Genomic DNA, 275,264 nt, shown 5'->3' on the forward strand with positions numbered 1-275,264 from the left:
ACATTGTAAGTATCTGCTGCATGAAGGATGAACCTATTCTCTGAGAAAAATCTCTGGGACTAGCCAACTCTGCACGCATCACCCAGCAGCATCCAGAGAAGCCTGCTGGACCACCCACCCGGAAAATCTCCAGTTTGAGAGTTGACCAGCGGGCGGAGGCTCCGCAGGTAATTTTGTGATGGCCGACCCGCAGTGCGCCTGCGCTAGCTAGGGCCGGGAAGGGCGAGTGGGCGGGGTAGCGTACGCCTGCGCGGTGATGGGGAGTGGGCGGGATCAGTACGGCGCCTGCGCAAGCCGCAGTGGTGGCCCTGAGAGGCGAGGAAGGGGCGGACCGAGGGCGGGGGCCTCTAGAGAGGCCGGGCGGGCGGGGCGAGCGGCGCCGCGGGGTTGGCTGTTGCCCTGAGGCCGGACTCAACGGATCGGGGCCGCGCCACCGGGTGAGCTCGCCGCCCGACCCCAGCCCGGAGCTAGTGAGCGAGCGAGGCGGTGCCGCGCGGTAAGAGCCAGGGCCGGTCCCCTCACTGCGTGCGCCCGCGGCGCCGTCCATCCGCTCAAAGCCGCCCGCGCGGCCTGGCCCAGGCGGCCCCGCAGACCCCGGCGGGCCCCGCGCCTGCGCCATCCCCCTGGTGGGCCCCCCCAGCCCGTCGCGCGTCTGCCCCGTCCCTTTCCCCTGCTGCTGGGCTGACCCGAGTCCGGTGCCGTGGACCTTCGGGTTCCTAGGGCGCCCTGGCTGTTGTGAGGTCTCAGCTGGTTCTGGGTCCCGGGAGCGCGTCGTCTCTGACACGAGAGGATGGGTGCTATTCTTGCTCTTTGCTTTCTTCATGCTCCGGGATAGACTGAAGTCACTGCCCGGTCGTCCTAGTACCTTGTCCTGGGCTGGGACAGCATTGTCCCAGAGTCCTGAAGATCCGGCGCGGGTAGCAAGGTCTGGGAGCCTCGAACCCCAGGCCTGCTGCGGGCGCTGGTTCTGTTGGGGCGGTGCCCCTCGGTTGGGAGATCAGCTCTAAACTGGCGGAATATGTTTTATTCTCGAGACTTGATTAATTGCGTCCGATCGGACGTAAATAACCCAGTGTATTGCTGAGGAAATTTTGCATTTCTAGCAAGATGACTAAATGTCTAAGTTAAGTGGTTAAGTTAGACACATCATAATTCATTCTTGGGCAGCTGCCCTGGAGATGACTAGAAAATCAGTCAGTTTCCAGGTAGATTTAGTCTGTTTATAGATAAAACTAGAATTCCTGTGATCATTCAAATACAGAAAACCTTGATTTGTTTATGCCCTTGATAATTTGTCCTAACGTATAAGAGGAGTGAGGTAAAATTGCCCTCAACTCACTGCCTAGTTCGATTACAGGGAAAAATGATTTTGGTAGAAAGAGTGTCTCAAGCATTGACAATATTTCTTGTTTACAACAGATATAAGAACCTTTAAATATTGCAGAACTCAGCAACGTTTGCTGTCACTAAGGAGGATGAATCGAGATGAAATTAGAATTGTGAACTTCACAGACTAGCAGTCATTTCTGAAGGGTTGGGATGGGACTAATTGTGCCAGTGTAGGCGACAAAGGGACTATATAGTTCAGTCACCTCTCCTTCAACAAATCAGGAATGGAAAATTTTTGAAAAGAATATTGCATCTCTACTGAACATGTAAAATTTTTTTCTTGTCATTATTGCCTAAACTATATACTGTAATACCTATTTACATAGCATTTTCATTGTATTAAGTAGTATAAGTAATCTGAAGATGATGTAAAGTATACTGGAGGATGTGTGTAGGTTGTATGCAAATACTTGGCTATTTTATGTAAGTGTGTTGTGCATCCACAGATTTTGGTTTTTACAATCCCCTGTGGATACTAAGCAATGATTGTCATTTTTTAAAAAAAATTAAAAACAACATACGAAAGTCATACTTGTATGTTATAAAATAGCCAAATCAATACAGAACAGGATATAATGAAAGAAGAAGTAGAGTATTGATCAGGATAAATATTTTTTTCTACAAAGAAATAGCTGAAAGGGCTGGGGATATAGCTCAGTTGGTAGAGTGCTTGCCTCGCAAGCACAAGGCCCTGGGTTCAATCCCCAGCACCGCAAAAAAAAAAAAAAAAAAGAAATAGCTGAACCAATAATTATTTCTATGGAAATGTCTCCTTTCTCCCTTTGATTTAGGGTGCTTAAGACTCAGCAGCTTAAGATAACTGGAGAATGCTTGCATAATGCTTGCCTAGGTATGGAGGGAATTCCTTGACATTCATTTTCAGTGAAAAAATGATATTGTGCCATAGAAAAGCTTTATCGTTGTATGCCTTAGTAACAGTCTGGATAATTTGAGTGTCAAGTTAACAGTATCATAGTGAGTGGCAAGTAATTGTAGTACTTATGAGGAAGATGAAGTTTGTATCAGAATTTCCAATTCAAATTTGAACTTTAAGAATGTGTATCTTCAGTGTTTTGTCTTGACACATGATTTGTTTGGAGCAAAGGTTCTCTTTATAACTGACACAGTGCATTTGATCAGATAATTCAGTTGATAGCATTGCGTAGGTTCAAAATTACTATCAGTGTTGGCTTTTCTTAATGCATAAGATTTGCCATGTAACCATCTACATATTTAAATCTTATGGCTAACTTGCACAAGGTGTTAGTTATGCATACTGCTCAGTTCAGTAGAGATACAGTGACAGTGTCAGGAGACTGGAGAGAACCTCTTCTTGGTTTTATGACTTCGGGCAGGTAAGCTTTCCTTTCTGAACCTTCATCTCCCCATATGTAGATAGAAAAGAAAGGAGCCTGAAGCACCAATTTTAACATTACCTGGTCCTTGTCTACAGAGTCATCTTCAGCCAGGGATAGAACTGGGTCTGTTCACCAGTTCCATGGTACTGTGGTTCCTCCACAAAGATGGGAGGGGATGAGCTGGTTACAGGTTATATAAAGTAGTTGAAATGAATCTAAGAGACTCTGGAGTCAGACTCCTCCTGTGGAACATTGAGAGACCTTTAGTGTATGTAGGAAAAGAAGAACAATATTAGGAATTTTTCATAAAGCTAATTTATTCAGAAGATTCATTTAAAAAAAGAAAAGAAAAGCTACTCTGGAGGCTGAGGTGGGAAAATTGCTTCCACCCAAGAGTTTGAGGCCAATCTGAGCAATGAGCGAGACTCCATTCCAAAAAAATAAATAAATAAAATTAAGCAATTAAGCATATTTTGTGGAAAGATACTGTACTAAATGGTGGCGTGTGATAAGTATAAAGGACAAATACAGGATGCATTATTGTGATTTTTTAGAAATTAAGAGAACCTAAAACAAACAGAAACTCCAAAGGGGATAAAGAGAGCTTAGAATCTGTTGTTTTATTACTTTTGGACTGTTTAGGGAAAAAAACCTTGGGGTTATTACTGTTAAGATTCAAATATAGATTTTTTTAATTAAAATCTTTTATTTTTACAAACTGCATTTTGATTCATTGTACACAAATGTACAACTTTTCATTTCTATGGTTGTACACAATATAGATTCACACTATTCATGTAATCATATATATACATAGGATGATACTGTTTGTTTCATTCTTCTACCTTTCTGTCGCCCACTCCCTCCCACCCCATTTTCCTCTACATCATCCAAAGTTCCTTCCTTCTACTCTCCCCCCAGCACCCCTTCTCATTATATATCGTCATGCACTTATCAGAGAAAACATTCAGCCTTTGGTTTTTTGGGTTTGGCCTGTTTCACTTAGCATGATATTTTTCAACTTCATCTATTTACCGACCAATGCCATAATTTTATTCTTTATGACTGAGTAATATTCCATTGTGTTTATATACCACAGTTTCTTTATCCATTTGTCAGTTGAAGGGCATCTAGGTTGGTTCCACAATCTAGCTATTGTGAATTGAGCTGTTACGAACATTGATCATCACTGCTGCATCACTACAGTATGCTAATTTTAAGTCCTTTGGGTATAAACCCAGGAGTGGGATAGCTGGGTCAAATGGTGGGTCCATTCCAAGTTTTCTGAGGAATTTCCATACTGTTTTCCAGAGTGGCTGTACCAATTTGCAACTCCACCAGCAATGTATGAGTGTGCCTTTTTCCCCACATCCACGCCAACACTTACTATTGCTTGTGTTCTTGATAATAGTCATTCTAATTGGAGTTAGATGAAATCTTAGGGTGGTTTTAATTTGCATTTCTCTAATTACTAGGGATGATGAACACTTTTTCATGTATTTGTTGATCACCTGTATGTCTTCTGTGAAGTGTCTGCCCAGTTCCTTGGCCCATTTATTGATTGGGTTCTTTGTATTTTGGTGTAAAGTTTTTTAAGTTCTTTATAAATTTTGGAGATCAATGCTCTGTCTGAAGTGTGTGTGGAAAAGATTTTCTCCCACTCTGTAGGCTCTCTTTTCACATTATTGATTGTTTCCTGTGCTGAGAAAAAGCTTTTTAGTTTGAATCTGTCCCATTTATTGATTCTTGCTTTTATTTCTTGCACTCTGGGGGTCTTGTTAAGAAAGTCTGGCAAATACAGATTTTTTTTTTCTTTTTAAAATGTATGTATGAGGTCTGGTGCAGTGGCACATGCCTATAATCCCAGTGATTTAGGAAGCTGAGGTGAGAAGCTGAGGCAGTTGGGTTGCAAGTTTGAGTCCTGTCTGGGCAATTTAGCAAAGACCCTTAGCAACTTAGTGAGACTCTGACTCAATGAAAAGGATGAAGGACTGGGGATACAAACTCAGTGGTGGAGTGCCCTGTGGTAAAACTCCCCTGAGTTCAATCCCCATTACGGAAAAAAAAAAAAAAAAAAAAAATGAGTTTCCTTTGTGATCATTTGTCATAATCCACAGACAATGTTAAATTTGCCCAGCATTAAAGTTGATCCTGTTCTGATCATTCTAGTCCTGTCTTACTGGATAAATATCACATCCTCCCTGCCCACCTTCCAAGTGTGTCAATAAAAAAGCCTAGGTAGGGGGGCTGGGGAGATAGCTCAGACGGTAGAGTGCTTGCCTTGTAAGCACAAGGCCCTGGGTTCGATCCCCAGCACCCAAAAAAAAAAAAAAAAAAAAGGCTAGGTAGGGAAATTCCTGGTGGTTGGAATTATTAGTAGTGAATATGCTAGCTGCATGGTAATGTAGTCCCATAGGGTTTCAACATCTGTTCGGAAATCTTTTTGTTTGTTTTTGTTTTGGTATCAGGGATTCAACCCAGGGGAGCTTAACTACTGAACCACATCCCCAATCCCTTTTCATTTTTTTATTTTGAGACAGGGTCTCTAAATTGTGAGGGCCTCACTAAATTGTTGAGACTGACTTTAAAACTGGATCTTTCTGCCTCAGCTTTCTGAGTCGCTAGAATTACAGGTAGGTGCCAACACACCAGGCACCATTCAGAAATCAGTCTTTTCCTCTAAAACATTATGAACATCAAGAAATTAAGTTTGGGCCAGGTGCAGTGTTTCATGCTTGTAATCTCAGCGATTTAGAAGACTGAGACAGGAGGAAGAAATAAGGAAAAAAGAAATTAGGGAGCTGGGGTTGTGACTCAATGGTAGAGCATTTGCCTAACGTGTATGAGGCACTGGATTTGATTTGCAGCACCACATGAGACTAAATAAACAAAATAAAGGTATCGTGTCCATCTGCAACTAAAAAATTAAAAAAAAAAAGAAAGAAATTAGGTTTGGGCTGTGGTGTCACTCTGGTAGAACGCTAGTCTAGTATGCATAAGGCTCAGGGTTTTATCTTAAGCACTGCCAATAAAAATTAAAAAAAATACTTAAAGTATTTTGGGAGGGTTGTCTCTCCCTCTGGAGATAACCCACATTCTCCCTTGAATATGTGTTCCTTGCTTTACCCCCAAAGGCCTCTCTATTGCCCCAATTCTCCATATCTCCTTTCCTAAATTAACCGTTGACCATGCCTTTGGATGGGGGGGGGGATTTTTTGGTTGTGGGGAATGTTGAAGGGGAGAGATCTGTTCCAAAGTGAATGTAATCTGTGCCTTGTGAAATCTTTAAAATTCATGGTGGTCTGCTCTTGATCCCAGATAAGATTTAGAGTTATAGAGATGTATTCTTAAAAAACAAACAAAAGCCTACAGTGGAACAGAATGTATTCAAAAGGTACATTAAATATGTCTTGAGGGCTGGGGTTGTGACTCAGTGGTAGAGCGCTTGCCTAGCATGTGTGAAGCACTGGGTTTGATTCTAAGCACCACATATAAATAATGAATAAAATAAAGGTCCATCTACAACTAAAAACATACTTAAAAAATATGTCTTGAATTAAAATTAATAATATCTCAAATTCTTCATTATACTGATTTTTACATTCTGAGAACTCGCTGCTTTTAACCATCTCCAAATTATCTATTTTCAAAGGATAATTTTGTGACCTTATAAAGAAAACTAAACCATGAGAGAAGAGAATGAAGACCTTTTAACATTGTTTTCCCTGACCTCTTCCCATGTCTTCCTTATAGTTCTATATTTTTTGGTTAAAACCAGAATTTTGCTGATACCTTTCTTTCCAGACTATTGATTTATTCACAGTTATTCTTCCATTTAAAAACCTTCAACTGGACTGGACTCGGTGGTGCACACCTGTAATCCCAGGAGGCTGAGTCAGGAGGATCATGAGTTCAAAGCCAGCCTCAGCAATTTAGCAAGGCACTTAGCAACTCAGCAAGACCCTGTCTCTAAATAAAATACAAGAAAAGAACTGGGAATGTGGCCCAGTGGTTAAGCACCCATGGGTTCAATCCCTAGTACCAAAACAAACAATAAAACACCTTCAGTTGCTCCTAAGAAGGCCCCAGCTTGGTATCCAGAACACTTCATCACTGGACTCTGCCCTGAGCTGTCTTTCTTCCTCTTACCTCTGTTTAGGTGCTTCATTCAGATGTGAACACTTCTTGGTCTGTCAGTCTCTTTACCTCCCTCTGCTGGAATGTTTTTTCACTAATTGGATCATCTCTTTCAAAACCCAGTTCAGATATGACCTTATCTGGTCTTCTGGGCTCCTGAAGACTCACCAAGCACCCTGCATATCTAGGATTTGGCACACTGTGTCTTGTCTACTACCTCCAGTGGATAGTGACACCACTGTACATAGCAGAATGAGTGACTTGATGTAAAGTTGTGAATCTGCTGGGTGCTAATACAGTGTTTATAAAGGAAGTGGATGAACACTTAGTCCCTGCCCTTAATGAAATTTTCACTCCAGTTATAATTGCCCACTTGCCTACCTTGAGAAACCTTCTAGTTGTGCACACCAACCTTCAAAATTCATTTAACTGTGCTTTAGTGACAGATTCAAATCTTGTTTTCTGAAGGAGGGAACTTTGTCTTTATTGTCTATTTTATCATCCAAAAACCAAGTGGGCATCATCTTTGCTTCCAGCTCTGCAAGGAATGTGCATGTGGTACAGATTGCTTCCTCTTGTATACCTACTCTTTTTTTTTTTTTTTTTGCAGTGCTGGGGTTTGAACCCAGGGCCAATTTGAAGTTTTCCTATTGTGCATGTGACCTAGGGAAGATAGGATAAAGAGGAAAAATACTTTGCTTCAAAAAAAAAAAAAAGACCATTGTTATTCTTTTTTCTGAAGTTTATAAGAAAAAAAAAAAAAAAGAGACTCTGGTCAGGCTTAGGAAAGAGACACACAAACTGATAGCAGTGGTGAGAGTTGTCAAGGAATACCTGTTAAAAATGTAAGCTATCCCATTCTTCCTCTCATAGTGTGTGTCTGTGTCTCTTTTGTTTGTGTACTGGGACTGAACCCTGGGACACACTACCACTGAGCTACATCCCTAGCCCTTTTAATTTTTTGAGTTAGGGTCTTGCTAAGTTGCCCACGCTGGCCTGGGCAATGTAATCTTCCTGCTTTAGCTTCCTGACTAACTGGAATTATAGGCTTGTGCTGCCATGCCTAGCTTCTTTTTTGTGTTGTTGGGGAAAATCCCACTTCATCAATACATGGGTTTTGGGAGAAATTTTAGAGTGGAATTATTGTTTTTGTTGCTGGGGATTGCCCATACTAAGCATGCTGTATGTCACTATCTGCACTCCCAGTGGCAATCATATATTTGATACTTTTTGTTTTCTTAAACTTTTTTCATGGAATAACCTGTTATTACCCTAACATGTTATATAATGGCTTTGTAGTAACATTATGTAGTATAAATATATCATTCATTCATTAAGTTTGATAGATATTTACTAAGTGTCTCTTTTGTACCATGTACTATTCTAGGCACAGAGGGCAACAGCATTAAAAAAGCAACATTACCCCCTGGCATTCTTTGGTTCATTCATTCTTTTTTTTTTTTTTTTTGGGGGGGTGCTGGGGCAAGCACTCTACCGACTGAGCTATCTCACCAGCCCCTCATCCATTCATTTTTAAGATGGAGTCTCACCATGTTACCCAAGCTGACTTTGAACTCCTGACTAGGGTCAAGAGATCCTCCTATCTCAGCCTCACCAATAGCTGGGATTAAATGCCACTATGCCTAGCTACTAGAGTTTATTTTTTTAATGGTAGGGTAGAGACAGGGATGAGAAGTCAAGAAAGTAATTAATTATATAGCATAGAGTTCTGCCAATGCAGTTTGAATCTTTGGTACCTATCTGTTTATAGTATGTATGAAGTACCAAAGATAAGATTATTCTAGATGATGTTACTTGAGCTACTGGAGTCAGTGTGATTAGTATTAATCACCTTGCAGATTAAAGTGGAAAAACTTCCATAAAATGAAAAAAAAGTCAGCTGATAAATGTGGATCTGGAATTTTATTGGGTGGGGGGTAAACTGATGAACCTGAAAGATAAATGTGTAATTCCTTGGTAAGAAAGTTTGAACATCTATGAATTGTGCCTACATCCTCCTACTTGAGTGATAATAGATAACCTTCAGAATTGGATGAGTGAAGTAAGTATGTTGAAAGTTTCTCACAAATGGTGCAGAGTACTTGTGGGAACATGGCCAGACTTCCCCTTTTTCCTGAACTTCTATATATTTATTACATTGCCCTATTAATTGTTATTATTATTTTGCAGTACTAGGGATCGAACCCAGGGGCCTCTGCACCTGAGCTACGTCTCTAGCCTTCCCTTCCCCCGCCTTTTAAAAAAAATTTGAGATAGGGTTTCACTAAGTTGCCTAGGCTGGCATTGAACTTGTGATCCTTATGCCTCAGCCTTCTGAGTAGCTAGGATTATAGGCATGTGCCACCATACTTGGCCATTGCAAGATGTATCCTTGCATTGAGATTGTATCCTACAGTAAAAAATATTAACTGGGTGTGGGCTCACACCTGTAATCCCAGAGGCTCAGGAGACTGAGGCAGACATGCAAGTTCAAAATCAGCCTCAGCAATTTAGTGAGGCCCTGTCTCAAAATTTAAAAAAAAAAAAAAAAAAAAAAAGGGCTGGAGGGATATGGCTCAGTGGTTAAGCACCCCTGAATTCAATCTCTGGTATCCAAACAAAAACCACCAACAACTTTATGTTAGGGAAAATAATCTGGGTCACCTGCAGTGGTTAGATATAGAGAAAAATGATGTCCTCACAGGGCAAATTTATATTGATATGCAGCCTGATTGGGCCTCTGCTAAATTCTCCCTGTTGACTCTAGAAATAATGGCAGTTAAAGTGAACTTTAAAAAAGAAAAAAAGGAAGAAAAGAATTTAGACATAAATGCACTTTTTTTTTTTGTCTTTTTGCAGTATTAGGTATTGAACTCAGAAGTGTGGTACCATTGATCTACATCCCCAGCTCTTTTAGTTTTTTATTTTGAGACAGGGTTTTGCTAAGTTTTCTAATTGGGCCTCAAACTTGTGATCATCCCTTCTCAGCCTTCTATGTAGCTAGGATTACAGATGTGTGCCACCAAGCCCAGCGGAAATGCATATTTTGGACACAATTTATTTAACCTTACTCTTGCCTGCTTAGGGCAAAGTCTTGCTCAACCAGTCCCTCCAGCTTGGGACCCACTTGGAACCAGCTTGATTGGGATGAAAAATGAATCTGGTGTTAAACATCAAAATTTCACTATAATGAATAAGATATTAATGAATAAAATATTATTTTGCAAAACAGGTTTTTTGGCATTTCACCAAGGAACACCTTTCCTTGTTTTTAAATTAAAAATCAAAGCCAAAAATGAAACTTGCAAGTATATGTTCAAATAATATTTCTGAAGGCCTAGAGTTGAATATTAATGTCAACTAAGATGCTGTCTAACCACATGAGGAATTTTACTAACTGCCTTTCTTTCTTTTGCTTCTGATGCTCCTTTTCCAACCTCAGTAATTTTCACAATAGTGCTTAGGTGGGTTGGGTTCCCAAACTTTATAAAATTAATTTCATTCGTAAGGTTTGGGAAGTTTATGTTGACCGCACTATGGGATCTAAGGAATATCTATAGCAGCATAGTGAAAAAGTGTACATTTCATTTATACTTTTCATTAAGTGTGGTCATCTTGCAACAAATCTTGAGGTGGTTAGCATAACTCTTATTTTTCTTATTCTATAAATGAGGAAGAGATTAAGAATACAGAACTAACCGGTGACCAAGCTTGGATTTGAGCCCGGGTTTCCAACTAAAAATCCTATGTTCTTTTTATTTTGATACACTGCCTTTCAAGCAGAATGTGCTTGTCCTCTGGTTGGAGGAATTACAGTGCTATTTAACCTGCGAAGCAGAAGACATAGGCTGTTTTGTGAATTGAAATATTTGAAGAGCTTTCACAGGGAAACAGGAGTGGGTTTGTCTTTGTTACTTTGGATGGTGCTGTGGTTGATGGCAGTTAAAGTTTAGCTGACATTTACTCTCAGTGTTAAAAACTGCCCAGGAATTGAAGGTTTGCCCTCCGGAGTTACTACCTAATAGCAAGAGCTATGGGTTGCCCTAAGGTGAATGGCAGATTAAACTTGATCCTACCTTGTCTTACCAGAGTCACCTCTTTTGCTCCTCTTTCTTTGCCTCCCCTCTCTATACCCTTCCTTGTCTGGCCTCTTCTCTAATTATTTTTATACCTTTTCTTCTTTAGACCATGTAGAGGTGTGTTTTTACTATGTTAAAATATCTTGCTATTGAGAAGATACTTTTTAAAAATTGGTTCATTTTTCTCACATTTGGAATATTCTATTTCTTCCATTTTGTTAAAAAAAATAAAATGACAGTAAAGCAAGCTGGTTTATTAGTCTCTCCTTGCAGTCTTGTTCTAGAATTGCACATGGTACCTCTTCAGATCCTCTGAGGAGCACAGTCTGACTGGATCCCTGTCAGACAGTGTAAGTCAAGTGATTTATTTCAGCTCAGGACTAAGTCCCTTAGAGCAGCCCTGTTTTACTGTGAGAACACAGTAGGTTTATGATTAGCCCACACTCCCTCATGGCTTCAGAGAGACAGATCTTAAATATAGTCCTTTCACACATCCAGCCTCTTCTAGGAACTCAGGGACAGCAAGATCAAATCTTGACTTTTGGGGGTATCTTCTCACTTAAAAAAATTCACTTCCTTTCTCAGTTGCCTTTTTAAAGATGAAAATACTATTGTCAAAAGCTCAGGGTTTCCTATCTATGACTTCAGTTACAGAGGTGCGTTCTAGTTTTGTACTGTTATTATTCACTTGCAAATGGCATGCAAGGATGGTGATGATTCCTGAGTTTTAGGCTTGGTAGATTGGCCATCTTGTTTTGTGTGCCAACTCTAGGAACTCTGGACACCTGGAGAGGCTTCTAGTGAAATTCTACATTGCCCCTCCTTAGTGGGCTGCTTCTGCCTTGGCCTCCCTGTGATGGGATTGCTCCCTTACTTGCTAGTGTTGCCACAGTTTTTCATGAACCACACATTGGGACAAATCTGAATTGTTGGAGTGACAGGTTTTCTTCTCGTTTCCTTCAGCTCCTCATCACTTTTTTCTTCCTCATTTCTTTTCTGAATTAATGCTGTCTTGGTATCTAGAGATGCTTCTTCTAACATTCACTCTCTTGGTAGTAAATATAACTGATGACATTGTAGGCAGGGGTGCTGACACATTACCCTGTTGGGTTACTTAAGGAATTTTCATGGTGTGCTTTCTCCTTCCCAGCTGGTAGCCTGCCAACTTTCTTTAAAATATTAGAAATGAATAGGAGGCCATCAGCCCCTTCTTTTACCTAGGCACTGGTGTCTTCAAGGCCTCAATAGACTGAGTAATAAATAGTGTTTTCTTACCTTCTTTTCACATAAGCTACTGATTATAGGTGGAGTTTGGAAAGGGGAGGAAGGTAATTAGGAGTTTTTACAAGTAGCTAGGACTTAAACAATGGTGAGGTAAAATGAGTATTCTTGAGTTGAGGTAAGGGATTAGTTGAGGGAGGAAAAGGCATATGATAGAGTAGGGATCAATCACCTTTGTCATAATGAACCAGACAATTTTGTTTTTTAGTCATTGCAGGCCTTATTGTCTCTCTTGCAGCTAATCAACTTTGTCACTGTAGCTCAGAAGTGCCCACAGACAATATGTAAATGAATGTGACTGGATTTCAACAAATTGTCTAATTTTATGTAATTTTTTCATGTTATGTAATAGTCTCTTGATTTTTTTTCCCCCAACCACTCAATAGTACAAAACAATCTTAGTTTATGGACTGTCCAAAACAAGTGTCTGTTCAAATTTGGCCTGTGGACTATGGCTTGCTGACTCCTGTCATAGATTGCAGAGGAACAGGAAACAGAGGATTTATTAGAGGGCCTGGGAACCCAGTCTCCTGGGTCACACTTAAGGAAGTGTGAAAAAGGAATCCATTTTTGTGATATAATGAAAAATTTAAGGGGAGAATATTTTATACTAATGTGTGTGCCTGATCTCATCTTAGTATTTATTAAAACAAAATTTTTTACAATGGAAAATCTCTTGCATATATAAGTAGAATAATGTGATTAAACACTAGTTGTGATGTGGTTATTACCAACTTCAGCAATGATCAGTACTAGACCTTTTGTGTTTCTCTCTTTTATTTTTCATTTATTATTTTTGTGGTGCTGGAAATTGAACCCAAGGATCATGCATGCTAAATATGCGTTCTCCCACTGGGCTTCTTCCTTAGTCCCGTTGTGAATTTTAGAATCAAAGTGTCCATGTTCTACAAAAAAGTCTACTAGAATTTTAATTGTGATTATGTTGAATATATAGATAAATTTGGGAGAATTGACCTCTTAATAATATTCAATATTTTGGCCCATGAATATAGTCTATTTTTCAATTTATTTAGTTCCTTAATTTTTCTTTGCAGTTATTTTGTAGTTTTGTGTAAAGAATTTCTTGTCAGGGGTCATACTGGGGATTGAACCCAGGGGCCTGCTACCTCATGTCTGCCTCTGAGCCACATCCCCAGTCCTTTTTTAACTTTTATTTTTGAAACAGGTTCTTTCTGAGTTACGTAGTTTGGCCTCCAAATTGTGATCCTCCTGCTTTAGCCTCTTGAGTTGATAGGATTACAAGTGTGCACTGCCATGCCCATTCACATCTTTTACTTTTTTTAGGGTCAGATTTATCCTTAGAATGTGTGTTTTGATGTTAACATGAAGAGTATTTTCAAAAATTTCAATCTCTGGGGCTGGGGCTCAGTTGGTAGAGTGCTTGCCTCGCAAACACAAGACCCTGGGTTCAAATCCCCAGCACCACCAAAAAAAAAAAAAAGAAAGAAAGAAAAATTAAATCTTTAATTTTCATTGCTAATACTTAGAAACACAGTTGATTTTTTGTACACCAATATTGTATTCTGAACCATGCTGTTCTTATTAGTTCTAGTAGCATTCCTTTTTAGATTCCATTGTACATTCTATTAGTGTTGTCTATAAGTAAAAGACAATAGTACTTCTTAATCCCTAATTTGAATGCTTTGTATTTTTTTGCACTTACCTTATTATACTGGCTAGAATCTCTAGTACATAATGAAAAGAAGTGGTAGAAATATATTTCACTGTTTATTTTCTGAGAGGAAAATATTCCATCTTTTTTTAGGGGGGGTGGGGTAGGTACCAGGGATTAAACCCAGGGGCACTTAACCACTGAGCCACATCCCCAGCCTTTTTAAAAACATTTTTATTTAGAGACAGTGTCTCACTAAGTTGCTAAGGACCTTGCTAAGTTGCTGTGACTGGCTTTGAATTTGTGATCCTCCTGTCTCAGCCTCCTTAGCCACTGGAATTACAGGCTTATGCCACTGCAGCTGACTGAAAAAAATTCCATGTTATGCCATTCAGGATGATATTAGCTATGGATGTTTCATAGATACTGTTTATCAGGTTGAGGACATTCCTTTCTACTGATTTATGTGTTTTTTAATTTTTTTTTTGTAGTTGGACTGCATGCCTTTACTTATTTATTTTTATGTGGTGCTAAGGATCGAACCCAGTGTCTCACATGTGGTAGGCAAGCACTCTGCCATAAGCTACAGTCCCAGACCCAATTTATGTTTTTGTTTTAATCAACAGTGATTGTTAAATTTTATTTAATGCTGCTTCTACTGAGATAATCATATAGCTTTTCTTTTTTAGTTTGGAATATGGCAAGTTACATTTCTTTTAATTTAAGACTTGTGGGATATACATTACTTCATCTTGATGTATTATCCTTTTTCTAAATTGTTGGAGTCAACTTGTGTTTATGTGTGCATATTGTTTGCTCACTCTATATATACATTTATTATTACTATTATTTTTATTTTTCTTTGCAACGTGAGGGATCAAACCTAGGATTTTGTACTTGCTAGGCAAGCACTCTACCTCTGATCTGCACCTTCATCCCCCAATTTGCTGTACTTTTGTTTCGAAATTTTGCATTTCTTTTTTTTTTTTTTTAATACTTTTAGTTGTAGATGGACATGGTGCTGAGAATCGAACCCAGTGCCTTATAGGTGCTAGGCAAGCACTCTATCACTGAGCCACAGCCCCAGCCCTGCATTTATTTTTCTTAAAGATACTGATTTGTAGTTTTTCTTTGTAATGTCTGTCAGATTTTGGTATCAGAGTAATGCCAACATCATAAAATAATCTCAAAAATATTCTTTTCATTTTTCTGAAACAGTGCTATATAGTTTAAATAGTTAAAAGCCTGCCTTGGAAGCTTAATCCCCAATGTAACAATGTTGGGAAGTGAGGACCTTGGGTGGTGTTTGGATTCTGAGGGCTTCAATCTCACAAATGGATTAATGCCAATTATAAAATGGCTTGAGGCTGTGAGTTAGATCTCTTGCTCTTTCCCATTCTTCTTGCCCTTCCACCTTCCACAATGGTTTGATGTAGCACAAAGGCCCTTGCCAGATGTGCCCTTTGATCTTGAACTTCCCATCCTCCACAGCCATGTGCCAAATAAATTTCTTTTGTTTATACATAATCCAGTCTAAGTTATTCTGTCATAGCAGCACAAAACAGACTTAAGATGGAAATTTGGCACCAAGAAGTAGTACTGTTGCTATTATGAATACCTGAAAATGTGGAAACAGTTTTGGAAGTGGGTAATGGGTAGAGTTTGGATGAATTTGCAGAAGCAGGATACAGAAAGCCTAGATTCTGTGAATGGAGCACTGAGGGCAGTTCTGGTAGGGACACAGAAGGTGACAAGAGCAGTAGGGAGAGTCTAAGTCTTTTTTTTTTTTTTTTTTTTTTTTTTTTTTTTTTGCAGTGCTGGGGATTGAACCCAGGGCCTTGTGCTTGTGAGGCGAGCACTCTACCAACTGAGCTCTCTCTCCAGCCTGAGAGTCTAAGTCTTATGGATTACTGAAATGGTCATGATCAGGATGTAGATATAAGTATCCATAGTAAAGGCCATTCTGATGAGGTCTTGAATGGAATAGAGGAATAAAATTTTGGAAACTGCAGTAAAGGCCACTTACAGTAAAATGAAAGGAGAAATTACTTAAAGGTGGAATTAATAATTTGAAGGAAGCAGAATGAAAAGATTTGGAAAACTACTAGCCTAGTCATGTAAAGAATAAAAATGTATCAGGGAGAGAATACTAGCTGGGCACAGTGGTGCATGCCTGTAATCCCAGCAGCTCAGGAAGCTGAGGCAGGAAGATCATGAGTTCAAAGCCAGCCTCAGCAACATAGCAAGCCCCTAAGTAACTCAGCGAGACCCTATCTCTAAATAACATATAAAAAGGGCTGGGAATGTGGCTTAGTGGTTAAGTACCCCTGTGCACAATCCCTGGTACTAAAAAAAAAAAAAGAGAGAGAGAATACTAAAGGTGTGATCAAGGGGCCTTTTGTTGGAAAAATTATTACAGATAGGAGGAAGCCCTAAAGGGATTTCAAAGACTTTGAAGCAAGTAGGTCCTTGAGAGCAAGGACCTCAGTATTTGTTGCCTTTTGCTGCCTCCTGACTCTGTTCCTCAAATTCCGGTGCAGTATCCTTTGGCCACCCCAACTATGGCTCAAGCAGGCCATGGTGCAACTCAGGCTGCCACTGTGGATAACATAAGCAGTAAGCTTTGGTGGCTGTTTGTACTGTTGGTACTGTTGACTGCAGATGATACAACCTCCCTCTACATTTAAGAATGTATTGGACAGTTTAGGGGCCCAGGTGGAAACCTGTTGCAGGGGCAGAGCCATCACAGAAAACCCCTAATAGGGCAGTATCTGGTGGAACTGTGGATCAGGACTGTCATAGAGACCCCAGCACCTTAGAGCTACCTGCGAGAGCAGCAGGCCCAGTGCAGACTCCAACCTGGGGGATCTGTGATGTGCCCTGTGCCCAGCAAAGCCTTACGGGTAGGGCTGTGTGAGGCATTGGCTACTTCTGGGAACACTTGTGTTCCTAGTAGTTGTGGCATGGAATTAAGGAAAAATATTCTGGAGCTTTATGATTTAATATTATTTTCCTTCTTGGGTTTTAGACTTTCTCAGGATCAAGTCTCCTTTTCTTACCTATTTCTTCCTTTTGGAGTGGGAATATCTATCCTATGCCTGTCCCACATTGCATTTTTTTCAGTAGCTAAATGTGTTTTGATTTCACCACATCACAGCTGAAGGGAATTTTCCTCAGGATAACTCATGCCTTGAGTCTCACTTATATCTGATTTAGATGAGACTTTGGAGTTGATGCTGTAACCTTTAAGAGTTTGAGTTGGATTCCATCTATTGGGATGGGATGAATGTATTTTGTATGTGTGGAGAACATGAATTTGGAGGGCTAGAAGCTGAATGCTATTAAGGTTTTATGTGTCCCTCCCAAAATACATGTGTTGCAAATTTAATCCCCAGCAGGAGTGTTGGGATATGGGGCTTCTGGGTGGTGTTTGGGTCATGAAGGCTCCAACCACATGAATAGATTAATGCTGATAGAAGTGTTTGATGCTGTTAGTTTAGCCTCCTGATCTCTTGAACTGCCTTGCCCTTCTACTTTGCACCTTGGGACAATGCAGCACAAAGGCCCTTCCTTGCTAGGCACACCTCTTACCTCACTCTTGGACTTCCTAGGCTCCAGAACCATGTGCCAAGTAAGCTTCTATTGTTTATAAACTTTCTAGTGTGGGGTATTCTGTCGTAGCAGCGCAAAATGGACTGAGACGAAGAGTTTGCATAGCATGTATTTCTTCTCTTTGATCAAATTCCCTAGTAAATCCATCTGGGTCTGGAGTTTCCTTTATAAGTTTTTTTCTGATCTTTTTTTTTTTTTTTTTTGGGTGCTGGGGATTGAACCCAGGGCCTTGTGCTTACAAGGCAAACACTCTACCAACTGAGCTATCTCCCCAGCCCCTTTTTCTGATCTTAATTGGCTTTATTTTTCAATCTAAAATTGGGGAAATTGTCTTTCTGTAAAACTGAAGAAGTGCTAGTGCTTCCATGTGGAGAAATATTTAACCATACATTCAGTTTTTAAAGTAAATATTGTGCTATTCAGGTTATCTATTCTTGTGTGTGTGCGCGTGTGTGCATGCATACTGGGATTGAACCCGGGGCACTTCACTACTTTACCACTGAGCCAATCTCTAGTCCTTTTTATTGTTTTAGTTTGAGACAGGTTCTTGCTGAGTTACTGAGGCTGACTTCCAACTTGTCAACCTCCTGCCTCAGCCTCCTGAGTTGCTGGGTTTACAGGTACAGGCCATTGTGCCTGGCAGGTTAGGTTACCAGTTTTTTGTTTTGCAAGGTTGTTTTGTTTTGTTTGTTTTGTTTTGTACTGGGGATTGAACCCAGGAGTGCTTTAGCACTGAGCTACATCTCCAGCCATTTTTCAAAAAATATTTTTAGTTGTAGGTGGACATAATATATTTATTTATTTTTTTATGTGGTGCTGAGAATTGAACCCGTTGCCTCACACGTGCTAGGCAAGCACTCTACCACTGAACCACAACCCTGGCCCATCTCCAGCTGTTTTTATTTTTTGTTTTGAGACTGGCCTCATTAAGTTGCTTAGGATCTTAATAATTTGTTGAGGCTGACCTTGAACTTGTGATTCTCCTGCCTCAGCCTCCCAAATCTCTGGGATTACAGGCATATGTCTCTGCCCCAGCTGGTGATCTGTTCTAGAGTAAGCTTTGGTGTAAAGCAGTGCTTCAAGGAATTTGTGTGCATCATCTTAAGTTTTTGCATTTATTGACATAAAGTTATATAGTCCCTTATTATCATCTAATAGCTGTAGAATCTGTAGTGTTATCACCCCTCTCATTCCTAATGCTGGTAAATGAATCTTCTCCTTTTCTTCTGGTGAGTGTGGGTAGAGATTTATCATTTTTATTATCTTCTCAAAGAACCCACTTGTGGTTTCATTGATCTCTACTTTTCCCTTTTCTGTCATCAGGTTTTACTCATTTGTCATTTCCTTTCTTGGGCTTGCTTTGAGTTTCATTACTTTTTCTTTTTTCTTGAAGTAGAAGCAGAGGTATTGCTTTGAGATGTTTCTTTTATAGTGTGTTAAAATTTACTCTTAACTACTGCTCTACTACTACACAAATTTTGATATGCCCTTTTTTTTCATTTTCATTCCATTCAAAATGCATTCTGTGCCCTCTGGTTTGTTTGTTTGTTTATATATTTACTTATTTTGGTTGGTTGATTGACTTGTTGGTCTTTTTGGGTACAAGGTTCTCACTGTGATACCCAGGATGGCCTCAAGTTCCTGAACTCAAGCCATCCTTCTACCTCAGCCTTCTGAGTGGCTGGGATTAGAGGCACCTGCCATCATGTCTGGCTAATTTCCTGTTTGCTTTCTTCTTTGACTTCTGGATTCCTTAGAAGCATGTAAGTTTCCAAGTATTTGAGAATTTTTCAGAGAGATCCTTCCATTATTTTCTAATTAAATTAACAAAGAATCTTTTATTAAAACACAATGACCGTACTATTATCTCATCTTAAAGCAGTAGTTCAAGAGGAACAATTTGAAATAATGCAGAAAGGATCACAAAGAGAAAACTGTCAAGGAAGTATTATCAAAGGCCAGTGGAGTGTAGTCAAGTAGGGTGGAAGGAGTGGACAAGAAGAGGAAGGGATAGATAGATGCCAGGACAGTAAAAAGAAAGACTTAAGTGTACCTTTGGAGCTCACCAGATGAAGAAGGTAAAGGATCGCAAGGGACAGTTGTGTTGCATTAGACTGCAGTAGTAAGCAAAGCCATGGTAGTGAGGGCTGGGAGAGGGTGGCACACACTGAGAATGGAGTGGTAAATACTTAGTTGCCTTGAGGAACCCCTGTAGCTTCTCTTTGTAAGTCAGGGAGTAGAAGGGAGAGGAATGTTTCTGCTAGGAGATAGAAGTAATAAGAAATAAGTTTAGGATAAAGAGAAATTTATCTTGCTGGTTATAGCAGAGAGGAAAGGAGATTAACACTTATCGGACTTAAGTGTGGGCACTGAGGTTTTCCTTGTTAGTTCACATGTATTGTTTGATATTCTTATAGCATCCTATGTAGTATTTCTTACTTTCCACTTAGGGATGAGAGTGCTGAAGTTTGGTGATGAGTAATATGTGGCCCAGAGCCACATAACTAGTCAGCAGAGTTCTAACACTTGAATGCAAATTCTCCCAGCTGTAACCGAGTTCTTTTCACTAGATATGTGAATTCATAAGTACTCACAGCCATCATTACAGGCTGCTGCTGTTGGAGGGTCTCCCTTGTGTCACACACTGTACATTGTGTGATGTGACTCAGAACAGTGCTGCCAGTTTTCTCTTGATTTGTGTCTTGAAGTCCTTTGAGTTGCTGTTTTTAAGCTAAAATAGGGAAATTACTCATTTATTCAGTAAATCAGATTGGATAAGTAACACTCCCAGGGGCATATTTATGTGTGTAGGGCTTTGGTAAATTTTTTCTTTTCTTTTGGCGGGGTGGGGGGAGTAATGTTTTCAATCTATAAAAATGTTTTTTTCCCCATTTTTTGAGACAGGCTGTCACTCTTACCCAGGCTGGTCTTGGGCTCAAGACCCCCACTCAGACTCAAGAGTGTTGAGTGCTGGGACTACAGGAGTACCCCATGATGCCTGACTAGAAAATGGCTTTGAACTTGGATACTTTGAAGACTCCCATCTGATAAATTGGGGGTGAACTGCTGTGAAATTTGTATGGTAGTCTGTTCTTAATATCTGCTGTTAGTAACATTTTACTGAAAGTCAGGTTTGCTTACATAGTGTAAATTTGTTCAGAAATACTGTTTTGGGGCTGGGCTGTAGCTCAGTGGCAGAGTACTTGCCTAACCTGTGAGGCACTGGATTCGAACATTAGCACCACATAAAAATGAAACAAAGACATGCTGTCCATCTACAACTACAAAAATAAAAAAAAAAAAATGCTACTTGTGTCAAGTTAGAATGAAACATTGGGAGGAAACATTTATTTTACATGTTCTTTTGTTTTAATACCTGATTGGTTACATTATATTGAAACTCTGACAGGTAATTAAGCTGTATTGCTTAAACTTGGAATAATATATGTTCTTGCAGTAAAGACACATAGGAAAACTTATATAGTAAAGCTAACCCTAAATTGGACAACAGGTAAATCAGTGTAATTAAGTTGTATGGTATGTTTCAGCATTTTAACAAGGAAGTACAGATCATGACACTTGGAACTCCAAAGGAAGAGATTTCCACTGGTGTTGTTTTTTCCCTCTTAATGTTTTTATCCTGCCTCTAAGAAATGAGTAGTTCTAGACTCAGTTATAGGATGTCTTGTGACAGGTGGTGAACTGTGTAGTGGGTGATTAACTGACCTGTCTCATAAGAGGATTTACTTCTGACATACATGTACCTTTCAGCAGTGATTTGGGTTCTTTACATCATAGCTTTGATTTTGTGTGTTTTTCAAGTGTCTGGTTATAGTCTCCATATATTACTGAGTGAAATCTTTAAGGCCCTTGCCCTGCTTGCCTTCTGTATAGGGCCTGTGCATTCTCAAAGAGGCCTGTGGGAAATGCCAACACACAAGTGCCACCTGAGGAGAGTCTGTTGTTAAGTGCTAGAAGAGTTAGATCCAAGTGTTGGGGTTTCATGAGAAGAGGGGACCAGATGCAGTTGAGGGTGTTGGGAGACATAGATCCTTTTAACTATACTTTGTAAGGAGTGAGTAAGGGTCACGTAGGATGAACATGATGTGGAGAAGGACGGTTTGTCCTTTGAGACTGGCTTTGAAAGGTGAAGGAGGGACATTGTGGTTAGGGGAATAATACACAAGTTGGAGGAAGCTGTGTAAGCCAGGCAAAGGGACAGGTTTAAGATAAACACACCTGCTGCTCTGAGCTTAGTGTGCTTGGAGGAGGCCCGAAGGGTGACATTGAAATTGTAGGTTAGATGGTATTGTGGAGGACTGGTTTCCAGCAGGGAGATTTGGGCTGAATATTTTTACTACTTATGGCCAAAAACTTCTCTTGTTCACTCTATGTGTTAGTCTGGCTTCTCCTCTACCAGTGCTTTTCCTTCTTCCCTATTGAGAGTCTGCCATGTGCCAGGCCTAGGGTTGCCAGATAAAACACAGATGTTCAAATGAGCTTTGAATTTTAGATAGACAGTGAAGGCTTTTTTAGGATATAGCCCTAAATTGTCGGGGTCCTCTCTGCCATGTCCCACATAGAGGAAGAAAGGGTTAATTGCCAGAGAAGGATAGTGGCGATTTTTCTATTACCCAGAAAACTTACCTGCTCAATAAATACATGAGAGCCAATACTCTTTTTATGAGCGAGGAGGTGTGATGGATCTGACCAGCTCTGGCCTCTTTTCAACATTTGACTTGGAGTAGCCCAACCCTTTTTTATTTATAGACACACAGGTAAAGGGGGCAAGGACCAGGAGGAGCTGCTTCTGTAATGGACAGGATAGGGTGGAGTTAGGGGAGCCATTCTCTTAAGGGATAATTCCAGAAGGAGATAGGGAACCACGCCCACACAGCACCACTTGCCCTCTGCGGTTCCTAGAAGCCGGGCCTCTGTGTCATGTGGCTCAACCTAGTCTAATTCTGCTAAATAAGAATGACTTCCCACATTAAATATTGCACATAGAGTACAATGAGGTGAGGGGAGTGCTGTTGCAGAAATATGCCAGAAGGGTATAAGAGAACTGTCTAGAGAGCCAGAGAAGTGTCATGAAACAGATGGCATTTGAGCTGAATCTTGATGTGAGCAGTTATTTCTCTGGTAGGAAGATGGTAAGGGATTTTCAGGAGAAGGGAACAGTGGGAATAAAAGTGAAAAATGAAAGTAGGCAGTTATGCTTTTGTGAAACAGGATTTGAGTTGGAGGAGGCAGGTGGGAGCCAGGATATGAAGAACTGTGGGTGCTCACTGAAGTGCTTGACCTTGGACAGTGAGGTGTTATCCCACAGGAGTGCAGCATGGTGGGATACGTGCTGTAGAGTGTGGAGAAATAGTTGTGCTGAAGGACTGAAGGCAGGGACAGCATCAGGAGGCTGTAGTAGTTGTACAGCTGAACCTCTTCTTTTTTTTTTTTTTTTTTTTGGTGCCGGGAATTGAACCCAGGGCCTTGTGCATTCTAGGCAAGCACTCTACCAACTGAGCCATATCCCCAAGCCCTGAACCTCTTCCGTGACACAGAAAGACTACAATAGTGTTGTAGGGATAGTGGGGACAAGGAGGAAGACTGCTGCCAGGTAAGGAACTTCTTGCAGTTACCAAGAGTTGTCTTCACAGTAACCAAATATTTCTGAAGATACAGTGTACCAAGACCTTCTAGTCTCACAGCACAGGCCACCCCTTGAGATGGAGAAAGAAAACTTGGAGTAACTGAGCTGTGGGGCATAGGTGTAGCTTTTGAATGTAGACCTGAACAAACCACTGCAGTAGCATTTGCCCGTTGTGGAAACTTCCGGTTCACCTTTTTCCAGTGTGCCTGCTGATAACGCCCACCTCCTAGGATGATGGAGGACTGGATGAAATGATGTGAAAGAAATCCCCAGGACACCATCAGCATAAAGTAGGCCCTTGGGGTTTAGTTTCTTTCCTTTTCTCTTGCCCGTGAGGTTTTAGAGGACCAGAGAACAGTGGATTTTGACTTTGGGGCTGTCAGTGTGCCAGGCCAGCTGGCAATTCCAGAAGTGGATACAGATAACCAATGTGCTCCTGTGGTTCCTTCTCAGATTTCATTCTGGAGGTCAGAGAGAGCCCTTTAACTGTCTGTGCTTTCCTAGGAAATATGGTTGGGAATCTGAGGGAGTCATGGACCCTGTGCTTAGACTTTATCTTGGCTTTCCACTCTGCAAGATGCCAGAACTGTGGCTTTTCCAACTTAATAGATTGTGCAAAAGAGACGCTTTCTGTGGTATGATATGGAAAGATGAACCTTTCTCTCCAGTTAAACCAGTCACCTTATTCCAAGTTTCTGGGCCTTGACTGGCTGGCTGGCTTGCTGACTTGCTGTCTGCATATCTGCTGTAGATTGAAACTAGGGCCTTCAGCATACTAAGCACATGCCCCTGCCACTTAGTTATGCCCCAGCCAACACTGTTATTTTAAGTCATATAATTCTTTTTCGTGAGGGACTTTATTGTAGAATGTTTAGTAACATCCCTGGCCTCTTTCACATTGTTAGTAGTCCCCACTCTCCCCAAGTATGACAACTAAAAATGTCCACTGACAGTACCAAATGTTGTCTATAATGCAAAATTACCCCTTCCCTTCTTGAGTACCACTGCTTTATACTCTAAATAGGAAAAAAGGAAAAGAACTCCAAAGCATTTTTTTTTCATTTTCTTTAGCATTTTTAAAAATTCATTTTTTTAAACCTAGTTGGTTAAAATGCTTGTTTTTTGCTAAACTGAATTTGAATTCTAATTTATTTTAACACTTTCTGGGTGTGGTAGTGCATACTTGTGATCCTAGCTGCTCAGGAGGCCAAAGCAGGAGGATTGCAAGTTCAAAGCCAGCCTCAGCAATTTAGCAAGGCCTTAAGCAACTTAGAAAATTAAAAAGGGTTGGAGATGTGGCTCAGTGCTTAAGCAAACCCTTGGGTCAATCCCTGGTACAAAAAAGAAAAGTGTGATACTAATCTATTTTAACTAGTTTAGAAAATTTTTCTTTGTGCCATTGCCAAAACAAATTCTCAAATCTAATATTTTAAGCTTTTTAAAAAGAATTTTTTATATTATATTTGAATCATTTGTAAAATGCAGAAGAAAATGTTTCATTTTTCATTTTGGATCAGAGTTTGTTATAAATGTACAACTATATTTTGATGTTTTTAATTAAAACATGGCCTGCAGTTAATTTTATGAATACAGTATCATGCAAGTTTGTAACTGCCTGCCAAAAGTGTAAGCATAATAAAGCCATGGTTTGAAGGGGTCCTTAATAAACATTTTCTTTTGTAAATATTCAGAGACCTTGGCTGAGGATGAATGACCAGAGGGAGATTCAAAATTTCTTGCATTCTGGCAGTTTGAACTTTGGAAACCAATTTGTTTTGAACTAAATCTGGAAAAATAATTTGTGTACTGCAGCCAGAAATTCTTTTAGGCTGTCCTTTTCCAGCCTTGTCACTTGTCTGGAATGTTAAGTATCGTTAGTAGTTTAACGGCCTTTTCAACAACTTGAATTAAAAAGAGATCCAAAAAAAAAAAAAAAAGAAAAAAGAAAGAAAAAGAAAAAAGAAATCTCCAGAAAGGGATCTGAGAGGTCTCAGTGTATGTTAAGTTTTTTAAAAATTTTATTCATTTATTTCATGTGGTGCTGAGAATCAAACCCAGTGCCTCACACCACTGAACCACAACCACAGCCCCAATAAGTTTTTTATTCTTTTACTCTTTGGATAGCATTAAGAAGAAGAATTATATGGTTCTGAGTTTGAAAAACCAGGGAGCTTCTAGTTGTTTCTAAGTACTTCCTTGTGTTAAATATTATAATAGAATAACAGAGATAAATCATCAATCAGTATGAGTGGGCTTTTCTGAGGCTAAAACAAGTGGAAATAGAGTTGTGTGGTGTAGTGGCTTCTTCTCCTCCCCCTCTACTCCCCTCCCCTTTCTTCTTCTCTTCCAGTATTGGGAAGTGAACCTACTGCCTTACACAGCTAGGCAAGTGCTCTACCACTGAGCTGCATTTCCCAGCCTTTTTTATTTTATTTTGAGACAGTCTCACTAAATTTCTGAGGCCAACCTCAAGTTTGAATTCCTTCTGCTTCAACCTCCAGAGTAGTTGGGATTACAGGCATGCATCACCATGCCCTTTTGAGTTGATATTTCTGATAATAACTGATTTTTTTTCTAATAGCTTATCTATTAATAGTTATGGTTTAGTGGAAAGAGCCCAGACTCAAGCAAGGTGGTTTCTTCACTCTAAACAATGGTGTCTTCCTCCTTTCCAGCTTCTAGGATGATCATGAAAGTCAAATGCCATAGCATTTGTGCATCAAGGACCTTCTTCATTGGCAGCTGGTGATCTCCAGGCAGCTTGCTTGCCCTCATTTAAACAACAGTAGCAACATCAGCAGTGTCTTGGCCTCCTCATTACTGAATGACTGCTCACTGTTCACAGAGCCCAATTTCCGAAATGTTCTTTGTCCTTCTTACCTACTCAGCTTTTCTCCCACTCTACTGCAGTCTGACTTGGATGCTGCCCCTCATTGGAGCAGCTTTGGTCCTAGTCACCATTACCTCTTTGTGACTGCTGACTAAAAGGGCCACTTTTGCATGGTGATGAGCACAGTCTTTCCCATGTGGGTTCACCTCCACACCCCCTTCACCACATGGCCAGGCAGAAAGGAAGGAGCTATGAGTGGAAGGGGAAGAAATCTGAGAGCTGTTGCGTTTTCTTTCTTCTATGGCCCTGAAGGCATTTAAAGGGGAGTGCACCCCTGGTGTAGAGAAAGGACAATGGGATGCAGTTTCTTCATTCTGTAGGCTAGAGGTAAAAGCAGAGGAGAGGTAGATGTGAAGGTCATCTTTCCTCACTAAGTCATAATATTCACTACTATATTAAATGCATTAAATGTTAATTTTATTTTTTTATTTTTATTTTTTGGTACTGGGGATTGAACCCAGGGGCGTTTCACCACCAAGCTATATCCCTAGTTCTCATTTTTTGAAACAGGATCTCACTAAGTTGCTGATATTGGCCTTGAACTTGGGATCCTCCTTCCTGAGCCTCCTGAGTCTTTGGGTTATAGAATAAAATCTGTCTTTAAAAAAAAATAATAAGAATAATAATCAGTTTTTGGGTTCCCCCCCCTCTTTTTTTTTTTTTTTTTTTTTTTTGGTACTATGAATTGAACCCAGGGGTATTTAACCACTGAGCCACATCCTCATCCCTTTTTAAAATATTTTATTAGAGACAGGGTCTTGCTGAGTTGCTGAAGACTGGCTTTGAAATCTCAATCCTCCTGCCTCAGCCTCCTGATCTGCTGGGATTACAGTTGTACGCCATTGCACCCAGCTGAAATCAGTATTTTTAAATTATGCATTTTTAGTAAACATTGAAGTTTTTTGAGCAGTACTGGACTTTTGCCTGTGGATTCAGACTAAGCAGAGAATTGAGACAGGATGTAAGTTACCCAGGCTGGCCTTGAACTTGCAGTCCTCCTGCTTTGGCTTCTCCATTAGCTGGGATTATAGGCATGGATCCCCCACCCCTCAGTGATGCCCACCACCATGCCTAGCTTGAATCTGTTCTTGATTTGATTTATAATTTTAATGTTATCACTATATTTTGATTACAGAATTTGTGAAATAAGAGAGATACATGTATTTAGATTGCTTAGGTCAAAAATTTTTGTGTATTTTTGGTGGAATATCAGTAGGCATAAAAAAGTCACAACTAATAAGCAATTTCTTCTTTAAAAAGTTTTGGTCCCTGGTTCTAAAGGTACAAAGCATGAAACAGAGTTTTTGGGATTCTGAAAGATCCTAATCTGCCAGACCCGATGGCACATGCCTGTAATCCCAGTGGCTCAGGAGGCTGAGACAGGAGGATTGCAGGTTCGAGGCCAGCCTCAATAATTTAGCATGACTTTAAGCAGCTCAGTGAGACCTGTCTCAAAATAAAAAATAAAAAGGGTTTAGGATTTAGCCTGGTGGTAAAGTGCCCTTCTGTTAAACCCCCAGTACAAAAAAAAAAAAAAGAAAGAAAGAATGAAAGGAAGATCTAATTCACCCTCCTCACTTTATAAACAAAACTCACAAAATTAGGGTGACTTGCTCAAGGTCATGTAGATGGTCCCAGGCTTGGGATCACAATCTCAGTCTCTTGATTATCATTTTTGTGGACTCCCTACCATATATTTTTGGTATTTCCTGATATGTAATTTTCAGTGGGAAAAAGCTAGAAGCTAGTGTTTGTTGACATCTGTGTGCCATGGTATGTAATTTAGTGTAAGTAGCAAGTAAGTCTTTTAGTCATTCCTTATAAAGGGTTTCTCTGACAAAGTGTCTTTTGAGTTGCTGCTTTTATTTTAATAAGGCACTAGTCATACTCAGGACATACCCTGTTTTCTATAAATTATGATAGACCACATTTATCTTTACTGTGGGCTGCCACCCCACTAAGCACTTTAGGTTCAGTATTTCATTTAATTCACTTGGCATCCTTATAAGGTATGTAGTATTACCAGCCCCCATTTTATGTATGAGGAAACTGAGATTTCAGAGAGGTTAAGTAACTTGCCCCAGGATACAGATTCGATCTTACAGGCTGGTTAGAGCAGTCTCCTGGATACTAGATTTTTTTGTTTGTTTGTTTTGTGTTTTAATCAGCAACAGAAGTTTTAAAAATATCAATTAAATTTAAATGGTTTAAAATAACAACAGCAGTTGCTATAATAGAGGGAAAAAAGATTCTAAAGAAGATGAGTGTGAGGAGTTTTTAAAAAAGTACTGGTATTAGTCAATATCCTGGTGTGACTAGGAAGGGAGGAGTTGGGGACCTGGCTGTAGTTCCTAAGAAGAGTTCCTGTCCCCCACTGCCTGGCCTGAACGTGCCTTTCAGTGAGGGAATGGCTCAGAGATCCCTTGTGTTTTCTCAGAAGTCTGTATGCTGTATTCAGTATGTATCTTCCTGGATGCAATGAAATAGTTAAGATAAATTCATAAGATCCTTTTGGCAGTATTTCTGAAACTTGATTGGTGTATAAAGACATACATGGGTGAGTGGTTGGGAAGAATGGGGTTTCTGAATCATTGAAATAAGTTGCAATTCCTGAACTTGGATGTTGCACCATTTTTCTGGCTTTTGAGCCCTAGTGAAATAACTTCTGGAACTAAGATGTAAAGGCTTTTGTTGCTGTATGTTATTTTGAACAGTAATTCTTTAAGTTAGGTTTTATCAATTCCTTTTTATAGGAGAGGAAATTTGCAAAGATAGTGATTAAGTGATTTGTCCTTGGTCACACAAGTTGTATGGCAAGAGCTTGAACCTAGGTCTTATGATTTTAAATTCAGTCTTCTACTTACTTGTTCTGAGACCTTTCTTGTGGTATATCACTTGTCCTATGTAACAGTAAGTGAACTATATTAATTTATAAGGGTTTTTTTTTTAGAGTTGGGAGATACCTTAAATTTTCCTTAGAATCCAACTTCCTTTTCTTTTAGAAGGGGAGACTGAGTGGTCAAGGGATTTAGATTGAAGTCAGCACTTGTTAGGAAGGAGGCTTATGGGTTTCAGGTAAAAGTAAGGGTATGAAAGTCCCAAAGGATGGAGCCTTAAGCTGAATCTGACCAAGTGAAAATTTTAACAGATAAAGGTGTAAATTTTTTCAGGATACAAATTGCACACCTATAAAAATAAAAGTGGAATGTTGTTTGTTGTACAGTTTTTTCCCCCAACATTTCTATGTGTTTTAAAAGTTTCATAATAAAATGTTAGGGGGAAAAAATAAAAGCTGCTTAGCAATAATTTTTCAGACAAAGATTTCAGAGTATTAGGTTACCATGAACTCAGTGTGAACCTCTGATAACTCCTTGAAAAGCAATTTGTTTTTCTTTAAAAAACTATGAGGGACTGGGGAGATAGCTCAGTTGGTAGAGTGCTTGCCTCACAAGCACAAAGCCCTGGGTTTGATCCCCAGCACCGCAAAAAAAAAAAAAAAAAAAAAAAGACTATGAGCCCCCGGTGTCTAGATTGAGGGAAGTAATAGCTAAGCTGTACTTTGAGCTTTCCAGACCAGATCTATCTAGTACCTGTGCCCAACTGCACAGTGCCTGCATGCTGTGTTGGTGGTAGACACAGACGGTACAGGAATCAGGAAGAGTGGCTAAGAAATTTGTAATACTAACCCGGGAGAAGGGCCCACTTAGGGAAGCACCTGTGGCAGCCTTCAGACACTGGGAGAATGTGAAGCAAGAATGGTACTTGTGAGTGTAGAGCTTAGTTTGAGGCAGAAAAGAGAAGTTATGGGAAAGGAGACACTTATTCCTATTTCTTTTTACCTCATCATTTCCATTCTGTGCCTCTTCAGTTTGTCTGACATAGCAGCTCCAAGTTAATTTTTAGGAACTGCAGATCTGATTGTAGAACCACCCTATCTTTAATCCCTCTGTGACTCACTGTCCTGTGTCAAATGAAGTCTAGGACCTGAATGGCCCTATAGGCCCTTGCCCATTTGTCCTTTGTTTTGATGTATCTGTAGTCTAGCCATACCCAAGTACTTAAGAGTTCTTTAGTTGAACCCATGCTTTCTCACATACCTATGATGTGTACTTACCACCCTGTTCCCCAGAGGCAGAACTGGGGACTAGATCTTTCTCTGGAAATTATACCCTCTATATATATTTACCTTGTCTTTTTTTTTTTTTTAATAGAATTATAAAGGATGGGAACCTGTTCACTATTCATTTACATGTTCCATTTTTTTTCTTCTATAACATAAATTCCTTAAAGGAGCCACCCCCTATCCCGTATCTGTGGGTTCCATAGCCTCAGATTGAAAATAATCCCCTCCTCCAAAAATTACATCTGTGCTGACCATGTATTAATTTTTTTCTTGTCATTGGTCCCTAAACAATATAGTATAATAACTACTTACATAGCATTTACACTGGATTTGGTGTTGTAAGTAATCTAGACATGGATTAAAATATAGGGGAGGATATATGTGGATTCTTTGCAAATACTACTTTTTTTTTTTTTTTTTTGTACTGGGGATTGAACCCAGAAGTGCTTTACCACTGAGCTACATTCCCAGCCCTTGCTATTTTTTTGTTTTAAGACAAGGTCTCACTAAGTTGCTTAGGACCTTGCTAACTTGCTGAGATTGGCCTTGAACTTGGATCCTCCTGCCTCAGCCTCCCAAGCAGTAGTACTACTTTATATGTAAGGGACATGAGCATCCATAGATGTTGCTTTTCAGAGTAGGTCCCTGGACTAATCCCACATGGGTATTGAGGGACAGCTCTCTTGTTCTAGTCATCTTTGTTTGCCCACATGTTTATTTTGTTTCTGACTAGTTCCCATAGAATTGGTGTTTGGGATGAGGTGTGGAGGCATATTCACTGTAATTCCAGCAGCCTGGGAGGCTGAGGCAGCAAGACCCTGTCTCAAAAAATAAAAGGACTCAGATATAGCTGTTGGTAGAGCACTCCTGAGTTCAAGCTTAGTGTTGCAAATAATTATAAATAAATAAATAATTGGGTTGAATTTGCCTTAGCACATAATAAGTGTTTGTTGAATATTAGTAATGACTTCTAATTTTTTTACTAGTCATGATCCTCTCAACAGTAGATGCTTATAACTTTTTTTTTTTTTGTTACTGACATTGCATGTGAGTATCCTGCAAGACATTTTTATTTATAAGAAGTCTGTGATTTGATTTTTAAATTGTATTTTACTACCATATGTGGAAGGTAAGAACAGGCCCTGTTTTATTTTCTTCAGTAGGTTTTAATCATAGTATCTCCTGGTAGATGGAAAGGAAACTCTGGAACTTCCTATGTGGCTTCAGATGTGTAGTTAGGGTTAGGCAGGGCTCCTGGAGTTGTAAATCCTGTCCTGAGTTGCTAGTGAGTACTAAGACATCCTGGTGAGTATTTGGCCACCCAGACTGCAGCCTTCTAAAATGCAGGGTTTATTTCTATATTGCAAGCCAGTTTGTGTCTCCACCCATGCCTAACAAACCATTATTTTAAATTAAAAAATAGCATCTATGAATCAGTATGGTTTAGCTAAGAATTTTTCTTTTATAGCTCTAACTTCATACATACTGATTTAGACCTAACAATAAATTGTTTGCTCTAAAAAAGAAAGATTTTATATTAAATAACATGGTAATATGCCAGGCACAGTGGCATATGCCTGTAATCCCAGTGGCTAGGGAGGCTCAGACAGGAAGACACAAGTTCAAGACCCTAAGCAACTTAGTGAGATCCTGTCTCAAAATAAAAAAATAAAAAAGGGATGGGGATGTGGCTCAGTGGTTGAATACTCTTGGGTTCAATCCCCCATACCCAAAAAACAAAGCAAAGCAAACAAACAAACAAATGGCAATCAGTATTTCTAATTGAAAAATTTTGGTTAAGAATACCAGTAATGAACTGGAGCTGTAAATCAGTGATAGAGTAGTGCTTAGCAGGCATGGGGCTCTGGTTTCAATCCTCTTTCCCCCCCCCCCCCCAAATGAATCCAGTACTAATCTACAGAATAAGTGGATTGATCTAGATGGGACAGATTGAGCATATAGTTTTAGTGTTTAGAGTTTGTTCATATCTTGTCTAATAGTCATTGAGATCAAAGGTTGCATATTCCTGAGGAAATTTTTGTATATGGATATACTTGAGACTCTATGAAGCAGCAGAAAGGAACTGGGGTTGAATTTAGAGTACTGTCACTTCAGAAATGACTCAGGAGAGCTTCTTCAGCTCTCGGATCCTCAATTTGTTCATCTATATATGCCCACAAGGATGGGCTCTTGTGAGGATTCAGTAACCTGTACTAGATACTGCATGGGGCATGGTACATGCTATCCTCTGCTTGGGAGAGACTCGAGAAGGGCCCCAGTGGCTTTCCCTCTAATTTTGAGAACACTGCATCTGTTTTTATGTGTTTTACTATTTTGACAATTACATGTGACATATTTGATGGATTATTAGAGAGTAAGATTATTTTTAGGACATGGAAATAGAATTCACAGTGTTTTTGTGAGGAAAACTACTTTTTCTCCCTCCCAGACTGTGACTTGGCTATTCTGGAGGTGGTTGATGGATGCTAACATGGCATCCTTCAGGAAGGTTGGGGAAGGGGAGTACTAACTTCCACCATACACTTGTTTTCAGCGTTTAGGCACTTGAAGTCATGTGAACTGTTCTGGTCCTCCTCCACTCTGAAATCTCTCACATACCCCGAGGGAAGGGTCCTGGCCATAAATTCCACTTTCTTGGTTAGAGTGGGGACCCAGGATATACTTTCGAATCTGTTTTTGTTAATCCTTGCTCTTAATAGGGGTAATTTTGGAAATTTGGGGTAACATTTTGGTTATCTTAATGGTTGATGGGTGTTGTTGGGCATTTCATAGGTAAGGAACATAGAATTCTACTTTCAATATAATGATGATTCTGCAAAAATAAACTTCCCTTATGATCTCTACAGCTTTAGAATATCTTGCTAAATAATTTATGTAGACAGAAAAAAAACCCTGCTTGTGACTAAGCCTAAACTCTAACTCCATTTTACATAAAGCATTTTTTAGAAAATACATTTTATATTAATGAAACTTTTAGGGAATGGAATTAATTACTGCAGATATTGAGGGGAAATACTTTTGTTTGTATCTTTACTAAATAAGTCAGGGTTCTCCTGAGAAAAAGAACCAATAGGAAATGAATATTATATAGAAATTTTATTACCAGGGGTGATGGCATATGCCTGTAATCCTGTAATCCCAGTGACTTGAGAGACTGAGGCAGGAAGATCGAGAGTTCAGAGCCAGCCTCAGGAACAGCGAGGTACTAAGCAACTCAGACCATGTCTCTAAATAAACTACAGATTAGGACTGGGGAGGTGGTTCAGTGGTGGAGTATCCCTTGGTTCAATTCCTGGTATTCCCAAAAAATAAATAAATAACATGAGATTAGAAAATAATTTTTTTAAAAAATGGGCTGGGGATGTAGCAGCTCAGTGGTAGAGCACTTGCCTAGCAAGTGCAAGACCCTAGGTTTAATCTCCAATTTTAAAAACAAACAAGTGTATATATAGAGAGATTTATTGTAAAGAATTGACTTATGTCATGATGGAGGCTAAAGAAAGTCTCAAGATCTACAGTTGTTAAGCTAGAGACCCAGAAAAAATGACAGTAGTGTTCTAATTTGAGTCCTAAGACCTGAAAATGAGGGGACCTAATGGTTTTATTCTGAAAGCTGACAGGACCCTATTCAGCCATTCTGTGCTATGCTGATCTTCAGTTAATTGGATCCTCCAACCCTTCATTAGGGAGGTTAATCTGTTTTACTCCCAATGAAATGTTAATTTCATCCAATGATACCTTCACAGACATACCTAGAATAGTGTTTGACCACGCTGGCCATCCTGTGGCCCAGTCTAATTGACATAACAATTATCACACTGGAGTGGGTCACCTTTTTAGGAAAGTATTGATAGCATTCATGATGAGTGTTTGGTTTCTGAGTTTCTAGTACCACATGCCCAAATCAAGATTATTTGTAGCTGTCAAATTCACAGTGATTCAATTTAGAGTTACAGATTTCTGATTATTTTATTCCTAGTGTTTATAGTCCTCCCTGAAAATCTACATATTGAAATTTATGTGGTTTGGGAGGCTGAGGCAGGAGGAGCGAAAGTTCAAAGCCAACTTCAGCAATTTATTTAGGCCCTAAGCAGCTTTGCAAGACTGTATCAAAATAAAAAGAATAAAGAGCTGTCTGGGGTTGTGGTTCAGTGGTTAAGCACCTCTGGGTTAAATTCCTGGTACCAAAAAAAAAAAAATTAATAATATTTATTTTTGTTATAAATTTTATTTTTGTTATAGTCTCCATGTTATATAGATATTTTTAGAAAATATGTATATAACAGGTTATCTCTGAATTTCAATTCAGGATAGTAAAGGTGTGTTTTATATGTTTTTTTTTTTTTTAATTGCTTGCTTGCTTGATTGATCATGGTACTAGGGAATGAACCCAGGGGCGCTACATCTCCAATCCTTTTCTTTTCAGACAGGGTCTCACTGAGTTACTGAGGTAGCCTTGAACTTGTGATCCTCTCAAGTTGCTGGGATTTGCCTGCAAATGTTATAATTTTATTATTATTTATAGCTGAGTAATATTCCATTGTGTATATATGTATATACATATCACAGTTTCTTTATCCATTCATCAGTTGAAGGACATCTAGGTTGGTTTCACAATCTGGCTATTGTGAATTGAGCAGCTATGAACATTGATGTGGCTGTATCTCTGTGGTATGCTGACTTTAAGTCCTTTGGGTATAGGTCGAGGAGTGGAATAGCTGGGTCAAATGGTGGGTCCATTCCAAGTTTTCTAAGGAATCTCCACACTGCTTCCCAGAGTGGCTGCATGTACATAAGTTTTTGAGTGGAAAAATATTTTCATTTTTTGTGATATACATCCTACAGTAGAATTGCTGAGATCATATGGTAGCTGCCATTTGAGGAAATGCCATACTGTTTTCCAAAGCTGCTATGCCATTCTGCATTCCCACCAGCAGTTTCTGAGGATTCTAGTCACTGTGTATCCTCTTCAAAATTTGTTAGTGTTTATCTTTTTTGGGGGGGTCGGGTACCAGGGATTGAACTCAGGGGCACTCAAACACTGAGCCATATGCCCAGCCCTATTTTGTCTTTTCATTTAGAGACAGGGTTTCATTGAGTTGCTTAGTGTCTCGCTTTGGCTGAGGCTGGCTTTGAACTCATGATCCTCCTGCCTCAGCCTCCTGAGCTGCTGGGATTAGTGTGGGCCTCTGTGCCTGGCTATATATCTTTTTGATTATAGCCCTTATGGTAAGTGCGAAGTAGTGGTTATTAAGTTTTAATTTTTGGGACAGTGACAGCAATAGCAGGAATGAAAATCTGTTGCATTGTCCAATGTGGTAGCCACCAGCTGCATGCAACTTTAAATTTAAATTAAGAAAAATTTAAAATTCAGTCTCTCAGTCACACTGGCCACTTTTTAGAGAACTTAGTTACCTCTCAGTGTCCACTAGTTGCTACCGTGTTAGGTTAGTACAGTTAGATACTTAAAGTAGTATCATTATTGCAGTAAGTTCTTTTAGATAGTATTGGTATTGAAAATGTCAGTTTGACAGGACTGAAAGAGTAGTCACAAAATGGTAGAGAGTCTGACAGGTATAGTAGAAAGGAGTGCAGGCATGAAATTTGGAGGAAAGAAGAAAATTTCTGAGAGCCCTTTCCAAGGCAAAAGACTTAGGAGCAGCTTAAAAGTGGGTAGTTGAAGGAAAGGTTCTTACAATTTGATTTTTCTATAGTACCTTGAGTTAGTGAGTAGATCCAGTCTATGTAATTCTTTTATTTTATAGGTGAGAAAAACATAAATTGTTGGTTGGCAGGGATCAATATAACTGCATTATACCTCTTATGGGAAACTCCTTGAATCTGTTTTATTCATTCATTTTTAGTACTGTCTGGGAACGTGTAGGAAATAGATGGTAGACTGCCCTTACTCTGGGCAGATTACTCAAATGGGAGAGAGATCAAAAGGGTTGGTTAACAGGGGATAGGTTGTGACTCAGTGGAAGAGTGCTTGCCTACCACATGTGAGGCACTGGGTTTGATCCTCAGCACCACATAAAGAAAATAATCAATAAAATAAAGGTTTTTTTTTTTTTTTTAAAGAGTGGATTAGGTAATTTGATCATTACCATGTACCACATTTTCTATCAGAAATAACCAGGCATATGGGGGAGAGCTATAGAAGAGAGAGTCTCTGGAGGTTTTGCTGTGTTTTGGTGCATTCTTTTTTGTTCCAAAGCTTTATTTATCATGTCAAGGGTGGAGCAGAGCCCCCTTGACCCTGTCTTACTGTTCTGGCCATTGTCTCAGTTGTGTTGTGTTGTGTCAAACCACGTAAACCTGGAGTGTTGGAGCACAGTATAAGTAAAACAGTAAGGCTGTTGAAGTGAGCTTTTTCTTTTCCAAAATGTTGCTCTCTTTTTGAGTGTGTGGAAATCTTCATGAAGTAGACCAGTCTCTTTTTGTGCTCAATATGGTTTCTTAGAGTCATCATGCTATATAAAATCACCTTATGTTCAAAATGGTCTTTCATTTTGTTAATTTTATTACTCTGTCCAAAATGATCCAGGGTGTCTTTCCTAATATGATGTTATTGTAGAGACTGTTCTTCTAGCTCAGTTAACAAATATGTATTTAAGGACTTACTTTTTGTGTTTTGTGTGCTCCCAGTGTTACTTCAAGTCCTTTTAGCTGTGATCAATTTTGTACCACTTACGTGGAAAAATTGTTATCATATTCCATAAAGTAAATAAAATAACCTTATTTCCTGAACCAGCTATTAAGGCTAATGTTTTGATAAAGAATTTCTCTGCTTCCTCTTAATAAAAAAGGTATGTTGGAAAATACATTTAGATTCAGAATTTTGAGATTTCTGGGATGTTCTGCTGGCTTATATGGGAATATCACAACAAATATTTGAAATTAGAACTTTGCTGGATAATTTGGAAAATATGATCACCCCCACAGAATGACTAATTCCCAAATGCCAAGATGATTATTGCTTCATTAAATACCGAAGATACCATATTGTATTTAGTCCTATTAGAGATATTGGATATTCTTCTTAATGAACTAGAATTCACAAAATAATTTAAAATTAGTAATATTCAAGCCAGACATGGAGGCATATGCCTATAATTCCAGTGGCTTGTGGGACTGAGGCAGAATGAGCATCAAGGTTGGTTCACAATCTAGCTATTGTGAATTGAGCTGCTGTAAACATTGATGTGGCTGCATCACTGTATTATGTTGATTTTTAAGTCCTTTGGGTATAAACTGGGGAGTGGGATAGCTGAGTCAAATGGCGGGTCCATTCCAAGTTCAAAAACATTATTTTAAAGAGCTGTCTTCAAGTTTTCTCAGTGTAATGCCATTATGCCATTTCTTTCTGCAGATTTGATTGTAAATGCATCACGAAGAGGCATCCCAGAATGAAGAAAGCAAGCAGGAGTGTTGGCTCAGTGCCTAAACTGTCTGGGACAAGTAAAACACAAACAGTAGAAAAAAATAAGTCTGAAAACAGCTCGTCAGCATCTACAGGAGGCAAACTTGTAAAACCTGGAACAGCAGCATCATTGTCAAAGGTATTCCTGTGGATTTTGGGAGGGATTTATTTTAATATGACCTTGGAATTATTAAATGAATGTTATTTAGAAGTTGTCCTCTCCTGGAACTCAGAATACACATCCTTTGAAGAGAGCGTATAGTGAACTGACCTTAACTGGTGTTTTGGTCAGTCTGAATGAATTAACTAAATAATAGTATGAAACAAATAATGAGTGCCTGACTTATGCATGGTGTTATGCTCATATGAGTTGGGGGTAGAGTCAGCCTTCAGGCAGCTTGTGAAGTAAAGGATGAAGGTAAGGTACAAACACAAATAACTGAAATGAGTGGGAAATGTCATATGCTCTGGGGGAGAAGTAATAGTTTCAAATAGGAAGTACTGTTTCTTGCCCAGGAAGGTTTTGTGAAGAGAGCAAAAGAACCAGATCTTAAAGGATGACCGGCTATAGTGTTCCTGTGACTGGTAGACAGGACTTCTTAGCCTTTATACACTATAAACTGTTCTTTTTCTCTGGTATTTCTATCTGATCCAGTGTTAACCCTAGTTAAAATTGGGAATTTTAATTTAGTAAGAGCATAATTAGTTTCCTTTACACTCCTTAGAGACCAGTTTAATTTTTTTTAGTATAGCATAGGAATTCATTAGACCATGGGCTTTGGGAATAGACAAACCTGGGCTCAGTACCTGCTTCGTAGGACTGTGGTCATGATTAAATGAGGGAATATATGAATGTTGATGGCCCAGGGCCTGGCACAGGGCAAATGCTTAGTAGATAACAGGTAGAGCTCCCCCTCACCCCTTATGGTGCTAGGGATTGAACCCAGGGCCTTGTGCATGAGACATGCACTCTATTACTGAGCTGCATCCCAGGCAGTAGCATTTTTGTTGGTGAGAACTAGGAACTTTTCTCTAGTCTAGGATTGAGAAGTTTTCCAATGGGGTGTTCTTGGTGTCTGTTGTTTGGGCCATCCAAGGGACAAGCTTTCTTAGTGACATTTTGTTGCTGGTCTAGTCTTTGATGTTATTGCACAGAAATCCACAGTCTTCTAACTATTTCAAAAATTCATTTGTTCTGTTCTTTTTTTTTTTTTTTTTTTTTTTTTTTTGGGTGGAAACTTTGCCTGTATGCAGAAAACCAGAAAGGGGTTAGTCTGATAGGGAAAAACCAAGGCTGACCAGATATGTGATCCATTTAAGTCTTTTGTTCAGACAGAACCTGGGTAGATTGTGGCTTAATTATTTTAAAAAGCACCTCAGAGGAATAGTTCATGAGGAACTTCCTTATATGTGTTGAAAGATCTAGCAGGAAATACTGATTTTTCTGTTCCAAGATTGTTGCACCTGAACCCAAACTAATTCCATAGGTTTAGAGAAGCCCCCAGATTTTCTCCTTGCTATAGTCCTGATGCGTTGTTAGTTGTCATCTTGTGGCCTGAAGAATGGTACCAGGAATAGACCTTTGCCCTACTTCTGTTAGCTGAATCAACACCTTGAAGTATTTCCTTGGTTGCAGTGCCACCTTTCATATAAGATAGGCGGCATTTTCTGACGTAACTGGTTACTCAGTTACGGGGACTGTCTTCAGAGTGGAGTATCTGTGTGACTGGGAGACCTGCTATTTATGTGACTGGAAGAACAGGTTGAAATGTTGGCATTGGATGTACATTGCTGCCCTTCCTTCTGTGGCCTCCTCGTCAGTGGCAGGCAGAATCTTTGAAGGTTTTCTATGGAGTGTGCACTGAGTAGGCATGGCAGCTCTTCTGAGGTGTGGATCTGTAGTTGCTGGTAGTTTGGTCTTACACAGTGAGTACATTTCCATTATAAAGCAGAATGTATACCTGCTCTTGTCAGTACATGCCAGTTGTGCATACCTTTGGCTCTGCTACTTTGGCATATTTGTGTAAGTAGGGGTGTGTGTGTGCGTGTGTGTGTGTATGTGTGTGTGTGTGTGTGTGTGTGTGTGTGCATGCATGCATGTGCGCACACGCTTGGTGTGGAGTATAGTTAATGGGAAAGGTCAGGGAAGAAGTAAAAGCTATTGGGAAATACTTAGCTTGGGATTGGAGCAATTGCTTTCATTTTAAGAGGGGTGGGCCAAAGTCTTTGATTAGTAATTGAAGTAAGAAGAGACAGAAAGAAGAAAATAGTGAAAACGAACAGAAAAATTGAAAATATTTATGGAATTTGAGAGGCTGTAGGTATAACTCAGTGCTAGAGTGCTTATTGAACATGCATGAAGTCCCAGGATTAATCACCTAGCAGGGTGCTTTGAGACTCCTCAAATTTAAGTGTTATTTTATTTTTCTGAGTTTTCTTATTTCATCTTTTCTTGGCACATGATGCCTCCCACAACATGAATTCCTGTAACTATGATGGAAGATTGATGATTAACCAGATGAATGAAGTGTTTAGCTTTTAATTATTTAGATACCTTGTGCACACACACCCATTCATGTGTGGACACTCAAATATCTGTCACTGCTCAATATGCTTCTGAACCCTTTCTTACAATAAGCATTTTTCCACTTCTTTCATTTCACATACTGTTTGAAGCTAGATCTAGTTGAGAGTTAGGAGAAAGGACAGTTTTGATCCAGAAGACCTCACTGCTGATTAGAGCTTTTGTAAGACTAAAATGAAGTACTATTGCTGTTCATGGTGAGCTTTGGGGAGGTTATTCTCACTCTTGTCAGGAGCTGTGATGTCTGGTTTCTTTGTCACAACCACTGGAGAGGATTCTTTTTCATGTTGAGATAGTCTCCAAACCTCTGCACCTTCCAGGGCCTGCATACTGGTCAGGAGTTGATTAGTGCTTGTAGAAGTAATAAACTTTTTTGTTATTCTGGAGAATCCTTTTTTCTAAAAATTGATAGATGGGAATTAATAAGCTTCAGTCAGAATCTAAATGATTGGTAACTCTCAATGATTATTTATGATCTTATTTTTTTGTTATCATAATCTTGTATTAAGTTATCAGGGTTAGAGGTGTAGCTCATCATTAACAATCTCAACAATCCATCTCTGAAACTTGAAAGGTAAAGCTTGGTGAAAACTAATGTTTAAAAATTTGAGGTAAAGATGTAGACTAGGAAACCTGTCTTGACCTTGAGAAGTATGTGTTTTTTGATTGTAGTATTTCATTATTTCTAACTGGAATATTTTTACCAAATGATTTGCATTGTGCATCTAAAAAGTAGACTAAACGTGTTCCTTCATCAATTTCATGTTTTTAGACTGTTGCTGATGGGGAGTGTTTATGTATAGGAATGCAGATGTATTTACAGAATCTTGTAGCAAAAATTAAAAGACATAGGGAAGGGCTGGGGATGTAGCTCAGTTGGTAGAGTGCTTGCCTCATAAACACAAGGCCCTGGGTTCAATCCCCAGTACCACAAGAAAAAAAAAAAAAAAAAAAAAAAAAAAAGACATAGGGAAAAATAACAGCTAGCCAACCAGTAACTTAGTGTAAAAGGCAAGCTGGAAAGTGCAGAATTGCTATTTGTTTTGTTGATTTATAGCTTACATACAAAATTTACAAAGCATAGGTATTGAACTTAATGATCATTGCAAAGTGAATATACACTGCAGCAACACTACCCATGGCAGGAAACAGCACATACCTGCCCCTCAGACACTTCCCTGGTGCCCTGGCTTAATCACTGCCTTTCCTATCCTCCCTAGAAGTACCTGTCATCCTAACATCTAGCACCAGAGATTAATTTTGCTAGTTTTTGAACTTTATGTAAATATAAACATATACTATCTTCTTTTTATATGTTTGGTTTCTTATCCATATTTTGGATATACCAGAAGTTCTTTCTTCTTTTTTGCTGATTAGTAATCCAGGGGATGAATATAGTACAATTTATTCATCTGTTCTCTTGAGGAAATTTGGATTTTTCACTCTGTGACTCTTAAGGCCAATATTGTCAAGAACATTGTAGCCAGACACTGTGGTACCCACTTGTAATCCAGCGACTCAGGAGGTTGAGGCAGGATTGCAAATTCAAGACCAGCCTGGACAACTTAGTGAGACCCTATCAGAATTTTAAAAAAGGGCTACTGATGTAGCTAAGTGATAGAGCATCTCTGGGTTCAATGCCTAGTAATTAAAAAAAAAAAAAGTTCTTATATGTCTTTTAATATATGCATGTACCCCTTCTGTTGACTCGGTAAACAGAAATGAAATTACTGAGTTCAACTCATATGTTCAGCTTTAGCAGGTAGGACCAATTCACTTCTCAAAGTGGTTATCAGTTTACACTCCTGGTTGTTTCACATTCTCACCTGAACTTTTTACTCCTTTCATGTGGTGTATAAAGGCATTGTACAGTGTCTTTAATTTTCATTTACATTGTTACAATGAGATTGAGCACCTTTTCATATCCTTTTTTTTTTTTTTTTAAAGAGATAGGATTTCACCTTTTTTCCCAGGCTGACCTTAAACTTCTGGGCTCAGGCCATCCTCCTGTTTCTTCTTGAGTAGCTGGTACTCCAAGCCTGCACTACCATGCTTGATTCTCCAGGACCAAGATTCCCTACATGTTAATCTTTTATCACAGTTACATGTTTTCCTCTACATACATATATATACATGTATATGCACACATACAGTTCAAGTTTTTTAAAACTCAGTGTAAATAGTAGACATGATGCTAAATATTTCAGAGTATATTTCCTAAAAAACAAGTACATTCTTTTACATAACTATAGTTAATTTTTTTTTTTTTTTTTTGCAGTGCTAGTAATTGAACCCAGGGCTTTGTGCTTGCAAGGCAAGCACTCTACCAACTGAGCTATATCCCCAGCCCCACTATAGTTAATTATAAAATCAGGAAATTAATGTTGATCAAATGCTAGTATCTAATGTATTAAATTTCATTAAATTTCACCAATTTTGCTATCATTCATTATTAGAAAAGGGAAAAAAAACTTTTTTTGGTCCAGGATCCAGATCAAGATCATGTATTACATTTAGTAGTTGTGCTTTTTTTATTCTCTTGAGTTTGAAATGGTTCCTCAGTTCAGGAATTTCTAAAGAATACAGGCTAGCTGTTTGGTGGACTGTCCTCTCAGTTGGGTTTGTCAGTATTTCCTTGTTATCCAGTTTGGGTTATGTGTTTTTGCCTGAAATACCACAGAAGTGAGGTGTCCTTGGTGCAGCATTTGAGAGCAGGTAGCTTTGGTCCATTCCATTACTGGGAATGATTGCTTGCTTTGGTTAAGATCGATAGTATTGTGTAGGTTTCTCACCTGTTGGATTACTATGTGTTGAGACGTGTATATTTTCTTTTTCACTATACTTTCACCCTCGTTTTAGCATTTTGTGATAATTATTTATACAACCAATTATTACTATGATTTTTGCCAAGTGATAATTTTCTAATTCCATTATTCCTTAAACATTAAGTAGTTGGCATTCCATTCTGAGGAAGAGTTTACCCCCACACACCTCACACTTATCTATTAACTTGTATTAGTGAGGATTCATGGACTCTTATTCAGTGGACTATAAATTGTTGTTAACTTAATTATTTTGATGCTCACATTGTCCCTTATTTAGCCAGTGGCAGTGGCTTCTTGTTGGCTCAGGCATCCTTTTGACATGTTCCTATTATTCTTTGACTACTTCCTCAGTTTCTGGCACAGTAAGTTTAGTACTTTTCCATCTCCAGGCTTGGATTAACCATTTCTTCAAAGAGGCTTTGTTCCTTTTAGTGGAAGGTACAACTTAAAAACCAAGATCTGTAAGTTAGATGTGCTCATTGCTTTTGGGGAACACACACATACATCTTCATCATTTTTGTATGTTACTCTTTTAAAATGTGTTAGTTCATACTAATACTTCCACTTCCAGGAACTTCAGAGTTATAATAACCTTTGCATGTTCTATAGCTGTAATCCTTTTCTCTTTTAGTGAGAAATCAACTTCTGTTATCTACAATATACATACTTAAATTCTTAATTCTAGCATATAGAGAAAATGATTTTGGAACTGCTGTTCCACTCTGCTGAAAAAAACAATTCTATCAACTAAAGTTCAATATTCATTTACACATGCCGTGGCACACGCCTATAATCCCAGTGATTTGGGAGGCTGGGGTAGGAGAATTACAAGTTCAAGGATACCTTCAGCAATTTAGTGAGACTGTGTCTCAAAATAAAAGAATAAAAAGGGCTGGGGACATAGCTCAGTGGTTTAAAAAAAATTCATTTACACTTTTTTGGTTTTAGCTTGAGAGTTTGAGGATTTTTTATCAAAAGGCTGTGTTCAGAAGATATTTGGATTATGTAATTCATTTGAAATATAATTAGTGCCACTTTTTCTCCCATATTCTGTTTTAGTCCTTTCCACCAGTGTTAGTTTAATTAATTTATTTTGAGTAACTGAAACACTAACGGAGTTCCAGAACTATATGGAAGACACATTTAGACAAGTGCCTCTTTCCTCCTCCATTCCTTCTTGCTGTGCTCCTGCTTACCCCCTGGAGGTAAACAGTTTGGTTTTTGTTTATCCTTCCAGTGTTATTTTTTGCATAAATATACAGATACATATTTAGTTTTTCCTTTTTATACAAAGGATGGCATGGTATGTTCTTTTGTAATTTGCTTATTTTCACTTAATGTCTTCTAGAAATGTCTTTAAGTCAACTTACAGCAATCCTCTTTTTTTCTAGCTATGTAGTACTTCATTTTGGTCAATAAGGTATACTATATGCACTTTACTGTATATATGCTCTTAAGGTATAGCAATATTTTGCAATGAAAAACAATGCTGTAATGAATAACCTTGTGCATATATATTTTGTATTATTGGAGGTATGACTTGAGGTTAAATTTCCATAAGTATGATTACTAGGCAAAATGTAAATGCTGTGTAATTTTTACATCAGTGTGGTTCCCATCTGCAACTTAAAAGTGTGCCTGTTTCTCCATTTTATTCCCAAAAGAGTGTGTTATCATACTTTTCATTTTGCCAATCTGATAGATGAAAAATGGTATCTCAGTACTCAGTCTTTCATGTTTATTTATTTTTTTTTTTTTGTAATTTTATGATCTTTTTTTTTTTTTTTTTTTTTTTTTTTTTTTTTTTTTTTTTGCCATGCCAGGGTTTTTAAAAAACTTTTTTTAAATTAAAAATTTAAGATTTTTATTTTTATGTATTCATATTGATCAGTTATATGTTTATAATTTAGGATTTTGAGTCATGTAGAAGATCTTGGACTTTATTTTTGATTTGGTATGAAATAGACCTTTTTTTTTTTCTTTTTAACTTTGAATATACACTGGGTCTAGCACCATTTACTAGAAAACCCATGTTCTGCACTGCTTCTTGATTGTAAATAATACTTTTATTTTTGTTTTTCTTTTTGGTACTGGGGATTGAATTCAAAGACACTTTACCACTGAGCTATATCCCTAACCCTTTTTAATTTTTGTTTTAAGACAGTGTCTAACTAAGTTGCTGCGGCTGGCCTTAAACTTGCAATCCACAAATCCATTGCAGCCACACACCTGGCTGTAAATTAGTTTCTATTTTTTTTCCTTTTGTAAATTAGTTTCTTAATGGACTCTTTGTATGTGAATGTTTCTGTGTGATACTGGAATTGAATTCAGAGCCTCAAACTTGTGGGGCAAATTCTATATCCCCTACCCTTGACTCTTTACTGTTTCACTGGTTTATTCTTGGGCCAGTACTATGAGATCTGAATTGCAATTAGTGCAGAGTTTGTGATTTGGTGCCCCACTGTGTGTTTAACCTTGCCATCAATGAAAGCCAAATTGTAACCAGAGAAGTGTGACAGTTAAGCAAGCTACTTATTCACATGACTAGATAGGGTGGTTTTCAGATTAATTATTACAAAAGGAAAATTTAACTTAGGGAAGAAGAAAAATTAATTGAAAGATAAATTTAATCTTTATTAACAACAAAAAAATTATTTGAATAAAAGAATATATTGAATTCATATACTGGATGATGGATGAGAGGTGTGTTGACAGGAAAGGGGACTCCATTTGAATTTTTGGCATATTAGTTGATGGCCAGTTTTTCTTAGCAGAAACAAGTCTTGTAGAATAAAAACAATGCCATGTTCTCCTTCCTTTTTATTCTAGATGTTCTAGATTTCTCATAATGTGACAACCCAAAATTCCCACAATTTAATTCTATTTATTTTTGAAAACATTGATCCCTTTTCTGCCTTATTTTATTTTCACAATTGTGGAATCAAACCCAGTACCTTGAGCATACCTTGAGCATGCTAGGCAAGTGCTATACCTCTGAGTTACTCTGCCAACCCCTCTGCCTCTTTTTAAATAAGATATTTTGACCTACCTAATGATACTATAGTATAACTTCCATAAGTGAGTAATGAAAACAGAAATTTCCATATGGAGTCACTGACAATTAGGACTGAAAGAGACTTTAGAAATTAGTTACTTGTGAACCATTTTAATGTGTAGAAATGAACTTACTATCTAAGAGAGCATGGCCGCGTATAGATTAAAACAGCATAAATCAGTTGGCCAACTTGTACCTTCACCTTAAAGGAGAAAAGTTTTCGGTTCTTTTATTAAAATGTAGTTTTTTATAGCCAGGTGCAGTGGCACATGCCTATAATCCCAGATCCTCAGGAGGCTGAGGCAGAAGGATCATGAATTTAGGCCAGCCTGGGCAACAGTGAGACCCTGTCTTGATAGAGCAAAAAAAGTAGGTTTTCTTTATTCCACAGCTTTCTAACTCCTGTGTTCTCTCTTATTTATAGGAGAAATAAAAACATATATTTCTTCACTGGTTTTTAAATAAAAATTTTAAAGCAGATTCCTTTGTTCACATTGCATTTTTTAGTCATCTTTATAAAATATGAAGAAATGTCACAAATGATCTTTCTCAAGGGGTGTAATCATTTAGACAGTCTAAACCTTGCTCTTAACAATGAAGTTTCTAGGTTTTATTAATATATTACCCAGGCCTTAAACAAACGGTCTCCTTTTAATTTTTTCTTTCAATTTTGATATAAATTTGACTCCTAGAGAACTACATGAGAAGATAAATTTAGGAATAATTTCTTTTAGGTATTGGCTCCATCATTGAGTCACTTTAGAGTAGTGAAGATTATGAATCTTTCTTTCTCTGGAAATTGCAAGGTGGCACTTCCTGTGGCAGTATAGCACTGTCCTGAGATAGTCCTCGTGGTTTCACTTAGAGGATTCCTATTGATGAGTCATGTCCCAGATGACAGTAACAAGGATGATGTCTTTACTTCTTCCTGTTCCTCACTGAATCTGGTGAACTGGGGTGGGTGCATGGCAGGCATACATAAAATCTTTGATTTCATGTATGATTTTAGTATCTTAAAATAAAACTGTGATCATTTACAAACCATAAAAAGATTTTGTTTCTGTACCACAGTATGGGTACTGCTTACTAAATGTAAGTCTTTATATAGCTCTTAAAATCAGTATAAAAGTAAAGAACTTTGTTTAATCTTGAAGTATTTAATCTTGCTTCATCTAGTCAGTTTGTTTTTATTTCCTCTTGCTTTTAGACGAAGAGTAGTGATGACCTTTTAGCTGGAATGGCTGGAGGAGTAACAGTGACTAATGGTGTTAAAGGAAAGAAAAGCACCTGCCCATCTGCTGCACCTTCAGCTTCTGCCCCTGCCATGACCACCATGGAGAATAAGTCCAAGATTAGCACAGGTATGGCATTCAGTTTCCCTTATTTTTTTATTGGTGTATAATAGTTGTACATAATAATGGTATTTGTCATTATGTATTCATACATAAACAAAGCATAACAGTATAATTTGGCCAGTATCATTTCCCAGTATTTACCCTTTCCCTCCAGTTTGAGATGTTTAATTGCCTTTTGTTTGAGTAGGCACAGTGTGCATTGTTGTTTAGGGTATTCTGTCTAATTATAAAAAATTTAAAAGAAAAGAGAAAAATTTCAAACATATGCAAAAGTAGACATGTTGTGCTCATTGTCTTTATCAATTCATAACCAGTCTTAACTCCTTAATAAGCACCCTCCTCTCCTATTTATTTTATTTGCAGTGCTGGGGATTGAACCCAGAGCTTTACTTATGCTAAGAAGGCACTACATCCTTAACACCCTTATTATTTTGAAGCTATTTCCAGACATGATATACTTTCATCCATAAATATTTCATTATCTTTGAGAAAGATTCTTTTAAAAACACTATCACAATACCATTATTAATTCTTAAAATAATTATTAATTATTCTTTAATTATAAATTAGTAAGTGCTAGATTTTCACCTATCTTATAAAATTTTTTTAAAACTGTTTTTGTGTCAGGATTTACTTAAGGGCCATATATAATTGACTGATGTGTGTCTTAAGTCTTCTTTTTTAAATCTATGGGTTCACCCCCTTTTTTTGCAATTTAGTTTTTATAGAAACTGACCTTTGACCTGTAGCATTTCCTAATATCTAAATTTTGATATCAGAACATTCTCATGATGTCCTTGAGTGTTAGTCTTTGTCTTCTGTGTTCACTGTCAGTGGCAAGTTGTTGCTCAGTGCTTGAGTGCTTGCCTAGCACATGTGAGGCCCTGGGTTTGATCCTCAGCACCACATAAAAAGTAAATAAATAAAATAAAGGTATTGTGTCCATCTACAACTAAAAAATGCATTAAAAAAAGACTTCCAGTAAACATAAAATCATATAATTGTAGTAAATTTATGAAAGTAAGTTGGCAAAAATTACAGCAGAGCCTCTTATGTCATCATCACTTAGGCTGTCAGCCAGTGTTGTGTGTTAGACTTTCCTAGCCCAGCTTTGACTTTCTGCAGATTGTTCCTTTCATCACAGATCACACTCCACTGTTCATTTTAACAGTGGTATGGTATGATTAACAAGATAGAATATTTCAGTCCTTACTTTTTACAGGCATTATCTCATTTTATCCTTAACTGCATCCCTATGAAGGAAAGACTGTTATTATCCTCGTTGCAGAGACAAGAAAACTATACTTAAGGCACGTTTAGGTATCTTGCCAAAGACCATGCATTAATTTACTCAATGAATGTTTATTGGGGACCCATTTTGTACTAGGCCTTGGATGCAGACATGGTGGTGGAGCAATACTGAACTTTTGGTCTTTTGTGCCCTCACCACATTTAGTACTCTAGCTTTTATGGTAAGAAAGAAACAGAACATTACTCTATTGCTATCTGTTTCTCTTCCTATTTCCAGCCTTTAGAATTGTATTGGGAGAGATTCCAAAGGGTTTGCACATGCAATTCCTTGCCGACCACTGTCCCTGACCTCAGGATTCAGTTATCACCTCCCTGTAATAGTGGCCCTAATATGGGTTTGTACATCTGTGTTAGTCTGCTAGGGCCACTATAACCAAGTACCACAGACTGGTTTGCTTACACAACAGAATTTATTTTCTTTGGTACTAGGGATTGAACCCAGGGATGCTTAACCCAGTCCTTTTTATTTTTTATTTCGAGACAGGGTCTTGCTAAGTTTCTTAGAGCCTAAGTAAGTTTCTGAGGCTGGTTTTGAACTTGCAGTCCTCCTGCCTCAGCTTCCCAGGCTGCTGGGATTACAGATGTGTGCCACTGTGCCCAACCCAGAAATTTATTTTCTTACAATTCTGGAACCTGAAGTCAATTATCAAGGTGTTGACAGGTTTGGTTTTTCTGAGATCTCTCTCCTTAGTTTGCAGGTGGCCTACTTTTCACTATTTCCACGTTGCCATCCCTTTGCCTATGTCCTAATACCTTCTTATAAGGACATTGGACATACTGGTTTAGGGCCCACTGTAACAACTCCATCCTAACTTAATTACTTCTTTAACTCACCCTGTCTGCAAATGCAACTGCATTCTGAGGTTCTAGGAGTTAGGGCTTCAATATATGAATTTGCAGGGGGTTGGGAGATCAGGCTGTGGGCACAGTTTACCCTTAACAATACCCTTAATTCTTCACTTTATCTACTCTGCCTTTACCCACTCCCAAAGACTTCCCTGAGGCTGTTTGATTTCAGTGTATCAGTTCTACCTCAGATTGTTCTGCCTTAACACTCATCACTGGTAATCCCAGGAGGGGAATTCCTTTTGTTCTGCCTTTTCTTCTTCTCTCCTTTTTATTTCTCCTTTCATTTGGGGGCATTGTCAACCCTTGCCTTCATTCTGGGTTCCTTTTCTTTCATCTTTCAGGCATTCACATCTTTCTTTTTTGGCAAGTTTTTTGGTTTAGATAAGAAGGAAGATGGTACCATTTACAGAAAAGGAAAAAAGAATTAATGTTGGAGAAAAGTTATGCTGTCTTTTCCTCTTTGGGTGTACATTTGTCCTTGTTTCACCTAATCCTGTCACTTTACCTTCAAAATCTGTCAGATTTATTGCACCGTCTCCATTCTTACTGCCACCCCCCCAAAGTAGGCCCCCTTTGCTTTTACAACTTTAGCTTTGCACATTCCTCTTCTGCTGCTTCTTAATTTTTCTGCATAGTGTCCTCTTGATGAATTTCCATAAAAATTTTTTTTCTTATGTTTATTCCTTGCTTAAGAATATCTGTTGACTTGTGGTGACTCACTGAACTCTGCCTGGTTCAGGACTCTGTAGATGGTATATGCATTTCATGCAGATTCTGTTAACTGTGTCACCTTCTTTTCCTTCTGGTGTGCTATGCTTTCTTCTGCTTCCTCTTCTTTACCTGTTTTGTGGCCAGCTTGGGTTCCCTCCCCTCCTCTGTATCTGGTCTATAGCAAAATTAATGGCCCTCTGTCAACATCACAGAGATCACTCATCCCTGTTCTCTCTATAATCTTAGTGACCAACACATAAAGAACCAATAGGTTCTTTAAAAATACACAGATTAGATCTTTATTTTTCAGAGTAAAGAATATCCTATTACTTAGATGTTTATAGGTATTTAAACATATTTCTGGTTTTTTAAAATTAAATGATCATGTCAATTGCTTTCAAAGGTTTAAGATTTTTCATAGTTAAGAGTGATTTTATTTATTTATTTATTTATTTATTTTGGTATTAGGTATTGAACCTACTGATGCTCTACCACTGAGCTACATCCCCATTCCTTTTTCAAAAAGTTTTTTTTTATTTTGAGACAGAGTCTCACTAGTTTGCTGAAGCTAGCCTTGAACTTGGGATCTTCTGGTTTAGTCTCCCAAGTTGCTGGGATCATAGGCTTATACCTCCATGCCTGGCAAAAGAGTATGATTTGCCGTCAGTTTGGTTAATGTATCATCATTATTTAACATTAACATATCATTACTTTATTATGAGAAGTAATATAGCCAACTGTGAAGTTGCAGATTCTACAGCCAAACTGCCTGGCTTTGAATCTTGACTTATTTACCTGTGGGGTAAATTCTGTAAAATCTATGAGTCTGACTTTTTTTTAATCTGTAAAGTGGGGTGATAATAGCATCTACCTCAGAGTAATGAGGCTTCCCTAAATTAATGTTTGTGAAGTGGCAGGTTCTTTTCTTCTTCTTCTTCTTCTTCTTTTTTTTTTTTTTTTGTGTGTGTGTATGGTGCTGGGTATTGGACTCAGGATCTTGTGTATACTAAGTAAACATCCTACTGCTGAACTCTATCCCCAGCACACTCTTGTATTCTTTTTTTTTTTTTTTTTTTTTTTTTTTGGGTGGTAGAGATCGAACCCAGGGCCGTATGCTTACAAGGCAAGCACTCTACCAACTGAGCTATCTCCCCAGCCCCCCCTAGCACATTCTTAATTGTTATTGTGTATGGTATGTGCTAGCTCTTGTCATGATTTTTGTTAATATTTATGTGGCATTCGATGATGTGAAACCTTTTTGTATTTACCTTAGTCTTTTTTTTTTTTACTTATTGCCTGGGTTTTTTGTTTGTCCTTGCTTGCCTGTTTCTACAGCTAGTTTGCTACTTAACTGGCTAATCATAGAGTCTCTTCGTTTAACTTGCCCTAAAATACTTGCCCCCAGCCCTCTGTTTAAATCCCTGCTTTTGGATTTGAATTAATGTGTACATCTTTTATTAAGTAGCAACTTTATTGAGGTATAATTCATATTCCATAAAATTTATCTTTTTAGAGTATAAAATTATAAATCTTCTTTTTAATTGCTTATAAAAAATGAACAAGTTTCTGATTTTGAGGAAACTGGATCTTAAAATAACTAGACTATAAGTCAGAATTAATGTATGTCCAAATGAATGTGTAGATCCCTTCCTCTCATCTTATTAGACCTGAGGCATGAATTATATGCTTTTTCTGTTGTTAATGTTTTTATCTTAAATTCTTTGTTTTAAACATGCAGGCACAGCTTCATCCAAGCGGAGCACTTCTGCAGGTAGTAAAGAATCTAGTTCTACTAGAGAAAGATTACGTGAACGTACTCGGCTAAACCAGAGCAAAAAACTACCTTCTGCAGGTCAGGGAGCTAATGACGTGGCATTGGCTAAACGTTCCCGCAGTCGCATTACTGCTGAATGTGATGTTCGCATGAGCAAGTCTAAATCAGACAATCAGATCAGTGACAAAGCTGCTTTGGAGGCCAAAGTGAAAGATCTCCTCACACTGGCAAAGACCAAAGATGTGGAAATTTTACATTTAAGAAATGAACTCCGAGACATGCGTGCTCAGCTAGGCATTAACGAAGATCATTTTGAGGGTGATGAAAAATCTGAGGAGAAGGAAACGATTATTGCTCACCAGCCCACTGATGTGGAGTCCACTTTATTGCAGTTGCAGGAACAGAATACTGCCATCCGTGAAGAACTCAACCAGCTGAAAAATGAAAACAGAATGTTAAAGGACAGGTTGAATGCATTAGGCTTTTCCCTAGAGCAGAGATTAGACAATTCTGAAAAACTATTCGGCTATCAGTCCCTGAGCCCAGAAATTGCCACTGGTAACCAGAGTGATGGAGGAGGAACTCTGACTTCTTCAGTGGAAGGCTCTGCCCCTGGGTCAGTGGAGGACCTCTTGAGTCAGGATGAAAATACGCTCATGGACCATCAGCACAGTAACTCTATGGACAACCTAGACAGTGAGTGCAGTGAGGTTTACCAACCCCTCACCTCAAGCGATGATGCCCTGGATGCACCATCATCTTCAGAGTCAGAGGGTATCCCCAGCATAGAACGCTCTCGGAAAGGGAGCAGTGGGAATGCAAGTGAGGTGTCTGTTGCTTGCTTGACAGAACGAATACACCAGATGGAAGAGAACCAGCATAGTACAAGCGAGGAACTTCAGGCAACTCTGCAAGAACTAGCTGATTTACAGCAGATTACCCAAGAACTGAATAGTGAAAACGAAAGGCTTGGGGAGGAAAAAGTTATTCTTATGGAGTCCTTATGTCAACAAAGTGATAAATTGGAACACTTTAGCCGACAGATTGAATATTTCCGTTCCCTTCTAGATGAGCATCACATTTCTTATGTTATAGATGAAGATGTAAAAAGTGGACGTTACATGGAATTAGAACAACGTTATATGGATTTAGCTGAGAATGCCCGTTTTGAGCGAGAGCAGCTGCTTGGTGTTCAGCAGCATTTAAGTAATACTCTGAAAATGGCAGAACAGGACAACAAGGAAGCTCAAGAAATGATAGGTGCGCTCAAGGAACGCAGTCACCACATGGAAAGAATTATTGAATCTGAGCAAAAAGGCAAGGCAGCCCTGGCAGCCACATTAGAGGAATACAAAGCCACAGTAGCCAGTGACCAGATAGAGATGAATCGCCTGAAGGCCCAGCTGGAGAATGAAAAGCAGAAAGTGACTGAGTTATATTCTATCCATAACTCTGGAGATAAATCTGATATTCAGGATCTCCTGGAGAGTGTTAGACTGGACAAAGAAAAAGCAGAGACTTTGGCTAGTAGCCTACAGGAAGATCTGGCTCATACCCGAAATGATGCCAATAGATTGCAGGACACTATCGCTAAGGTATTATTTAAGTAAATAAGAATGTTTTGGGTCAACATTATACAGCTTACACAGCATATTTATTGAGAACCAGGAGCACTTATTTAATGTGCCATTAGTTTTTCTTTAAGCTGTTTGTTTTAAAGCTTGAAAATGGTTTCCTTATATTAGAATAGCTTGAAAATTATTTTTTTTAAATAATGTCATTTCTGCTTGCATTTCATTACTATTTTCTTGCCTGTGGGAAGATGGAGCTAGAGTTAATAACACCAAAATTTGTGACTAGTTGTGAGTATGCCTATGGGGACAGTAATGGAATTCTATTTCTTCATCTCTAATATACTTTGGCATAAGATAGATGGAATGCCTATAGGATTAGCAGTGCCTGCCACTTCTCATCCGGCTATAGTTGTAGTTTTTTAAATAGTTTTGTTATGAATTTAAAATAGTTTTAGATTATAGGGGCTTGTTTCTTGGAGGCTAGGATTTATTGCTGGCGCAGACCTTAGAGATTATCCACCCAGCCCCCCTATTTTATAGGCATGCAGTATAATAATGAGGGCTGAGTCAGAACTGCTACCCTGGGCTGCTAATATTCTGTCCAAGGCTCTATCCTATGTGGTTGATGCATGGGGTTATCTAGTTATTGTATCTCACATTTTTTTTTTTGTTTGTTTAAGTGAAATGATTTTTAAAGGGAAAAATATTAGTAAGTACTTGTCTAAAACTTGAATAACTTAGACTTTAATTTTTTAAATGATCACTTTCAGAGATACAGTTTAGGAGATGTGTATTATTTCTTGAAACGTATGTTGAGAGTACACTATGAACTAATTCTTTAAGCAAAGGTACTATTTGATTGATTGATTTTTTATTTTTTAGGTTCAATTCCAAGGATTAAATCCAGGTGGCTCTACCACTACACTGTATTCCCAGATTTTTTTTTTTTTTTAACACAGGGTCTCTCTAAATTGCCCACACTGTCCTCAAATATCCTTCTCACTCTGTCTCCTGAGTATCTAAGTTTATAGATGCATGCTACCATCTTCATTTATTTGAAAACAGTTTTTATTTCCATGTTCTATTTGATTTTGTCACAAAGAAATCATTTTTGTAGGAGAGCATATTAATCATTAATCAAATATATGCTTTTAGCCTAAACTTCAAAGAAGGGAAAATTTACGAAATTTTCTCATAAATAACCTGTTTAAGTTCAATGATAACATCAGTATAATTTCTGTTGGTGAGATTGCACCTTGTTTCTTTGTACATGAAGTAGAGGCATACCATTTGTGTAATCATACATTTATGTAGGATAATGGTGTTTGATTCATTCTGTTATTTTTTCCCTTCCCCCCCACCCCTCCCACCCCTTCACAATTTTTAATAGTAGTTATTTTACAGATTTTTTTAGTTTATGCAAAATATATTACACTGAACTTCCATTTGAAATGGTATATACTTAAGTACTAAAGTTTGTCTTAGAAAAACTCTGCTTTTCTAAACTGGTTATCAATTTTCTGTAGGTAGAAGATGAATACCGAGCTTTCCAAGAAGAAGCTAAGAAACAAATTGAAGATTTGAATATGACATTAGAAAAATTAAGGTCAGAACTGGAGGAAAAAGAGACAGAACGGAGCGACATGAAAGAAACCATCTTTGAACTTGAAGATGAAGTAGAACAGCATCGAGCTGTGAAACTTCATGACAACCTCATTATTTCTGATTTAGAAAGTAAGTGATGAGAGAACTTTTAATTTCTTTTAGTGTTCTTAAATATATTTGTATATTGTAATAAAAAATAATAATTTTAACTGGCACATCATCTAGAGGAAGCAGCATAACTCACTTGCAGAAATATGCCTATATAGTTTTAGTTCATATGTTACTTTGTATTAATGTTTTATTTCCAAAGAAAAACTGTTCAGTGGTAGCATTACTTTAAAATTGTGCCCAATTAAGGAAAATCATTTAAGTGAAAAGCTGACGGGGTTATTATTATTTTTTACTTTTTAGAACTTTTTATTTTCTATTTTAGACTTGTGAAAAAGTTGCAAAAGTAGTATAGAGCATTTCTGTTTAGAATTTTTTTTAGGAGTGTGGGTACTGGAGATTGAACTCAGGGGCACTCGACCACTGAGCCACATCCCCAGCCCTATTTTGTATTTTTATTTGGAGACAGGGTCTCACTGAGTTGCTTGGCACCTCACTTTTGCTGAGGCTGACTTTGAACTCGTGATCCTCCTGCCTCAGCCTCCTGAGCCTCTGTGTTTATAGGTGTGCTCCACTGCACCCAGCTCTTTTTAGAAGTTTTGATGAGGAGTCAGATATTTATATGACCCTAACTTAAAACATTTTCCCATGAACTGTTTATTAGTTTCAAGTAAGGAAAAAAATAAATTATACAGTTAAAATTGGGCAACACTTTGCCCTCAGGAATGCCAGTGTTGTAAAAGACACAGTGTATGGATGTGTTTCAAATTAAAAGAGGGTAAGGAGACACGACAGCTAAAAGTAATACCTGTGTTGAGATAGGTTCAGTACTGTAGGAGGGAAATATTATAAAGGACGTTATAAAAAAAATTGGATTGTGGATAATAGATTAGATAAAGGTATTATATTGGTATAAATTTGTGAAGTCAGTAACTATACTACATGCATTTATGTAAGAAATTATCACTGTTCTTAGGGACTGCATCCTGATTATTTAGGGATAAAGAGCCATGATGTATATCCTCAAAACTTAACAGATCCATAGTTAGATATAAAGAGATGACAATAAAACAAATGGATACACTATTAACAGTAGGCAGATCTGAGTAAATGGATGTATATGACCATTCCTTTTACTATTTATGCAATCTTTTCTAAGCTTAAAATTATTTCCAAATCATACATTTAAAAGATTATCATACATACATCTAGATTCATCAGATGTTAACAAATTTTAAATTGTAATGCACTCTTATATTGCCTAGGTGGGGATGGACAAGGAAAATGGGAGTAATCTTTCTTGATGTATTAGTTACGACTTTTTAAACTTTTGTTGCACATTCCTGCTTTTTTGGGTTCTACCAGTTTATCATTCCTTGACCGTATCAATTGGCAGATACAGATTGAGTCAGATCCCCTTGTAATGTGAATGCATAGGTAGGGCAATTTGATCTGTTGCCAAGGCTGAGTGCATCATTCGTCACAAACCCTCAAAGTAACTTGTGGCAGTTCTAAACTCTGGTTAGTTGATCCATCATCTGTAGATTGGCCCCAGATTTTTCTTTGGAACATTCTGAGGGCTCTGTATACTAAGGAAATAGTCATTGAGATGAACTTTTTTTTTTTTTTTTTTTTTTTTTTTGGCAGTGCTGGGGATTGAACCCAGGGCCTTGTGCTTGCAAGACAAGCACTCTACCAGCTGAGCCATATCCCCAGCCCAAGATGAACTTTTTTTTAATGTTATTTTTTAAATACCTTTATTTTATTTATTTATTTATTTTATGTGGTGTTGAGGATCAAACCCAGTGCCTCACACATGCTAGGCAAGTACTCAACCATTGAGCTACAAACCACAGGCCCGTCTTACGGTTTTAAAAACCTTTTAGTCTGGTATTTGTATTTAGTTTGTATTTTGAATTGACAGGACTTATCCAATTCTATGTATGAAAGACTCTAAATTTTTTAGATTAATATGGAAGTTCAGTGCACTGCTTAGTACACTGGTAATACCTTTTTTCTTGCAGTCTTTTGTTTGAACGTGGAAAGAGTGACACCTTGTGGTAGTTGGGGCAGTGGCTAGAAAAATGTTAGATGATTAAGATTCTGAGACAAAGCTTTATAATTTGTTACATTGTGTGGATTTTGATTGGAAAATGACTGAAATCCAGAATATATTTTTTAACCATATAACTTCTTTTCCCAAATTTTGAGATGAAAAATTCAAATATGCATAAATACTGAATGACCACAGCAGGCTTGACTCGAAGTCCACTGCACCACAGAGCCAGTTAGTATATGTATCAATATTGACAGAATAGTATAGTTATTACCTGCTGTCTCTACTGACTGTTGTTAACATTTTGCAGTGCTTGACTTTTGTGTGTGTGTGCATGTGCGTTTAACTGAATATGTTGGCAATAAGTAGTAGACCTCAGACACTTAACCCCTTAATATTTTGACTTGTAACTCATAAAAATAATTATTGTTCTGGGGGCATAACTAAGTAGTAGAGTACTTGCCTAGCATGCACAAAGACCTAGGTTCCATCCCAAGTGCCAAGAAGAAAAAAAATTCTCCATGCAACTGCAATACCATTATCACAGCCAGTAAAGATAGTCATTCATAATCCCTTAGTGTCATCAAATAGCACATATTTAGATTTCTCCAGCTGTCCTTAATTTGTCTTTTTATAGCTCTTTTTTAAAATATAAGAACCAGGATCTAAACAAATTTCACATATTACATTTTTTATTAGATCTCTGTAGATTTATGGGAGTAATTCCTTTTTTCTTGAGAATTCTATCATTTGGGATAGATGTTAAGTCAGCATGTCATATAAGAACTTGATGACAGGGAATATTGTTACTTGAGAAATCAAGATTTTCTTCTGTGAAATATTTTAACAACCATCATCACACAGTAGCTTTAGAATTTTTTCATCATCCTAAAAGGAAACCCTGTTCATTAGTAGTCACTCTTCAGTTACTCCAAGATTAATTCCTGATTTTAGAATTAGTGGACAGAATTTTTTTTTTTTTTTTTTTTGGTGGTGCTCTGGGGATTGAACCCAGGGCCTTATGCATGTGAGGCAGGCACTCTACCAACTGAGCTACATCCCCAGCCCTGGACAGGATTTTAAAGCAGGTATTATACTCTAGAATGTAGAGAAAAATATGTTTGTAATGCATGAACAAATAGCACATCTCAGTAGAGAAATAAAAACCATAAAAAAAAAAAAAAAGAACCAAGTAGGAACTGCAGAACTGAAAAATTTACTGAATTATTTAAATAGTAAATTAGGGGTAGGGAGGAACCAGTGAACTTGATAGTACATCAGTAGACATTATACGATCTAAGGAATAGGAAGAAAAAGGACTAGAAAATGAGTACTGCATTAATGATTATGGGATAATTTTAGACAGTGCAGCACGTGCTTAGAGACATGTACTAGGGTCCCAGATCCTATCAGTGCCACTCTGCATAGACCTGACCTTTGGTGTTTGTCACTATTTCTTGGATTTGTCATCAAAGAACTTCTACTTGGAGCTGGAAAGATCTTATGTAAAAACATACAAAAGACTCCCAATTCAAGATGATGACTTAAGATCATATTTACACTTCCTTTTTCTCCTGAAGTTCTGTGGACATGAGAAGAAATATAAAAATTGTGGTGAACCTAAAGGTGAGATGGAAAGCAGGGGCTAGTTTCTGTCAACAGTTTTGAGTAATTTCTGGAATATAAAAAGCAGATAGAATTGGGGACATGGGGAAATCAAACAGAAAAGAAAAACTTACCACCCAGGAGAACACTGATGCTTTGAGTAATGATGTTCCTAGCAAACACTGGGGATAAAGTCACTAACACCACCAACTCAGGAACAGTGGGGACTGGAAGAGCAGCAGAAACAGGCCTTGGTGCTGAAGGAGTACCAGAACCTTATACCTGCCCCCATCAGATGCTGGTTTATTTGTCCCCTGCCTTCTGCTAGGCTCAAACTCTTTTCTGTATAGGGGAGAATAGGGTGCCTGGGGCTCCCAGAATGACTTTGATGTCAGATAGAAAAGTGAACTGGTGCCTGAAGTAAATGCAAGTTGCCTGTGGTCTTGAATAGAAAACCACACAAAGGGAAAGGATGTTTGATCTAGCAGTGAAATGGATCCACCAGTCAGCATCTTGATTGGAGCACCTGATCCCCACTTGTACATCCAGAAGGGAGCCCCCAGTAGAAATGTGTCATCAGCCGAGTGTTTAACCACTTGCTATATAGGAGTCAGAGGACTGTGGGTAGCATAGTGACTCCCACAATCATTAAATCATTTTTTTATAAAAGCACCAACCAGAACTTATTAGACATTTTAATATCTTAAGAGAAAAAGCTAACTAGAGATCAACTGAACCCAACGAATAAAATCAATGACTTTATCCCCAGTTCAGCAAAATGAAGTTGACTAATATCTTCAAGAAGAGTGGCATTGAGGTCTCAGGTCTGGCTCAGAATATGTTATCAGGGTGACTTTATCAGCCACTTAACTGTTGGCATCCTAATGCTCTTTACATACTTGGAGTTAAGCATAAGCATCTTTTCTACCCTCTGTAGTTTCTGAGTTGGGGGCTGGACCCTCATGTCTAATATAGGTCTTGTGTCTTTTACTTGGAGCTCTCTTGCCAATGGTAAGCAAGGGATGACTGAGAATTGGGGAAGTAGCAGAAGAAACTGGAAGAGGAAATCTCTGAAATTCTGTAGTGGAAAGGGCCTTTCTAAACATGACAGAGTACCCAGAAGACAAAGAAAAAAATTTCATATTTGACCCTGTGTAATTGCAATTTTCGGTTCTACCCAAATACCATAAGTAAACAACATTGACAGAAATATTTGTTACATTTCAGCAGATGTAACAAGAGAGTCTGTGCATCAATAGGATAATTCATTAAATAAGGTATATGAATAGATAAGTCAGCAAAATGTTAACTTACTAAAAAACCAAGAAATACAAAGTAAAACAAGATGTCAATTTTCATTTAGCAGATATATAAAAATTTAAAAGATTGTTAACATGCAAGAGGGAAAAGGAAAGCGTTCTTTCATGTACCATTGGAAGGAGTATGATTGCATTTTTAGAGTATTGATCAAAGTTTTAATAGTATACTTATTTAGCTATCTATTTCTAGAAATGTTCCCTTCATAAATAATCTTAAAAATTTGCAAATATGTATATATGGCTATGGATGCTTACTGCAGAGTTGCTTGTTATTACAAAATTTGGAAACTGCATATTTTCAACAGTTGCAATCTAGTTAATAAACCATTTACACAGTGCCTCACTAATGTGACTGTCACTTTTATCAGTGAAGATAGATGAGGCAGATTTGTTGGTACTAACATGGGGAAATGCCGTCAGATGAAAAAAGCCAGCTATAAGAGAGTTGTGTATGCTGCTTTTATCATTAAAAAACAATAAAAGTTTAAAATGTAGTATTACACTGAAATGGTAGCCAGATTTAATAGTGCTCCCTTAAAAATGCTGATTTCAGTCTATTCTATAATACAATAAATTAAGTTACTTGTAAAGTCTCAAAAAAAAAATACTGTGTGCTTCAACTGGAATCTTCTAATGAACTGATTTAGATTATGTTGATAGTTTCAAATGACCTTTCATTACTTCTTCCTCCTCTTGGAATCTTCACATACTATCTGAGCAATTATGTAAAGACATTCACTGTATTCAACAAAAAAAACAAAAACAAAAACAAAAAACCCAAAACAACAGCAACAAAAAAACCCACTGAATCCATTTAAACTGTTAATAGGAGATTGCTGAAAGAAATCATTTTCAATTGATGTAATGCTATGTTGCTATACAAATGGTGCTGAAGATCTGGATTTATTGATGAAGGTATCCATTATCTGCTGCTAAGTAAGGCTTATGAAGCAATATAAATACAAAAATTCTGTTTTTCTTTTAAAAAAATCTATATGCACAAATATGCAGTCTGGAAGTATATATGAAAAATGCAAATAATGGGTAATCTTTTATTTTGTTATTCTTTTCTGAACTTTTTATTTTGTATGTGTAACTTTTTTTTTTTTTTTTTGGGTGCTGGGGATCGAACCCAGGGCCTTGTGCTTGCAAGGCAAGCACTCTACCGACTGAGCTATCTCCCCAGCCCCATGTGTAACTTTTAAAATCAAAATAAAGTTTTATGCACTTTGAGAAGGGGGTAAAATTAAAATAATGTATAATTCATTTGAAACTTATCTGTATCTTCTTCCCACATTAGAAATAGTGTGTTGGAGATAAAGCTGTGGTCCTGTGTCAACATGCTGCCCACCCCAGCCACTCGTCTTTTTATCAGACTGGTTACTCTTGTCCTAGCCTTTTCTCTGACAATCACACCTGGAGTTCAATGGGAAGTGTTAACCAGGTGCAAGACTAACTAAGCACTGGTGGCAGTATTCTGAGAGTTTTGTAGGAATTTGGAGGGTTTAAAAGGTTTCTTATAGACTGTGATTGTTTTATGCCCCCAAGAATTGCATGATTGATGAGTATATAACTGGAGCCAGTGTGAATTACTCTTGATTTGTCTGGGATGACAAATCTTTGGTGGTGAAAAGATTATGAACCCCATTATTAATCAGGCATCAGTGCCCAGAATTGTTCAAAATGAAGTAGGCCTAATCATGAAAATAGCAATTTACCTGGTTTTTAGAATAAAAATAGTTTTATAAAAATTGATATAATTTATAATTTAAAAACAAGGGGATCATAATAGTTCTGTTACTTGATAAATTAAATGTTGCTTTTGGATTGAAGACAGTAGATGGCAGTGTCCCCTACACTACGAAGACTGAAGAGGAAGGGAACTGCATTGAAATGTTCCCTAGTTGAAATAATGTTGCCTTCCTGTGTGATCATTAATTGTGGTAGATATCAGTTTTGCTAAGTAGTCTTCAAGGTAAGAACTTTAGCATGAATTCCTTTGTTTCCAGGAAGAAAAAGCATATTGTCATTTTTAATACTTTATAAAGACATGATTATAAAGTTTAAATCAAATTCCCTGGAGACACTTATAGTGTACTTTATTCTGTCTAAATATGTCGACTGCTGCCAGCTTTCCTTCTATTTAGAGGAATTAAGCAACAAAATGTGGAAATAATAAATATTTAGTACCAGCAGAAGAAGAGTGTCCTTGTAAGAATAGTGATTAAGTGAATTCTCTGGCCAGAACTATAGAGGCTGGTAAAGAGAAATGGATAAGAACAAAAGAAATGAAAGAAATTGAGAATTTTATGATTTGTCTAAGATGGTCATGTTTCTTAAAATGTAACTGAGATCAGATGCTAGGTGTTAAAGGTGAGCTATAGTAAGACTTACTATCATTTGTCTTCTGTGAATTATGTCTAAATATAAGTAGATGTAACCTTTTTGATCAGAAGAAAAGGAAAACAATTTTTTAGCAAATTTCAAGAGAAATTATACTTCTAACATTTTTTTGTTTGCTTCTCTGTTTTAATTATAAAGTATCTCTTGCATATAAATGGATATAGTATAAATGAAAGGCATAACTCCAGTGTTTTCAACTTCTTTCCTTAACCTGTGAATCTATGTCTGATATAGCACCCAAATCCTGAAATCATCCATGTGAGTGTCACAAGGAGCCTTAAGTTCCCTCACTGGTTTTAGAGCCCTTCTTACGTTGGTGGAAGAGAGTAGAGTAATGAACATGTATAGTCACATTGGTGTCCACTTTACCCATAATCAGACCGAATGACTTGTTTGACCCTCAGTTTTCAGGTTAAATGGGATTTGAAGTAGTTGACATATGAGGCATTTTAAAGTTTAATCCTTTGCATTTGAAATTATCTTCCTTTCCTAGCTCAACACAAGATTGTCCTTTCTGTCTCTAAGAATGTGGGGATTATTTATCTTTTATCTTTTCTTTATGTCTTCAGCTCCTAGAAAAAAACCTGGTGCAAAGCTGGTATTTATGAGATGTTGTATTCATGAGTAAATTTTAACTACTTCATTTCATAGGCCCTGACTTTTGTTAAATAATTTGGAGTAGTGAATGGGAGAATGTTGACTGTTGGTTACCAAAATTGACCTGATTTCCCCCCCACATTTTATCCAGCTTTAGAAAATAGATCATTATTGTATGTTTATCATAATAATTGTTACACATGTAAGTGTTATAAATATTCTCATCTTTCATGTTACTGAAACGAATTCATGCCATTTAAAAAATATCAGGGCTGAAAATACAGCTCAGTGGTGGAGCACTTATATCAGGGCTGGTGGTGTATAACTCTTGCCTAACATGCACATGGCCTGCATTCTATCCCCAGCACCACAAAAAAAAAAAAAAAAAAAAAAAAGAAAAGAAAAGGAAGGAAGGGGGGAGAGAGGAGGAAGGAAGAAAGGACACAAATGTACCAATATTAAGTAAAAGGCACAGTGTCACAGAGGTCTCAGAAGAACAGGTTCCTGGTAGAACCTGGATGAGGAAGATGATGAGCCATCTAAAAAAATATCAGCACTCTCATTTAGGTATAATTTAAAAACTGTATTTTGTTAGCTGGAGGAAGGTTTTTTTTTTTTTTTTCTTTTCTTTTCTTTTGGGTGCTGGGGATCAAACCCAGGGCCTTGTGCTTACAAGGCAAGCACTCTACGGACTGAGCTATCTCCCCAGCCCCAGGAGGAAGGTTTTATTATTATTATTGCATGCAGGTTTTTTCTATGCCTGGGTTCCTATTCCTAAGTATAAGGAATGGGATAGAATGTTATTTACTCAGAAGCACCAATATCTACAGCTGTGTTGACCCTGAAAATCAGTAGTTAAGTTATATCAATAGAATATTCATTTTTTAAAAATCCTAGGTAATGATTATACCATTGCTTTTTCTTACTGCTACCATTTATATATTTATTCCATTTTAAAGGCCTATCATTAAAACAACACAGATTCCATCTCACTCTAGTCAGAATGGCAATTATGAAAAATACAAGTAACAGTAAATGTTGATGGAAATGTAGGAGAAAAAGGTACGCTCATACATTGATGGTGGGACTGCAAATTGGTGCAACCACTCTGGAAAGCAGTATGGAGATTGCTCAGAAACTAGGAATGGAACCACCATTTGACCCAGGTATCCCACTCCTTGGTATATATCCAAAGGACTTAAAATCAGCATACTACAATGATGCAGCCACATCAGTGTTTATAGCAGCTCAGTTCACAGTAACTAAGCTATGGAACCAAACTAGGGGCCCTTCAACAGATGAATGGATAAAGAAACTGTGGTATACATACACAATAGAATATTACTCAGCCTTAAAGAAGAATGAAATTATGGCATTTGCCAGTAAATGGATGGAGTTGGAGAATATCATGCTAAGTAAAATAAGCCAATCCCAAAAAAAACAAAAGCTGAATGTTCTCTCTGATATGCGGATGCTAACACACTGTAAGGTCAGGGAGGAAAGAATAGAAGTACATTGGATTAGTCAAAGGGGAATGAAGGAAAGGGAGAGGGAATAGGAATAGAAAAGACAGTAGAATGAATCGGACATAACTTTCCTGTGTTCATGTATGAATACACGACTAGTGTAATTCCACATCATGTACAACCACAAGAATGGGATCCTAATTAGAATAAGTTATACTCCATGTTTGTATAATATGTCAGAATACACTTTACTATCATGTATATCTAAAAAGAACAAATTAAAAAATTAATTGAAGCTTTCTGGGGATTATGTAATTTGTTGTATAATTAATTTTTACTAATTCATTCTTCTGGAATATATTCCAGTGTGTAAAGGAAGTTACACTTGCATACTTTAGATTGATAACCCTTATGATTAAAGTTTCATATTTTAATAGCAGCCAGTGTTGTTTTGATTGGTTATGTGCCAACAATGTGTGTAGTTTCATTTAAATTTTTAAAAGTTTTAGAATTAGGGACTGTGGTTATGGCTCAGTGGTGGAGTGCTTGCCTTGCACATGTGAAGCACTGGGTTTGATCCTTAGCACCACATAAAAAAAATAAACAAAATAAGTGAAAAAAAGTTTTAGAATTAAAACACTTAGGAAGGAAAAGATCTAGAAACTGTAATTTTAACTTCATATATTCCTTAGAAAGTAATATTGGCTAATACTTGGAACATTCTTTTTTGTTTCTGAAGTTTTTTTATTAAAAATAAAGTCTTTGGACAAGATAACTTTTTTGAATCTAATAAGTATCTCCTCTCTTTATATTATTCTTTTTGAACATAACTCTAACAGTGTTTCAACTTTTGTGTGTGTGTGTGTGTTTTTTTCCAGATACAGTTAAAAAACTCCAGGACCAAAAACATGACATGGAAAGAGAAATCAAGACACTCCATAGGAGACTTCGGGTAGGATAAGTCTTCATGTATTAATGATCTTAGACAGCCATACATGGTGGCACATGCCTGTAATCCCAGTGACTTGAGAGGCTGATGCAGGAGGATGGTAAATTTGAGGCCAGCCTGAGTAATTTAACAAAATCCTGTCTCAAAATTGAAACTAAAAAGGACTGGGGATATAACTCAGTAGTAGAACACCCCCCTGGGTTCAATCTCCGGTACTGAAAAAAAGAAAGAAAAAAATTTCTCACCTTTTAGAAAACAGAATTTTTGAAATCTGACTACATTATCATTCACCTTAAGTTTTTGATACAGTGGTGATATTGGTCCCATTGGGCTTTGGACAGAATCCAAATGCCATCCTTTCAAGTTGGGATTGGTGCCAGATTTGGGGTAGAAGAATATACTAGTAATTTATGGGTGGTAATTTTAGGAAGATGGATTTAGGAAATGTGTTATATTTTGATTATAAAGTATTCCAAACTAGGCTGTTTTTACATGAGTTTTCTTTATTCATGGGTTTGATGAGCTTGCCTAGCAGTGCCACTGAGATGTGGAGAGTGGGGAGAATGCTAATCCTAGAGTTTAAGTCATGCCACAGTTGCTCAGGCTGTTTGCATGATGTCAGAAGACTGCTTTGGGGATAAGAGGGCTTGGGTGTGGCCCAGCTGTGGCTCTGGTGGAGGTGACAAGGAGACTTCCCCATCCAGCCACACCCACATCCTCCATGACTGTGGGAAGCAACAGACCATCCAGTTCCTTACTGCCTCTTTGTATAATTTTGTCTGCCTATATTAAGTTCAGTGTTTTTCTTCTGGCTTCCTCTTCCTTTTCCTTTACTTTTGATTTTTTTTTTCTTTTAGTTTTTGATGTAAGGATATTTATAGTTTTTCATTGTATGGTTCACGAACCATTTATATACCTTCTTGAGCTTTCAGAGGTAAAGCTCTAAATTTTGGATGATGTTTATTTTTCATAAGATTTGCTTTGAAACTTGCCAGAGGAAGAGAGGCTTGACATTATTATCATTAATATTTATTGAGCACTCTGAGTGCTTGATGCATCAGTAGGCAGATCAACTGGAAAATCTTTCCCTCATTAAGAGCAAGTTCTCTAATAATAGTTGCATTGCCTGTTAGAAATAGGTAATAGCAATTCTCCATAATTAAAAAAAATGAATCCTCATTTAGGAGTAGAGTGCATTATAACAATTTAATCATAAACAAATTTTATTGCTTTTAAATAAATCTTCATTGCTCTCTTTTGGAAATAAAAATTTAGTTTTTTAATATAGGAAGAATCTGCGGAATGGCGGCAGTTTCAAGCTGATCTCCAGACTGCAGTAGTCATTGCAAATGACATTAAATCTGAAGCCCAAGAAGAGATTGGTGATCTAAAACGCCGGTTACATGAGGCTCAAGAAAAAAATGAGAAACTCACAAAAGAATTGGAGGAAATCAAGTCACGCAAGTATGTTCTGAGAAAATAGTTGTGTGCTGTTTCAGTAGAGAACATTTAAACCCCAATTTTGTGACATGGTATTATGCAAAGAATGTGAGAGTTGACCCTGTTGAGTTCAGACCTAGTAGAAGTTAATCTTTCCTGGCCTTAATTTATGATACCTTTCAGAGTTGTTGTCTGTGTTGATCAATGATCAGCAACTCTGGAGGAAGCTAGAATTGTGTCTGACTTAAGGGTACAGTATAACTCTTCTTTTCCCTAATCCCATGATCCAGTCCTGTTATTTTTCTTTGGACAGTAGCCTTGTGATCAAAGTTCCTGTCCAGTTCTGCCTCTTACTAGCTGTGATCTTGGTCAGCCACCTCAACTTTGCTGAGCCTCAGTTTTCCCATCTTTAAAATGGTGGCAGTATTGCTGCTTTGCAGTACTCATGTAAGGAGTAAATGCGATAATGCCTGCAAAGTGCTTAGGGCAATGATCAGTAACCTTCAGCTGGTATTTTTGGAAACCCAAGTAAAGAATGCAAAGTAAGTTTCTGTCACTAACTTGAGGAATTTTCACTTGTTTTTTTTTTTTTTTTTTCCCTATAACTTGACAAATCTCCATAGTAGTGTTATATTTCTCCATGTAACAAACACAGAGATCATTGGAAACCTATAAGAATTATTGGATGAGGTGGCATCTATGATGTGCTCTGAGCTCTGCAATTAAGATTCCTTCTGAGTTGGGGGATAGTAATTTGTGTTTGAGATGATTATTTAAAATTTATTACTTACTTTGAATGATTTTTAAGTAGACATAGGAAAATAATTTAGAAAAACAGCATATCTTTGGAAGTCTAGTTATTTTATTATTACCTAGCCCTAGTGTACGGCCCAGAGACAAGTGTTGCTAAGAATCTTTCTCTGACTTAAACAGAACTTGAAATGAAGTATAGGATGTGGTTTCTTCACTGGTATAATACTTGTATTGTATTGCTTTTTTTCCTCCCATATACTATTAAATGAATAGCATTATTAGAAATGCCTTATTCAAGGGTTATCCTGAGTGACTGCAGTTCTACCTTTTTTTAAATTTTTCTTCTTCCTTTTTTGGTAGTTCTGGGGTTTAAATCCAGGTCCTTAACTTTGTTGACAAGTGCTCTACATTCCCAGCCTTGAAATTCTGCTCTTAAAGGATCATTTTTTTTTTTTTTCTTGGTACCAGGGATTGAACCCCAACCCATATATTTTTTATTTTGAGACATGGTCTTGCTAAGTTGCCGAGTCTGGCTTTGAACTTGTGATCCTCCCAAGTTGCTGGGGTTACAGGCATGAACCACTGCACCTGGCCTTAAAGGATCACTAAGGATCCCCAAAGCTCATCATATTTATGACATATATGAGGTATATATTTTTCAGAAAGAGGCAGCATCGTAAAAGAGCAGTGGTTTTCAATATGAGGACAGACTCCTGGGACCCCTGAAGACATTTTCAATAAGTATCATTTTCATAATGTATAATACTAACAGGTTTTTGATCCTTTTCATTCTGCTGGCTTTTTCACTGATAGTAAAAAGCAGATGTAAACTTGATAAATCAAGGCCTTGGCACCAAATTGTACTCCTTGTCATTGAACTTGACAGCATCACACTCTGACATTAAAAAAAATAATAAGGGACAAAAAGCCCTAAACAAAGCACAAGGCAGGTTTAACTTCAAGTTGTCCTTCCTGAAGGAGTAAATTTTTAATTTTATTAAATATCAGTCCTCGAGTTACCCTAGTTTTTACCTGTGTAACAAAATGGGAAGTACCAATAAAGCACTTCCGCTTTATCTGTGTGTACCCAAGTATGAGATTGCCTTGAGGAGAGCACTGTATGGTCATTTTAGTTTGAACCACTTTCTTTTTTAAATATAGCACCATTTTTACTTGAGAATGACTGGCGGAAAAAATACAGGCATTCACATTTCGATATTTGGTGGGTATTTCCTTTAAAGGAAAAAAGCTGACATTATTTGTTGTCAGTGATAAAATATGGGCTTTCAGGTGAATGTTAAGATTTTGGAAAATTTTTATCTGCCATTGTAAACTTGGTGGCTTCCCATATTTAAATAGGTTTTTTTTTTTTGTTTTTTGTTTTTTGTTTGTTTGCCTATTTGTTTTTTTTTTTTTTTGTTTTTTTTTTTTTATTTTTTTTTTTTTTTATTTTTTTTACGTTTACATAGGGTAATGATGTTTATTATATTTTTCCCCTCCCCCCCACCCCTCCCACCCCTCTTTTCCCTCTACACAGTCCTTCTTTCCTTCATTCTTACTGCTCTCCTTAGCCTAACTCTAAACCTAACCCTAAACCTAATGCTAGCCCCTCCCACCCCCCATTATATGTCCTCATCCGCTTATCAGCGAGATCATTTGTCCTTTAGTTTTTTGAGATTGGCTTATCTCACTTAGCATGATATTCTCCAATTTCGACCATTTGCCTACAAATGCCATAATTTTATCATTCTTCATTGCGGAGTAATATTCCATTGTATAAATATGCCACAGTTTCTTTATCCATTCATCAACTGGAGGGCATCTAGGTTGGTTCCACAATCTGGCTATGGTGAATTGAGCAGCAATGAACATTGATGTGGCTGTATCTCTGTAGTATGCTGATTTTAAGTCCTTTGGGTATAGGCCAAGGAGTGGGATAGCTGGGTCAAATGGTGTTTCCATTCCAAGCTTTCTGAGGAATCTCCACACTGCTTTCCAGAGTGGTTGCACTAATTTGCAACCCCACCAGCAATGTATGAGTGTTCCTTTTTCACCACATCCTCGCCAACACCTATTGTTGCTTGTATTCTTGATAATCGCCATTCTAATTGGGGTGAGATGAAATCTTAGGGTGGTTTTGATTTGCATTTCCCTTATTACTAGGGATGTTGAACATTTTTTCATATATCTGGTGATTACTTGTACATCTTCTTCTGTGAAGTGTCTGTTCATTTCCTTAGCCCATTTGTTGATTGGATTATTTGTATTCTTCGTGTAGAGTTTTTTGAGTTCTTTATAGATTCTGGAAATTAGCGCTCTATCTGAGGTATGGTTGGCAAAGATATTCTCCCACTCTGTAGGCTCTCTCTTCACATTTCTGATAGTTTCCTTTGCTGAGAGAAAGCTTTTTAGTTTGAATCTATCCCAGTTGTTTATTCTTGCTTTTATTTCTTGTGCTATGGGAGTCCTGTTAAGGAAATCTGATCCTGAGCCAACAAGTTGAAGATTTGGACCTACTTTTTCTTCTATAAGATGCAGGGTCTCTGGTCTGATTCCGAGGTCCTTGATCCATTTTGAGTTGAGTTTTGTGTAGGGTGAGAGATAGGGGTTTAGTTTCATTCTATTGCATATAGTTTTCCAGTTTTCCCAGCACCATTTGTTGAAGAGGCTATCTTTTCTCCATTGCATATTGTTGGAACCTTTGTCTAGTATGAGAAAATTGTATTTATTTGGGTTTGTGTCCATGTCCTCTATTCTGTACCATTGATCTACCTGTCTATTTTGGTACCAATACCATGCCGTTTTTGTTACTATTGCTTTGTAGTAGAGTTGAAGATCTGGTATTGCAATACCCCCTGCTTCGCTCTTGCTACTGAGGATTGCTTTAGCTATTCTAGGTTTTTTATTCTTCCAGATGAATTTCATAATTGCTTGCTCTATTTCTGCGAGGTACATCATTGGGATTTTAATTGGAATTGCATTGAATCTGTATAGAACTTTAGGTAGTATAGCCATTTTGACGATACTAATTCTGCCTATCCAGGAACATGGGAGATCTTTCCATCTTCTAAGGTTTTCTTGAATTTCTTTCTTTAGTGTTCTGTAGTTCTCATTGTAGAGGTCTTTCACCTCTTTTGTGAGATTGATTCCCAAGTATTTTATTTTTTTCGATGCTATTGTGAATGGGGTAGTTTTCCTAATTTCTCTTTCTGAAGATTCATCACTTATGTATAAAAATGCATTGGATTTATGAGCATTGATCTTGTAACCTGCTACTTTACTGAATTCACTTATGAGTTCTAAAAGTTTTCTGGTGGAATTTCCAGGTTCCTCTAAATATATAATCATGTCATCAGCGAACAGGGATAGTTTGAGTTCTTCTTTTCCTATTCGTATCCCTTTAATTTCTTTGGTTTGTCTGATTGCTCTGGCTAGAGTCTCAAGGACGATGTTGAATAGAAGCGGTGAAAGAGGGCATCCCTGCCTTGTTCCAGTTTTTAGGGGGAACGCTTTCAGTTTTTCACCATTTAGAATGATATTAGCCATGGGCTTAGCGTAGATGGCCTTTATAATGTTTAGGAATGTTCCCATTACCCCAATTTTTTCTAGTGTTTTGAGCATGAAGGGATGCTGTATTTTATCAAATGCTTTTTCTGCATCTATTGAAATAATCATGTGATTCTTAACTTTAAGTCTGTTGATATGGTGAATGACATTTATTGATTTCCGAATGTTGAACCAACCTTGCATCCCTGGGATAAAACCCACTTGATCGTGGTGCACTATCTTTTTAATATATATTTGTATGCGATTTGCTAAAATTTTGTTGAGAATTTTTGCATCGATGTTCATTAAGGATATTGGTCTGAAATTTTCTTTCCTTGATGTGTCTCTGTCTGGTTTAGGTATCAGGGTGATATTGGCTTCATAGAACGAGTTTGGTAGGGTTCCCTCCTCTTCTATTTCATGGAATAGTTTGAGGAGTATTGGAATGAGCTCTTCTTTAAAGGTTTTATAGAACTCGGCTGAGAACCCATCTGGTCCTGGACTTTTCTTTGTTGGTAGGCTTTTGATGACCTCTTCTATTTCATTGCTTGAAATTGGTTTATTTAAGTTGTGTATGTCCTCCTCGTTCAGTTTAGGTAGTTCATATGTCTCTAGAAATTTGTTGATGTCTTCAAGGTTTTCTGTTTTGTTGGAGTATAGATTTTCGAAATAGCTTCTAATTATGTTTTGTATTTCACTCGTGTCTGTTGTGATGTTTCCTTGTTCATTCCGAATTTTAGTAATTTGAGTTTTCTCCCTCTTTCTCTTTGTTAGTGTGGCTAAGGGTTTATCAATTTTATTTATTTTTTCAAAAAACCAACTATTTATTTTATTAATTTTTCCGATTGTTTCTTTTGTTTCGATTTCGTTGATTTCGGCTCTGATTTTAACTATTTCCTGTCTTCTACTACTTTTGGTATTGGTCTGCTCTTCTTTTTCTAGTGCTTTGAGCTGTAGTGTTAACTCGTTTATTTGTTGATTTCTACTTCTTTTTTTGAATGCACCCCATGAAATAAATCTTCCTCTAAGTACTGCTTTCATAGTGTCCCAGAGATTTTGATATGATGTGTCTTTGTTCTCGTTTACTTCTAAGAATTTTTTTATTTCCCTCCTGATGTCTTCTGTTATCCATTCATCATATAATAGTGTATTATTTAGTCTCCAGGTATTGGAGAAGTTTCTGTTTTTTATTCTGTCATTTATTTCTAATTTCAATCCATTATGATCTGATAGAGTACAAGGTAGTATCTCTATCTTCTTGTATTTACTAACAGTAGCTTTGTGGCATAAAATATGGTCTATTTTAGAGAAGGATCCATGTGCTGCTGAGAAGAAAGTGTATTCATTCTTTGTTGGATGGTATATTCTATATATGTCCGTTAAGTCTAAATTGCTGATTGTGTTGTTGAGATCTATAGTTTCTTTATTCAATTTTTGTTTGGACGATCTATCCAGTGGTGAGAGAGGTGTGTTAAAATCACCTAGTATTATTGTGTTGTGGTCTATTTGATTTCTGGAATTGAGAAGGATTTGTTTGACGTACGTGGGTGAGCCAATGTTCGGGGCATAGATATTTATGATTGTTATGTCTTGCTGATTTATGCTTCCCTTAAGCAGCATGTAATGTCCTTCTTTATCCCTTCTGACTAGTTTTGGTTTGAAGTCCACATTATCTGAGATGAGGATGGATACTCCAGCTTTTTTGCTGTGTCCGTGTGCATGGTATGTTTTTCCCCATCCTTTCACCTTTAGTCTATGGGTGTCTCTTTCTATGAGATGTGTCTCTTGCAGGCAGCATATTGTTGGATTTTTCTTTTTAATCCAATCTGCCAGTCTGTGTCTTTTGATTGATGAATTCAGGCCATTAACATTCAGGGTTATTATTGTGATATGATTTGTATTCCCAGTCAATTGACTCATATTTGTTTTTGACATGATTTGGTTTCTCCTTTATTTGGCTATTCCTTTAGGCTAGCGCCTCCTGTTGCTGATTTGCATCGTTGTTTTTCATCTCTTCCTCATGGAATATTTTGCTGAGAATGTTCTGTAATGCTGGCTTTCTTTTTGTAAATTCCTTTAGCTTTTGTTTATCATGGAAGGATCTTATTTCATCGTCAAATTTGAAGGTAAGTTTTGCTGGGTATAAGATTCTTGGTTGGCATCCATTTTCTTTCAGGGCTTGGTATATGTTGTTCCAGGCCCTTCTAGCTTTTAGGGTCTGGATTGAAAAATCTGCTGATATTCTTATTGGTTTCCCTCTGAATGTAATTTGATTCTTTTCTCTCGCGGCCTTTAAAATTCTGTCTTTATTTTGTATGTTAGGTATTTTCATAATAATGTGCCTTGGTGTGGGTCTGTTGTAATTTTGTATATTTGGAGTTCTATAAGCCTCTTGTACTTGGTTCTCCATTTCGTTCTTCAGATTTGGGAAATTTTCTGTTATTATTTCATTGAATAGATTGTTCATTCCTTTGGTTTGTTTCTCTAAGCCTTCCTCAATCCCAATAATTCTCAAATTTGGCCTTTTCATGATATCCCATAGTTCTTGGAGATTCTGTTCATGATTTCTTACCATCTTCTCTGTTTGTTCCACTTTGTTTTCAAGGTTAAATATTTTGTCTTCAATGTCTGAGGTTCTGTCTTCCAGGTGTTCTATCCTATTGGTTATGCTTTCTATGGAGTTTTTAACTTGGTTTATTGTTTCCTTCATTTCAAGGATTTCAGTTTGGTTTTTCTTCAGTATCTCTAACTCTTTATTGAAATGATCTCTTGCTTCCCGTATTTGCTCTTTTAACTGTTGATTGGTGCGATCATTTAATGCCTGCATTTGCTCTTTCATCTCCTCCTTCAATGCCTGCATTTGCTCTTTCATCTCCTCATTAGCTTCCCTGATCGTTTTAATTACGTACATTCTGAACTCCCTTTCTGTCATTTCTTCTGCTCTGCTGTCATTGGGTTTTATTGATGTAGTATCTAGGTTTGTTTGGGACATTTTCTTCCCTTGTTTTCTCATAATGGTCAGTTGTCAATGGGACCTTGAGATATTGCAGTTTTCCACTATTGGCTTATAGTGTCCCACTAGATTTCCAGTGTATCACCTCCCAGCCTTCAGTAGCCTGATGTCTTGGAGGAATCTGATAAAGCAGCTCATTCGAAGAATACTGCCCCTAGCCCCCTACTGGTTCCACGTTTTGGAACTGGCTCTGTGCGGAAATGCTCTCACTGTGGGCCTGCACCGTGCAGCTGGCCGTGTGGGAAGAGCCCACTGCCGGAGTGTGGAAGACTACCTTGGGAAGACTCAAGCTGCCCTGCCCGGCTCTGCTAAGCCACCTCTATCTGGGCCTGCCACCCGGGCTGAGCTTTACCCAGTGGGCAGACTCACCCGTGGCTCCACTTCAGTCCGAGTCTCTCAATGCCTCCCCTTCTTAACTCCTGGGTTCTGGAGCGACCGGGGGTGCAGTCTCCCTCTAGGCCGCCATCTTGGATCGCCCCGTGAAGAGAGCCCGCAGCCGGAGTGGGCAGAGCCGCCTGAAGAGGTCTCCGGCTGCCCTGACCTTATCCCTGAGACTGACTGCAGATCGAGCCTCTCCGCTGGTTCTTTGCAGGAGTACACTGCACTGCAGCAGCTCCGGGACTCGGAGCGTGCTCTGTTCAGACAGGCTCTCACTAGCGGGCCAGTTCCGTTCCGAGAACCTGGAGAAGCTGGCTGTGTGGGCGGGGCCGGAGTGCGCAGGACTGCCTGTGGATGACTCTAGCTGCCCTGCCCGGCTCCGATAAGCCACCTCTATCTGGGCCTGCCACCCGGGCCGAGCTTTACCCAGTGGGCAGACTCACCCGTGGCTCCACTTCAGTCCGAGTCTCTCAATGCCTCCCCTTCTTAACTCCTGGGTTCTGGAGCGACCGGGGGTGCAGTCTCCCTCTAGGCCGCCATCTTGGATCGCCCCGTGAAGAGAGCCCGCAGCCGGAGTGGGCAGAGCCGCCTGAAGAGGTCTCCGGCTGCCCTGACCTTATCCCTGAGGCTGACTGCAGATCGAGCCTCTCCGCTGGTTCTTTGCAGGAGTACACTGCACTGCAGCAGCTCCGGGACTCGGAGCGTGCTCTGTTCAGACAGGCTCTCACTAGCGGGCCAGTTCCGTTCCGAGAACCTGGAGAAGCTGGCTGTGTGGGCGGGGCCGGAGTGCGCAGGACTGCCTGTGGATGACTCTAGCTGCCCTGCCCGGCTCCGATAAGCCACCTCTATCTGGGCCTGCCACCCGGGCCGAGCTTTACCCAGTGGGCAGACTCACCCGTGGCTCCACTTCAGTCCGAGTCTCTCAATGCCTCCCCTTCTTAACTCCTGGGTTCTGGAGCGACCGGGGGTGCAGTCTCCCTCTAGGCCGCCATCTTGGATCGCTGCCTATTTGTTTTTAATGAGGTAATTGGTGATATTGTATAAAGATAAACATTTGGAAAATCTGTGTAATGCAGTGAGCCAGTATTTTCCTTAAGATGTATATATTATTTCAGGATCATATGGATAAAAGATTCTTTCAAAGTACATGACAGACCACTGGGTTTTAATGGAGAAAATTGGGAAAGTTTCTATGGTTTAAGATTCCACATTGAACTAAATTTTGTGTGTGTGTGTGTGTGTTGCTAGGTATCAACGCAGGGTCTCCTGCATGCTAGGCAAGTAGGTGCTCTAACACTGAGTTACACCCACATTCCACAACCAACTCTTCATTAACTATGAAATGTTGCATTTTAGTGTAGTATTGAAGAATAACCAGTTATCTAAAAAAGGTTTTTAAATTCTCTTCCCTTTTTTAACCACATATCTCTTCAAGAGCTGCATTTTTTCATATCTCAGTAGATTGAATATATTCTATATGAGACATTAAACAGATATTTAACTGCTACTCTTATTAAGAAATACAGTTATAAATATAGTTAAAATATTTGTATCATGTTAGTAAGTCCTGAGTTTACTTTTATGTTTACTTCGTGTGTGTGTGTGACTGAGACTGAACCCAGGACCTCATGTATGTTAGGCAAGTGCTTTACTACTGAGCTACATCTCATCCCTTTTTATTTTATTTTGAGACAGTCTTGCAAAGTTGCCCAGGTTGTCCTCAAAATCCTCCTGCTCTAGCCTCCTGAGGATCTGGATTATAGGAGTACGCTACACACCTGGCTTAGATTAATTACATATTTTATTTACTTTCTCTTTCAATTCATTTACTGGATGTAACTCACATAAACAAAAGCTTTTGGGAGTCCTCCTCAATTATTGTTAGGCATGGGAAGGGGTTCTCAGACCAAAAAATTATAATCATTATTATGGATTATTAAAACTTCTAGTCATGATAAGTAGCTGCATGTGGACTCTGGTACATCTTGAGACAAAAAACTTCCAGAGAGCCAAATGACCAACACAGAAAAACTTTCCTAAAAACTGACTTAATTTTTGTCCCTATAAGTGTACTTGATAGTTTTTATGATGTGCAAATTCTGCAACTGCAGTCTCATTCTAGATGAAAACATGTGTTAGTCAGCTCAGTAAGTGAAGAGGACCAGAAATGAAATAGCATTGATTTTTCTGATGACTCAGGATATATCACACTGAGCTCCTAGGGGACTCATGTTTCTAATATGGGCCTGGGCTTTTTTTTTTCTTTGTAGAAATTCTATTTGGAGACAACAGTAGTTCTGTTTTGTTTTGGTCATTCAGAGCATGGGCTTTGGTTTCATTTCTTTGCATTTCCAAGTTCAAGCACAGGATTTTAAGCTAGAGCCAGCATAAATTGTCTACATGTGCTGGTAAATTCCCAGACTCCTGAGAAGGGCCGGGCCTTCCTGGCAGCATAGAACCAGAGATTCTTAGTTGAGTCAGGCTGTGGCCAGTCTGCCTGCCATTTTACTGCTAATTGATTACTGATGTCCTCACCTGATACTTATTTAGATGAAAATGGAATTTGATGGTTATTTAACTTGCTTAGGATAACTTGATATGAAATTTTTAATATCATTTCCTGGTATTTATCAAGCAAATGAGAATATTAGACCAGGTAATCTACTCTGCTTAACCGATATAGTTAAAAAAAAAGAAAACAAAACTAATGTCTTCTAATGCTAATGGGAGAGGGAAAATGTATATTTTCTCATACATATGTGCAAATACTGTATTTCTGTGTTATTTTTAGGCAAGAGGAGGAGCGAGGCCGGGTATACAACTACATGAATGCTGTTGAGAGAGATTTGGCAGCCTTAAGGCAAGGGATGGGACTGAGTAGAAGGTCTTCAACTTCCTCAGAGCCAACTCCTACAGTAAAAACCCTCATCAAGTCCTTTGACAGTGCATCTCAAGGTAATTAATTCCTTATTCATTGTGCCAAGGGAAGAGGTTCTGTTTACTTACCCTATGTTTTCTGGTGGTGTTTGTTATTCTTTTCCACCTTACTCTCATCTCGTCAAATTTCATATAGTATCAATGAGTTAATGTAAAGTGAATTTTCATAGGGAGTTTGGAATCTATTTTGCTTTAGAAATCTTGGTCTCAAACTCATGTCTTTTTTTTTTTTTTTTTCCCCTTTTTGGGTGCTGGGGATTGAACCCAGGGCCTTGTGCTTACAAAGCAAGCACTCTGCCGACTGAGCTATCTCCCCAGCCCCCTCAAACTCATGTCTTGATCATGTAGAGATGTGTCTTTTTTCCTCAGGTGAATCACATGTTCCTGTGACTTAATTTATCCTCTTTATGCCTAAAATGTCTAGACACCTTAAGTAAGCTCTTTCCCTTCCTTTGAATTCTTGTATTTGTATATTCCAAATGCTCACTTGACATTGACACTCAGGTGTCTCCTAGATATCTTTATGTCCAAATCCAAACTTTTGTGCCCAACTTCAGTCCAGAGAATGGCAGCATCATTCCATCCAGTTACTGAAACCAGAAATCTGGGAATCTTCCTTAAATCCTCCTTTCTCAGCCCTACATCTAATCCAGTCTTAGCAAGTCTTTTTTTTTGGGGGGGGGTGGCAACACTGAGGATTGAACTCAGGGCCTTGCATATTTTAGGCAAGTGCTCACCACTAAGCTACATCCCCATTTTTTTTTTGAGATGAGGTATCAGTTAAGTTACCCAGGCTGACTTTGAACTTGTGATCCTCTTGCCTCAGCTTCCCTAGTAGCTGGGATTACAAGCATGTGCCACCACACCTTAGAAAATCTTGATCCAGCCTTCAACATGGGCCTCCATCTTTACTTAGTCTGCTTTTCTCCATTTCTAGTGGCACAATCTTTAGTTCAAACCACCATCAACTACTAACTTTAGTAACCTCATAATTTCCCCATTTTATTTCATGATAGATTTTTTTTTTTGCCTAAAATTATTTAATTACCTTATTATAGTTGGAATGAAGTTCAGCTCTCAAGTGCCTGCAAGGGTCCACCTCTGCCCACCTCCTCCCTCAGATGGGCCAGTCTTCCCCGACCCCTATACCTCAACTATACCACATTTCAGGTTCAGAAACATGCTGGGTTCTTTTAATAAGGACGAGGTGAATCTTGAAGCACTAACTAATGTTAAAATATATCTGCAGTCCTTTTATAACAAGTTGCAGACCAATGTGTTATTTTGTTTTTTTAAAGTACATAGATGGTTATATGTATTTGCATTTAAAGTAAAGAAAGAGGTCTTCAGAACAGCTATTAGTAGCTACCTCTGGTTAATATAATGGAGTAAGATGAAGAGAACTTTAAAAAAATATATTATTATAAAGTGAAAATGATAATAATAATAATGGCATGCATACTAAATTAAAATTACACAACTATTCAAAATATTAACAAAACAGACTTTTTTTTTCTTAGTACCAAGGATTGAACTCAGGAGTACTTAACCACTGAGGCATATCCCTAGCCCTTTTTTATATTTTATCTAGAAGATAGGGTCTCACTGAGTTCTTAGGGCCTCACTAAGTTGCTAAGGTTGGCTTTGAACTTCTGATTCTCCTGCCTCAGCCCCCTGAGCCGCTGGGATTATAGGTGTGCACCACCATGCCCAGCTAACAAAACAGACTTTAGTGCAAAAAAGATGTGTATGCTCTTATAGTAATCTTTAAAAAATATTTTGTAATAAAATTAATCTAAATAGCCCAGTAGTGGCACTCATAGTTATAAAAGAATTAAAAGTAAGTATTTAGACAAATACTTGTATATTAATGTTCATAGCAGCACTATCGACAATAGCCAAGAGATCGAAGCAACTCAGGTGTTCTTGAATTGGGTGAATAGATAAACAAAATGTGATTTATCTATATAATGGAATATTAGTCAACCTTAAAAAAGGAATGAAATACTCTTACATGCTACAATATAGATATATCTTTATAACTTTATACTAAGTGAAAAAGCCAGACACAACAGGCCATGTATGATAAGATTACATTTATATGAAATATGCAGAATAGGTCAGTTTGTAGAGACAAAGCAGATTGGGCCTGGGGGAAGGGTGAATATGAATAGGGGTAACTACTTAATAAGCATTAGATTTCCTTTTGGGGTGATGAAAATGTTTTGGAAATAGAGGTGATGACTGTACAATATTGTGAATGTGCTTAAAGTTAATGAACTGTACATTTAAAAATGGTTAAATTCATGTTATGTGAGTTTTGTCTCAGTAAAAAAGATTACCTGCAATGATATTAATTCTAAATATTAATGCTGGCCTTCATAAAAAGGTCCCCAGTGGTCTTCTATTTCATCTTGCCACATTGTGTGACATGCTGGGTTCAATTTGCATTTCCTATTTTGAATTTAATGCCATTTCAAATGAATAATCACTTTAATGCAGACTTTATCAGAATTTGTGTTAAGTCCAAGTATCTAGAAATTAATTAGAGAATGAATTAGAAAAAATAAGCTGATGTGAGTAGTTCATTCTAGAGAGCAAGATTGTGTAAACAAATAATTATACATCTTTGTGTTAAATGCAAATCAGAAAATCATGTGAAGTAGAGTGATCAGTTCTGTAGGAGAAAGTGAGATGGAATGAATAGAAGTTCACCATCCTTCTGTTTAATGTGCAGTTAGTGAACATCTACTACATGCCAGGTCTCTTATCTGAAGCACTTATAGATAACATCCTATATGGTTTTATTTTATTTTATTTGCAATGCTGAGGATTGAACTCAGATCCTTACACATGCTAGGTAAGCACTTCAGCCCCTTTTGGGTTTGTTTTGTACTTGGATTTCATTGGTTTATGAAGTACTTAGGCCACTTAATATAATTCAACAGCAGAAATAAAATTATTGGCCTAGGTAAGCAAACAATTCACCTGGTGGTCAAAGCACTTGTCTCCTGAGACACAGCTGTGAGTGTTCAGCATAGGTTAGGCATCAGCCAAGACTGTTTCCAGTGGAGTTTGAGATTATTGATTAATCTGGTGAATCCTTAAATGGGGACCAGTTAAGAAAACTTCTGCACTGTGATCCCTTTGTCATTTGTTTGTTTGTTTGTTTGTTTGTTTGTTTTTGTAGTACCAAACCCTGCTGCAGCTGCAATTCCTCGGACACCTCTGAGTCCAAGTCCAATGAAAACCCCTCCTGCGGCAGCTGTATCCCCTATGCAGGTAAGTGCCTGGGACCACTGAAGGTTTTGGGGGTCTCAGAATCTGAAAGTTAAATCCTTTTCTTCAGTATCATGCGTATGTGTGTCAGGTGGGCATATGACTCAGAAGGATATATTTGGGATCTGTTTCCTAAATACTGTGAATATCCATAAGATAAATTATATCCATCTGAATTGTGTTGTTCTTCTGGAAAACTAAGATGCCTTTTGAGTATGCAGTTGGCATGTCTAAACCTGTGCTGCAGAGCAAATCACTTCAAAGCCTAGTGACTTCAAATAGCAATTTACTGTTTTTCACATTTTTCTGAGTTGACTAGGCAGTGTTTTGCTGGCTGTGCCTGGGGTCACTCCTGCAGCTACACTCAGCCAGAGGGTGAATTGGGACCTGGACTCAGGAGGACACTGTACTGCTGTCTCCACATGGTCTTTCTTCTCAGGCTCATTCACAACAGCTCCAGGAAAGTAAAAGTGGAAGTTAGCAAAACATCTGAAGACCTTGGCATGAAATTTGGACAGTACCACTTCTAACCTATTATTTTGGTTCAAACAAATCATGGGGCCAGCTCAGATTCAGAGTGGGAAGGGTCTGTGCAAGGCATGAGTTCAGAGAAGTGTGATTCTTTGGGGACCATTTCATCACAGTCTAGCACAAGGACATTGTCAGTCCCTTATGAGCAAATTTCTGAAGTTCCTCTTTTTTGCCATTGTGGGAAAACAGACCAGAAACAGAATGGGACTATTCTCTATAAAGAGACCCTCTCATTGTGCCCTTTATCTGTCCACTTTCAGAAAGTGACTGAATAGGTAGTATTTCCACACAGGTGAGAGCAGCTAAAGAAAAAATTGCCTCAAAGCTGTTATCCTGTGATATGGGGTAGTTTTGGTCATATCTGTTCCCTAAAATAATAGGGTTTGGGAGCTTTTTTCTTTTTGAGTTGAGACTTTAGTGCTGTATTAACAATTGGTCATGTGTTTTATGAGTAGACTTTTAACTTTTTGTAAAGTTTAGGGTGAAAGTGTACTTCCTCTACGTTTGTGATGTTGCAAGTCAGGGGCTTTGCTTTTGCCTGTATGTACAAATGTCTCATTTTAATGTAAAAAGATCTAAGGGGGGAATTCTGTATTTCACCTGCAGATTTAATATGCTCTCCATCAATCATACTTGTTCTAAAAGACTGAAGAAATAAGTAAAAGCAAAGTAAAGGTGCCAAATATAATAAACTTAAAGTAAGATAAAGTTTCTCAAAATAGTCTTTGTCAGTTGAAGTTCAACATCCAAGGCATCATTCTTTAAATCTTTTTAAAAATAGGAGGTGAAAATCTCATTTCTTTAATTTGAAAAAAGCTAATAATTATAAGCTATATCCACTAGCTTTTTAGTTCATAACTAGCACAGTGCATCTCAAACCTAACTGTATATAAAAATCACATGGAGAGTTTTAAACACACAGATTCCCAGGCTCTAGCTAGTGAACCAGAATCTCTGGGGACTGGGGCCCAAGATTGGGATTTTTAGTTTTTCAAAATTCCCTGCTAAAATGCTTCTTCTGACCATGAGGGACCAACAAAAACTGCTATCACAAACAACTAGAAAGCAGGACAAAATATAGGAAGCAATTATTTTCAGACATTATGTAAAAAGCAGTACAGGATTATGATTCCTGAAAAAAAGGTAAGAGATAAGGGAAGTCCTGCTATGGCCCACATTCCTTTCATGTAATCAATTTCTGGATGGTGATGTGGAGAAGATGAATTGATGGGAAACAGAGAAGGGAATCCAGTTGGATCTGAGGAGGAATAAGTCAGTGTTGAAGGAGAATGATACTGCTAGAATTTTCAGAACAGAGTCCTCAGGAGGAGGGAGCTAATGGAACAAGGGCTCGGAAATCTACATAGACATCTTTCTGAGTTTTTGCCTGAATGCTGTACCACTTAGCTTGTATTATCTATATGCTAGCAAAAACAATTGGAAACTGAAACATTTAGCAGTAATTTTAATGAAATATGTACTAGACACTCCAGTAAAAACTGTAAAATATTGCTGAGGGAAATTAAAGAAGTAATAGAAAGATATTTATGAATTGGAAAACTCAGTATTATTCATGTCTTATATTCTTCAAATTGGAATAGATTGAGTCAATCCCAGTTAAAAATCTAAGCATTTTTGGAAATTGGTCTGTAGATTGTGTCAATCCCAATTAAAATCTCAGCATTTTTGGTAGAAATTGACAAGATTTAAAACAAATTACATGGGAATCAAGGGAACTTGCATGTGCAGAGCATGGGGGAGGAATTGCACTACCTGATTTCAACACTTACTCTAGATTCTTTTCAACAAAGAATTCTGAAACAGATATTCATATGGACAAAATGAAATTTACTATAGACCAAAATATACAAACTAATGCTATTAAACTTCCAGATGAGAACAATAGAAAGATTCTTCATGATCTTTGAGAATACAAAGATTTCTTGTTTAGAACACACAGAAGCATGAACCATAAAAGCAATTTGATAAATTAGGCATCAGATTTTAAAACTTGTCTAAAAGACATTAAGAAATTGTAAAAACAAGCTATGGTCTGGGGAGAGTATATTCATACTTCATTTTTCTGATGAAAGATTTGTACCCAGTAAGTAATGGGCAAAAAATTTGAAAATACCTTTCCCAAGAGAAGATATACAAATGACCTTAATATTTACATGAAAAAATGCTTAACATCATTAGTCATTTAATGGAAGTTAAGTCTACACTGGGGATCCCAAGCAAAGCATTGAGAATGGCCAAAATTTAAAAGGCTAACAATATCAAGTGTGGTCAAGATGTGGAGAAGCTGGACCTCTTGCACATTTCTGCTGGGAAATGAAATGAGTAGCTATATAAAGAAGGTCTGGGGGAAAACCCAAGGGAGTAAAACATGAGAAATAGCATAGATAAAATATAAATATTTTATAGGTTTAAGTATTTGTATGGCTCTTTCTAACTGTTTGTGTATGCATAAGTCTGGAAATGAAGAAGCCAGTGACAAAACTGTCGGCAGTAGTGCTGAATTAAGACATTAGGCTCTTCTGGGCCATTGTAGGGTAGCAAGTGAGTGACAGAATTGAGATCTGTTTGGAACTAGGACATGGATAATTAACAAAACTACTAAAGGAACACATCTGTATTTCTGTTTGGAACATATTTTTGCTTTTAGTGAATTGGTATGTGATATTTTAAGAATTCTCTTTAATCAAAATAGTGAAGTCATGATTAGAATACCAGTGGTTGTCAAGGGTCAGTGGTGTAGGATCTGGGAGGAAAAAGGTGGGTGTTGACTGTAAAAGGACCACAGGAAGGATCATTGTGTGGATACAAATGTTCTGTATTTTGACTTTGTCAGTATTCTGGTTGTGATGTTCTAAGTATTTATAAGCTTTTTTACCATGAGGGAAACTGTGGGAAGAATATACACATCTTTCTATATACTTCTTTCAATTGCATGTGACTCTATAATAAGTTTAATTTTTAAAAGTCTCTTGATTATATTATATGCCTCTGGTGTGTGTGTGTATACCTTACTATAGCAGTATGGAAGGAATTATACAAATTCATAACTATTTACTCTCTGTAGCATATATTTTCTCTCTGAGTTTCAGGCTACATTTAACCTTTTCATATTTTTTTAATTTATTTAACCTTACTGTTTATCTTATGATTTCAGAGACATTCCATAAGTGGACCAATCTCAACATCTAAGCCCCTGACATCTTTGTCAGATAAGAGACCAAACTATGGAGAAATTCCTGTTCAAGGTACATATAATATGTCACAGTATTTAATTTTTGTTTTTGGTTAATTTTTGGATTCTTGTGGCTGCTTTGGCTAACATTTTTTTCTTTACTCTTGGTATTATTTCAGCCAATCTGGTATACATTTTTATCAGAAGTTTCCTAATACTATGTCTTTATTACAAGTGGGGGAATGAGTTATTAATAAATGCAACTTTCTCAACAGCTCTGTTGTCACATTATAATAGGAATAGAGAACGCACACCATTACTAGGCACTAGGCACTGTTTTCACAGTTTTTTATGGGATATGTATTATTGTCATTCCCATTTAGTAAGCACTAAAAAATGAGGATTGAAGAAGTTAAATAACTTGGTTACTGAAGAGTAGTCCTGGCAGCCTCCCTCTGAGCCTCACTCTGAGCCCCTTCTCGATCCTGCATATTGAAGCTGAGACTCTTGTGGATAAGGTCCAGCAACTCTTTGGAGCCCTTTGTGAGGGACTTGCCTGTTCTCACATAGCTCTTCATAGTAGAGTCAGTACTTGAACCTGTTTCCCTCCTTTTTATAGTCTGAGCTCCTTCTTTTATACACTACTTCACACACTGTGGAAAGGTGACATCAGGGTATGGCACGTCATTTGGGGTGGATTTGGCAGTACTTCCAAGTGTGCATGTCACTTAGGGCCCAAGGGCTTCTCCCAGCATGCTCCAGACCAGTTATATCCATGAACTGTGAATTTCTAGGTAATGAAATTTGGGTTCTGTGGGTGGAACTATAAGGTGTCAACAAATGTGGATGAGAAATCAAGAGAAATCAGCAGAATTGTGAAACATACTCAGTTAAAGAGCTGTCTCCATGGGCTCCATGTAGCACCAGTGCCTAATGACTTAAGTTTGGTGTAATGGGCCCTGTACCTGTCAGTCTTGAGTGTTTGGATAAGCTTATTATGCACACTTTGGAAGCCAGTGGAGCACAAAGTGGTGCTACTGCCCCTTTACCTGCATAAAGTCTTGCCTTCTGCCCCTGTTTATTGGCTTCTGGTTCATTTGGTTAATTGTGACCTGAGCTCTTTTCTCCCCTGAAAAGGTCCTCTTGCTCAGGGAACAAACAGTAGAAGATTTAAAGTCCCCTTTACCTGCACACTGTCTTCTTCTCTTGCTATACCACCTCTGGTGGATCCTCAAAAGGTTTATATTTGTGTAGCACAGAGCTCATTGGCCTCACTATGGCCTGGCTCTTGACCTCTTTGATGCTGTTCCCTTATCTGTAAATGGGAAATAATGATGAACACCTAGCTCACAGGTTGCTTAAGTTTCTCTCCCTGTTGTCAGACTTTCACCCTTATACTCACTCCAGTGGTGCTGCTGTTGTTGAGATTGTCAGGGACCACTGTGTCATTATCCATTCAGCTCTTGATCTTAATCTGCCAGCAGCATTTGGTACTGTTGAGTACTCCCTTTTCTGGAACATTCTTTTTGGTTTCCCTGACACCACACCCTTACATCTTCTCTCTCCCAGGCCACTCTTCCTCCATACCCTATGCTGACTTCTCTCTTCTCCTCAAACTATAAATAATGCTGTGGCTCAGAGCTCAGGTCTTAGACCTTTGTTCCTTATCTGTACTTACTCTCTTTGTTATTGTCTCCTCTGTCATGGCTTTAAATGCTACTTAAAATACTGTCACATTTGTCTCCACTCTGTCTTCAATTCCCTTTCTGGCTTCATATCTTTCTCTCTCACTCACTCTGCCTAGACACATGGGCATCCTTGCTGTCCCTGGGCAATCAGGCACTAACTTGAACACACCATCTGGAAGGCACTCGATGATCCTAAGACACAAGAGAGTAACAAGTCTGGCATCCCAGTAGGCTTCTGAGGAGGATGAGGATAAGAAATGGCTCAGGACTTTACCAACCTTGCAAGCCTAGGCTACAGCCAACCCTAATTGCCTTCTCTACTCTCATTGCTGTGTTCCCAACTCATCTTGTATGGCCACAATAGGGTGATTTTTACTAGGGAAAATAGGTTCCAACAGTGTTTCTCAAACTTACCTGAGTCACCAAATAATGGGATCCTGTCAGGCACAGTGGCACACACTTGTAATCACAGCAGCTTAGGAGGATGAGACAGGAGGATTGTGAGTTCAAAGCCAGCCTCAGCAATGTTGAAGTACTAAGCAACTCAGTGAGACCTCGTCTCTCAATAAAGTACAAAATAGGGCTGGGGATGTGGCTCAGTTGCCCAGTGCTCCTGAGTTCAATCCCCAGTACCGTACCCAATACTCCCCTCCCCCCCAAAAAAAGAGATCCTGGGTCTCCTTTCAGATTATAGACTCTTCAGGAAAGGGAGCTTGGAATCCCATTTTCATAAGCACCTAAAGTGACTCTTTGGAAAGGATAAACTTGGGGAAACTGGGCAAAAAATTACAGCTGTTTAGTTGTTTTTGTTACCTTGACTTTTGTAAGTGGGGAATGAATGTGGAAAGTATGGGACAAAGTTATCAAAGATAGACTAATACCTTGAGACTCTATACTTGGCTCTTATTTTATTACCTGATAATGTCATTGGGCATGGAATGTATGCTGGCAATTTGTGTTAATGTTGGTCTCATTCTCCACTCCAGCTTTTTAAAATGTTTTAATGGGGCTTAGTTGGAACATTGTAAATATAGTAAGCAGGGGAATTTTTACCTGGGACGTTGTCAATAGAGTGATCTTTTATCTTACATAGTCATTAGAGAAAGTAACCACTTACAAAACTGAGAACAAACAAATGATTCTTAGCCGTTAAAAAAACACTTTTATTATTCAAACTGTGATACGGGGTAGGATTTCCGAGTTCTGTCTTGAACTGCTTTTTTTCCTTGATTGTCCTGTTTATCTTGGCATACATTAAAAAAAAACACATAGTCTGTAATTTAACTTTGAGAGTGTCAGTGACTTTACTAACAAAATTTTAAAAGGTGCTCTTATTCTACTTACACTTTAATTAGAGAATTTTCTTTTTCTAGTTAAGTATTTTATGATAGGCATTTCTTTTAAATCACCATGCCTGTATGACATTTGAAAGAAAATGTTTCAGATCAGAGAAACCTTATTATACCCAAACTAATCAAATGGCTAGGGTCATGAGTGGTGTCACCTCAGTGATTTGTGATAGTGTGTGAATTAGCATTTGTGACCTAAATAGAACAGCATAGATCTGCTTCTATGTAGCAGAGGTTACTCTCTATAAAGACAGTTGCACAGTGGTCTTATGTGGTACAGAATATTAAGGAGTAATCTTAATTGACTGATAGATATGGTTGAAGAGACAGAGATTGCCCCAGTACCAGCATAGTATTATTTTCACCCCTCATCAGCTCAGACCTGCACCTCATAAAATGACGTTTCAATTATAGACCACATACATAATGGTAACAACATCATATAGCCCAGACGTATAGTAGGCTATACCATTCAGTTTCGTGTAAGCATATTTATACAATAGAAAAAAATTTGCCTAACGACCCACCTCTCAGAATGCATCCCTGTTGTTAAGTGATAGTGACTGCAGATACTCTTAAGAATTTGATTAATCTGAGTGTTGTCATTATTCATACTGATACTAACCTCTGACTTTTTCTGACTCTTTTCCCAGCCTTCTTTTGGTTAGTGCTTGCATAGCCTATCTTTTCCCTTCCATTTGCTTTTAATTTATCTATGTCTTCATGTTTAAAGTGGGTCTTTTTTATTTATTCTGACAATCTGTGTTTTAATTGGTGCATTTAGACTATTTACCTTTAATAGAATTGTTGATATGGTTGGATTAAAATCTATCATCTTGATAAATGTTTTCTATTTGACCTGTCCTATTTCTTTCTTTTTCCTCTGCCTTCTCGTTTATTGATAATTTTTTATTTATTTTTTCTCCTCTATCAACTTACTATTTATATCTATTTATATAGTAAGGTACATCATTGGAATTTTAGTTGGAATTGCATTGAATCTGTATAGCACTTTTGGTAGTATGGCCATTTTGACAATATTAATTCTGCCTATCCAAGAACATGGGAGATCTTTCCATCTTCTAAGGTCTTCCTTAATTTCTTTCTTCAGTGTTTTGTAGTTTTCATTGTAGAGACTTTTACCTCTTTGGTTAGATTGATTCCCAAGTATTTTATTATTTTTTTTGAGGCTATTGCAAATAGAATTGTATTCCTCATTTCCCTTTCAGATGTTTCATCGCTTGTGTATAAAAATGCTTTAGATTTATGCGTGTTGATTTTATAGCCTGCTATTTTGCTGAATTCATTGATGAGGTCTAGAAGTTTTCTGGAGGAGTTTTTTTGGATCCTCTAGATATAGAATCATGTCATCAGCAAATAGTGACAACTTAAGTTCCTCTTTTCCTATTCATATCCCTTGAATTTCTTTAGTCTGTCTAATTGCTCTGGCTAGTATTTCAAGAACAATATTGAATAGAAGTGGTGAAAGAAGACATCCCTGTCTTGTTCCTGGTTTTTTTTTTTTTTTTTCAGTACTGGGGATTGAAGTCAGGGCCTTGTGCTTGTGAGGCAAGGACTCTACCAACTGAGCTATTTCCCCAGCCCTTGTTCCCGCTTTTAAAGGGAATGCTTTCAGAAGTTTTTCTCCATTAAGCATGATGTTGGCCGTGGGGTTAGCATAAATAGCCTTTACAATGTTCAGATATTTTCCTACTATCACTTTCTTTTCTAGTGTTTTGAGCATGAAGGGGTGTTGTATTTTGTCAAACACTTTTTCTGTATCAATTGAAATAACCATATGATTCTTATCCTTAAGTCTATTGACATGATGGATTACATTTATTGATTTATGGATGTTAAATCATCCTTGCATTCCAGGGATGAACCCCACTTGATTGTGGTGCACAATTTTCTTAATATGTTTTTGGATACGGTTTGCCACTATTTTGTTAAGGATCTTTGCATCTATATTCATCAAAGATATTGGTCTAAAATTTTCTTTTGTTGATGTGTCTTTGCCTGGTTTGGGTATGAGGGTGATATTAGCTTCATAGAATGAGTTTGGTAGGGTTCCCTCCTTTTCTGTTTCCTGGAATACTTTGAGAAGTATTGGAATGAGTTCTTTGAAGGTCTTGTAGAAGTTGGCTGAGAATCCATCTGGTCCTGGGCTTTTCTTTGTTGGTAGGCTTTTGATGGCTTCTTCTGTTTCATTGCTTAATATTGATTTGTTTAAATTGTATGTGTTTCCTGGTTCAGTTTGGGAGGAGCATATGTCTCTAGAAATTTGTCAAAGTCTTTGTTAGTTTCTATTTTGTTTATAGATTTCAAAGTAGCTTCTCATTATGTTATGTATCTCAATGGTTTCTGTTGTGATATTTCCTTTTTCATCACAAATTTTAGTAATTTGACTTTTCTCTTTTCTTCTCTTTGTTAGTGTGGCTAAGGTTTTGTCTATTTTGTTTACTTTTTCAAAGAACCCACTTTTTGTTTTGTCAATATTTTGAATTGTTTCTTTTTGTTTCAATTTCATTGATTTCAGCTCTGATTTTAATTATTTCCTGTCTTCTACTACTTTTGCTGTTATTCTGTTCCTCTTTTTCTAGGGCTTTGAGTTGTAATGTGAGGTCATTTAGTTGTTGACTTTTCATTCTTTTCTTGAATGCGCTCCATGCAATGAATTTTCCTCTTAGTACTGCTTTCATAGTGTCCCAGAGATTTTGATATGTTGTATCGTTGTTCTCATTGACCTCTAAGAATCTTTTTATCTCCTCCCTGATGTTTTCTGTTATCCATGCTTCATTCAATAGCATATTATTTAGTCTCCAGGTGTTGGAGTAATTTCTGTTTTTTATTTTGTCATTGATTTCTACTCTCAGTCCATTATGATCTGATAGAACACAAGGCAGTATGTCTATTTTTTTGCATTTCCTAAAGACTGCTTTGTGGCATAACATATGGTCTGTTTTCGAGAAGTTTCCATGTGCTGCTGAAAAGAAAGTAAATTTGCTCATTGATGGATGGAATATTCTATATATGTCTATTAAATCTAGGTTATTGATTGTGTTATTGAGTTCTATGGTTCCTTTGTTTGGAAGATCTATCTAGTGGTGACAGTGGTGTGTTAAAGTCACCCAGATTATTGTGTTGTGGTCTATTCAATTACTGGAATTGAGAAGGATTTGTTTGATATACAGGGATGCACTGTTGTTTGGGGCATAAATATTTATGATCATTATGTCAGTATGAAATGTCCTTCTTTATCCCTTCTGACTAACTTTGGCTCGAAGTCCCCTTTATCTGAAATAAGGATGAAACCCCTGCTTTTTTACTGAGTCTGTGTGCGTGGTAGGTTTTTTTCCCATCCTTTCACCTTTAGTCTGTGGTTGTCTTTTCTATGAGTTGAGTCTCTTGAAGGCAGCATATCGTTGGGTCTTTCTTTTTAATCCATTGTGCCAGTCTATGTCTTTTGATTGATGAGTTAGGCCATTAACATTCAGGGTTATTATTGAGATATGATTTGTATTCCCAGTCATTTGGGCTTATTTTTGGTTTTTAACTTGGCTTGGTTTCTCCTTTGAGTGGATTTTTCTCTAATGTAGTTCCTCTCTTTGCTGACATACATTGTTGTTTTTCGTTTCCTCCTCATGGAATATTTTGTTGAGAACATTTTGTAGCACAGGCTTTCTATTTGTAAATTCTTTTAACTTTTGTTTATCATGGAAGGATTTTATTTCATCTTCAAATCTGAAGGTTAGTTTTGCTAGGTATAGGACTCTTGGTTGGCAACCATGTTCTTTCAGAGCTTGAAATATGTTGTTCCAGGCCCTTCTAGCTTTTAGAGTCTGGATTGAGAAGTCTGCTGCTATCGGTATTGGTTTCCCCCTATATGTAATATGATGCTTTTCTCTTGCAGTCTTCAAAATCCTCTTTATTTTGAATGTTAGGCATTTTCATTATAATGTTCCTTGGTGTGGATCTGTTGTGATTTTGTGCATTTGGTGTCCTATAAGCCTCTTGTAATTGATTTTCCATTTCATTCTTCAGGCTTGGGAAATTTTCTGCTATTATTTCATTGAATAGGTTGTTCATTCCTTTGGTTTGTATCTCCGTGCCTTCCTCAATCCCGATAATTCTTAAATTTGGTCTTTTCATGATGTCCCATAGTTCTTGGAGATTCTGTTCATGATTTCTTACCATCTTCTCTGGGCAACTTTATTTTCAAGATTAAATATTTTGTCTTCATTGTCTGAGGTTCTGTCTTCCAAGTGGTCTAGTCTTTTGGTGATGCTTTCCATTGAGTTTTTTTATTTGGTTTATTGTTTCCTTCATTTCAAGAATTTCTGTTTTTTTTTTTTTTTTTTTTTGAGAATCTCTATCTCTTTGTTGAAATGATGTTTTGCTTCCTGCAGTTGCTCTTTCAACTGCTTATCGGTATTATCATTCATTGCCTGCATTTGCTCTCTTATCTCATCCTTTGCTTTGTGAATCATCTTAATCATCTTAATTATCTCCATTTGCCAACACATTTGGAAGCCATGGCAGCCATCTTGGATAATCCTGGAAGCCGTAGCTTTGATATTTAGGTGGAGCAAATCCCATTCTGAGATGCCTGCTGGAGACTTGAAGCTCATTGTCAGGTACCTCTCATGCATCAGGCTACTTAAGACTGGGAGGTCTGAATATATATGATTGTTATAGTGTAAATTTTCTTTTTTTCTCCTTATTGATCAATTTTAAGTTTTTATTTCTTTACTTTTCTTGCTCTCTTTTCCTTTTGTTTAACTATTCCGTCAGAGTCTCTTTCTCCCGTTTTGCATGCTAACAACCAATTTCTTTTGATTATACTCTCACCCTTTCTATTATCTAGAACTTCTGAATATTCTTTTCTTATCCCATTAACAGCTACATCCTACATCCCTCTGCATCCTCTTTGTCCTCCATTAGAAACTGCAGACCTTATTGCAAATCTGTTTGTTATACTGTAGATAATAATTGAACTCCTTCTGTTTATTACGACAATATTGTTAATATCCTCATAGGAGTTATTTGGTCTAGGATTGCATACTGTCTGAATTGGGCACTGCTAATATTGATCTCCCCCTTAAAGTAAAGGTTTAGGAAACCTATAGGTCCACTATAAGCCTATGGGGGGAATCTGCAGTACCCAAGATCTGCACTGCTAGAGGGGAAGATACATGAAAAAACAAGGGAAGAAAATGATCCAAACAAATCTAGATTTTATACTAATAGAATCCAATGACAGTATGGTAGAAGAAATGTCAGAAAAGGACTTCAGATTATACATGATTAAGATGATTCGCGAAGCAAAGGATGAGATAAGAGAGCAAATGCAGGCAATGAATGATAATACCAATAAGCAGTTGAAAGAGCATCTGCAGGAAGCAAAAGATCATTTCAACAAAGAGTGATTGTCTCTCATTTGTTTTTTTATGTGGTGTTGCAGATTGAACCCAGTGCCTCACACGTGCTAGGCAAGCACTGTACCACTGAGCCACATCCCCAGCCCCAAGATTCCTATTTTTAAGCCTGCTAATTTGCCTATAAATTTGTTTTGACACACAATGAAGGGACAATATCTGTACCAATTTATTTTTATGATTTCTAAAATAAGAATTACGTTGTAGACTTGTACACTCATATTATCTCCAGTTGTCTGTTGGAATAAACAGAATATATCTCTGGTTATGCCCTTGGGCTTTCGAGATGCTATTAGCTCATGCTATTATTGATTATTTTCTTCTTCTGTATCTTCCAACTTAACTGGCTCCCTGCCATCTTCATTTTAAAATGTTCACATCTTTCCTACATTAAAAAATATCTGCCTCTCTCATCCACTGTTATACCTTCTTCCCTTTTGCTTGCACAATTTATCACATCTTTCCTGTCACTCACTCTTCAGCACATTCTAATCTTCTTCCTCCCCAGTTGTTCTCACCAAGGTGACCTTTGACCCTTGTGTCTCTGAGTATACTCCCTCTCCATCAGCTATAACCTGATAATTTCCAATATTACACATTCACTTCACACTTTTTTCTTCTGAACTCTTGCTCTGCTTGCCTGCTCCATATCTTTCCTTTGAGATCTCAAATGTTCTCATATGTGCATGTGTACCTCTATCCTCCAAAATACTCATCTTTCTTAGCATAGTATCACCATCCTCCTCACCTCTACATCTAGTCTGTCAGAAAGTATGTTTTTGCTACCTCTTTAAAGAGTTTAAAGAGTTATTTAATCCATTCACTTTATATCGTCACTGGTGTCACCCAAGTCCAAGTCATTGTCATCTCTTGTCTATACCATCTAACACATTATCTGGCACGAACCTCCCTAGTCCCCTGCAGCCAGACCATTACTAACCTGAAAAAACCTTATTGTCTCCCAGTACCAGCAGTATAAAATCCAAACTCCTTACCTTGTAGTTCACCTGCTTGACTTTCCTTTGCCTTTGCAGCCTCATCTCACTCTGTTCTTCTCTATCTCTTCTGAAGATCACCATCCTGCTTAACAGTAAATTAAGCAGGAACACTTTCCCTTCCAAGCTCTACTTTGCCTGTATAAAAACTATTAATCATCCTTCTGGTTTCAACTTCACTGTCATTTCCTGAGCAGCCATTTCAGACCTTCCCTCAAGACTAACTGTGTCACCCACTGGGTTCCCAAAGTTCTTGGTTTGTTCTTTCCTAGCATCCTTCACTCATCATGAATTTAAATGTCTGGCTTCGGCTCTGAACTCTTAAGTTCAAGAAGGCAAGTTTCTTATCTCTTTTCTCCTTCCTTTGACCTTTGCACCCAGCCCAGTGCCTGGAAAGTAGTGGACACCCAAATGATTTTTGTTTAATAAATGAATTAAAGGCAAGAATAGTTCCATATGGCAATGGAATAGAATGTGTTACTGTAAAATATAATGCACTAATCTTATTTCATGAAGAGAGCTAAACCAACAGTTTGATGTGAAGATAGAAACCAGCCTGCTCACTGCAGAAGTAAATGGACCTGTGTTCTTACAGTGACAAGTGCCTCTGGGCAGCTTTGATTCTCGCAGTGAATATACTTCATGAAACAAATGGCAACAGAGTGTATTGTGACTGTTGCAAGTTAGAGATAGTTTTTGGGGGCTGTGTACTGGGGATGTAGCCCAGATTCTCATGTATGCTAAGATCTGCTCTACTACTGAGCTATACCCCTGCCCTACCACAAGAATAACCTATTTGGGCTTCCTGTACATTTTTGTATATTTTTAGAGAGGTTAACTGTTGGACTGTGGCAGGGACTATCTGCCAGATTAAAACAGACATGGATCCTTAGCAGATGTGCAGTAAGAAAAAGAGTGAACTAGAATCAGACGTTGAATCCATATATCAACAGTAAATTTCATGAACATTTTTCTAACCATGTGCCCATAAAGTATATAGTAAAAGAGAAAAGATTGAATAAGGCAACTTAGACATACTTTCCATGTAGTTAATGACCAAGGTATGCCTGTAACTGACACTCTCTGTTTTAATCTGGTGTGTGTGTGTATGTGTGTGTGTGTGTGTGTGTGTGTGTATGTATGTGTGTGTTTTGCTGGGGGTTGAGCCCAGGGGCACTCTACCACTTAGCTACTTCCCCAGCCCTTTTTATTTTTTTATTTTGAAGTAGGGTCTCACTAAATTGCCCAGACTGGCCTTGAATTTGCAATCCTCCTACCTCAGCCTCCCAAGTAGCTGGGATTATAGGCATGCAATTTATTTGTATTTTTGACCTTCATTTTCACTTTCTTAATTTTCTGTATTGTTCTTTGGGAGACAAAGATTTTTAGGGAAATAATTCCTTAGTTTCAAAATTGTAGAATGGCATTTTTGATTAAATTTAAAATACTGATTTCTGTTTCCTACTATTTCCGTGTTCTGCTAACTTTGTTTCATCTGTCAGTTTTTGTGCATAGTATGCTTTTCCTGTAAGGATAAATGCCAACTGCTGACAGAGTTCAGGATTCTGATTGATGCTTACTTGTAAGTAAGCACAAAGGTGATGTTTGTTCAAGATAAGAAAGTTGTAATAATGACTCTAAGCTATTCATGTCCTATTTGTATTCATTCAAAAAGTAAGCTCATCCTTTTTCTGCTCCCTAGGCCACCAAAATAGTGTGATTATAATCAAATATTCCTTAGACTCTCCGAAAATGTCATTTGGAGTGCCATTGTTTATTCTTTTGTTGTTGTTGTTAATTCTCTTTTTTTCAACCTTAGGTTTTGGTGCTGAACCTCATCAATGCTAACATGTGCTCTATCACTGAACTACACCTCACTATTCCTGAATTATTAATTTTTAAGTGATGAGCATTCTTGGACAACAAAGCTAATGGTCTTTATTAAAATACAAGAGTTGTTTTCCCTCCCCCTAGTAGTCATAGGTCCCTAACACACCAGTCTACGCTTTTGCTTCCTTCTGTGCGTCCGTGCCTGAAGAGAGCTCCTATTGGGCTTATAGCCTTGGTAAGATATATGCAGGAGGAGAATGCCGGGGACAGCTTGTGCCAGTGTTTGGGCTACTAAAGAAACTCCTAGGACTTGTGTTTGGAGAACTAGGAAGGAGTAGAATAAGGTTAGGCTATAAATGTAGATGATAGAGGTGGTATCTGATTGTGTCCTTCCCCAGATGTTCAAAAATGATGTTTCCTTGTTGCCTTCAGACTAGAGTTCACGTCCAGGTAACAAGGCTTCTCCCTGTCAGGCCCAGAATCTCCCTCCAAAGTCTTTTTTCTTGCTACCCTGTCCATTAACATATACCCTGTGTTTTAGCCAACTAAACCCTTATTTTTTCTCTAACTTATACCTTTGCTCTGACTTTTCTCTGGCTGAAATATAGTTCTCCAGCCTTCTCAACTAATAAGGTCCAGCTTAATGCCATTATGTTTTTTGAAGCCTTCCCTGCTACCTGACATAAAAATTAATGACTTTTCCCTCTGTGGTTTGATAGCATGTTATCACCCTGATATTGTGATCATCCCATCCAGACTTGTCTATGGCTGTATGTATGATATGTTTACATAGTGTCCCTACTAATCATAGGCATGTAGGGCAAGATTTTATATAGTTTGTGCCTTAGACCTAGATTTGATAGACAATCTCTAAATTTTGGTTGAATTGCATTGAAAAGGTAAGTGACCCTCAGGGACTTAGAAGCATTCATCTATATAGACCGTCTCATCTCTAGAAATAAAATATTAAAATGGAATGTTTTACCATGTTTCCTGTCTACATTTTAGATAAACATACTGTGGGAGATCATTGGAGTGCTTTGGATTGGGAAAAAGGATGAACCACAAGTTTGAGAGAACTAAAACTCTTCCTTATACCTTTATTACTTCATTGTTCAGCATCAGATTTGTTTATTTTAACCCTTTCCACTTTGTGCAGAGCATCTCTTAAGAACATCTTCAACCAGCCGACCTGCTTCTCTACCAAGAGTACCTGCCATGGAAAGTGCCAAGACTATTTCAGGTAATGACTTTCATCTGATTTTCTTTTAAAAGACTTCCCCAGGAGTTTTTAAGTGCCCACAGTATATAATAGATGACATGTTGAAAATACAGCTTCATGCAAAGTTGCTGGAGTTGTCAAAGTATTTATCTCAAAATAAAGACTGATTTGAAGAGTTATTTCAAAGTACACCGAAATTTTTTGGAAGCTAAACTTTTTCCAGCATGGTAAAACCATCATATGATGATGAATTTGACAGATTTACTTTATTTATCATCTGAACCTAACTCTCCCGTTTACCAGTTGTTTATATTATTTTTCCTTGTGGCTTTAACACTTGATATCTCGACTCTAAGTGGGACCCCAAATGGAGAAATCTCTGTAACTCTGCCTCAGTACAGTTAATTCCCTCCTTGTACATAAAGTGAGCTTAGTACAGCTTCCTTCCTTCTTTCCTTTCTTCCTTCCTCCCTCTTAGTATGACACATGGGTCGGGACTTAGTACAGTTTTCAATACACCATTACTGAGTCATTAAACTAGTAGGGAAGTTCTGCGATCGGCTAATGTTATTATCCCAAGGACTTTTTCTGTATGCTTTTCTTTTAACAGAGATCTTCAGTTTTTTTCTCAGTCTGTTTTCTGTATTTTATAGAAAAATTTGAGAGAGTTTCTCTTCTAGTTTCCTAGCATACCACTTAAAAGAAACTACTGGTTTAAGACATAAAAAGAGCTGGGGAAAAATGAGTAATTATAATATTATATCAGAAATATATAATCATGTTATTCTAAAATCATGTAATAATAGAAAGCTCTGTTCCCTTTGGATATTTAAGGGGAGAGCTTTAGTAACGCAGAATTATATGCTACTGTGGTTATCTTAAAATCATCAATAAAAGTGTTAGCTGATTAAAAAAAGGGACAGTTTTCACAAATTGTGAGGAAAATATTACTGCTGTATAACATTGCTTGCGTTAAAATTAGCCCAGGAATGGTACAGTTAATGGCTTCTGTGGCTCCATCCTTTTCTGAGGTTGAAGAGGACTGTCTGAGGTCTGGGACTTGGGTGCTTCACTTGTCACTGTGCTCAGCCTGGTATTCTTAGCACCTGGCAGTGCCAGTGCTGTGCCCAGTAACTCTCTGGTAGACAGTGGCTTTTGTTGTGGCTGCATCAGACATCAAAGTGGCTGTTTCCACTTTACAATCCCCAGAACTTTTGTAATTATAACGAGGTACAATGCCTTACTATGTCAGACTCCCAAAATAGGACTTTTCAGAAGATTGTGGCCATTTCCCAGTAGTTGACTCAATACCTTTTGGTTTTCTGTTTGTCTTATTGATTCTTTTTTTTTTTTTTTTTTTTTTAATTGGGCCTGACCCAGAATTACGTATAGTCCTATAATCAAGTATCTTTCCTTTCTGTTCCCTTAACAGTGTTTTTGGCTAAGTTCAGAAAGGATGTATTGATTATAATATATCCTTGGTGTTGAGCAGGATTGAATAGTTGCAAGTATTACTCTGGTTTTTAGTTACAATTGTAATTAAGCTGACTATAGTATTCACTGTGTGCTTGGTAGATACAGCAATGGTAAGATACTTGTCCAGGAAAGGTGGGATTCCATACATATTTCAACTACTGTAATGTTTCACAGATTCTTTTAATTAATAAAAAACTTTCCAGTAATCAGTAAGATAAAGTATTATTGTTTCTTTTTGGAATCTTAAAAAGAAAATCTCAATAATACAATCTGAAATGTTTTTGCTGTAGCAGGCTTAATGATTGTGTCTCTACTCAGTTTCTCGAAGAAGTAGTGAAGAAATGAAACGGGACATTTCCGCTCCTGAGGGAGCATCACCAGCCTCTCTCATGGCTATGGGAACCACATCACCACAACTCTCCCTGTCCTCTTCTCCCACGGCATCTGTGACTCCTACTACCCGCAGTCGGATAAGGTAGAGAACAGTTAATGTTGGTGCATTTCATATGTACCTTTCTCAGCCTTTTAGAGTAAATGATCAACTTGTAAAATAATGGCATCTGAGCACCTGCATTTGTTCTGTCTTTTTGTATTAAATGTTGACTTATGTTCTCTTCTAATTGAAGAATCGGGTAAATGGTATGGACGATACTGACAATAAGAGACAATTCCTTAAGCAGCTGAGTATTAGTGTTTGTGTTTTTAACTAGAGAATGGTTGAGTGCAAAAGTAGGTACAGGTTGAGCATCCCTAGTCTGAAAGTTATCATGTTTAAAAAGTTTTGAAGTTTGGATTTTTGGTTAGATGCTCAACCTTGAGCATCTGTGCAAATATTTCAGAATCCCAAAGCTCTGAAATCTGAAACATTTCTGGTCTCAGGTATTTCAGATATGGGATATTCAACTTGCATTTTGAAATTTGATCCTTGGTTGTGTTAGAGAAGACTTCATGGAAGGATAGAATTTGAGTGGGGCTTTGAGAGTTAATAGTTGGAATATTATTGACAAGATGAGTAACCTGAGTGAATGTACCAAAGGGATGAATAAGCAAGTCAGGCAAAAAGATTCAGGGTACTGATAAAGAAGACCAGAGGAAAGCATCCCTACCATAGAAGACAAGATTGAATAACTAGGGTATGGCTAGGTGATGGAGGAACCTCTTTAAAGTCAAATTGAGTCACTTTTTGATGTAGTAGAAGCTATAAAGCAAGGTAAATTAATTTGTGTGAGAAGGTGGTTAAATGATTCTTTTATTCTGGATGAAAGAGAAATAGCTAAAAGGATAGCATAATTCGGCAGGACACAGTCATGAAGTCTGAATAAGGGTGACAACAGTGGAAAATTGCTGAAGAGAAAGTTGGGCCCAGGAGTTTTTTCAAAAGGAAAGATAACTTAAGCAACAGAGTTTTCTCAAAGAAATGCAAGAATGGGAGATGCCTTACAGGAAAAAGATGAATGTCGGAAAATGAGCACACATTGTTTATAGGAATGAGGAAAAACTGTTGACAAGTATCAAGAATAGGAGGAGGAATGGGAAAGGGTTTGAGAAATTTACCTGTGTATTAATTTATAGGATTAAGGATAAAATTGAATATTTGGCTTCCCAGACTCAAATTATGAGCTTACTTTTTAAAGCCATATCTCAAAGGGGGCCAACTTCTGAGAATAATGGTCCCATAAGGTATGCATCTTATGAGCAAGTACGCAGTACAGTGATGAAGCTCAGGGCACCCTGACTAGGCAGAGAAGTGACTGTCAGTGCTCCCTCTTTGTGTCCTAGGTTATAGGCTCCCTCATTGTGCCTGTGCAGAGGGAACTAGCTTGGGACAAACAACAAGAACTTCTATTGAATTCCCCACTTAAAAACTGCTCTTTGTAAGACCTTAGTTTTGCCTGGGCTTAGTTTCCTCGTCTTAGATTGAAGAAGTGACAGGATATGGCCCTTGAGCTCCAGGAGTCTCTTTTCTGTAGTTTCTTGTGTCCCCAGAGTTCCTTTAAGCTGTTTTTAAAATAAAGCTGACTTCATCCATGTTATCTAGAGTAAGCCTTCCACATTTATTGTACTATTGATTGATACTAGAAGTTGAACCCAGGACACTCAACCACTGAGCTCTATCTCCAGACCTTTTTATTTTGAGACAGGGTCTTACTAAATTGCTGAGACCAGCTTCAAACTTGGAATCCCTAGGGCTGGTGGGCAGGGGCACATGCCTGTAATCCCAGTCACTTGGGAAGCTGAGGCAGGAGGATTTCAAGTTGAAAGCCAGCCTCAGCAATTTAGCAAGGCCCTAAATAGTTCAGCAAGACCCTGTCTCTAAATAAAATATATAAAAAAAGAGTCAGGGGGGCACTGGGGATGTGGCTTAGTGGTTAAGTGCCTCTGGGTTCAATCCCTGGTATCAAAAAAAACCCAACCAAACAAACTTGCAGTCCTTCTGCCTCAGCCTCCCAAGTTGCTGGGATTACAGACATATGCCACCAAGCCCAGATTGTGATAATTTTTTTTATGTTGAACATGACAAGTTTTGTTTTATCCCCCCCCCCCCTTTTTTTTTCCTGGTCTGTTTGTTTTTTAGCTTGCCTTTTGAATTCATTCACATCTTTTAATTTTATCTTTATTCTCTTTCCCTTTGTTCCCTGATAATATATAGACTTCTTTGAAGCTTTTAAACCAAATCAGGAATCTGGTGGACTGGCATACAAACATAATTGTCTATCTTCATGGCAGCAATCTAACTGCACATTGAAAAAAATCTTGGTATTTTGCTTTTGGTTCTAAAATAAATAAAAATTGGTATTATTTCAGTGCACCTTTCTTTTGGAAGAGTTTCAATTCTAAACATGTCCTCTTTGATTTCACAGCATACAATAAAGGGTGAATGCTGACAGAATAAATGTGCTGAAGAATGCAAAGTCACTCAGTGTAATTACCTTTAGAACATTATTGGGGTGCTGAGTTCATGGGGCATGTGGCTAGAGTCTTTGCTTAAATCATAGAAAAATTGATCAATCTTTTAAGAACAGGCTACATGTTAAAGAGTATGTTACAAAGCCTTGTCTTTGTCCAGGTATTCCTTAGTATTCCTTTCTACTTCCAGAAGAGCTACAAGGAAGAATTTGGTTTAGAATAAATAGGGTTATATGCCTCCCTTGCCCCATCAACAGGGGTGATTACAGAATCTTGTTTATTTCATCATCTAGTCTGGAGCAAGTTATTTATTGTACCTGTAAAGCAGTTAACAGTGCCATAAAGTACCTTATAAGAATATCTTTTTTTAAAAAAATATTTTGTTTTAGTTGTAGGTGAACACAATACCTTTATTTTATTTTTATGTGATGCTGAGGATCCAACACAGGGCCTCACACGTGCTAGGCAAGCACTCTACCACTGAGCCACAATTCCAGACCTAGGATTTCTTTAAATGAATTAAATATAGCCACTGTTGTCTTGTCTTGCCTTTTCTTTTCTTTTCTTTTTCCTTTTTTTTTTTTTTTTTTTTTTTGGTGGTGGTGCTGGGAATCAAACCCAGGGCTTTATGCATGCTAGGCAAGAAATCTGTCACTAAGTGCTACCCCAACCCCAGTCATTGAATTTTTCCTCATGTGTAGTAAGCTCAAGTTTCTACAAGTGGCAGGGACCCTGTGTTAATCATCAGTTGCCCAGCACTGGCATACTACTTGGCACAGTGCTGCTCTGTAAGGTGACATTGAATGAGTCTATAGGAAAGTTACATTTTCTATGCAAGGCAGAATGGTAATTGTCTATAGACAATAAAGAATATACAACTGAGTGTGGTGGTGCACACTGTAGACTCAAGCGACTGAGGCAAAAGGATCATTTGAGCCCAGGAGTTCCAGACCAGTCTGGACAACACAACATGACACCATCTCAAAAAAAAAAAAAAAAAAACAACAACAACTTGGCAGTAAACACACCTGAGATATTTTATGGAAGTGATATGTTTTTAATGTTTATTGCCATCTGTTTTCCTCTCTGCTTACCTCAGTTGTGAGCTCTATGAAGACTGCAGCTATGTCTTGGAAACCTCTACCTTGCATAGACTTGCCCTTTGTATTTACAATAAGTAATTTTTTAGAAACGATGAGATGATTAAGGACATAAAAGATTAGAAACAAAAAAAGGAGTAAAATAAACCAGAGCATTAAAATGGAAGGTTAAGATATTGAATGAAAGACAGCCAGGACAATTTTAGATGCTGCCAGTATCAAGGTATTTCCCCCACTCTTCTAAGCATCCTGCAATACATCCTGTTGTTGTGAATTCATTTGCTACTGAGTCTTTGCCTAAGTGATGAGTAGAGTCCCAATCTTTGGAAGCAGAAACCCCTGACAGTTGTGGGTCTATGTGGGACCAAACTAAAAACTGATATAAAAGTCAAATGAATGGGACTGGGGATATAGCTCAGTTGGTAGAGTACTTGCCTCGCATGCACAAGGCCCTGGGTTCAATCCCCAGCACCACAAAAAAAAAAAAGAAAAAATCAAATGAGTGAACACACATGTTTTGCTATTTGATATATCATTGTATTGCTTAGTGTGTTTATTTATCTAGTTCAAAAATGCGAACTAATGCTGTTTTGTTATTCTGGTGTTCCAATAGAAAATACTGCAACTTTGGGTTCCTTGTTTTTACTTATCAGGGAAGAAAGGAAGGATCCTCTCTCAGCATTGGCAAGAGAATATGGAGGATCAAAGAGGAATGCCTTGTTGAAGTGGTGTCAGAAGAAAACAGAAGGCTATCAGGTAATCATAATGGTTTTTGTTTTTTTGTCCCACATAAGCAATTGCTAAACCAAGTGCCAGAGTGTCATAACTTGCTTTATATAGCACATCCAAAATGAGTCTTATTGTGATTTTCAGAAACACATCCTCAAGTCCAAACTGAACTTGGCAGAGTATCATTTCAATGAAATAAGTTTCTAACCATTCTAGAATAGCTATTCTTTCTATTTTATTTAGCTATTCTGGTACTTTTACAAGTCAAATTTAAATGCTTTTGTTGAGATATCTTCTGGACTAAGAGTAAAAATCACTTATTTCACTTAAAATGAATGTATAATCATCATGTTTATATCTCTTACTTATTCTTCATGGCATTTACCCATTCCCATTGTGATTTGTGCTCTCATCATTTTCACATTTGAACTATTGTAATATTCTGCCATTTCCTCCCTTTCTGTCTATCTCTATTTCTTTCAGTATTTTATTCAAGTTATAAGTGATGTTAAATGCCACTTTGGAGAGGAAGCTCTGATTCCACACAAAATGAACATTTCTAAAATGTATTTCTTATATTGCTAAAAAACATAATTTAGATTCCAAGTATCCTCACAAAGGATTTTAGTTACAGAGACTTTTCCCAGCTTTCAGCTGATATTCTGTCATATTTGGTACAAATGTGCAGAAGGACAACACAAGAAGGTAAATAGAATTCTGTGTTCTTGGTCTTATCACATCAGCCTTCATCTCAACAAAATTGCAAAAAGTAGCTAACTGCAACATTTTCAGAAAATGTTTCTGCAAAAGAGGTAATGAAGTAGTGGATGAACAGATTAATAAGATCTGCCATTAGCAGGTTCCTTTTGGACAAATTTGTTCATGACTTTAAGCAGGCATCTTCAGCTCATTGAGGATTATGAGCCAAGTGTATTACAGTGGACATAAAGAAAAGTCAATAGTTATTGTCTGCAGCTTCTATTTGCTAAAAGGAGGTTAATATTAGTAAGATGTGGAGAAATAGTAGCATTATGCATTGTTGGCAGAATGTAAAATAATATAACTGCTATGGGAAATAATATAGCAATTCCTAAAAAATTAGACTATTACCATATAATAGCTTGAACCCTTACCTTTAGTAAGAAGAAAGATCTCAAAGCAGTTACCTAACCTTCCAACTTCAGAAAGTAGAAAAAAGAAGAGCAAACTAAATTCCAAGCAATCAGAAGGAAGGAAATAAAATTAGAACAAAAATAAGTAGAAAACCAACAGAAATTTGTGGAAAAACAGTTGGTTCTTTAAAAAAGATTAACCAATTGACAAACCTAATCTGGAGTAACCAAAAAAAAAAAAGACTGAAATTACTAAAATCAGGTATAAAAGAGGGGAGAGTAATAATGACCTTACAAAAATAAAAAGGATTAAAAGGGAATGCTATGAAAAATTATATGCCTACAAGTATGATAACCTAGATGATATTGACTAATTCCTAGAAATTCACCAACTATCAAAACTGACTAAGAAGAAAAAAATCTAAGTAGACAAATTAACTACTAAAGAGGTTGAGTTAGTAATCAAAAATTTTTCAGCAAAGTAAAGCCCACCAGGTGGCTTCCCTGGTTAATTCTCCCAAATGTTTAAACAATATTTAGCATCAGGCCTTCCCAAACTTCCCCAAATCAAAGAGAAGATCACATCATAACTCATTCTGTAAGGCCAAAATTACACTAATAACCAAAACCAGAGACATAAGAAAATTACAGTGCAAGGCCATGAGTTCAATTCCCTGTACCACATAAACAAACAAGAAAACTACAGATCAATATTCCTTATGCAGAAGCTCTCAATGAAATGACAATATATAAAATTTTTTACCAAGACCAAGGGAGAATTAGTCCAGAAATGTAAGATTGGTTCAACTTTTAAAAATTTATATGATATAAATTTTATTTAATATACCATATTATTAGAATAAAGCTGGGAAACACCACACGATCATATCAATAGAGTAGAAAAAGCATTTGGCAGAGTTCTGCACCCATTCATGGTAAAAACACCAAATAAGAATAAAAGAACTTTTTCAGTGGGATAAAATGCATCTATGAAAAATCCACAACATCATACTTATTGGTGAAAGACTGAAAGCTTTCCCACTGAGATCAGGAAGAAGAAAGGATATCCATGTTTAATTATAATGTACCAATAAAAACATAAAAAGATTCACTAATTCTGTTCAACATTTTACTAGAAATTCTAGCTAAAACAGGTAAGAAAAAGATATAAAAAGCACATTTCTGTTTGCAGATGATATGATTTATATTTAGAAAACCTTAAAGAATGCACATAAAACTGTTAGAACTAATAAAGAAATATAGCACATTTGCAGGATACAGGAACAAAATCTAGTTTACTTGAATTTCCATACATTAGCAATGAAATTAAGATCCTACTATTTATAAGAGCATCAAAAAGAATAAAATACTTGGAAATTTAACTAAGGAGACCGAAGTCTTACATATTGAAAACTATAAAACATTGCTGAAAGAAATTAAAATATAAATAAATGGAAAGACATCCCTTGTTTTGATGCATATTATAGCATAGATGAACCTTGGAAATGTGCTAAATGAAGAAGCCAGACACAAAACCCTACCCTAAAATACTTCCATTTACTGAAACTGAGTACAGTTATAAAACTGATACTCTTAAGTTTTGCTAAGTGTCAAGAACATCAGTGTTGGTAGCTACAGGTTCAGTCTAGAACTGAAATCTCAAGTATAAATATTGCATAGTCAGTTTTTTCTTGATATCATTTTTTGAGGTAAACAACATATAAGATACAATTTATCCATTAAAATGTACATTTCATTTGCTTTTTAGTATATTCAGAGAATTGTGCAACCTTCACCACAATTTTTAAAAATGCACATGCTAGACAAACACTATACCACTGAACTACTTCCCCCTGCTCTTTTTGTTGATGGTGATAAGGTCAGGCTAAGTTGCCCAAGCTGGCCTCAAACTGCTCCTGCCTTACTTCCCAAGTAGCAATTTTAGAATATTTTTACCATCCCAGAAAGAAATTCTATAACCCATAAGCAGCCATTCCTCTTTGCCCTAGTCTGCTTTCTGTTTCTATAGATTCGCCTATGGATATTTCATGTACTGGGAATCACATAATACAGTATATGATCCTTTGTGACTGGGTTCATCTGTATTGTAGCATCTGTCAATGTCATTCTTTTTTTATGGCCAAATATTATTCTGTTGAATGGATAGACCATATCTTATTTATCCACTCTATTCTTTAGTAGATCAGCATTTGGGTTGCATTTTAGCATTTGGGTTGCATTTTTTGTTTTCCTTTTTGGCTTTTACATATGCGCTACTGCTGTGAACTTCTGTGTACGAGCTTTTATATGGACATATGTAATTTGTCATACTGTCTTATCTTCTATCCTGCTGCCAAAGTACCTTTTTTTTTTTTTTGGGGTCATATTAGGGACTAAACTCAGGTATTCTTGTATGCTAGGCAAGCACTTTATGATTGAGCTTCTAACCCTAGTCCTGCCAAATGTCTTTAAAATTATTATTTCTCTTGAAGCTACTCTATTTGTTTCCCCATTGCCATTTGGTTAAAGTACGAGCTCCTTGATATGAAGAGCAAGACCCCTTATGAGTGATCTGGCCCCTGAGTAGTGTTACTGACTTCTCATTCTTGTGAAAGCCCCTATTCCCCTTGGCAGAAAATGCCCCTGATGTCTCACTCCCCTCCCAGGGGAGTATCTATTCTTTAGCTTAGAAGTCAATGTCTGTGCAGAATTGTTTTTGCCCCAATGCCCTTTGTTTGTCCCACAAAGGTTTATCCTTCATACCAAAATGGTTTATCCTTCATATATTGCCCTCAGTCACCTCATGGAGCCAGATTCTTCCTTGAATTCAATCCAGGATAGAGTGTTCTTTTTTTTTTATATCAGGGCATATTCTTTTATATCCCACTTTACCTGTGGTCCCAAACCCCACAGGATCTATTACAAGGGTCTTGAAGTTGTCAATTTGCATATACCTATCTTCCTTTATAAATGATCAGCTTCTCAGAAAGGTCCTTGTCTACCTAGCATCCACCATAAGTTTTGGCATGTGGCAGAACTGAGTAACTGTCTGAACCTATATACCAAAATGTAATAGTATACTTTGGAAGTTCATTTTTAGAACAGTGCTTTTTAAATTTGTAAAACCATGAAAGATTGTAGGACAAGTGTAGAATCCTAAGAACTACTCCTAAAGATTTGTGATTTGAGAGGTATAAAGTGAGGCCCTAAAATCTGCACTTTTTATGAGCACCCCAAGTGATTCATAGATCATACTAAATTAAATAATTATAATTTTTAAAGTACTGCCCCAAAGTTACCATAGAACTTTGCCATGAATCAAGTTACTAAATAGAGATAATTCTCATATTAAATCAATGAGTTAACTAATGTCCCTTCGTTCCTTCCAATTTAAATTCTGATTCTATGATCTTAAGATGCTTACATTGGGGCTGGGGATATAGCTCAGTTGGTAGGGTGCTTGCCTTGCAAGCCCAAGGCCTTGGGTTCAAATCCCCAGCACCGCAAAAAAAAAAAAAAAAAAAAAAAAAAGATGCTTACATTGTATTATGTTGAAAAATATGTATACAAAAACCAATTAAGTTTCTTTCATTTACTTTATACTTAACAAGGCAAAAGGAAATATGATGCTTAGCAGAGTATTAATTACTCAAAAAGAAAAACATTTTTGTACACAGGGCAGTCTTTCCTACAAACCCATTTTCCCCCATTCCTACTTCCTGTGGACACACTTCTGTAATTAAAAAAAAAAGTGGTATACTTGGTTAATGTAGTCTAATTAGTTATATATGACAGAATGCATTTTGACACATCATACATAAATGGAGTATAACTTCTCATTCTTCTGGTTGCACATGATATAGATTCACATGGGTCATGTAATCATATGCACATAGGTAACAATGTCCAATTTATTCTGTCCTTCCTACCCTCATACGCCCTTCCCTTCTCTCATTCCCCTCTGTCTAATCCAAAGTACCTTTGTTATTCCCTGCACACCCCTTATTGTGAGTTAGCATCCACATATCAGAGAAAACATTCAGCCTTTGGTTTTTTGGGATTGGCTTATTTCACTTAGCATAATATTCTCCGTCTCCATCCATTTACTGGCAGATTACATAATTTCATTCTTCTTTAAGGCTGAGTAATATTTCATTGTGTATGTATACCAGTTTCTTTATCCATTCATCTGTTGAAGTGCACCTAGGTTGGTTCCATAGTTTAACTCTTGTGAATTGAGCTGGTGTAAACATTGATGTGGCTGCATCACTATAGTATGCTGAGTTTAAGTCCTTTGAGTATGGTATAGCTGGATCGAATGATGGTTTGGGGCTTTTTTTCAAAAGGAGATTAACTTCAGTTTCTTATGAAATATATCTGTTCTTATCTTTTCAAAGTAGATACAATGCTGTATTTTTTAAATTTTAAGGCCTGTAAATTAAAATTAAACAATCTGATTTGCATAATCTTTTTAAGCCAAAAGACAAATCTGCTAGAGCTCTTAATCTGTCAAGAACCAAATAAGAAGTGACAGAGCTCTTTTTCTATCTAGCTGTAAATACAGATGAGTATACATACCCATCCTTAGACGCCAGCAGTTTGGGAACAGGCCTTTGGTCTCTGTCTACTCACAGGAAAGGGCAGGTTTTGACACTTAACTAGCTCAGTGGAGCACAAGCCATTACGTGACACTTAGCACACACTGCTCTCACAGGCCCCAAATATATCATTAATGTTTGGACCATGCATGCTTAGCTGTCTAATCAACAGAGATAGATTCCCTAATACCCGTATCTTCTTTCACTAACTCTTTTAAGAGTCATCCTAAAATTACTGTGCTGATCACTATAATTTCATTAACCATCCATTACAGAACAAGCCTTTTTGAGTTTGCCTTTTATCTAACAAATACATTTTTCTTATAAATTGTACACTGCCATTTATTAATCACTGAAGTTGTAGAATACTGGAATATTAGTGTTGAAAGGGCCTTGATGTTCTGATTTATTGTCACATTTACAAATGTGGGACAGAAACCCCAACAAGGATAAATGACTGCCTCAAATCTACATTGTGAGTCCATCTACATTGTGAGTCCATGGCATTACATAATGAACTTCCAGAACTATGGCTTTAAGGGTTGAGTCTCCTTTTTTTCTTTTTAAATCACTGCCTCAGTTTGTACAAATTATGTTTTAAATTTTAATTTAAATATAGAATTCACTCTAATAAATTCTCCAGTGCCATTGTGAGAATTGGAAATCCCTGCCCTGTTCCCTTACCTCTGAAATTGCTTCCCAGAAGCAACCACTTTTAATTCTCTTAGCTGTTTGATTAGGGGTTGATGGTATAAGATTAATAATGCAAGAATAAACAAGTGGATAATAGAGAAAATGATCTATATTTTCAGTAAACTTTCTTTTGGTTTTACTTTTTGTATGTAAGAACTTCTATTATGGCATTCTTTCTTGCTCTGGAAAAGCCTAACTGAAACAATCAAGAAGCCTCTAAAGGTTAATTTGAGAAAGCATCATTTTGAATGAAAAATCTTATCGTTTTCTGATAAAATGCCAGACCTAGAAATGGATTAGTTACATCCAAAGGATAGTGAAGTCACTTAATCTAGTATAAAATAGTTTTAATAAATGAACAAAAGATTTTAGTACTGCCTGACGTAATTTAATCTCAGACAAGCATTGAGAATGTAGTTTTATTGAGGGATATGCTCCATTAGAGTGTGGGCCAAAAAAGAAAAGATTGGCCATTTCTTGGTGGAGATTAGTGAAATTAGAAGAATTGATGGGCTTGAATGCTTTAGAAGTTTTTTGTTTTTTTTTTTGCAATGCTTTTCTTGAATTTGAGCAATTTTTCCCCTAATATAAAAGTTAATTTGTTAATTACAGAGTAAGCTCTGTGGCAGATAAGTGTGCTGAGTGTTCAAACAGAAATTAGGGAATAAAGGTAGTTTCTGTTGTCAGGAAGCTTATGGGTCTACTCAGTAAAATACACACCAGTAATTAAAAGTCAACATGGACTTCTGTTTATGGTTATGATAAAACATCAAACCAGACCTCTGCTGAGACTACTGTAAAAACTGTTCCAATTACAAAGAATAAATATCTTCAGAGGCATTGGGGACTAACCAAGGCAGCCAGGACAAATTTAGCAGGAGCCAAAATCATAGGAAAAAAGTACAACGAGCCTCATATTTATCCCTGTTTTTTCCTTTGAGGCATTTACCAGCTTCTGGCAAACAAAAAGCAGGGTCTGGTGCTTGTTTCAGAATTTCTGAATATAAATCTTCCGAATCTCTGAGTCTAAAATTTGAATTCAGGGCACTAAGACAGCCCAGGTTTGTCTTAGATCAGGGTGGTAAACTCCACATTTGACTCACCTTTGCTGTCAAGGGATTTTTCATATGCTAGGAGGTGTGGGGCAGAAAGAGAAATTCAATAGAGAGCCAAGAGACCAAAAATTTAAACACAGCTTTTGTTTTCATGGCACTAGGAGCCAAAAAATTAGATGTCAAGACTGACCAAAGAGGAATGACTCTGGAAAACACTGTTGAGCTTTCACTTGAGAGTTCAAAGGGAATACACCCTGCAAATAAGGGAAGTCTTCAGTTTGAAATTCAGATTCAGAACGCTCACCTGTTGGATGAAGGTGATCAACCCTTATTCTTACTGCCTGCCATCTTAGAATCTTAGAACCTCTCTGGAGGGAGATGACACCATCTAGCCCCTTACATTCTTTGTTATAGTGTCTAACATTCCATCAAAAATACCAGGCATGCCAGTACACAGGATCAAATGACAAAATCTAGAGAAATATTGAGTTATAGGAAAATAACTTTTGGTAGTCCAGATAACTTTAGGTAGATATTGGAGCTGTTTGACCTTTAAAATAACTGATTAATATGTTCAAAAAAGTAAATTTTAGCAGATAATTAGGATCATACAGTAGAATCAAATAAAGATTTTAGAACTAAAAAATAAAGTATCTCAAATTAGGAACTCGAATATGTGTATTTAATAGCACACTAGACACAGAAAAGATTTGTGAATTGGAGGAATGATCAGTAAAAAAAGGCCATAATAAAGCATTGAAAAATGAAAGACTGTAACCCATAAGAATGTAAGGGACATATAGGAGACTGCAGAATGCTTTACACATGTGTAAGTGGAGTACTAGAAGGAGAGAAGAGGGGCTTTGGAATGTCATAGTAAAAATGCTAAAAATAAAAGAAGAGAACATCTTAAAATTGCTAGAGAAAAAAGAGTGCTTTTAGATGAATAATGAGATTGGCAGCTGATTTATTAACAGATCAACAGAAACAGAATTTGTCACTAGCAGACCCATTCTGAAAGAAAAATTAAAGGAAGTTCCAACAGAAAGAAAATAATCACATAATAAAACAAAGCTTGAAAAAATTTAAAAGAAGAAAAATAAAAACAACAAAACAAAACTTGAAGGAAGAATGAAATCAGCTGGGTGCAGTGGCACACACCTGTAATCCCAGTGGCAAGATGACCACTTAGAATGTGGCTTGTTTGGGAAGTTTTGGGGGTGTGACTCAGTAGTATAATGTATACTTAGCACACACAAGGCCCTGGGTTCAATCCCCAGCACCCAAAAGGAAAAAGAAAAAAATGTGGCTTGTTCAAGTTGAGATGTGCTGATTGTAAAATGCATATCAAATTTTTAAAGTCTTACAGGGAAAAAATATAAAATATCTCATTTTATAGGTACTTATTGCCTGTTGAAATGTTCATATTTCTAATATTTTAGGTTAAATCAATATTATCTTTCTACTTTTTAATGTATATGCTAGAGTATTACATACTGGTAACTACTAAAACAAGAATAAAAGAATGGGAGAGACTAACAGCAGCAGGAAAGGGAATATCAGTAATACTTGACTAATCCCAAAGAAGGCAGGAAAGAAAAGTATTTTAGTTAGCTTTTTCATCTGTGACCAAAAGATGTGACAAGGAAAACATAGAGAATGAAAAGTATATTTTGGTTCATGGTTTCAGAGGTCTTAGTCCATAGACAGACAGACAGCTCCATAACTCTGGGCCCAAAGTAAAGCAGAACATCATGGTGGAAGGGCATGGTGGAAGAAAGTGGTTCCAGACATGGCAACAAGGAAGCAGAGAGAGGATTCTGCCCACCAAGGAGCAAAATATAAACCCAAAGGCCTGCCCCCAGTGATCTATCTCCTCCAGCCACACCCTGCCTAAGTTAACCATTATCAGTGTATTAATTCACTGATTAGGTCACACCTAATAATCTAATCATTTCATTTCTGAAAATTCTTGCATTGTCTCACACATGACCTTTTTGGGGGATGCCTCATATCTAAGCCATAACAAAGGAACAAAGAACTAAGAATATTAAAGATTGAAACCCAAATATGTGAAAATTGTGGGTGAATGGACTAAACATTTCAGTTAAAAAAGACAAAGATTTTCATATTAAAAACAACAAATCCAGCCATGTTTTGTATAGCAGAGACTGATTTGAAATGGAAAACTGAAAGTACAAGAGTAGAAAAAGATATACTATGCAAACACAAACCAGAAGAACGCTGGGGGAGCTATACTAATGGTCAGAACAAATATTTCACCGAAATATCACTAGAACCAGGTGTGGTGGCACATGCCTGTAATCCCAGCAGCTCAGGAGGATCACAAGATTGAAGCGACTTACTGAGACCCTATCTCAAAATAAAAAATAAAAAGGTCTGGGGATATAGCTTAGTGGTAGAGTTCCCCAGGTTCAATTCCCAGAACAACGACAAACAACAAAAAGAAATATTACTAGAGATAAAAATGGACATTTCATAATGATAAAAGGATCAGAACAATAACAATAATCAAGGCAGTCTTGGAAAACAAAGTTGGAAGACTTATACTGGCCAATAAGACTTTATAGGCACTTATATCATGTAATAAATTCATATATACCAAATAACATAGCCCAAAAAACCATAAAGCAAAACTGACAGAGCAAAGAGAAGAAGTAGACAGGCATGTTTAGAGATTTTTAACACCTTTCTCAGAAAATTAGAAATTTCTAATTAGAAATTAGAGCTAGAGAAGATTTAAGTAATGCTCCCAACCAATTCATTCTGACAGCTATAAAACACTATAGCTCACACATCCCTTCCAATTGACCACAGAATATTTATCAAAATTGTGCATAGTCCAAGCCTTTAGCAATCTCAAAAATTTTAGGTGAATTAAAATCCTTTAAAGTAAATTCTCAAAATGAAGCAGGGGGAACATCTATAGATAAATGCAGAAAAAGCATTTGATTAAATTTAACACCCGTTCAATATTAAAAAAAAAAAACACACACACCAGATTTCTAACAAACTAGGAATAGCAGGTATTTTCCTTAATCTAATAAAGGTTATCCTTTAAAAAGCAAATCTTTAATGGGATTCAGCTTAATGGTGCCTTCTTCAAAGCTTGCTTTTTATTTTTTTAAAGATTTTAATTATTAAAAATTATTTTATTTTATTTTTTGGTACCAGGGATTGAACCCAGGAACACTTAACCAATAAGCTACATCCCAGCCTTTTTATTTTTTTATTTTGAGACAGGGTCTCACTAAGTTGCTGAGGCTGGCTTTGAACTTGTGATCCTCCTGCCTCAGCCTCCCAAGTTACTGGAATTACAGGTGTGTGTCACCATGCCTGGCTTATTTTTATTCTTGAAATGTTTTTATTAGTGCAGTATAATTACATATAATGGTAGGTTTATTGGACATATGTGCATAACATACTTTGCTCTCATTCATTCCCTAGTACTTACTCTTTCCCTCCCCTTCTCCCTCTCTCTGTTACCCTTCCTCTATACTTCTGGTCTTCCTTCTGTTTATTTACATGTATAGTTTTTTCACTGGTACATTACAAGTATACATAAAAGGCTGATGAATATTGAAAGCTTTCTTTCTTACAGAGATGAGGAAAGCGTTAAGACTGTCTACGGTCATTACATTCAATATTATATTGAAAGTCTTAGCCAGGGCAGTAAGGTAGGAAGAGAAATAAAAGATACGATGATTAGAAAGAAAGAAAACTCTTTATTTGCAGACATCATTATTATGTAGAAAATTCTAACAAAACTGTAGGTAAAATATCAGAATTAATAGCAAACAATTGAATAAAATTTTAAAGACTAAGTTTTCATTAGCACTTTAAAAAATCAAGTACATAAGAATAATGCTAATGAAAAATTTGTATAACAAAAAAACCATAAACTATCATTGTAAAAAATTAAAGTAGACGAGTAAATGCCATGATGTGCCAAATTCATTGATTGGAAGTACAAATAAGCATAATCTCAATCAGATTATTATTAAAAGTTTTCTTTTTCTAATTGAAATTGACAAGTTAATTTATATGGATATATACAGGGCCTTATAACTAAGGCAGTCATGGAAAACAAAGTTGGAGGTTTTACATTACTCAGTAAGAACACTTTATGGGTACTTCATTTAAACAAGGATAACTAAAAGCCAGTAAATTGCTGAAAAAGTACTCAACATCATTAGTCATTAGGGAAATACAAAAAACCACAATGAGAAACTATTACAGTAGCAACAGTATTATTACTACTAATCAATACAGAATGCCTAATTTAGACTTTTTCTTTTCTCTTTATCTTTTTTTTTTTGGTAGCAAGAATTGAACCCATGAGTGCTTAACCACTGAGCCACATCCCCAGCCCTTTTTATATTTTATTTAGAGACAGGGTCTCACTGAGTTGCTTAAGGCCTTACCAAGTTGCTGAGATTGATTTGAACTCATAATCCTCCTGCTTCAGCCTCCTGAGCAGCTGGGATTATAGGCATGTGCCATCTTGCCCAGCTGAGAATGCCTGATTTAAAAAGCTGATAATACCAAGTGTTGACACAGAAGCAGAGGAACAAGAGTATTTTCAAACTGCTGGTGGGAATAGTAAAATGCACTAGCCAGTTTAGAAAACTTTGGCAATACCTACTGAAGCTGAATCCTCATATGCACTATATGCAAGTAATTCCACTTTCAGATATATACCAATAAGAAATGCATATTTGCCTAAAGATGTGTATGAGATTGTTCATTTTTCATCAGAGTCAAAAGCAGGGAACACCCCATATATTCATCAAGAGGTAAATGGATAAATTGTAGTATTAGGGTACTTAATGGAAACAAAAAAAGTACAAGCTATTACAACATCCAGTAGTATGAATGAATTGGACACACATAACATTGAATAGAAGCAGCCCTATGTACCAGAGTACAAATGGGTATGGTTCAATTTAAATAAAGTCCAAAGGTGACAGGATTAATCTACTAAGATTTATTAGCCAGGTGTGGTGGTACACACCAGTAGTTCAGGCAAAGGCAGGAGGATTGCTCAAACCCACCTTGGTCAACATATAGAGAACCTGTCTCAAAAGAAAAGCAAATGATTGGTCATGGTGGCACATGCCTGTAATCCCAGCAGCTCAGAACACCAAAGCAGGGGGATCATGAGTTCAAAGCCAGCATCAGCAATGGCAAGGCACTAAGCAACCCCATAGACCCTGTCTCTAAATAAAATACAAAATAGGACTGGGGATGTGGCTCAGTGGTTGAGTGCCCCTGAGTTCAATCCCTCGTACCCCGCCCCCCCAAATACAAAACAAAACAAAACAAAACAAAAAACCCAGAGAGAAAAACAGAAGTAATGTCAGAATAATGTTACCTTTAGAAGATCAAGGAATGCTTCCTGGGATTCTGATAGTATTTTGTATATTAATCTGGGGAATACATGATACATTCATTTTGTGAAAATTCTTTTAACTACTTTCCAAATTTAGGTACTTCATGTATACTTCAACATGTTGCTTCAGTTATCTGTGGTTTTGAGGTTTTTATATCACATGTTTCTGATCTTTAAGACTTTTCCATTTTTTCATTAGACTTCATTTCCTTCTCTATGTAAAACAAATAATTTATAGTATATTATTTTAATTTTCTGTTGTGATAAATTACCACAACTTAGTGAATTCAAATAGTATGAATTTATTATCTTAAAGTTTTGTGGGTTAGAAGTCTTAGCACGGGTCTTACTGGACTAAATTCAAGTTGTCAGAGCTGTTTCTTTCTGGAGGTTTTAAAGGAGAATCTTTCTCTTGCTTTTTCCCACTTATCCATGTTCCTTGACTCTTGGTCCCTTCCTCCATCTTCATGGCCAGCAGTAACTGGTTGAGTCCTTCTTACATTTTATCACTCTGATCACAGGTTATAGGCTTTTAAGGACTCATGAAATTAGATTGGGTTTTTCTGGATAACCCAGGATCTGTTTTCCCTGTTCTTCAAATTCTTAATCACATCTGTAAAGTTATTTTTGCCATTTAAGATAAACATATTCTTAGGTTGAAGGGATTGAGACATTGACATCTTTGTGGGCCGATCACACATACTTGTGTAAAGACAACTGTATAATCTCAGAGAATTGATTTTCTAGGGCTTAGATGTGCCCTTACGTGGCTTAAACAACTTTGAGATAAAATGTACATACTGTTGGGCACTGTGGCCCACTCCTGTAATCTCAGCTACTTGGGAGCCTGAAGGCAAGAGGATCACAAATTCTAGATCAGCCTAGGCAACTTGGTGAGACCCTGTCTCAAAATAAAAATTTTATAAAAAGGGCTGAGGAGATAGCTTAGTAAAGAGCACTTGCCTAGCATGTACAAGGCCCTAGGTTCAATCCACAGCACTGGGGGTGGAAATCACATTCTAAACAATTCATCAAGTAACATTGGCCATTTCAGTGGTTTTTTTATGATGTGCACAGGATCGTGTGACCATCACCACAGTCAATTTTAAAGTGTTTTTGCCACCTTACACTATATTCCTTAGTAACACACTTCTACTCCAACACTTTCCAGCCCCCAGCAACCGTAGATTTACCTGTCCTCGATATTTTATGTAAACTCAATGTTTGTGGGGCTTTTTGTCTGTTTGTTTAGTGGTACATGGGGATTGAACCTAGAGTCTTGTATATGCCATGCAGGTACTCCACCGCTAAGCTACATCCCCAGTTCTCTTTTGTGATCTTTTGTGAGTGCCTTGTTTCACTTAACTTGTTTTCATGATTCTTCCATGTAGGTTGTGTCAGTGCTTCATTCCTTTTTGGTTGAATAGTATGTTATTATGTAGCTACCACATTTTGTTCATTGGTTGATGTCATTTGGGCTGTTTCTACTTAGGGCTATTAAGAACAATGCTACAGTGAACATGTGTGTACATTTTTTTGTGTAGATGTTTTCCTTTCTCTTCTGTATATACCTAGAAGTAGAAATGCTGGGTCATATGGTAACTATGTTTAACTCTTACAGGAAATGCTAAACTGTTCACCCAAGCAACCATGCCATTTTGTAGTCCCACCAACAATGCATAAGAATTCTAATTGTCCATATCTTCACCAGCACCTATCTATCTTTGATTCTAGCTCTTCTGGTGTACATGAGGTGACACCTCACATTGCACCATCTGGGACTAAAGACAGTGCTGTTTTGTTTTGTTTTGTTTTGTTTTGTAGTGCTGGAAATCAAACCCAGGACCTGGTTCATAATATTCTTCTTTTTTTAAAGATATACATGACATTAGAGTATATTTTGACATATTATACATACATGGAATATAAGTTATTTTAATTAGGATTCCTTGTGGTTGTACATGATATGGAGTTTCACTTGTGATGATTCATATATGAACATAGGAAAGTTATGTCTAATTCATTCTAATGTTCATAATATTTTTTGCTTTAGGATCTGAAGTGTTAATCTCCTCTCTCATTCCTGATATTCTAATTTGTGTATTCTCTTTTTTCCCCAAATTTATGTCTAAGAGTTTTATTAAATTTGTCTTCTTAAAGAATCAGTGAATGGTTTTATGTTCTCTATTATTTTTGTTTTCTGTTTCATTGATCCCTATTCTAATCTTTATTATGTTCTTCTTTCTGCTTACTTTAACTTTTCTTTGCTCTTCTTTAGTTTCTTAAGGTAAAAGTTGTTGTCTTGGTTTGAAGCTTTTCTTTTCTGCTATGGAAGTTTATTGCTGTAAATATCCTCATTTACTGCTTTTTTGGCATTCCATGAATTTTATATGTTGTATTTTTATTTTAATTCAAAGCACTCTCAAATTTTCCTTTTTATTTATTTTTTATTTTTTGACCATGGATTATTTAGAAGAATATTATTTCATTTCCAAGTACTCAAGGATTTTTTTTTTTTTTTTGCGGTACTGGGGATCGAACTCAGGGCCTTGTGCTTGCGAGGCAAGCTCTCTACCAACTGAGCTATCTCCCCAGCCCACTCAAGGATTTTCTAGATATATTTCTGTTGTTATTTTCTAATTTAATTCCATTGTGCTCAGAGAACATACTTTTTATGAGTTTGAGTCCTTTAAAATTTCTTTAGACTCATTTTGAGACTAAGAATATGGTCTATCTTTATAATGTTCCCTGTGCTGTTTGAAATAATGCTTATTCTACTGATACTAGGAAATTGTTCTATAAATAAATATCAGTTAAATCCAGTTGGTGTTCACATCTTCCCATCTTTGACTTTTTTTTCCCTACTTATTCTATCAGTTATGGTGGAGAAAGGGCTGTTAAAATCTCTTGACTGTAATTGAAGATTTCTCTTTCTCTTTGTAATTTTATTTATTTATTTGTGGTGCTGAGGATTGAAACCAGGGCCTCACACATGCCAGGCAAGTGCTCTACCACTGAGCCATGATCCCAGCCCCTCTTTGTAATTCTAACAGCTTTTGCTTTGTGTATTTTGAAAGTGTTCCTGGGTACATAAATGTTTCAGATTAGGATCTCTTAAGAAATTTACCTCTGTCATTATGAAATGAACTTCTTTATTGCTGATAACAATAATATTCTTTGCTCGGAAATCAACTTTGATGTTATAGCCACTATAGCTTTCTTTTGATATATTTACCACAGTATGTATTTTTCTAGTGTGTTTCTTTTAGGTGGCAGATAGTTGATTGTTACTATTTTTGTTATTTTCTCAGTAATAACACTCATGAATTACACTGTAAATCTCATCACAGTATGCTTAAGGTTTTTCTGACTTAATTTTGTAAAATTTGCTCTGATGTAGCTTCATTTCCTACTCCTTCCTCTGTACTATATATATTACATTTATTTGTTTTACAAACCAAAAAGGTTAAGTATTAAAATTATTACTTTAATATGTTTTTTAAAATTTAAGAGATAAGAATAGCTTCAGACAAAGGGGGGCACATATTAGCCCTAGCCCCTTTTCATTCATAAACAATGCTTCTTAATTTGTTCATTGCCTTTGGTTGATTTCTACTACCTTAACATGGTTATTTTTGACAATTTTGTCCAGTTATGTGTTTTTTAGGGAAAGGATTTTTTTTACCTCTTTGCCCAACTATAGCCAGAAATTTCCTGCCATGCTTCATCTGGGGATTCTTTTCTTTTTCTCCCTACTCTCTGTGACTAAACAGAATCTAAGGTGAACACTTAACCTTTATTCTCTCAAAGAATAAAGTGTCTGTATGGTTTGAAGAGGCATTCAAGTGAGAACTAGTGGACAGATAAAAATAGCTAAGTCCTTCACAGCTTCCTTTGTGATAATAGACTGCAGACACATAGAAGAGGAAGTTCTTTTCATAAATTGTGTGAAGTGTTCAGATTGATACTTGCTACCTGCCTAACCCATGTATGAGATTGCTCTTGTTGTTAGCCACACTCCTTTAGGCCACCGCTCACTCTGAGCATTTTGATTGAGTGGTTCTTTGTGAACAGGTAACTCCGCTGACCTAAAGAGATGCCCCCAAAACTCAAGTTCTTATTCTTCTGGTCACAGAGTGCTGGAAGAGACAGGGAACAGAGAAGGCGTCTTTTCCCCTCACATGTCTGGTGCTACTGTGCCTCCTTATCCCCCACCTCTTTTAAAGAGGATTTGAGTGTCTCTCAGAAAGACAGTACAGAATGCCACTCCTCCTTTTTGACACTCTTTCTTTTGCGTTCTCCCCTTTCCACCTTCCTAGCCTCCTCTCTTCATGATTAGTTAGGATTGCAGTAGAGGATGGTGGAATGAAAAAGTTAGGCAAAGCTGGAAGTTCTGCCAGTAGACATAATGTTGTTAAAATTATACATTAGGAATTTCTGATAGTCAAGGCAAAGCTTGGTTTAATTTCCTCTTCTATAACTGGAATAGGTCACAGGAGTGACTTCCCAGAGTTTAAAAAAAATGAAGAAGGTGCAGGCAGTAGATAAGGGTTTTGATCTGAATCAAATCTAGGTTAAAAGTCTAAATCTTTTCATTTTACATTGTCACTTTGCAAGGAAACTGAGTATACAGAAAGATCTTATTGTTTGTAAATACCACTGTGTTCCAGGGGTTAAAAATACTTGAACAAAGGGGAGAAAGAATGGCCAGCTTTGTAGTCCCACCCATTCTTTATGTGAACTGTGAAAACTCAAAAGCTCTCCACAGTAAAGTGATTAAAAACTGCTCGAGTTCAGTCATTGGCTGTTCTGAATGATAAGACATCTTCATCCAGAAAGCCCACAGAGGTTGGGCAAGAACTTCACATTTCTACAAGCAGCCACCAGGGAATAGAAAGCTGAAATCTCAGGGCTCTTCCCCCGGGCTTGTGTTCTTTATACTCAGCAGAGGTTAGATGGTGGCTTCTCGGTCACAGTGGAGTGAAAGAGCTGTTTCCTGTTTTCAGGGGATTCCTTTTAATGCCAAACATAGCAGCTGGGAAACAAAGTTTTCCCAGAAGCAAATGTACTTACTGTGTTTTGTTTAAATATGATTTTGACAGCAACTGTTAACATCTATTTCCAGAAATATCAGAGCTATAATTTTTTCAACTAATTGCTTAGTACCATCAACATAAATTAGTTTGATCAGTGTTTTTAGTGTGCAGGAAATGAAACTACTCAGTCAAATTTTCTTCCCCCTTGGCTGACACAAATTAGATTTCCCATCACAGGTAAAGGAGTGGAGAGATTACAAGTATAAGTACTTACGTGCTAATTTTCACTTTCCCCATTCTGAGCATCTTTCAAAGCTACATTCAGGGCTTATAAATTTTGGAAAGCGATTCAGTAATGGTGCCCTTCTGACTGCATGGCAGACGCTTAATCTGGACACAGCAAGAGTAGTTATGTGAATATAAATATGTCTTCAAGAGTCTGGACTCCTGGAAGTTGCAGAGGAAGGAAGGGGCCTGAGGAGTTTGAATGGAGTCCTAGGTGCTTGTCTTCCTCCTAAGCACAAAGTTCTTTTCGTTTTCTCTGCATAGTGTCTCCACATAACTTCCACTGATGACAGAGAAAACCTGCCAAACGTAGTAAAATGGTTTGGTTTGCCAGGGCTTTTGGTCAACTTTAAAATAATTGTTTCAGAGAACGTTTCCTTAGCTGAAATGTAATGTGCTGAATGAGTTGGAGAAGTCAGACTTGAAACAATCCCTAGAAATCATGAAGGCTCAGGTATTCATTTTACCAGTAAGGGACCTACAAATCATAATGGTCACATGCTTGCCTAAGACCACACAATTGGGTCTCCAAACTCCCAGTCCCAGGGTCCTTCTACTGAGCTAGCCCACTTTCCCAGCAGTGTCCCTGACTCTATACTAAGTTTCCATAAGTAGATATTTGTATTATGAGTAATGCTGAGAAGCAGAAATCAGTTAAGTAATATTTTTAAGAGCCGATTAACTATTTTGCTGAAAGCAGAATCATTTAATTGTCTGGGTCAAATAATCGTTTTTATATTTCATTGCAAATAATATGCATAGTCCTTTACTTCCTTACATCATGAGAAATAACTTTTTTCTTGTGTCTTATCCTCTTTGAATGGGTTGTCCACATAACATTGTGGCGTCTAGAGAACAGTTGAAGTTTGACAGGTTGATTTCATTATATACTTGATTGCTCTGGATTTTCATAAATGAGTTTAGCCTGAGGTCATCCTGGCAATTTAGGGTGATCTCTCAATTTGTAGAAGCAGGTTATTTATAGAGATGCCCTACTGCTACCTCCTGATAAATAATTATGGAAAGGGTAATTATCCATTAGACACTGTCAGGAGAGGGAAAGAGAAACTAGTTTCCTTTCTGAATGGGCTCTTTAGATGGAAAGAAAGGAAGCTAGTCTGCTTATCTACAAGCACCACCCAAAATTTAATGGCTTCAAATAATGACATCATCCAGGTAGTTCATGAATCTACAGTTGGGTGGGTTGTTGTGGGGGTATCTCATCTCTCCTGCATTCAGCTGCTTCTGAGGCAGCTTAATGTTGCTGGAGTGCTGGAGTCATCTGGCTCCCTCTGTAATGCCTGGTGGTTGATGGTAACTGTTGACCGAGACTTTCCCTAAGACTGTGATTAGAAAACCTACATATAGCCCTCTTATATAAGGCTACATTCCAAGGCAGTATTCTTAGAAACAACCAAAAGCCATCTTGCCTTTTGTGATCTAGTCCTGAAAGCCATGTATGTGTCTTCTGCCACACCCTGTCAGGGAATCACAAAGACCTGCCTAGTTATAAGGGGAAGGGAAATAGGTACTGCCTCTTAATGGGGCCTAGCAGGATTCTGAAGAGAATACAGGGCCAGAAGTATTGCTTGAATTTTTAGAAAATTCAGTCTGCCCGCAGTGACCATTGTCTCTTATGTAAATAATTAGAGGGGCTGGGGTTGTGGTTCAGTGACTGAGCGCTTGCCACAATGGAATATTACTCAGCCATAAAGAAGAATAAAATTATGGCATTTGCTGGTAAATGGATGACGTTGAAAAATAACATGCTAAGTGAAATAGGCCAAGCCTAAAAAACCAAAGGCCGAATATTTTCTCTGATAAGTGGATGATGGTATATAACGAGATGGGGTGGCAGGGGGTAGGGGAGAGAAGAATGAAGGAACTTTGGATGGTGTAGAGGAAAATGGGGTGGGGAGGCGGTGGGGGACTGAAAGATAGTAGAATTGAAACAGACAGTATTACCCTGTGTATATGTATGGTTACATGAATGGTATCAGTTTACATTGTGTACAACCATAAAAATTAAAAGTTGTACCCCATTTGTGTAAAATAATTAGAGAAGGTAACAATGTGACACTGGCCTGACACAGCCTTCTAAAGCTTTTTTAAAGAAATTTTGCCTCACAAGAACAGGGAATCTACTGAGACTGAGCAATATGAGGGTGAAAATAAGTGACAGTCTGGGGTAACATTCTACATCATTCAATCTGGATGTGTTTTCATCTGCAAGATTTCATAACAAATCTGAGATGTAGCTTGAATCTTAGAATACACAAGGCAGTATCCCTTACCTTTCAGCGGCCTCCCAGGCTGCCTTCCATCAGACATTGCTTTCATCAGAGGAGTGTATTTGTTTCTACCATGATTTAAACCTATGCTATATTGAGTTATAGTACTCTGAAAATAAGTAAAAAGCTTGAAGATACTGAGAAAGTTTATAAGCTAAATGTCTTCATGACCCTTGAATACCTTTTTTAAAAAACAGATGTGTGAAGTATACTTGACTTATAACAAAACACATATACTTAAAAGTTTATAATTTGATAACTTCTGACAATTACATACCTGTAAGACTTATTACCACAGGTGATGAACTTTTCACCACAGAAGTTTCATCATGCCTCCTTTGCTCTCTTGGTCTTACCTCTCACCTCTCATCCCCATGCAATCATGGATCAGCTTTCTCTATATATTATTTGTACTTTTTTCTTACTGCAGTACTGGGGATTCAACCTAGGAACCCTCTATCATTAAGCTATATTCTCAGCCCTTTTTATTTTATTTTGAGATACAGTCTCGCCAACTTGCCCAGTCTGGCTTCAAACTTGATATCCTCCTGCCTCAGCCTCCCAAATAATTATTATATGTCCTTTTTATAATTTTATGTGAGTGGAAATCATAACATGTTCAACTTGGGAAGTTCTGACTTCTTTCACTTAGCATAATTATTTTGAGGTACATGTCAATAGTTCATTTCCTTTTTTTTCCCCCTCTGAATAGTGGTCCACGTTATACATATACTATAATTTGTTTATTCACCTGTTGGTGGACAACTTATTTCTAGTTATTGCTTACTATAAGTAAAACTTCTATGAACCTTGATGTACAGGTGTTTACATGGTATCTTAGTTTGGGCTGCTATAACAAAGTACTGTAGACTGAGGTGGCTTATAAACAAAAGAAATTTATTTCTCATACTTCTGGAGATTAGAAGTCTGAGATCAGGGTGCCAGATGGTCAGGTTCTCATGAGAGCTGATCTAGAAATACAGACTGCCATTTTGTTTTATCTTTACATGGTAGAAAAAAGAAAGTGAGAGAGCTAACTGGGATCCCTCCCACTTTTTGGGGGTTGGGGGAAGGGGTTACTGGGGATTGAACTCAGTGGCACTAGACCACTGAGCCACATCCCCAGTCCTATTTTGTATTTTGTTTAGAGACAGTGTCACACTGAGTTACTTAGCTACTCGCTAAGTTGCTGAGGCTGCCTAGTTGCTGAGGCTGCCTTTGAACTCGTGAATCTCCTGCCTCAGCCTCCTAAGCCACTGGGATTACAAGCATGCACCACTGTGCCTGGCCCACTTTCTTTTTAATATGTGGGCTGAAGTAATCCTTCCACCTTAGCCTCACAAATAGTTGGGACTATAGGCATGCGCTACCACACCCACCTCGGGATGCTTATTATAAGGGTACTAATACCATTCATGGGGGTTCCACTGTCCTGACCTAATCACCTCCCAAAACCCAACCTCCTCATACTATCAACTTGGGGGATAGGACATGAATTTGCCAGGGAAGTACAATGGACAGAAATAGTCTATTGCATATCTAAGTGCATATCTGGAAAGTAGAATGGCTGAATTATGTGGTTGGTTTAGGTTTAATATTTTTTAAAGCTGCCAAATTGTTCTTCAAAGCAGTCATACCATTCTTCCCAACTTGTAGTGATGTCTGAGTTTCCATTCCTTCTCGTCCTCACCAAGACAGAATGGACAACCTCTAGCCATTGAAAAGTTGTGAAGTGGAATCTCATCATGATTTTAATTTTACAACTGCTTAGTAACTACTGGCATTGAACATTTTTTCGTTTTCTTATTTGCCACTGTATGTCTTATTTGGTGAATTATTCGTTCAGATCTTTTGCTTATTTTGTTATTTGTTTTCCTGCGTTTTGAGTTTTCTTTATTCTGATTTCAAGTCCTTTATGAAACCTGTGATTTGTAAAATTTCCTCAGCCTGTGAAAAAGTTCTAATTTTAATAACATCCAATTTATAAAATTTTATCTTATGAACCATATAGGCTTTTGATGTCGTATATGAGAAATAGTTGGCTAACCCAAGATCACAAAGATTTTCTCCTGAAAGTGTTATACATTTGGGTCTGTCCTCCACTTTAAGCTCATTTCTGTATATGGTGTGAGGAATGGATTGTGACCTACAGATTCTTATGTAAGTTAGGGAGGATTGCATGTGATAGAATGATTTAGGAGCAGTTTGAAGACAACATGGTCATATTGAAGCATACAGGATGCCACATAATACCAGAGAAGAACTGAAAGGAAAGGAAGATGGCATGTCTTCACCAGGAGAAGGATGTTTCATCAGGATCCATGATGGCTTGTCCCAAAAGGAGAAAGGAAAAAGAGCAGCAGATTTGTCCAAGAGACATTTTGATGGATTGCAGATGAATGGATTTTTGGATTCCTGCTGTTATAATGCACCATGCTTTTCATCTAAGCACTCTTGAGAGAAAAGTAATTGTAGAGAAAACAAAGGCTATGATCTTGCTGGGCGAGGTGTTAGACCTTCAGTTGCCAAGTAGGACAAGATGCTACTTTTGTCCTTGGTGTCAAGTCACACAGTGAGTCCTCAGGTTTGTGCCTTCTGTGAGACTTTCTCATAGATGCATCTTTGTAATGCTGACTCTACTTCAAGCATTTCAACTTGCGAAAAATTTTTCTTTTGCTCTAAATCTATCACAAAATATATAACTTGAAATGTGTCAACAAGAGAGATAATTAAATACAAGGAGGAATAGTATGCAATCCAGAGCATGACCTTTGTCCTTTGGAACTTTCAGAATTGTTACTGAAACATTTTTCCAGGCTTTAAAAATTATGCCTTTTCCTAGGTATGATCTAACCTTTGTTTTTGTTTTTGTTTTTTTGCGGTGCTGGGGATCGAACCCAGGGCCTTGTGCATGCAAGGCAAGCACTCTACTGACTGAGCTATCTCCCCAGCCCTAACCTTTGTTTTTTTTAATGACTCATTTATCATTGCAAATACTCATTTATTATCCAGTTCCTCATGGCCTTTATACTTCTCCTGTTACTATATTCCTTGTGGTCTTCAACTCTGTTTTGCTGCATAATGTGTTTTGTACCAAGAAGACAGCAAGAAAAGCTGGTAACCAACTCCTGTGTACAACACAACAAGAAAAGCAATATAATAATGTTAGGAGCGAAGTGCCACACACAGGGCCACCATAGTACTGGCTTCCCTCTGGGCCCTGGAAACAGCTCTGTAGGTCACACTCTTTCTGTGGTGTTTATCTTGTTATATGTGGTCCAAAGTAAAAAAAAAAAAAAAAAAAAAAAAAAAAAAAATTTTTTTGTTCTCTTAATCATTTGTTGCACTAAAGGAAAGGTAAATAAACCATTGAGTCTGGGGCTCTGGAGAGAAGTACGAGAGGCTACTACAGGTGTGATACCCTTTTTTTAAAGATTTTGACATTTCCCCCTCTGCCAAAATGGTACCTGGTAGGTATAGCAACTAATACATAAACAGATTTAAGCAACTACTTCAGTTCCTTCTGTAAGCAATAAAATAGGTTCATTGTAAGGTGAGCATGCTATATTGAGCATCTCTTTCCTGAGATCATTTCCTCCCTGAGCTCCAGCAAGACCATGGGCATTTCACATCCAGGCTGCCTGTACTTGGATAGCCTAAATGCCTGAATGCATTACTTATAATTTCAGAAATGGAAAGTGCCATGACTAGGAAGACAAATCATCCAGTCTCAATGTTGTCTTGATGTACATCAGGTGTCTTTGGGGGGTGAGCTGGGTGGTGAGCCGCCTCAAAGTTGTGATTACTAAGAGAATATTCATGCATTCAAAACATACATCAGGTTTTACCATCAATGCTGTGGTCCCAGCCTTTCTGCTCTGTATTGAATTAATAGTATGCTGTGGTCTTTGGGTAACCAGCCTCTCTCTGAAGTTTTCAGATTCTTTGGATTTTGTTTTTGAATTTCTTCTTCTTAGAGTTTTTTAATACCAGCATGTCATTCAACAAACCTCTGCTAAGTGCCTGAGAAATGTACCAGTCTTTCTGTTCAGCCTTTGGTCAAAATTAAGCTCCCTTGCTGGGTACAGTGGTGCACACCTGTAATCCCCGTGATTTGGGAGACTGAGGCAGAAAGATTGCAAATTTGTGGCAAACTTGGGCACCTTAGCAAGACAGTCTCAAAATTTTAAAAAGAGAAAGGGCTTGAGTTGTAGGCATCCCTGGGTTCAATTCTCAGTACAACCCAAAAAAAAAAAAAAAAAAAAACAAAACAAAAAAAAAACTTAAGGCCATCTCTGAAGAGCCTAAAAGAGAAACATGTCATTGCAGTGCATGCTGTACTCCCAGAGCCATTCAGAAGTCTTTTATCTCTGGCCAGATGGCAGGGTCTCTTGAAGTTTTGGACTATTCACTGTAGTAAAGGCTTTGGGATACCAACTTGACTATCTTTAGTACTCAGAGACCTTTCCTAGGGTAGGGGGAGCAGTCTTGTATTTCATACTTGTCCTGTGTTTTAGAAAGTGGAATCAATACTATATCAGGAAGAGGGGAGAAGAAGATAGGATGTGTTGAGCTCTGTCCAGAGATGCTGTGTGCACATGGTAGAGGTCATCTTATTAAATACTCATAATTTATTATTTTTTCCATTTGCATGTGAGAAAAGTGAGGCTCATAGGAGTTAAAATGGTATGTTCAAGGACCTGTAGCTAGTAGGCAGTGGTACCAACGTTCAAGGCCCAATCCAGGGGACTCAGAAACTCATGGTCCTCCTACCTCACTTTCTGGGTTTCTGTGATCTACAGAGAAGTAGTTTTCAAATTCATATGAAAATTTTAGTAAGTCTTTGATGGACAACAGTCAGCCTTTGAAGTAAAGTGCTGCTTCCTGTACCCAGAATGTTATAGCATGAACTGAAGAACCTTTTTATAAAAGGCATTTGAACAGGGTTTCCATGTGAGCTATGCCTAATTGTGTTTGGGCAGCCCGGAGGACCCTTACTATCCAGATTTCACATCCATCTCTCAGAGCCTGAACACAAAATTGGTGACCCTTTTCTTGAGAATAAAATAAAAAATTCCTCTAAGGATATTTTTCTTCCCCTCAAACATGCCTATTCTCTTATAGAGATTGAGAAATCTATTGGTTGTTAGGACAGGCCATGACTTCCATACCCCCTGCCTGTCTCCTTCTTGGCCCAAGTCCTTTCGAGAGCACACACCAGGGTAAATGCTGATTGAGGGTCACTATAAGTGTCCTCTGTAGTTGAAATTGCATTTTACTTAGTAATAACACCTGCGAGAGCTAAACTAAATCTGTGGAAATGTTAACTAGAAAAGACAGAACCAATTCCTAAGCTGCTAATAAAATGGCTCACAACATGCCCCAAGTTCATTAATCAGTGGTGACCCAGCCAGAGGCTCTCGCCAGACACCCCTCTCCTACTGGGAACAGTTTCCTGAATTCCCAGAAAGCTGATATGGTTCCTGTATGCTCCTCCATGAAGTGTCAGCTCTGCCTTTGGAGAGGTTTGTGGGAAACAAAAGGACACCTAGTTTTCAGAGTGACATTTCCTGACTTATTCTGAACTGTCACCCCAAAAGAGATTCATTTGACTAAAATGAAGTTATAGTACATTAAACCCAAAACATATTATTATATCTTAGGTTTTGTTTTTGTGACACTTCAATATATTAGAAGTTATATCCTAGAAATATGCTTGCTGCTTTGAGCCAATCGAGCAACATTGTGGTTAACAGGGCTGCTGCTTCTCAAAGGGACAGCCTCCCTTGGGCTTTGGAACAGTGGTTCACAGGGGATGATGTATTAGGTTCCTTATGAGTTAACAGAGGTTCTGTGGTGAAGGAAGCTGCCTGATACCCTGCAGCTTAATAATTTTTAATAATTTTTTAAAGCAGGGCTATAACACATTCTCAATTTAAAAAAAAATTCTTTGTGAATCCTCTGAATTTAAGCAGTATAACTTCTCAATAAACATTCCACAATAGGTTAGTTACTTAAGAGATCTATCTGATGTAGTTATTGGGTGTTAAGTTATTCAGAATATCTGCCAATATGTTTTTAAAATTTTTTTAGTTGTAAATGGACACCATATCTTTATTTATTTTTATGTGATGCTGAGGATCAAACCCAGTGCCTCACATGTGCAAGGCAAGCATTCTACCATTGAGCTACAGCCCCTGCCAATATTTTTTAAACTGTGATTAGAAAAAAAATACATTTAACAAAATTTATGCCGTTTGTTTATCCATTGGTGGACATTTGTGTTGTTTATCCCTTTTGGCAATTGTAGGCAGTGTTGCTGTGAACATCTCTGTACAGGTTTTTGTTTGAACATATACCTGAGAGTGCAGTTGCTAAGTCATATGGTAACTCTGTTTAACCTACTGAAGAACTGTTAGACTTGTCCTCAGTGGCTGCATTCTTTTACTTTTCCTATATTTCCACCAGGGCTCTGATTTCCCTTACATTCTCACCAACATTTGTTATCTGCCCTCCTCCCCCTCTTTATTTTTTATTTTATGGTGTCCTGGGGTGACAGGGTACCAGCATTCCAAGAGAGCAGGTTCCTGCTTAGGAGGTTTGAACCATCTGAGAAAATGAAGTCTGAAATAATCAGTAGAAGATTAAAGACAAAACCAAAGTTTGATTTAAAAAGCAGAGTGCCTGATGGGTCTTTCAGTCCTGATTGAACTGGAGTTGAACAACTGAAAAAGGCCCCAATTCTCTATTTAAGGGGGAGTACATCAAATGCAGGGATAGATTTCAGTGGGAGTTTTGTTTTGGTGCTCGTTTCCTGGTGTGGCAGAGGTCTTGCAAGTAAACATCTTGATTGATGTTTGGCAAGCTATGCCCATCTCAAGGAGGCTGTGCTTGAACTTGAGTAGTGAGCTCAAACAGGGTGCCACTTGAATTAGGTGTTCTTGAACCATTGGATTCCAACTGGGAGTTCCTAAGACCAGGCTTCCCTGTATAATGACTCGAACATCACTTGGTTCACACCCATGGTTCATAGGTGGCTCCCAGAACTGGGGATTGAACAGGGCCTTGTGCATGCAGATACTCTACTACTGAGCTACATTCCCAGCTTATTTTCCTTTTTCATTCTTTTAATAATAGGCATCCTAATGAGTGTGAAGGGGCATCTTATTGTGGTTTTTAATTGCATTTCCCTGATTATTAGTGGTGTTAAACATCTTTCATATGCTTGTTGGCCATTTGTGTGCTTCTTTGGAGAAGTATCTATTCAGATTTTTTGCTCATTTAACATTTGGGCAATTGAGTTTGTTGTCTTTCTGTCGCTGAATTGCATGTTTGTTGAACATGATAAAAGTAAAACAACCCTCGTATACATACCTCTCTAGCTGCAGTTCATCACAGGTTCCTTCCACTCCCCTGCCACCTGGAAGGTTCTAAAGCAAACTATAGCTATTTATTGTCATGAGAGTTCAAACTTCACAGTTGAACCATAGTTACTGTTGGTTTGCTTGAATTAAGATCCAAATAAGAGTCCCACATTACATTTGACTGAGTCTCTTTCATATATATTCCCTTCTCTCTTTTTTCCTTGCAGTTTATTTTTGAAGGAATTGGATCATGTATCATGAAGAGCATCCCACATTTTAGATTCTGCTCATTATATTCCCATAGTGCTGTCTCTGGTGTAAACTGGTAGAGCTGGCAGGTAGATCTGATTCCAGGTCATACTTTGATAGAATCTCCTCCACTGTGGAGTTATGTGTGTCCTTGTAGTAGGACTGGCTGTCTGTTTCTATATCATTACCAATAATCATTAGTTATTCTTGCCAAATGGTGCCCTTCTAACTCTGTTGGTCATTCCTTCATCCTTAGTAGAATTACTTTTTACAGAGAAACTCCTTCATCAGCTGTTAGTTTGCCTTGTTACACAGTGCAGTCAGGAAAGGTCTGTCTGGTGCTTGATCCTCTCCCTTGATCTAGCTCACAGGTTTCCAAGCTGGGCTGAGCTGGCTGTGCTTTTGTGAGCATTGAAACACATTTCACATGTGTTTTAGATGATCCAGTCCATTGCATTTATTGCCCACACTCTTAGGGTTTGTATCAGTGGTCTTTCCTCTGGGTATACAATAAGCAGGTCATCTGGAGGAAGATCTTTAAAAAAAAAAAAAGGTGCACAGACCCACTCTGACCAGTTGTATGTGCCTCTCTGAGGTGGAGCTGAGCATAGGAAAACTTGAAAACACTTGTCAGGTGATTGTAGTACACAGTGAGAACTGAGGTCCTTATTGGAACCCCTCCCACCAGGGCATGAGACCCTGTCAGAGGCTCACTGGCTGACTGCCCTGACTTCTTCCTTCTCCTCTCTATCACGGAGATGCCAACACCTAGACTTGGTGATGCACCCCTCCCCTGGCCTGGAGCAGAGATTGGCTCAACTTCAGGAAGGAGACAGCATAGTGATCCCCAAGGCCACATCCTACAGGTTCCCCTTTATCCCTTCCAGGACCTCTGGGCCTTCTGTGTTTAACAACACTGCCAGAAGAGATAAAAAACCATCTCAGTTTTTTTTTTTTTTCCTTTCTTTTAAACATGGCAATCCCCCCCATGACACCACACACACAAAAGGTGCCCCTCCTGCCTCACCCAGGGCCCACAAAGCCTCTAAACCCTGCCCTATGGCATGGGGTTTGGTTAGTAACTCACTCCTGCTCTTGAAGGCTGGCCTGTGACCCCCAGGAGGTTTCCTTCATGCTCAGCAGCATGAAGCTTGTTCTGGTGAGGACTCCACTCTCCGCAGCCTGAACGGGCATGAGGAAATGGATGATAAGTGAATCATGCCCTTTGGCTTTCTGCCCTGTGCCCATAAAAATGGCATTTCCTTAAATAGATCAGAACCTTAATAGCTATTTAAAGAGCATGTGGTATTTAGGGGTGTGTTTTATGGCCCTTAAATAAACTTCAGACACATTAAGACATTTTGAGATATCTTGTGATATATTTTTTACTACTCTATTTTGTGGAAATTTGTGTTATTTCTTGGCTTTCATACCCCATCCCACAACTCTTAGTGTATACTGCGAGTGGAGTACCTGAAGGCCAGACAGAGGATTCTTCCCTTGAAAAGGTAGAGAAGCCAGGTAGGGTGGGAGGTGTGATGTTCTGTTCCACACCAGGAGGCCTTGAGGGAAAACCAGAAAACCACCTAGTTAGGTATGTCACAATCTTATAAGTCCTAAGTTAACTTTAGGAGGATGAAAAAGACATCAGATATACCACGAAACAGACTACATCTGTTCCCTTCACTTTATAGTCCATGTTTCCTAGATGGAATGACTGATATGAGAAAATGGGGCAGAGCTCCCCAGTTGAGTGCCTATAGTCTTTTTAGAACATTTGTTGTGGTGCCACAGCAGTGCTGTTGTTTTTGATCATGTTAGATGATCCAGGCAGAAATAGCATGTAGGATAGAAAAACCCTAAATTGACCTGAAAATGAAATTACACAATGTTAATTTATCACTAAGAAACTTGCATTATAATTACTAGTTTGTTTCCTGTGTCTTTATTTTAAAAAGAAAATTGTTTCCTTCTTAGGGAAATTGGCACTATTGCCAGCAAATAGTGAACAATGGAAAGTCCGTCTATTAGTGTGCATTTTCCCCTCCAATAAAATCGGGTTTGGCTCAAATAAAGAGTTTATTTTGAAAAGATCTGCTGACCTGCCCCAACAGCTAGCCATGTAGAAGACAGGACTTAGAACCCTTGGTCCTGTAGCCACTTTGTTAATCTAACAAATAAGTAGTCTTTTAAAGGAGGGAAACCCCTAGAAGATAAGGACTTGCCTTATGCACCAAAAGGGCACTTTTTTCCTTTTACTTTTCATTTGTATTTATTTTATGCTGAATTTATTCCTGTGCCACAAGTGTTTGTTTCTTCTGTTATATCTTTTTATTTAATGCAACCTCCTCTTCTACTTGAGGAACAGTATGCTCCTTTCAGTAAGGATCACTCAGTGTAGCAGGGGTGCTCATTGTATAGGTTAGTTTGTGAGCTCTGAGTGTGGCAGCACATCTTCGGGTGCTTTATTCACCTATATGTGTTCAATGGCCAGAGAGTCTACATCTAATCCTTTCAGGTCAGCATTACTCTTTGCATTTTTAAGTAAAAATTTAGCACTTTTTGAGCCACCTTGTGTTTGACCTGTGAACATATAACTCTACCATTACAACACTGGAATGGTGCATGTTGCTGCTGCTGCTGCTTTTATTTGTAGGGGGGCCGGGGGTACTAGGGGGTGAATCCAGGGGTGTTCAACCACTGAGCCACATACTCAGCCTGTTTTTGTCTTTTATTTGGAGACAGGGTGTCACTGAGTTGCTTAGGGCCTCACTTTGAACTAACAATCCTCCTGTCTCAGCCTCCCAAGCCACTGGATTTACAGGTGTGTACCACCACACCTGGCACACATTGCTTCTTTAAAGTGACATCTTTCAGAGACTTGGTGGCTTTTCAGGTATGCATAAACTTGATGGCCTAGGCATTTTCATGAGCATGAACATGAGGATTTGAACTTGTTGATTTGCATGATTTTGTGGGGGGTTTGAGTCATGAGAGTGGTGAATCTTTTTCACAGGTCATCACTTAAGGAAGATAGGCTAAAAGGACACTTTTTAAAAATTGAAATCCCATTTCTAGACAACCTTTGTGAAATAAACACATTGTCAAAAATGTATTTGTGAAAGCTGTATTGCTACTATAGGTCATTCACCTTTGTACTGCTCTGGTTTCTGAAAATCTGATTTTTGGCTCTTCTTCCCTTAATGGACCATTGCTCATTGTGGTTAATGGAGGCCCAAATGTTCCTAACTTCAGGAGATTTTTTTTTTTTATAAAGCCCTCTTGGCCTCTTAGCAGCACACTGCATTAACTACTCCCTTTCTCTCTCTCTCTCTCTCCTTATTTATATATATATATATATATATATATATATATATTTTGGTGTGTGGTGCTGGAGATCAGATGTAGGGCCTGGTGCATTCTGGTCAAATGGTCTACTACTGAGCTACAACCCCAGCCTTCTCCTCCTTTAAACACTCTTCCTTTGCCTTCCAGTTCCTCTCCCTGCTCTGTAGCCTTCCTTTGTGTCCTCTTAAGACTGTTCTCTGGGATGTGGCCATTACTTGTGAGAGTTTCAAAGCCTCTTTGCATCTTTCTGCCCTCTGTGCCATCCCTAAATAATCCTTACCTGGAATACTGATGATGTCACGTTTTCTTTCTCCCCTCATTGCCTCTCGTGAGCTTCACAACCTTGTGTCAGTTCTAGTGGGCCCTTTTTGGGTGTCTCCATCCAAAATGCACCTCTTCTTCTACTTGACACCCCACCTCCAGGGAGCTGTGCCTCAGTGAAGGTCACCATGGGCATTTCAGTTCTGCCCACAGAAGCCAAGGGTCATCCGTGGCACTACAGCACTCCCTGCATGTGTCCAGTCTGTCACCAAGTCTAGTTTGCTTTAGCTCCCAAGCATCTCTGTAGCACCCTCTCCTTTCCCAACTGACCTGCAGGCCCACTCAGCACTGTTCCCCTGCTTCTGTCTGTTTTTCTGATCCCAGTTTAACCATACTTCACTTTGAAGCCTTCCTCCCACCCTGAACTGTCAGGTCCACCTATCCAACTCTGTTCTTCTTTAAGAACAAAAAGCCAAGATATGATCCCAGGGCCTGGCCTCAGGTGTAGATTCACCGAATGGGCAAATGAATCCTCATAAAGAACAGTCTGTCCTCAGTCCTTTGCTCAGAACATTCAGCTTTCCTTTTCCCCCCCAGCAGTCCCCAGGAGCATGGCTATAGCCCCATTCACACGCAAGTCTACTTTTAGGCCACAGTCCTGAGGATGTTGCTGCCTCCTCCTTTTCTTTTTTTTTTTTTTTTTTTTCTTTTTTTTTTTTATATTTCTTATTTTTACAGACAAATTTTGATTCATGTACACAAATGGGGTACAGCTTTTCATTTCTATGGTTGTACACAATGTATATTCACACCATTCATGTAATCATACATATATATATATAGGGTAATCCTGTTTCATTCTACTGTTTTTCCATCCCCACCCCCTCCTACTCCCTTTTCCTCTACACCCTCCAAAGTTCCTTCATTCTTCACTTCCCCCTGCTACCCCACATTGTTATATATTGTCATGCACTTATCAGAGAAAACATTCGACCTTTGTTTTTTTGGGCTTGGCTTATTTCACTAAGCATGATATTTTCCAACTTCATCCATTTACCAGCAAATGCCATAATTTTATTGTTCTTTATGGCTGAGTAATATTCCATTGTATATATATACCACAGTTTCTGTATCCATTCATCAATTGAAGGGCATCTAGGTTGGTTCCACAATCTAGATACTGTGAATTGAGCTGCTATGAACATTGATGTGGCTGCATCACTGTAGTATGCTGATTTTAAGTCCTTTGGGTATAAACCAAGGAGTGGGATAGCTGGGTCAAATGGTGGGTCCATTCCAAGCTTTCTGAGGAATCTCCATACTGCTTTCCAGAGTGGCTGTACTAATTTGCAACTCCACCAGCAATGTATGAGTGTGCCTTTTTCCCCACATCCATGCCAACACTTATTATTGCTTATGTTCTTGATAATAGCCATTCTAATTGGAGTTAGATGAAATCTTAGGGTGGTTTTAATTTGCATTTCTCTAATTACCAGGGATGATGAGCACTTTTTCATATATTTGTTGATTACCTGTATATCTTCTTCTGTGAAGTGTCTGCCCATTTCCTTAGCCCATTTATTGATGGGCTCTTTGTATTTTGGTGTAAAGTTTTTTAAGTTCTTTATAAACTTTGAAGATGAGTGCCCTGTCTGAAGTGTGTGTGGAAAAGATTTTCTCCCACTCTGTAGGCTCTCTTTTCACATTGTTGATTGTTTCCTGTGCTGAAAAAATACTTTTTAGTTTGAATCTATCCCATTTATTGATTCTTGCTTTTATTTCTTGTGCTATGGGAGTCTTGTTAAGGAAGTCTGGTCCTAAGCCAACATGATGGAGATTCAGGCCTACTTTTTCTTCTGTTTGGTGAAGGGTCTCAGGTCTAATTCCTAGATCCTTGATCCATTTTGAGTTGAGTTTTGTACAGGGTGAGAGATAGGGGTTTCATTTCATTTTACTGCATATGGATTTCCAGTTTTGCCAGCACCATTTGTTGAAGAGGCTATCTTTTCTCCATTGTAAGTTTTTGGCACACTTGTCTAGTATGAGGTTACTGTACTTATGTGGGTATGTCTCTGTGTCTCCTATCCTGTACCATTGGTCTACCTGTCTATTTTTGGTGCCAATACCATGCCATTGTTGTTACTATTGCCCTGTAGTAGAGTTTAAGATCGGTATAGTGATACCTCCTGCATCACTCTTTCTGCTAAGGATTGCTTTAGCTATTCTGGGTTTCTTATTCTTCCAGATGAATTTCATGATTGCTTGCTCTATTTCTGTAAGGAACATCATTGGGATTTTAGTTGGAATTGCATTGAATCTGTATAGCACTTTTGGTAGTATGGCCATTTTGACAATATTAATTCTGCCTATCCAAGAACATGGGAGAGCTTTCCATCTTCTAAGGTCTTCCTCAATTTCTTTCTTCAATGTTTTGTAGTTTTCATTGTAGAGACTTTTACCTCTTTGGTTAGATTGATTCCCAAGTATTTTATCTTTTTTGAGGCTATTGCAAATGGAGTTGTTTTCCTCATTTCCCTTTCAGATGTTTCATCGCTTGTGTATAAAAATGCTTTAGATTTATGCGTGTTGATTTTATAGCCTGCTATTTTGCTGAATTCATTTCTTAGGTCTAGAAGTTTTCTGGAGGAGTTTTTTGGAACCTCTAAATATAGAATCATGTCATCAGCAAATAGTGACAGCTTAAGTTCCTCTTTTCCTATTCATATTCCTTGAATTTCTTTAGTCTGTCTAATTGCTCCAGCTAGTATTTCAAGAATGATGTTGAGTAGAAGTGGTGAAAGAGGACATCCCTGTCTTGTTCCCGTTTTTAAAGGGAATGCTTTCAGTTTTTCTGAATTAAGAATGATGTTGGCTGTGGGCTTAGCATAAATAGCCTTTACAATGTTCAGGTATGTTCCTACTATCCCTTTTTTTTTTCTAGTGTTTTGAGCATGAAGGGGTGTTGTATTTTGTCGAGCCCTTTTTGTGCATCAATTGAAATAACCATATGATTCTTATCCTTAAGTCTATTGACATGATGGATTATGTTTATTGATTTACGGATGTTAAACCATCCTTGCATCCCAGGGATGAACCCCACTTGATCGTGTTGCACAATTTTCTTAATATATTTTTGGATACGGTTTGCCACTATTTTGTTAAGGATCTTTGCATGTATATTCATCAAGGATATTGGTCTAAAATTTTCTTTCCTTGATGTGTCTGTTCCTGGTTTGGATATGAGGGTGATATTAGCTTCATAGAATGAGTTTGGTAGGGTTCCCTCCTTTTCTGTTTCCTGGAATACTTTGAGAAGTATTGGAATGAGTTCTTCTTTGAAGGTCTTGTAGAAGTTGGCTGAGAATCCATCTGGTCCTGGGCTTTTCTTGGATGGTAGGCTTTTGATGGCCTCTTCTATTTCATTGCTTAATATTGATTTGTTTAAATTTTGTGTGTCCTCCTGGTTCAGTTTGGGAGGGGCATATGTCTCTAGAAATCTGTCAATGTCTTCGGTATTTTCTATTTTGTTGTAATATAGATTTTCAAAGTAGTTTCTCATTATGTTATGTATCTCAGTGGTATCTGTTGTGATATTTCCTTTTTCATCACAAATTTTAGTAATTTGACTTTTCTCTCTTCTTCTCTTTGTTAGTGTGGCTAAGGTTTTGTCTATTTTGTTTACTTTTTCAAAGAACCAACTTTTTGTTTTGTCAATTTTTTGAATTGTTTCTTTTGTTTCAGTTTCATTGAATCAGCTCTGATTTTAATTATTTCCTGTCTTCTACTACCATTCCTGTTATTCTGTTCTTCTTTTCCTAGGGCTTTGAGCTGTAATGTTAGGTCATTTAGTTGTTGACTTTTCAATCCTTCCTTGAATGCACTCCATGCAATGAATTTTCCTCTTAGTACTGCTTTCAGTGTCCTAGAGATTTTGATATGTTGTATTATCATTTTCATTGACCTCTAAGAATTTTTTATCTCCTTCCTGATGTTTTCTGTTATCCATGTTTCATTCAATAGCATATTATTTAGTCTCCAGGTGTTGGAGTAATTTCTGTTTTTTATTTTGTCATTGATTTCTACTCTCAGTCCATTATGATCTGATAGAACACAAGGCAGTATGTCTATTTTTTTGCATTTCCTAAGGACTGCTTTGTAGCATAACATATGGTCTATTTTCGAGAAGGTTCCATGTGCTGCTTAGAAGAAAGTGAATCCACTGGTTAATGGATGGAATATTCTATATATGTCTGTTAAGTCTAGGTTATTGATTGTGTTATTGAGTTCTATGGTTTCTTTGTTTGGTTTTTGTTTGCAAGATCTATCCATTGCTGGCAGCGGTGTGTTAAAGTCACCCAGAATCATTGTGTTGTGGTCTATTCAATTCCTGGAATTGAGAAGGATTTGTTTGATGTACAGAGATGCACCATTGTTTGGGGCATAAATAATTATAATCGTTATGTCTTCTTGATTTATGGTTCCCTTAAACAGTATGAAATGTCCTTCTTTATCCCTTCTGACTAACTTTGGCTCGAAGTCCACTTTATCTGAAATAAGGATGGAAACCCCCGCTTTTTTACTGAGTCCATGTGCGTGATAGGTTTTTTCCCATCCTTTCACCTTTAGTCTGTGGATGTCTTTTCTATGAGTTGAGTCTCTTGAAGGCAGCATATCGTTGGGTCTTTCTTTTTAATCCATTCTGCCAGTCTATGTCTTTTGATTGATGAGTTATGCCATTAACATTCAGGGTTATTATTGAGATATGATTTGTATTCCCAGTCATTTGGGCTTATTTTTGGTTTTAACTTGGCTTGGTTTCTCCTTTGAGTGAATTTTTCTCTAATGTAGTTCCTCTCTTTGCTGACCTACATTATTGTTTTTCGTTTCCTCCTCATGGAATATTTTGTTGAGAACATTTTGTAGCACAGGCTTTCTATTTGTAAATTCTTTTAACTTTTGTTTATCATGGAAGGATTTTATTTCATCTTCAAATCTGAAGGTTAGTTTTGCTAGGTATAGGACTCTTGGTTGGCAGCCATGTTCTTTCAGAGCTTGAAATATGTTGTTCCAGGCCCTTCTAGCTTTTAGAGTCTGCTGCTATCGGTATTGGTTTCCACCTATCTGATGCTTTTCTCTTGCAGTCTTCAAAATCCTATCTTTATTTTGAATGTTAGGCATTTTCATTGTAATGTTCCTTGGTATGGATCTGTTGTGATTTTGTGCATTTGGTGTTCTGTAACCTCTTGTAATTGATTTTCCATTTCATACTTCAGGCTTGGGAAATTTTCTGCTATTATTTCATTGAATAGGTTGTTTATTCCTTAGGTTTGTATCTCCGTGCTTCCTCAATCCTGATAATTCTTAAATTTGGTCTTTTCATGATGTCCCATAGTTCTTGGAGATTCTGTTCATGATTTCTTACCATCTTCTCTGGGCAACTTTATTTTCAAGATTAAATATTTTGTCTTCATTGTCTGAGGTTCTGTCTTCCAAGTGGTCTAGTTTTTTGGTGATGCTTTCCATTGTGTTTCCTTCATTTCAAGGATTTCCGTTTGGTATTTTTTTTTTTTTTTTTTTTTTTGCTCTTTCAACTGCTTATCGGTATTATCATTCATTGCCTTCATTTTGCTCTCTTATCTCATTCTTTGCTTCCCGAATCATCTTAATCATGTATAATCTGAAGTCCTTTTCTGACATTTCTTCTACCATACTGTCATTGGATTCTATTAGTATAGAATCTAGATTTGTTTAGATCATTTTCTTCCCTTGTTTTTTCATGTTGTTCATGTATCTTCCCCTCTAGCAGTGCAGATCTGGGGTATTACAGATTACCCCCTATTGGCTTATAGTGGACCTATAGGTTTCCAAAATCTTTTCTTTAAGGGCAGATCAATATTAGCAGTGCCCAGTTCAGACACTATGCAATCCTAGACCAAATAGCTCCTATGAGGACATTAACAATATTGTCATAATAAACAGAATGAATTCAATTATTATCTACAGTATAACAAACAGATTTGCAATAAGGTCTGTAGTTTCTAATGGAGGATAAAGCGTATGCAGAGGGATGTAGGAAGTAGCTGTTAATGGGATTAAAAATATATATATAAAATATAGACATTGTAGATAATAGAGTGAGTATAATCAAAAGAAATTGGTAGTTAGCATGCGAAAAGGGAGAAAGAGACTGAGGGAACAGGTAAACAAAAGGAAAATAGAGCAAGTAAAGAAATAAAAACTTAAAATTGATCAATAAGGAGAAAAAAGAAAATCTACAGTATAACAATCATATAGTAATGAAACCTCCCAGTCTTCAGTAGCCTGATGCATAAGAGGTACCTGACAATGAGCTTCAAGTCTCCAGCAGGCATCTTCGGATGGGATTTGCCCCACCTAAAGATCAGAACTACGACTTCCAGGATAACAGGATGGCCGCTCTTGCTTCCAAATGTGTTGGCAAATGGGGAGTTGCAACCCGGGGTGTGGACGTGGTCAGCTGGAGGTCCTGGAGTTGGGGTGCGGTTGGTCAGGCAGGTGTCCTGGAGGTGGGGTGTGTTTGGTATGGTTGTGGGATCCTGGAGGCTGGGTGCAATCAGTCGGTCTGGGGATCCTGGTGATAGGGCACAGTCATTTGGTCTGGGGGTCCTGGCAGCAGGGAGCAGTCGATGTGAGGGCCCCAGAGTTAGGGAGTGATCGGTCGGGCTGAGGGATCCTGGAGACAGGGCACAGTCAGTCCGGCCAGGGGTCCTATGGGGCCTGGCTGTTGTCTCAAAATGGTGGCAGCCACGTGTAATCAAACCTGCAGGTATTGTGACAGTGAATTTCCAGGCAACAGCAGGAAGCTGGTGCTCCACTGGCCGTCTACTGTTTGGACTACTGATGGACAATCAGGAGGTGAACCTCGGGCGGTGGATGATGGATAGGTTAAAGGCAGGCGATGGACAGGCAAGAGGCAGGCAAATAGCGGATGATAGGCACCTGACAGTGGGCAATTTGCACTCAAAAAGGCGTCAATATGCTGGCTGACTGCAGGTGATTGCAGTAGAAAAATGAAGTGAACAGCAGGGATTGATAAGCAGCAAAAACTGCCTCACCAAGAAACAGATATCCTCTGCTGGAAACCCGAGTTACGGAGCGACCAGGAACGCAGCCTCCCTCTAGTCTGCCATCTTGGATTGATGATGCCTCTTCCTTTTCAAGGTGAAGATCTTTGCCATTAGAAAAAGAACACAGCTCTGGACCCTACAACTCTTCTGTTTTTATGCTGATCTCACAAAACCTTTGCAGGCCTACAGAAGACAGCTCCACATGGTGCCATCCCTCCAGTCCTACCATAGGGGGCAAGCTCTGCCTCATGACATTTGAATTGCTTTGAGACAAATGATTGTAGAGCAAGTTTCCTACCACTTAGTGCTTAGTATTTTAGCTGTTGGGATTTTGGATAGTTATCTTAATTCCTTATCCAAACCGCAGAAAAAGAAAGCATGGAGGAAGAGAACCACATTCCGAAAGACCAATGATTGTGCTTCATATTTTTGTGTGCAGAAAGGTGGAGGTTTATAAGGTACATTATACACTGGGGACAAGCAGCACTCCAGGAAAGGAAAGCAGGCTGGGGCATCCAGTGATGCTCTTGCTTGTAGTGTCTGGATCACATTGGTACCATCTGTTTCATAGCACCTGCCTTCCCTGCAGTAAAGACACAAAACCAAAAAGACTCCTTTCGTGTGTAAAATGCAGCAGTTTCCTAGGGATTAATGACTTGTCATCTGTGTGGGTCAGTCCACTTTATAGAAGCCCAAGACTGAGCCGTGATCATGTGTCAGCCCTGATCCATACCCCACAAGCTTCATATTGGTGCTTAACTGTTTTTTCCAAAGCACAAAATCTTCAGCTTTTTTCATTTGTCTAGAAAATCCAGGCTGTTACTTTATTTGGCCCTTACGGGTAGAGGTAGAATGACACATTGCAAAGACCATCAGTCCCAAGGAAAATTCACCTAACTGCACTCTGATGTTGTCCCTTATTCAGAAAACAATAGGAAGTTTAGCCTGAATTCCTGCTGGTAGGGATGGAACATCAGGCTGCTTCCAGGCCATCCTGTGAGAGCAAAGACATGAGGAAATGGCCAGAGGTTGGTTCTGGTGGCCACCTGCAAGGTGGGGTTAGGACCCCAGGGCTACCACCCTCTAACTGGCTGCATATGTGGCAGCACCTGGCAGGGGGGTGTGGGTAGAGTCTTCACTGGGTGGGAAGGGAAAAGCTGTTTCTTTTGTATTTCAGTATGATTATACCTTTTGGTATATTTTTTCTCCAAGATACTTGCTAATTCTGTCATTGTATTACTGGGACTTGATGTTCACATGATGAAGAGCTCAGCAGAGGAAGGTCAGGAGTTCTCATCTTCCTCTCTTACCTTTCCCAGCACCATGCCTCTCAGCCTTAGAGAAGCAGCTTCATTCTTTGCAGACCTTTGTATATTCAGTTGTTTTTTTGTTAGTTTTGTGAGCTCTGAACATTAAAAACAATGAAACAACTGGTAGGATTAGAAGCAGGGGGCCTACTCTCAGGCTGCAGGTTTCCCCTACTTCCTGAGGAACACCCCTGTTCAAGACCGTGCTGTCTTCCCCACAGAGCCTTTGGGTGGGACTGGAAGGCAGAGGTGCCAATGGATTGCTTCTTAATGACCTCAGAATTCTCAGCCCCCAACTTACCTCTTAGCAGTGCCACAAGCAGGCAGCCTGGCCTGGCTCTTCTCCAGTCCCAGAGGGTAAGGGATGTGGCAACTCCAGCCAATCTGCCTAAGTCTGGACTTTCTTTTGATCTGAAATGTTGTAAGGGACAGTTGTTAACTATAAGGGACAATTGTTAACTATCCCACACCTAGAATCCTAGGGGCCCAACTTTCCTCCTGATACAGGTAGCTGCGGCATGTCCTGAACAAGTCTCCTCTTCCTGCAGGTTCCAGGTGGGGTGAGTACCTGAGCTACAGCTCCTTTCCCCCACTGAACTGGGTGTGTCTGGAGGAAGAGAGGTGGAAGGCCCAAGTTTCCACAGCCTAGAATCCGGGGCACAGGCCTCTACTGTGGGCCTCACAGTGAGCCCAAACACGTCCACCACCCTACTGGAGCAGCCTCTTCCAGGGAGCAGAAAGGGCAGTTGTGGCAGGAAGAGGAGGTTTGTCTTCCTCCAGAAATGAATGTGACCTCGAGTGAGTTAGTGCCATTGGCCTCGTAGGGAGCTCCACATGTTATTAAAAAGCTTCCTGCCCTGCTCTCTGCAGGACAAGGCCAACGTCCTTGGCTTTTTCATCAGCCATTTAGTCACGAGTACCAGTTGGAGTCCTAGGAGGAGTAGGGAGGGGCTTTGAAGCTTTTTTCAGTACCTTTAATGAACTTCTTCCTTTGCCTTTTGAACAAGGGGTTCTACATTTTCATTTTGCTCTGGGTCCTATAGATCATGTTGCCAGTCCTGGCCTGTTCTTCATTTGTCTTCCATAATTCATTCCATTCCTGCCTCTTGTCTGCACCCAAGTGTAGACACACACACACACACACACACACACACACATATATTTTAGATGTTGATAGGCCTTTATTTTATTCATTTATTTATATGTGCTGCTGAGAATCGAACCCAGTGCCTCACACATACTAGGCAAGTGCTCTACCACTGAGCCACGACCCCAGCCCCAAGTGTAGACTTATTTCAGAAATATTGTGCTTTCTTCAGAGCATTAGGAAATCTTACCCAGACACCTATCCGAAAGCAGAAACGCTTTCTGTGGTAGTTTAACCTGATTTTTTATAACCCAACATACCACCTGTAGCCTGGGCAACTGTCTGGGCTTCCCTGAGCCGAACCTTTTTTTAAGACTGCTTTAGAGTGGGCTGGGTGTATAAGAGCACTTGTCTTGCATGCATGAGATCCTGGGTTCCATCCCTAGCATTGCTCTGGGGTAACTGAGAATTAGAAATACTGCTCATAGGATGCTTAGGGCAAGGGTTTCTATACTGCCTTCCCTGCTGCCTGAAGAGCACCTTTGACAGGTCGCCTCTCATAGGTTGTAGTTTCCTTCCAGATGGAGCTGGTTGCCCTGACTGGCTACTTCCTGAGATTCAGATGTGATAAGAGGGGCATCCATGTGTGTGCATATGTGCCTGTCTTCTGTCTCTCCGTCTGGGGTATTCTTAAATTGGCAGGAACTGTGAAGCATTGTTTATTATGAGGTGCTTCCATGACATCATCAGAACCCCTCAAGGAGAAGTGACTTTTAAAGTCAGAGTAGAGATGCTGGTGGAGAGTGACTGGGAAGGCTGAGGGCCACAGCATTGAGGCAGGCAGAATTCTGACCAGGCACAAGTATTTTGAGACAGCTGATGTCACCAGACACTGGACAAGTGCACCCTTTGATAACTGAGTCATATGTAGCACCCCAGCCACTGCCCATTTATGCCACCTTCCTCTGTAGCTTCTGGCAGGTTTCCACACTGTTGTGCCTTTCCTCATAGCAGTGATATTGATAATGGTCTCTAGGTTAGATCAGAGAAACTGGAAGCAACTGATGGTCAGGTTAATGAGGGGAAGAAACCTATGAAATAACTCTTAAAACTGCTGTCCTTCTGAAGGCTTAGGCTTGGAGCAGCTGCTGCCAGAGCACTGGATTCTGCACACATGCAGTCATAGGTGAGGAAACAGGCTTTGATGGTGAAGCTCATGCTGCTCTGTGAGAGGACCACCCTGAGATGTAAGGCTAGATGAAGCCAATTTCCCCAGAAGCTGCCCAGCCTCACCTGACCTTCACTGGCTCCATAGACACATCATCATAGCTCTGTGCATCGGTCCCCATCATCCCTACCCTGTCTCTGAGCCTCAGGTTCCTCTCTTGGCATGAGGACCTATCTGTTTGTAAAGAGGGGTTAAGAATGGTAAAGTGCTTTGTAAACTTTGTAAAAATTTTCATAGCTATGAATAGTATTGATCCAGCACTGGGCTGGATCCTCAGCACCACTATTCTGTGGCTCACACATTCCTGAGAGGAATAAGAAATGCTACTCAGGGGCTGGGTGATTTACCTTAAATAATAAAAGTTGGGCTTCCTGTTAACCTATGAAACTGACTGTCAGTGCAGTGGAAGGAGGCATGAAATAAACAGTGAGAGCCAGGCATAGTGGCACACTCCTGTAATTCTAGCTACTAGGGAAACTCAGGCAGGATTGCAAGTTTGAGGCCATCCTGGGAAACTCAGTGAGCCCTGTCTCAAAATAAAACATAAAAAGGACTGGGGATGTATTCAGCAGTAGTGTATCCCTGGATTCAGTCCCTAAAGAGAGAAATAAATGAGATGTGAAAAGTGGGGAACTTTTCTTTTTTCTTTTTTTTTTTTTTCAGTTTGTGACATTTATGTAATGTGTGAATTACCACAATTTAAATGTGTAGTTTTATCTTCAAAAGAATTCTTAAAAATAAGGGAAAAACTCAACCACCTGGATTCAGTGCCTAAAGAGAGAAATAAATGAGATGTGAAAAGTGGGGAACTTTTCTCTCTCTTTTTTTTTTTTTCAGTTTGTGACATTTATGTAATGTGTGAATTACCACAATTTAAATGTGTAGTTTTATCTTCAAAGGAATTCTTAAAAATAAGGGAAAAACTCAACCAGGACTGGGGTGGTAGCTCAGTGGTAGAGAATTTGCCTAGTATATGTGAGGCACTGGGCTGGATCCTCATCACCACATAAAGATAAATAAATTAAATAAAGGTATTATGTCCATAAAAAAAAAGTAAAAATAAAAAAAGAACTGCATACCACCTGAGCTACAATTTAATAAACATTCTGAATATGTGCCTTTTGTAGTTACAAATACACTCCATTTAGACATGGCAGTAAGGGGCCCCTTAAAAGAAAGGAATGGTAGCTCTCGGGCTGCAAGGAGAATACACAGCCCAGAGTTAAAATTATTTTTTCAACTGTGGCCATGTGAGAGTGGAAACTGTAGTGATCTACAATGCAATGTGGTACTGAAACCCAGCCTGGATGTGGAGGTCAGCACCTCAAGCAGGGTAGACAGTGTTCTTGTGTTGTGCACACTCTGAGATGCATACTGACTTGGTGTTTCTTTTAAGTGCTTCAGCAAACAATGGGGAATGAGTTCCATTTTAATAAATGATGCTTTAAACCTCATTGGTCATCACGCACATTCTGCAGTCTGTAATGTACCATAGCCAGGCACTGGAGAGACCAACCTTAGCTGCGTGGAGATTTCTCAGTATATGGAGCAGCTTATAAATCATGTGACCATGTAGGGGGAACGATGGGGGAAATCATAAAATGTCCAGTTAAAACAGTAAGTGCGGAATTGGGACACAGCCCCTAACATACTCCAGAGCTCACCCTGCATGGGATTTGCTTTTGTGTTTTGGAAGCCTTGTGATATTAGAGGTTTCTCCAATCTCCCTGGCACCTCCTGAGAGGATCACGACATGTGTCATTTACTTGATTTTCTTCTTTTCACTTAGAATATCGACATTACAAACTTCAGTAGCAGCTGGAACGATGGGCTGGCCTTCTGTGCACTCCTGCACACATATCTTCCAGCCCACATTCCATATCAAGAGCTGAACAGCCAAGATAAGGTAAGGCAGACCATGGAATGGCTGACTCCTTCCATCAGTGGGTCGCACACAACAGTGCTGGCTTGGGAAAGCTACATTCTAGTTCAGTCTCATTCTGGGATTGGTCATTGATGCTCAAGACAACCAGTCCCTGACCCAAATGTTATGGAACATTTGGCCAGTTCACAGTTCTCCATGTGATGTTCTCCCTAATAGAAGTAGTCAATCCTTGGGTGACAACATTTAGGATCAAGTGCCTCAAGAAATAGCTAGGAAGGGCTGTTTATGGCATGAGCAGTCAGGGTAGCGCCACCCAGACGAGAAGCTGTTCTCATCATCTCAGGACACGGCCCTTTCTGCACTGTGGATCTCAGAAGTGGTAAGGAATATCAACCCTGTACAGTCCCAGGCCATGGTTTAGGACATCCCATCCATCAAACTCCTCAGGCTCAGGGGATAGACCCAAAACCCCTGCTCTGATCCCCCATCTCCCCCACAGCGCCACCAGCCCTGAAGACAACCCTTGAAGAGCCTCAAAGGAGGATCAAAACACCTGTTGATAGGTGGTTTTCTCTAGCTTTTTGGGTACATCTAGGCAACTCAGGGTCTGTGTGTCAGAAGTGAACCTTCCTGAGTGAGGAAATAAAAAGGCTGGGTAGAGAGGAGGATGGGCAGGGTCCACCCGAGGTATCCACAGGATCCTTGGTACAGACTTGGAGACTTGAGAGTCCTGGTATGGGTTTGTTTTGGTCCCAAACAGAAGTGAGTATCTGTCTTCCACATCACTTTTCTCCTTGTGTTGTCTGTATGTTGCAGCAATGTGATTTCTTTTACAGAAAAGGAACTTCACACTGGCCTTCCAGGCAGCTGAAAGTGTTGGCATCAAATCCACACTGGTGAGCCACTGGTGGTCCCCACAGAGAAGTCACAGATAGACCCTCTTGGTTAGGAAGAGTGTGGTCACTGGATGATGTGGCTGCATGAGGGTCTTGGGGCCAAGGGAGGGTCCTATCTGGGTGGGGTGCTAATATGGGTTCTCACTGCTGCCTGTGGCACCTTATGCCTCATACAGTACTGTTACTTACGATTACCTCTTCCATAACGAGATACTGGGTTTCAGAAAAAAAAAGAAATGTCACATTTATAAATGTCCCTTTCAAAGACATCTTGCACAAGTATGTGTGCCTTTTGTTGATCTAGAGGGAGAGGCAGGATGCATCATGAGTCCAGGAAGACAGCTTTAGAGGCAGAGTGATGCTACCTGTACTTCCTCAGAATGGCTGTGGGAAACTGCCACTCACCATGAGAGAAACAGGTCTAGAAAACCTTGTAGTCTTGGGTCCATCTCAGGCTTCTGCCCAACCTCTGCTGGGGCTCAGAATGGACACAGTCCTGTTGTCACAATCAAGCCCGACGTTCTAGGACAAAATACTGTGTCAAACTGGGCATGCTGTTGCATGCCTATAATCCCAACAGCTCAGGAGACTGAGGCAGGAGGATTACAAGTTTAAAGCCAGCTTCTGCAACTTAGCGAGGCCCTAAGCAATTTAGTGCGACCCTATCTCTGAAAAATAGAAAGGGATAGGGTGTGGCTCTGGTTAAGTGCCCTTGGGTTCAATCCCTGGTACAAAAAAGGAGGGAGGGAGGGGGAAAACTAGGTCCAAATGCAAAGCAGAGCTTTTTACTACTAGGGATGCTTTTACTATATAAACTGAGTACTGTACCATGGCACAGACTATAGTGTGTAGTTCGAGTTTTCAAAAAGGAAAGGGCCTCATGGGGCTACCAAAGAAAGTTCCTAGGACCCCCAAATCCCTCTACAGTCCTCCAAGGCCACCTCCCCATCCTTGAGTACCCATCACCCCAACTTAAAACAGCTGCATGCACCTTGCAGAAGTATTTACACTCATATTTACACTACAAGAGTGTTCACATCACAAATACATCTTCTAAATACATAAAAATACACTTGCTTAGGGTTGCTTCTATTCAGCTGTATAGGGGAAGATAAAGTTATAGTTGCTGAAATATATTCCTATTACTGGAATATATTTCACATGTGTGACATTCTCATATATAAAAAGTGGGCAGTTTCACCACTCTAAAAAACTTAATAGTCAAGATTCTTGCCTAGCGAAGTGGCACACACCTATAGTTCCAGCTACTTAGGAGGTGTAGGCAAAAACGTTGCTTGAGCCTACAAGTTCAAGATCAACCTGGGTAACATATCAAGACTCCATCTCAATTAAAAAAAAAAAAAACTTGCATTGAGTAAACAGGCTTCTGTTTTCTGTATTGAGATATGCAGGATGGTCCTGCATGCTCAGCAGCACGTTCTGGGCTCTTGTCCATGGAAGGGTCCTCAGACTTGCTGCCATTGCTCTTCAGCAGCAACAAGTGAGTTGTAGATCCTGAGACACTGAGGCATGGAGCTGGTTGGACCGTGAATCCCCATGTTCATTTTCTTATACAGTCAATTCCATCTCACAAGTCACTACTATTATACAGAATGCAGTTAAAGAATAGTGTCTGATGATTTCTGACTTGCCCATGGTGAAGGTCATCAGTGTTGGAACTGGCAGTCCCTGAAATAGAAAGTTCTCCCAAGCCAGTGCCTGAGACTGAGAAGGGTTCTCAGAAGTGTCCCACGGGGAATGGCCTAGGAAGAGAGGCAGGTGTCGTGGAGTGGGAAGTCCCCCAGACCAGATGAGACCCTTCCAGCCTTGGTAAGCTGTGGCAGGGAGCAGGGAAACAACCCTGCATATGGCTCTGAGGCAGGGCTTGAGCAGGAGCAGGCAGTTTGGGGATGATGCTGATACTCAGGGTTAAGATGCTTCCCAGGACACTTTGTAGAAATGGAGATGTCCTGGGCCAGACCCCTGAATTGTATAATCAGGCTTAGACTAAAAATCCTTCACTATCACTGTGTTGAGGAGCCTGTTGGGATGGGACAGGAGGTAACCTGCAGTCCTAACTAAGCCTCTTCTTTCTGTCAGGACATTAATGAGATGGTACGGACTGAACGGCCAGATTGGCAAAATGTAATGCTGTATGTGACGGCGATCTACAAGTACTTTGAAACCTGAGCACACCAGTGGAAGCTGCCACTGGCTGGGGACCTCCACAGTCACCAAGCGACACCAACACCATTAGCTATGCACCCCCAAAGCTTTCAGCAACTCTGGGCTGCCCTACAACGTGTGAGCCTCAACCCATGGCCTCTGTATCCAGAGAACTCAGGCCATGTGGCCCACAGTGAAGAACAGGGCTCCTCCGTATGGCCTGTCCACCCAGAGATTGTGGGCACAGCACGCAACACAAAGGCTGACTTCCTTCTGAAGAGAGCATCAAACTCCATTTGTGCCCAAGTGTGTAAAAACAAAGAGGCTTGTCTTTGGGAAGACTTGGGAAGAAGGATTGAATTATGGGGGACTCCCAGGATTTGGTGAAAGCTTTAGCCACAGAATTTCTTGACTGTCACCCATGTGGGTTCCACTGATGGTGAGAACCAGGAGGAAAAAGGGTGCCTGGCAGGTGTCTGCTCCTTAGTGCTGGGGTGGAGCCAGCTGTGACCCTTTACATGGGCCTGGTTTCTAGTGTCACTACAGAAGTGGGACAGCCACCCCTTCCACAGTGCTGTCCTGGCTACCATGGTTTAGGAGTTTTTAACTTGAGTTAACAGAATGTCAAGAAGCATAGCACAGGCATTCCCATCCCAGAGGCCCACAGTGGGGTAAGTCTGCTGCCACTGAGCTTCTGTTAGCAGAAAGGAGGCCTTTGGCTCACACTTGGCCACCTGCCTCCAGTCCCAGCTCTGGCTTCAGTTTCTGAGTAAAAGGACTGGTCATAAAAAGTTATCCTAGTTAAATGTTTATGTTATTATGAGCAATATTGTGAAAAATAGCTCCTAATCTGTTAGTACCAAAGTTAAAGTTGTTTTAGTAAGCATAGGAATAAAACACAAAATTTGAACATTAGCACGGTGAGAGCAAGGAGTGAAGTAGGAAGTAGTAGGAGAAATAAGGGACACATTTTAGGGAGCCTAGACAGTGTAATTTAAAATCACCACTGATTTGCCAAGATATCCGCCTTGTGGGCAGGAATGTAAGAGTGCCTTACCTCCCCTCATCAGGGCAACCATGCCCTCTGTGGCCAGGGCAGATAGCAGCAGGGATTCGGTGAGGAGATGGCCCCGCTGCTGTGCCCTGCTTCCCCAGGTTCCAGTTCTGTGCTGTTTGAACCAAAGCCTTACTCAGAAGTGGTCCATTGATGACTTTAACTGAACAGTCCTGTTTTGGAACCCATATCTCACGTATGCCTGACACCGTAGCCATTGGTTTGAACAATATCAAGACCTGTCTAACTTCCAAAAATAGCTATTTGGCACCTGCAAGACACCATGAGGAAGACTGGCTACCAGTGGATGCAGGGTTGCAGCCCCACTGACCAGATACACAGATACACAGAGGATGTACCCAGAAGGCTCACCCAGTCCACCTGTGGGCCAAGGGTCTGTATTCAAGTATGATGCTCTAGACTAGGAGTTTGAAGCATCTGTGGAGCCTAGAAAAGTAGTTATTAAAAAGTGGACTCTGTGTGTGGTTAGCTTGTGATTTTCCAGCACCAGGTAGCCTGTCTGCCCTGCCTAAGTGCCCTAACCTGGCAGCTCAGGCTGCTGCCCCTCCCTGGGGGCTCTATGGTGAAATGCCCATTTTCAGCTAAAGGAAAGGCTAAGTAAGCAACATAAGTTGCAGAGCATGCCAGAAGACCCTTTGGCCTGGCCCAGTGCTCTGGCTGAGTTCTGTTCTTATTCCTGTCCTGGTTGCTCTGCTGATGGGTAGCTAGAAAGTGTGAGTGTGAGAATCATCATTTCTAAATGTCTCTGCACTTAATTTTTCTGAGTTGCTGCCTCTGCTTCCATTTGCCCTCAGACCTGTTCACTGTCTGCATCCAGGGTGTCTCATCTGTGGTCATGTTTTTGTTAATTTATTGTATCATGGGGAGCTGTTTTGTCCTAGGCTTGCAGTTTGCAACTTTGTCCCATGCTGACATGAGTCCAGCCATGGCAGCTCATTCACAAGTGGGGGTTGTCAGAGTCCTCTGGAGGAAAGTTTTGGGGAAAGATGGCCACTCAGTGGGCTGTGTCCATGTAGATAGCATTATCTGTTCTGGAATCCAAGGGCCAGCATCAGGGGCATTAGCAGGGGCAGAGGATAGACTTAGGGAAGACCCACCTGTCTGGAGGCTCACCTCCAAATCCCCATTGCCTGAGAAAGTTAGCTGCCCACATTGGCATAAAGGCCCAGGTGGTCCAGAAGCATTGCTTTTGCCTCTTCTAGAAGGACCCTTATAACACTGTCAGCTTTATAACCTTGATTACAGATGGTTTTGTGTGTTCAAAAGTTATATTTGGAGGTGCTTTTATTCCAGGGGTACTTGCAGTGAAGCTTCCATGAAGTCACTTTGCCTCTTCTCCGTTCAAGCACAAGCTTTACTGCAAAAGGGCCAGTTACCTTTCTACTTCTCTGGATCACAGGCTTCTGCTGACTGACTGATACTTTGTTATTTTGTTCTAGTAAATATTCTTGAATGTATTAAATTGCTAAAACATGTCCAGCTTGGACTTTTCTAGCTTGCCCGCCCCCGCCCCCCCAGGCCTGAATCACACAAACCAGATCTCTGGAAGCTCCCTCCTGAGAAGTCACCTCAGGATCTAGCCTTCAACACCTCCCAGTGGCACTACAGACTGAGTCTTCTTGTAAGAAGAACCTGGCTACAGTGGGGGACTTGGGTGCACCTCCTATAGTCCCTTACCATGTAGTCTCTGGACCTTTGAGACCCCAGGATAGAAGAGGCAGATGAACCCAGAGGTTCAGCCTGCTCTGTGACAGATGCTGAGACCCCAAAAACACCAGCAGAGTCGTCCCCAACCCAGCATCTGAGAATGTAATCCCTAAGCATAGCCCAGACACATGCCATCAGGATCTCCCAAGGTTGTCTTTTTTTTTAGAAATGTATCTTAGAGGTGATTTTTCAGGGTGTATAAAAGCACAAAGAAGAAAAAAACAAGTACCACCTGCATTAAGCCTTTCTCTCTTTCCTCCCTGTCCCCAAGACCTTGTACATGCTAAGCAAACATTCTTACCTCTGAGCTGCATCCCCACCCCCCTCTGCATCTTGTATGCAATGATTTTGAATCCCCTAAGATCAGCCCAGCAACAATGTCTTGTCACCTTGTACATTATCACATGCAGAGTAATCATGTAGCCACTACTTGCACACACTGGGAACCATGGTGAGCACTCTGCTCAAAACTGAGACTCCTTGGGGTCATGGGTCCCCGGGACCCTACCTAGCCAAAGTTGTGTGTCCTGAGAGTGTTCATGATTCTCCAGGGATGCAGAAAGCCATGGCATCCAGGGATGACCAGTGTTAGCCCCCACCTCTGGAGCCTGGAGCATAGGCCCACGTGCTTCAGCTTTGAAGCTGGTGTGGCATGAGCTGATTGGCACTCAGCTCCAGCTCCTCCCTACTTACCACTTAACACTGGGCTTTGTCCTCTGCTGAAGTGGTTAGTGAGAGTCCAGTGCATGGCAGAAAGAGCTGACCCACCCAGCTGGGCCTGTCCCAGAGAAAGCATGGGCCCTCTCCCAACTGCTCCCCACCCCTGCTCCAGGGAGGAAGAGTATTTGAGCCTGATCCCCAAGGGTTCCTTTTGTAGCCCAGTTTACCAGCCAGGAACCTGCAGGGTCAGGCCAAGGCTCATACTCCCTGCCTCTGGGCAGTACCACTGGGGAGGAATCCTTTCCACCTTGACTTAGAGACAGTTCCAGAACATTCTGGTGAGGGTGAAGAGATCCAGAAAGACCCACCACAAACTTCAGGGGCTAGGGTCCTAGGCCCAGATGACTGCACCATGGGCCCTGGTGATATCCAGTGGCCATCTCTAACCGCACCATCAGAGGGCCAATACTTCTCACAGTCTCTGGGGATTGGATTATTTCAGGTTGTCTTGGGTCCAGATGTAATAGTCTGAAGGTGCAAACATGCTGCCCTGTGTTCTGTGTTGGGTGAGGGATGGAGTTGCTGGGATTCAGAGTTCTGACCCCAACAGGTCAGGACTAACACGGGAGGGTACAGGAGAAGAGGATGCCATGCACCCTGAGGAGAAAGGGGTGAGGAGTATGAAGGCAGACCAAAGGCCTATGGAAAGCCAGCTGACCTCCTGACTTAACACCATGCTCAGAACAGAGCTTGGAAGGGCTGATGGTTATCCCTAGAAGGCCCCTGACTTTTAGGAAGAGGCAGAACCAAAATGCCTGGAGACAGGTACCCACTGGGCAGGAAGTAGATGCACTCTGCAGAAAGACTGCAGTGCCATGTCCCACCAAGGCTTCTATTGGATAAGATGAACACTGAGTGGGAGTCAGCACGTAGGGTCCTCCCCCAGTTGGGCCACCAGTGCTGTTTGTGTTCCCACCTCTGCCAGGTGGTGATCCCAAGAAGGGACCCCTCTTGCCAGGCATATCTAACATGGAAAAGGAAGACCTGGCAGATCTCGGGCTGGGGGTGCAGGAAGAGTGTGAGGTGGCATAGGACAATCTTTGGGGGCAATGAGTGACAAGCCTTGGCATGAAGGGCTGCAGAGGGCTGTCACCTCTCACTGTGGAGCTCTATTCCCCTTAGAACCTGTTTACCATCTGCACTGATGCACAAATCAACTGGTGGGCTGCTCTTTGTCCCCTAATGGTCAGAAGCAGACATGAGACAGTATCTTCACCTGGGGCTGAGTTGGAGGATGGGGGCAGGTTTTGCCCCTGGGTTTGCTGTGGGTTTGCTTCTTCTGGTATGACTGTCTTTTCAGGACTTCCTTCACACTGAGGAGCCCTATGAGATCCCCTGCTAACAGGAGGAAAAGTTGGGCACCCTGGGGTACTCCCAATGTGCTACTTGATGCATGGTCCTGGTCCTGGCATGTCTTGCTCCCTGATGTGGCTCAGCTGGCCCCAGAGCAAACAATGAGGGCCAGAGGCCACCCAGGTGCATCCTGGGCAGGAACAAAGGGCTGTGGGGGTGGGTAGTCTGAGAACGGAATTCTGGAGCAGGAGAGGGCCCAGCTGGCTCCACCATCTGGCCTGAGGAGTCCAGGACTGGACGGAAGGAAGGGTGGACGCGTATAGCCTTCAAAGCCTGCCTGGGCCTGGGCAGGGAAATCAAGGCCCAGAGATAGAAGCTGGGGACCACCAGGGGCATCCCTGTGCCCACCAAGGGGAGAAGCTACACTTGGAGATGAGTTTCACTTGTTCTCAGAGCTCCCCTGGGATGACCCAGGCTCAGGCCCCTGTACTGCCTTGGCACCCAAGGAAAGCTCTTACAGCTAGCAAGGACCAGCCAGGCTAAGATGAGGAGGCGGGGGCCTTGTCTAGGGGGCATAGCAGCAGCAGAGGTTCCCCCAGGAGGAACAGTCATGAGAACCTATAGGACAGGTAAGACATGAACAGTCCTTCCTCCTGCCACCCCTCTCACCACTGAACTACAAGGGTCAGAGTGTGCTGTCTCTGGACAACAGCTTCAGACCTGGAGACCTGGCCAGGGTGCAAGACCACGGAGTGGTTGGTGCTCCTCCCTCTAACTGACTAGGACTGGGACCTAGCCAGGGCTGGCCCCTCACAGCCACCTTGGCACCGGCTTCTTATGGGGTCTGGAGCCTATGGAGCTAGCTCCGGAGTTGGAGCCCGGCAAAGCCCTGCCTGACCACCCCAACTTCAGTACATAGCTCCCCCAGTTTGGGGTACCTATGCCTACAGGTGGGGTCACTGCCCACCAGATCCAATGGGTGAATTAGGAGGGCTTTGGCTCTGTGAGCCTGAGAACAATGGATGTGATGAAGCCCTCTCTCCCTGAGGAAGACCCTGCCACAGTGCCCAAGGCCAGGGCACATGTGGGGAGGTTCAGCAGAAGGCTGCTGGCCCCAGAATGGAACAACAGAGAAGAGAAACACTGGGGTCTGCACCAAGGGCCAGGGAGCAAGAGAGCCCCCACAGAATTGGCTGTATGTTGGTTTCCGCCTCTTGAGTCCTCATAGCCCCTTTGAAGCAACTCTCAAGACAGTATTTCTTGCATGTTTGTTGAGGATTTGAATGAATATTGTTCCAGCAGGAGTGGGAAGGAGAGGTCCCCACTGTGGTAGGACTTCTACCTCATGGGGGAAACCCAGAAAAGGGTGGGGAGCCAAGGACCTGGGGGGAGGCATTCCCTCTCTGGGCAGCTCCCGTAGCCCCTCCTGCCCTGCTAGTTCAGCTCCAGGGGGTGGCAGGGCAGAAACAAATAAATTTCTGGAAAGCCTACAGGAATACTACAGTGCCCAAGCAGACTCAGCAGCTAGTCCCAGGGGCAGTGTCCCCACCTGGTGGCAGTAGTTGGGGTGGGGGATTCCATTACTAAGGAAACCAAGGGCCCTGGGAGGAGAGGGACAGACTTAACAAAGGGCAGAACTGGGGAATGGGTTGGGGGTGCAAACTCTTGATAGGGCCAACTGTGAGGTTGGAAAGGCATCTGGAGGTGAAGGCAGAGATGAGCAATGCCCCCAGCGTCTCATGAAGCCTCACTCTCAGGTGTCTTGGGTTTAACTCCAGTGTGGTCAGGCCCCTGCCCATCTCAACCCACTCTCCTCTGCTTGGAAATCTGGAGGGACCCCTTGACATTAGTGAACACAAGATTAGGGGGCTGGGAAGGTAAAATAGGAACAGGAGGCCAGGCTTTGTCCTCAGGAATGAATCAAAAGCAACATCACTGCCTCAGGCTGCTTTGTCTCCTACATTAGACAGGTGTTAGCATACCTGCTTCCCACCCACATTCTCCTCCCTGCAGTGGGGGCAGAGGGCTGCTTCCTGAGAGGTCTTTCCTCCATCTTGGTCTCAGTCCTGGCCTCAGTCCCAGGGTTTAGCCTAGCCCTGAGCAAGTCATCCTGGGCCTCTAGCCAAGACCCCACTGGTCTCAGAAGGGTCTAGAAGCAAAGGTTCGGGAAAACCCTTGGCCACTGATGTCCTGGTTGTCTGAGGGGTTTGTCCTGTGAACAAAGTTAAGGTTAGTCCAAATCTACGCAAGTGAAAGGCGAACCCCCTTCCAGGCCCGACTGGAGTGGACATGAGGTCATTCCCAATTCTGAACATCCAGGACAGGGGCAGGGAGAAGAGAGGGAACTCCCAGGCCAGGCTCTGTGATCCCAAGTCTGTGGTGTAAATACGACTCCCGCCTCCCTTTGTAGTTGGGAAAGTTGAGGGGTGGAGAAGACTTAGGAGGAGTCAGGTCCCTATCCTGTGCCAGGAGTTGTAAGAACACAAGGGACTCTGGCCCAAAGTCTGGGTAGAGGAAGTGACACGGGGGAACCAAGGCAGCGCAGCTCTTAAGAAGCTCTGAAGAAGGACAACAGAGCTGTGGAAGAGGCGAACCTGGGGCTTCCTGGAGAAAAGGGAATGCGAGTGGTGCCCCTAGGACTTCGCAGGGCTGGGAGGACTCCCTTGGGGGGAAGTGGGTGTGGCGCTGGAGGTGTGAGCCTGAGAGGGCCAAGCTGGGGAGCACGGACTGGGCATGCAGCGCGTTCCAGGCCCGTCGCGGGCTCGCCCTGCCAGGGACACCTCCTTGAGTCCCCGATGGACCTCTGGGCCTCGGTTTCCCCACGCGGCGGGGCGGGGTGGGGGCAGCATGGGTCTAGAAGCTACCTGCAGGGGGCGCCGGTGAGCAGTGCGGCCAGAACCCGAGCCCGAGCGGCCGCCGAGACAGCGGGAGCCGGCGCGCGAGCTGCAGGTCAGCTGGGGTACCAAGGCCGGGGTTCCGGGGCTCCAGGACGGGTGGTTGGCGGGGTAGGGCCATCGGAGGCTGCTGGCCCGGAGAACTGGGCGGCTCGGGTCGCGACTCTGTTCTGTTCAGGGTACTCGTCGCTCGAACCCTCTCTTTCCACTTCCCAGAGCGAGTTCACGAGCGCCGGGGTCCGAGCTCTGCCCTGCAGCGGCCACAGAAATGACCCGTGCAGGGACTGTTCCGGCGAGGTCACGTCCTAAGCCCAGTAGGGGGGCGGTGTGCGGATCCTCTGGGCCTCCCCAAAGCGACCGGAAGGTGCGCAAGGGTAGGCGGGGAGGGGAAGGGGCGCGAGGGTGCGGCGGCCGCAGCGGCGGGGTGCCGAGCAGGAGTCTGGACCCGCCGGCAATGGGCGGGGAGCAGCCGTCGGTTTGTCTGGGCGACGTGAGCCGACCCACAGCGTTCCGATGACCCTACCCGGAGCGTCGGGCCAGGAGCTGGACTGAGGGCACCTAAGCAGGGACTGGGAGAGACGGAGCGAACTCCCAGGGACCCAAGAGGATTTGAACAGGTGGAGAGGTCGGGGCAGGCACCGGTGTTCAGCATCCCGAACGCCTGGGGCCCGGCAAGAAAGGGGAGTTCGAAAGGCGGTGCGGAGAGCGCGCACGCACTCAGTGGACACGCAGTCAGTGGACAGTGGTGGCGGGAACCGGGCTCAGGGGACCCGGGAGAGGCCGGAGGACTCTGGAGTGGGTGAAAACCTCGGACTGACGCTGGAGGAGTACCGGGCTACCCTAAGCGAAGGTAGGAATGGCGGGAATGGTGGCGGTTCTCAAGGGATTTGGCCCAGGACAGCCCAAGAGCTCTAGGAAGGGAACGTGAGCCAGAGGGGCAGAGCTCCCCGCGTTCAAAGTATTAGACCTTAATTCTCCTGACTGGAAGGAAAGACCGAGTGTTCCCTAAGAGCAGAAGGCTTGGTCGCTCAGCCGGCTTTCTCCAGGACTGGCCCAGGGAGGGAGGGCAACACGGGTGTTCTGCCCTCTGAAAGGTTACTGGTCCCCTTTGCCTACTCTCCTTCCCCACCCAAAGACTGCATACCATCTCCTGACCCCCCAGAATCTGTACTGTCCACAAGCCTGGAGCTCAGGCCTGCCCAGGTGTTGCCGCCCTGTCTGTGCTCTGCCTTTGCTGCCCAGGACTTCCAGACTGTACGTTCCAGAAAACTCCATGCCACCTCCATGCCCAGCCAGGATGTTCTAGCCCTGAGGACAATGATGGAGCACAGTGGACCAGGGAGTATGTGATGGAGTCAGCTGCCTCCCTAGTCCTGGAGGCCTTGGGTGGGGAGCCAAGACTCTGTCTTGGTAGGCTGTCCCCCATCCTGAGACCCAGCATATCTGTGGTAGGGGCTTCTCATGTACTTGTCCGATACCTATAGTGTCAACACCTCATAGCTTGGCCCTTGCCTTTTGGAGTCTCCCAGAATCTAGTGCTCCTTGAGAAAATCCCAGCCATTGACCCTCAGTTCACAACCCCTCATTGCTAATAAACAGGTTTGGGCCGCCTTTCTTATAGTCTGAAGGAGGCTGAGGAAAGCCCATACCTTCGATAGAAGACAGGATTTGGGTGATGCCAAAGAGGGCAACAGTTGGGTGACCAGTGGACCAGATTTTGATGCCCCAAACTGGGTTTTGATCTTGCCTCCTTGACTCACTAACTTGGTGGCCTTGGGGAAAGTCACTGCCCTGGGAATCCATTTTCTCATCTGTAGAGCAAGGACGGTATTCCTAGCAATGCCTAATTTATAGGGCTTTGCTGGAGAAGAAATGAGACAGGCATTTGACTGGAGGTGGGACAAGGTCAGAACAGACCAGAGGACAAGTCAGGGGACTGTGCTCAAGCTGGAGAACCCTGGAGGGAGTATCAGGGGACATCACAAGGCATCACTGTGGGTAGAGGTAGGTGTGGATAAGAGTTGGCTTGGGAGCAAGCCTGTGGTTTCAGGGAATAGGGTCCTGCAAAATTCAGGGTCTGTGGGTGAGACCATAGCCCCTGGTGACTCGACAGTGACCTGAAATCCCACATGACTCTTGCCACCCTCTAACCTGCCTGATCCTGAGCCATCTCATCCTGGGTGAGCTGGAATCACCATCTCAGTATCATTGAGATCTGTCTTGTCAAACCAAGCCCTGAGGATTGTGTGTGTGTAAGAGCAGAGGGAAGGATGGCAGAGTTGGATCAGCACAGGCAGGAAGGGTGGAGAGATGGGGCTTTTTGTTTGTTTTGGGTTTTTTCCTACAGAGATTTTTTATTTTTCTTATTAGTTATACATGACAGTAGAATGTATTTTGACATATTATACATATATGGAGTATAATTTCTCATTCTTTGGTTATACATGGTGTAGAATTACATTGGTCATGTGATCATATATGCACATAGGAAAGTAAAGTCTGATTCATTCTACTATCTTTCCTATTCGATAGATGAGGTTTTGATGTGCATGTGGGGGTCACTGAGGAGAGGAGACTGATGTAGTCAGGTGCTAAGTCAGGAAAAGGGAGGAGTCTTAACTACCCCTCCCTGGGGGAAGGTTCTGGACTCTGGGACACACTGGAAGCCACAGAAAGGTGGAGATTTGGGGAACAGAAAGAGCACAGTGTCTCAGGATGGGCCCCTGGGTCCATGTTGGGCCCTGATGGGGAGGGAAAGGAACTGGGATGAAGGGAGGAGTACCCCCACCCCTGCCCATATTGATTATTCACCTGAACTTCTGGCCCTTGCAGCCTGGATGCTATGAAATCTTGCTAGGGGCTGGGGAGGGTCCTTTTGGAAGGGAAGAGCAACTACTCCTCACCCCTGCCCAGGAAGGGGCAGGACACCAGGGAAGGCAGGACTTGCTGCCCAGACAACCTCAAGGTGTCTCTGATTCTACTGAGCTGTGTACAGGCTGTTTTCTTTGACAGAATCTCTCCTACCTCTCTCCTTTTACCTCCTGTTCTTCAAGTCCCTCTAAAGGCCTCTCCTCTGAGAAGCCCTTGGGACTCCCTCTGGGCCCACACCCACTCCTATGGGACAGGCTTCTGTTTTTTGAAGTTGGGCAGAGGAAAGCACCACCCTTCTGTGGCTTCCACCTGTGGGGATGCGGCTGTTCCACCAGCCTGTTTTTGGCAGCAACTCACCTGGAGGAAAGATGAAAGGTGCTGCTTGGGTGTCTTTTGTGGGGATCAGGCTCTGCCCAGAGGCCCCAGGGCTGATAGCTTTCTGCTCATCTGCTACAAGAACTTTACTGCTGGCCTCAGTGGCCTCTACAAGCCATAAGCCAGGTGGGGGGTGGGAAGGGGAAGCTGCTGACAGGCAAAGGAGCAATGGACAGCGCTCAGGTGGGATATGCTCAGGTTGATCTGGCTCCTGCTACCCTTTCCCTTCAGCCTCCAGGGCTGCATCATCATACCTGTGTCCTACAGACCCCAGCATGGGTCCACATCCCTCTGTCCTCAGTGTACTTAGCACTACCCCTTCAACAGGCTGCCTACCAGGGTCCCACCCCAGGCCCACTGGGCTCCACATGCTCAGTAGCCCCCATGTCCCCTCTTTAGGCAACATAGTACCTGTCATCTGCCACTTGTGGGAGGTATTGGTGCTGGGTCTTTCACATGATGGTGTCTCACCACAGCCTGTGCACACGTGAGAAGCCACAGCACAAAGGGGAAGCCTAGTGCTTGGGGCACAGGAAGTGCATGATGGAGTTGGTGTGGACATTACCTAGGCTGCTTACACCACAGAGGAGGCTCTTAGCACCTCTGTGAGGCGTGGCCCCTTGGAGGGGAGTTGTCTAGAGAAGTGGCCTGTGATGGGCTAAAGTGGTCACCCAAGGCAAGGAGACTGGGACCTGCAACTTTTCTGGCATCTGGCTTGGGCACATAGGGATGGCAGGGACCATTTTGGGTCCCCACGGGGAAGAAGGAAGCTGTGGTAGGCTGGGTGGCCCTCGGGATGAGGTTGAGGCAGCCCTAAGGCTGGCCTGTGGCTGGTGGAGGCTGGAGGCTGCTCTGAGAGGCGGGTTCAGAGCCTTAGCCTCCAGCTACAGGGAGCTGGTTCTCCGTTCCTGCCCACATCCTGTCCCCAGGAGCAATGAGCAGCAGTTGCACACCCATGGGTGGTGGGGGAGGGTGCACCACAGGGAACCTGCCTAGGTACCTGGGGCCCAGCCTACACCAGGCATCTGAAGCCCAGCACTGTGCAGCCCCAGAGGGAGGCGGGGAGGGAAGAGGGACCCAGGCTAGTAGTTGTTCAGTCCCAGGCAGCCACAGAAGGCACCTGCCTAGCATGACTGATATATTTGTAAGGGGCTCAGTGATTCCTGGGGTCCTGGTATTCCAGGAAGCTCTTATATTGTCACAGATGGGCCAACACAAGGCTTGTGGCTCCAGACCAGAAACCAGCCTGCCCAGCCAACTGTGATGCTCTGTTTGGCCCCTCCATGCTCCTCCTGAGCCCCTGAGAGACAGATGTTGATGCTTCTCAACTTCTCTTCTGTGTCTATCTTGTCCCCATGAGGTATCTATGAGAATTCTATCTTGCTGATCCCTACTGTCCCTTCAACAGCCTGCGTGCCTGAAGCTTATCATTTCTGGTGTGTTCTTTATTTCAATCCCTCTGTTTTTCATGATTGGACTTTTATATTATTTCTTGTTCATGTTCTCCTGCTCTTGTTTCTGCCAGTGGATTTGTAAAAGTTCTCTCTCTCTCTCTCTCTCTCTCTCTCTCTCTCTCTCTCCCCCTCTTTTTTTTTTTTTTTTTTTTTGCGGTGCTGGGGATTGAACCCAGAGCCTTGTGCTTGTGAAGTAGGCACTCTACCAACTGAGCTATGTCCCCAGCGCCTCGTTCTTCTTTATGGATGCTATCCTTTGTTTCTGAGAACCTGAAATATCTTGAACGATCATTATTACATTATTTCATTGCCTTCCTCTCTTCTGCAATGAGCTAATCTCTCCGTGGTTTTGATATACTTGTTTATCTTTCTTGGTCTTAAATTTCCTTCTGTGTTTTGAAATTGGGATTTGCAGCTCATCTGAAGTGGAAACTGAGGCTCTGGGGACAGAGTGACCTGTAGTACCTGAATCCTCAGGGCAGCAGCAGGTGACACAGAGCTCCCTATGGTCCAGCAGTTGGGATGTTTCATGGCACTGCGGAGTATGTAACTGGTGAACATTTGTTACCAGAAAGTGGAGGGAAGATTCTAAGTCTGGAATTCTGGAGCCCAATCGCTGCAATAGGCATTCTCCATGCTGTGCTCTGATCCTTGTCCTTAGCCGCACCCAGGAGCAGGTGTGCAGGGTACTGCCTGGAAGCTGGTGGGCACCTCCATCCAGCAGACTCTGTGGGGGTATAGCCACCATCTGGGTATGTGTACAGAGAGCCTTGCTAGTCTGATGTATAAGGAGCCAAAAGAGGTGGGCCAGGGGATGTGTGGGTTTTGATTAAATGGAGTTTTAATTAAAGCAGCTGGGTCCGGGTGGGTGTGGGTGAGAAGGCAGGAAAAGGCGGGAGTTTTGAGTCTGACTGCTAGGAATCCTACGGGCTTGTTTTGTTTTTGCAGTACTGGAGATTGAACCCGGGCCTTCTGCATGCCCGGCAAGTGCTCTACCATTGAGCTACACCCCTAGCCTTTCCAAGGGTATCCCTTAAAAGCTAATCAAGCATGTTCCTTAGCATGTGTCTATAGTTTATGCCCTCTGCCCCATCCCAATAAGGGACAATCATGAGGAAATATGACATTATTAATATTTAATTTCCCTTCCTGGATAGCAACAGATGACTCAAGGATTAATTAGATAGAACTAACAAAGAGGGATAGGAAATTGCCAGATCCTGCCCCCACCCCTGGCCCCTTCCTCATGACCTTCCACCTTCCTGTAGCTCTGGGAGGCTTCAAAAGGGAGGGAAGCCAAGAGGCCCAGGAAGTGTTCCAGCTGCTATGTTCCATGGCATTCTTCCCCAATCCTATGTCACCTTTTAATGCTCTTGGTAAGGCTGAGAGGTCACTTTATCTCTTTGGGCCTTAATTTCCTCATCTGTAAAATGGGGTTCGTGCGGTCAGTGAGAACATGGATGTCCATCATTTTTCAGGCTTCTAGGTAGCTGTATAAGCTCTTTGAGAGCGTCCAGCATAGTGTCCTGGCATTCAGGCAAGTAGCCTGCCAGAAAGCACAGGTTTTGGTGGCTCAGTAGTGGCTAGCACCTGGTGGCTAGCTGTGTGTATCGCTTCCTGGTTCTGGTTAGTGACCTAATAGTAGTTTGAAATTGGCCCTAGTAAGAGCATTTACACCACAGGAAAAGGCTACAAGTCAGGGCACTCCTGGCCCTGGACTTACTTGCCAGTCTACAGCTGGACAAATCCCAGTCATCCCCACAGAGTGCCCCCAGTAGCACATGTCTCCCAACCTCCTCCTGTGGCTGCCTGTGGCTCCACTGATCTGCTGGGCTCAGTGCCGGGGAATGAACAACCCAGAATGGATTCTAATTTAGCAAATGCACAGGTGGCCTGTGGAACCAGAGAAACCTCATCAGGGATGTGCTGGCAGTAGCTGGAGGAACCTGCAGAAAGGCTGCCTGCCTCTTTGAGGGAAGGGGCAGAGGGCAACAGGCCATGAATAAGGGAGTCTGTGTTGGTCCTGCTGGTGGGAACCCAAGGTGTGTCTTTAGCCTCATGTAAGGCTGGCCTGAGCAGAAGGGTCAAGTGCATTTAGTGAGACTTTGGACAAAAGGAACGTAGCTTTGGGACAACCAGGAAGAGTACCACTATCTGGTGCTGTTCAGCATGGGGACCTCGCACAGAAGAGACCCTGAGAACCCAGGCATGTATCCAGGGCTGCCAGGAGAGTCCCACCAGAGTCCTGGGTCAGGCCCCTTCCAAGCCAAGCATTCTTGCTGGAGTGGAGTCAGTATGGTCCACAGTTCAGGCACTGGTGAAGTGACCATATCAGTGAAGCTCTGGATGATAGGTTGGGGAGCCCTCATCTGCCACTGGTAGGGTCCTTAACTCTGAAGAATGGTCAAGGACCATGCCAACCTTCTAACCTGAGTTGATCAGATTGGTAGAAGGCTGTGGCATCCTTCAACAGAGTCGCCTAGAGAAGGCCCACAGGACATGAGGTGGTTATCCTCTTCCCTTAGGAGGCACCAGTGGCAGGAGGCAGGATCTCTAGACATCAGTGGCTCCGTAGAAGCTTGCTGGCTTGACTGAGCCTGATGGACTAGTGAAATGCTGCTGCTGCTCCTGGGTCTGGGAGGCCACCCTGGACTAGGGTGGGAGGCAGCCCTGAACTGGCAGCAGCTGGCACCTGTTGGACCTGGGCCTTTTGGGGGTCAGGTGTGCTCCTGGTAAATACTACTGTGAACTTCAGGCCAGGAGCACAGAAGGTCATGGCATGTGACTGGAGATGGTGATTAGAGACTTGATTTGGCCTGTCTACCAGCAATGCACTGTGAACAGCTGGTTGGCAAGTGCCCTGTGAAGAGCACAGGCTTAGTAGGACTCGGCCCTCTCCAACTGCTACAGGCTGCCTGAGCCCCTCAGTTTCTGTGGTGACTTTGTCCTTTTCACCCTCCTGTTTCCTGGCTCTTCTACATCATATGGTCCATTCCAAGCCTCCTGGTGGGGTGGAAGGGCCTGTCGGGTGCAGGAACCATGCTCCTTCCAAATGTGGCTTTAGACTGCCTGTGCTAAATGCCAGTCTGAGACAGTGACAGTATTACAGTTGGAAGGAAACAGGATTCATTTGTTTCAGTCCCCTATTGCCTCCTGGCTAATTTGGGAGTAAGGTAGCCCTTTGAAGTGGGGCTGGACAAGAGTGACCTTCTCCCAGGGTCTCCAGACCTGCTCAATCCCTCATATCCTCAAGGAAATGAGGGAAGATGGGCCACGTACAGGAAACCAAAAGGCAGCCTCTGGCTACTTGTCCCAGGTGGGTGGCAGCTATTGCTCAGGCATCCCTGAGACACAGAGAATTTAGGACTGAAGGAAATGGATTTGGGGGCAGGGCCTATTAGCTCTCAGGGAGAGGCACTTTAGTGGGCAGAGGCCCACTTGAACTGAGACCACTTTAAAAGCTCAGGGAGGAACAGCTGGAGTTTGGGGTGGGCTCAGGCCTGCTGGGGAGACCAAGACTTTGACTCTCCAGGGGTGTCAACTATTTCTATGTTTCTGTGACATTTTGACTTTGGGGGAACACGTTCAAATCTGTTATTTATTTCCTTCTCATAGACTCCTGGGCAAGAGCTGCAGTGGCACCTAGAGGTCATCTGGGGTCCAACTGCTTCACTATATGAATGGAAATTGGGGCCCAGAAGGGGAAAACATTTTTCTTCTTCTTTTTTTTTTTTTTTTCATGGTACTAGGAATTAAACCGAGTGCCACTTTACCACTGAGCAACACAGCCAGTGTGGCGGGGGGCACACACACACACAAAAAAAAAACAGTTGGACCGATCTTTAGCTCTTTTTTATTTTTTATCTTGAGACAGGGTCTCTCACTAGTTTCTGAGGCTGGTTTTGAACTTGGGAAACTCCTGTCTCACCCCCACAGGAGCTGCTGGGATTACAGGCATGCACCACTGTGCCTGGAGAAAAAATATTTTTGCCCATGGTCCCCCAGCAGAAGTGATTTAAGTCAGTCATTCCCTGTGTCAGCCAGGCAGAGGAGCAGGTGGGGGAGAAGTGTGGGAGGAGAAAAAGGAGGCGGCTCCCTCAGAGAAGGGAAGCAGCCGCAGCGCCTTCCCCACCCAGATGTGCAGCCTGCTAGCAGGGGCACCAGGAGGCAGCAGGTTCAGGTTTGTGCTTGCTCTGCTACCTGTGAGGGTGAGGGGGCTTAACTGCTAAGAGTAGAAGATAGGACCAGACAGCTCCTCAGGTCCTCCAGATCCGAGCTCCAGGGGTCTCTGTCCCTTGGTGGTGCAGTTGGTATCCCTTAGGTGGGCACTGGTCATTCCTTGGAGAGCTTGCAGGGATGGAGCAGGCTGAGGCAGGCTGAAGCAGGCTGAAAAGCTGGCCCAGTGAAGAGAAGGTGGGTGGGAATGGGAGAGTTCTGGTGGGGAGGGGGACCTTTCTGGGAAAGAGGGAGGGTTGTGGAGCTGGCAGTAAGTGCAGGGACCTAGGAGACTGGCCAGGTTGTCAGAGAAGGCTTGAGAAGCTGAGCATGGGAAGCAACATTAAACTTAATTTTTGACAGATTCTTAGCTCCTGGGGTGGGGGTGGGGGGCACACACACACACACAAAAAAAAAAAACAGTTGGACTGATCTTTAGCCCTGAGTCCAGGCTGGAAGGGCCATGACCTTAGCACCTGAAATACAGCCTTGGATAGTGCAAAGGGGTGAGCCAGAGACCTGGTGGGGGTGCAGCTATGGTTCTATCCATAGTCCCTTCTATGTCTGTCCTGCAGAACCTGAGAGAAGGGGATGCTTCCCTGGGAGGGGTTTGCATGAGGGTCTTGGCAAGAATTCCCTGGGACCAGGGAGAAGTAGTTTTGCTCAGTGACCTCTCTGGGTCCGTGTCCTCCCCAGAGATGGGTGCCAGAATTCCAAATTTCCTGCTTCCTGCCTGTGATCATGTATGGGTCATTCTTGCACTGACACCTTGCCCACAGGTGGGGCAGAATCTGAACTAGCAGGTGTGAGAGTGGTCCAGCTGCTTACCAGACTCTCTTTGCAGGTGCCTTGGGAACCCTGAAGCCAAACTGAGCCATGACACAGCCATTGGAGCCCCCAGAGAGGGCCTTGTGTGAGGAGACTTGGAGTTATCTGTGAGAAAGCCTTTGAAGAGCCCCCCGCCCCCACAGGGACGCTCTTGGCTCCCGTGAGGAAGAGGCTGTGGGGCCTAGGCCCCTCTGCCTGGGCAGCAGACGGCTGGGCTGCAGCTATGGACCGTGAGCTGGCCCAGCCCGTGTCCTTGCTGAGCCTGCCCGTCTGCAGCTGCTCCCACCATGGGCTCCTCAGTGTACATCACAGTGGAGCTGGCCATTGCTGTGCTGGCTGTCCTGGGCAACGTCCTGGTATGCTGGGCTGTGTGGATCAACAGCAACCTGCAGAATGTCACCAACTACTTTGTGGTATCGCTGGCGGCAGCTGACATCGCAGTGGGTGTGCTCGCCATCCCCTTTGCCATCACCATCAGCACTGGGTTCTGCGCTGCTTGCCACGGCTGCCTCTTCTTCGCCTGCTTTGTCCTGGTTCTCACCCAGAGCTCTATCTTCAGCCTTCTGGCCATTGCCATTGACCGCTACATCGCCATTCGCATCCCACTTCGGTGAGCTGGGGACCAGGGGATTATGTCTGTACAAAGGGTGGCTGTGCCCAGCATCTGGTCTGTGGTCTCAGCCTGTGACTGCCCAGGGCTGGTGGGTGAGCAGCCAGTATGCCAATCTGGCTTTTCCTCCACGTGCACAAAGTGCCTGGCATCCTGGCATCCCCCAGCCACATGTTTGAGGCTGTCTGCAGCCAGCCATGTTTGGTTGCTGGCAGATAAACGTGACTTGGACCTGGCACTACACTTGGGTGGGCCTGGGCCATTCTTCACACATCAGAGCAAAACTCCCTGCATGATGCTGGGGTGGACGGGGAACCATGGGAAACCACAGGACCTTAGCTAGGACCCGCCCACTGCTGCCTTTCTTCAGCTCCTCTGGGCAGGCCTCACAGTGTGCACATTAGGAGAGTTGACCCAGAGAGGGGAAGTGACTTGGCTGAATGCCACAGTGAGTCATTTGAACATATATGCAAATTATGTTGCTCCTTAGGTCACCAAGGACTCAGCATGCACTCAGACTGGCTGTTGGAGGGGGTTTTTATGGTGAATCTTTTGCAAAGTGACTTCAACCAAGTATTGTGTAAACACTTTCCTCAGGCTGAGTTTACTTGTGTAGCCTTCACCTACCCAGACCAGAGAAGAGCAAGAATGTGTGTTCCTCCTCTGGGGAAGCAAGGGTCCTCCTGCTCCACCTCCTTACCCCTCAATGATAGAGCTGAGTTCCACCGCCAGGATGACTGCAGGATGTGAGGAAGGTCTCCATGATTGGGAATCTGAGTACACGTGTCCCCGTGGTAAAATCTCCCAAACAGGTAGAGTGCCCACCTACTGAGGAAGCCCCAGAAACCATGTGCTGGGCTGAGGGTTCCCTGGCAGGGAGGACGATCAGGCTCAGTGAGCAAATGGAAATTCAGAGTGTCAAACCCAAGGGGGCCCTCAGAGGTCATTTCCTTCCTCTCTTCTTCAGAATGGAAAAATGAGGCTCTGAAAAAGAAGCCAGCTCTTTCAGGGCCACACAAAGAGTTGGTAGCAGAACTAGAACTAGGCCTGGGATGATACATAGTCTGCCGCTACTGTGACATGTTTTTAGGTAGTGGTCACAGGCAGCCCAGTCTCCCAGAAGCTGTACCCAGTAGCCACTGCTGTCACCTGAACCCTAAAAGGGGAGGAAGCACCCATATCAGTCTGCCCAAAAGAAGGGGTGGAACTCTAAAGCCCTTATCAAGGGAATTCTCAAAGAAGAGAACTCTGGCCTATCTAAAAAGGGGACTGAGTTAGAGGTGGTCTGACTCCAGGCAGTCTGTGAGATAAGCTGGGTCCCCACAGCTCCCATCCCTTGCTCCAGAGGGCAGAGCAGCTATCCAGTGACAGCTCAGAATAGGGAAGCCCTGGGGAAACCTGTCTGTAGGTACAAAGTGGGCCAGAGAAGAGAGGACTGGAGTCCACCTCAAGGAGCCAGGCTGAGTGCAGGCAGTGGTAGAGCGAGGCTAAGGGGAAGCGGTAGACTAGCTTTCGCTTTCTTCTCTGATTCAAAGGGCAGCAACATTCCAGGGAGAGATCAGGAGGGCTGTTCTCAATTTTAAAACCTTAGGTTTTTTCCCCCGCCTTGGTTTCTCCCTTCCCATATCTGTTTTCTGACAGTCAAAAGAATGAATACATGAAGTAGTAGGATGGAAAATACTGTGTGGCTGTGGAAAGTCAGCTGCCTTCCTCTGGGCCTGTTTCCTCATCTGTAAAAGGGGACAAAGGTGTGAGGGTCCATTGAGTGTATGGGAGTGACAGGGGGGATTCAACTCTTTCCTGAACTACTGGAGGTTTGAAGCCATGTACCTACTCAGGTCCAGTCTGCTTCCCTGACACTCCCAGGACCTCCTGGAGCTGGATTTCAGTTTCATCCATACTTTAGACCATTTGTGCTGTGTTGGGTGAGGGTTTTGAGGGTCCTCCTCATGGGGAGCAGTGGGGATGATGATGATTTTATCCTGTCCCAGGAGCAGTTTTACCACTGCAATAGCATGGTAGCATTAGCATCTCCTTTAATCCTTTTAGCCCAGCATTGTGGCTGGGGTGGGTGCTATGACCTTCATATTACTCACGGTGAGGCCAGAGCCAGGGAAAGACGTATGTGCATCTTCTGATGTGGAAGGACTTTAGTGCTCTTCACACTGATCCTGGCCCTTGGGTCTTTTCACATTCCTATTCTTGGAGGCCCCTGGCCTAGGCACATGGAGGTTGGTGGCTTCTGAGAGCAAGCAGGGTATGAGGGAAACTGGATGGAGGTAACTGAGCACCAGGAGCTCTTGGCTGGTACTGGAGGTACTGCCTGGCTTAGGCTCCCCCTTCCTCTTTTGTCACCTTCACAGCTGGAAACGTAGCCTTCTCTATGCCATTTGCTGCTCCACTCAGCAAGGTCCACAGGGCTTCTTTGAGGTCTAGTCTCTGACAGATGCCTAACCTCAGGTCTACACCCTGCACTAGTAATTTTTTTAAGTTCTTTTTTTTTTTTTTTTTCTTATTTGCAGTACTGAAGATTAAACCCAGGGTTACTCTATCTCTGAGCTACATCCCCAGCCCTGCCTTTGTTTATTTTTTTACTTTAAGACAGTATCTCACTAAGTTATCAGGCTGTCCTCAACTTCCTGAGTAGTTGGGATTTTTTTTTTTTTTTTTTTTTTTAAGAATTCGGCTTCAGCTGGATACAGTAGTGCATGCCTGTAAACTCAGTGGCTTGGCAAACTGAGTCAAAAGGATCATGAGTTCAAAGCCAGTCTCAGCAACTTAGAGAAGCCATACATAATTCATCGAGACCCTGTCTCTAATAAAATATAACAAAAGAACTGGGGAATGTGGCTCAGTGGTTAAGCACCCCTGGGGTCAAACCCCAGTATCAAAAAAAAAAAAAAAAAAAAGAATTCAGCTTCAGAACAAATAATCTCCTCTCTCCCAATTATAGGGATGCTGATGGGGTAAGGCAGGGCCTAGTCAGTGAGAAAGAAGCTGGGCAAGAGGCAGAGGTACAGAGGATAGAAATCCCAGGATCAAAGATGCAGGCTTCCCTTACCAGGGGACTTTTGTACCACCATCTCCTGATGGGTACCCTCACAGAAAAATAATAACAAAAAAATAAGGAGGCAGGATCGACTGGGGAGTTCCCTGGAAGAACTGTTGCCCAGTGGGTCTTGTAGGATGCTTAGGGGCTCAATGGCATGTGTTTGGGGGAGGGTATATCAGAAGAACGGCAGAACCTGGTCAGGGGCTCTGAGGAATGAATGAGCATGTGGACACTGAACCAGGAAGAGGTGACCTCAATGCTAAGTGACAGAAGGAGATAAGGTGAGGGAGCAGGCAGGCTGTGAGGCTGCTTTGGGCCTGTTCATGCCTAGAGAAGGAGTTTAGGTTTCCCTTGGGGTCAAAGGCTCTTCAATTCTTGAATCACTGACCCCTTTGGATAACTTAGGAAAGATCTACCTTCTCCTCAGTGTGGTACAAATGCACATAAAACTCCACCTGTAATTGTAGAGTATGTACTTAGACTAAAGCCCCTAACATGTAATCGTGTTACCCAGGAGGGGCAGCCTACAGACTGGAGGACACAGGGATGCAGAGGGCACCTGAAAATGGGGGCTGCCAGTGGCTGTGGCACCTGCATCCTATGACACTTGTGGACTTCCTGGAATAGCTGAATGTTATAATGGGCAGCTGGACAGTTTATATCTGGGGTCAGAAGCTGAGATATGGCTGTGTTAGTTACAGATGCAGCCCAGGAGATGCTCCTGGGCATGACCATGGTCCAGCCATGATTCCATTTGGACCCTCATCCTGTCCCAGGCCCTCAGATGCCTGGGTCCAGGACTCAGCTTATGGGGCATTCTTTTGGATAACAAAATTAACCTATTTGGTTTTGTGGGGTTTTTTTGTTGTTTGTTTGGTTTTTGTTTTGGCAGTGCTGGGGGCCCATCCCAGGACCTCAAACACGCTAATCAAATTCTCTACCACTGAGCTACCATCCCAGCTCTATTTAGTGTATGTGTTTTTTTAAATAAATAATCCTTGCATGTGCCCAAATATTTAAAAGGAATAAGATGTATACAGTGAAAAGTTGTCCCCTTGCTCCCTGACTGCCCCTCCCCAGTCCCCTTCCCAGAAGGTCATGGTGGGTATCCTTCCAGAGACATTCTTCACCTATGAGTGCCACTCATGCATGTTTTGTTTCTGTCCCCAGGAGGGGCTTTCTTTCAGAGAGCAGTGGAAGAACCCTCGTGGGTTCCCTTATCTGTAAAACTAGACTGGGAATTTCCATGCTGTGTTCTCAAGAGCTCTCAGGCCCTGATGTCCCCATCAACTCATTAATTCAATACTTACAAAGCCCCTCTCTTCCCTAGCAACCCCATTCTATATGTGCCCAGAAATGTAGATATGAAGGCCCACTGCTGGAAAACAGCTTAAAAACCATTAAAGCAAATGACCACCAGGGTCTAGGTGATCCTGCACAATCCTTATAATAGCTTGTGTCTGCTTGATTGCCTCAAATGACAAGAAGCTCACTACTACCGAGCAGCCCATTTCTCCTATGAACAGCTCAGCTCATAAGCTCTGACCTACCCCAAGCCATTGTCTGCCTCCCTGGATTTTCCACTCACCGATTCACATTCTGCCCTTATGGGGGCGGTGCTGACAAGTCCAGAATTTGTAGTTTCATTTCAAATTAAGGAAACTGAGGCTTAGAAAGGCAAAGTGACACAACATTGCTTATTTACAGGAATGTACCAGAGCTAGAACCCAGGGAGAGATGTACTTTTCTCAGGAAAGTTATCAACATTAATTGGATTCCATTCAGTGAGGATTATATGAAGTACTAATGTAAAGTATTAAGAACAGAGCCTGGAACAGAGTAAGTGCTATGTAATTATTAGATGAGGGCTCTATAACTTTGTGATGTTTCCGGAACAGGAGAGAGGGCAGTTCTGTCTCTGTTGGATGGCAGAAGTGCTCAAGTCCCTGACCCTTATCCTGCACTCCTGTTGGCACTCCTGTTTGGGATCCTGAATGGATGGGGCTGTGGGAGGGATAGCTCAGCAGTAGAACATTTGTCTGCACACATAGGGCCCTGGGTTCAATCCCCAGCACCTACAAAAATACAGAATAAAAGAATTGTCATAAAACATTCAGAACTGACTTGGGCCTGATTTGCCTTTGAAATGTCTATGGCAAATCCATTCCCCTTGTTGGAACTCAGTTACCCCACCTGTAAAATAAGGGGGTTGGACTAGATAAGAGATCAGAAACCACTTGGTTTTTCAGTTTTGATTATTCTTAATTTGAACTGGCAAATTTTAAAACTTGGGAGAGTTTGCCCAGAATATCAACTTTCCCACCGCTCTTCAGATCTGGTAACACTGGGTACACATTTTGTTGTTGTCATTGTTGTTGCAGTGCTGGGGATTGAACCTAAGGCCTCCCACGTGCTAGACAAGCATTCTAACACTGGGAGCATATTTTACATGGCAGCAGAGACAGGGTAAATGCCCACCAGCCTGCCTCACTGGTTTGTTACCTGTTAGGCACCTCTGTTTGCCACCCATGGGCTACACCCTTTCTGCAGATGTTTCCAACTCTGGAATTAAATAGAGCACATTTTTTTCTTGGCACCTACTCTGTGCTCCTATGGCAGAGCTAGCAATGCATAGAGGGATGTCTCCAGGGGTATCCCAACCTTGGAAGCCCAGATGAGGCAGGAAGCTTCTCTGAGAAGATATCTAGCCTGAACTTGATGGGTAGGTCTTTCACCAGATAGAGGGGAGGGTTGTCTGGTTTTGCCAGAATTGAAATTGTTAAGCAGGAGGTCAACCCTCAGAGGTCACCAAGGTTGCCTTTATCAATCAGTGAGACTTTATTTTTTTGAGTACCCATTCTATAGGTAAATGAATGCTACCTTTCCTGTGGGATGGAGGTCTGCTTCCTGGCCCATGAATCAAGCCATTCCCTGAGTCTGGGACTTGGAATTAGCAGGCTTGGATTTCTATCTGGCTCTCAGGATCACTGAGTAACTTTAGGTAGATGACTGTCCTTCTCTGGACCTCAGTACTTCATCCAAATATTTCCTCCAGAATATTAAGATTGCCATGTAAATATCAAGACAATATTTATCTCTTTTCTCTCCAGAGGGTGGTGAGTAGATTTGGATGGGAGATAGTATCTCAATTGGCTTGAGACTCCCACTTTTCCTTACTCCCTTGGGCAATCTTGACTTGGGGAACCTCTGGAGACCCAAGTCAAATGGCAAAGAAGGAACATGACGTACAAAAGGCTTAGATCATCTTTAAGCCTGGTCTGGCTGGTTTTGTCGTCAGTCAACGAGCCCACCCTCCAGATCCATCCCATGCTCTAAAGGGAAGTGTGATGTCCCATGAACCAAAATCAACCAATATGGAAGTGCTGGCTCTTCCCCTTCCCCCTCAAATCACTTACTAATTTCCTCAAACCAAACTCAAGTCTCAGGACTATGCCTAATTGTAATCATCATCTGAACACTTATATAGTGGTTTCTGTTTCCACTGTGTCTGCTATTTATCTCCCAGCTGCTCACAAAAGGCAAGACCCAATATAGCTTACTTAACAGGGGAGGATACTAAGGTTAGGAGGCAGGAAGCAATTGGTTCAAGACCTTACAGCTAGCCAGTAAGCAGTGGAGCAGGAGACCAAGCAGGGTGCCATTCTGGGTTTCTTGACTCTTAGCCTTGTCTCACCCTGGTTTCTTAGACCTCTGACATTGGTCTCCTCTCTCCAGGTACAATGGCTTGGTGACTGGCACGAGGGCCAAGGGCATCATTGCAATCTGCTGGGTGCTGTCATTTGCAATCGGTCTGACACCCATGCTGGGTTGGAACAACTGCGGTCAACCAAAGGAAGGCAGGAATCACTCTCAGGACTGCGGCGAGGGTCAGGTGACCTGTCTCTTTGAGGACGTGGTGCCCATGAACTACATGGTATACTACAACTTCTTTGCTTTTGTGCTGGTGCCCCTGCTGCTCATGCTGGGCATCTACTTGCGAATCTTCCTGGCGGCCCGGCGACAGCTGAAGCAGATGGAGAGCCAGCCCCTGCCAGGGGAGAGGACTCGGTCCACACTACAGAAGGAAGTCCACGCTGCCAAGTCACTGGCCATCATTGTGGGTCTCTTCGCCCTCTGCTGGCTGCCCCTGCACATAATCAACTGCTTCACCTTCTTCTGCCCCAAATGCAGCCATGCTCCTCTCTGGCTCATGTACCTGGCCATTGTCCTCTCCCACAGCAATTCTGTTGTTAATCCTTTCATCTATGCCTACCGCATCCGCGAGTTCCGCCAGACCTTCCGCAAGATCATTCGCAGCCATGTTCTGAGACAGCGGGAACCCTTCAAGGCAGGGGGCACCAGCGCCCGAGCCTTGGCAGCTCATAGCACCGAGGGAGAGCAGGTTAGCCTTCGCCTCAATGGCCACCCCCCAGGGGTGTGGACAAATGGCAGTGCCCCCCATCCTGAGCGGCGACCCAATGGTTATGCCTTGGGGCTGGTGAGTGGAGGGAATGCCGAAGGGTTCCACAGGGATGCCAGCCTCGCAGATGTGGAGCTCCTCAGCCATGAGCACAAGGGAGCATGCCCAGAGTCCCCTGGCCTAGAGGACCCCTTGGCCCAAGGTGGAGCAGGAGTATCCTGAGGGTGCATAGAGTTTGCCCCTTCCTGAGAGAAGGAAATCTTAATCTTTCTGGTTGGCTGGACCAGTCACATTGGGAGAAGAGAAGAACAAGTGTGCTGGGAGACCCATTAGGCGTCTGATTCCCACTTTGGACTGAGAGGAAGGAGCCCCAAGCTGGAGCAGCATGAGGCCCAGCAAAAAGGGCTTAGGGTTCAAGGAAGCAGACGTTTCATGCTGTCGGGCCCTGCACTCGGCCAGGGCCACAGCAGCAGCAGCATCTTGGCTGGGCAGGGCCCAGTCCCCCCTCCAGAAGTATCTAAAAGCCCCACCTTATCTGCAGAGAAGCTGTGATCTGAGGCTGGGGAGTGCCTGCAACAGACCACCTGCCATACACACCATCCTTGGCAGACTTGCTAGGGCTCAGGGAGCTGCTGGACTGGAGGTGGCACTTGACTCCCCCCATGCCCCAGGAGAAGATCTAAGTGGGAGGAAATCCTTTCTATTTTATTATCATCCCCTCCCTGGCTTCTGGGCCTGTTGTCCATCCTGCTGCTAACCTGGCACCAGGAGTTTGCCCAGGGAGTCTCAGGCGGCCCTCTCCTGCTGCCACAAACTGCCATGCACTTAGTCCCAGGCCCAACTCTTAGGGTGACGAAGCTGGGCTGGAGGACAGAAAGTTGTAATGGGAACAGTGCCAGGGTGTGGGTTCAGATCCCAAGGGAGAAGTCAGGACTGGCAGGCCAAGGACCTGTGCCTGGGCAGCTCAGAGCTGCCCAATTAGAGGCCCTGTCTAACTGCCTTTACTTCTAAAGGGAATGTTTTTTTTTTTTTCTTTTCTGAGATAAAATAAAAATGAGCCACATTGTGTTTTAAGCTTGTCCAGTGAAAATGGTGTCTGAGTTCCTTTCCCTACTCCATAGCCAGGCCTGGTGAACATATACGGGTGTGTTTGATTATGTGTGAGAGAGTGTGTGCTTATGTGCAGACAGACAGAAGATACACTGCCTGCCCTCCGGGCCTCCCCAGGCTCCCGTCCTCCCCAGCGACAGACTGCCTGATTGCACCAGAATCTAAATGTCCACAGGGGCTCCCAGAACTGCATTCCTGTAAGAGGCCCCCTCATTCCCTGCAGACACCGTAGGAGGAGGGGCTCTTTGCCTAACTGCTTCTTTCCTAGGGTCACTGACCCCTCCAGCCCTAGGCATTCGTGGTATTATCTTTTCAGAGCTATGTCCCCCACCCCCAACCCCTGCTCCATTCCTCAGCTGAGAGGCCACAGAGTATTTGGAAACAGATGGGGCTAGGGCTACACTGCCTTCTCCTAAGACCCCTCTCCTTCCTCCCAACAAGGAAACCCTAAGGTCTTGCTTTGAGCCTGGGCTCTGGGGCTCCCTGCCTGAAGGGGTGGTGCTGTCCTCCTGGCTTGATCAAGTCTGCCTGTGGTTGGCAGGGAGATGTGATTGTTCCCTGAAGGGCTCTGAGAGCTAGTTTGGTCTCACTGAGGCTGGGACTCAGGAAAGGAGTGTTAGAACTTGACAAGTGATATTAGGAGCCCCATTTTGTAGATGATTAACAATCTCAGAGAGGTCAAGTTCTTGCTCCAGGTCACATAAGTAGTAAGTGACAGAACTGAATTTAAAACCCAGGTCTGTCGGACTGCAAAATCCATGTTTTTTTTTTTTTTTTTTTTTTTTTTTTCATTAACTGATGAAGAACTATTTCAACCAAACCAAAAAGTCTGAAATAAAACATTACAACTACAGTTGACGGATCTGATCCCGCCTGATATTATTACCTTGCTTCCTGTGTGTCTTTACACTTTTACTATATCAATGCATATGTAAGTTTTTTTAGCTATCTTTCACTGTTTTATCAGAGGTCCTCTTGACGGGGCTATACAGAACCATCTAGGAAACTCAGGCAGTACTGAAGCCTGAGTTCCATGCCAGAGATTCTGGATTGAAAGGTCTGGGTAGATGCAAGCACAGTCATTCCCTGGGGGAATCTTATGGACAGCTAGGGTTAAGAAGCACTGATATCAATGCAGAGTACACTCCTGTCCACAACAGGCCAGAAAGAGAATCACAAAGGCAGAAAAGAAAGAGGTCTCTTGGGAACTGAGGTACTGGGCTACATGGGTACAAGACTTGGGAGGGGAGGCTACATGGGCTTAGAAAAGACTTCTGGATACAGGTATGCCCCAAGTCCTGAGAGGGCCAGCTCCACCCAACTCCAAAGCTCAGGCCTCCTCAAGTTCCCAAAGGGCCCAGTTGTCCCATCTCCACACCCATGCTGCATGGGCTCCTACTATGAGCAGACCTTCAGTGCATGTGCCATTCCTCTGATCCTAAGAGGATACAGGAGTGCATACACAAACAGCTCAGCAGGAGTGAGTGCTCACAGCAGCAGCATGGGGGAGGCATGAAGACATGGGCATGAGCAAATGCCCAGCCCACGGGGTACAGAGGCAGGGCTGCCCTTACTCATGATGCATTGGGCTAGCCTACCGGGGTCCTGCAGCTCTGTTCAAGGCCCTCTGCCCTGTTCCTTCTCTTCCCAAAGAGCTGAAGGTGGACAAAATGCTCATTTCAGACCCATCCGTCCCAAGCATGCAGACCTCATCACAGGTCCATGTCCTTTGCAGCTCCAATTCTTCTTGGGCAGGTGTGATCAGGGTCAGAGCGGGGCCTGATTCAGACTATGTCCTGGCCCCACTGAGACAGACCCTCTGGAGCCCCCCTTCACCTCTTTCACTAACCACCCTCCTGAAGCCCTTCCTCATACATTTGTATCAAGGCCCTTCCTTTCTTGGGGAGCTGAGTTCAGTCACATGGGATGACCATGGAATGGTAAACCATAGCAGGACAGAGATGAGGGGCCTCCAGGGAATGAGCTGCTGATACCTGCTGGATTGGTAAACCAGAAATGGGAAGCTGGCCTTCTTTTTAACTACCGTGGGGAAACAGGGAACCAGGGGCTCTCGGAAGCCAACTGCTCAGAGAATTAAGACTGCAGCCTGCTCTGTTCCTGGAACCACAGAAAGGTAGGTGGTCCAGATGGCAACCTGCAGAGAACGCCACTCCTGTCCTGCTATACTGTACAGCCTCCTGGCCCGGCCACTGCTACAGCTCTTAGCTTAGTGAGCCCCCATCCCTGAGCTGCCAGCTAGATGAGTGTTGCCACCCTCTGCTGATAGGAGGTTACCTTAGAGGTGGCAGAACTTGGGGGAGACCCAGGTGTGCTGTGAGGCAAGTGGTTCCCTCCCTGGCCCTGATCTGCTCTATAAGGTTGTAAAGTTACCAACTCTTCCTCCTCTCTATACCAACCCCTTTTCTGTCCAGGTATCCCTCCATGCTGCTGTCATTCATCATTAGCAATAACTGTCACTCTTAAAGATAGCCCCTGTCAGGCTACAGAGCCAGGGGAGTGTGCAGGATGATGTTGAATGACTCACACAACTTCAAAGGAAAGGAATGGACACAGAAATCAAAGCCTAGGTGTGGGAAGTACTTTTCGAGATGCTCTGGCTCCACCTTTTCTTTCTCCAGAAAAGAAAGTGCAGCTCAGTCAGCTCTACCCTCCCACTATCAGTCTTAGAGAGGGCCTGGTGCAGAGAGGTCAGGTAGAAGAGTGAGCTTGAGGTTGGGCAGGTGATAGGTACAACTGACCCAAGGTGCTCTGAAGGAGGAATTTTTTTTCCTGCCAGTAGAGAAGACCTGGAATGGAACCATCAACATTTCTCTGCCTTGTCCAAACAAGTATCTTTGAGATTTTGGGGGGATCTGCAGAATTAGCCATTTGGGCCAACACTTAATGGTCAGAAAAGCCCTAGAGAGGGCTGATTAAGGTCTGAGCCCTGTTCCTTGTTTGTCCCCTGTAGGTTCCTTTCCCAACCACCTAATGAGCCTGGTGGTTCATGCTGAGCCTGGGGGAGGGGGTATGCAGAGGGAGTCAAAACTGACTCAGGAAAATAAGCAAGATGTGGTTTGGTGAGGGACAGGAGGGGGACATGAGTTTGAAAGTTCAGAGAAGAAAAAGGTCACATCCACTGGTGGGCTTCACTGAGGAGACCAGGGTAAGTCAGCCTTTCCAAGGCTGCCTGTGGTCAGCTTGAGGGCCCTGTTTCTTCAAGTTGTTGGTTAGGAAATAAGAATGAGGAGGTTTTGAGCAAATCTGTGCCTGATTTACATCTGCCTACACAGAATTATGCCATCCATTTGGAGGCAATTTTCAAGTTAAAATGTTGTCAGAGGGTTGTCACAGTTTTGATCTTTCTTTTCTGTTCTTTTTCAACCCACCCACATTTTTTAGTTGGATTGGAAAGGGGAGTGAGGGGGATAGAGCCTGGTTTAGATTCAGAGATTTTTGGAATTGTTCAAGGTAGATGACACTTTCAGAAATTGAGTTTTCTCTTAGGTTACTTCAATCCAAGAGCCCAATGTCACAACCGTTGCTTTCAATTTTTAGGGGAACTAGAAAGGCCAGGTCAGGTATCCTGAGGTTACTCCCAGGCCATCTCTTGGTATTTCATCTTGCTTCTCTCTTCTGACTTGTTCAGAGATGCCAAATAATCCCATTGCCTGCTTCTTCCAACCACTGAGATCTGAATGGAAAATTAAAGCACTAGGTTCAAACCTTCACCTCATCATTGACTTTTTCTTGACTGTGGGCAAGTCACTCTGAGTGACCATGCCTGCTTTTTAGATGAAAGAAGATAATAAATGTGAAAGTTCATTGGAAGGCATATGTAACAGAAATGCCCAGAATTCTTATTCTTATTTATCACAATAACTTGTCCATTCTCAATTCGGTAAACACAAGAGAGCAACCAACCACTATCTCCAGTATTCCTGACATCAGAGAGTGAAAAGGAATCTGGAAGGGAAGAAAGACAGAGGAGGACGGAAGGCTGCTGACCTACTTTCTATACTCTGCTTATTGATACTGCCCAGCCATGCCAGATGAAGGAGCATGGCAAGTGTGAGTTTAAATAAGCACCTGGAAGGCTCTGGTCTCTGGGGGCTGGAAAGTAGCTGTGGATCTGGCAGATAACTTAGGCAAGTGACAGTGATTATGGATTATTTTCCTCTGTTTGACTCCATACTTTTCCATCTGTTAATGAAAGTCTAGAAACTAGGGAAGTTTGCGTTTATGAAAAAGTGAACAGAGAAGGGATATAGTAAATGTCTGGACTGACAATCGGGATTCAAAATGACCTCAGATCCTCTGAACATGTTTGAAAAGGCCAATGTGGTGGGGGAAGTGGGAGAAAAGTGACATGGCTACCAGCAGTTTATGTCAAAACAACATGGCAGACATTTCAGTTACCAAGTTCAGCACTGGCTAACTCCAGGGGACATCCTAGGAAAGAAGTGATTGCAGCTTGAGAGTTGCCTTCACAACCCAGTTAACAGAATTTCACCCAGACCAAATGGGCCTGTTGGGTCCCCACTCAAGACAGGAGATCTGTGCTTGGTTCTCAACACCTCACTCACCTAATCCATAAACAAGCTGAAACACCATGTGGGAATGTTTGAATTTGTCCCCCCAAAGTGCTCATTTGCTGGAAGCTTGGTCTCTAGTGTGGAGGGACATAGTAGGAGATAATTAGGTCATGTGGGCACCACCTTTGGAAATGATTATTGCAGGTCTTAGTTCTTATGAGTTATAAAGCAAGGCTAGCTCACATGTTTGACTTTCCTGCATGTGGTGATGTCTGTTTTTGCTTTTCTGCCATGTTGTGATACAGCCAAAGGTGGCCCTGGTTAAGATGCCAATGCCAGGCTGTTTGGACCTTCCAGCTGCCAGAACCATGAGCCAAATAAACCTCTTTACTTATAAAGTTCCCAGCTTCGGGTATTTTGTTATAGCAACACAAAATGGGCTGTTACGACAAACGTGCCTGCCACAAGATGATAATCTCACAATTATAACTAACAAAATTAACAAAGGAAGGTGATCAAGACAGGGAGAGTTTGGAAACTGAAAATGGTTGGAGGAAGTGAGATTGGAGAAGATTTGAACAAAGCTATGGCAGCAGGTGAACATGCCAGGAGATGGACAAGCTTGCCATGGGTTATTGTATAGGCTTGGTAGGGGCAAGCCTATACAATCTATATGAGTTCCAGGGCTCACAGACACTTTGGTTGAATAACTAGTTCCTGTCAGAGGCCACCAGAATGCAATAATTTGAGACTCATGCTGAATTCTTAGTGTGCTCCAAGTGCATTCAGGTACTCAGTGGCCTAAAAGGGGCTCAGTTCCCTTGTGGACCCCTAAGGAACCTTCTCAGCACCTTAAGGGCATAAGACCAGTAAAGATGGCTCATCTTTTGGGGCCAAAATTGTCAGTTTTCTGTTCTGGGGAGTCCAAAGTGGGCATTGGGATATAATAAGACAGGGTATTAGGAGGAAGGAATGACAAATTTTTTTTAAGTTACCTCCTAAAATCATTTATGAGTATAGGTGGCAGGTGATAACCTGGAGTGGTCAGAAAAAAGAATCAAAAAGGCCCAGAGTCCTGTATCAACAGAGTATACCCCAAGGCCTGAAACTACCTGTGTGATAGTAGTGCCAGCCCAAGTGAAGTATATTTCTGTCTGGTAAGAGTTGTACAGTGATTCGTTGGGTCAGCATGTAGACATCTGGCAGAGGAGCCTGAATCTGGGACACAAAATGGAGAAGGTCTCATGCAGCACAGAGTTAAATAGACTTTGACAACTTTACAAAATGCTCTCACCCAATGAGTGGCAAACAAGGCACAGCTTCCTCCATCCTACCCCATATGTCCCGCTGCCATTCCTCACTTCCCAAACCACACTGATGTCCCTCCTTTCCTTATCATTCCCAAATCCAATCTATATCATCCTACTAATTCTTATATTCAAATATCTTTGGAATCTGTTCCACCTTCCCTTCCCCTTGGTAACCCATAACCAAAAGTCATAGTCTTAGTCAAGGCCTCATCCTCTCTATCCTTAACAGCTCCAACACGACCTCTATTTTACCACCATTTATTCAGCCTGAGCAGTCAGTTGAATCTTCCCAAAATTATCTCCCTCTTTTGCTATAGAACATGTAGTGGGCCCTAACATGTTCAGATCAAGTTTACATTTTTGGTACAGGCACTCAAGGGGTACAGCTTTGCTTGCAACCTTGTCTTTGACTACTCCACCCCACCACTCCCGCTGAGCCAAACTGAAGCATCCATCCTCTTAATCTATTCCCTGCCTTTGCCTTTCAGGGAGGTTTCTTTGTCTGGGATGACATTCCCCTGAATCTACTCAACTTCTAACAGAGCCCACGCTTTAAGGAGTACCTGGAAGGTCATCTCCTCCATAAAGATGGAGGAGCCCTCTGAACCAACCCTCTGCTGAAAACTTCTTCTCCTTAGCCCTTTTGCCTGAACCCATGCTGGAAGTTTGTTACTTGTTTCCAGAAACATCTCTTCTGCTGCTAAATTACAAATTGGCTCCTGAATAATATACTGTTTTTCACCATTGCATGTTCTATTTCCCTACATAGACTATAAATTCTAATCTTAACTGCAGAGTCCCAGAGGGTGGGGTAGGGATTGTATCTTCTTGCTTTCAGGGCTAAACCTAGTGAACACTTGATAAGGCAGTCTCTTTGGATGTGGTGAAAAACTACCACCATAAGTCAAGGAACTTAAGTTATAATTTTCTGCCGTCACTAACTTATCATGTGACTTTGGGTATGGTGGGCGAGTTTCCTTCCCTGCAAAATAATAAAGTTGATACACAGACACATAAATCCCTTCCAGCTCTCCTACTTTCTAAGTGTCTATGACTGGGGACTGACCCACCTCTAGCCTGGCTAGGGAAGGAGCAAGGAAGGCTATGGACAAGCCCTGGAAGAGAAGAGAGAGAGAGAGAGATCAGGAGCTAATAGCTCTGGAGGAAGGAAGGACATGCTGGGCTAATGGGATAATTGGATAATCCTCAGAGCTAGGGGCTGCCAGGCTGGGGCCAGCTGTTAGAAGCAGACACAAATAGCACAAGCAAAACAAGAGCACTGGTGCAGGAAGCAGCTCACTGAGAGATATGGGGGAGGGGTGGAAGAAGTCAGAGTGGGGGAGGGGTGGGAGAAAACCAGAGCCCCTTTCTGTGGGGATGTTGAGGACAGGTCCTTAGGGACCTTGCATTCTGACTCTGTTAACAAAGATTATAGTTAGGGACCCTGGACCCATTTCTGTACCAGAGAATAGTCTTAGAGATCATGGACTTATCTTGCCTCAAGGGTATACCAGCCACCAAAGACTCTCTGGGACCATAAAGCTCTCATGCCTGCCCATTGGGGATTAACTGCAGATGCAGTGTCTGTTTGACATACCTATGAAAATATTGGTGGACTCATAAAATAACAATTTTGAATCCATGGTTCAGGGGCTTCTATTTCAGGCTAAGTAAATCTGACAGTGGGGTTGGGCATAGAACAAAGTTTTTTGGGGGGGCGGGGTCGTCTAGAAGTCAAAAGCCTGGCTTCTAGTCCTAGCTCTGCAGGGTCACATAATTCATGACATGAGCTCTCTGGGTAGTTAGGGCATCCATAAAACGGAGGCAATATACAGTACCTTCCCTATAGGTCTATTTATTAATAGAAATAAAATAAGATCATGAATAGGAAAGTAACTCAAAGTTTAAAAGTGCTTTGCAAAGTACTTTAGTCCTAACTGTGTCTAACTTTGTATGATTTTTAGAAAGGTGTGTTTCTTTTGGTGGGTTCCAGTTTCTTCCAATGTAAAATGAAGAGAGAGACTGGATGCTCTTCAAATTCCCTTCTAATTCTAATGACTCCAATTCTTATAAAAATTTTATATTTACATTGCATGCACTTTAAGAAAAGGAAAAGGAAAAATAGAAGCCAAGTTTATCCATGAAAACAGATATAAAATATTCAGCATGTAGATCTTCTTCTGTGAAGTGTCTGCTCATTTCCTTAGCCCATTTATTGACTGGGTTATTTGTATTCTTGGTGTAAAGTTTTTTGAGTTCTTTATAGATTATGGAGATTAGTGCTCTATCTGAAGTATGAGTGGCAAAGATTTTCTCCCACTCTGTAGGCTCTCTCTTCACATCGTTGATAGTTTCCTTTGCTGAGAAAAAGCTTTGTAGTTCAATAGATATATGAAAAAATGTTCAACATCTCTAGTAATAAGAGAAACACAAATCAAAACTACCCTAAGATTCCATCTCACCCCAATTAGAATGGCGATTATCAAGAATACAAGTAATAATACGAGTTGGCAAGGATGTGGGGAAAAAGGTACACCCATACATTGCTGGTGAGGTTGCAAATTAGTTTAGCCACTCTGGAAAGCAGTGTGGAGATTCCTTAGAAAACTTATAATGGAACCACCATTTGACCCAGCTATCCCTCTCCTTAGCCTATATCCAAAGGACTTAAAATCAGCATATTACAGAGATACAGCCACATCAATGTTCATAGCTGCTCAATTCACAATAGGTAGATTGTGGAACCAACCTAGATGTCCTTCAATTGATGAATGGATAAAGAAACTATGGTATATATACACAATGGAATATTAGTCATAAAGAAGAATAAAATCATGGTAAATGGATGCAGTTGGAGAATATCATGCTAACTAAGATAAGCCAATCCCAAAAAACCAAAGGCCGAAGGATCTCTCTGATAAGCGAATGATGATACATAATGGGGGTGGGAAGGAGGCCAGAATGGAGAAAGGATGGATTGTACAGAGGAAAAAGAGGGGAGGGAGGGGATAGGGGGAAGGAAAAATAACAGAATGAGACAAACATCATTACCCTATGTACATGTATGACTACATGTACAAATGGTACAACTCCACTTTGTGTACAACCAGAGAAACAACAATTGTACCCCATTTGTATACAATGAATCAAAATAAAATAAATAAATAAATAAATAAAAATACTCAGCATTATCAAGCTGTATGTAGCGATGTAGGGGAAAAAATATAAATTATGACTCTAAAGTTTATTCCAGAAATGCAAAGATGACTTGGCATCAGATAATCAATCAACGTCATTCATGTTAATAAATTAAAGTACACTTACAGGAACTTTTAAATGGATGTCAAAAATGCATTTGATAAAAAGTCAATATTCATTCAAAGTAAAAATTCTTAGCAAATAGAAATATAGATATTTTCTTTTTTTAAATTCTATTTTAGTTGTAGATGGACACATACCTTTATTTTATTTATTCATTTTCACGTGGCGCATAAGGATCAAACCCAGGGCCTCATACATGCTAGGCAAGCACTCTACCACTGAGCTACAACCCCAGCTCCTAAAGGCATTTTCTTAACCCAAAAAGGATGTTTTTCAAAAACCCATAGCAAACATCACATTCAGGGGTAAAATATTAGAAGTCTTCTTTTTTTAGTCCAGATCAAGATCATAATCCTATTCAATATAGTGCTAAAGGTCCTAAGATTATAATAAGATGTGAAAAAGAGAATATGCAAGATTGGGAAAGGAAATAAAGTGATATTACCTGCAGGTGAATTAAATGTCTATATAGAAAAATCCAAAATATTGCTTTGGAGTATTACTGGAACTAATGAGAGTTCATAAATGTTGGATATAAGATTAATATAAAAAATCAAGAGCAGGCTGGGGTTGTAGTTCAGTGGTAGAGTGCTTGCCTAGTTCATGTGAGACACTAGGTTCAATTCTCAGTCCCACATAAAAATAAATACTAAAAAGATATTGTATCCATTTACAACTAAAAATATTTTTTAAAAAATCAACAGCATTCCTACTGACGAGCAAAAACTATTATAAAAAATAACATATCATTTATAATAGCAATATAACCAGAAGGTATCTAGGAACAAATCTAACAAATATTCACAAAAAAAGAACTGGGAGTTCAGCGTAGTGGTAGAACAGGTGCATGATACGTGAAGGCCCTGGGTTTGACCCCCAGTCCTACACACACGGAAGACTCAAACGAATGAAGAGATATGCATGTTCATAGATGGAAAGAGCTGATAATGTAAAATTGACAATTATCTCCAAATCAATCTGGAAATCAAGTGAAATCTTAAAATTCCTAATAGAGGATTTCATGAAATTTTATAAATTTGATTCTAAAAATCATTTGAAGAGGAAAAAAGCCAAGAAGAGCCATGATAATTTTTTTTTCCTTTTGAAGAAGGTGAAAGATTTGACCTAATGGATATCTAAAGTCAAAAGTCAAAAGTCATTACAATAGTGTGATACAGGAATACGCAAATAGACTAAGTAAGTAAAATAGAAAAGTTAGAAGCAAACCTGTCTGTGTATGGGAACTTAGTATGTGGTAAAGGTCAAATTATAAACCACAGGAAGAGGATGGAGTGTTTATTAAATGGTTCTGAGACAATGGGATTTCTATATAGAAAAGTAAATCTGAAAACAAAGTAAATGTAAAACAAAAAACTTTAATACTTGACAAAACAAGTATTAACCAGGCACAGTGGTGCATGACTGTAATTCCAACAACTTGGGAGACCAAAGCATGATTGCAAGTTTGAGGCCAGCCTTGGCAACTTAGTGAGATTCTGTCTTAAAATGAATTTTTTTTTCTTAAAATGAATTTTAAAAATAAAATATCTTTATGATCTCTGAACAAGACAGATCCCCTCCCCCATTCTAGGGTTGGAACCTAGGGCTTTGTCCAGGCTAGGCAAGAGCTCTATCACTGAGCAACATAACCAGCCCTTAAGACAATTTTTTTTTTTTTATTGTAAACAAATGGGATACATGTTGTTTCTCTGTTTGTACATGGCATAAAGGCATACCATTTGTGTAATCATAAATTTACATAGGGTAATGTTGTTTGATTCATTCTGTTATTTTTTCCCTTCCCCCCACCCCTCCCACCCCTCTTTTCCCTCTATACAGTCCTTCCTTCCTCCATTCTTGCCCCCCTCCCTAACCCTAACTCTAACCCTAACACTAACCCCTCCCACCCCCCATTATGTGTCATCATCCACTTATTAGCGATATCATTTGTCCTTTGGTTTTTTGAGATTAGCTAAGACAAATTTTTAAAAATGCAAAATCCATAAAAGAAAATGCTACTAAATTGACTGGTTATAATTTAAAAATTTTTTCCAACATAAAATGATATAAAGAACATGCAAAAACAAGACATAGATTGGGAGAATCTATCTTTAAGGCATATAATAAATAAAGGATTAGCCCATATGTAACAAAATGAAATTAAACCTCTATCTTTCATCTTGCTCAAAAAATCAACTCAAAGTGCATCAAAGACTTAAAACAGAGACCCTGCACCTAATAGAAGAAAAGGTAGGCCCAAATCTTCATCCATCATGTGGGCTTAGGACCTAACTTTCTTAACAAGACTCCTAAAGTGCAAGAAGTAAAATTAAGAATCAATAAATGGGATGAATTCAAACTAAAAAGCTTCTTCTCAGCAAAGGAAACAATCAATAACATGAAGAGAGAGCCTACAGAATGGGAAAAAATCTTTACCATATACATCTCAGATAGAGCACTAATCTCCAAGATATATAAAGAACTCAAAAAACTTAACACCAAAAAACATAAACCAGTCAATAAACGGGCTAAGGAACTGAATAGACACTTCACAGAAGAAGAAATACAACTGATCAACAAACATATGAAAAAATATTCATCAACTCTGTAATTAGAGAAATGCAAATCAAAACTGCTCTAAGATTTCATCTCACTCCAGTTAGAAAGGCAATTATCAAAAATACAAGCAATAGTAAGTGTTGGTGAGGATGTGGGGAAAAAGGTACACTCATACATTGTTGGTGGGACTGCAAATTGGTACAACCTTCTTGGAGATTTCTAAGAAAACTTGGAATGAACCACCATTTGACCTACCTATCCCACTCCTCAGTTTATACCCAAAGGATTTAAAATCAGCATCTTACAGTGACACAGCCATATCAATGTTTATAGCAGCTCAATTCATGATAGCAAAATTATGGAACCAACCTAGATGCCCTTCCACAGATGAATGGATAAAGAAACTGGTATATATATACAATGGAATATTACTCAGCCTTAAAGAAGAATGGAATTATGGTATTTGCAGGTAAATGGATGGAACTGGAGAATATGCTAAGTGAAGTAAGCCAATCCCAAGAAACAAAAGGCCGAAAGATTTCTCTGATAAGCGGATGCTGATCCATAGTGTGGGGTGGGTATAGAAGAATGAAGGAATTTTGGATTGCGCAGAGGGGAGTGAGGGGAGAGGTGGAACAGGAGGGGATGGGAAGGACGGTAGATTGAGACAGATATTATTACCCTATATACATATATGAAAAAAAATTTTAATAAAAAAATAAAGAATTATCATCCATAAGTACAATTCCCAAGAAAGGAAACAGCCTATTAGATAAATAGGTGAAGAGACAATCAGACTCTTTGGAAGAAAAAAACCCTAAATGATCAATAAACCATGAAAAAAAAGAAATATCACTAGTAACTAGGGAAATGCAAATTAAAATATATTTCACAGCCAGCTAATTAGCAACAATTTAAAAGTGTTGGTGGTGATACAGTCTAAAATACTACATCTAATATACTACATCAGTTGAAGACTGATATCTATGACTTGACAATTTCCATTTGTAAGCCTCAAACTTCAGTCAAGTCATACACATATTATAAAAACCAGACACAAGGATGTTCATTGTGTTCACTGCAAATCTAAAAAAGCTGAAATGAGATTTTAGTATTTTTCAGAGTGGTTGCTCCTTCAATGAATGAACTTAATATGTCAATACTTGTTCTACACTTCAAGTTAAATTTCTCTATTTCCACATTGTGTCTTGAAATTTCTACCTTTGTGCCAGTATTCATGTCCTTCCCTTCACTTTTAGTACAACTATTCTTTTTTCCAGTACTGGGGATTGAACCCGGAGTCTCGTGCATGCTAGGCAAGCCCTTGATCACTGAGCCACCTACCCAACCCTTTCTATTTTTAATTTGAGATAGGCTATCATTAAGTTTCCCAGGATGGCCTCCTGCCTTAGCCTGAAGAGAAGTGGGAATTATAGGTATGCACCCTCTGCCCAGCAAATCCAACAATTTTTAATGATCTAATTTACATGTTGCTTTCTTATTCTAAAACACTCCTGAGTCTTTTAAATTCTGATATTACAGATGAGAAAAACAAGACCCCAAAATATTGAGTCCTGCCAGGTTCACATAGCAAATGTGTGACAGTTAGAACTCGAACCCTGGTCTTCTGACTCCCTGTACCACGCAAGGCCACAGAATCTCCCAGAATGACAACTACACAATGGATCCGACCTCCCAGTCTGGGATGCTACCCCTCAAACAGACCAGACAGCTCTGGTCTTAGGTTTTACAAGCACTTCTAGCTTATGAAGTGCTTAGATCTGGCTTTTATCACTAAATCTCTGGGTGGCTTGGAGTAAGTTAAATCCTCTGTGCCTCAGTTTCCTTATCCGTAAAAATACCAGTAATTCCTGTCTGCCTGGCTACTGCCAGAGCTCACAAATCCGATGAAATAGAGGGTAATAAACTGGTAATCTGTTAAATACATAAGAAATCGTTACCATTTTAGGATTCTGAGGATGTGGAAATGTCTGACCTCTTGCTAAAAGGATCATGAGTTATTCAATTTGTAAATAAATTTGATTTTGAGAGTTTTGCTGTTGAAGATATGGACGCATGATTGATGGTTGTGGGGAGGGATGCTGGCCTTATACCGGAAACAGAACTCTGAAAGCTCTGATTCTTTTTCCTACTTTTCCCTGCTTGGGGGTCTGGTGTCACTGAATTCTCTGGCATAGGAGGACAAGCAGGCAGCCTGGGCTGCTGGAGGCAGGGTCTGCCGACCCCAACAAAATACTGAAGTTGGTCAAATTTGTCAATAAATTCTCTTCCCTGTGCCTTTGCCCCTGGTTTAGGTTTCACTATATCTTTTCTGGGTTCCGTACAACCACCTCCCACTGCTATTAGGTTTCTTGCTCTTTGGGACCTACAAGGACTGTGAGGTGGAGAACTATGCCAGGCCCATCTTTCCATGAGTGCTGAATTAAGTCAAATGGACAGCCAGTTCATCTTCCCTCTTGCCTAGCAGCTCTGTGCTGAGCGGGTCCTCTTGCTTACAAATGTCTGATGTTTCCCCTCCTCCAAAGTATTGTGACCCATTTGCCCTCCCCTTCTAGGCTCTGCATTTTCAAGCAGGCGCCTGGAGAACAATGGTAAACTAGGGAACGGGTCACATAGGGCAATGGAGGAACAATGGGAGGGAATATCTGGGTTCCTTGAAGCCTTGATTCCTAGCTGCAGCCCAGAGGTTTTATACCACCATGTTCTTTGACATGGGTAGGTGGGTGGCCTGGAGCCCCATGGACAGTGCTAAGGCTGAGAATGCTTTGAAGTTGAGAGGGTTCTGCTGTCTCCCATTTTTAACAAGGAGAAATATTTCCTATTCTCCTGCTTCGAAGTGTGGTTAAGAAGAATAAATATGAAAGTGGGTAAGAAGAGAAGTGAAATAGGCCAGGCACCTCCTGAGCCCGCCTCATCTGCTGTGCTCTCCTACCTGTGGCTCTTGGGTCACAGCCAATTTGAACTTCAGTCCAGCAGCCTGGGACTACCTCTGAGGGCCCTCCTCTCACCTAGACCAAGGACATAAGGACTAAACACAGGAGGTTCAGCCTTCCGGAGTGAACTTTTATCTACACAGGATTGTTTTCCCTGCCAAATAGACTAAAAGGAAGGAAGACCAGCAAGTTCTTTCCTTAGCTCTTAAATGGCTGACATTTCAGGAAATCAAAATTCTGAATGGGACCAAAGGGGATTTCAATTCATTCTGCCCATCTGCAGACGGCATCAGTCTTATAGAAGGACTCCATTATTCAGGGTGTGCTTCTAGAGATTCAGGGAGGCCCTTGTCCAAAAGACTCTTCCAAACTTATCTACTCATGTTTGGAAATCTATAATTTAAGCTTTATTTCTTTGGCATGAGCTAAATGTAGGTTTTTATCTTCCATAAAACTGCAAAATGACACATAAAATCATTATCAGTCACCTTAGTGCAAATACAGTCATTTGGTCCTTTACTGAGAGGAGGCTCAGATAGGGAGAAGATGAGAAAATTGAAGAATGTAGTTCCGTAGGCTGGAAGAAAGAGACAGGCAGCACGCAGAAGAGAAAGGATATAGAGGAAACTGGGTGCGGTGGCACATAACTATAATCTCAGCAACTTGAGAGGCTGAGGCAGGAGGATAACCAAGTTTGAGGCCAGACTCAGCAACTTAGCAAGACCCTGTCTCAAAATAAAAAATGAAAAGGACTAGGGATGTGATTCAGTGGTAAAGTACCTCTGGGTTCAATTCCTGGTACGAAAAAAAGGAAGGAAGGATACAGAGGAAGGTGGCAGGGGTATAGCCTTTCTACCTGGATAGTCAGGTATGGCTTCCAAAGTGCCCACAAAAGCTACATGTAAAAACAAAAATGACAGAGAGAAAAAGAGATCATTCTGCCTGATTCCATTTTTATCTAGCAAATGCAAATGAAATCTATAGTGACAGAAAGCAAATCAGTGGTTGCGTGGGCTGGTTTGGTAGGAGGCAGGGAGGTGGAATTACCAAGGGGCATATGAGGGAAATTTGGGGACAATCAATATCTTGACTATGATGATGGTTGCAAAAGAGTACCTTTGGTGTCAAAACATATCAAGTCATACACTTTAAATATGTGCAGTTTACTATATATCACTGTGTCAGGTTTCCACCACAATGACAAATACCTAAGACAAATTAGGATGACAAATTTATTTTTGCTCCTGGTTTCAGAGGCTTCAGTCCATAGTCACTTGGCTATGTTGCTTTGAGTCTGTGGAAGTATACTATATCATGGAAGGAATGTGTGACAGAGGAGGCGACTCATCTCATGGCAGCTGGGAAATACAGAGGAAGGGACCAGGTTCCCAATAACCCCTTCGAGGGTAGTTCCCTAATTTCCTTCCACTAGCTCCCTCTCCTAAAAGTTTCACCACCTCCCAGTAGTACCATAAGCTGGTGACTGAGTCTTTAATGTATGCATCTTTGGGCACATTTAAAATCTAAACCAAAACAGTCAGTTATATCTCAATAACACTTTTTTTAAAAAGAATGAAAACTATGATACTACATGTCTGTCAAATGATCTTACAGGCCTAACCTTTCTGCCAGGTTTTGGTAGAATTGAGTATTTTCTGAGATGACACTTCACCTTTATCAGAATAAGTTTCTTTCTCTGTAAGATGATAGGGTTGAACAAGAAGATCCCAAGATAAATAGTCTATGCTATGAGGACCAAATAAATATGTTAACTGATAGGAAACCATTATGAAAGCTTAAGGGATTTGATTTAAAGTCAGTGTGTTAGTCAGATTTCTGTCACTGTAACAAAATTCCTGAGATAACCAACCTCTAAAGAGGAAAAGTTTATTCTGGGTCAGTTTTGAAGGTTTCAAAAAGATGGATGGGCCTCATTGCTTTGGACCCGTGGTGTCACAGTACACTGTGATGAAAGTATACAGCAGAGGAAGCTGTTCATCTCATGACTCAGAAGCAAAAGAAAGTGTGGAAGAAACCAGGGTCCAACAATCCCCTTCAAGGGCATGGCCCAATGATCTAAGACCTCACAGTAGGCCCCACCTCCTAAAGGCTTGACATATCCCAACAGTGCCAGTCTGAGGATCAAGCCTTTAACAAATAGGCTTTTGGGGGACATTCCAAACCCAAACTGTAGCAATCAAAATTATTAAGTAACTAGTGCATATAGAGATACTGGGCACACATAGTAAGCTAAACACATGCTTCTAATTTCACTATATCTAAAATTGCACCAAAAGAATATTTTCTTCCAAGAGTAAAATCTTCAGTGGAAATACTTGGAAAGAAAAAAAAATATGACATGACATCAAAATAAAATACTTTATGAAAGGATCAGAAAACAGATTAAGGAAAGTTTCCAGAAAGTAGAATGAAAAGACAGAGATGGAATTAGGAAGGCATATACGAGAAATTCATCCCAACTTCTGAATGCTGGAAATTTTAGAAACACGAAATAATTCAAGAGAACACTCCAGAAGCAAAGAATGAGTTTTTAGAATGAAAGACCCACTCAGTGACCAGCACAATAGGTATATCATTGTGAAATTTCTTAATGTTGGAGATAAAGAAATCCTGTAAGGTCACCTACTCTTAGGAATCAGAAGGGTTTTAGGTTCTTCAGCAGTACCAATGGAAGATGGACAACAAAGGACTATGCTAATGAAGTTCTGGGGCATAAAAATAACTTATCACCTAGAAATCTACATTTTTTTTTTCTTTTGCTGTGCTGGAAATTGAACCCAGGACCTCACACATGCTAGGCAAGCACCTTACCCACTGAACTGCATCCACAGTCCTGGAATTTTACTCTTAATCAAGTATTAGGCATTTTCAGACATGCAAGACTTTTTTTTTTTCCTGAGATGGGGTCTCGCTGTGTTGCCTAGGCTGGCCTCAAACTTGTGCTCCCACCTCAGTCTCCTGAGTAGCTAGGATTACAGGTATGCACTGCCACTCCCAGTTCAGATGTATAAGATTTTGCAAATTATCTTCCATGTACTCCTAGAAAACTCCAGGAGGTCGTCTGTCATCAAAAAAAAAAAAAAAAAAAAGGAAGGGGAGACAGCACAAAATGAGAAGATGTGGGATCGGGGAAACAGGTAATCCAACACAGAAAAGAAGCAAGGGAGGCCCTGATTATGGTAACAGGAGGTTCCAGGATGGCAGCATGCAGTAGGCTCCCAGAGCATGCTCTAAAAGATCTTCCCAAGAATATGTTGAGAGGAGATTTGGATAACTGGCAGAATTTAGGAGATAAGAGCAATTAGTGATAAGACCTTAGAAACATAAGTGCATGAAAAAACAAGATAATCAAAACAAAAAAGATATGTTTGGAAAGGAAAAGCAATCACAGTTGACTATGCGGCTTAGTTGCACCTGGCATTTATGTTGTCAAAATAACAAACACACTATTGATCAACCAAAAATTAAACTATAACTCTATTGCGGGTATTGTGACAGAGGGAGAGTATATATGTGTAGAGGGGGCAAGTAGAGAAAAAGAGCTAATTCCTCATTTCCCATAATGGGGATAACGCCTAAGCTGAAAAAAATCAGGAAGTAACGCTATAAACATGTCATTTAGAGATAAGTAAATTCCAAAAGAATTAGTTAAACAAGTTGAAAGTGGTTCCTCTAGGGAAAGGGAAATGGGGTTGGGGTGGGGAGACAGAGAGGCTGAGGACCTCTCTTTGTCTTAACAAACCCTGTAACACTAGTTCACTTTTTAAACCAGGTGCCTGTATAACTTTGGTAAAATTTAAATTAAAAACACGGGTGTGGTGAAGGGCAATGAAACGAATAAGTTAACGCCAGCACGCAAACAGGTGCTCCTCATGTAGGTGCCAGCCTGCTAGTGCTTGGGTTTTATGAGTGGCTGTGGGTCACGCACAATACATGCATGAAGGCTCTTCCATTTGGGAAGCAGCACGGGGCTGATTCCACATTGCTGACTATTGCCTCAGGAAGTCACTTAGTCGTCAGTTGTCTCAACTCAACAAACCGGATTCAAGGAGTGAAGGCTTCATGGGCAAGGGTCAGTCAGTAGAAAACCTGAGCAGGCCTAGATCTATAGCCATCTGCTTCAGGTTCTGATCTGAAGAAGAGTAAAGGGTAGAACTGTAGTAAGGGGCACAGAAAAGTACAGGGTCTGATAGGGGCAACAGAGTGTGGCCCCAAGCAGCATGAAAAGAACGATCAGGAGGTCCTGCAGGGCAGAGCAGGGCTCCCTATGGGTTAGTTAGTGCCCTGGGTGTCTGACTTTGTACAGAGGTGTGTTAAATTTCAGTAGAGACTGGAGTTTCTGCTTCAGCAGGTTAAAGTGGTAACTCCGTGAGGGTGGCTTCTGAGAGCGTGCAGCAGAATGCAATGCCAGATCTCAAGATGAACACTGGGCAGATATATCAGTCTCATTAGCAACATGAGACAAGCCACATGCCAGGAGAACTCATGATACAAGATGTAGTGTGGAAGAAAAACCCTTTCAACTAGGAATGAAAAGCACCCCTCAGGGAATGAAAAAACCTAGTGTCCCAGATTCCTTCTGTGCCGCTTCTTGCTTGTGATTCTGGGTAAGTTACTCATCCTCAAGGCTCACTTTTCACTTTGGTTAAAAAGACTCAACTAGGGCTGGGGAAATAGCTCAGTTGGTAGAGTGTTTGCTTGCAAGCCCCAAGGCCCAGGGTTCAATCCCCAGCACCACCAAAAAAGAAAAAGACATGACTAGATGCTGTGGAAGGTCTTTCCTGCCATGTGAGAAAGTAAACTTCTTGAGGGCAGGGAACTCACCTGTCTGGTTTATTCTGTGTCACTAGTACCTCGCCCAACACATAACGGGTGTTCAGTATTTCTTAAAGGGATGACATGGGAGATAAAGACATCAATTTATTAGACTCTTAATGCTGGAAAATGACCCCAGTCAATGCTTCTTTACTTCTTTTATAGTACTAGGGATTGAACTCAGGCACTCTACCACTGAGTTACATCCCTAGCCCTTTTTGTTTTGAGACAGTCTCTCTAAATTGCTTAGGGTCTCACTAAGTTGCTGAGACTGGCCCAAACTTTGCAATCCTCCTGCTTTAGCCTCCCAAATTGCTGGGATTACAGGTGTGCACCACCAAAACCAGCTCACCGGTCAATACTTCAGTTTCACATATAAACAAACAAAAGCCCAGTGAGGTGGGGAAAATGTGTTTTCAGTCACCATAGCTAAGCAGGAATGGAACTGAAACTCAAGTCCCAACACTGCAGGAGATTAAGGTTAGGTCAAGGTAGACCAGAGTGGGAAGGAAGACCTACATCTTTGAATATGTAATGAACTTCAGGGCATCAAAGAATTCTGAAATAACCAGTAACATTTAGCAGTGGAGCAGGATATAGTAAAAAGTGTACATAGTATCTGGGTTCAGGTCCCATCTCTGCTACCAACCTGTGTGATTCTGGGCTAGCTACATAATCTCTACTTCTTTTTCTAGAAAACAGATAATAATGGTATCTATTTTATATAATTTTTGGGGGGGGAGTTCTGGGGATTGAGCTCAGGGACATTTGACTACTGAGCCACATCCCCAGCCCTATGTTGTATTTTATTTAGAAACAGGGTCTCACTAAGTTGCTTAGCACCTCACCTTTGCTGAGGTTGGCTTTGAACTCATAATCCTCCTGCCTCAGCCTTCAGAGCCGCTGGGATTACAGGCTTGTGCACCACACCTGGCTATTTTATATAATTTTTTATTAGGATTAAAGTTAGTTACATGTGGTATGGATATCTTGCTCACTAATGAATTAACGTAGCTTGTTAATAATAGTTAGTCCAACCAGGTAGTTGTTACTTTGAAAATCAAATGGAAGTACCTTGAAGGTGGTTAAGTTTTGATAAAGTAAGGCAGAATGAAGAAAATCTAGATGGGCACACTGCTGGGGCCAATCACAAATGGTCAAGGGCAGGTAACACTAAGGTTAAGCATGAGAGGGACAGCTTGGGAATCAGAAGCCCAGAGATCTCACTCGGTGACTGGGAGAACCTGGTAACCCTCCTGGTCTGTTTCTTCATCTGTAGAGGAGAGTTAATAACACTCCATCTGCTAATTTGGAGGCAGTTGTAATGTCATGTGAGATTGTGATGTGAAGAATTTTTAAGAATGATTAATCACCATCTCTACAAGTGGGGTATTATAATTTCTTTATAAGAGTATGGATGAGGGGACAGGAGGCACACATAAGGTTTATTATAATAAACCTTTCCTATTGTTATGAACTGAATTGTGAGTTTCTCACTCACCCACCCAGATTCATATGTTGAAGTCCTAACTCCCAGTGTGACTGTATTTCAAGATATAGGACCTTTAAAGAGGTAATTAAGGTTGAATAAGATTAAAAGGGTGGGGCCCTGATCCAATAGGACTGTGTCCTTAAAAGAAGAGGAGAAGAGGATGTACACACACAGAGAAAAGGACATTGGAGGACACAGTGAGAAGATAGTCACTGGCATACCAAGTAGAGAGAGCTCAGAAGAAACCAAACCTGCATGAACTTCCAACTTCAGAACTGTGAGAAATACATTTCTGCTATCTAAGCCATCTAGTCTGTGGTATTTCATTATGGTGGCCCTGACCCTGGAAGACTAATACACTTGCCTTACACAGTCCAACCTTTCTAACTTCTATTGCCTACCTAGAATGCTTCCTGTACCTTATTTAAATCGTATCCATCCTGCATAGTATGGTAGGCAACCTCTAAGATGGTACCCAATGATTGTTGCCTCTTGGTATTCACATCATTGTAGACGGGCTGAACCTAATGACTTGCTTCTGATGAGAACAATGCAGATGTTCCTTATCTCCCAATAAAGTCATTGTCTTTTTCTTTCTTTCTTTTTTTTTTTTTTTTTTTTTTTGCCATGCTGGGGATTGAACCCAGGCAAGGCAAGCACTCTACCAAGTGAGCTATATCCCCAGCCCCTGATAACCCATTATTTCAATGGTTTAATGTATCATTAAGACAAATTACATTTAAACACCTAACCTACCTAACATAGCTTCGCCTAGGCTACCTTAAATGTGCTCCAAATACTTACATTAGCCACAGTTGGATAAAATCATATAGCACAAAGCCTATTTTATAATAAGTGTTGAATATCTCCTGTATATATCGAGTAACTACACAGAAGGTAAAACCAGAATGGTTGTATGGGTGTGCTTTTGCACCATTGTAAAGCTGGAAAAAAAATTGTAAATCAGGTTGTCTATATAGTAAAACCGATAGGATATCACTTCTGAGATTAGGTTGCAAAAGGACTGTGGTTTCTATCTGGGATACTCTTACTCTATTAAATCTCTCCCACTGGGGAAGGCTGGCATTAAGTCTCAGAGCAGCCCTGGGGAGAGGCCTGCAGCAGGCCCTCCAAGGACCACTTCAGTGAGCTTGAAATTGGATTTCCCTCAACCCAGGATGAGCTTTTAGGCTGAGAGTGTGACTGCAACCTCATGAGAGATCTTGACCTAGAGGCACCCAGCTAAGCTATACCTAGATCCTTAACCCACACGAACTGTTGGATAATACATGTTTATTCTCTAAGCTACTAAATTCAAGTAATTTGTTATGCAATAGGCAACCAATACCCAATGTGGGGTAATGTTACACAGCAATATATACCCAATACACAAAATCTAGTTCAAATCATTCCCTAGAATTTTCCTTGACTGAGCCTTGCCCAGAGCAACTTATGCCTCATTTGAACTTGATGCAGACATTCTTCCTGTTGGTCATTTGGCACATTGGCAGTGTTAGTCTCCTTCTATCCTGTGTTTCCGTAGCAGCTTAAATTCCTTGTGTCCCTGTTCAGGGTAGGTATCTGAGCAGCAGAAAAAGAGGTAGGCTTTGAGAGGCCAGAATTGTCAGGGGCTTTTTATACATGTTAGGTGGCTGATGAATGACTTGTAAGTGGGAAATTGAACTGGGTGCTAGAAGATCTACAGCTTGGGAAAAGCTGCTTTCAGTCTGCATCAAAATGAGATAGCAGTGGCCAATACTAACAGCCAATCCTCTTTGCAAATTCTTTCTGGTGATTTCCTCCTCATTGTGTGAGGGTTTAGACTTGTGTGGCAGTTGTGATAGGCAGTAGAGAGGGCAGCTCTAGGACACGGGGGTCACTTTGGAGGAAGGGAAGCTGATTGTTTTCTCAGGGCCCTTTCTCTCAAGTTTATTCTTTTCAGAGCCTCAGTAGCAGGACTGTGCTGAAGCCCGTTTCCTACACGTAGCACCATTTATTTAAAACACATACCACATATACACAACAAACCAAATGCAAAGGAAAAAGGAGGAAAAAAGGCTGCTGAAGAACAGAGTCACTAAAAGTTCAGGCTAAGAATAGACAAGAACTCTGAGAGCTGCTCGGCTATGTGACCTCCTGCAGGGGCTTGGCAAGAAGCCCAAAGCAGCTTTGTTTTTTCTACACTCTTACAAAGAAAGAGCACTGGCTTGGGAGTCAGAAGACCTAGGTACCAGGCTTGGCTCTGCCAGTGCCTCTTTCTGTGACCTTGGGTTAGTCCTTTTTCCTGCTGGGCCTCAGTTTCTCATTTGTAAAATTAATGGGGTGAACTAGACTCCAAGGTTTTCCAACTCCAACACTGAAAGGACACAGGAACACAGAATGTTGGCTGGCCAGGAAGAAGGAGACCAGCCTTCTCATCCCCAGTTCTACCACTAATGAGCATGATCTCTTTGGGCCTCGGCTTCCTCATCTATAAAGCAAGGAGTTATAGTCATTCAGTCCTTTAACAAACCTTTCCTGAGCACCTTCTTTGTGTCAGGCTTGGTGCTAGAGATACAATGGTGAGTCAAGCCAGATGTGGTCCATGTGCTCATGGAATTTCCAGTTTATTGAGGGGTGGAAGGGAGAAAGAAAGATGAATTGTAATCAATTACCCAAGTGAAGGTATAATTAATGCCATGGTAAGTTCAATAAGGGAAGGATCACACTTGGTTCTCAGGAAACATGAGGTAACCATAATCTCCATTGATTCCAGTGCTCTGTGAGCCAACAGACAGCTCTGCTGGGAGGCACAGAGAAACCCTTTGAAGAACCACATCTAAAATCAGGCTTTCTTTTCTTTTCTTTTTTTTTTTTTTTTTTCAGATTGGCACAGCTCAATCCAATTTACCAACAACCATCTACTGGAGACCTCCTGCAGAAATCAACCATTGAAATTCCTGTCTTCCTGGAGTTTATACCAGTGGATAGAATAGACTCACAAAATGATATAGCTACAAAATATTTCACACCATTCCCTGATTGCTAATTGTATGTTTCAAATAATAATGTTTATGAGTTAATAATTAAGTGGAGATTTGGATGCAGTAGGGCAACTAGAGAAATTTTCTAACAGAAATTGAGATAGGTCCTGAAGTTTTGCTGCATATTTTTAGATAAACAGAAGCAATGGTATCAGGATGCAATGGCCCCATTCCCTACTACTAAATAGTATAGGTATTTGGGATATATAAGAGATATCCAAAATGAGAGACCATAAGTACTCTAAGTACCATAAGTGGGGCAATTAAGTTTCAAGCCCCACTTTTTGTCAAGGAGCAGAAGATCTCATGTGTGACCTACTTTGAATACTGTCCCTTGGATTGGAATGCCTGCTCTTGATTATTTGAAAGAATTTTAATATTTTATTATAGTAAAATTGATAGTTGCCATGATGGAAAATGACTGTGGGATCTTAGTTAAGTTGCAAAGTTTTCTAAACCTGATATATTTATGTTTTAAATTAATTTTTACAATAAAAAGTAATAGCTGTGCATAGTTCTTTTAAAAAAATTAAATATCACAAAAGACCACACTATAATGGTTATAGAATTTTCTGTTTGAGGTGGTAAAAAAGTTTTAGAAAATTGTGACTGTTTGCACAATATCATGAATATAATTAATGCCATTTAAGTGTACACTTAAAAAGTGCTAAAATAGAAAACTTTGTTACATATACATAATTTTCATCATAATCTTCAAAAATTAATCTGATATACCAAAAACTATTGAATGGTACAATTTATTGTTTAAACATATTTTTAGATGTTGATAGATCTCTATTTTATTTATTTATATGTGGTGCTGAGAATTGAATCCAGTGCCTCACACATACTAGGCAAGCACTGTATCACTGAGCTATAACCCCAGTACAAATTGTACAATTTAAATAGATAAATTGCATAGTTTGTGAAGTATATTTTCATAGGAGTTTATTCTCTACCCCCACCTAGACTTTCTGATCCCCTCCTCCAATGAAACTTCTTTTTTTTTTTTTTTTTTGGTACTGGGGATTGAACTCAGTGGCACTTGACCTCTGGACCATATCCCCAGCTCTATTTTATATTTTATTTAGAGACAGGGTTTCACTGAGTTGCTTAGCGCCTTGCTGTTGCTGAGGTTGGCTTTGAACTTGTGATCCTCCTGCCTCAGCCTCCCTAGGCTTTGGAATTACAGGTGTCAGTCACCATGCCCGGCTAAGGCAACTAGTAGTGTAGGCATAAACAAGTATTTCTTAAAATTTATCCTTCCTTTTACTACAAATGGAAGGAAGTAATATATTGTTTTTCACTCTGCTTTTTAACTTACTATATCTCTTAGGTTGTTGGGTAAAAGTGCACGCAAATTTACTTTTTTTTTTCTACCTCTACATAGAATCCACCATAGGGACCTATCAATTTATTTAATTAGCCTCCCTTATTAATGAACATATTAATTGTTTCTAGTCTTTCTAGGAAACTGTTGCAGTAAACATCCCTGCACTTATGGTTTTAGGCACATGCATGAACATATTGTGCATAGAATAAACTAGTTCTGGTGTTGTGGGGTCAAAAAGTTAGTGTATGTTAAATTGCTAAACTGACTTCCTTAAAGTCTATGCCAATTTATACTCCTATCAAGAATTCATTTGATGAGTTTTTCATTCAACCAATATTTGAGTGTATACAGTGTTCCAGGCATACTTCTAGGCCTTGGGGACACAGAAAATGAACAATAATGACAATAACAAAAAGATGAGATCCATTTCCTAATGGAGTTTACAGTCTTGTATGGGTGAGGACAAACACAAAGTATGTGGCATTTCAGGTAGTATCAAATGATATAGCTAAAATAAAGCAGAGAAAGGAGTATTGGCCAGGGTAGGAATATTTTTAAGATGTAGCCTTCCTATGTTGCCCAGGTTGGTCTCAAACTCCTGGGCTCAAGCCATCCTCCTGCCTCAGCCTCCCAAGTATCTGAAACTACAGCCACCTGCCACCTGCCTGGACATGGTTGGCAATTTAAAAAGGGTGATTAGGGTATTAAAATGCTAAGCCTCAGTTTCCTTATTTGTAAAGTAAGACAATAATAGTACAAATGTCATAGGACTGTTGAAAGAATTCAATGAGATAATGTCTGGTACATAGTGAACATTTCATAAATGGCAGCTATTCTTATTACAAACAACCTTACAGCTGAGGAAACTATGACCCAAAGAGGAACAATTTGGTCCCAAGGAAACAGAGAAAATTAGTAGTTATATAGTAACCAGAACTCCCCTCCTGGCCCTCCATGCCATGCACTTCCAAGGGGCCTAAAGCAGTAAGGCCTAAAGCATCTCCCAGGGCTGCTCTTAGTCAATGTGATTTTCAGTTGAAGAGTGCTCTAAGAGTGGGATTTTCATCTTGTGCAAGAAGGGAGGGGAGTAGTGGGAGAACACAAGGTCCTTCTTCAAGGAGAAGCAGGCCACTTCACTCAGGCTGAAGGCTGAGCCTGCTGGGGTTTACTTACAAGACGTTCACTTCCAGGATGGTGCTCTCAGCCAAAGGCAACAAGCTTTCTGGCTGCTGCCCCATCTGCTCTGATGAGACTCTCCCAAAGCCTGAACTCCCATTGGTTTCATTCCAAGGAATCTCCTGGAGGAAAGATAAGCAGCACTTAAGTCACAGCTGTAGAAATAATAAGATCTGAAGGGGCACTTGTATCTGTTTGGCTGATTGAGATTTTTCAAGTAGGCCAAGTATGTGTGGTGTGGTATCTCTGTCTTTTTCTTACTCTGTAGCACTCCTTTTCCTGTCCCAAGTGAGATACCTACTGCATCTTTGGGTCTTCTGCCTATACAGAGCCCTATCCTTACCTGGGCAATTCTAATCTTACTTTAGTCTTATTCTTCTTTCAATGAGAGTATCACAGTCTCTATTTCTTCTAACCCCTTCTTTGGAAATAGATATTTTGAAAAAGAAGATGCATACTGGCTTAACAAGATTCAGGGAAGTCCACATTTGGGGCTTGACCTATGTTAATATGTGCCTGCATGAACTGCGGGAAACCAATGACCTTTTCTGGATCTCAATTTCTTTATCTAAAAAACGCTGAATATCATACACATTTTAAGTACCATGGAGATTTTCCTACAAAAAGCAGACTCAATCTAAAGACAAAAAAAATACACTAATAGCCAGGATGGTGGCTCATACCTGTAATCCCAACTGCTCAGGATGCTGAGGAAGGAGGATCACAAGTTCAAGGACAGTCTGGGCAACTTAGGGAGACCCTGTCTCAAAATGAAAAATAAAAAACTGGGGATGTGACTCAGTGGTAGAGTGCTCATCGAGCACATGAGAGGTTCTGCATTTGATGCCCAGTACCACAATAAATAAACAAACAAACAAATATAAAGCCTCCCTGTTTCTGGCACCAACAGCAGAAATTTTCAGGGTGGCTGTACCAAGACCACTAAAATTTATTAACAGGGGTGTTATATGCATCTGCAGCCAAATGATCTTCAACAAAAGTGCTAAGAACCTATGTTGGATATCTACATGAGGAAGAATGAAACTAGACCCTTAGCTCTCACCATATACAAAAATCAACTCAAAATGAATTAAAGACTTTAGTCCTACAAATGCCAGTAAGGACATAGAAAAAAAGGAACACTTACACAGTATTTGTGGGAATGTAAATTTGTCCAGTGACTATAAAAGCAGTATGGAAGTTCTTTGAAAAATTAAAAATAGAACTATCATATGATCCAGTGAGCCCACCAGTAGGTATATAGCTAAAGGAAATAAAATCAGTATGAAGAGATGTTTATTGTTTATTGCAGCACCATTCACAATGTAAACAACCTAAGCATCCATCAACTGATGAACACAGAAAATATGGTGTATATATATTATGTGTGTGTGTATATATATGTGTATGCATGTTTATATACACATATATGTACATATTATATACACACATATATGAAATATTATTCAGCCATAAGTATATGAAATACTTTCATGTTTCATTGTGACAACATGAATGGAACTGGAGGTTATTATGTTAAGTTAAATAAGCCAGGCATAGAAAAGCAAAAATCACATGTTCTTTACTTATAATTAAAATCTAAGTTGATCTAGAAGTTGAGAGTAGAATAGTGGTTATCAGAGGATGGGCAAAATGAGCAGGTGGAATTGGGGAAAGGAAAGGGTATTAAATGGGTACTGAATTACAGTTGGGAGAAGTAGATTCTGCTGTTCTATTATATAGTAAAGTTGATGATATATATATATGTGTATATATATATACACACATATATATAAAATAATATACTATATATTTCAAAAAGTAAAGAAAGGATTTAAATTGCAGGGTGGAGTTACTGGGGATTGAACTCAGGGACACTCAACCACTAAGCCACATCCACAGTCCTATTTGTATTTTATTTAGAGGTAGGGTCTGAGTTGCTTAGCGTCGCTTCTTTTTTGCTGGGGCAGGCTTCGAACTCCTGCCTCAGTCTCCCCAAACTGCTAGGATTACAGGCATGCTCCACAGCACCTGGTGATTTAAATATTTTCACCACAAGAATGATAAATGTTTGATGAGACACATATCTTTACCTTGATTTGTACTTATACAATATATACATGTAACAAAACATCACATGTACCCCATAAGATGTATGACTTATATGTGTCAATTAAAGGGGGAATGGGGAGTGACAGAAGAATGGAGGAACTTTAGGTGGAAAGGAAAGGGAGAGGGAGGGGATATGAAAAATTATGGAATGAGACAGACATCATACCCTATGTACATGTATGATTACATGAATGGCATGAATCTACATTGTGTACAAACATAGAAATGAAATGATGTATGCCATTTATGTACAATGAATCAAAATGCAGTCTGTAAAAAATTAAAAAATAAATAATTTTTAAAAGAAAGGACAAAATACAGACATTAAGGAAAAAATACACAATGTATGTATACAATTTTAAAAAGAAAAAAAAGTATGTTCTAATGACCAATGTCTGGCAAATGCCACCCAGTATCCAGATTTTGTATTGAACAGACTTCAATGAAGGGGAAAATCCAGACCAGTTATGGACCATGCCATCTCTACTCTTGAAAAGGGAACATAAGAAGTAAAAGGAGCTTGGATCTGATCACCAGTCAGTTACTTGAACATCAACGTGTACTGCTAACTGCTTCCTTTGCAAGGCTAAAAAGAGGAAAAAATTAGAAACGTTGAATCAGATTGATAAAAAGGGATCTTGAAACTCAAATTTGAAAAAGTACCCTAAGAAGATTTGGAAAGCTGTTACAGGTAATATAAGAATATTTCCACCTCTGTTTAAACGGGGCAATTAGCATTGACAGGTAAAATGTGCAGTCATTTGAGAAACCTTTAAAATCTTAGTTTCTGTCACTTACATTCACTATCTGGCAAGGTGGCAATCTATATTCTTCTTCACCCCCACCCCAGTACTAGGGACCAAACTCTGGGCCTCAAGGATGCTAGGCAAAGGCTCTACCATTGAGCCATAACCCCAGTTGGCATCCATATTCTTAACTCACCCATAGGGAAAGGCATGGAGCAGCCTACAGGATTGATACTTGGGATTCTGAATTCTGAAATAACCTATGATCATTACTGTATCATCATCTCCTGCCTAAAAGACAATCTGGACTCCAAACTTTCTTCTTGATGCTTTTCAGGCTTGAGTCTTGCAGCATAATTGTATGTAAAGCAGTTGCAGACCACTTAAGTATTTTGGTTGGAAAGATTTACTAGGCCTACTTAGATCCCTGTTCCCTGCCAGGATACCAATAAGTCAGACCTCCAGAGTCAGTGGTGCATCCCAGTAGAGAAACACTGAAGGAGGTGTGGCCCTGTTTTCAGTGACTTTCCCTGAGCTGTGGGAAAATTTGACAGTTGACTGTGGCTGAATCATAACCCAGAGTCCGGACCACTCAGACTTTGAAGATTCCTTTCATTCCTTTCCCAAAAGGGGAACCTGGCAAACTCCAATTGGTTAATTCCATTTACCTTCTCTTTCTTTCAACTACATTAGGTGTAGAGTTGTGCTCTCAGTAGTAGCAGGAGGCTATCAGAATAATAGCATCTACCGTCTGTAATTATAATAGTTTATATTTATCTAACATTTACTGTATCAGGTATTTTTCATTGAACCTACACAATCACCCAGTGGGGTATTTACATTATTATCCTTAGTTTACAGATGAGGAAATCAAGGGCCCAGAGAGACTAATAGACTAATAACTTGTCCATAGCTTGGGTGTGAGGTGCTGAAATTTAACCTAAGCATTCTAACTCTAGAGCCTGTGCTCCTAACCACTATGTCATACTATATGCAAATGCAGGCACAGATTTTCCAAACTCAAAGGTACTTCAGATATCACAGATCCCCCAGATTTTGCAGCTGAGAAAACAGATCAAGTAAGACAATGGGAATTACCTAGTGACAGAGCCAGGATTTGAAGACGGTCTCTCACTCCACAGCTTTCTCTACTGTGTCAAACTGCCTCAGGTTTCTGCATTATCTTGAAAATGCACATTATTCTTTAGACCATATCCCTTATTCATTTGGGAATGGAATTCCTACTTATATAAACATAAAATATTTTCATATAGTTTTTCTACAATATACTAATTTTCCCAATTCTTCCCGCTTTTTAAATTATAGACTTCTAGAGCACTTTAGGTTCACAGAAAAATTGAGAAGACAACACAGAAACATTTCATATACCCCCTGCCTCCATACATGCACAACCTCCCCCACTACCTACATCCAGCAGAAGAGGGATGTATTTGTTACAATTAATGAACAAATATGGACTTTTCTTTATCATTCAGAATGATAATGGGTTCACTCTAGGTGTTGTAGTAAAATTCTATAAGTTTTGACAAATGTAAAATGACACATATCCATCTATTATCGTATCATTTGGAATAATTTCACTACCCTAAATATTCCATCTGCTCCACCTATTCATTCCTTCCTTCTCCCAAGCCCCTGGAAAACACTGATCTATTTATTGTCTCCATAACTTTGCATCTAGAATGTCATATATTTGGAACCATACAACATGTAGTGTTTTCATATTGGCTTTTATTTTTGAACTCAGGGGTGCTCTATCACCCAGTCAAATCCCCAGCCCTTTTCCTATTTGTTCTAATTAGTTATACATGACAGCAGAATGCATTTCAATTCATTGTACACAAATTGAGCATAACTTTTCATTGCTCTGGTTATACACGATACAGAATCACCCCATTCTTGTAATCTTACATGTACATAGGGTAATGATATCTGTTTCATTCCACCATCTTTCCCATCCCCACATCTCCTCCCCTCCCTACCTCTGCCCAATCTAAAGTTACTCCATTCTTCCCTTGCCCATACTCCATTATGGATCAGGATCGACATATCAGAGAAAACATTTGGTCTTTGATTTTTTGACTTATTTCATTTAGCATGATATTCTCCAGTTCCATATGTTTACCTACAAATGCCATTATTTCATTCTCCTTTAAGGCTGAGTAATATTCCATTGTGTATATATACCACAGTTTCTTTATTCATTCATATGTTGAAGGGCATCTAGGTTGGGTTCCACAGTTTATCAATCATAAATTGAGCTGCTATAAACACTGATGTGGTTGTATGACTGTAAGATGCTGATTTTAAGTCCTTTGGGTATAGACCAAGGAGTGAAATAGCTGGGTAAATTGGTGGTTCCATTCCAAGTTTTCTTAGAAATCTCCATACTGCTTTCCAAAGTGGTTGCACCAATTTGCAGTCCCACCAGCAATGTATGGGTGTGCCTTTTCCCCCACATCCTCACCAATACTTACTGTTGCTAGTATTCTTGATAATTGCCATTCTGACTGGAGTGAGATGAAATCTTAGAGTAGTTTTGGTGTTCATCATCTCTAGCAATTAGAGAAATGCACATTTTTTCATGTTTTTTGATTGATTATATATTTCCTCTGTGCAATGTCTGTTTAGTTCCTGAAAGAGAAATTAGGAAAACTATCCCATTCACAATAGCCAAAAAAAATCAATCTAACAAAAGAAGTGAAAGACCTCTATAATGAAACTACAGAACACTAAAGAAAGAAATTAAAGAAGACCTTAGAAGATGAAAAGATCTCCCATGTTCTTGGGTAGGCAGAATTAATATTGTCAAAATGACCATACTAACCAAAAGTGTTATACAGATTTATGCAATTTCCATTAAAATCCCAATGACATTCCTCAAAGAAATAGGAAAAGCAATTATGAAATTCATTTGTAAAAATAAGAGACCCAGAATAGCCAAAGCAATCCTTAGCAAGAAAAGTGAAGCAGGGGGCAATCATATACCAGACCTCAAACTATACTACAGAGCTATAGTAATAAAAAGGCATGGTATTGGCACCAAAACAGACATGTAGACCAATGGTACAAAAGAGAAGACACAGAGACAAACCCACATAAATACAGTTAATTTCATACTATACGAAGATGCCAAAAACATATATTAGAGAAAAGATAGCTTCTTTAACAAATGTTGCTGGAAAACTGGAAATCCAGTATGCAGCAAAATGAATTAAACCCCTGTCTCTCACCTTGTACAATACTCAACTCAAAGTGGATCAGGGACCTAGGAATTATACAGAGACCCTACACCTAATAGAAGAAAAAGTAGGCCCAAATTTCATCATATGGGCTTAGGAACTGACTTCCTTAACAGACTCCTAAAGTGCAGAAATAAAATCAAGAATCAATAAATGGGATGGATTCAAACTAAAACGCTTCTTCTCAGCAAAGGAAACAAAATCTGTAATGTGATGAGAAAGCCTACAGAATGGGAGAAAATCTTACCACAGGCACATCAGATAGAGCACAACTCTCCAGGATACAGAAAGAACTCAAAAAACAAATCCCAGCCCTTTTTAATGTTTTATTTTGAAACAGGGTCTCACTGGGTTGCTTAAGACCTCACTAAATTGCTGAGGCTGGCTTTGAACTCATGATCTTCCTGCTTCAGTCTTCTGAGCCATTGGGATTACAGGTGTGTACCACCTGGCTCATGTTGGATTCTTTACTTAGTAATAGGGATTAGGTTCCTGCATTTATTTTTATGGATGGATAGCTCCTTTGCTTAGCACTGAATAATATGCCATTGTATGGGTGTGCAGTTTATTCATTTACCTGTTGAAGGATAGTTTGATGCTTTTAAGATTTGGCACCTGTAAATAATGCTGCCATAAACATCCATGTGCAGGTTATGTGTAACATAAGTTTTCAACTGGTAAATACCAAGTACCATGATTCTGGATCACATGGGAAGTGCAGTTTAGTTTTATTTTAAAAAAACGGCAAAATTTTTTTCCTAAAGTGTCTACTCTTTGGCCTTCTATCCAGAAAAGAATGAAAATTCCTGTTGTTCCACATCTTTGTCTGCATTTGGTTGTGTCAGGGTTTGGATTTTGGTCATTCTACTGGGAACATAGCTGTTTCTCATTTAATTCACAATTCCCTAGTGATTTATGATGTTGAAGGTGTTTTTTATTTGCCTATTTGCAATCTCTGGTGTCTTCTTTAGTGAGGTTCTTCTTTAATCCTTTGCCATTCTTTAAATTGGGGTTGCTCTCTACCTCTTGTTAGGGGCTTGTTCTTTTTTTTTTTTTTTTTTTTTTTTTTTTAACCTGGCTCCTTCATACTACCACCTTCATTTAAAAAAAAAAAGTTTTTTTTTTTTTAATCCTCAGGAAACTGAAGTATTTTCAGGTAGAATTTAAAAAGTTTCTTCTGGCTTCTCTTCTTTAACCCAGCTATTTTTAAAACTGCCATTCAGCTATGATTTCTAATTGTCAATAATCTAGTAATGTTTCCTGATTTCCTCATGATAACCTTCCTTACCCTCCTCTTAGGAGATGATTGGCTAAGGCTCTGGTTTGCCCCCTCAGCTCCTGTGTTTCTATCTCTGGGCCTTGCTGTGTGCAGGTTCTTACGATTGTAGGCACATTATCCTTACTTTTCCTCAGGTAGTCTTTTCACAGTGACCTTGGACCCACTAACTTCCGGTTCCTTCCATTATCTGGACCAACAAATTATTCCTTTCTTGGTGATGGATTAAGAATGGGTATGTGCCTACAAATTTCTACATGTGGTGGAAAAATATTTGCTTTGTGAGACAGAGCAGGGAGGGGCCCTGATCCCCACACCAAGTTTCCAGTCTAACCCAAGCTTTCAAAAGAAAAAATGTTTTCAGCAACAATCAGGGTAAGGAGCAGCTGACTCCTCACTTAAGCCTTCCTACAACACCCCACCTCACCTCTGCACTTGGAATATGCCTGAACTTGACTAACATATGACTTTCCTGAGGTGACATTAGTGAGCACCCCCAGTATCTTTTGCAAGCCAAACTCAGACAGACCAACACACATGAGTAGATGGTCCTGTTTATGTGCAAACCCTGGTGCCAAGAGCAAAGAACTGACAAGACTTGTGCAGAAATCTTGGGATCATGTACCACAACAGACTGCGTGCCGGTGTGCACCTGCCCTTTTGTCTATATTAACTCTACTACTCAGGTCCTGGGGAGCAGTCTGGGGACTCTATCCCACATACTGTCTCTCTAATGCTTGATTATAGCTCCAATAAAGCTTTGTTGGGGTGGTGTGCTTTCCTTGATTCTTTGTGATTTCTATCTTGAATTGAGCAAAAGAACCCAAGGCTGAACCTGTGACACTAATTGGTAACACTAAGAGGCTGGCAAGCCGGTAACATTTTGTAAGTCAAACAATCTTGATCTTATGGGCAAGTTAACCATACTGAGCTTCATGTCAAGTGGATAGCAGACCCCTGGGGATTATGAAACTAAGTGTACAATGTATAAAGGGGTTAGAATATCACAAAACACACGACAGACAGTAGCTCTAACACCAATAAACACTGCCCCCCAACCTTTTTAGAAAAATGATCAAAAGTTTTTCTGACTTTAAGAAAAGCCAAATCCCATTTTCAAACAATATCTTGTCTTTTCTCCTCTCTGATATTCCAAGGTTACTGAAAGTTTCTCTTTTGACCCTTCCTTTGTCTCCCTATTCAATTATTTGGCCACTGTTTATTGTACTCCTACTAGGAGCCACTTTACCCATTCCATACTTTCCAAAATGCTGAATTCAATACATAATTACAATTGGTCTCACTGCTGCCTGGTGCTCTGTGCTCTGACCTTGGGTGTCTGTTCATTCCTGAATCTCCTTTAACTTCTCTGAACACTTCTGTCTCAGGCACTTTCTTTCCATATTCTGTCTCTGGGAGATTTCTTCTATTCCTCTGGCTTAAACAGCCACTAGTTGCTAAAATTTCTAGTTTTCCCTCTATCTTCAGTCCAAATTCCAATCCTAGGCCCCAGACCAAATTTCCAGCTATCTATAGCAAACTTTCTTTGGAGGACCTGTACCATCTCAATATCCAAATTTGCTTTTTTTTCCCACTCAGTGGTCTTATCATTAAGCCAATGCTCAAATAAGAAGCCTAAGTCATCCTGAAGGTCTTTTACTCTTATACTTTATATACCATGGTTATAATCCCTTTGATTTTTATTCCCACATTGGCTCTTGCATCCATTTCTCTATTCTAAGTACTTTAGTTGAGGCCCTCAACACATCTTGTCTCAGCTAATGCTACACACTAGAAACCTTTATGTTAGGTTATTGGCCCTGATCATCCTCTGCTCAGAACCCAGATTTATATAATTAATAAATTTGAGTATATTAGTTTTCTGTTGTAAAATCTTCCATAGCACTGACCACACAGAAATCTGAATACTGGGCTGGGGAGATAGCTCAGTCGGTAGAGTGCTTGCCTTGCAAGTACAAGGCCCTGGGTTCGATCCCCAGCACCGCAAAAAAAAAAAAAAAAAAGAAATCTGAATACTTACAGCTTTAGCTCTCCATTAGAATGGAGGTACCATCAAAATTAGCTGACCTTGTCTTATTAATTATTGGATTTAATTGCCTAATGTTAAATAATAATTAAATATGCATTAAACATAATTAATATTAATATTAAACAATAATTAAATATATATTAAGAAATGCATAGCCCAGAACTATGCCATAGAAAATATGAAAAAAATATAATATGGAAGAAATACAGGATGGTCCCTGTCCTCTGGGAATTACACTCTTATTGAGACAAGATAAAGCCAAAAAAAATGTTATATACCTAAACAGAGACCAGACTCTAAATGCCAGAGTACCTCAGAAAAGAGAAAGGTAAGTGTAAGACGGAACTGTTGGTGAGGACTTCATGGAGAAGGCCTACAGGATCCAAAGGCATGGGTGGAATTTGTGAGTACAGAGTATAAGAGGCAGGATGCTCCAGGATGGAAATAGCACAGTAAAAAATGCAATGCATTTGTATTAGCCTAAGGAGAGTGGGAGTCTGCCTATTGGATATAGGAGATTATGTTAGAGAACAAGGGGATTTACCTGGAAGGGTCGAGGTGAGGTCAGAAAACAGACCTTGTTGAAAGTACGAAAAAAAAAAAGTTTCCTAAAATAGGAAAGCAGTAACTTTTTTAAATAACTTAAAAAAAAATTTTGTAGTTGTAGATGGACAGCATGCCTTTATTTTATGTGGTTCTAGAATCGAACCCAGTGTCTCACATGTGTGAGGCAAGCACTCTGCTACTGAGCTATAGCCCAGACCCCTAAAATAACTTTTAAGCAGTAACTTTTTAAAAGCTAACATATATAAAACATAATACAAAAAACCATAATATGTGAAACTATAATTATACAAAACTGCCTTAAGATACCTACATGTACTTCTTAACACAGTACTCCTTTGAAATAAATACAGGTTGAGTATCCCTCGTCCAAAAAGGTTGGGACTAGGAGTATTTCAGAGTTTTGATTTTTAAAAAATTTTGAAATACTTGCATAGATTTACTGACTGAGCATCTCTAAGAGCCAAAATATGAAAATTAAAATGCTCCAAAATCCAAAACTTTTTGAGTATCATTACCACATCTTTTTGGATTTCAAAATTCTGAATAAAGAGTGTTCAACCTGGACTGGGTATGTAGCTCAGTGGGTAGATGGATTGCCTAGCATGTTTGAGGCCCTGGGTTCAACACACCACACACACACACACAAACACACACACACACACAAAGTTCAGTCTGTACTATTACTCTGATCCACTCTAACAGATGCAGAAATTTTGGCACAGCCATTAAATAACTTACTGGAGTCACATAGTTATATGCAATGCCCTTCACTAAGCACTACTGGCACAGAAAAAATAGCTTCTGCTTTCAAAATACTCAAAAGCCAACCAAAGAGACAGATACACAAATGAATATGTCATAAACAATTACCATAAATTGGTATGTCAAGTACTGTAACATATACACAGATGAGAGTCTTATAGGAGGAAAATTAATTGAAAAGGTTCTACTGGAAGACAAACACTGAAATAGGAGAAATTAGCTTCCTAGCTAATACAATGATGCAGGCAAGATACACTGAGGAAGATAAGAATGGTGGATGCAGTGAGATTAGCGAAGGGGTACAAAAAGATGCTCACAAGCAGGAATGGTAGACAGCCTTAATGTAAGAACTTAGAAGGAAAATAAGTTCATTTTAAGGTATACTGAGTTGAAGATGAACTGCTCAATTTTTGGGAAAATGGTCCTTAAATAGTAAGATTCATAAATGAGATTTTAAAAATTGTTAGCATCTAGGCTTGAGTTGTATATAAGAATTTTACAATACTTTAATTAGGCTTTATGCCATTTTCTATAGTTTTTATTCTCTCCTTATTCCCTGCTAGTATCTATTATCAATTCTGATTTGCATCAGTCTTTTCATGGAAAAGAGATGTGATTATAAAGAAACACCACTGAAGTTTAAACATAAAAGAATTTATCTATTTATTGTTGGGCTAGGATTGTAGCTCATGGTAGAGTGCTTGCCTCACATGCCTGAGGCACTGTTTGATCCTCAGCACCACATAGAAATAATAAAATAAAGGTATTGTGTTCATCTACAACTAAAATTAAAAAAAAATTTTTAAATGCCTTGTTGCTTTATACTTTTCTGGAACTTTGTTGGAGTTGCTTTCAGTGTTGATCTACAATCCAAATAAGAAATCCAATCACAGATGTTCCTTGATGTAGGATGGGGTTATGTCCTGATAAACTCACTGCAGGCCAAATATATCTTAATTCATTAGTCAAAACATCATAGCTTAGCAACACAGTAGCACTTTACAGTCACACTTTGTAATAATCTCCAACCCCATCACACATTAACTTAGCTCTCAGTTAACTTTTCATTTTTTCAAAAGTACGATCTGTACTCAAAAAAGAGAAAGGGGCTGTAGATGTAGCTTAGTGATAAAGTGCTTGCCAAGCATGCACTAGGCCCTGGGTTCTATCTTAAGTAACACACAACACACACACACACACACAACACGTACATGCCACACGTGAACGAAGAGAGAGAGATTTCTTGAGGACCAACGCTAAGGTTATCTGCACAGTTGCAGGGGCTGTGCCAGACTCAGGCAGTTCAATAGCAGCTTTCTAAACATTCTGGGTAGTGATGATCTCACTGCAGGGAAGAAGTGAAGAATTAACATGCATGAGTCCCAACTGCTAATTATTTCAGAACTGTTTTCCATTAATCCTTGAAGAAACCATACAATCAAGTTCTTACAAGTTCATGCCAAAACAAAAAACAAAAACCACACACACACACACACAAACCTAAAAAACAAACCACATCAAGGTAACAAAGGTGAGGGCCAGTAGTTTTAGTTACTTGGGAAGCTGAGGAAGGAGGTCACAGAAGCCAGGAGTTGCAGCCAGTCTGTACACCAGGGAGAGCCATTTAAAAAAAAAAAAAAAAAAAAAAAGAATAAAAGAAGGTTCAAAAAAGTTAAGTAATTTGATCAGGGTTATAAAACCAATATATAACAAATTGAACTTAAAAAACTTAGAATTTTGCTACTGTACCATGCTATTTCTGAAAAAATAAAAATGCTACTTTCCAAGAATGGAAAAGTTTATTAATTAAATAGTAACATTACTGTGAAATCCCATATTATATGCCTATAACTTTAAGATTTTTAAAATTTTGTTTCCCTACCACTTTTTGTACTGATTAACTCAGGGAAATATTGAGGGAAATGTGAACAACCAACCTAAGGTAGTTAAACCTACCTTAGAGAAATGGAATATCAGGCTTGCCTCCCTTTGATTACAATACCATAAAATGGCCTAAGTATGTTATAATTCAGGTTACCCAGCAAACAGTATTTCCTTTCCCTTATACCATACCTTTGAATGAAGGCTATGTGTATTTGCCATTGGAGGTTTTATTCATGCACTGTTAGTTGAACACAGTAAGTTTACTTATTCCTCCTTTGAATTCTACTCATTCACCCCTAGAATGCTGTAAAGTATTTATATATATGCATCAGACTATCTTAAACGTGGTTGGAAGTCTACAGTTTGAATTATTTAAACAAAAACATTTCCACTTGTCCTGCCAAGTACATTGATCAATGTTCACTTAAGTGATGTAATCATCTCCTCTCATTTTGTAAACTCTACACTCTCTCTGCAGGTGACTAAGCAGTCTGCAATCTCCTTCCTTTAATTGAATAACTTTCAGTCTTGGGTCTTATCCTTTTGGTTTTTACAAATTGGTGCAATCATTTTCTCCTGTGAATATGGTGAAGGATTTCATGGTTATAGTCTTCCTTTAGTATCTCTCTCTCTAGAAGTCCTTAGATCTGCTTCCCATACATTGTTCCAGCGTAAGCCTTTAACTACTCTTATGTTCCCAAAAGACTGGCTACTCTGCAGTGGTTGTCTTGCTTTTCCCTCTTCTTGGATTGACCTTCCAGTATTGTCCACATATTCCTCTGTTCTCCCACCTCTAGACCTGCATGGCACTTTTGGTAATGTTACTGTCCAAAAACAGTAAATACAGCTAATGTTTATAAAGCATTAGCTATGTGTTGTATCTATAACTTCCCGTCCTCTATACTGCAACCTATAGGCCCAAATGACATACCTCCCATTCCCTATAGGCATCACACAAGGCCTAACACAGTGCCTGGCATGTGGCAGGTGTTCAAGAATTATAAGCCACTATGATTATGATATGAAAACAAGTACCTTATTATTTACTCACATTTAACCCCATACTGGCACAAAGGTTGTTCACTCAATATGTGCTTATACAACTAACCAGTAAAGAGGTTAACAGTTGAATGGCTGTAAGACCCTTGTGAAACTAACTTTGCATCTTGCTATGGGCTGCTGAAACTAACTCCACAGAATCTGGACAAGAAATGTTCATAGCTAACCGATATGGAGCTATGTTGCCCAGAAACATGGCCCCAAAGCCCAGAAGGTTATACAATACCAGCCTGAGGAAACTCTTTTTGGTTAGTGACTGCAGAGGCTGAGTTTAGAAGTCTTTTGGTGGATTGCTCTGGACACAGGCCAAAATCAGTTTGTTCCTTAGGTACAGACAGTATGGTCAAACTTGGAATTATAAAAGAGCATTCTGATTACAGGGGTGCCTGATTCTCAGAGAAGTGAAGCCTACAACTGCAGCATTCATGGAGATCCAAAGGTGAGGCTCAGGGTTCCGGGATTTAGCATGGCAGTCTAGGAAGTAGTCTACATAAGAAAGTCTAGTAAGAGATAGCAGCAGGCTGGAGTTGTGGCTCAGTGGTAGGGCCTTGCCTGGCATGTGTGAGACCCTGGGTTCGGTACTCAACACCACATATAAATAAATAAAATAAAAGATTCATGACAACTAAAAAAATATTTAGGACAAAAAAAAAAAAAAAAGAGAGAGAGAGAGAGAGAGAAAGAGAGAGAGATGCAGGGCTAAGTGTCCAGGTGAAACTCAAGTCCGGATTCTAGTCTTTAACAATGCTAAATTTAAACGAGGCTGGGATATCAGAAAGAGATTTGGGTTTAAGGAAACAAAACAAAGATTCAATTATTGAACTGGAATACAAGGAAGTTTGTTGTTTCAAAACATGGCAGGCTAGTTATTAGATTTGGGGCATTAATTTAGACAGGGACAGCAACAAGATTGAGATCAGAAGCAGGACTCAGATTCTGGGACTAGGGGCAGGACTGACTGGTTTAGCGTTCAAGGTAGGGCTGAACTTGCTGGTGTAAGGTCTTTGGTGGGGCATAGAACCTGCAAGCTATTATGATAGGTAAAACCCTCTACATGATTGTAAGCAAACAGTATGGCCTCTCAGAATACAGTGTAAAGGATTTCAGGATGTCAATTATTCACCAGTGGTGAGGTACCAACTGTAAATCTATTTGACCTGGCTTAAACAATATCTCATTCTATCTATACACTTGTTTCACTCCTAGGCTATGTAACTTCTTGGCCTACTGATCCCGATGCAGTATTTGGTCTTATAACTGAACCCCAATACAACATTTCCAAGGTGAAATTGTTCTTTGCAATCATGAAATAGTTGTTTGTACCAATTCTTGAACTGGAACTCCTGTCACCAGATGGTCCCAGAATGTAGGGTTCACACACTCTTGTAATAGTGGTCCTTTTCCATTAACCCAACTGAACCAAACATACTTAAAAATAAGAATAAGAATAAAATAAAATTTATAATATAATAATCTTCCCTTTATCTAGTTCTTCAGTAAGCTCACCCTTTTGATTTTTCACTTCTTCAGATACCAACTGTCTTTTTATTGTTCTATGGTGTGTTCATAGTTCTTGGAACTGATATTCTGTACTTTTTTTGGTTCATGGTATAGCAACCCACACAAACCACAGCCTCTCTAGCTCAAGTACCCATCTCATCATTGACTTTCTTCTACAATACTCCCACCAAGTGGTCATCTGGACCATACTTGAATACCCTGAAAAACTAAGAATTCATTGCCTGTAGACTGCCTAGTTCATCTTTTGACATTGCTAGTCAGAAATAACTACACTGGACTGAAATGTTCCTCCTTTAGTTTTTATCTATTGACTGGCTCCTCTCCTTAGTGTTGGTCATATGGAAAAAATAAACGTATATGACCTTCTTCATAAGTGATGATACCTCCCTGGGATATTCATTTGCTTGTTTTGCTAGATAAAAAGTCTTCTTGTTGTTGGTAGATGTTCTCTCCAATGTCATCTCTCCTTATATTCATATGCAAGATAATACATATGTATGCTCTATATCTAATCCAGAGCTAGATAAATTTCAGGTATGCATTGGTCAGCATAGAACAGAGTAAGACAGTCATCTCGCTGGTGTTCTGGACATTATATTTCTCATAATGCAACTTAAGACTATATGAGCTTTTTTAGGCAGTCACTACACATGTTGACTTGCATTGAGCTTGTAGCAATGAAATACTTCTAAATGCCACGTACATTACTACCAAGCCCATTACACATATATGCAATTGTTTTAGGAGAAGGAGGTAGAAAGAAAGATATATTTATCACATTGACACTTTATGAAATATGGGGCCCAAACATTAACCTGGGATTTTGCATGTCTGATGATACATAAGCCTATGTGTAGTTTGCTAGCCTGAGTAATTATAGACAACTATTGATAAACTGTGAACTATATTTCAACTTAGAATAGTTAGCTTTGCTTATTTCATGGTCTCAAATTACCCATGTTTCAAATACATGCTATTTATCACTTGAATAACTGGTGGAAAGACTATAAATGATTCAATGCAAAGCCATTATCGCTACTGGAAAAATACTCAAAGATAAGCATCCAGTACATTAAGGATGGCATATGTATAATTTCCCATGGAAGAATTAGATAAACACTTTTTTCTCATAAAAATAATATAGAGGGAAGACGTATAGATTTTCATATTTTTCAACTTATTTGATTCTTTCAAATCAAAGAAAGTGGGTAGGTATTATTATCCTCATCTTTAGATGAAGAAATTGAGACCCAGAAAAGTTGTAATTTGTCTATGGTTATGTAGCTTAAAATGGGTAGAAGGAGGGCTAAACCCTAGTCCTTGGGTATCCATTCCAGTCCAGTTCTTACTATACCTGTGGCATTCTAATATAAGTCAGTATTGGCCAGTCCTTGGCCTTGAGATACTAATATCCAAGGTTCTTCTCTAGGTGTTAGGCAACATGTGCTATTCTTGCCCTTACTATCCAGATTTTTAAATAGGGCCTCACATTCCACCATTCATAATCATATAATTTATGAGAATTAGTGATTAGAAGAACTATAAAATAACTTACCTGAAGCTGCAGCTATCTAATAGTAAAACCAGGGTTTGAACCTATATTTACATATCTAGTCCAATGTTCTTTCTCTTAGACTGCTATTTCTCAAAATACAAGCAGGTAGTTGTTATCTATAGCAAGAACATTTCTGAAAACCAGATACATAGTCTCTGTAACTCAGAAATGTCATGGTTAAGGATCCCACCAAACTCCTAATGCAAGGCTAAGAGGCTAATCAGAAAGGGATAAACTAGGCACTGGGTTTGATCCTCAGCACCACATAAAAATAAATAAATAAAAGGCACTGTGTCCATCTACAACTAAAAATATTGCTTTAAAAAGTGAGTTATACATTGGGCAAATAATATTGTTATATTGTGAGCATGTACAAATATGTAACAACAAATCCCATCATCATGTACAACCAGAATGCACCAATAAAAAATGTGAAAAGAAAAAAAAAAGAAAGGGATAAACTATGAGTTACTGAATCAGCAACTTCCCAGTAAACACTATTATACTACACAAAGCAGCCCAAGGGTGTGGTTCCCTACCCTCCAATATCTCTTGTTATTGAAACCACTCTAGGACTTAAGACCACTAGTGTCCTAGATATCCAGGGTGCAAAGACAGTTAAGAGTCTTGTTGAAAGGAAAGGACTATAAATCTGCCACACCTATGAGTAGTCTTTTTTCAAGTAGGCTATATAATATACGTAAAAAGAATCTGGCAAGTGACTACACAAACATTTACATATACTGATATGGTATTCAATTTGATTCAACAATCATGTATTGAGCACCAGTGATATGCAAAGCACTGTAGATCCCGAGATGTGCTATACCTCTATTCTCAAGAAACTTAACAAATCGAATATTAACTGCACAGTGTGCTGTGGCAACAAAGAAGTGAAATCTAAGCAACACTTACAGAATCAGGAAGGCTTTACTGAAGAAAAGACACTAGAATCTTAAGGTTTATGTAGGAAATATCCACATAAAGAAGGAGCTGAGTAAAGATAGAGGTTTGGAGTGTTCATGCAACCAGAAGTATTTTGACAATGCTGGAGCCCAGATTGTAGGCTAAGGAAGAGGCGCAGCATGAGATGAGTCAAACAAAAGGGCCTCGTGCCAAGTCATCTTCAACTTTTACCTAAACTAATGAATCATCATGGGAACTAAGGGAATTTGAAGTTGGGAGTCAGGAAGACTGAGTTCATTGAGGTACTGTATGAAATGATGAGAACCTGTATGAGGACAGTAGCAGCTGGAATGTATAAGATGCATCAGATATGCCATATTCCAGAAAAATATAGGCTTTGACCAATGTTATCTGAGGGGTGGGGGTGGGGCAGTCCTCCTGACTTAAATATTTCTCTCAGGGCCTTTTCTCATGCCTGACATTTCAACATCAGAGGTTCTTCCCATAGGATCTTTTTTTTTTTTTTAGGTTGAAAAAAAAAAGGGTATATTTAGAATTGTGACAGCTGGACTCTGTTTAGATGATCCCAATTTGTTGGCAAGATCCAAAGCATCATAATCAGGAGCCAGTGGAACATATGCCTTCTTCTCTCCATCAGGCCTGATCTGGGTGTCAACCTTGGGCACATCAGTGTCATAGAGCTTCTTTACAACTTGTTTGATCTGGTGTTTGTTGGCCTTGACATCCACAGTGAACACAAGTGTGTTGTTGTCTTCAATCTTCTTCATGGCTGACTCAGTGGTCAGGGAACTTGATGATGGCATAGTGGTCAAGCTTGTTTCTCCTGGGGGTGCTCTTCCGAGGATATTTGGGCTGCCTCTGGAGCTGCAATGTCTTGGGTCATCGGAAGGTAGGTGATGTGCGGATCTTCTTCTTTTTATGGCTGTGGACACCCTTCAACACTGCCTTCTTAGCCTTCAAAGTTTTTGCTTTTGCTTCAGCTTTGGGAGGGGCAGGAGCTTCCTTCTTAGCTTTGGGCACCATCTTGGTGAAAAGGGTCTCCCTTCCCATAGGATCCTTAAGGGTCTCCAACTAAATAAAATGGAGTTGGTACATGCATTTTAGTGTAGCTCAGCTAATGCTAGGAAGGATATGGATGTTTACTGATACAGTTAATAATAGTGCATTTCAAAATTCAAAATAACCCAAAGAGAGGATTTTAAATATTCACACCACAAAGAAATAATAAATATTTGAGATGATGGATATGTTCGATCACTACACAATACATATTTTTGAAGCATCTCATTGTACCTCATATATATGTATATACTTATTCTTTGTCAATCAAAAATAAAACCTTAACATTAATTTTTTTTTAAAAGACAGTCTACTGAGAGTAAAGAAGGTTTTGCAGGGCTAGTCATGAGAAAAGAAGAAAGGGACCTAAATCAAGAACAATGAACAACAGTTCACACTGCTAAAAGGGAGACAAACCCATATGTCACAGTTATCCTGGTCTGGCCAGCTCTGTTGCAAAGCCGATTCTCAGTAAACTTGGGTGCTCTTTTCCAAACACTTTGATGTGAGACACATAAGTCTACACAAAGACATAATAACAACAAAAAAATAGACCCTAGCAGTGAAAGAACAGTGACTTCTGAGCTCATAATACCATACAGGGACAAGTTAACCCAGAAATTGGGACTTAGTTGCTTAGAAATTGAATCACCTCAGATCTTCTTCCCCATGACTATATATGAAATATTGGCTCTTACAGTTTCATTTCCAGTAACTGTCATGTTTAACTAGGAAATCTGACAAATACCAAGAACTCCTGACCCTTATCTCACAGTATTATTGAGAGGATCAAATAGGACAAGTCGATGCAAAATCTTTGTGTGCTGTAAAGTGCTCAGTGGGGATATAAGCTGGCTCACAGGAGAAAAGAGGACAGATGACATCTTTGTCATGGCAGATTGCTCATCAATGATCATCACAAAATTAGTTCTTCAAATGTTAATGAGCAAAACCCACAGTACCTTAAATACCTTTCCTAAGGATTAAAATTAACACATTGCAAATTTAAAAGTAACACCTAAAAGCAGGCACTAATACACTTTTTTAACAAATTAGCTTTCTCCATAGAATCAATCTCTATATTAAAACCCTTTTTGTCATAAATAAGCATATAAATAGAGGAATTTATATATGACTAGCTTGTCAGAATTATTTTTTCTAAGAATTAGGTAAAGTCTCAGACCATCTGTATAGACTGTTTTCCTAGTCCCCTCTCCTCCCATGTCTTTCTTACCTCAGGAAAATTGAGTTTCCTGTAAAATCCAGACTGAACTGCAGGTTTCTGGACTCCTGATCCAAAGCTTCCTTTAAAAAAAAAATCTATAAAATAATATTTTAAAAATACTTGAAACATAAATAAAAAACAAGGACCCAGGTAGGGTAAAAAACAAGGACCCAGATTTTTAGTATGTTAATATTGAAGAGATTCAGATCTCTTTAAAAAATAATTAAAACTGTATATCCGTTGAGTATAGTGGCATAGGCATATAGTCCTTGCTGCTTGGGAGACTGAGGCAGAAAGATCATTTGAGCCTAGACCTAGACCAGCCTTGACAACATAACAAGACTCCGTCTCAAAACAAAACAAAAACAAAAACACTATATAACATCAGATGATTCTCATACTTCTATCCCATTCCTTTACCTCCCTCTCCAGATGTAACCAACATGCTGAGGTTGTATATATTCTATCTTTCCTGCCTATATTTTTATACACTTAAGAAATTATGGACTACACATCATTAAAGCACACCAATGTTGTCACAGAGTTGTTCTTCAAAGCAAGGAAGAATCTTTCACTGTAGTGTACTTGCATACAGTTCTAACTTTAGGGTTTTGGCTGAATATATCAGCAAGCAACTAGGCAGAACCTAAAGTCGTTTTTTAAAAAAAAATATTTTTTAGTTGTTGATGGACCTTTGTTTTATTTACTTATTTATATGTGGTGCTGAGAATTGAACCCAGTGCCTCACGCATGCTTGGCACACGCTCTACCACTAAGCCACAACCCCAGCCCCTAAAGTCTTTTAAAATGATTATCATGGAGGGATCTAGTGAGGTGTCCTGTTATTCAGAGTGAAAAACTTTGTGCAAATATAAAAAAATTAATATAACTTTTTATTCTTATATTTTATATTTGTGCAACACTGGTTTATAATGACCTAGTGTGAATGAACTGTCACTGAACAGAGAGAAAGATGGATGAAGGAATTTAACTAGTAATAATAGTTTCTACTCCTGCTTTAAGGTCCAGCTCAAATGTCACCACCTTAATGAATTTATCCTTTAAAAATTTTTTTATTTATACAATATATGAATTTGTCCTTGATCCTATCAAAATTCCATCAACAGTGCCAAAGTGCTATAAATACAGAAGTTATATCATCCCAGTTCCAGATAATTACATACAATAGTGTTTGATTAAATACAATTAATTAAGTACAATAGTGTTTTGATAAATATATTAAAAGAGGTTATCTATAAAGGGCCAAACTTTTGCTGGGGCCGGTAGAGAAGACTTTACACAGGAGGTAAAGTTTCAATTGCATTTTGGAGAATGAGTAAGAACTCACAAAATGGAGGATGAAGGTGATTCCAGGCCAGGAGACACTGAATGAGAGGGTACAAAGGATGGAAAGACATTAGCGCTAGACAACTAAACACGGAGGTGGAGTCACAGGTTAGAAGACTAGCAACAATCAAAGCAAAAGATGACATGATTGTAGGTATGAGGTAGGAGGGGGAAGGATTTGAACAAAATCCAGGAGATAAATTTAACAGAATTTGATTGTATGGGGGAAAGAAAGAACACAGAGTAGTTTCAGGTGACTCCCAAAGGTTTGGAACTTGAATGGATGAGGAAGCCATTAGTGAAATAAGGAATACAGTACAAAAGATAAAAGAAGGCCAGAGAAGGGGATTCAAGTTCAGTTTGAGGCATTTTGATTTGGCAATGAAGCCTCTTCCACAAGACTTTCATTGATTTCCCTTTATAGGCTGGAAATGATCCCTTCCTGTATTCTCCACAGTATATTGTATATCTTTTTCATAACATATTGTTTAAATATGCTTTATTTACAAATACAGTAGATATCCTTGGAAGGCAGATTCCAGGATCCCTGAGGATATCAAAATCATGGATGCTCAAGTCCCCTATATAAAATATTTACATCTCAGCTAAAAAATTCTCCTGAATGCTTTAATTTTTAAAAATTTCATAGTGTATTTTATTTAACTGAATGTACCCCAAATATTATCATTCCAATATGTTGTCAATATAAAACCCATTATCAAGATAGTTTACATTCTTTCTTTTGTACTAAATCTTTGAGATGCAGTGTGCATTTTATAGTTGCAGCATATCAATTTGGACTAGTCCTTAAAATGGACTTAATAGCAACATGCAATTAATGGTTACTATATGGGACAAAATAGCTTAAAGCACACAGGGTAAGGGAGTCAACATCTACTTTGCAATATATTTGAAAATATGCTACTTAGGAACATTGGCAAAATTTGAAGTACAATGGGTATATGCTGGTTTCTCCAGGAAATCCACTGACACAAACAAAAGAACAATAACAATAAAAAGGTTAGACAAATTCATCTACAAACAAGGAAATAACTATGACTTCCAAAACTCAGCCTGAAAAGAAGTGTGGCTCTCTAGATCTTGAGCAAAGTTAGTGAGTAGAAAGCATGCTGGCAGTTCCTCAGAGGTTCATTTACTTGCAACAGTATCTCCCACATACTTTAAAACATTTTGAGATAACTTATAATATCTTATTCAATTTAAATGATATGCAAGTAGTTGTTATACTGTATTGTTTAGGGAATAACAACAAGAAAAAATTGTACATATTTAATATAGATTTTTTTTTGTGTAATAGTGGGGATTGAACCCAGGAGTGTTTACCCACTGAGTCATATCCCCAGTCCTTTTTATATTTTGTTTGAGTCAGGGTCTTGCTAAGTAAGTTACTTAGGGCCTCCTTAAATTGCTGAGGCTAGCTTTGAATTCATGATCCTCCTGCCTCAGCAGTCCTGAGCCACTGGGATTACAGATGTGTGGCACAGTACCCAGCAAGAAGGACACGATTTTTAAAAAAAATAAATTTTGATCTAAGGTTGGTTGAATCTGCAGTTGCAAACCTACAACTATGGAGGGAAAATTGTATTTACAAGTTTGTCTCTAAATCTTGAAGAAAAGGTACATTTTGGATAAGAAGTACTATCTTTATACTACCCTTATGATAATACTTGCAGAAAGTCCTCCAAGTTTGCCTTTTTTTTTAAAGTACTGGGGATTTAACCCAGGAGACACTTAACTATTGAGCAACATCCCCAGTCCTCCATTCTTATTTATTTATTAATTTATTTAGAGATAGGGTTTCAGTAAATAGCTTAGGGCCTCACTAAGTTGTTGAGGCTAGCTTTGAACTTGTGAGCCTCCTGCCTCAGTTCCCCAAGTTGCTGGGATGCCCAGTCTGAGTTTGCATCCTTGAAAAGGCAGCTCCCTTCATCAGATACCGGAAACTGTCAGCTAATATCAAAACAATGATACAAACTTAAACATCTTGTTTTTTACAAGGGTGGGACCAAGGGTATGTTGTTCAGGAATAACGAATGTTCCTGAGCACTTTCTGTGTCTCAATAGCACATGGGTATTTGCTTTAAAACTCAGTATATCTCCCTTTATCTTAAGTCTCTCTCATCTCCCCCCATACTTTGCTCCCTTAATCTTAAGACTTGCCAGCTTCAGGCTGGCAAGAGGCAATGACCCTGCTTAGTCATCGAAAGTCTCATCTTGCCTGGTGTGATGGCCTGAAATCCCAGCAGCTTGGGAGGCTGAGGCAAGAGGCTCTCAAGTTCAAGGCCAGCCTCACCAGTTTAGTGAGGCCCTAAGCAACTTAGAGAGAACCTGACTTAAAATAAAAAATAAAAAGGTCAGGAGATGTAGCTTGGTGTTAAATTGCCCCTGGGTTATATTCCCCAGTACACACAAGCAAACAAACAAACAAAAACCTTAAGTTTCAACTTGTGGGGTTGTTTTGTTTGTTTGTTTCTTTTTTTTTTCCTTGTGTGTGTGTCTGATTGTCTGATGTTGGGGATCAAACCAGGGTTTCAAGCATGACAGGTAAGCGATCTAACACTAGGATACACCTCAACCCTTTTTTATTAGTTCATTATAGATATACATAATATTGGGGTTCATTTTAACATAGTTATACAAGCATGGAATATAATTTACTCCAGTTCAGTCCCCAGTACTTCTTACCTCCCCTTCTCTCTCCCTGTTCCTTTTCCTCTACTGGTATTTCTTCTATTTGTTTATAGTTTTTTAACATTAGTGCATTATCGATATACATAAAAGTGAAACTCACTGTGGTATATTCACATATATACATAGGAAAGTTCAGTCAAGTTCATTCCACTCTCTGTCCCTTATCTCATCCCTCTTCCCTCCCCCTCAATCCACTTTCTCCACTCCACTGATTTCTCTTCTATTTTAATGGGATTCCCCACTTCTCCCTCTTATTTTGGTCTATCTTCTGTATATGAAAGAAAACAGTCATTGCCTGACTTTGAGTCTGGCTTAGCATGATGTTCTCCAGTTCCATCCATTTACAAGCAAATGACATAATTTCATTCTTCTTTATGGCTGAGTAAAACTCCATTGTGTATGTATACCACGTTCTCTTTATTCATTCATCTATTGTTGGGTACCTAGTCTGGTTCCATAGCGTGGCTATTGTGAATTGCACTGCTATAAACATTAATGTGGATAATATTCCTATAGTATGTTGATTTTAGATCTCTTGGATATATACCAAGGAGTGGGATAGCTGGATCATGTGGTAGTTTCATTCTCAGTTTTTTGAGGAATTTCCATACTGCTCTCCAGAGTGGCTGCACTAATTTGTAGTCCCACCAACATGTATGAGGGTACATTTCTCCCCACACTCTCACCAACACTTACTATTTGTATTCTTAACAATTGCCATTCTGATTGGAGTGAGATGAAATTTTAATGTAGTTTTGATTTGCATTCCCTGATAGCTAGAGATCCCCAACCCTTATCTTAAATGATTTTGCAAGGTAGTCATTGCTTTCCTATTTTACAGACAAACCAACAGAAGCCCCAACTGACTGAAAAACCTTCCTGAAGTCAGTCACACTGTTTCCAAGTGGTTAAACCAGGGTTTAAGCAGACTGGTTCCATCACCATGCTGCCTGCCAGAGGAAAGCTGGTTTTGCTGTCCTAATTCCCGGCTCCTGAGTGGGTGGCACCTTCCGATCCGCGGGAAGAGTAAGAGGGGCTCTCACACTTAACCATCTCAGCTAAAGTCTAAAGCACCCCACCTGTGCAAAGTACCCACACCAGCACACCACTGCAGAAGGTGGAGCTGAAAGGGAATCCAGGGTCCAGAGGGTGTATCTTAGCCAGGCACCCCGCATTTTATAGTACTGACTCCACCAAGGTACGGGTGATTGCAGGTTTCTATAGCTCATCACTTGACCTTTGGCTCACATGAAGTCGCAATGCTGTTACTAGCTAGAACTCCCAAGACTCTGGGCCTTGACCCAAAGGAGTTAGAAATCCTCAACACGAAGGGCTTCGGAAGTCAGAGATACTACCTCCTGCCCAGGGGGCACTGAAACTTGTCCTGTACCTTACTCTGCAGTCCCGTGTGGTGGGACCGCCCAGTTTGCTACCCCATTCTGCGGAACGAAGACCGAAGTAGAGGCAGGAACAAGCGAGAATCTGAGAGTCGACCTGACCATTTACTTCAGACCCGCGCCGCAGATCCCAAGAGGCCGCGTCCAGGTTTTCCTCACTGATTCTCTAGAGCCACTCCCCAACACCGTGGGGCAGGCGAAGGAGGTACCTGAAGGCGCGGAAAGGTAAGAAAACAAGAGAACCCCCTCTTCTGACCCGGGCACGTACGAGGGAGGCGGGAAGGAGCAGTCCATGGCCACATTGCGCACCTGAGGGGCCAGGGTTCAGGGTGGTGGTCCAGCGGGCGTCTTGGCGCGTGTCGGAGGAGGCGCTACGGGCAGGGGGCAGTTCCACCCGCGAAGCCTTGATTGGCTGCTCCTCAGAGGTACGAGGAGAGGGCGTGTCTACACGTGAGCCCTCCAGGTGGGGCGGAGCAGGGCGCAGAAATAGAGGGGAGGACGCTTGCGTGGGTCTGGCCGCAGCTGCCTGCACCTCCTACTTATCTTGGGGCCAAAGGGCTGGCAGTTCCTGTCGGACACCATCGCTTTCGGACTCCAGCAATGGCGGGTCCTGAATGGGAGTCAGTGGAGCAGTGCTTGGAGAAGTATCTGCCGCTCCAAGACTTGCGGGAGGTGAAGCGCGTTCTTTACGGCAAGGAGACCAGGTCAGGGGTCAAGAGGCAGAGTTACGAGGTGTGGGGACTACTAAGTGTGGTTCAGGGAAGCTAGAGGGAGGGCTTCAGGGTCTGAAGGGCTCTGAGATGATAGTGATGAGGCCCTACTTAGGCGGGCAAAACCCTTAGAACGTATAGATATGACGGCCCCAGGCCATGAGGGGTTGCAAGATTCCAGGGTGACCCTCACATATAGGGCCTGGAACTGGAAGGGAAAGGAAGGGTTTGAGATTTATTCTCCTGGGCTTTCTCTATAACCACACCAACACGCCTCTGTCTGCCCTTTGAGCCAGCAGTTTCCTTTCCAGATCCAGTCCTGCCACCGGTGGGTTTTGGCTGGGTAAATTCTTCCAAACGGAGCCTCTTAGTAAGTGTAGTTGATTGGCTCCAGTCTCTCCTTCCTGGAGTGATTGCCCTCTAGACCCTTGTAGGTAGAGTGCAGCTGAATCTAATAGGCAAAGGAAACTTCCACTGGTAAGCCACGGGATTAGTTACCGTGTTCAGTCAAAAAGTTTGTCCACCCCTAGCAAGTCATGTGTTTCACCAGAACTCTCTGAGGGCAGTGCACTACTGGATGGACTTTAGATATAAAGTGCTGGAAAAGACTTTCCCTTCCATTGTTTTTTCTGTTTAGTCCAGTCTTCTCTGGAACAACCAGAAGGACCTCTTTAAAATGTAAATCATATCTTGTTGCCTTTTACTTTAAAAATATAAGGAATTTTCCTGGTCTCTTAGAATGAACTTCAAACTCTGACCCCAAGAAGCTCCTGGCTAAATCTCTTTCCACTTCTTTGCTCATCTGTGGGCTTCTCGCCTCCCCAGAATCCAACAGACTGCCTGCTCCATGACTTTGTGCAAGTGACCTTCCAACAGGAACCTAATCAACTCCCCTGCAAATGAAGGGCATTGATTGAATCAGTGATTCCCAACCACTATGGAGTTCTTGCAGGGAGGCCAGGTTCAAAGATGTTTTCACAGCTAGTGGATGTGCAAAGGTAGAATAAAACTGCCTTTGGGGTTTCGTAAAAAAAAAAAAAAAGCCTCTTTATACCCACAGAGGGGAGGGGCTAGATGACCTTCAAGTTCCCTCCCAATGTGTTCATGCTTCCCAGTGCACCTATAAAAATGTCATCTGGGAAGTATCTTAGCACAAAGGCTCCCAAAGAAGGTGTTGTAAATAAAGCAAGGGGTATATCTCAGGCTACACATTCTGGTTTAGGGCAGAGGTCAGGTCAAGGACTACCATGCAAGGAGTTTAATCAGCATTTGGAGAACTCCAGAATGGAGAGGAATTATAATGGGTGGAAAAAGTGCTAACCAACATCTATTGACCAGTATCTGTGAGGCCTTGTGTTGGGACTTGGCTCACAGTAACTGAGCAAATGGCTTCCCTTTTCCTACCTTTTTTTCTTGGTTGTTTTCTATTCAGCCCATACTCTCTCTAGGTTTTAGTGCAGGATGTAAACCTTTGTATTTGCTCAATCCTTGTGACTGGGCAGGATTCCGCTATGAGCAGAATTTCCAACTGAAGGTAGAAAATTAATTATTATTACTTAAAAACTCTCCTCCTGCTTAATCTATTCATTACTTAGAACCTGACTTGGACTTGACCACCTCTTTAAAGGCCTTGTGGATCTGGTGTCCTCAGTCTCTTCTCTGGAATCCCACTATACTCCATACAAGACCACCTTCTCTCTGATTACTTCTTGTGTCTAACACAGACAGTGCTTAGCGGGGCACAGTGATACTAGAAAAAAAAAGAGAGACCTAATGCTTGATAAATGTTTGATAAGTGAATGAGCTAGATGGGGCTTTGCCTATGCCAGCAGATGAAATCCCCAGAGGACATCAACTCTCAATTTTAAGATAGCCAGTATCAAGAATCATTCATTAATTCAACAAACATTTATTGATCATTTGTTTTTGTCTTGGGCACCTGGTTTAGCAGGATAAGTAAACCATGTTTGTTTTTGTTTTTTGTTTTGTAGTAGTAGGGATCCAATCCAGGACTGGGTGCATACTAAGTAAGTGCTCTATCACTGAGCAATACCCAAGGCCCCCACTTTCTGACTTTTAATGGTTTCTTTACATTGTGAAAGAAAGTAAAGGAGAGCCTAACAATTTACCTGTTTGTAGTTCAGGAATGGGGGAAGGTTTCCCAGGGCTGTCATACTTAAGCTGTATCCTGAAGGAGACAAAGGAGTTAATTTGGAGACAGGAAGGGCTTGTGTCCTTGGACACCAGGGGACATGCCCATTCATGGACTGCATGTTTGAAAGAGGTGGTCAATAGAGCATGGGGAAACCCCAAGGGAGAAGGCAGGAGTGGCCAGGGTAGATCCATGAGGGCTCCATATGTCATGCTGTTGCGGTGGAACTTCATCCTTACATTGGTGGAAGCATTAGGGAATTTTACATGGTAGCCATGTCAAGAATGGATTAGAAAAGGACAGGTGAAGATGAGAGGCCTAGAGGCAAACAGAGTACCTGGGGATGGAGAAGCATCAGGGGACAAGAGGTTAGTGGACAGTGGATAGTAGGTGTGGCAGAGGTGGTGAGGATCATCCCTGTATTCTAGCTTCCATTCCACAGGTGACTGGTGGGCTCATATGATGAGGAGCAGCCTTGGAGAAGATGGATGAGTTCAATTTAGGATGAATTGAGTTTGGTGTGCTCTTTAGTTCCTAGGGCTGGCAAAATTGTGATAGTGCAGCTTAAAACAACAGAAATCTATATTCTCACGGTGGTGAAAACTAAAAGTACAAGAGCGAGGTGTCTATAGTGCTGCACTCCTTCTAGATGCTCTGAGGGAGAATTCTCCTTTGCCTTTTGTAGCCTCTGGTGGTTTCTTGTGTTCCTTGGCTTGTGACAGCCAATCTCTGCCTTCTTCACATGACCTTCTCCTGTTGTCCCTGTGACTGTCCTCTGAGTGTCTCGTATAAGAATACTTGCCCTAGACTGGGAAGTAGGTCAGCAGTTTGTGCTTGCCTAGCATATTTGAGGCCCTAAATTCAATCCCCAGCACTGCAAAAAACAACAAATAAACAAATAAACTTTTCATTGGATTTAGGGCTTATCTGGATAATCCAGGATGACCTTATCTTGAGATGCTTACCTTAATTACATCTTTGAAGGCCCTTTTTTCCAAATAAGGTTTCATTCATATGTTCTGGATATTAGGATGTGGATATAGTTTGACCCCTTATAGCTACTCTTGGGGTCTCCACATAGAGATGTCCAGTGACCCTTTGCTGTGTGGAGGTAGTTCTGATGGGGAAGCTGTTTTGGAACTGTGCTGGAGATGGTCATCCCAGGTTGGAGGAGGAGCAGGTGCAGCCTGGGAGAGACCCAGATTCACTGGAGAATACAGATATTAGAGTAGTCAGAGGAAGCAGAGACTCTGAAGGTGAGGATGTGTAGGTGGAGGGCTCTAGGATGGGACAGAAAAGAAGCATTAGATGGCATAGAGATATCTGTTAGGCAAAGACAATTTTGGTTTAAATGATAAAAAGGCATGGGGAAGTTCCTAGGGTGAGGAGTAGGGACCAGAGAACAGGGGTCTGAGAAGCGTGTGGGAGGTGAAGGCTGAGCTGAAAGGAAGTATATGTAGAAGCTTCCTGTGGAGGAGCGAGAACAAGAGGGATGTGTGGAGTGCTCTCTCTCTCTCTTTCTGTCTTTCTCTCTCTCTTTTCTGTTTGTGTTTTGTTTTGTTTTTTAATGGGAGAGACTCAAATAACTTTCATGACTTTAATAATGAATATAGTGGATCTGTATGCAGTAACCGGGAGGGATGTCCAAGTTATGTTGTCAGTCGTATGTCAGCTAATGATGGGATGTGTTCTGAGAAACGCATCCTTAGGTGATTTTGTAGTTGAATGAACATCATAGAATTTACTTACACAAACCCAGATGACATAGGTCAATCAATGTAGCCTATAAATGTGGCAATGTGGCAACTCAGTGTGGTCTCATTTTTTTTTTTCTCCCAGTGGTGCTCACACAGGCTAGGCAAATTCTGTACCACAGAGCTGTGCCCAGCCCTTTGGTGTGGTCTCTTGATATAGTCAGCAGGTATAGTAAACATGATCTATATGAGGCTGCTGCTGTTATAACACAGTATAGTGTTTTACATTAACCTTTTTTTTGTATAAATAGAAAGCTCACTCTAAAATAATGATAAAAGGTATAGTAAATGCAGAAGCCAGTAACCCAATTGTTATTATCATTGTCAAGTATTATATATTGTACTATATATAATTTATATGCAATATAGTTTTATATGATTGGTAGCGCAGTAGGTTTATTTATACCAGCATCACGTGAATGATACATTGCACTACAATGTCATTATAGGATGAATTGAGTTTGGTGTGCTCTTTAGTTCCTAGGACTGGCAAAATTGTGATAGTGCAGCTTAAAACAACAGAAATCTATATTCTCACGGTGGTGAAAACTAAAAGTACAAGAGCGAGGTGTCTATAGTGCTGCACTCCTTCCAGATGCTCTGAGGGAGAATTCTCCTTTGCCTTTTGACTGAAAGTATGACTGATAGTATTTTTTCAGCTTCATTATCTTATGGGACCACTGTCACATATATAGTCCATCAGTGACAGAAATGTTATATGGTACATGACTCTATATCATCAAGTGAAAAAGGCAAGTTGAAGAACAGAAAATGCAGAATATTTGTAATATCTGCACCTATATAGAAAAACTTTGGAAGGGTGCACAAAACATTGTTAAGAGGGGTCATCTCCAAGCTTTGGGACTAGGGCTCAGAGGGGAACTTATTTTTCATTTTATACCCTTTCTAAATTTCCCCCTCCTTGAGCATTTTTTTTTCTTTTTTCTTTTCTTTTTTCTTTTTATTTGTGTGGTGAGGTACTAGGGAATTAACTCAGGGGCACTCAACCACTGAGCCACATCCCCAGCCCTATTTTGTATTTGGTTTAGAGATGGGGTCTCACTGAGTTGCTTAGCACCTTGCTTTTGCTGAGGCTGGCTTTAAACTTGAGATCCTCCTGTCTCAGCCTCCTGAGCCACTGGGATTACAAGAGTTTGCCACCACACCCAACTGAGAATTTTTTTTTTTTGTAACAAATCTCAAGTTACATAATTTAAATACTGATGATAAAGAGTCATTAGAGAAGGAAAGATGAGTTCCAGAAGTGAGAGGCTGCTGAGGAAATAGAAGCTTGGGAGCTTGGGACCCTTAGGTCAGGTCTGCCTTGGCCAATGTAGGAGAGGTGGAGGCCCTAGAGGGTGTGTTGCAGCCAGGACAGGAAGTGATAGGCTTTGCTTCTTGAAATTGGAGTTGAGGCCAGGAGTAGGGGTGGTTTCAGTTGCAGGGTGATAGATAGAGGGACTGAAAGTCAATTACAGGGGAGGGCTGCAGGTAGCACAAATCCCTCTGGTGAGGTTATAGCTCATTTTTTGGTCCCTGCACTTTCCTGGACTATGGTTGAACAGGGTCTGTCTTAGTCCTATTGAGTCACCATAGACTGGGTGACTTTTCAACCATACAAATATATTTTGAAGGTTCAAAAGTTCAGTACAAAGGCACTGGCAGATTCAATGTTTGATGAGGGTCTGTTTCCTATTCATAGTTTGTGCCTACTCCTACTTGCTGTGTGTACAAATGGTACAAAGGGCAAGCAATGTCCTTTAGACCTTTTTGTTTTTTTATTTTCATCATTATTATTTAATGTATGTGTATATGGTCCAGGGGATTGAACTCAGGGGCACAGTACCACTGATTTATTTGAGACAGGATCTCACTGAGTTGCCTAGGCTGGCTTTAAATATGTGATCCTCCTGCCTCTGTCTCCCCAGTAACTGGAATTATAGGTGTGCACCAGCATGCCTGGATAGGCCCTTTTTTTTTAAAGGGAGGGGGCACTAATTCCATTCTTAGGGTTCCACCCTTGTGACCTAATCACATCCATGGGCCCTATTACCTTGGAGGTTGGATTTTGACATGTGAATTTGGGGGTACAAAAACATTCAGTTCACTGTAGTACTGCACTGCATCCTCCATCAGGTAGCCTAAGTTTCTCTTGTGAGGTGGTAGCTCATTTCTAGTCCAAACCTTTGAAGGACCTAGAAGAGGTTTATTGAATATGTCGGTACAGGGTGTACCTTGAGTATAGGTTTGGATCTCTTAGACACAGTGGGGTAGGAGTTGGTGATGGACCACCTGTGATAAGAGAAGAACAAAGAGATCTTATAGGTAGTGACCAGAAAATAGAGGTGCTGAAGAGAGTTACGTCTCCAAAGGTGACTGACCTAGAGGGTGGAATAGCCTGCCCTGCCTTGCATCGCCTTGGGCCTAGAAAAATGAATATCCACAGGCAATATGGAATGAGGGAGTATACAGACTCAGGACCAGCAGGAAGCACTTGGCATAGACAAAGGGTAGGGAGATTAGGGAATAATATGACTGATGGTGGCAGAAACAGAGAAATCAGCTGTAAGCCAGGTTACAGCCAGTCTTCCTCACCAGAGACGAGAGCTCTTCCACCTGACATCTTCCTAGACTGAGACCATAGGAAGTTTGCACAAGGCAGTTTGTCCCCACCAGACTTTGGGAAAAAACCTTTCTGCGTTTTCTTCCTGTGGCTGTCACACATCCTCAGATAGTCGCTACTGGAAAATTGTGTGACTGTGTCCATGGAGGATAACCTGCCCTGGGGATGAGGCCTAAAGGAGGGGGGGCTCTTCCTTTCGGTGGGGGGTGGGAGGACAGTCTGAGGCAGGTACAGTAAGGGGAGGCGAGGTGTGGGCACTGCTGCTATTTCTAATCTGCCAGAGGGAAGGGAACCTTAACTATTTGAAAAGCAGACTGATTGTCAGGGGTGGAACCGAACTTAGAGCTGTCAGGGCCGTCACTTGAAAAGTGCCTGGCAGGGGGCGGCAACAGGGGGCTTGGGCTGACAGGGCTGTGATTTTGAAAGAAATGTCTTTAAGAAAGTGATTTAAAGTAGGAGAGAAATATTATTATTAGATAATGGCTGTCAGGTTATTTTTTGATGTGTTCTCTGGGTATTTCATAATCATCTCACCCTTAGATGGTAAGTCCTTCCTGGCCCAGGGCCATGAACTATTCCTCTGGGGTTTCACCCCAGCTCCTGGCATGCAGCAGGTTATGAGGAGGTATTTGCTGTTTGACCAAGTGACCACTTTGGTGGGTAGTTTTATAAATAATCTTCTAGCCTTTGTTAATAAACCACAAACTTGGATGAGTACTTGTACCTTCAGTCTGAATACCTGGGCCCATCAAACCCCCCTCCCAGCACCAGGCATGGAACTGGATCCCTAATAGGAACAGCAGAGCACCCACCCAAGACTCAGCTTCCTTAAGGGCAAATGACCACAGGGCCCTCCTCATAGTATCAGTTCCTGGCCTCCACCCAGCCCGTCTCCTGAGCCCCGTCCTCTGCAGCCCCTTTCTATTATCACAGCTTGTGCCATCCCCTAGGATCAGCGTGGCCCTCTGATTCTAGATCAGAAGCATTTTTTGGAACCGCTCCTTTCTGTGCTGACTGCCAGGACTTTGATCCCTGCCCTGATTTCAGTAATTCCAAAGCACTAACCTCTTGGCTGGTTGTGCTCGCCCCACTCTGCCAGAGCTAACCATGCCACCTCTCTGCTGAAGTCTATTGACTATCAGGTAAAGACTGAACTTGCCATAGTGTCTATTCATGGCCTAGCCCTCCTGCTCCCTAGCCCCTTTGGTACCTGGCACTGGACACCTTCTTGCCAAGGACACCCCAACCACTTCTTTACTTGCTAAACAACTGCAGAGAGGCTGAGCTTTTCCTCCTGCAGCCCAGGGGATGGAATCAAGGCCCTTGAGTGTGCTGAGGCTACTGAACTACACACCCAGCCCTGGGAGAAGGATTTTAAATGTAACAACTGTTATTAAAATTCTCTTCCCTCTTTTCTGCCCAATTAGGAAGCTTGATCTGCCCAGCAGAGCTTTCGAATTTGCCTTCCAAGAAAACTTTGAACTACAGGGATATGCTTTTGAGGCGGCCAATGAGCAGCTGAGACGCCCTCAGATCGTGCGTGTGGGGCTAGTTCAGAACAGAACTCCACTCCCGGCAGATGCCCCTGTGGCAGAACAGGTACAGCGCCCCAACCCCCCGCCCGCTCTTTTAACCTTTATTTTAAACCTTTATTTTATTTATTTATTTATTTTTATGTGGTGCTGAGGATCAAATCCAATGCCTCATGTATGCTAGGCAAGCACTCTACCACTGAGCCACGACCCCAGTCCCTAGGTGCAACCTCTCTTAATCATAAACACAAACAGGGCTCTGGCTCACTCTTTGCTTTGAACACATCACAGTCCCTGACTGGTCACTCATCTGGATCCATAAGATCATGTGTCTCAAAGGATGACTGAGACACTTCTGTCCGGATCTCCTTGTTTTCCTTCAGCCTGCATCTTTAGCTTTTGTTTCTCTTCTGGTTCTTACCCTTTCTCTTCCTTACTGTTGTTTCTACCTTCCCTTTCACTTCCTGTCCAGCTGTTGATCCTGATTAAGTTCCATTTTCCAACTGGGAGGGTGACCTTTTGGCTAACTGGAGCTCTCTTCATGGGGATGCTGCCTCTTAGTCACCTGCCAGAAGGCTACCTGTCAGCATACATGGACAGGACTGCCCCATGTTCCTCTGCTTTAATCCTAGAGGCAGAGACTCCCTGTACCCAGAACTACAGGCTTACAGGAATATGATAGATGTTTGCTTATGAGCTTAGGGTTAGTAAATAAATATGGCAACATTGTGCATTTCCCTGAGGAAACATCATCACAGACAGACACAGGTGGTTTGTTTATACACATCTTCACAGCATTCCTCCAGCTGCTTACTCTTTGATGGCTTTCTTTGCAGAATTTTCCTCATGATGTAGCACTCTTGAGAATTCTTAGGGATTCTTGAGAAACTTAAGGTCACTTGGATTCCTGATCAGGTTCTGAATCATCTTTCATGTTGATTCTTCCTTTGCTTTTGTTGGATTGAAAGATATCGGTGGTAGAGTGCTTGCCTGGTGTGCACAAGGTGCTGTTTGATCCCCAGCACTCCACCACTATCACCAAAAAAAAAAAAAAAAAAAAAAGATGCATGGGGTTCTTGTTTACTTTTGTCTCTGGATTTGTTGTTTGTGAATATGTCCCCTCTATCATCCCATATGGTCAGTTTGTAGAACCAGCAATGTTCTTGCACCCACAGCACCTAGAAGTACTCTTTACATATTACTAACACGGAGCAAATTTGTGCTGAAATCAACAGCAGATATGTGTAGAGGCCTGGAGCTAATAGCCTTTTAGGGAAGAGACTAAGAGCTTTGGAAGGAGTTTGTGATGTCTGAGTTTTCAGCCTGGTTCCTTTGGTCTTTCTTTGAGTGAACTCTTCTGAATGTCTCTTGGAGCCAGGCATTGTGCTGAAAACAGAGATAACAAGGATGCCCCCAAGGAGCCTGTGGGATCCTGGGAATGAAAAACTAGAGAAACAGTGGCAGCAAAATGGGAACAGTGCTGCTAGAGGGGCACCCAGAGGCAGCTGGGAGAATCTGTGGATGGCTCACAGAAGGGTGACATGTGACACAGATAATATATCCAGGAAAACTGAATGGTGCGGGGAAGCTCATTCCTGACCAAGGGCATACACCAGTTCATGAAGATTTGGAAGAATCGGAAAGGAGAGTTGGCAGGTAGGATTCACACAGGACACTGGAAGTGGCCGGACAAGGCAGCCCAACACCTTAATGCAGGATGGTGCAGAGTAGACTGTCCTGAGCCATGGGAGCAGCTGGTCCAGGAGGTGGTCGTGTGTGTATACACGCATGTGCACTTTGTGTACAGTACGCAGAACCAGCCTTATTCATACCTCTCAACAATCCCAGGAGTCTGGTGATTGTTTCCCCATTTCCTGGTGAGGAAATTGAGGCAGTATCCATGGGAACCAGAGTTTTTGTACCTCCACTTTATATTGCAGATTTTAGTCTGATGATGTAAACAACTATTAGAACCTCCCTATACCACTCATCCCCTCACACCTGGTCAGGTGGGAGTTTGTTGTTCCATGTATATTGGGATAAATTGTTAAAAATCATCTTCTCTGTAGAACTGAATGGATTCTAATCCTTGCTTTTTAAATCATTAGGTCTCTGCCCTCCATAGACGCATAGAGGCCATTGTCCAGGTGGCTGCAATGTGTGGAGTCAACATCATCTGTTTCCAGGAAGCATGGAGTAAGTCTTTTGTGGTGCTTTCTCAGCCACCTTCAAACAATCCTGTCTTATCTCCATGTTGTCAAGAGTGTCTGCTACCCTATTAAAAAACAAACAAACAAAAAAACCTTTTCATAGAAAGATCATTTGTCAACAACACCAGAAACCCAGGAAACTTGGCCTCTCTCCCTCTCTCTGTCATCTAATCCTTCTACTTCTGCCTCCTACATATTTCTGAATCCATTTACTCCTTCCCATCTCTGTACCACTGCCCTAGTCCAAGCCACCAAGCTTTTTTATTTTTTATTTTTATTTTTTTGCAAAACCCAGGACCTTGCTCATGCTGAGTACATACTCTACCACTGAGCTACACCCCCTAGTCTTCTCCTCAGCTTTATAATTACCTCCAGGTGATTTCCTGCTACCCTGTGCTCTGGCCCCTCTTAACCTTGTTTTACTTTCAGATCTTAGCTCAGATCCAACCAGTCAGCCTATCTAAAATTGAGTCCTCTGTTATATATATTTCTGGTACCATGTACTTTTCCTTTATGTTATTTATTTTTTTAATCAAATTTATTTGTGCTCATGGTTTAGAGTCAAATTAGGACTGTAAGGTCTGTTACCAAAAAAATAAATAAATAAAAAATAAAAAAATAAAACAGCTGTTCTCCTCCCCAGAGGTATCTTCTTTCAACACTTAGCTTGTTCCTTTGGAATTTACCTTTGTTTCTATAGTTATTTCCTAATTTTTTGATTTTCTGTCATTCATGAACTTCCCACTATGGAAAAAGTCCTTTGCCTCCTCATGCTCCCTCTACACACATGTATCCTTCCTTTTCTAGTCCCAATTCAGTCTCCATTGAACCATTTTGATTTCTTTTTCTGAATAATAATTTTCTGTTTTCCCTGCAGTGTGGTTTGTCTTCTATATACTTAACCACAAGTTCAACTGCATACTTTCTACCAGTTTCCTAAGTTCCCTTAACCTGTTTAGACACATCAAGCAGTCTATCAATTTCATCTCCTTGAAGGAATCTGTCCCAGAGCCTTCTTTCTAACTGCTCTAGTCTGAATTAGTTGCCCCCTCTGCTGGTCACACGACTGATCCCCTTCCTAATCCTGGGGAGTCTTTTTCCCTTCCTCTTTCTTGATTAATCATTTTGGTGAAATGGCTCCCTGAGAAAGAACACATGGGAGATAAATGTCTTGGGACCTTGCACATCTTAAAATATGTGTCTTCTACAATTTGCTTGATAGCATGAGGTTAGAAATCATTTTCTTTCAGAAGTTTGAATACATGACTTCATTGCTTTCTAGCTTTGAGTGTTGTTGACTCGCCCAAAGCCATTTTAATTTATGACCTATTGTCTATGACTTATTTTTCTCTGGATGATTATAGGATCTTCTCTTTTTGGCTAACACTCTATGATTTCATAATAACATCCCATTGTGTATACCACTTTCCATCATTATTCTAGGCATTCAATGGATTTTTTCAGTGTAGAAACTTGGGTCTTGCAAATCTAGATTTTCTTTTATTATTTATTAGATCTTTTCTTCTGTCAAAAGACAAAATTACAATAAATGTATTTTAAAATTCTTAATTGACTTGGCGAGTCTAGACTCAAGCAACACTGAATTCCTTAAGATAGAATAAATGTTCCAATGAGCTAAGAAAGAAATTGACTTTATGGACAAGAAGGACTGAATCAAGTAAAAACAAAGAACAAAGAGGAGATTGGTTATTTTGAAGTTCCTTTCCTTGAAAGTTAGGGGACAGGAAGATAGAACAATAGAAAAATAATTGAAAATAGTTAACATCACATTATTTCAGGTTAGTTTTGTGGTAAAGCTTAAAGTAGAGGGAATGACATCATGCTGACTGAAACTGGTCTGCTTTGGAGATTTGGCTATCATCTCTCTTAACATCTCTTTGGTGATATGGAACTCTAATATCAATGATGCCATTTTGATTTCTAGTCTGGTCCCTTGGGACTTAGTGCAGGAACTTAGTTCAAAACAACAGCCTCTTATGATTTTTATTTAATACTTCTTTCTTTTTTCTCCTCTCTCCTGACACTCCTGCATGGATCCTACTTATTCCAAATTGGTCTTTTCTTTTTCTGATTATCTGATTACCCTTTCTATCTATCTTATCATCTATCTATGTATATATCTACCTACCTACCTACCTACCTACCTATCCCCTTTTGGTACTAGGGATTGAACCCAGGGATACTCTATTACTGAGCTACATCCCCAACCCTTTTTATTTTTTATTTTGAGACAGTTTTGTTAAATTTCTGAGACTGACTCAAACTTGCACCTTCCTGCCTCAGCCTCCAGAGTTGCTGGGTTTATAGGTATGTGTCACCATGCCCGGCTTCTGCTTATATTTTAAGAATTGAAGATTACAAAGCTGATCGTGAGCTCATGAGATTGTGGGAGGGGTTCATCCACTGAGTGCCACTGTAGAATGATCTGGTTTAGCAATAATCCCTAGGTAATCCTTACATTAGTATCACTGGGTAATTCCCTTTGAACTGGTCAGATTCCCCAGAGAAAAGTCTTCTACCCTCTTGCAAAGAAGGGAAAGAGGACAAGGGCCCAGTATGCTGATGTTCATGGCTTTTTTTTTTTTTTTTTTTTTTTTTTTGTCCTATTTCTTGTTACATTTGTCCTTTTACATACGTGACTCTTGATTTGTCTGTGGCCTCCATTAGACTGTAAGCTTTATGAAGCCAGTACATGTATTTGTTTTTCACATTCCTAACCCCCACTCCTAATCTGTTGTGGCTACAACAATCCCTGGTATATAACAGGCATTAAAAATATTTATTGGATGGTTATTCAACTTCTTTCCTTCATTGGATTGGAACTGTCACTCTTTCATTGAGGCCCATCATAGACACCTCCTCCTTGGTGGTACCCTGGAGATTCCCTCAGGCAGAACTGAACACTTTGTCCTGCCAGGTAGCTTAACCATCCTGGGTCATATCCATCTCTTTCTCTTTAGGATGGCAATTCCCAAGGACAGAACCAGGTCTGAGTAAGGAGCTTGGCTCATTGTTGGGTCCCTGAATGCCTTTCCTTTTAGTTAGAAAGTTACAGTTGGGATATTTTAACCCCTGGCCTCCCCCAGCCTCCATTCTATATCCTCATCTTTTTTTTTTTAATTTTATATTTTTTATTAAAATATTTTTTTTATTTTTACAGACACATTTTGATTCATTGTACACAAATAGAAATGAAAAGCTGTATTCCATGTCCTCATCTTAAAAGTTTGTTTATGCTGGGCATGGTGGCACACACCTGTAATCCCAGTGGTTTGGGAGACTGAGATAGGAGGATCACAAGTTCAAAGCCAGCCTCAGCAATGGTGAGGTGCTAAGCAACTCAGTGAGACCCTATCTCTAATTAAAATACAAACCAGGACTGGGAATGTGGCTCAATGGTCAAGTGCCCCTGAGTCCAATCCCCAGTACCAAAAAAAAAAAAAAAAAAAAAAAATTTAAAGTTTGTTTATGTTGGAGTATTTGTATAAACAGGAAACAAAGCTATTAAAGTAGAAATGGAGAAATTTGGAGGCCTTAGCAACTGGAAATGAAATCAGCATGGGAGATTGTATTCTCTAGGGACACTTGAATCATTCCTAATGCTCTGAAAGCTGAGAATCAATGGTCATTAAGGATCATTATTTGTTATCAACAGCTTTTTTTGTTGGCTTCCTTAAAATAGTTCATCTGTCTTCACCTCATTAAAGGGACCCTGGGGAGCCTTATGTCTGGTTCCAGGGCCCTCAGGGGTTGTTGCTGGTAGCACTGCTGCCCATTTGGGCCATCGAAAGGCTGTTGGTACCATTGGTGGTGTGCTTACTCTGGTGCAGTCCTACGACCAGGCATCCTGGGACTGGAGGTAATTAAGAAGCTGAGGCTTCTCTTCCTTCTCTGTGAAATGAGGAGAATAACATCTGTTTCTTAGGGTGTCAGGGAAGACCTGCCCCTTAGCACAACTGGCACCGTGTCTGGGGGAAATATTAGCTACCATGTGGTTTCTAAATTGGCCACAAACCTCCATACCAAGGCAGTTGAACATCATCCAGTCACATCATGAAGCATCCTGCAAATGTTTATCTAAAGTTGATGTTTGTTCAGAGCTGGTAGAACAATAGCAGACATCTAGAAAATGGTAGAATGCTTGCATAAGGACCTGGGTTGGACCTATGGCACCACAAAACAAAACAAAAACCAGTTAGTTTAATGAAATTTTCCACTGAATTATCTCCCTGGCAGGGTCTAGTCAAAGATCATGGAAATGGTGCATTTCCCCTTGAACACATTTATCCTGTCCGTTGGTTCTGAAGAGACCTCCTTGTCCTTAGGAGGAGGAGGGTCCCAATAGTGAACTCCTGCAGCTGAGCTGAGGAGCATACTCAGAGAATGTATGTGACAGGATTCTAACCTTTCTCACCTTTACAGCAATGCCCTTTGCTTTCTGTACGAGAGAGAAGCTTCCTTGGACAGAATTTGCTGAGTCGGCAGAGGATGGGCCCACCACCAGATTCTGTCAGAAGGTCAGACATTAACTGCTCTCTGACAGGAGCTACTGAACCTGCATGGGTCACAGAGCACAGCCACAACTGTCAGATGTGGCCCTTCACCATGGAAAATGCAACTATTTGGTGCTTGTTTTACCAGATAAGAGTAGATAAGACTATTTGCCACCTTTTTTTTTTTTTTTTTAAGTGTTTGTTCACCTAAAATCATAGAGTTTCAGAGCTAAAGGACCCTTTGTGACTTTTTCATTGAGGAAGCTACACCTCCTGTAGGGGTGGTCTGGGGATGACTTCTATAGTAAGTCCAGGGACATCGATTCCTTGTCCAGAGTTTTGCTTACCCCACTCACCATTTGCTTGAGTCATATAAGTTTTGACATATGATCTGTCTCATCAGTGAAGAAATTTGTTTTGATTTTTCTTTATTAAAATGTCATGACACATGTGATATGATCCCATTTATATGAACTGTCCAGATGAAGCAAATTCCTAGAGATGGAAAGCAAATTGTGGTTGTCAGGGGCTGGGGTAAGGAAAGAAGGGGAGTAGCTACTCATGGGGACAGGGTTTCCATTTGGGGTGATGAAAATGTTCTAAAATTAGATCATGGTGACGATTACACAATTCTGTGACTATACTAAAAACCACTGAATTTCACTTTTTAAAAAAAAATATTTTTAGTTGTTGATGGGCCTTTATTCAATTAGTTTATTTATATGTGATGCTGAGAATCGAACCCAGTGCTTCACACATACTAGGCTAACGCTCTACCACTGAGCTACAACCCCAGCCCGAATTTCACACTTTGAACACAATGAGTTTTGTAAATATGTGAATTATGTCTTAGTAAAGCTATTATCAGAAAAACCTAGAAAATTCACAGAGGTGATGGATGTTAACTTATCCTTATTTTCACCTGTAACAAAGGAACTCCTCCCATTTCTCTGTCTTCTCTTTCAGACTTTGTATATACTTAAGCAGTTCCGGGATAGAGCTATAATCACAGTGATTTTATCAATACCCAATTGTGATTCTAAACATCAGTATTTTCAGACTAGAGCCGGGAAACAATCTCTTGTTTATCAGGTTGTTGATTACTTGCTATGGAAAAGAGGAAGAAGACTCCATAGGGGGCTATTGCAGTTCATAAGCCTGAACTAGGGCTGGAAAAAGGGCATGAGTGAGAGCTGGTGCCAGTCAGCATCAAGAGGGACCAGAGGCCCGAGGCCACCCCTTAGCAAAGCTCCGAGTTTTGCTTTTCAAGTATACCTTCTCCTGTCTACTGTCTTTAGGTCTGGAGGTAATTTAGGCTAATTAGAGTTCAGGACAAGGCACCTACTAGGGATGTTCACTCTTATAGTCACTAGGTCCTGATGTTCTTATTTGAAACAAGAGGAATTTAGTGTCTGCTATGGCTAGAATGTGTTCCCCAAAGTCGATGTGTTACAAACTTAATCCCCAGAGTAAGTGTTGAGGGGTGGGGATTATTAAGATGTGATTAGGACCTGTTGTAGTGATGTATACCTATAGTCCCAGCTACTTGGGAGCCTGAGTCAGGAGGATTGCAAATTCCAGGCCAGGCTGGGCAATTTAGTGAGAACTTGTCTCAAAAATTTTAAAGTGTAATTACCAAAGGGTTTTTTTTTTTTTTTTTTTTTTTGGTATAGATGAGAAGTATAAATGATTCTTTTTAATCATTTTTTATTTTGGTAAAAAACATATAACACAAAATTTACCATCTTACCCGTTTTTTATTTTGAGACATGGCCTTGCTAAGTTGCTGAGGCTTTCTTTGAACTTGTGAGCCTCCTGCCTCAGCCTCCTGAGCCACTGGAATTACAGGCATGAACCACCATGCCCAGCCCATCTTACCCATTTTTACATGTACAGTTCAGTAAAATATATTCACATTGTCATGCAACAGATCTCCAGAACTTTTGCATCTTATAGATCTGAGACTCTGTACCCATTAAATAATAGCTTCCCTTTCCCGCTGCCTCCAGCCCCCAGCCACTACCAACCACCATCCTACTTTTTCTTTGTGTGAATGTGATTATTTTATACAAGTGAATCATAGAATATTTGTCCTTTTCTTGACTGATTTCTTTTTATTTTTTTTAAACTTTATTTTATTTATTATTTTTATGTGGTGCTAAGGATCTGGCCCAGTGCCTCACATGTGCTAGGTAAGCACTCTACCACTGAGCTGCAGCCCCAGCCCCATGATTTCAGTGACTATAATGTCCTTAAGGTTTATTCATGTTGCAGTATGTGATAGGCTTTCCTTTCTTTTTGAGAGTGAATAATATTCCATTGTATGGATAGACCACATTTTGCTTACCTGTTCATCCGTTGATGAACACTGGGTTGCTTCTGTCTCTTTGGCTATTATGAATAATGCTGCTATGAATCTGGATGTAGAATTATCTGAGTTCTGCTTTTAGTTATTTTGGGTATATATACAGAAGTAGGATGATGTAATTTTATATTTAATTGGGAGTTTTCTATGGAGGTTGCACCATTTTACAGTCTCATCAGCAGAGCACAAGAATAACAATTATGGGCTGGGGTTGTAGCTCAGTGGTAGAACACTTGTAGAACATGTGAGGCACTGGGTTTGATTCTCAGCACCACATAAAATAAATAAAGGTATTATGTCCATCTACAACTAAAAATATATTAAAAACGAATAATGATTTTTCTCATTTAGCTAAACATGGGCATCAAGATGACACTGACATTTAGTGTTCCAGACAACAGCTGAGTGATAACTCCAAACCACACCCAATTATTTAATAGGATCATTCAATTCTTCTTCAATTAAAAAAAAAACTTTAATGATTGGTTTGAAAGTAGAACTCTGCAGTATTCATATTTCCAGCTAGCAAAGAAGCATAACATGGTGGTGGTGTCCCCCATCTTGGAACGAGACAGAGATCATGGGAACGTTCTGTGGAACACAGCCGTGGTGATCTCCAATTCTGGAGCAGTCATGGGAAAGACCAGGAAAAACCATATACCGAGAGTGGGAGATTTCAATGAGGTGAGCTGCACCATGTTGTTTGCCCTTCAATCTACTAATTTCACTGGCCTTTCTGTGTGGAATCATGTGGTGCCATGTGATGCTGGAAGAGTACAGGTGTGCTGCTCAGAGGGTCTCCTGATGTTGCCATGCATCACACAGGCAGTTGGGATTCAGATGGTATCTGGCAGGTGAGTCCCAGACATCTGGAGCATAGTGGGATTTTTATACTTTTTTTTTTTTTTTTTTTTTACTATAACCTGATATGACTTACTGAAATTCTCCTTTGCAGTAAGTGGTACATAAGTAAAAACCAAAAGGGTGCACAAATGTGAAATGATTGCTGCAGCCCCTTTCAGGGTCTGAGCTCCTAGCCCATCGCAGTCCAATCCTAGTTTTGGGGGTAACGTTCCTTGTCTGTGGCTCACCTGGTGTCTGAGTTGGTCCAAGACTGTGTCAGGTGACAGGGGGAGAATGTGTACATGTATGTTTCACAAGACTTCGCATGCCTGTTATCAGGGCGTAAGTCAAGGGCTGTTTTGATTGGTTAATGTTGATTCATAGGTGAGTGAGATGGAGGGGGTGGATATTTGAAGGAGGGAATGAACGCCACCTAATGCCTAAGATATTAAATCTGAACTTGATTTTCAGTAAGCACAGTTCCGGATGTCATATTCCTGGTCCTCCCTCTGCATTCACAGGAGTCCCAGCTATTCTTACGCTGGTCAAGAAGACAAGAAATCATTTACAGGACTATATGAGGTTCTCCAGGAGAGAGATGAACCCATTGTTTCATAGTAACAGCTGGAGGTGGAGGTGGGAAGACATGCCCCTCACCTGTTTACCCTCTGATTAATTTTTAGCTTCTGCAGATAGCATAGGGCAGGTATCAGAACAGCAGGATACATTCTGGCGTCTACCATGTGTGCACATCCTGGTTGCTTCCTGATCCTGGTCAATTTTGAAATTAATGATAGGAAGCAAAAGGCTCTGAAGCAGACTTATTTAGGACCCAGCTTGTCCTCTATTCTCCCTTATTGTTGTCACTGGTAATGTTCCAGGGCCAGTACCCTGAAGGGGTGGGTGGAAAGGCTGGAAGGGTTCCCCTCTGTCTTCCCTGCGGGGTCATCTTTAAGCCCTGGCAGGAGTCCCAAGGCATGTTTTGTGGAAAATGTCGGTTCCACTCTCAAATTTGGCCTTAATCAGTTGGACAAGTCTCATGACCACTCAGGTGATAGTTTTCTCTTCCAAACAGGAATAGGATTGCTCTGAATGAGTACAGGTTTCTTCAGCTGCAGTGTTCTGTATAAGGACATATGGTTGGTGTGGACATCAGTTAACTCTTGTTAGCATGGATCAAATCTCAGCCTTTACTTGTATCATGATTGAAACCTCACCATAGTTTATCCTTCAAAGTTGCTTCAAATATTTTTGACATATCACAAGGAGATTGTGAGCAAATATTTAAACCACAGTGATTTCCCTTTGGGGTTGGTTGGTTATTGTATCTGGATTTGTGTGTTTGTATGTGTGTGTATGTGTGTGTGTGTATTTTAACATTGAAATTCTGGAGCTTAAAGTAGAATCACACCCAAGAGTATTACTTTTAGACTGCTAGTGATATTTCATATTTTTCTGTTGAGTTGAAGGAAAGGGAAATTCTTGCAGCTCTGAAGCATCAATATGTGGTCCTGTTTTTGTTTTTCAGTCAACTTATTACATGGAGGGAAACCTGGGCCATCCTGTGTTCCAGACCCAGTTTGGCAGAATTGCAGTAAACATTTGCTATGGGCGACACCACCCCCTCAACTGGCTCATGTACAGCATCAATGGGGCTGAGATCATCTTTAACCCCTCAGCTACCATTGGAACACTCAGGTGACTCAGTGGGCAGGTTCTGGGGGGCTCCACTGGGCCTAGACACCATCTTAGTCCAAAGGGTAGGCGTCGAGGCTTAGTGATAGGTTTGGTAAACTGCAGCAGACAGGTGCAGCCACCAGATGTCTAACAGACCTGAGCCCTGGGATTGTATGTTGTACATTTAACCAGCTTTTCAGTGGAAAGAATTCTCAGGATGACCATTACAAACCCCACCTCCCCAAAGAGCCACTTACTCTACTCTAGGACACTTAACTCTTGCTCTGATTTTGAATACTGAGATGAAAATAATAATCCCTATCCTCCTCCTATGTTCATCAGGATTCAAAAAGCCCCACTTGTAAGTCTTGAAGCACAGTAGGTGCCTGACCAATTTTAGCTCCTGGTCAGGAGGTTACCGATTCCTGATCCTTGAATCTGCAGTGTCCACAGGGAAGAATGGAAATCCAAATGAGAAAGGGAACAGGTGAAGGAGTTGGAGCCCAGATGATCCTTAAGAGATCAGTTCAGGTGGGGGCTACAGTTGTAGCTCAGTGGTAGAGTGCTTGCCTAGCATGTGTAAGGCACTGGGTTCAATCTTCACCACATAAAAATAAATAAAAAAGTATAAAAATACAATAACATTATAAAGAAAGATATCAGTCCAGGAAACTTGTTTTTAACCAACAAAGCATTTTTCTTTAATAATGCCTAGCAGCTAGTATTTGGGTATTAGCCCCACCCTTAAACAAAACTACTCTGGTTAAGGCGGCACTGGGAGCTGGGATGGGGGTGGCCCAGGCAGCCTCTGACTTCATGGGCAGTACCTCCCAGGGCTACTTATTTAATAAGAGCAGCAAATGAGATAAAATAGCAGGATTTGGTGACATGCCTATGATTCCAGTGACTTGGGGGGGATGAAACAGGAGAATCTTAAGTTTGAGGTCAGCCTCAGCAACTTAGCAAGTTTTTGTCTCAAAAAAAAAAAAAAAAAAAAAAGAACTGGGGATGTAGCTCAGTCTTAAAGCATTCCTGGCTTCAATCCTAGTACTAAAGGGGAAAAAAAGCCCCATACACTCCTGCCTCTGCCATTTGGCTCTTCCTCTATATCTGAGCATTTGGGTGATCTCCAGGTTTGCATCATTACAAGTAACAGAGCTCTAGGAATTTATGTACAAATATTTCTCTCCCAACTCACTTCCTCCAAAGCAGAGTACTTGTAACAGGAGGTACTGGCATCCACTTCCTGCAGTCCTGGTTGCCTGGGCTGGTCTCTATGTGGGGGGGACAGGCAGGGGTAAGTCTGATGGGCCGCTTTGAGTTCTCTGTCAGTCCACACTGTCTCTCTTGCACAGCAGGTCTTTGATCAGTTCACAATGCAACTCTTAGTCCAATATCCCGTTTGTGCACCTGAAGGTCTAATCCATATCCAGGAGGGGTGCTGTTGAGTAGAAGGAAAAATTAGGGCTTGAATCTTCCCTTCAGTAAAGGCATATTCTTCAAAGAATATACCAGGGTCCTCTGGTGGCTTGAACACCAGTACTAGGATCCATTGGCACCTTGAGCAAGGTGATTATTAGTTCCAGCCCCCAGACCAGGGCAGAACCTTGGGGCCACCTTCTACAGCATAACCCTCCTGCCAGTTATATGTAAGACATTCTGAGAGTTCCATCTGTGCTTCAGGGGTCCCTACAGAAAATAAGTCAGCCCTGGGGCACCTGGTCCTGAATTGGCTTCTGAGCCAGGGGAAGCAAAGCTGTGGTCACAGACCCAGACAGCCACCTCAACACACATGTGCCTGCTAAAACCCTCCCTGGCCTCACTCTTGGGTTTTTATTAGCCCCAATTAAGCAAACAGAAGCATCCCAATGTAATATGCACATAACTGCTTGTGTCCTCAGCAGCCTATTAGGTTTATTTAAAATGATTGATTTTCTTTCCTCAGCCAAGAATCCTCCAATCCCTGGCCTTCAAGAGTGTGGCGAGGCCAGCCATAGCAGGTCTTTGGGAAAGCAGTACATTTCATGAGCTCCTAAACTGTTCACGCCCTTTGATAATGATACTTTTGGAACTGTAGCCTGAGGAAGTGATGTAAAAGAGGAGGACAAGGCTGTGCATGTGATGTTTATGGCAGTGTTATTTATAATGGGGGAGGGGGCTGGTAGCAAGAGAAATGTCAGGGTTAAGTGAATTTTAGCTCATCTCTTCCATGGGTTATTGCCACTAAAAAAGAGTCATTATGAAGATAATGCAGCATCATGACAAAAGCCTATGAGCAATGAAATGATGTATCCAGACTGTGGTCAGAACTCTGTAAAAATTTTTGGCCTGTAGACACAGATAGTTGTGGAATATGGAAAAATGACAACAGTTGGTTTATTAGAATGGCAGGATTCTGGGTGATTTTCTTAAAAGAATAAATGATTATTCGAAGAGTTGGTATTGTTTCTTAGTACAATGTCAGGCAACCTCCCACATTAGATTAAAACTTCCATAATCATCCATCTGCTGTCCCTTCTTATCAGAGACAGACAGATACACAATTGTACCTGCACTGTGGGTCAGCAAGGTGTCCTTGCTCATTTTTGTGTTCCACAGTTCTAAGTCCACAATAGACTGTAATTGCTTTTTTATTCATTGAGTCATGCTGACAATCCTGGGAGGTGTCCAGCACAGCCCACATGACCAAGGATTTCTGCTTGTATGTTCATGCATTAGAAAGTCAGTGTCTCATCCCCTTGCTGCATTTGCTTTCCCACTTGGATTATTTTTAGGGGTTTGTGTATGATACACTGGGAATATGTCAAATGTCCCTGTCCCCACACCAGACTCTTCATGATTCCCGCACATGCTGGACTCTCATGAACCTCCAACTTCCTTTCCCTTGGTGGTTTTGAAAGCATATATTTCATTGCCAGCTGTGGGTTTGAGTCCTACACAGAACACCTCCCTAGAGAATTATAAGAAAGATATTTTATGGCAATCACCCCACAAGTGTCTTATTTGATTCCTGAAAATGTCATCTACGGGTGTGTTTCTGTAAAAATCCTTTCTTAAAAGTTTTGTCAGCTTGGCTTAGCAGGTGGGAGGGGGAAGCAAAATGGGTCCCCTCAATCATGCCAGTGATTTTTCCCCCCTTTTCCAGACTCATGAATCTTCCTGAATATTAGGCTTATGACAAGCAACAACCCCCTCCACCTACTCCCTGGTTTAAACCAGGTGCACACTGACAGGAAGGAAGATTCTAGGGCTTTTTGCTCCCAGGGACTGGGTGTTAGTGAGCATTGCTTCTGCCCATCTAGAATTTTAATGACATTGTTTCTCAGGCAGGAGATCATCAGTGAGCAGAAGGCCCACTGAATTCCATGGCATATCTTGGTTGGAGGGCTGGAGAAGGACAGGGTCTCTGGTTGGGATGAGGTCTCCCATTGCACTCTCCCTTTGGTAGGTGCTGGACTGAGGAAGGCCCACAGCTCAGCTGTGCCTATAGTGCATCCAGTTAGGGAACCAGGGAGCTTCTGCTTAGAGGTGCATGATTCAGCATGGAAAAATAGGAAGGCACTGGGAAACAGGGACCAAGCTCAGAGGTTATAACTCTGCTATAAAATATGATTCCACAGAATATAATATAACCTAAACTCCTTTCTGGGTACTCTGCCTGAAATCTCCCCCTTTGGAGACTGCTTTGCAAGGTAACATAGCAGGGTAGGAGAGTTAGGGTAGGGCAGAGAAAGCCCACACTCAACCCTCACAAGCCCCAAGGCCTCAAGGCCCCAACTCCCTTCTGACATTTACTAGGAGGAGTTCTCCCCAGCCCAGCACAGAAAGTAGATTCCCAGAAGGAAGGAAGAAGGTAGGAAATGACAGCTATGGAAGTACCACCATGTGGAGCTTCCTTTTGAGGAAGTTTTGGAGAAGGAAACTGAAGCTCAGGATAAGGATCTGATCAGGTGCTGTCTGTCTCTTCTGATAGACCACAGCCTTGTGGCTTCTGCCTGTAGTAGGTCCTCCCCAAAAGGTTTCTGGGGCTTAAACGAGGTGCTGAGAACAAGTTTGGTCTGCTTACAGATTTGAGATCACCTTGGGTATATTAAGTCTCCCTGGCTAGCCCCACTATAGGCCTAGGAAGGCTAGTAGCCAGGTGCAGCTCCAGGCTGAGCATCTGCTGAGTCTGGCTGGAGAGTTGGCAAGCTTGTTCCTCCTTTTCCTCTCTTACAGTGAGTCCCTATGGCCAATTGAGGCCAGAAATGCTGCCATTGCCAATCACTGCTTCACTTGTGCCATTAACCGAGTGGGCCAGGTAAGTCCCTGAGGTCTGGATGATGAAAGGAGCCACTGTCTAGTGGTTGTGATGGAGGCACATTATGTTTTCTTTCCTTTTCTTCTGCATGCATGTCATAAATCCTAGGATCCTGGAAGGAGACAAAGCAACTTGATCTGTGATTTCTGAATCTTGGTTGTGTTAGCTGAAATAATTCTGAAAGGATCTTTGATTTGACAGTTCTCTCTCTCTCTCACTTCTAAGTATCTAGTTGTTATTTTCCCCACATCAGCAGACCCCAAACACTGAATAGTCTTGCCTACCAAACGCAAATGCATGTATCACCTAATAATCCTTTTCCTCATTCTTATTAATCACACATCAATCTCTGATACCTTGAATTTTTTTGGATTTTTTTTCCTCACTTTTTTTTTTCAGGGCCAAGGAGTAAACTCAGGGCCTTGCCTACGGCAAGTGCTCTGCCACTGAGCTAAATCCCGAACCCCACAGGTCAAACACTGCTCAGAGTGTCTGATCAGTTTGATACAATGAAGATTTCCACGCTAAGTCCATCTGAATTGTCAACATAAACCTGATGGGGCTGGGGGTGTAGCTCAGTGATAAAATGCTTGCCTGGCATGCATGAGACCCAGTACTGCTAGAGAGACAGAGAGAGAGAGAGAGAAAGAGAGAGACTGACACCCCCCCCCCGATTTTTAAAAATTTTAATTATATATGGACATAATACCTTTTTATTTATTTTTGGTGGTGCTGAGGATTGAACCCATGCCTCACACATGCTAGGTAAGCACTCTACCACTGAGCTACAACCCTAGGCCCAAACCCTGATATTTTGATTAGCCTGTATGATTCCATCACCACTTGATATACAAATTCCATTAAGCTTTGGAGAAAATACTAAAAACAGTGTGAGGGCCCTCTCCTACACTCTTCCTGCCTTCACAGACCCCCCCACCCCCCGGTCTTTCTGCTTCAGGCAGGCCAACTTCACATACTTTCCACAGCCCGAGAACTGATCAGGGCCCAATGTGTTTCTTTCCTCCCAGACTATAAACTCCTGAAAGGCAAAATCCAGGTCTTTACCTTGCTTGTCAAATTCCCCACTGACTGCCTGATGCTGGGTGCTCTGAGGGACATTTAACAAGTACCTGTTGATCGCCCAGGGAGTACAGACCCTGCATCTCACTTTAACTGTCTCCAAGCTAACTCCCTGTGGGTCTGCTGGCTGTTCTTGGTCTGCCTAAGTGTTCTGGAATGAATGTCGTGGTGGTGCCACCTATAGGTTTCTCTTATTCTGATCTTACTTCACAGGAGCACTTCCCCAATGAGTTTACCTCTGGAGATGGGAAGAAAGGTATGTTCCATGAACTTCCATGGTGATGGGTCTCATCCCTCTCTTTTCTGTTTGCTTGCTCTGGGCAGGGTCTGTCCCATAGTCTGTATCTGCATGCCTGGCAACTAGGAGGAGATGCTGTCTCCTCTATTTTGTTGCCCTTGGTATGGGAGTCTGACTGTGGCCTGTGGCAGTCCTGGACTTGTGACCACTTTGTTCCTCAGATGAGGATCATAGTGGAATTAGACCAGACTCCATTCCTCCACTGAGACTGATGTAAAGATGAACTGAGAAGATGTAGGGGAGCCCTTTGTGAACTTCTGAAAAGGCTGAAGGGCTCTCATGCAGCCTTCAGACCTCCCTCTCTCCTTTCCTTTGTCCCTGTCCCCCACCTCAGCTATACAAATGCCCCTCAAGTCAGCATGGGCTGGCTGGGTTTCTGGTATTTACAACTTGTTTTGATCTAAGGGAAGGTACCACCTCACCTTTGCTAGGACTTCTCTGCCCCTAGGTCCCACTTTCTAGCCAAGGATATGTGTGGGAAAGGCTGTCCCCTCAGCAAGGATGTGTCTGGAGGGGCCTGAGCAATCTGTTTCCCAAGAAAACACATACCAAAGGGGTCCTAGAACCTTCCACATGAGGCCTTGGACTGCACCCCAGATTTGCATTCTCCAGTCTCAGCTTCCTGCTGACAGAGGAGCAAAAGAGTCAGGAAAATAAGTGTTGAGGCCATGCTAGGTAGGCCCTGCTCTGTACCATGCTAATCTTCACACACCTGTGGAGTAGCTCTTAGTACCCTGTGACTTGTAAGGGGACCAAGATGTGGAGGGGGGACAAAGTGACCTAGCTGTCATGACAAGTAGGGGTAAGTCTCCAGTTTACTGAGTGGGGCTACCACAGGAAACAGTCCACCCAGGAAGCCCCCAGAGCCCCTGAGGCTTGTACTGTGGGTAGCTGCACCTCTAAAGGGTGACCTTTAGAAGTTTTCTCAGGGACAGTGGGGAGTGATACAAGGGTGACCTTTACGATACTTGCTGGGCCTTCAGGTCTGAGGAGGAAGACAGGCCTTTGGACCTCAGCATTTGGAAGATGCTGGGAAAAGAGGTATGATCATCTTTTCCTGAGTGTCCCTTGATGCACCTGTCACTCTACAGAGCCCACACTGTGCCTGTACAAGCTCATGGTTACTTCCCTTTGCTTCTTAAAGCTCACCATGACTTTGGCTACTTTTATGGCTCAAGCTATGTGGCAGCTCCTGATGGTAGTCGGACTCCTGGGCTCTCCCGTAGCCAGGATGGGCTGCTGGTTGCTGAGCTCAACCTCAATCTCTGCCAACAGATGAGTGATGTCTGGAACTTCAAGGTGGGTCCCCATGTTCCTTCCTGTTACCCTGCTCTTCTGTTTTGGCACTCTTCCGCTTACCGAGCTGTGAACCACAGTTAACAGTGTTTTGTCTCAGAGACAGCTTGCAGAAGGTGCCCACTTCACACCAGGAGCTCCATGTGGGCCTGTCTGCCTCCCTGCTCACTATGGGGAGGGGGACTGTTGGATCAAACAATGCACAAGCAGCAGGCCTCAATAAATTCTCTCATCTGATTTAGATTCTAGGCGCCTTCAAACAAATTAATCTCAATTTCATTTGTCCAGAGAATAGAATAGATTGGCTCTCTAATCCTTTTTCCTTTCCAGGCATGTGCACTTATCACAAGATAAGTGTGCATGTCTGGTTCTGCCTGCAGCCAGGATCCACAGTCTGGGCCTTGACAATAGTGGGAAATGGGTCACACAGAGAAATGGGATCTAGGCCTGGCTTTCCTTCTCCCTTGTTCAGTCACCCTAAGCAAGCATCTTCTGCTCCCAGGCCTTAGGACGCCCAGTTGTAAAATGAGAGGTTTGACTCAAAGGCTGCTTGCTGCATTGAAACCAATACCCTGTGACATCAAGGATTTGAGAGGAATGTAGGTACCTGTCATCCTGGGATGGGACAGTGGTAGCCAAGGCCAGGACCCAGGGTTTATTGTACTCATATCCAGGAGTATTTCCACCAACTCAGTCCCCATTTATGAACAAACCATCCAGCAAGTGAATGTCACATTGTTAATGGCTGAATGACTGGGAGGAGCCAAGGATTCCTGTCCAGACAGATATGGGCTCTAGGCCCTTGCTCCCCTGTTTTCCTGAGCATGAGTCCTTCAACACAATCCCCAGTTCAAACAAGTGTTACCTGTGATCATCTCCCTGACCTGCCACTCTTCTTGGATAGCTCAGATTAATGCAGAATTCTACCTAAAAGAAGTCAGAACTTCATTCATTCGTCCATCTTTCCTTCCTCCTCTCTCCCTCACCTCCCTCCCCTTCCTCACCTCCCTCACCTCCCTCACCTCCCTCACCTCCCTCACCTCCCTCACCTCCCTCACCTCCCTCACCTCCCTCACCTCCCTTACCTCCCTCACCTCCCTCACCTCTCTCCCTCTCTCCCTTTCTCCCTCTCTCCCTCTCTCCCTCTCTCCCTCTCACCATCCCTCCCTCCCATACTGGGAATCAAATCTAGGAGTGTTCTACCACTGAGCTACATTCCCATCCTTTTTAATTTTTTTTATGTTGTTTTATGGTGTTGGGGATAGAATCCAGGGCCTCATGAATGCTAGGCAGCCCCAGCCCCACCCCCAGCGCTTTTTATTTTTTATTTTGAGATAGAGTCTCACTAAATTGCTAAGGCTGGCCTCAAACTTAAATCCTCCTATCCCAGTCTCCCAAAATTCCTGGGATTACAGGCATGCCAGTCAGCTCTTTAACAAGTATCACCAGGAGCAGCAAACAGAATGTTTTCTCATGAGATATTTTCTTGGAGCAGAAACCTTCCCAGCTGTGGTAATAGGCTCATGTTGAGGCTTTTTGAAGAAGCTGACTTGGGGTGGAAGAGTGGATGGCGTGCCAGAGAGTAGTCTCTTTCTGTGTCCATAATGAGATGCCACATGGAACAAACAGACCAAAGACTCAGCCAAGAGATCTGGGTTCGAATTCTCAGCCTTCTCCACTCCTGGCTGGTGACCTGGAGTAGATCATTCCCTTCTCTGGACTGTAGGCTGTTCTTCTGAGTTTCTGCAGGATCTCAGGACACCCCTCCCCCTCCTTCCTGGGGGCAGACCACACTTCCTGAATGCACAGGTCACAGATGTCACTGCAGGCTGGGCTGGGCTGTATGAATCACCTTCGCATTCATGAACTTGGCCACAGCACTGGAATCAGTACTTAAAGGTCACAGTGGGTTGCTTCTCTACACTAGTCTTAAATTGTCCTGTCAAACAGTATTCCTGTCCCATGGCTGCCCCCTAGTGGCAAGAAATGGTGGTAAGTGATAGGTGTTTATAAACAGGAACCTCCAAAGTATGTCTGTGTTTTGTTTTCAGATGACAGGCAGATATGAGATGTACGCTCAAAAGCTTGCGGAAGCTGTCAAACCCAACTATGTCCCCACCACCGTGAAGGAGTAGCTGGCTTCTGCCCCCAGTGGATGAATAAGTGGGCCAAGCTTCACACATCTAAGTTCTCCCTGGACAGTGTCATTGTCCAGATGGATTTTTAAGTGCCACATCAGGAGATGGAGGAGGTGGAACAGGAGTGACTGATAAATGGGTACAAGGTTTCCTTTTGGGATGATGGAAATGTTTGGGGATTACTTAGAGGTTATTATTGTGAATATATTAAATACAACTGGATTGCATACTTTAACACATTTCATTTTATGTTATATGAATTCTACCTAAGTTTTTTTAAAAAATGCTTTTCTTTTTTGGTACTGGGGATTGAACCCATGGATGATTAATCACTGAGCCACATTCCCAGCCTTTTAAAAATTTTTTATTTTCTATTTTGAGACAGGGTCTGGTTTTGAACCTGTGATCCTTCTGCCTCAGCTTTCTGAGTTGCTGGGATTATAGGTATGTGCTACTATGTCTGGCCCCATCAGCTTCTTAAGGGTCAGCATGAGAGTCTGTGTGCTGATGGAAAGAGGTTGAGAGTCATGGAGCCTACAGTGGGGATATGGGCAGGGTCTTTGGATGTTCCAGGTTATTCTCCAGTTATTCAGCCACACACTAGCCACTAGCCTAGGTGTGTATATAAAGGGCTGTTTGTTGAGACAGTATCTCACTGTGTTGCCTAGCCTGGCCTCCTGGGCTCAGGTGATCCTTTTGACTCAGCCTCCTCAGCTGCTATAGGGATGCACCATTATGCCCAACACTCTGTGAAGTATTTTGGAGATACAATTAGAGACCATAACCAGTTGACTAAGTAAGATTATTCCACATAACTTGGGTGGGCCTGAATCAACCCATTGAAAGGCCCACTAAGCTGAGGCTTCTTTAAAAAAAAAATATATATATGTATAAAAAATATATATATGACAAACACATATACATTTGTTCTAATTAGTTATACTTAGCAGTAGAATGCATTTTGATATACATAAATGGAGTATAACTTCTCATTCGTCTGGTTGCACATGGTAGAGTTACACAGGTCATGTAATCATTACATGCACATAGGGTAATAATATCCGATTCATTCTACTATCATTTCTACCCCATGCTCCCTACACTCCCTTCACTCCCCTCTGTCTAGTTCAAATTACCTCTGTTCTCCCCATTCCCCTGCTTTATTGTGAATTAGCATCCACATATCAGAGAAAACATTTGGTTTTGGGTTCTTTGGGATTGGCTTATTTCACTCAGCATAATATTCTCCAGCTCCATCCATATTTACCAGCAAATGCCATAATTTCATTCTTTAAGGCTGAGCAATGTTCCATTGTGTTTATATACTGCAGTTTCTTTGTCCATTCATCTGTTGAAGGGCATTTAGGTTGGTTTCATAGTTTAGCTATTGTGAATTGAGCTGGTATAAACATTGATGTGGCTGCGGCACTGTAGCATGCTGATTGTAAGTCCTTTGGGTATAAACGTAGGAGTGGGATGACTGGGTCATATGGAATGGTTCCATATGGTTCCATTCCAAGTTTGGAAGAAGGAATTCTGTATGCCAACTGTAGCTCTGGCCCTTGGCAAGAGTTCCAACCTGCTTCCCTGACGGCCTGCCCTGTAGCTATTGGACTTGCCTAGCTAGCCCCTACAATCATGAGATCAGGTCCTTGCAGGGAATCTCTTAATACATATCCTACTGGTTCTGCCTCTCTGAGTCTAACTAATACAGATTTTGGTACCAGAAGTGGTTCCTAAGAAATAGAATCTTAAGGATGAGTTTTCTGTATTGATTCTGGGTTTTCTGGAATTCTTCTCTCATTTGATTATATTTAAATGCATTAGTGACTTTCTTTTTCTTTCTTTCTTCTTATTTTTTTGGCAGTACTAGGGATAGAACCCAGGGGCACTACCTCTGTGCTACATATATATATTTACCTCTGAGCTATATTTTTGAGCCCTTTTTATTTTGAGACAGGGTCTTACTGAGTTCCTGAGTCTGGTCTCAAACTTGCAATATTCCTGCCTCAGCCTCCCAAGTTGTTGGGATTATGGCATTTGCTAGTATACCCTGCTAGTGACTCTATTTTCAATTGGCAGAGAAGGAAGTGGTAGTCAGTGATATAATGTGACCATAGAAACTTATCTGTAGAGTATGAATTCTGCAACCTGTGTTCAGGAGTTCCAATCTGCCCTTCCCGATGGCCTCTGCCTGCCCTGTGGATCTCAGACTTACCTAACCAGCCCCCATCATCATGTAAGATAATCCTTTACACTAAATCTCTTGGTATCTTTTACCTATGTCTATCCTCTCTATACCTTTACCTTTGTTTCTGCTTCTGTGGTTGACCCCTGACTTGCACATCAGATTAATCATTTCTCTGCACCTTGTTTTTCACATTTGTAAAATGGGGCCATGTGCCCTATCCTACTTTATGTCACAGAATGGTGATGAGTGATGAACTTGATGGACCAGGGAGCCCCTTGGCAGCTGTCAGAACAGTGCTTTTGTAGGCTCTGTCCCTTGTACCAACCACATGGCAAGAATCCAACCTGCTGAACCTCAAATAGCAGTTGACCAGAGTGTCAAGGGTAGAGGTGATGTCTTGTAGTTCCATTCTTACTGTTCCTCGACAGAGAAGGCACCCTCATACTTTCACTGGCCCAGCAGCTGAATTGCATGAATAACCCCATGTCAGAGGTGTGGTGCTCCTAGATAGTCCTGGATGCAAAAGCTTGATGGAGCTGCCTGGCTACAATTGTACTAACTCCCTCAGCCCGACCCCGCTGCGGGTACAGTCACCCTCCTTGGATGTTGCTGTTTCATCAAATCTAGCCCAACAGACACAGTGAGCTTTTCTGTCCAGCTCTGTAGTATCCAAAACTTTTGTGCTTGTTTTCTAGAAGAAACATGTAGTCAGCCTAAGATAGAGGTTTAGGTGACGGTTGGTACATTTATTAAATAGACATTAATGCACCAGAAACTTTGATTATCTGTGCCTCTCATTGCCTGGAAGCAGAATCGTCAGACCCATTTTAGAGCAGGAAGGCCCTACACGGATGGAGTCATTTCAGGATTTGCCTCATGCTTGGAATGTGTTAGATGTTCAGTAAACATATCTTGAATGAACCTGGGGTGGAAATTATGTGTGGTCATTGCTGATGACACAGGAGACTCTTAAGAAAGAACTTGAATTGATTCAGTGTCCATGATCTGCAAGCCACCTGGTCCTAGTACAATCTTAGATGAAACCTTTTGACCCCTTAGTTTTCTCACCTGTAAGATGACAGGTGGCTGAACTCAAAGTTCTTCAGAGCCCTCCAACTCTGGCAGGAGCCTTTCTGCTAGGCCATAGAATTATTTTATTTTATTGGTGCTAGGGATTAAACCATGCTCACACATGTCTAAACACAAACTCTACCATTGAGCTACATCCCCTGCTTTATTGCTGGCATCTGGGATGAGGTTTGGGTGTACAAACTACAATGTGAACAGAAGAGAAAAAGAACTTAACGCATTCTCAAGGATAGACCATATGCTAAACCATAAAATAAGTCAATAAATTTTTAAAAGACTGAAATCATGTAAAGTATCTTTTCCAGCCATAGTGGGATAAAATCAGTAGCAAAAGAAAAGTTGAAAAATAGGTGAGAACTAAACAACACTTTTTATTTTTTATTTTATATATTTATTTAGCCATGCTGGGGATTGAATCCAGGGCTTCACATGTGCTAGGCAAGTGCTCTACTCTTAGTATACCCAACACATTCTCATTTAACAACTGATGAGTGAGAAACGAAATCAAGGGAAGTTCAGAAATATCTTAAGACACATGAAAACAAAAACAAAAAATACCAAAACTTAAGGAATGCAATAAAAAGCAGTGCTAAGAAAGTTATAGCTGTAAATGCTTACAAGTAAAAAAAGGTCTCAGACCAACAACTGAAATTTATGCATTGAAGAACTAAATGCCAGCAGAAAAAAGAAAATGATTAGAGCAGAGAGAGATGGATAAGGGAACATAAAATGATAGAAGAGATCAGCGAAACCAAAAGTTTGCATTTTTTCTTTCAATACTCAGTTTGAACCCAGAAGGTACTTTACCACTGAGCCATATTCCCAGCCCTTTTTGTTTTATATTAAGAGAGAGTCTCACTAAGATGCTTAGGGTTTTACTAAATTGCTGAGACTGGCCTCAAACTTGCAATCCTCCTGCCTCAGTCTCCCAAGCCACTGGGAATACAGGTGTGCATCACTGCACCTGGCAAAAGTTTGGATTTTTGAGCAATAAAATTGACAACTGTTAGCTGAATTGACTAAGAAAGACTCAGATTGCTACAATCAGAAATGAAAGTGGGAACATTACTACAATTCTACAAAAATAAAAAGAATTATGAGAGAATACTAAGGATAATTGTATGTCCACAAACTAGAGAGCTTAGACAACCCAGATGAAATGGACAAATTCCTGGAAACACAAAATCTATCAAGATTGAATTATTAAGCAACAGAAAATTTGACTAGATTTATAACTAGTAAGGATATTGAATTGGTTAATCAGAGATCTCTAACAAAGAAAAGCCTTGGACCAGAGTTTCACTGGTAAGTTCTACCAAACATTTAAAGAACACCAGTCTTTCTCAAACTCTTCCAAAAAATTGAAGGATAGGGAACACTTCCTAACTTATTCCATGAAACAGCATTACCCTGAAATCAAAGTCAGAGACACTACTAGAAAACTGTAGACAAATATGCCTTATAAATATTGTTTTTTTTTAAATATTTTTTAAGTTGTCAATGGACCTTTATTTTATTTATTTATATGTGGTGCTGAGAACTTCACACATGCTAGAAAAGCGCTGTACTGCTGAGCCACAAACCCAGCCCTATTATTTGTTTTTTGAGACAGGGTTTTGATATGTGACCCAGGCTAGTCTCCAATTTCTGGGCTCAATTACTCCTCCCCCTCAGCCTCCTGAAGGTTGGCTGGTACTACAGGCATGCATCACCACACGTGGCTTCCTTATAAATATTGATGCAAGCTGTCTCTCCATCTGGAGATAGCCCACATTCTTCCTTGAATGACTTAACATCCTTGATAAGAAAATCAATCAGTAAAATATATCTCATTAACAGAATGAAGGAAAAAAAAATCCCACATGATCACCACAAATGAGGCAGAAAAGGTATTTGGCAAAATTCAAAAGGCATTTGTGATTTTTTAAAAAATAGCTCAAAAACTAGGATTAGGATTAGAAGAAAACAACTACCTCAATATATTAAGGGTCACATATGAAAAACCTCTCAAAGGACTCCAAATAGCCAAAACATTTTGAAAAAGAACAAAACTGGTGAACTCAGGCTTCCTGATTTTAAAACTTACTACAAAGTTGCAGTGTGGTAATGACATGAAAAACAGGCATGTACATACAGACATATATGGAACAGAATAGAGATCCCAGAAATAAACCCTGACATATATGGTTAATGATTTGACAAGGGCGCCAAAATCATTGAATGAGGAAAGGCAGTTTTTTTCATACTCAGTGATGAAAAAGACTCAGTCAACATTTGCCACTTCTATTCATCATAGTTTTTGAAGTTCTAGCCAGAGCAATTTGGCAAGAAGAAAAATAAAAAGCAATAGAAGGAAGAAATAAATTGATCTCTCTATGCAGGTATATATCATATATATAAAACCCACAAAGAGCTATTAGAACTAATGAACTAATTCTGTGAAGTTGCAAGATACAAAATTAACATACATACACACAATGGGTTTCTATACACTCATAATGAACAATCTGAAAAAAAAATTAAAACAATTCCATGACAGTAGTATCACAATGAATAAAATATTTAGGAATTAACCCAGAAAGCAAAAGACTTGTGCATTGAAAACTAGAACATTGCTGAAGAAAATTAAGAAGACCTAAATAAATGGAAAGACAGCCCATTATTGTGGACTGGAAAACTTAATATTTTTGAATATCAGCACTGCATTAAGCAATCATTACATTCAATGCAATCCCTATTAAAAATATCAATATTTTTTCAGAAATAGAAAAGTCCATCTTAAAATTTATATGGACTCTCAAAGGACTCCAAATAGCCAAAACATCTTGAAAAAGAACAAAGCTGGTGAACTTAGGCTTCCTGATTTTAAAACTCACTACAAAGTTGCAGTGCGGTAATGACACGAAAAACAGGCATGTACATACAGACATATGTGGAATAGAATAGAGATCCCAGAAATAAACCCTGACATATATGGTTAATGATTTGACAAGGGTGCCAAAATCATTGAATGAGGAAAGGCAGTTTTTTCAATAAATGATGCTGGGAAAAGAGAGAGTCACATGCAAAGTAATGAAATTGGTCCCTTACTATATCCATATACAGAAGTGTGGCCTGGGGTTGTGGCTCAGTGGTAGAGCACTTGCCTAGCAGGTGTGAAGCACTGGATTCGATCCTCAGCAGCACCTTTAGTTTTAAAGGTATTGTATCCATCTACAATTTAAAATATTTTTTAAAAAAGAAGTTGGGGCTGGGATCATGACTCAGTGGTACAGGCTTGCCTAGCATGTGTGAGGGACTGGGTTCAATTCTCAGCACAGCATATAAATAAATAAAGTCCATTGACAACTAAAAAAATATTTAAAAGAAGTTAACTCAAAATGTATCAAAAGCCTAAATGTAAGCCAGGTTCAGTGGTGCACCCCTGAGTTCGATCCCCAGTACCGCAAAAAAAAAAAAAAAAAAAAAAAAAAAAAAAAAAAAAAAAGAATAACTAGATAAGTTGAACTTCATCAAAAGTAAAAACTTGTGTGCATCAAAGGTAAATGTAGAATGGGAGAAAATATTCTCAAGTCATATATAGTTTACTATGTAGTTTACTATGTAGAATATATTAAAGAACTCCTTAAACTCAGCAACAACAACAAATGAGCCAAAGGGCTGGGGATGAAACGCAGAGGTTGAGCACTTACCTAGTATTCATAAGGGCCTGGGTTCAATCCCCAGTACCTCAAAAAAACAAAAAACAAAACAAAACAAAATGGACAGCCACTGATATACATATTTCTGTAAAGAAAAGAGATGATCAGTACGTATGTGAAAAGATACCATCATTAACTATTAGGAAAATGCAAATCAAAACCACAATGAGATAGAACCTTATATGCATTAGGATAGCTATTATCAACAAAATAAAAACAGAAAATAACAAGTGTTGGCAAGAATGTGGAGAAAGTAGAGCCCTCAGGCTTTGCTAGGAAAAATGTAAAATGGTGTATATGCTATGGAAAAGGGTATGGTAATTCCTCAAAGAGTAGGGGGTTGGGGAAATGGAAGATGGATAATGTGAACCAAAACATGGAAGTAATAAGTTCTAGTGTTCTACAGTGGGGTGACTATAGTTCATAATAACCTATGTAAATGTTATGAATAACTAGAAGAGAGAAGTTCGAAATTCCAGACATGAAGTAATGATAATGAGGTGGAAACATTAATTACCCTGATGTGATTAGTAAATATTGTATACATATATTAAAATAGCAATGGTAAATTATATATTTTGTATTGTTAAAAGAAAAAAAAAACTGTGACCAATAAGTTTAATCGAATTTACTTAAGCAAGAAAAAGAGTTTGAGAACCAGGCCCTACTTCTGATTGAAATTGACTCAGAATTCCCCACCCACAAAATATCCAGATCATTTTTATATCCAGAGGAAAGGAAATGACATACTTTCGTAACAAACAACCTGCAATCAACATTTGTTACATATGGACATGGTATGGTGAGGCATTTACAACTGAATGAGCCCAACTTATATTAACCTCATTCCTGACCCCAGAGCCCTCCTCCAACAGGTTGAACAAATCCATAAGTCATCCAAGTCTACCTTAGAAAGTTAGGTGACTTTCTCAAATATTGACCTTCCCACTTTGACCCAAGTCATGAATCCATATTAGATATTGCACAGTCTCCATTGTGACCTGACCCTACAAGGAAGTCTAGGGCAAGTCTATTATTTATAAAAACTCTGGCCAGTGATTTGATGCTAACCCAAATATCTTCCAGGGCCATAGTGGTACTATTGATCAGATCAACTGAAGTCAGGAACAAATGTTGCATCAACTTTTTTAATCATATGACTCCCGTAATAGGAATAATTGTCCCCATTGTATACATTAACAGCAAGTCATTTATCAGTCCAAGAAAGTCCTCTGAGGAACCAAGGATAGCCTCATTTTATCAACATCTCTGCTACTATCTGTGGGTTGCATGATCTGTGAGTGATGTTTACTTAAACACACAAAATTCTGCTGTGATCATTTGAAAAATACCGGACACAATTTGGACAAGTTGATCCAACTAGCTTTCACATAAGAAATATAGTCATAAGGGCACATGTGGCACTCGGGGAAGGAAGGTGTTGTTTACAAGTGTCAGTATCCCCCAAGGTCCTGGTCAGCTGGTATATGTTTGGGTTTGCAGTTTACCATGTACTAGTCAGTTTCCCATCACTAACAAAATATCTGAGATAATCAACTTATAAAGAGGAAAGTTTATTTATTTTAGCTCATAGTTTCAGATGATGATTGATTGGCCTCATTGCCTTTGGGCCTGTGGCAAGTACATCATGGTGAGGAGCATACAGCAGAGGAAAGTTCTTGCCTTATGACAGCCAGGAAGCAAAGAGAGACAGAGAAAGATAAAGGGTAGGTTCCCAATATCCCCCTTCAAGGGCACATCTCCAGTGACCTAATTCTTCCTACCATAGGTCTTATGTGTGTGTGTGTGTGTGTTTCTAGGGATTGAACTCAGGGCCTTGTACATACTGGGCAAGTGCTGTACCCCTGAGCTACATCCCCAGTCACTATGCTTCACCTTTTAAAGGTTCTGCTACTTCTCAATAATGCTACAGGTGTTGGGGACCAACCCCTTAACACATGGACCTTTGAGGGACATTTCAGATACAAATTATAGCACCTTATATTTGGGAGGACTGCCTGAGGGGAATTAGTCCAGTCTATACTGGTTGTTCATGCCACCAGATGAGTGGCATTTGTCTTTCCCACAGATTGGCTGAGTGGTCTATGAGAATGACACCAGGAAAAACATATGGTGGTATTGGTACATTACAGGTATTCTTTTGTGGGACGTGCAAACCAGGGATATCCCCTGCTGTTTATAATAAACTTTTGCCAAAGGTAATAGCAATGGTGACTAAATTAGTCAAAGTCATCTGGGGAGTGAAGGCAGAACCTGTAGTCAGTTAAATTTAAGGTACTAACAAAAATTTGGGAGAGGTACACCAGGTTATTTTTGTTCATTAAGAATATTTCAAGAGTACTTATGACTGATCCAAGATGGCAGACTAGAGGGAGGCTGAGTTCCTTGTCGCTACATAACTCGAGTTTCAAGCAGAGAATATCTGTTTCTTGGTGAGGCAGTTTTTGCAGCTTATTGATCCCCTGCTGTTTACCCCATCTATCTACTGCAATCACCTGCAGTCTGCCAGTATATCAACTACTTTTTGAGTGCAGATTGCTCACTAGCACCTATCATCCATCATTTGCCGGCCTTTTGCCTGTCCATTGCCTGACTTTCACCTACCCATCACACACCGCCCAAGGTTCACCTCCTGATCGTCCGACGGCAGTCAGCAGACTGACCACAGACCTCCAGTGGAACACCAGCTGCCTGCTGTTGCCTGGAAGTTCACTGTCACAGTACCTGCAGGTTTGGTTACACGTGGCTGCCGCCATTTTGAGACAACAGCAAGGACCAGTAGGACCCCTGGCCGGACTGACTGAGCCTTGCCTCCAAGATCCCTCACCATGACCGATCACTCCTGGTCTCTGGGCCCTCACATCAACTGACTGCTCCCTGCCACCAGGACCCCCAGACTAATTGTGCCCTACCACCATGATCCCCAGACCAACTGATTGCACCCCACCTCCAGGATCCCACAAGCAGACCAACAACACCCTACCTCAAAGACCCCTGCCCAACCAACCACACCCCACCTCCAGGACCTCCAGTCGACCACACCCCAAGCTGAAACTCCCCATTTGCCAACACATTTGGAAGCCAGAGTGGCAATCTTGGATAATCCTGGAAGCCATATCTCCCATCTTTAGGTGGGGCAAATCCCATCCTGAGCCTCCTGCTGGAGACTGGAAGCTCATTGTCAGGTACCTCTTATACATCAGGCTACTGAAGACTGGGAGGTTTGAATATATGACTGTTGTAGTGTAGATTTTCTTTTTCCTCCTTATTGGAAAATTTTAAGTTTTTAATTCTTTCCTTTTCTCACTCTTTTTTCCTTTTGTTTACCTGTTCCCTCAGTGTCTCTTTCTCCCTTTTCGTATGCTAACAACCAATTTCTTTTGATTACACTCTCACTCTTTCTATTATCTAGAACTTTTATCCCATTATCTTTTCTTATCCCATTACAGCTACATCCTACACCCCTCGGCATCCTGTTGTCCTCCATTAGAAACTGTAGACCTTATTGCAAATCTATTTATTATACTGAAGATAATAACTGAACTCATTCTGTTTATTTTGACAATATTGTTAATGTCCTCATTGGGGCTATTTGGTCTAGGGTTGCATAATGTCTGAACTGGGCACTGCTAATATTGATCTCCCACTTAAAGAAAAGATTTTGGAAACCTATAGGGTCATTATAAGCTTATAGGGGGAAAACTGCAATACCCCAGATCTGCACTGCTAGAGGGGAAGATACATGAACAACATGAAAAAACAAGGGAAGAAAATGATACAAACAAACCTAGATTCTATATTAATAGAACCCAGTGACCGCGTGGTAGAAGAAATGTCAGAAAAGGACTTCATATTATACATGATTAAGAAGATTCATGAAGCAAAGGATGAGATAAGAGAGCAAATGCAGGCAATGAATGGTCATACCAATAAGCAGTTGAAAGAGCAACTGCAGGAAGCAAAATATCATCTCAACAAAGAGATAGAGATTCTTAAAAAAAAAAGGGAAATCCTTGAAATGAAGGAAACAATAAACCAAATAAAAAACTCAATGGAAAGCATCACCAACAGATTAGACCACTTGGAAGACAGAACTTCAACAATGAAGACAAAATATTTAATCTTGAAAATAAAGTTGCCCAAACAGAGAAAATGGTAAGAAATCATGAACAGAATCTCCAAGAACTATGGGACATCATGAAAAGACCAAATTTAAGAATAATTGGGATTGAGGAAGGCACGAAGATACAAACCAAAGGGATGAACAACCTATTCAATGAAATAATAGCAGAAAATTTCCCAAGTCTTAAGAATGAAATGGAAAATCAATTACAAGAGGCTTACAGAATACCAAATGCACAAAATCACAACAGGTCCACACCAAGGAACATTATAATGAAAATGTCTAACATTCAAAATAAAGATAGGATTTTGAAGGCTGTGAGAGAAAAGCATCAGATTACATATAGGGGGAAACCAATATGGATATCAGCAGATTTCTCAGCCCAGACTCTAAAAACTAGAAGGGCCTGGAACAACATATTTCAAGCTCTGAAAGAACATGGTTGCCAACCAAGAGTCCTATACCCAGCAAAACTAACCTTCAGATTTGAAGATGAAATAAAATCCTTCCATGATAAACAAAAGTTAAAAGAATTTACAAACAGAAAACCTGCATTACAGAATATTCTCAACAAAATATTCCATGAGGAGGAAATGAAAAAAACAATGTAGGTCAGAAATTGGAGGAACTACCTTAAAGAAAAATCCATTCAAAGGAGAAACCAAGTCAAGTTAAAAAACAAAAATAAGCCCAAATGACTGGGAATACAAATCATATCTCAATAATAACCCTGAATGTTAATGACCTAAACTCATCAATCAAAAGACATAAACTAGCAGAATGGATTAAAAAGAAAGACCCAACAATATGCTGCCTTCAAGAGGCTCATCTCATAGAAAAAGACATCCACAGACTAAAGGTGAAAGGATGGGAAAAAACCTACCATGCACACAGACTCAGTAAAAATGTGGGGGTTTCCATTCTTATTTCAGATAAAGTGGACTTCAAGCCAAAGTTAGTCAGAAGGGATAAAGATAGACATTTCATACTGCTTAAGGGAACCATAAATCAGGAAGACATAATGATCATAAATATTTTTATGCCCCAACAACAGTACATCCATGCACATCAACAAATCCTTTTCAATTTCAGGAATCAAATACACCACAACACAATAATTCTGGGTGACTTTAACACACTGCTGTCACCACTGGATAGATCTTCCAAACAAAAACCAAACAAAGAAACCATAGAACTCAATAACACAATCAATAACCTAGACTTAACAGACATATATAGAATATTCCATCCATCAACAAGCGAATACACTTTCTTCTCAGCAGCACATGGAACCTTCTCGAAAATAGACCATTATGTTATGCCACAAAGCAGCCCTTAGGAAATGCAAAAAAATAGAGGTACTGCCTTTTGTTTTATCAGATCATAATGGAATGAAATTAGAAATCAATGAAAAAATAAAAAACAGAAATTATTCCAACACCTGGAGACTAAATAATATGCTATTGAATGAAGCATGGATAACAGAAAACATCAGGGAGAAGATAAAAAAAATTCTTAGAGGTCAATGAGAATGACGATATAACATATCAAAATCTCTGGGACACTATGAAAGCAGTACTAAGAGGAAAATTCATTGCATGGAGCGCATTAAAGAAAAGAATAAAAAGTCAACAACTAAATGACCTAACATTACAGCTCAAAGCCCTAGAAAAAGAAGAACAACACAACACCAAAAGTAGTAGAAGACAGGAAATAATTAAAATCAGAGCTGAAATCAATGAAATTGGAACAAAAGAAACAATTCAAAAAATTGACAAAACAAAAAGTTGGTTCTTTAAAAAGTAAACAAATAGACAAACCCTTGGCCACACTAACAAAGAGAAGGAGAGAGAAAGCTCAAATTACTAAAATTCGTGATGAAAACAGAAATATCACGACAGACACCACTGAAATACATAACATAATGAGAAGCTACTTTGAAAATCTATATTCAAAAAAAATGGAAAATACTGAAGACATCGACAGATTTCTAGAGACATGCTCCTCCCAAACTGAACCAGGAGGACATACACAATTTAAACAGATCAATATCATGCAATGAAATAGAAGAAGCCATCAAAAGCCTACCATCCAAGAAAAGCTCAGGACCAGATGGATTCTCAGCCAAGTTCTACAAGACCTTCAGAGAATTCATTCCAATACTTCTCAAAGTATTCCAGGAAATAGAAAAGGAGGAAACCCTACCAAACTCATTCTATGAAGCTAATATCACCCTCATATCCAAACCAGGAAAAGACACATTAAGGAAAGAAAATTTTAGACTGATATCCTTGATGAATATACATGCAAAGATCCTTAACAAAATACTAGCAAACCATATCCAAAAACATATAAAGAAAATTGTGCACCACGATCAAGTGGGGTTCATTCCTGGAATGCAAGGATGGTTTAACAGCTGTAAATCAATAAACGTAATCCATCATGTCAATAGACTTAAGGATAAGAATCATATGGTTATTTTAATTGATGCAGAAAAAGCGCTCGACAAAATACAACACCTCTTCATGATCAAAACACTAGGAAAAAAAGGGATAGTAGGAACATACCTGAACATTGTAAAGACTATTTATGCTAAGCCCATGGCCAACATCATTCTTAATGGAGAAAAACTGAAAGCATTCCCTTTAAAAATGGGAACAAGACAAGGATGTCCTCTTTCACCACTTCTATTCAACATCATTCTTGAAATACTAGCTGGAGCAATTAGACAGACTAAAGAAATTCAAGGGATACGAATAGGAAAAGAGGAACTTAAGCTGTCACTATTTGCTGATGACATGATTCTATATTTAGAGGATCCAAAAAACTCCTCCAGAAAACTTCTAGACCTAAGAAATGAATTCAGCAAAATAGCAGGCTATAAAATCAACACGCATAAATCTAAAGCATTTTTATACACAAGCGATGAAACATCTGAAAGGGAAATGAGGAAAACAACTCCATTTGCAATAGCCTCAAAAAAGATAAAATACTGGGAATCAATCTAACCAAAGAGGTAAAAGTCTCTACAGTGAAAACTACAAAACATTGAAGAAAGAAATTGAGGAAGACCTTAGAAGATGGAAAGCTCTCCCATGTTCTTGGATAGGCAGAATTAATATTGTCAAAATGGCCATACTACCAAAAGTGCTATACAGATTCAATGCAATTCCAACTAAAATCCCAATGATGTTCCTTACAGAAATAGAGCAAGCAATCATGAAATTCATCTGGAAGAATAAGAAACCCAGAATAGCTAAAGCAATCCTTAGCAGAAAGAGTGATGCAGGAGGTATCACTATACCGATCTTAAACTCTACTACAGGGCAATAGTAACAACAATGGCATGGTATTGGCACCAAAAATAGACAGGTAGACCAATGGTACAGGATAGGAGACACAGAGACATACCCACATAAGTACAGTAACCTCATATTAGACAAGGGTGCCAAAAACTTACAATGGAGAAAAGATAGCCTCTTCAACAAATGGTGCTGGCAAAACTAGAAATCCATATGCAGTAAAATGAAATGAAACCCCTATCTCTCACCCTGTACAAAACTCAACTCAAAATGGATCAAGGATCTAGGAATTAGACCTTCACCAAACAGAAGAAAAAGTAGACCTGAATCTCCATCATGTTGGCTTAGGACCAGACTTCCTTAACAAGACTCCCATAGCACAAGAAATAAAAGCAAGAATCAATAAATGGGATAGATTCAAACTAAAAAGTGTTTTTTCAGCACAGGAAACAATCAACAATGTGAAAAGAGAGCCTATAGAGTGGGAGAAAATCTTTTCCACACACACTTCAGACAGGGCACTCATCTTCAAAGTTTATAAAGAACTTAAAAAACTTTACACCCAAAATACAAAGAACCCAATCAATAAATGGGCTAAGGAAATGGGCAGACACTTCACAGAAGAAGATATACAGGAGATCAACAAATATATGAAAAAGTGCTCAGTATTCCTGGTAATTAGAGAAATGCAAATTAAAACCATCCTAAGATTTCATCTAACTCCAATTAGAATGGCTATTATCAAGAACACAAACAATAATAAGTGTTGGCATGGATGTGGGGGAAAAGGCACACTCATACATTGCTGGTGGAGTTGCAAATTGGAGCGGCCACTCTGGAAAGCAATTTGGGGATTCCTCAGAAAGTTTGGAATGGACCCACCACTTGACCCAGCTATCCCACTCCTTTGGTTTATACCCAAAGGACTTAAAATCAGCATACTACAGTGATGCAGCCACATCAATGTTCATAGCAGCTCAATTCACAATAACTAGATTGCCCTTCAATTGATGAATGAATAAAGAAACTGTGGTATATATACACAATAGAATATTACTCAGCCATAAAGAATGGTAAAATTATGGCATTTGCTGGTAAATGGATAAAGTTGGAAAATATCATGCTAAGTGAAATAGGTCAAACCCTAAAAAACCAAAGGCCAAATGTTTTCTCTGATAAGTGCATGACAATATATAACGATGCAGGGTAGCGGGGGCAAGAGAAGAATGAAGAGGAAAAAGGGGTGGGAGGGGCTGGGAATGGAAAAACAGTAGAATGAAACAGTATTACCCTATATATATATATGTATGATTACATGAACAATAGAAATGAAAAGCTGTACCCCATGTGTGTACAATGAATCAAAATGTGTCTATAAAAATAAAAAATATTTTAATAAAAAAAAGAAGGGCACACTTTCATTTTGAAAGATATAGCAGCAATTCATGCCTCAACTGAATGAACTCTGATGTTTTTGCCTACCAAGTCCTATATCAAGTGACAAGACCATCACTACAGACACTGTTTCAGCATTGACTCCACAGCTCCTTGCTTTCTGTCTGGGTCCTTGGGGTATTTCTTCTTTGGCAGACTCTAGACATGAGCCATGATAAACTCATTTAAACCCAACTTAATCCAAGTCATTTGTTGCCCAGTTGTCAAAATAATGCTTGTTTTTGCCCTTTTTTGTTTTGTTTTTTTGAGACAGGATCTTGAGGAGACTGGCCTCAAACTTGAGATTCTCCTGCCTCAGTCTCCTGAGTAGCTGGGATTACAGGTACATGCTACTGTGCCCAG

At 40.4% G+C, this 275,264-nt stretch overlaps 3 protein-coding genes, 1 non-coding gene and 1 pseudogene across 4 annotated transcripts; 3 read left to right on the top strand and 2 right to left on the bottom strand.

Annotated features, from left to right (window-relative positions):
* Positions 1 to 344: 344 nt before the first annotated feature.
* On the top strand, positions 345 to 153,473 carry Specc1l (sperm antigen with calponin homology and coiled-coil domains 1 like). The gene is made up of 16 exons (XM_047559991.1): positions 345 to 496; positions 37,543 to 37,732; positions 47,265 to 47,418; positions 52,022 to 53,652; positions 55,158 to 55,365; positions 65,669 to 65,742; positions 67,028 to 67,203; positions 77,661 to 77,824; positions 80,997 to 81,088; positions 84,792 to 84,882; positions 97,269 to 97,352; positions 99,126 to 99,282; positions 103,468 to 103,570; positions 147,766 to 147,882; positions 148,698 to 148,757; positions 150,858 to 153,473. The coding sequence occupies exons 2-16, from the start codon at positions 37,580 to 37,582 to the stop codon at positions 150,945 to 150,947; spliced, it is 3,354 nt and encodes a 1,117-aa protein (XP_047415947.1). The 5' UTR covers positions 345 to 496; positions 37,543 to 37,579; the 3' UTR covers positions 150,948 to 153,473.
* On the bottom strand, positions 58,389 to 58,463 carry Trnav-cac (transfer RNA valine (anticodon CAC)). Its single transcript has one exon. It is a non-coding gene; the product is annotated as a tRNA-Val (tRNA).
* A 5,371-nt stretch (positions 153,474 to 158,844) lies between the features above and the next one.
* Adora2a (adenosine A2a receptor) lies at positions 158,845 to 178,242 on the top strand. The gene is given in 4 exon segments (XM_047559992.1): positions 158,845 to 158,976; positions 168,372 to 168,640; positions 168,642 to 168,965; positions 175,753 to 178,242. Coding segments are annotated over 3 exon segments (1,293 nt in total). The 5' UTR covers positions 158,845 to 158,976; positions 168,372 to 168,578; the 3' UTR covers positions 176,660 to 178,242.
* Positions 178,243 to 221,901: 43,659 nt separating this feature from the next.
* On the bottom strand, positions 221,902 to 229,897 carry LOC124991470 (60S ribosomal protein L23a-like; annotated as a pseudogene).
* Positions 229,898 to 230,072: 175 nt separating this feature from the next.
* Positions 230,073 to 259,275, top strand: Upb1 (beta-ureidopropionase 1). Its single transcript, XM_047562965.1, has 10 exons — positions 230,073 to 230,252; positions 238,215 to 238,386; positions 240,428 to 240,515; positions 244,973 to 245,067; positions 247,931 to 248,092; positions 249,780 to 249,949; positions 254,147 to 254,228; positions 255,522 to 255,564; positions 256,751 to 256,905; positions 258,954 to 259,275. Exons 1-10 carry the CDS (start codon positions 230,149 to 230,151, stop codon positions 259,035 to 259,037), a joined length of 1,155 nt encoding a protein of 384 aa, XP_047418921.1. The 5' UTR covers positions 230,073 to 230,148; the 3' UTR covers positions 259,038 to 259,275.
* Positions 259,276 to 275,264: the final 15,989 nt, after the last annotated feature.

This window comes from Sciurus carolinensis, chromosome 8, assembly GCF_902686445.1.
Source record: "Sciurus carolinensis chromosome 8, mSciCar1.2, whole genome shotgun sequence".
NCBI lineage: Eukaryota > Metazoa > Chordata > Mammalia > Rodentia > Sciuridae > Sciurus > Sciurus carolinensis.

Excerpts from the sequence above, each read along its gene's own strand:
- Specc1l (XM_047559991.1), top strand. The coding sequence starts at position 37,580 with ATGAAGAAAGCAAGCAGGAGTGTTGGCTCAGTGCCTAAACTGTCTGGG. Across the intron at positions 55,366-65,668 it reads CATTATTTCTGATTTAGAAA|ATACAGTTAAAAAACTCCAG; the intron begins GTAAGTGATGAG and ends GTTTTTTTCCAG. Across the intron at positions 84,883-97,268 it reads TGGAGAAATTCCTGTTCAAG|AGCATCTCTTAAGAACATCT; the intron begins GTACATATAATA and ends CACTTTGTGCAG.
- Upb1 (XM_047562965.1), top strand. The coding sequence starts at position 230,149 with ATGGCGGGTCCTGAATGGGAGTCAGTGGAGCAGTGCTTGGAGAAGTAT. Across the intron at positions 238,387-240,427 it reads ATGCCCCTGTGGCAGAACAG|GTCTCTGCCCTCCATAGACG; the intron begins GTACAGCGCCCC and ends TTAAATCATTAG. Across the intron at positions 256,906-258,953 it reads GTGATGTCTGGAACTTCAAG|ATGACAGGCAGATATGAGAT; the intron begins GTGGGTCCCCAT and ends TTTTGTTTTCAG.